General features: G+C 52.0%; 5 protein-coding genes across 22 annotated transcripts; 4 read left to right on the top strand and 1 right to left on the bottom strand.

Moving 5' to 3' along the window:
• The first annotated feature begins 6,868 nt into the window (after window positions 1–6,868).
• On the top strand, window positions 6,869–21,710 carry PLPP7 (phospholipid phosphatase 7 (inactive)). The gene is made up of 2 exons (XM_081282059.1): window positions 6,869–7,545; window positions 20,486–21,710. The coding sequence occupies exons 1-2, from the start codon at window positions 7,095–7,097 to the stop codon at window positions 20,848–20,850; spliced, it is 816 nt and encodes a 271-aa protein (XP_081138185.1). The 5' UTR covers window positions 6,869–7,094; the 3' UTR covers window positions 20,851–21,710.
• Window positions 21,711–71,839: 50,129 nt separating this feature from the next.
• Window positions 71,840–157,773, top strand: PRRC2B (proline rich coiled-coil 2B). Of its 17 annotated transcripts, none has more exons than XM_081280004.1 (32): window positions 71,840–72,084; window positions 105,716–105,881; window positions 106,484–106,661; window positions 109,188–109,290; window positions 111,812–111,884; window positions 112,441–112,584; window positions 114,468–114,709; window positions 115,146–115,267; window positions 115,590–115,732; window positions 120,446–120,536; window positions 122,828–123,020; window positions 126,372–126,708; window positions 128,137–128,336; window positions 130,508–130,721; window positions 135,135–135,351; window positions 135,948–138,005; window positions 139,191–139,393; window positions 139,934–140,079; window positions 140,553–140,694; window positions 142,321–142,403; window positions 142,848–143,039; window positions 143,168–143,365; window positions 143,748–143,834; window positions 144,593–144,697; window positions 144,818–145,010; window positions 145,721–145,818; window positions 146,584–146,711; window positions 147,157–147,397; window positions 149,584–149,739; window positions 150,425–150,516; window positions 152,470–152,551; window positions 153,667–157,773. In XM_081280004.1, the coding sequence occupies exons 2-32, from the start codon at window positions 105,767–105,769 to the stop codon at window positions 153,796–153,798; spliced, it is 6,708 nt and encodes a 2,235-aa protein (XP_081136130.1). In that variant the 5' UTR covers window positions 71,840–72,084; window positions 105,716–105,766; the 3' UTR covers window positions 153,799–157,773. The 17 variants fall into 17 exon arrangements, with proteins under 17 accessions (XP_081136130.1, XP_081136135.1, XP_081136125.1 ...); XM_081280009.1 differs by having other exon boundaries at window positions 105,712–105,881; window positions 122,834–123,020; XM_081279999.1 differs by having other exon boundaries at window positions 105,712–105,881; window positions 126,375–126,708; window positions 130,532–130,721; window positions 142,851–143,039.
• Window positions 157,774–158,039: 266 nt separating this feature from the next.
• Window positions 158,040–183,625, top strand: POMT1 (protein O-mannosyltransferase 1). Of its 2 annotated transcripts, XM_081280012.1 has the most exons (20): window positions 158,044–159,249; window positions 159,695–159,844; window positions 161,271–161,377; window positions 161,525–161,575; window positions 162,204–162,350; window positions 163,459–163,570; window positions 163,899–163,964; window positions 164,053–164,146; window positions 164,399–164,554; window positions 165,391–165,521; window positions 165,845–165,940; window positions 167,708–167,800; window positions 169,470–169,566; window positions 178,510–178,602; window positions 178,853–178,973; window positions 179,370–179,467; window positions 180,012–180,125; window positions 181,354–181,480; window positions 182,341–182,518; window positions 182,845–183,625. In XM_081280012.1, the coding sequence occupies exons 2-20, from the start codon at window positions 159,723–159,725 to the stop codon at window positions 183,017–183,019; spliced, it is 2,178 nt and encodes a 725-aa protein (XP_081136138.1). In that variant the 5' UTR covers window positions 158,044–159,249; window positions 159,695–159,722; the 3' UTR covers window positions 183,020–183,625. The 2 variants fall into 2 exon arrangements, with proteins under 2 accessions (XP_081136139.1, XP_081136138.1); XM_081280013.1 differs by lacking the exon at window positions 180,012–180,125 and having other exon boundaries at window positions 158,040–159,249.
• A 2-nt stretch (window positions 183,626–183,627) lies between these two features.
• On the bottom strand, window positions 183,628–187,460 carry UCK1 (uridine-cytidine kinase 1). The gene is made up of 7 exons (XM_081280015.1): window positions 187,296–187,460; window positions 186,953–187,112; window positions 186,069–186,165; window positions 185,726–185,868; window positions 185,541–185,635; window positions 185,331–185,379; window positions 183,628–184,977 (listed from the first exon to the last, which is right to left on the bottom strand). The coding sequence occupies exons 1-7, from the start codon at window positions 187,452–187,454 to the stop codon at window positions 184,796–184,798; spliced, it is 885 nt and encodes a 294-aa protein (XP_081136141.1). The 5' UTR covers window positions 187,455–187,460; the 3' UTR covers window positions 183,628–184,795.
• Window positions 187,461–199,946: 12,486 nt separating this feature from the next.
• On the top strand, window positions 199,947–209,868 carry PRRT1B (proline rich transmembrane protein 1B; the record flags this gene model as incomplete). Its single annotated transcript, XM_081269571.1, has 4 exons — window positions 199,947–200,292; window positions 207,213–207,652; window positions 208,123–208,266; window positions 209,447–209,868. The coding sequence occupies 4 exons, from the start codon at window positions 199,947–199,949 to the stop codon at window positions 209,594–209,596; spliced, it is 1,080 nt and encodes a 359-aa protein (XP_081125697.1). The 3' UTR covers window positions 209,597–209,868.
• Window positions 209,869–220,018: the final 10,150 nt, after the last annotated feature.

Raw genomic sequence — 220,018 nt, 5'->3', positions numbered from 1 at the left:
GGGCACTTTACACTCCTCCCTGTCCTCTCCCTGCCCCTCCCCTTCGCCTTCCCCAGACTCCTTGCCAAGACATTCCTGGAGAAGGGGAAAGGTGCACAGCCCCTGTCCTCCACCTGGAGAGACAGTGAGGTCAACTCCTCAGTATGGCAATTTCGGAGGTCAGAGGAGGAGGAGGTGGCTGTCCTTCCCTGTTCCTCCAATCCTAGTACATTGGCCCAGAGAGGTTGTAGAAACCCAAAGCTACACAGGAAGTCAGAGGTAGAAGCAACTCCGCCCCCAGCCAGCTGGGTTTTCACATGCAACCCTGAGCATGCCCAGAGGCCTCCGGTCTGCAGAGAGAGGCTGCAGCGTCTCCCTGCAGAGAGCACTGGGAACTGGAGCTTTGCATGCATCCTCCTTCAGGCCCTCCACAATGGCCCCAAGAGCCAGGCCCTGTCATTATCCCATTCTACAGCTGAGGACATTGAAGGCTGGCCAACAGGGAGGGCAGGATGAACCAGGCAGCTTGGCTCTAGGACCCAGAGGCCAGATGGCTCCTGTGTAGTGGGTGCTTTCCAGCAGTTCCCCGGAACTGTAGGGCCCTCATGTTCAGCGGCCACCAAAGAAAGTCCCAGGGCTCCTTGTCCCTCATAGACCAACCTGCATTCAGGGCCACAGTAGGTCCTCCAAGGGCTCACTGCCTCCAGAGGTGGGGTCATGATATGACCAGAAAGACATTTTGAAAGAGAGAACAAAGTCCTTGCTGTGCAGACCAGAGGGAACTGTTAAATGCAGGAATTCTGTTGCCCTGGGAGACAGGGTACTCTCCCCAACTGTTTGGAACCAGCCAGAAAGCCAATGGTGAGGCTTGGAATGTTCACCTGGGAGACAGGTGGGTGGGGCCAGAGGGCTGGGCAGGTGTCCGAGGGGGCCGTGGAGGGGCCAGGAGGGGATCCAGGTGCCGAGCCCATTCTGCATCCCCTGTGGTCCTCCCCTCTGCAGGGAGCAGGTTGGGCCTGGCCCGGTGAACAGGTACGGGATTTCAGAAACAGGGAGTTGGCCAGGCTACCCTACTCTGCAGATGGGCAACCCAGTCTCAGCAAGGTCATCAAGGGAGGGCTCACCACTAGAACCCAGGTCTCCTGGCCCCAGCTCTGTAATGACACCACCCCACCCCCGAGGATGGAGGAAAGGTGGAGTGTTGAGGCAAGGGCATGGAACCTGCTGTTTGCACTGGTCGCAAATCTGGAGGCGTGGGATGGTTCAGCCACCTTCAGACCCACAGTGTGTAGAGGGTCAGGTTGGGCTTAGAGCTTCTAGCTCACTCTCCACTACTGACTGGTCACCTCAGGGCGCCTGGCACTTAGAAGATAAGAGACCACAGTCAAGGCCAGAAGACGATGGCACTCATATCCCTGCAGGGCAGTGGGATGTTGAGGGGTAACTCCAGGAACGATGAATGGAGTATGAAGCGGTAAAAATAATAGGTACAGCTCCACATTTGTAATGGTCGTAAGCATTGGTCATCATAAATCAGGAATCGTGTGAGTGAGCTGTTTGACCAGTGTGTCCCATGTGGAGCTGGTGGAGGGCAGGCGGTGTTCCAGGGGTGGGGGATGAGCTGGCAAGAGAGCCAGTGCTCCTGTGTAGGTTAGAGTATGTGGTGAGCGTGTCTATGTGTGTGACAGTCTGTACATCTGTGTGCGCAAGGATGTACGTGACAGCTCTGTGTGACTGTGCGGTGGGAGTGCCCGAGTGTGTGTGCCTGCATGTCTGTGAAGGTGTGGATGTGTGCAACATGTGAGTGAGCCTAGGAGCCAGTGTGTATGCACCGTGTGCGACTTGCCTTGTGTGAGACTGTATAAGAGTACATAGGGTGTGTTCTGGATGTGTGTTTGTGTGTCTGGGAGACTGGGTCCATGTAGACAAGTGGGTGAGCGCTGGTGTGGGTGTTGGCGAGCACACCTGTGTTGTGGGCGTGAGGATAAGAGCCTGTGCATGTGCCAGGGTGCATGTCTGCATGGGGTGTCAGGCGTGAGTGTGGGGCTGAGCCAGTGGGGCAGACTTCGTCTCTCTGCGTCGGGGGCTCGACTTCCCCACACTGGAGGCTTCTGGGAGCCCCTGACGGTGCAGTCCAGTTCCAGGCGTGTAACTTGCTCCCCTCCTGGTCCCCTGGGACCGCTGCGTCTCCGGTCCCGCGCCAGGCGAGGCCAGGCATTCGGAGCCCGCGCCCCTGCGCCGCGAGCTCCCAGGCCTCCGACGGGTGCGAAGCCCACGCGCGGGGTGCTGCAGGGACGCCGCGACCTGGAGACCGCTCGAGCACAGACCCGGAGCGCGATGCCCGCCGCCGGGGCAGGGCGGAGGGGGCGACAGCAGACCGGCGCTGCCGGATCAGATCGGGTGCGGCACTGGGAGTTCTCCAAGGTGCTAAAATAAACCCTGTGAAGGATCAGGTTTCCTGACCAAAATAACCCAGGAGCGGCCTCAGAAATGCGAACTGAGAAAGCGATCCGCGGCGGGGCGCCAGGGCTGGGGAGGAGGCCATGAAAACTGCCTTCCGCGGGACTCCCGGCCCCTGCTCCAGCCCCCCGCCCCTGGCGTCCCCTTCTCTTCTGGGATCATCACCCCAAACGACAGCCCTGTGTTGGCCGGTGGTCTTTGATTGCCAGGTCTGCAGTAGATTAGAGCCGGGCTCTGGAATCAGTCATTCTTGCAATATTTATGGGGTGCCTACTATTGCCAAACTCTGCCTGTTCACCTGGTTGTCACCCATGAGCTAAGAGACAGTGGTTCCTGCCCCTGGGTGTTGCTGTGTTAGTAGGAGAACACAGACCATGAACACCACTAGCCACAGAATAAATAAGCAGAGTGTGTGGGTTGTTAAATAGTGACACATACTTCAAAAAATAAGTAAATAAAAGGAAAAAACAGCAGGGGATGGGGGTAGGGTGATGTTTGAATCTGGCTCACTGCTTGCCTGGAAAGAATCGCTTTGCCTCTGAGCTTTGGTCTTTCTGTTGGTGCCCTGGGACAAAGCACCTGTCTGTGAAGTTGCTGTGAGGTACCACCGGGTGGTGCAGGGACCTGCCCTCCGAATCTCCTGCAGCAAGTGTGAAGTGCAAGTTACTGAGGAATATGCTTGTTCTTAATGGTGGGAAAGGAATCTGAGACACTTGGAGGCTGCAATGTCCTGACTGCACCAGGGCCCACAAAGCTGCCGGGAAACTCTTGCTCTCAGGGAAGAGGCAGTGCTGACAAGTGGTCAGAGCCAGAGAGTTAGGCTGAGGGCTGGATCTGGACCCTGGTAGCAGCTGTGGGCTCTGGCAAGCCACATGGCCCCCACCCTGACCCTCAGCAGTCCACAGCACTGGCACAGAAGGCTGTGCAGAGCCTGGGCTGCACGGCCGTGTCGACAGGTCTCAGGCTGAGTCAGAGCCAGCTCTGGCCTTGGCCTCACAGGTGATGTTGCCACTGAGTCTGCTCTTCCTCCTCTGAGATGGGCAGAGGGAGGCTGGACTTCACCTGGTTGCCCAGGACTGTCCATGGTCCCTCTAAGCACTGCACCCGAGAGCTCAGGTCAGCCCAGCAGACTCCATGGGGTGCCCCCAAGTCACTGTTTCACTTGGCACCTGCCACTTTAACCCTTCCTTTATATTCTGCTTAATGAACAGGGACATGTGGATAAGGATGGCCGTCCTGGGACAGTTTTGAGTACAGTTGTCACAAAATGGGATCAACCTAAATGTCGAACGATGGAGGAGTGGCCTATATAGATGGTGTCCACTGTGTGACAGCAGGCTTATCAGGCAGCCTAAGAAAATAAAGGGGTCGTCATGGGGACGTGGCCAGGCTTACATAGGTGGGTGAAACGGGAGCTAAGTTTTTAAAGAATGTTCAACACGATCCTATTTTAAATGTCTATTTGTATATTTGTCTATCTCAATAGACAAATATGCCTGTGCTGGATATGCAGCTGTTTCACACACAGATATAGTTTGTTTAACATATATTCTTTTCTGACTATTAAAATAATGCTTGGTTGGTGTACAGTGTCTCCATAAATGGAAAGGCGACAGTGTCCCCAGTGTTCCACTTGGCCACATGGCCACAGGATGTCCCCGTGTCTGCCCTCTGGGACATGGCAGTGAGGTGGGCTGCCTCATGCTACACTCCGGACGAGCTGCTTCTACGCTGTGATGTGTATTCAACACCATTCCAAGACGGCCATCCTGACCCACAAACCCCTGTGTGTTAAAGCCGTTAAGTGAAACAGTGCATTGGCACACCCCGTGGGGTCTGGTGGGCTGAGCTGAGCTCCCTGTTGCGGTGCCCAGATACAGAAAGCGTGAAGGGGCCCATAGATAGTCTGTATTTATTGCATGTACTTCAAAAAGTAGTAACATTTACACAGTAAGAAAAAAATCAGGTGATACTATGGCGTTCGACAGACCACTAATTGTGTCAGGGCCGCGTGTCCGGCCTCCCTGGCTGGACTGCAGGAAGAGATCAATGAAAGTGTTGAAGGAATGAATGAATGCTTCCCAAGACTCTTGACGGTGGACTGTGAGGTGCACACTCATGGAAGTCTATGGACTGAGGAACAGCACTTGCTTCTCAGCTGTCGGTGAACTTGCCCAGGGTCACCCCAGCTTACCGAGGACAGCAGCAGCCTCAGGGTCACAGGGGAAGCCAGTACAGCTTCCCCTGTGCTTCCTCTGGGCTGAGTGAGCCTTCACATCACTCCCTCACCAGCCCTCTGAGGGGGAAAACTGGCTGGGCAACGTGGAAGGACCTGCCTGTGGTCATTCAGTGGAAGTGGTTTGAACCTGGGGCCGTCCCTCTCTAGAGCCTGTGTCTTAACCACTGCCGGGCTGAAGCTAAATGAGACCCCGTGGCGTCCCCAGAACTGCTGGCAGCTGCAGCTAGCCCGAAATGCTGACACAGCCTCTGGGTATTATTAATAGCCCCCGCTGGGCTGGGCTTCTTAGCCCCTGCTGAGGCCAGCCCGGGTCATGGGCCTGCCCAGGGAGGGTAAGGTGGGTGCCCTGTGGAGAGCTGAGCAAGCAGATCCCTGTGGCCTGAGAGATCTGAGTCCAAAGGCCCTGGTTTCCCCAGCCCAGGGACTGCTGAGGAGCTGGACCCCCCTACTTTTGGTTTCCTGCCTTTATCCCTCGGAGCCTCGGCTTCTTCGTGTGTGACATGGGGGTATCACTGGTTAAGTCGGGTCCGTGATAAAGCACAGCCCTCTGAGTGCAGGGTGAGACAGCATACACCAGAGGGCAGGATGGAACGCAGCCTGGGCCCTCCCTGCCACCAGAGCGCCACAATCTGAGTGGACCCTCTGGAAGAGGAAGAGGAGGAGTGAGGCCAGCCTCGCCTAGTATAGCCCAGCTGGACCCAGCCAGGGTGTTTGCCAGGAACCTCACATGGAGGGCTCCTGGGCTCTGGCTTCATTCACCCATCAGGGATGAGGGCAGGTCCTTCTGAAGGGGGCTCTCAGAGGGGAGAGGAGACTGTGCTTCTGTGTCAAATGGAATCAGTTTCTAACCCACAGAGCCCAAGTCTCACTCTGTGGTAGGGACTGAACTCTGCAAAGACCCTGAGAGGTAGGCACTATTATGTCCATGTTACGGGTGGAAAAACCAAGGCTCAGGGACGTGATGTGACTTGTTGGAGGTCTCAGAACTGACAGGTGGCAGAGCCCCTGTGGCCAGTGTTCACTCCACCCCACACACTTCCTGTCCTTGGGAGACTGTGGGGTGGGCCTTGTTTTGTGGCAGGCTCCATATCTGGTAGAGAAATCTCAGCCTTCTGCCTCCATCTGGGCTGGGCAGGCAGGTCATCAGTGGCCTCCCCGAGTGATGAGACCAGGATGTCTGCTTCTGATTCTTCCAGGCAGCCCCCATACACAGGTCCAGGTGGCCCTAAGAGGGCTCTTCCCAGAGGTCACCTAGGTAGCCACGGGGAGGCCCAGCTCATATCCCAAATCTTTAGCCAGGACCTCTCGGGACTGCAGCCATGCTGGCCTCTGTCCTTCCTGTGCAGAGGGCTTGCCCCTGCCCAGGGCTTCTTGCCTTCTCTTCCTTCCTGGGCCAAGCCCTCTCTGACCCCCAGATCAGACCCAGAGCCCTGGTTCTGTGGCCCTGCAGCACCTTTGCATACTTGTGACCGTTTTTGTGTCATTCATGAAAACCCCACTGGTGTGAGCTTCCCGGAGACAGGGACAGAGCTCTGAGCACGGGGCCGGCTCTCGGTAACTCTGCATTGCCTGCAGCTGCTGTGGCTCTCCTGCCCTTGGCAAAACTCAGAGTACCAGGTACCATTGGCAACCTCCATTGGCAGACCTGTTATCCACCATCCATTACCCCTCCCTCTGACGAAATCAGACCTCAGACTGCATTCGATTGGGTTGACGTCAACCACAGCAAATTCACAGATTTAAAAAGAGAGGGAGGGAAGGAAAACCCAGCTGCCACCTTAATGAAATACTGTCACGGGGGAGGAGCTGGCCTGGCCCCAGGGACCCAGCATGATGCTCTTAGTGATGTCACCAATTCCATCATCTGGTGCCCAGAGAGGCCTGTGGCCGGGGCTCCACCTGCAGCCCATGGGACTAGGTGCATGCTGCCCAGGCCAAGGGGGCAGGCAGGCCTGGCTCCCAAGGGTCTGGACGGCTCAGATGGAACCTGGTAAATTCGGGGGTTAAACCAGGACCCGACTCTGCCTGGGCCAGAGGCTGAGGCCACAGCTGAGTCCAGAACAGCAGAACTACATTTCCCAGAGTGCCCCAGAGCCCAGGGACAAGCCATTGGCAGATTTAAATAGCCCAGGCCCAGGCAGCCAGGCGGCAGCTGTGGACTCGTCCACCTCCCTGCAGCTCCATTGGCGCTGGCCCGGCATGGGTGGGCTCATTGGCTGTCCAGCTGGCACTGACATCCCCTCGGAGCCTGGTGGCAGCCGGAGGTAAACAGCCACATGCAATCCTCCACTCTATATTTAACAGCTGCTGCGGGGAAGCAGGCAGCGGCAGCTGGGCCGGCCCTTGCCTTTGGGGAGAAGGCCCTCGGAGTGCGAGCCGGGCTGGCACCGGCCTGCTCAGGGTGAGCGAGGTCACCATGCCAGCTTCCCAGAGCCGGTCCCGCACCCGGGACCGCAGCAATGTCCTCAACAGGGCCGAGTTCCTGTCCCTGAACCAGCCCCCCAAGGGCACCCCAGAGCCCCGGGGCTCTGGCAGGAAGGCCTCGGGGCCCTCGGCGCAGCCCCCACCCGCAGGTGACGGGGCCCGCGAGCGGCGCCAGTCTCAGCAGCTGCCTGAGGAGGACTGCATGCAGCTGAACCCCTCCTTCAAGGGCATCGCCTTCAACTCCCTGCTGGCCATCGACATCTGCATGTCCAAGCGGCTGGGGGTATGTGCTGGCCGGGCTGCGTCCTGGGGCAGTGCCCGCTCCATGGTCAAGCTCATTGGCATCACCGGCCACGGCATCCCCTGGATTGGGGGTACCATCCTCTGCCTGGTGAAGAGCAGCACGCTGGCCGGCCAGGAGGTGCTCATGAACCTGCTCCTGGGTGAGTGTCCCTGCCCGCCCCGCCCCGCCCCGCAGGACCAGCAGGGCCTCAGGAGCCAGCTGGACTGAGCAAATGAGTTTAAGTAGGAAGGGCGCCCCAGAAACGGCCTGACGCACCGAGGAGGCCCCTCGCAAAGTGAGGGCTGAGAGAAGGCAGAGGTCAGCCGGAAGCTCCAGGGGCCTGTTCTGGACAAAGGGCACCGCTGCCCAGGGGGCAGCAGGGGCTGGGCAGTGACCTCAAGGGCCTAAAGGGTGTCCTGGGCAGCAGGCGTCCTTGTTCGACTCCCTCCACAGCTGGGGTCCTTGTCCTTGACCAATACAGGCAGCACTTGTGATGCCCCCCAGAGCCCCCACCCGGCTGGGTTCAGGGGCCTGTAAGACGCCAGGCTTCTCCCCACAGGGCCTGGGGTCCCTCCCACTCAGAGCCTCCTGGAGTCCTGACCTGCTCCTTCCCAGGAGAGTGGCTGAAGTGGGGGGGGCAGGGGGCGCTGGTTATTGGTTTGTGTCTCTGAAGTCTTGGCTGCCACCAGCCCCTCTTGGTTAGTACCGTCTGTCCTTGCCTATTGCCTTGTGGGATCCATGTGGAAGACAAGCGCCCCTCCGCCCCCCGTGCAACACCTCCAGATGCCCGGGGCACTCAGGGAACCTCGGCCTCCACCTCCAGGCCAGGCCTGGGAGGGTTTTCCCACCCCTCGCATGTGCCAGCATTCAGGGGACAGGCGGGGTGGGGGTTCTTGGGCAAAATAACATGGTAACAGGGGTCTTGGTTCCAAAAGGGGTGTGAGTTGGGCCACAGAGAACTTCTGTTCCAGAGGGAGTTATGGGGACTGAGTCTGGGGCCTGTCGCTCAGGGGTGCCATGCAGGGAGGGAGGCAGAAACAACCAGAAACCTGGGGAGGAGCTGGCTGGGTCCACCACCGCCTAAGCCTCTTGTTTTTATCACTAAATCATCATTATTATTATTTTATTCCAAATGAAAAGTCTCGAGATGCCAAGCACAGTAGCCCACACCTGTAATCCCAGGGGCTCAGGAGGCTGAGTCAGAAGGATTGTGAGTTCAAAGCCACCTCAGCAACTTAGTAAGGTCCAAGCAACTCATGAGACCCTGTCGCTAAATAAAATATAAACAAAGGGCTGGGCATGTGGCTCAGTGGTTAAGCGCCCCTGGGTTCTATCTCTAGTACCCTCCTCAAAAAAAGTCCCGTGAGTTTTGTGCCCCCTGTCATTCCCATTTTACGGATTAAGAAACTGAGGCTCCTATAAATAAAGCAGTCTGACCAAGCCTCAGCTTGGGATCTGCACCTGGCCTGCCTGACCTACAGGCCTCTGCTCTCTGCAGGTGATTTACCAGGACCTTGGAAGGGAGGGACAGAGTCTGGTGGGCAGAATCTGCTCCCACTCTAGGTTTCTCTGGTGCCCACAAGAGCCACAGAGGGCTGTGGCTTGAGAACACTGTGCTGGAGTTAGGTTGCCTGGTGCCCGAGGTGGGACAGGGACGCGCTCTCTGGGGCCTGGGCTCCAGACCCCATTGGCTCCTGCCTGCCTTCCCCAGGTGGTGACACAGGGGATGGTGCTGAGCTTTGCTGAGTGTTTACTGTATGCCAAGCTGTGCGTGAACCACACGGCACTTTGCACCTGCACCATGACCTCTGAGCATTTAAAGAGGAAGAAACTGGGGCTAGGGCTGTGGCTCAGGGGCAGAGCGCTTGCCTAGCACGCATGAGGCACTGGGTTCGATCCTCAGCAACACATATAAGCAAAATAAAGATATTGTGTCCACCTAGAAGTAAAAAATAAATATTAAAAAATAAGAAGAACCTGAGGCCCAGGGTGATGGTGCTGCAGCTAGCCAGGGGCACAGGCATTATTCCACCTTTACTTTGCCCCTTCCTGAGGAGGGTGAGGGAACTTCGGGCAGGTGAGGATCAGGGAAGAAATCAGGGTCTCAGCTGTCCCCAGACAGTAGGTGCTCCGCTAAGGGGTGGCTCCCCACCAGAGGGGTGTGCTAGCAGCTGCCCCCTTCACCACCTAAAGTAGCTCCTCTTCAGTCTGTGCCTCACACACGAGCATCGGCTTTTACGAAAGTTCCGCCTGAGGCTAGGTTTGCTCAGGGATAGAGTGCTTGCTTAGTGTGCACCTGCCTAGTGTGCGCTTGCCTAGTGTGCAGGAGGTCCCGGGATCAATCCCTAGTACTGGAAGAAAAAAATAAAAATTAGGCCTGCCCCCGGTGTTTAAAAATTTGCAACTCACTTGTTGGATTAGGTTTCTGGCTCTTAGCAGCTCTTAGCTGCTATGGGCCCAGGAGTGTGTGCCCCACAGGACAGAGAACAAGATTGGAGACGCTCCCCTTCTTTTTTTTTTTTTCGTACTGGAAATTGAACTCAGGGGCTCTCGACCACTGAGCCCATCCCCAGCCCTATTTTATATTTTATTTAGAGACAGGGTCTTGCTGAGTTGCTTAGTGCCCTGCTAAATTGCTGAGGCTGGCTTGGAACTCGAAACCCTCCTGCCTCTGCCTCCTGAGCAGCTGGGATTACAGGTGTGTGCCACCATGCCCAGCCATGCCTCCCTTCTTGAGTAACACTCACTTTTTAAATCTTTAAGGACATCATTTGTTGAGCTTCGTTATGTGCTACTTGCCGTAAACAGCTAGGATTTTAGATTGCAAAAAGCCTCCTCGATGATCTTCGAGGCAATGTCAATATGTCCATTTTACAGATGAGTAGACTGGGGTCAGGAGGACCAAGTGACCTGCCCACCCTCACAACTGTGAGGGTTGGTCCAGGAACCAGATCCAAGGCCTCCGGGCTGCAAGCCACACCTTCCCCTCACTGCGGGCTGAGGTGCAGATGTGTCACCCTTAGGCTCACTCCACTACTGCCTGAGCAGGGCTGGGAGGAGGTTTTCTGTCTGTGTGTCCGGGTGCCAAGACCATCGCAGATGAGGACCCGCCACAGAGCAGCCGCTCTCGCTGGCCAGGTGGAGCAGGCAGGGTGGGTCTGGGGCCCAGGAAGCAGCTTGGTGGGAAAACACTGCCTCCAAGGCCAGCAGTAGGCTCTCGCCCTGCAGCTCTGCCTGACCCCCAGGAGGACTGGGGACTCCCTTCTCTACCTCGGGAAAGCTGGCTGTCCCCGGAGCGGGAACTGCAGGCACCATTGCCATTTAGTCTTGGGAGGGGCTGGGGTAACTTCCAGTCCTGGCGCTCGGGCGCTGGGGTCAGACGGGGTTTGTCCAAGTCCCTGCTCTGCCCAGTACTCTGTGCAAACTTGGTTCCCACTCTGGCTGTGTCTCCAGATCTGTGCAATGAGGGCGCAGGGCGGGGCTGGGGGTTCCAAGGAAGCTGGTTAAGTACAAGGCCAAAGTCACAGTTGCCTGGAGCATGAGGGAGCCCTTGGCCAGCCCTGCCCACCCCCTCTGCCCCAGAGCATGGCCGACTTCCTGGGCAGTCTCCTCCTGGGGCCTAGGAAGGGTGCCAGCTAGGCCAGAGAACCCCTGTCCTCGGCTCTGCACACCTCGCAGCAGTGGTCCCTTGCCCTCCCCCTCCCCCTGTCTCCCTCCCTCCGCAGTGCACTCTGCCAAGGCTCCAACTTGCCAGGCCAGAAGCAATCTTAGCAGCTGGAAAAAGTAGACTCAGGGGCTAGGGCTGGGGCTCAGTGGTGGAGGGCTGGCCTGGCATGTGCAAGGCCCTGGGTTCAATCCTCAGCACCATATGAAAATAAAGATTAAAAAAAAAAAAGTGACCTCAACCAGACCTGGGTACAAATCCCAGACTTGCTGTGGGCTCAGGCAAGGACTTCACCTCTCGAAGCCTCAGTTTCCTCATCTGTTAAGTGGGTTGTTAGGAGTCTTCACTGAAGAATCACACAGTGTTCGGTGTGTACTAATGCTAGGTGACGCTTGTGTAACTACGATTGTTGTTAGCAGCAGCAGCAGCAGTGTTGACACCGTCATTATCAGAAGGCCCAGGCCACCTCCTGCCAGGTCCTCTCCAGGCTTGAAGTGCCAGTAAAATGACCCCACGCTCCTTCTTATCCCTCCCCTGTAGCCCCAGCTTGATGAACCCAAGGGAATTAGGTGACAGGTAACCAACCCATCCTGGTTCACCAACCTTGTCCTCCTTCCTTATGGGCCTCTTCTGGGGTGGGCAATGCCCTGTGTCTTGTTGCCGTGATCTGAGTCCTTTATTAAAGTGTGTGGGTTTTTTTTTTTTTTTGGTCCTGGGGATTGAACACCCAACAGTGCTTAGCCACTGAGCCACATCCCCAGCCCTTTTTATTTTTTATGTTGAAACAGAGTCTCCCTAAATTGCTGAGACTGGCTTTGAACTTGCAATCCTCCTGCCTCAGCCTCCTGAGCTGCTGGGTTTACAGGTGTGTGCCTCCTGTCAAAATTTTCCTGAATATGAAAACAGTCCATTTGTATAGGTCATTCTTTGTTAGGGTGATACATGTTTGTTGGGGTGGGGTACAGGTCCATGGTGGAGTACATGCTTTGTCACGCATGAGGACCTGGCTTTGATCTATATGAACATACAAGTTATTTCAATAATTTTTGTGTGCGGCTCAGTGGCATTAAGCTCAGTGCCATGCAACTGTCACCACCGTCACCACCGTCCACCTCCAGAACATGTTCATCAATAAAACTAACCCCCATTTGCTCCCTCCCCCCTACACCCAGCGGCCACACGTGGTGGCTTTCTGTCCCTATGCATTTGGCTCTAGGGATCTAATGTAGGTGGACCCCATAGTATTTGTCCTCCCGTAACTGGCTTGTGTCACGTAATGTCCCCAGGGTTCATCTACGTGATAGCACAGGTCAGAATTGCCTTCCCTTTTGTGGCTGAAGAGTAGTCTGTATGATGCTGGTGCGTGGGTCTGTTGCCCTGCGGCGACTGTGCCTGAGGCTGCCCTGAGTCCTGCTGTCCCTTCATCTCTTCCTGCTGTGAACTCACAGTGGAACTGCTGAATCCAGTGGTGATTCTGTGCAGCTGTTTGGAGACCCCGGGGCCATCTTCCTTGGTGGCAGTCCTGTCTTGTGTTCCAGGGGCTCCAGGTTCCCCACACCCTCGCCAACACTTGATCTGATTTTTCTCACAGAACCCTCCTCTCACTGAGGCTGGGTTTGGGGTTCCCTAGTGGAGCCGCGCACCTTCTCATGATTCACTCTTACCGCGAGAGGTAATTCAAACAGCACCACCGTGATCTGGGGCATGTTCAAGGAGGTGGAGCAGAGGGAGCTCCGTCCAGACCAGACCCAGGAGGATTACATCAGGCGTTTTGCAACACGGAGGCTTGCTCCGTCGCGAAGACTGATAATGACAGCATCAGTCCCAGGTCGGGCAGACAGTCGCAGGGTGGACAGCCTTGCAGACGTGCTTTCTGTCTAAGGCTGTGGTGGCCTCTCTGCAAGCTGTGGCCCCACTCAGCGGGACCTCTCCTTGCTGTCGGTCACTCTCCTCCTCCCAACCTCTGGTCTCCCTGGGTCCTGCTGTGAGGACTGGCACCAGGGACCCCATTCCCACTCTTCCACAGGGATGGAGCTTGGAGAAAGGGAGCTGCCCCTGACCCCTGCCCCCAGGAAGCAGCTGGCCATTGTCTCTCCTGCTCTTCGGCCAGCTTGGCCTTTGCTCTCAGGGAGACACCTGCTGGGCTGCGTGCTCCCATCTGGAATCCTCGTCCCAGCCTCGGGTCTGTGCCGTCACAGGGAACCGGCTCCCCGAGCCTGGTGTACCTTCCCCAGCCATCCTGAAGCACCCACCCACCCAGGCCCCCTTGGCCGACCCTCCAGCTCTCCCTTCCCCTGCCCACCAGCTCTTGCTCTTGGGGACAACTTAGGTGATAACCCATCCACAAGGCTCGTGTGACGTGTCCCTTACTGAGATTCAGGCTGATCCCATGTCAGATTCGCTCCAGCTCCAGGAGGTAAAATCTCCCCTCCCGTCCCCAGCTTTGCTTCTTGTCTCAGTGGGGCTCAGTGTGACCATGGGTCCCCCAGGTCTTTGGCCACCCCTGACCAGGTCCTATATACCATGGCAGCCACCCTGGATTTGGATGCCATAGAAAGGAACCCACTCACTGTGCAGAGGTGCGGCCGGGTCTGCACAGTCCATTTCTGAGACTCAGGCCAGCAGCGCTCGGTACTCTGCTGTGCAGGAGGCAGTGGGGGACACCACACTGACGATGCCCACGTCCGTGGCACAGTCGTCTTTAGAGCTAGCTTGGCATGCGGAGTCCTCAGGGGAGAGAGTAAACCCCCTGAGGGCACACACTTGCTCAAAGTCACCGAGGCCCCGGGAGCAGAAGACAAGCCAGGACCCACCTCCCAGTGCCCTGGCCTCCAGGGGCTCGGCTGACTCAGGAGGCAGGTGCCTGGGCAGGAGAGGCTACATGTGTGCACATGCACACACACACACACACACACACACGCTTCTCACACCAACCAAGCAGAGTCCCAACGCTAAAAACTGGCACATTTCCTGCCTCCCCAATTCCCTTCACCAACCTCTCTGCTCACCCAGTGCTCCCCAGAGCCCGTGTCCTTCTGCAGGGCTGCCCTGATGCTTACAAATAACTGTGTGTGTGTGTGTGTGTGTGTGTGTGTGTGTGTGTGTGAGAGAGAGAGAGAGAGAGAGAGAGAGAGAGTGTGTGTGTTTAAATGTACCCTTTCAGCCGATCCTAAGTTCATTGGCATTAAACATGTGCCTGTGTGGCCACCGCCACCATCCATCTCCAGAACCTTCTCACCTTGCAAAACCGAAGTTCTGTGCCCTGAAATGTCAGCTCTTCACTGCCCCCCAGCCCCGGGCAGCCCCCATGCTACTTGCCACTATGAATTCAAATCCTCTAGGTCCCTCATGTGAGTGGAATCCTACGGTAGTGGTCCTTTTGCAAAAATAACTTTTAAGAATGTGCGGAAGGATACATATTCATTATAAGAGAGAATTAGTGCGTGATTACAAAAAAAACCCACAAAGTCACCCTTAGTCCTCCTGCCCAGTGAAGAGCGAGCGCAGGGGACCTGCCGCAGGCCCCTTCCGGCTCCCCTGCAGGCATACTCACCCCCCCCAGGCACACTCACCCCCCCCCAGGCACACTCACCCCCCCCAGGCACACTCACCCCCCCCCAGGCACACTCACCCTGCAGGCACACTCACCCCCCCCAGGCACACTCACCCTGCAGGCACACTCACCCTGCAGGCACACCCATGGCTGGTGCAGCCCGGGCTCCCCCGCAGGCCCTGCTGTTTTCTGATCTGCTTCTTGCACTCTGCTCACCCGCTGCCCTCCTTTGGTGGTGATGAGTGGACATCAGCCACATCCACATGGTGTGCCAAGCATCCTGTTGTCTAAACGGCCACGGCTGGCCCGTCTCTCTCCCCCTGAAGGGCACTGGGTCATTTCATGGTTCTCAGTGTCATAAATACTGCTGCTGTGGACATCCCAGCCAGGAGTGCCCCTGCACATCCTTAAGGATCTCCCAGGAGCCAAAGGGGACTGTCCAAGGGACATGTGGTGTGAAGACTTCTGATTCTGAAGCCAAATGCCCTTTAGGAAGTCGAGACCAGCTTGCGCTCACCCCAGCCATGCAGGCCTGGGTTTGTCTCTAAGAGGCAGGGTTGACCCCCCAGGCCAGAAGCACCAGGACCCCTCCTGGCCAGCAAGGGACATTGGTCCACAGACCTATCCCCCCACCAGCCAACCAGGAGCCCCGGAGGCCCTGTCCTGCCCCTGAGGGTCACAGTGGAACAGCCCCCAGCTTTCCTCCCCCTCCCCAGCCCTGATTTCCCAGAGCCCTGTGGCTGAGCAGCCTGTCCCAGCACACCCTCAAGGGGACAGCACGACAAACCCAAAAGCCACCACACACTGTCCTCCCCCCGGTGGTCCCCAGTGCCCAGCCATCAGCACACAAGTGGGGCTCTGACTTCCGAGGCCCCAGAGGCACGGCTTGCAAACCCCAGCAGCTCCTCTCTGGGAAAGCTTGGGCTCCTGCCTGGCCTGGGATCCCTGACCACCCCAGGCCCCGAGGACCTCAGAGTGGGGAAGGAGGACATGAGGGAGGTTCTCATCCCGCTCTGGGGCTGGCAGCCCCCAGGACAGCAGGGCCTTGGGAATAGGAGGAGCTCCAGGAGAGCAGGGCCTCCTGCATGGGAAGAGCAAGGCGCTGAGGGTGGAGATGTTGGGTGGACATCATGAGAGGCCCTGTCGTCCTCTGCTGTGGTCACAGGTGAAATCCATTTATTATCCTTGACTCTGTGAGGCCCTCAGAGCAGCCTCTGAGCTGATCCCCAGGTGTCGGTGAGAGAAGGGAGACTCAGAGGGATGCATGTGCCAAGGTCATGCAAAAAATTTGCAAGTAGTGACTCTGACACTGATCTTTGATTCTGAAGCCCAAGTGCACAGCCACCACCCTGGTTGATCACAAAAACAGAGGCCCAGAGAGGTTAAGTGACCTGCCGGAATCACACAGGAAGAGTGGTTAAGTGACTGCCAGCTTTCCTGACCTTCGCCCTGAGCCTCCCACCAGGTGGACCTTTTCTACCACGGGGGTCTCCTTGCTCCCTCTAAGCCAAGAACAGGGTGTAAGTCAGCAAACCTTTCCGTGTGGAATTCGCAGAATCTTGAGAGGTAGCGTCATTTGCTTCTATTTCTGGGCGCCAGATTACACTCTGGGGGTGTGGGCATCGCCGCAGTCTCACTGTGGGCTGGCCACACGGGAGGAGGGGAGAGGCCTGGCAGGGGGAGCTGGATGGAGCACGTCGGGGGATGGGGTGGGAGGCCAGGGAGGCTGTGGGCTCTGGAGGAAAGCCATCCTGTCCAGTGGACACCGCTTCTATTTACAACCCTCAAGACCAGGTGGGAAAGGTGACTGTCCGCCAGCCCCCAAATAACATCACTCTCCGGGTAAGCACTTGGGAGCTGCCCACCAGCCCTGGGCCTGGCATATGCCTGGACCCCCCAAAACAGTGATGGCCAAGAACTGGGGGTCAGGTGAGTGACGGAACCAGGCCCAGGATGGGCTGGGCCAACCGGATGGTGGGCTGGGCCTGATAACCCTGAGGGCACAGGGCAGGGAGGGCAGAGTGTCCACCCTGTTATGGCCTCAGAGATGCCTCCTGCCAGATGAATTAGCAGCTTCCCAAAGGCCCAAACATGGGATTTCTCAAACCAGGGGGCACGGGCAACCTCTGAGGTGTCCCCAGCAGGCAAAGGAGGGTCAGACACCAGATACCATCTTCCTCTGCTTCCCCATGTTCTGGGTATGTTTTTTTGGGGGGGTACTAGAGATTGAACACGGGGTGCTCCACCACTGAACCACATCCCCAGCCTTTTGGTTTTTTTATTTGGAGACAGGTGACCTTCCCTCCTGAACCCAGCAGCTCTCCACGGGGCACCTCTGCTGGGGAGGCGGGCTTTACACTGGGCAGTTCCAGTCCTGGTTTTCACCTGATCCACCTGGTCACCAACAGGGCAGATGCCCAGATCTTCTAGTGACTGGTGGCATCGACTTTGGGCCTGATTCTAGTCTGGTGCACATTAACTGCCCCCAGAGTCTCAGCACCTAGACCCTGGCCATTCCCTGGCACCAATACCTGGGAGGCCCTCACCTCGTCACTGTGGCCCCATCACTTGACCCGCTGGGACCTCAGGGAAGACAACTCTTTCATCCATGCACCTGCCTCAGGCCCCAGGGCAGGCCAGACCTGGCCTTAGGGAGGACATATGAGGTCCCCACACAGGTTTGCCCCCTGCTTCCTGTTTACCATTAGCTCGTTTTGTCCCGTGATGGCCTATGTCTGTGGGAAGACGGAGGGCCTGGCTCTTAGTAGGAGACAGGACTCAAAACTCACCTGTGACTCTGGGCCTGTGAATCTAACCCCCTCCCCAGGTCACTTCACTGTCATTCCCCTAGTGGGGGAGACTGTCCCCCAGGTCATTTTCGGGGTCTTGCAGGTGAGGGAGGGCCTCACAGGGCTGCAGAGGTCCTCCTGGCCTGGCCTTCCCGGCTGTCCCACTAGGCTGAGGGCACCCAGAGGGCCAGGGGTCATTTGCAGCTGCCTCCCTCAGGCTTCCCGGTGCTGGAAATCTGGCTGTCCCCAGTCCTTCTCTCCCCTAGGACTGGGACCGCCCCCAGATTCCAGATGGCTCCAAATCCTGGCCTGGGTCAGCAGCACCTGGGCTGGCTAGCCACAATTCAAACCCTAAGCTGAGGCTGGACTTTGAGCAGCAGCCCTGCCAGGGGACAGTGGAAGGCTGAGGAGTCCCTGGTGACCAAGGGGCAGTGTGGACAGCCAGGGCCTCACACTTTTAGCAGTGGAAGTGGGGACATTGGCATGGCAAAACTTTCAAAAACAGGGCTTGGAGCTGCATGTGAGCATGCTGATGCTTTTACCAGATCTACACTCCACACCAGGGGAGGAGGGTCTGGACAGGGCTCCTCTGAGTGGCAGGATCCCAGGGGCCTTCAGCTCTAACTGTGGAAGTGTCCACTGTGACCAGCAGCCACTGTCTCTTCTCATTTCTTTGGGCAGCTGCTGAGACCCAGCAGCTCTGACGCATGGCACTGTGTTCCAGGAAGGCTCCAGCCAGGCCACCTTGACCTGGAGTCACAATCCCCCATCTGAGCTGCCCTTGGGCGGGGGGTGGGGGGAGGCCTTGAGAGGAAACACTTGGCCTGGTTTGCTGGGGAGGAGGTGACCACCATCTCCATCTCACAGGTGGGGGAATTAGGTGACCCAAATAGGGACACACAGCACTGCACCTGCTTCTGGGGTTGTCTTCCCTGTCCCCAAAGAAGGGCTTACAGGTGCTGTGACCCCATGGGGTCTCCTAGGTCACTGATGCCAGGGAAACATAAGGGCCAGAGGTGTAGGTTCCCCCGGTGACTCTGCAGCTGCCCCGGAGGTGTGTCCTGGCCTGCCAATGCCACCTGCAACCACAGAGGGCCTTTGTGAGGGTGGGAACTGTTTGCCCAAAGCCCTCATGGTGGCTGTCCATGCCACTGGACCAGCTGGGTGAAACTGCCGCCCCGGCACGGGCCTTCATCTAACTGCACAGAGAGGCAGAGCAGCCCCACACAGGAGGGTGGCAGCAGAGACATGATGGAGACCCGGGCCTTTCCAATGTTTCCAAAATGGGGGATGAGCCCACCCTCTGGCTAAGAGTCTCAGGCCAGTGAGTCACCCAGCATTTGGTGACTGCTGCTCTATTAGGTCAGGGGACAAACCTGAGAACAACCAGGCATGGCCCCAGCCTTCATGAGCCAGTGGTGCAGGGGGAGGTGTGGCAGAGGCACCAGCCACTCACCACTGCGGGGTCCTTGGTGACACAGGGCATGGAGTGTGCCCACTTCAGGGCCTGTCCTCCCTGTGAGGCCAACACAGGCCTCCTGATGTGGTGACATTGAGGCTGAGGCCAGAAGTATGCTGGTGAGTCAGGGGGTTGGAAAGGGGCAGAACATTCCAGAGAGGAGGAGCAACAAGTAGGAATGCTCCACACTGCCCGGCCCCGCCTCACCCACTGCAGAGTGGGGACGGCTGCCACAGTGGAGAGCAGTTTGGGTGCCTCGAAAAGCCACAGAGTCACCCTGTCACCCAACTGTCCCAGTCCTAAGTGCACACCCCAAGGAACCGAGAACAGAGACCTCCCCCCGACGCAGGTGCTCACGCACAGAGTCCACAGGAGCATTGTCCACAGCGGCCAAGTGGAAACAAACCAGTGTCCACTGCCAGGTGACCATCGGTGGCATAGCCACCCGGTGGATCACCGTTCAGCCACACAGAGGATGACGTGCCCATGTGAGCTACCACGTGGGTGGGTGAACCCAGGAAACGTCACGGTGGGGGGAGCCAAGCACAGCAGCCCCTGTGGGAGGAGACCAGGAAATGCTCCCCCTGGACGGAGAGCCGGCGGCAGGCGGGGCTGGGCTGTGCTGAGCCGAAAGGGGCTGGGCTGGAGGCGGGACTGGGCTGGAGGCGGGGCTGGGCTGGAGGCGGGACTGGGCTGGAGGCGGGGCTGGGCTGAAGGCAGGGCTGGGCTGGAGGCGGGACTGGGCTGGAGGCGGGGCTGGGCTGGAGGCGGGGCTGGGCTGGAGGCGGGGCTGGGCTGGAGGCGGGGCTGGGCTGGAGGCGGGACTGGGCTGGAGGCGGGGCTGGGCTGGAGGCGGGGCTGGGCTGGAGGCGGGGCTGGGCTGGAGGCGGGGCGGGTCTGGAGGCGGGGCTGAACTGGAAGCGGGCGGGGCCTGACGCCTTTGGACCGCCTTAGGGCCTCTGTTTTAAGGGTTTCCTGCTGGGGCGACGGGAGGTTCTGGAAGTAGCTGGCTGGTCTGGTGTCAGACTTTGTGGACACACAAAATGTCACTGAACTGTGCTCTCTAGCATAGTTAATGGCACAAGACCTGAGTGTCCCTTTAACTTTTTAAATGAGGGTAGCCGTGCCACGCTGTCAGGGCTGGGGAAAGCTTTGGAGAGGTCCTTTCAGGGCCCGCCTCTCTGCACGGGAGCCCTCCAGGTCCCCGTGGCTGCTCACCAGCTGCCCACACTTTCTGTCCTCTGGCACCTTTGCTGAAGGCCTCAAGAGCAAAATGGGCCCCCGCCCTCAGGGTGCTAGTGAGTGGTAGTGGTGGGTGGGGGAGAGAAGAGAAAGGAAAAAATTAGAAAATGCAAAGTAGTCAGGTGGTGAGAAATGCTGTAAGGAAAATGAAGCAGGGCAGGGGGTTGTGATGGGGGCTTCTACAGGCAGACATAGAAGGAAACAGATGTCAGAAAGAAGAACACTCCAGGTGGTGGGGCAGTGAGTGCAAAGGTCCTAGGCAGGAACCTGCCTGGAAGTCAGTGTGGCTGAGGGAGGTGATCAAAGGGGAGGTGAGGCTGGATGGGTCTGGGAGCCGGAGCTTGGCCCAGTTGGTGGCACTGACTACCCAGGACCTCCTTCTCTCACCCACAGCTCTGCTCCTGGACATCATGACAGTGGCCGGGGTGCAGAAGCTCATCAAGCGGCGCGGCCCATTCGAGACGAGCCCCAGCCTGCTGGACTACCTCACCATGGACATCTACGCCTTCCCCGCTGGGCACGCCAGCCGTGCCGCCATGGTGTCCAAGTTCTTCCTCAGCCACCTGGTGCTGGCAGTGCCCCTGCGCATCCTGCTGGTGCTCTGGGCCTTCTGTGTGGGCCTGTCCCGCGTGATGATCGGACGCCACCACATCACGGATGTCCTCTCGGGCTTCGTCATCGGCTACTTCCAGTTCCGCCTGGTGGAGCTGGTCTGGATGTCCTCCAACACCTGCCAGATGCTCATCTCTGTCTGGTGACCCGCCTGCTTGCCAGCCTGCCCACGGCCTGGGGTGTGGGGTGGCCGGGAGAGTGGCAGGAGGCAGGGTGGGTATGCAGGGAAGCAGGTGGCCCCAGTCACAGCTGCCTCGCCTCCAGGTCCCCTCCTGGTTGGAGCTAGCAGTCTCCGGCTGGCCCCGTGACTGGCATGTTCTCAATGCCGCGCCTCTGGCCCCTTTTCCTGGACTCAGATGCCCTCTCCAGGTGGCCGGGCCCTGCTTGGCCGCCACTCGGGGGACACAGGTGGGAACAGTCACGGCAGCAGGACAGGCGCGGTCTCGTCCTCTCACCGTCATGACTGTTGAGGGCTGGGTGGTGCCCACCACGCCACAGCACGATGCCCAGCGACTTCCCCCAAGCCCCGCAGTGCAGGTGGCATTGCCATTAACGGTCATCCATAGCTTGGGGCAGCACTTTCCCGAGGGTGCCGGCAGGACGCCCGCCGCCGGCGCTCCAGGGGAAGAGGGTGTTGTGGTCCAATACCTTTGGGAAGTGCTGCGCGCTCCGCCTGTAGGGCTCCGGGAGTCCTGCTCAACCTCGCGAAGCCATGTTTCCTCAACTTACTGGACCACAGGACCCTTTTCCTGAGGGACAGCTATTGACCCCAGGAACGGCACTGCCTGCGAGCCGGAGGGCCTGAGGTGCGAGCTGGCCTCCCCGAGGCCTGACCCAGAGCCTGGGGAGACCTGGAGCCCGCTCCCTCAGAGAGCCCGGTCCTGGCCCAGGGGCATCCGTGTGGCTTTGGCCCCCAGGGGCCGGACTCTGTGAGACCTAATAGGTCGTTTCCTGTCCGCCGTAGGGATGTGCATAAACGTGACAATACAGATGACATGCAAACGGACACTTGTAGTGTGGTCTCTACCTCATGGAAAGCCATAGCCCCGGACAGTGGCCTTCCCAGGAGGAGTGCCACAGCAGGGGGAGCTAGGCAGGGCCACCGTGCTGCTGGTCAGGGGTGACAGGCCAGGCTGGCCTGACCCTGGGCTTTTCCAGGCTGGTTGGCCCCCTCCCTGTCACTGTCTGGCGGTCATCAGCCCATTTAACTTCCCTCAGCCCCTGACCACTCTGCCTGGGGGCCGGGTCAGTGAACCTGTGCTGGCTGTCCCCAGGAGCCAGAGGCCCCTGCTCCAGCCTCAGGCCCTCCCAGCTCCTTCCTCACTCATGACAGACCAGGTCCTGTTCCCTAGGAGGTGGACCAGCCACCAGGCAAACAGTCCGGCCCAAGGAGCAGCAATGAGCATGTGCAGGGTGGGAGGACCTGGCCACGGGGCATCAGGGCAGGGTAGATGGACCCAGCCACGGGGCATCAGGGCAGGGGTCCCTGGAAGAGGAAGCCAAGGCCAGGATGCGGGGAGCAGGGGGCAGCAGAAGAAGGGCAATGTGCTCCAGCAGAGGAGGAGGCCAGGAGGTCTGTCGAGGGTCAGCAGGAAGCCAGAGTGCAGGGTTGGGTGAGGGGGGCTCTGAAAGTCATGGTGGGCCGTGGACCAGGACCCTCTGATGTGGGGTGACCAGCAGGTCCAGCTCACAGATGAGAAAGCTGAGGCCAGGAGGCAGGGCCCTGGCCTGCCCGTGATTGCCCTGGTGGCCTGCCCGCTAGCTTCTGCAGGAGGCCACCTTCCTCATGCTCCGAGGCTCCCCCTCCGTCGTGTGACCTCATCCTAACTTCCAGCATGATCACATCTGCAAAGACCTTGTTTCCAGAGAAGGATGCGCTCCTGGGCCAGGCCAGACGTCCACACCTCCTTCTAGGGGGACACAACCAACCCATATGTGCAGGATCCTTCAGGGGACTTTTTCTGCCAGCCAGCCCCTCTGGGACTCCACAGGGGTCAACCCACTGCCCTCTGAGGATGGGCCAGCTGCTGCAGAGGAGCCCCAGGGGTGAAGGCAGGTGTCCAGGCTCAGTGCCCTGCCCAGGCCCTGTGGCAGGCCTGCCACCCATCCTCCTGCAGCAGGCATCCTCTGTCCTCCAGGGTGGTGGCTGACAGGCCCAAGACCCCCACCCACCCTCCCAAAGCCCTCTGCTTCTCTGTGGAGCTTCCTGCAGGCTCACCCCTGCTGGGGTCAGGGGCCTGCTTTGCCCTGAAGGAGCTCCGGAGAGCTGGACCCAGCAGGGCCACCACGGTCAAACCCCACATGCTGAATGCTGGCCGGTCCTGGCGTCCTCAAAATGCCTCCTGCGCTCCCCACGGCTGCTCAGGCGCCCGCGGGATGCTGAGCAGAGAGGTGAGGGTGTCTTCCTTCCCTCTTACCCCACCCTCGGAATCTGTCCCCCACAACGAATTCAGCTCCAGGTTTGGGCTGGGGACAGGCTTCTGCCTTCAGGGGCCCACATCCCCAGGAGGGACATGGGTCCCCAGAGCTTCTGCACCTGCAGGAGTGGACAGGGGCTCTTGGGGTCTCTGGGATGTGGAGGGGTTTGTAAAGAATGGAGGCTCCCAGCAAATACTTGAAGGCTCTGTGGGCCCCCAAGCATTAAGGGGGCCAAGTAGTCCCCAAAAGGCAGGGCCACGTCCTGTGGGGTGGCGGCAGCAGCTGGTACTGGCCAGGTGCTAACGCAGCCTTGCAGGACCCTGGTGTCCCGAGTGTCAAGGGAGGAGTGCTGCGGTTGCCAGGGGTGGTGCAGGTGGGGTGCCCCGCGTGGGAGCCTGTCGCAGGGGCTGGGTCAGCCGGGTTCTGGGCACTGAAGTCCTGGAGGCACGAAAGGAGCCAGCACTTGAAGCCGACAAGGGCGTGGACTTGGCTGAGCTGCGACTGGCCCTGGCTCGGGTCAGCCCCAGACCCTGACTCTCTTCAGAACACCAGCTGCGCTGCCCCTCCATCAGGACCTGGGAGGGTGGAGCAGGAGGTGCCTGGCACCCTGGACGGAGCCCTGTGGGAGCCTGGAGGGGAGGGGGGAGGGGACGGGAGGGGGGGAGAGAGGATGGGGGAGGGAGAGGAGCAGGGAGGGGAGGGAGGGGAGGAGACAGGAGGGGACAGGAGAAGGCCTTGACACCTCCAGGACACCTTCAGGGGCCGCTCTGCTCCTGGAGAGAGCCTGGGCGGGGAGGTGGGCGTTGGCGGTGGGCAGGGTGACAGCTGCAGGCACTGTCAGCCTGTGCTGTGGTGACTGAGGGCAGCAACTGCTCTGTGGTGACGGTGAAGGGCAGGCCCGTTCCCACACCTGCCTGGGCTGGATCAGATGGGCTTTGTGTGAGGGAGCCCGCGGTCTCTCTGGCTGGCCTCCTGTCGTTACCAGGGGCCGGCTCCTACATGCGGTCCGCTCCACGCTTCTCAGAGTTCCTGTGGAGTTGCTATGGCTTCTTCACCACTCAGATCCCAGACCTCTCATTCCCAGCCTCCCAGAATTTAGCCCCTTCAGAACTGACATCCACTGCTCTGCCAGGATATCAGGGGAGGGGGGCTTCCAGGGGGCTTCCAGGGACCTGGCGTGTGCCGTGTCCTTCACGGGCCTCACAGTCTCGCATCAGCATGATAACATGAATCCCTGTCTTACAGATGAAGAAACTGAGGCTCAGAGAGCCAAAGTCATTTCCCTAAGGTTGTCCAGCTAGGATGTACTAGTCCTGACTGGAGACCAGGCCTGGACAGCCTCAGAGCAGAGAAGCCCTTTTGAAAAGAGAAATTCAGGGCATCCACTGTCTGAGTCTGATTTGTGTTGCTTTAACAAAATACGTAAGGCTGAGTGCTTTGTAAAGCAAAGAAGTCTGTTTAGCCCACAGTTCCACCGATCGTGGAGCTTGGTGTGTGCAGCTTTGGTTTCTGGTGAGAGGCTGGTGGAAAATAGCATCACATGGGGTGGGGGGGGGGGACCAGACAGTACACCAAGAATGCCAAACTTGCTTTATAATGACCCATTCTTACAGTGACCACTGCAGGCCCCTGAGTGCTGAGCTTCTCCCTCAGCACCCTTCCACCCCTCCCAAGCAAGGGTGGCGCCTGTGACCCAATCTCTTTTTTCATTTCTTTCTTTCTTTTTCGGCACTGGGGACTAAACCCAGGGGTGCTCAGGCACTGAGCTACACCCTCAGCATTGTTTACTACTTATTTTGAGACAGGTCTTGCTGAGGCTGTCCTCGAACTTGCCATCCTCCTGCCTCAGCCTCCTCACTGTGCCTCTGTGCCCGGCCAAGGCCCTGTCCTTTAAGCGTCCTACCATTTCTGGACACTATTATCCTGGGGACACCTGTGCAGCGCACAAGCCTTGGGGGGCGAGCCACACCAAACCATGACACCCGCCAACCTCAGGACGAGGCCAGGATCACGAAGTCGCAGTGTGGAGCCAGGGTCGACTCTCCCAAATCCCACTGTGGGCGGCGACTGCTGAGTTGTCCGAGGCCACCCCTGACTGGACCCAAGGGTCCCATCCTGGGCTGGACGTTGGCCATGGTGGGAACGAGGGCTTCTGGGGCTCTACGCGGCCCCGGGGGTCTCCACACCCGGGGGGGGGGGTTCCTCCGCCCTCCCTCTCCCGCCCTCAGGTGGACCCTGCAGGCTGTGGTCCCTCACCCAGGTCAGACGGCTGCCTTCCCACGTCCCAGTCCTCTCCCGCCCACCACCCACCTCACCTCTGCAGCATTTCTGCCGGTCAGGCCCGCTGTGACCACATCCCCAAACCCAGGCCCCAGGACCCTGGGAGGAGGCAGTGTTAAACTTGTCCTTTTACCCCCTGAGCAGGGGCCACAAGGACCTCAGGATCCTGGCACAAAGGGAAACAGGTGGCTCGTCCCCGACTCCAGGGGTGGGGGGTGGGCTCCAGGTACAGAGTGGCAGGCAAGTCTGTGAGGGCCAGCGCTCCGGCTGGAAGGTGTCCCTCCAAAGTCCACGTGTCGGGAATGCAGGCCCCAGGGACATGCTGGAGGTGGGACCCTCCAGGAAATGTCCAGTCATGAGGGCTCCATCCTCCTTGTCACTCTCACCCTTCGGCCAGCTGCCATGTGAGGACAGCAGGAAGGCCCTCGCCAGACCACATATCAGCACGTTGATTGTGGACCTCCGGCCTCCAGAACTGTGAGAAATAAACTTCTCTTCCTCATAAACTACCGGGTCTCAGGCGTTCTGTTACAGCAGTGCACAACAGACCAAGGCAATGTCTTTCCAAGTAGAAGGGTCAGTTCCTGGTGCCGTATGGGAAAAGCCATGGAGAGGTCGGAGGACAGAGCCCCTTGAGGTGGCTGGCAGGACCCCCAAGGTGTGGTCCCGGAGCCTCACCACCTGCGTTTCCAGCCGTGTGGGACTCTCTGAGCCTCAGCTTTGTGCTTTGGAAGGGTCAGTGGACTGGAGGTCCAGGGAGGACTGGGCACAGGCTGAGCAGGGCAGGGTAGACTCCAGCAGGGAACTTCCATGGGGGAGCTGAGCAGACAACCTTCAGATCCAGCTCCGTCAAATCGCTGCCCTTCTGAGCCTCGCTTCTTCCGTCTATGAAATGGGCACAGTATGTACCTGTGCAGCTCCTGGGCTCAGGGAGAGGGAGTCTTGGGAGTCCAGCCGGCACGCAGAGGCCTGGAGAATGAGCTGCGTGGGCCCCCCCAGGAAGGGACAGCGAGCCTTCTCGCACACTGGACAGGCGGAGGACCCAGAGCTGCCTGTCCCCCAGCTGTGGTCCACCTGGGCCCCTGGGGGTATGGGTGGGCAGGGATGAGGCCGGGTGCTAGGAGGAGTCTGTATGCTTCTCCCTGAGGGCTGGCTTTTCTGGGAAGGGGGTCCGAGGCCACAAGCAACTCTCTGCTGGGGGTGCGGAGCTGCCTCCCACTTCCAGAAAGAATCCCACCTGCTCCCATCGCCACGGCAACTGCAGGGCTTCAGGATCCTGCTCCTGGTCACTGTGGTTCAATTCCCATGAGAGGCAGACCCTGGGGTTCGTCCCTCTCTCACTCCAGAAAAGGCACACTGGCTCCAGGAACCACCCCCAAGTCAGAGGCTGGCGTGAGGGTGCAGCAGGGGACAGGCAGGCTGCAGTGACCGCTCTTCTCCCCGTGGCTCTGGTATGGAGATTCAGGGCAGGGGAGGCGAGACAGGGCTGCAGCTGTGGGTGGGGCCAGGGCTAAGCGCCCACCCAGTCTTCCCGCCCTCCCTGTCCCCTTAGGCACAGCACCTTGCTGGGCCTTTGCCCTGGACTCAGAGCTGGCTGGCCCCAGGGCTGTTTCTGTCCCCGGGAAACGTGGGGGTGCTGCTGTGCTGGGGGCGGGGGCTGTGGTCTGAATGTTTGTCCCCCTACACCAAATTCATGTGTGGGAACCCGAGTCCCCAAGGTGATGGCATTGGGAGGGGATGGGTCGTGAGGTGGATTCTGCATGGAAGGGGTCAGTGAGGGTCCTCCTGGAAGAGACTCCAGGGGACCCCCACCTCTTCCACCTTGGAGGGCACACCTGGGAAGCAGAGAGCCGGCCCCACCCCACACCCAGGCTGCAGCTGCCTGGGCCTTAGGTTCCCAGTCTCCACAACTATAAGAAACCAACTCTTGTTCCTTATAACCCCCTGGTCTATGACATTTTCCTCTCTTCTGGTCCCAGGGATGGAACCCAGGGTGCTTATCCACTAAGCCACACCCCAACCCCTTTCTTCCCCCTTTAATTTTTTTTTTGTTTGTTTGTTTCATTTTGAGACAAGGTCTCACTGAGTTGCTGAGGGCCTTGCCAAGTCACTGAGGCTGCCTTTGAATTCGTGGTCCTCCTGCCTCGGCCTCCCCAGGCACTGGATCTCCAGCGGCAGCCACACGCCCGGCTATGCTATTTTGTTATAGCAGCTCAAACAGACAGAATTGGGAGCTCTGGGGGAAGGAGGCAACTTGAAACCAAGGTCTCAGGTGAGACACTACAGTGGCTTCCTGGGGACAGACGCTGAGCCTGAGGGGTGGACTCCAGGGGAAGGCCATGGCTCTGGACTCATCACTGTGAGGACCTGCACAGGCTTTCCCCAAGCTGCCACCACGCCCTGGGGAGAGGTGGCCCTGGGAACAGGGTCCAGTGACCTGCATCCCCCCACATCCCCTCACACAGGTGCACACACACTCCTGAATGCCATGTTGCCTGGAGGACCCCAAGTGACCCCTGGACCCTCCCTTCCGATCCTCCCCATGGGCACACACTGCAGCGAGGTCATGCAGCAGGTCACCTGCTCTTTCCCACCAGGGCCCTCGTGCACCTCCCTACTGCATGCTGTCCCCCCGCGCCCTCCTGACCAGTCGGGTGCTGTTCACTTGGGCTCGTGGAGTTTCTCACAGGTAAACCACACCACAGTGGAAACTCAGTGCATCGGGCACATCTGAGATCCCATTCTTAGGGGACATCCCGAAGTGGGACCCCAGGGTCAAAGGGGACAAGCACACGCCCCTCCCTCCAGGGGGAGTACAGACTGGGGTGGAGTAAGGCTGGGGAAGACCCTGCGGTGCTGTCGCCCCACCCCAGCTCCTCCAGGGCTCTCCCAGCTCCCCTACCCACAGGGAAGGACCCAGGCACACCCTCTCATTGGGGTCCAGCTGGCCTGTTTCAAGGACAGAGGTGTGAAGTCAGCCTGTCTGGAGAGGGGGACACACACAGGCAGGAGAGCAAGGCAAGGCCCCGGCAGGGCAGGTGCAGGGTGCGTGCAGAGCATGGGAGGGTGGGTCAGACACCCCATCCTGGCGCCAAAACCCAGGAACATATTCTACCACATGGTACTGTAGACAGAGCCATGTGTCCCCCTGATTCCAAGGTGACTGAGGTGGAGCCTTTGGGGGTGATCAGGTCAAGAGGGCAGATCCTCACACGTGAGATTAGCGTCCTTATAAAGAGGCCCTGGCCTGGCCCCTCCCCTTCCTCCTTGGGAGACACAGCCAGAAGCAGCCATCTGCAGCCCAGGAGAGGACCCGGCCAGAATGCAGCAAGCTGGCCCCGTCTGAGCCTCCAGCCTCCAGAACCACGGTTTCCAAGCCAGCCAGTGTGCAGAGCCGGCCCCAGGACATGGGAACAAGAGTCCCTCGGGGTGACCACTGTCATCTCCCAACACAACCACCAACCAGTAAGCCTGGAGGTCGCTAGAACATCCAGTCACAGCCTCATTTCAGGATGGGAAGACCAAGGCCAGAGTGGTCAAGGTCACACCTAGCACACTGGGTGGTCCAAAGCCTGTCCCTGTGGTCACCCTCAGGCTCCCTGGTTCCAGACCATGGGTGGGGACGAGGGGCAGAGCAGCAGGGAGTGGCCTGACCCTCCCACTCCCCATCCCACCTCCCTCTGGACTGGGGGTCAAGTCTGAGGTCACTCCCAGGGTGGCCCTGGATGTGTCTGTTTGGCCCCCAGAAGGACAGCCGCAGGATGCAGGCTGAAGGCGGCCACCTGCCCACCAAGGAGAGAGGCCTGCAGGAACCGTCCCTGCCAGCATCTGGAGCTTGGGCTCCCGGCCACCAAAACTGAGCGACAGTTTCCGTAGCTGGTGTGGTCACCTGTGCTGGCCGCCCGTGGAATGAATAAGTGGGCTTATCAGGTCAGCCGGCTATCACCTGCCACCTCAGGCAAAGCAGGGCTGGGGCTGGGGGTGGACATGTAGCAGGTGGGCCTGCGGCAGGTCCAGAGTGCAGAGCCTGCTCCGGGCGCTGGTGGCCGAGCTGCTGCCCTGCTCCTAGGCATCCGGGAGCAGCCATGCAGGGAGCCCCCGGAGGAGCCGGCAATTCCCAGACGCCTCTGCTCTGGGGAAGTGGCTTCCCAGGCCAGGGCAGCTAAGGCCAGTACAAAGTCCCCTCGTCCCCATCCCTTCCCTGACGGTAGAAAATCCAGAAGGGGCAGGGAAGGGCCGCTGGAGCTGGGAAACCCACGGACTCCTGGGTCCTCTGCCATCTGGCTTTAGGAAGAAAGGGAACATCTGGCGGCTGCTTGGCCCACAGTTTCATGTGACCCACATGCGCACACACGCGGCCGGAGGCCCCACTCCTTCTGACTGCTCCTGGCCTGCGAAGCTGGCATCAGTCGGGGGCAGTGAGGGGTGAGATGGTGCCACGGCACAGTGCCTGACAGAGGGGAGAGCCCAGAGCCCTGTCCGTACACCTGTGGGGCCTGCACACACACATGCACACACACTCACACACTCATACACATGCACACACATGTACACACATGCACACACTCATACACATGCACACACAATCACATACACACACGCAAGCACACACACTCATACACACACATACACATGCACACATTCACACACGCACACACTCATACACATGCACACACACTCACACACATTCACACTCACACACTCATACACATGCACATACATGTACACACATGCACACACTCATACACATGCACACACACGCACACGTACACACGCGCACACACATACATACACGTACACACACGCACATACACTCATACATACACGTACACACACGCACATACACTCATACTCACACTCATACACATGCACACACACATGCACGCACGCACACACACTCATACTCACACTCATACACATGCACACACATGCACGCACGCACACACACTCATACACACACTCACACACGTACACACACGCACATACACTCATACACCACTCATATACATGCACACACGCATGCACACATACACACTCATACACACACATGCACACACTCATACACACTCATACTCACACATGCACACACTCACACACACATGCATACACTCATACACACACTTATACACATGCACACACTCACACACACACTCACTCATACACACACATGCACACAGCTCAGCCAGCTGGCGGGCCTTGAGTTTCTCACATGTCAACTTACATATAGGAGCCTCTCAATTTCCCACCAGCTCTGATACTCTGACATACACACACACAGATATTCCCACGTGGAACTCTCTTGCTTTGGCACACATGCATGTAGGTGCAGACACGAACACACATGCATCTCCTGTGTGCATCAGATCCTGTACACACGCACTTGCTCACACACAGGAAACCTATTGTCCTGCTGCATGTGTACCCACATGTGTGTGCTCCCGCACTAGTGTGCACACTCACATTTGCACATTTTCTTTCAGGCTACATTTATGTATATCACGATATCTGTGTCAGATTTAGCAAATAAATATACAGGATGCCATGTTTGGGACACACACAAAAACATTCTTCTATCTGAAGTTCCATTCAGGCGAGCATCCTGCATCTTATCTGACACCCCTGATGTGAATATATGAACACACCCAAAACTGTGCAGCTGTCAGAGTCCCTGGGTGAGACGTTTTACCAGGAGAATTTCTGAGCCCTTCTCTTCATCTGGTAATTAGAACCACAGCTGCTCCCTAGACCGTGGTGCAGCCTGGGCCCCAGTTACTGCAGTTAGTAACGGGGGCCCAGGACAAACTTGCTGATGGGAAAGGGACGGGCCCCAGCAGCAGAGCCACAAGGTTGCTGGGACCCTGAGAAAGTTCCTCTCACCAGCCCAGCTGTGAAATCTGGCAGCAGCTCAAGCCCTGGGAACCCCGCCCATGAGCCAAAGCCTGGGGTTGGGCCTAGAGGGGGTTGTCCAGCTGGGTTGGGAGATGCCTCTGAGCCCCCAGAGGCTGGCTTGGCCTCGGCTCCATCCAGAGCTGCTTCTGCAAGCAGGGACGAGGGTGCCTGGAAATCCCGATTCCTCTGCTCAGACCTTGCAGCCAGAGGGTTTGCAGAGGCATGAGTGAGCAAAGTCCTGGGGACCCTTAGCTTGGAGAAAGGGGGTCACGGGTGGGAGGACAAGGGCCCGTCCCCACCTAGCCTGACCTGGGCTGCCTCCTCCCCCTCACGTACAAGAGAGGAATTCTAACCCCCAGCCTGGGCCAGCAGCTGTGCAGCGAGTCTCTGGAGAGCCTCGGGAGGGAGGAACCGGGTGAACTTCTTTAAGAAATGAACTATTTCCCTGATCACGGTGCTTTCTGGTTACACAAGACTATGTTTTTGTTATTTAAAAAATTAGAACTTACAGGAAAACAAAAAACAAAAACATTTTGGTTTTTCCTTCAGAGGTGTTTCTCTCTGCATTTGTAAAAATGTAGATATTTTGAACAAAAAAGCAATGACACTCTATGTTTTTGTGACCTACTTTTTCCCCTCCTCTGAACATGCTTCTGAACCAGCCTCTCAACCCCTGCCTTGACCAGCGGCCCCGTGTGGGAGGGCTGTCTTCTTTCTGTCTACCTTATTCCATTTTGTTTAAATTGAAGTGAAATTCAGACAAGATACAAGTAATAATTTTAACAACCCTTGGCTGGGAAGGTAGCCATGCCTATGACCCCAGCTACTCCAGAGGATCCCAGGCTCAAGGCCAGCCGAGCCATTTAGTGAGACCCTACGTCAAAATAAAAAATAGAAAGGGCTGGGGTGCAGCTCGGTGGTAACGCACCTCTGGGCTCAATCCCCAGCACCCCCCACCAAAAAAAGGATGGTGCTGTTAGGATGAGCCCGATGGTCTGATCCGCATCCTGATAAGAAGGTCCACGCAGAGACTCGGGGGCATACACAGAGGAACGGCCACAGGAGGGTGCAGGGAGAGGAGGCCGTCTGCGGCCAACCAGAGAGGCCTCTGGAGGAACCGGCCCTGCCGACACCCTGACCTTGGCCTTCCAGCCTCCAGAACTGTGAGCCCCACAGCGAGGTGTCTCGTGGTGGCAGCGAGTGGCCGTGTTCTCACACGCCTGACGCCGTTCCTATGTTTTCTTCGGGTGGCAGGTCCCGCACCTGCCCTTCCTTGTTCTGGGACCCAGCGGTGCTGAGAGGCCCTTGCTGCATCCTTGGCAGCCTGCTGAGGGGGAGGGCGTCCTGCTGTCACCCTCTCCAGGACGTGGGGAATAGAGTAGGGGCCGTTCAATTATTGAAAAGTATCCCAAAGGGAAGTCCAGCTCCATCTGCTGAGGTTCTGATGTAACTGCTCTGGGGAGTGGTCTCCAGGGGGAGTCTTTTCATGCCCCCCCCCCCAGTGTTTCCAGTGCAGCCAATGTTAAGTCCGACCCTGGCCTCCAGGCCCGCCCTGTGAGTCCTCAGCAGGAGTCTGGTGATTGGTACCTGGGCATGTAGGAGGGGACAGGTGGGGACTTGGCGCCGGGCCTCGGCTCTGCTGGAGACCAGCCGCTTTACTGGGCCACCTTGGCCAGGCCTCTCCCTAGACAGGCCAGCAGCGTCTGCTCTTGAAGGAGGCTGCTCTCAAAGGTCACCTAGGCTGTGCGTGGACATCTGAAGGGGAAAGGAGGAGCCCCACCCACCCAGGTGCCTGGGAGACCCTCCACCTTCTTGCTCTTTCTCCCCACGGCTGGCTGCAGGCCCAGGTGGTGGGGACGTTGTGCTCCACTCGAGGGCACAAGGCCCTGCTGGGAGTCCCTTGGGCGGGGAGCCTGGCACTGGGACTGTGCTCTGGTTTCAGAGGCCTGGCCGCACCGTCCCACTCTGGAAGCTGCTTTCACCAGACCTGTGGCCCACAGACCCACAGCTGTGCCCCCTCTCCCAAAGCACAGACGGGGTCAGCAGCCTGGGCCAAAGGCCCAGCTCCCTTGGGATCTGAGACTTGGGCCAGTCTCTTGCCCTCTCTGAGCCTCCATATCAGTATCTGTGAAATGGGAGGAATCGACCCTCAGTGCCAGGGACTCAACCCTTGGACTCAAGCCTTTGGATGTCCCAAGTCGGGGAGCCCATTTTTGGCTGCAGCGGCTTGGAGCTAGGTTTCTGTCCTTTGCCACCAGCTGAGCGGGACACAGGCAGGATGCTCTTGTCAAATCAGCTTGGAAATGAAGCATGTGAGCTTCAACTGGAGTGAGACTGAGGGGGCTCCAGGGCCGCAGTGCGCTCCTCACCAATCTCAGGAAAGGGGGAAGCCCTGTGTCCCAGCCTGGGGTTCCTGTGGGCAAGCATGCTTGTCACAGCTTCCCTTGATAAGAGCCCACCAAATACGGTGGCCACTCACCAAACCCTGGAAGCTGGCCCTTGGCCCCCCTCCCTGCTGGGCACAGTCGGGGGGGGGGGGGCTGAGCTGCAGTTCCTGCCGAGGGACCCCAGAGGCCCAGAACTGGATTAGTCGCACTCTGGCTATCATGGTCTCATAACTGAGCCGTTCTGCCTTCTGCGTCTGCATTTATTTAAGACCTATTTATTTTTAAAATAATGAGCACCCACGAAACCACCTGTAAACCCAGCAAGTAGATCAGCGATGGGCCACATCCATTTTTATGCCCTTCTCCCCAAATCCTGGATTTTGCTTTAAAAGAAGTTATCGCTTGTAAAGATGTCTAAACAAAGTATTTTTAGATGAGGTGGCTTCTGAGGTTTACAGACATGACGCGGGTGCTGTGATCACTGGAGTCGCCCACTGCAGGGACCTGGAGTCCGTTCTGTTTGCCACACTGCGGATGCCACTCCGTTGTGCGACAATTCAAAAGCGATTTCCCCTCTTTCCCACAGGCACCGACTGTCATGATCAGTGTTCGGCAAACAGGCAACCCAAGAGCTCAAGCGCCTGGAAGTGAAGTAGGACAGAGGGATCATCATTACAAGATGGTGCCAGACGACACTCGGGAGTGTCGGAGAGGCCAGGTTGGTCTGGGTTCTTGCCGGCACTTGGTGTTGACAGACTTGCTGTTTTTCCAATCAGATGGGTCTTGGCGTTCATTCTTCTGGTCCTCAGTGAGGCTGAGCATCTCTTCGTGTTCTCTGACTGTATTTCCTCTTCTGAGAGGTGCCTGTTCATGCCTCTTGCCCAGTTTTAAATTTTTTGTCTTACTGACTTCAACACATTTTTTTTTTTGGTATCAGGGACTGAACTCAGGGATACTTAACTATTGAGCCACATTCCCAGCCATTTTTGGTATTTTATTTAGAGACAGTGTCTCACTGAGTAGCTTAGGATCTCACTAATTTTTTGAGGCAAATTTGAATTCTTTTTTTTTTTTTGAATTTTTAATATTTATTTTTTAGTTCTCAGCGGACACAACATCTTTGCTGGTATGTGGTGCTGAGGATCGAACCCGGGCAGCACGCATGCCAGGTGAGCGCGCTACCGCTTGAGCCACATCCCCAGCCCCAAATTTGAACTCTTTGATTTGAACTCTTGATCCTCCTGCCTCCGCATCATGAGTCACTGGGATTACAGGCATGTGTCACTGCACTTGGCTCAACACATTCATTTAAAAAAAATTGTAGTTGTAGATATACAGAATGCCTTTATTTTATTTTATTTTATTTTTGTTTATTTTTATGTGATGCTGAGGATCGAACCCAGTGCCTCACGCATGCTAGGCAAGTGCTCTACCACTGAGCCACAACCCAGCCCCTCAACATGTTCTTTTTTTTTTTTTTTAAAGAGAGAGAAAGAGAGAGAGAGAGAGAGAGAGAGAGGGAATTTTTTAATATTTATTTTTTAGTTCTCAGCAGACACAACATCTTTGTTTGTATGTGGTGCTGAGGATTGAACCCGGGCTGCACGCATGTCAGACGAGCGCGCTATCGCTTGAGCCACATCCCCAGCCCAACGTTCTTTATATAGTATATATTCATAGTCCATTATGTCTATTTAAAATATCTTTGTCGGGCTGGGGATGTGGCTCAAAAGGTAGCGCGCTTGCCTGGCATGCGTGCGGCCCGGGTTCGATCCTCAGCACCACATACCAACAAAGATGTTGTGTCCGCCGAGAACTAAAAAATAAATATTAAAAATTCTCTCTCTCTCTCTCTCTCTCTCTCTCTCCTCTCTCACTCTCTCTTTAAAAAAAAATAAATAAAATATCTTTGTCTTTTCTTATTGGTTTCAAGGTGTTCTTTATATATGATACATATGCTGTCAATTATATATATTTAAAAATCTCCAGATCAACAGCTTGTCATTTCATCTTCTTAATTTTGTTTTTTTATTGAAAGTCTTACTGTTAATATGATAAAGTTGTATGATTCTTTTGTTTCACTAGTGTTTTTTGGGGTGAATGGTTATCTTGTTTTACAAATCCTTTCTTATCATAAGGTCCAAAAGAAAGATGCATGTTTTCTTTAATTTGTAGCAAGTTTTACTTTGACATTTAAGTCCCTAATCCACCTGGAGTTGGCTTTTGTGTATTTTGTGCAATATGAATCCAGCTTCTTTTCAGAAATGGAAAAATTCCACGTGGGAATGTGGCTGACCACCTTTCGAGGCCCTCTCCATAGTCACCTGCCACACCCCTCTGCTGTGTCTGTTCCCTGGACCAGCGGGTCAGGCGCCGAGCCCCAGCTCCGTTGTTAACCTACTTCCTGCTGCCCGAGCGCCATCTGCTTTAATTCCACAGCTCCTAAGTCCCAACATCAGACAGGGCAAATCCCCTTCTTTAATCTTCCCCCGGAACCTCTTGGTCCGCTGTGCTCCCGTATGATTTGAGAATCGCTGGTTAGATCCCTCAACCCCCCCCCCCCCGGGGGCCGATTGGAGTCACAGATCAGGTCGTGAGGCCTTAGTGTCTCTGCATCAGGCCTTCCTACACTGAAGCAGGTCCTCGATCCTTTTATTTAGGTCCTCTTTAACTTCTCTTTTTAATGGTAGGATGTTTTGCCTCATTCTTACTTTCTTTCATGAAAATCGTTCTTACATTCTTACAATTTCTGTGCTCCTGTGAACAGTGACACTAACGTGCCTTTCCAATGGTATGCCCGGCGTGTGCCAAGCACTGGACTTCGCAGTCATTCTTTAGCCTCCTGCTAAACTCTCTCTTTGACGATCACGTATTTGATCGTATCTGAAAATCAGTTCAACTGATCTTGTCTCCTGCTGGGGTGGGCTCTCCGGCCCTCACTGCTGGGCAGCAGTGACCACAGTGGACATCACTCTCCTTGTTTCTGGTCTCAGGGGACCGCTGACACTCGTCCTGTGCCGTGGCCTGCAGAGGTGTTAGCATGAATTTATGTCAGATTTCCAAAAGTTGCAACCTCCCATCTGTTCAAACGACACTGTAGTTTCCCTTCTTTCACCAGTTAATGAGGTAAATGACGTGGATATATTTTTTTTCTTTATTTTTTACTTGATACTAGGGATCCAACCCTGGGGGGGGGGGCATTTAACCAGTGAGCCACATCTCCTGCCCTTTTTATATTTCATTTAGAAACAGGGCCCTGCTAAGTTGCTGAGGCTGGCTTTGAACTTGCAATCCTCCTGCCTCAGCCTCCCAAGCTGCTGGGATTAGAGGTGCATGCCCCACACTGGGCTTCTGATATGTTTTTCTAATGTGAGACCATCCCTTGCAATCTCAAGACAGTCCTCATTCCATGTTGCATATTGTCATTTTTCTTTCCTCGCCCCCTCCATTTGCAAGCTGGGGACGGAACCCAGGGCTCATGCATGCTTGGTGATCACTCTGCCACTGAGCTGCACCCGCAGCCTCTGACCACCTTTTTATTCTCTGCCTTTTATGGCTACCTTTCCTTTACAGTTCTGCCCTCGGCTCTCGTCCTCCCGGGCCACCCCTGCACTCCTCTCTGGAGCACCTGGTTTGCCTTCCCACCCTGTCCTGGGCACCTTCCTGCCACCTGTGTCAGGCCGAGTGGGCTCTCCGGGCAGCTGGCCCTGTATCACTTTTCACTCTTCTTTTGTAACACAAGCCGTGGGACCTCGGTGTGTCCTTGAGGCTCACTCTGTCCCTGCCACACATCTCCCTGGCCACACTGCCCCATGTCCTCGGTTCTGCAGTGTCAAGCGTTCATTATGACCCCCTCTTTTATCCATGACTTACACAGAACTGTTCTGTTCAGTTCCCACATAGAAGCCGATTTTAGAGAACCTATTTGAATTGTGTTGTGGTGAGAGTTGTTTTTTTTTTAGTTGTTGATGTACCTTTATTTTTTTATTTATTTATAGGTGGTGCTGGAAAGGGAACCCAGGGCCTCTTCCAGACGAGGCAGGCATTCTACTGCTGAGCTGCAACGCCAGCCCCGTTTTTTTTTTTTAATATTATTTTTTTAAGAATTTGAAATGTTTTTGGCCTAATTTGCGATTGATTTTGATCCATGTTCTACATCTAAAGGAATCTAATTTCTCTAGGAATTAGACACAGAATTCTATGCATGTCCACTAGATCAACCTTGTTATTTGAGGGAATCGATCTCTACGTGTTCGCTGATTTTTTAAATGTTATGCATACTGTGTGTGTGTGTGTGTGTGTGTGTGTGTGTGTGTGTGTGTGGTGCTGTGAATGATCCTGGGGCCTGGGCATGGCAGGCAGGTGCTGTCCCACGAAGCCACTCCCAGCCCATGTATTTCCTTATTCATGGGGTCTGCCTGTCCTATCTCTAATTGCAGGTGTGTTGAACTCTCTCTGTGATGACACATCTGTCCATTTCTCCCCACATTCTGCTGGGTTTGCCTTCGGTATTTTCAGCCTTTTTTTTTTTTTAAGGTGGACACAACATCTTTATTTTACTTTTATGTGGTACTGAGGATGAAACCCAGTGCCTCACACATGCTAGGTGAGCACTTTACCACCGAGCTACAACCCCAGCCCCTCAGCCCAATTTAATTTATACACACACACACACACACACACACACACACACACACACACAGATTTATTACAACTTTTGGATAATTTGAAAATTTTCACCAGGTAGTCACCTATTTTTTTTTTTTTTTGGTACCTGTTATTGAACCCAGGGGAGGCACTGAGCCACATCCCCAGCCCTTTTCACTTTTCATTTTGAGACAGGTCTCACTGAGTTGCTTAGGGCCTTGCTAAGTTGCTGAGGCTGGCTTTGAACTTGCGATCCTCCTGCTTCAGCCTCCCAAGTCAATGGGATCACAGGCGTGCGCCACCACACCTGGCTCATCCTTTCCGTTCTTGATGGCACTTGTAAAGAATCAGACAAATTTGCATGACATCACACAGGTTTTTTCGTAGGTGTTGTCCTTCCTTTCATTTTCTACCTTTCTGGACTTTCAGGTTTGGGGTGGATCTTTTCCGAACATCGCTGACCTGGGTGTTGTTGCTTTTCCAATCCAGCCTGAGACTCTTGACAATGAGCTTCTCGACTCCTCTGCTACTCCTGTGGACCTACCTGACTGGCTCCTGCCATCTCCTGTTTCATTTTCCACTTGCCCTGCCTTCTGCTTCCTTTCCTTTCTCCTCTCTCCCAGTTGATCTGGAAAACCTATGATTCCTTTCTCTTTCTTGGTATAGGGATTGCACCAGGCCCCAGAGCGGTTAGCCACTGAGCCACATCCCCAGCCCTTCTTATTTTTATTTAGAGACAGGGTCTTGATGAGCCTCTTAGGGCCTCACTAAGTTGCTGAGGCTGGCTTTGGTCCTCCTGCCTCAGCCTCCCAGGTTGCTGGGATTTCAGGTGTGTGCCACTGTGCCAGGCTCTTCCTGGGATTCCTATTCCTTCCATTACCATGTCAAGTATCAGTGTGGATGTCCACTTCACAAAGCCAAAATGACACAATTCACCCAGAGTTCTTCCCAAATGGGGCCAGGCCTTTGGCTCCTAGGTGCCCCACCTGACTTGCACAAACCGTCAAATGACCCAGGTGTGTCCCTGTGACTCCCCACAGGAGGCTGGCTGTTTCCTGCCACGTGTGTTTTGATTCACAGACCTGGGACATCAGGAGCGCTTTACGGACCCCTCCTCCTCAGGTCTCTGCCGCCCTGGGACCATCCTCCTCTTCCAGAGCGAATGTCTCCTCTGAACCTTGCTCCGGAGCAGGTGGCAAGGCCCCCACCACCCTGGTCACCTAAAGCCAGTGTCTTTGTCTCCATCCAGCCTCAGGTCTCTGTTCCCCTTTCACATTTCCCCTCCACCTCTATTTTTGTTGAATTCTGGGGAAACCTCACGTGTATCTTCTCCTGTTTTCCTTACTGTGGGGCCTATTTTTTTAAAAAATATTTTTAGTTGTAGTGGGACACAATACCTTTGTTTTATTTATTTATTTTATGTGGTGCCGAGGATGGAACCCAGGGCCTCGCGCGAGCTCGGCAGCCTCGCCGCTGAGCCCCGCCCCGCCCCGCGGGTCCCACACTCGGTTTTGTTCCAGGCCTGGTCCTTGGTTGGTTTTAGGAACGTGTCTGTCTGTCTGCCGCCTTCCTCTGTCTACCTCCTTAGACGGCATCCCTTGCTCCCCCTGCGCGCGGTGCGGGAGCTGTCCCACCTCTGGATCTGAGCGCTCGGGTTCACTACAGTCCTTGGCTGTCGGACCTGTGGACTTCGGGTGTCCTCAAGGTCACAGGTTGGTCCCGGACCTGGAGCCTAGTTTGGCAGTTTTCCTCCAGAGATTTGCTTTTCTTCCGCCGGTTGCCAGGATGTCCAAGCTAGTCCAGAGCCACCCACGTCCTTGAATTTGTTTGCAGCTTAGGTACCTCCCCCACCGCAGCAGCGTTGCCATGGGAACCTGGCCTCCCTCTCCCTGCCCACCTGGATGCTGCTGGGCAGCAGGCCCGCCAGTTCCCTGCTCCCTGGACCTTAGGTTGCCCCAGCCCTGGCCCTGCCCCACCTCGGTGCCCCAGCACCAGGCCCTCATGCTTGCCCCTCCAGCCACTCTGGACAGGCTCAGGCTCAGGCTCATTTATTTGCCGGTGCTCTGCTTGTTTGTGTAGGGAGTTCTGCGAAATCATCTCCTTCCTCTAGGAGACCAGAGATGCTGCAAATGATATGCTGCACCCAGGGCTGTGGTTGTTGGGGACACCTGTCCCTTAGCATGCCCATGGTCCTGATGCATAAGTAGAGGCCCCTTGAGTGCTGAGATTTGAACCCACTTGTGTGCAGGGAAGCCTGTGACCCCTGCTGTGCCCTGCCTTCTCACTGCTGGGTGACCGCTGCGATGCCCACAGGGCTGGGGACACATCACAAGCTACTCGTCCTCACACCGAATGGTGTAGCTGGCTTCGCTTCGAGGGTTCTCCTAACCCTTCAATGCTTTCCTGCACCGGCCTCACTGCCAGACCCCAAGGGGGCCCTTGGAGCTGGGGGTTCTTCTCCCTGGCTGGCTGGGCTTGCCCCGCCTTGAGGTCTGCTGCTTCTGAGCTGCAGAGGGCTTTGAGACTGGGCCTGGGCTCCAGGCAAGTGGAGTCTGGCCAGGCCTGGCTGCTCCCTGGTGCTCAAGAGAGCCCGGGAGAGCACAGACCTTCTGCCTGGCTTTGCTTGCTCAGCTCAGGCCTCCTTCTCGCATATTTCCTTGGTCATGGCTGGTGCAGGGAGACCCCTAGAGAGATCAAACATCTGCCACGTGGCAAGATGACATGTAGGTTCATTTGAAGGCCTGGAAATGTGGTGAACAGGGGCTCACATGCCAAAGGCCGACACTGGATCCAACCCCGCTTCCACTGGAGACTCGTGACCTCGACAAGTGCTCTCCTCACATAAGCGTCCATCTGCTTGTCCACACTACAGGTGGAACTGCTGCATCTTGCTCCCGGGATCAAGTGCTAACAAGGTTTGAGTGTGCTTATCCATATAAAGAGATTGGCATATGCCCGCCACCTAATAAGTGCTCAGGGTGTGTGTGTGTGTGTGTGTGTGTGTGTGTGTGTGTACATGTCTGTCCGTCCCACACTGAGTTTTTCAGCAGTGCCTCTTAGGCCAGACTGTTTGCCAAGCCCTATGCACACATTGCCATAGAAGATAAGAACTTTCATTATCTGTAATTTGAAGATGAGAAAATTGAGGATTAACAAAAGCTTTCCGACTTTTCTGTGGTCCCAACCTGGTCACCTGATTCATGTCTCCAAACCCTCAACCACCTACTCCGGAGCCTGACTCATGCTTGGAATGACTGTATTGAATCAGAAAGCCCGGGCACTCAGGCCTCACCTGGTGCGGTGGCCACGCCATTCTGGTGTGGGTTGCTTCTCCAGCCTTCCTGTGAGCCCTCCCACGGGCAGGTGCTGCTGGCCCTAGGACAGTGGTGGACAGCCAGGTGCTGAAGGCAAAGCCAGGCCACCAAGAAGGTGCTCTGAGGCCTTGCCCAGAGGAACTCCAGCCTCTGCCAAAGCCCAGGCCCCCTCCTCACTAGCCACATCCTGGCCTCCTGGCTGTCCCCCCTCTAGCCTCCCACCCCAGCAGGGGTCACCTCCTGGTCCTGCCAAGCCAGCCCAGTTGTGTTTTCTCAAGCTGGCTGAAGAAACAAGCGGAGCCCTGGGTCTTCCTGCTGGAATAACCCCTTCCTTCCCCAGGGCAGCTCCTCTGCACTTGGCCGGAAAGGGGCAGGCCCTTTCTTTCCTTCCAGGAGACACCAGTTTGGAATGTGCCCCTGATAAGGGGGCTTGAGGGGGGGGCTGGGCTGGGTAGAGATGTGTGTGACTGATAAGAGTTTTACACATGTGGGCAGGATCTGGGGAGGGGCCCTAGTGTGTGCACAGGGGAGGGGAGGGAGGGAGACCCAGGAGGTCCCCAGGGGCGCCCTGGGTCAGGGAGCGGTGAGGAGAGGAATGTGCAGGTATGAAATGCCTCCCTCCACCCTGCAGGTGCTGGATGAAGGATGAGTCCAGAGGCCAGGCCAGCAGCCAGGAGGGGGTTGGGTGGGGGACACAGGGCAGGCTCTTGGAGCCTGGGGTGGAAAGGTGCACAAGGCTGAAGAGCCAGGCACCAAGACCCGCTCCCGGGCTCCTGTCTTCTGGTTTATCCACTTGATTCTCTGACTGGCCCCTTCTGCTGTGGTGGCCACCGTGTGGACCCCTCCACCCGAGTCCAGGCACTCTTCCATCAGTGTCCACCCTAATTCCAGTTGTCTGGGAGAAGTCAAACTCTGGAGCCCGGAGAAGGCAGGCAGTGAGCTCTGTGAGGGTGGACAGTGCTGCCTCCCTCTGCAGGAGTCCAGGCTTCCAGGACAGGGCTGGACACAGAGGAGGCCCTCGACTAAGCCAACTCAGGAAGAGGGCTTGCCTCCACCTGCACACACTGGAGGGACTTTTCCAAGACCACATGGTGACCAGATCTGAGGGCCCCAGCCAGGGGTGGGCAGTGTGGGCAGGAGGGAGAAGGCACTGGGAATCAAGAGTATCCACACCTGGCTTGGCCCCTGGGTCTTATGATGCTGAAACTCAAGAGCCCCCTGGCTCAGCAGGATATTAATAAGCCTGGCCACCTCCCAGGGGTCAGCTCCGCCAGGGGCCAACAGGATTCCCAGCCCCAGGTCTGGGATCTCCCTTTCCACATCTGCAGCCCTGGCTCCTGGCCCAGCACCCCACTGGCCACTCTACAACTTTTCCCAGAAGCAATTCATGCGAGGAAGACCCCTCCCCAACTCTGAGCAGGCCTGAGAACAGCTCACTGAGCCCAAGGGAACCACTTGGAAGGAACCCAAAAGAAGACTGGGCTGAGCATGGGTGGGAGAGGGAAGCCCGGGGCCCACATCTGGGCTCTGAGGTTGAGCTCAATCTGCAGCTCTTGTTCCTACTGTGGTGACCCACGACCAATCACCTAATAACACTGAGCCTTGGTTGCTTAGCCTGTAAAGTGGGGCCCGACTGGAGTATCTGGTTCCTGGTTTTGCTGTGAGGGCCAAGTGAGGTAGTTGTCACAAAGGGCAAGCCTAGGGGGTGAGACGGCCACCCCCTGTCATCACCATCTGGGATCCTGGCTGACCTTCCTCTTGGTCCACCCAGACTGGGTTTCTGTCCCGCTGCTCCCTCTAGGGGGAGAGATGGTTATTGCAGGGGCTCCCTACCAGGTGGTGTGGGGCTTCCCACTGTCTCCTCCATGATCAACTTAAACTCACGGCCTCTGCTATGTATGCACCAGCAGGGCAGGTCAGAAGTGGACAAGAAGGGAGGCTCACTCCTCTCCCTTTGGAAACTCAGAGGACAGGGCAGCCTGGTTTGGGTGTCCATGAGACAAGTGCGGCCCTGGGTCCTACCTCCTCCATCCTGGACAAGGCACAACCTCCGTGAATCCCAGAGTGCTCTTCTGTAAATGGGACCACAAAGCCTTCATAGGTTCATTGGAAAGGGGCGGGAAGAGCCAGCAGGAGGCTTGTGCTACTAGATTTGGGGTGGAGGGAGGCTTTGTCTGCGCGAAGGGGAGGGATAGCTCCTGCGGAGGCCTGGGAGCCAGCAAAGGCCCGACAGTTCAAGGACAGGGTGCCAGGGGTAGGGAGAAGAGCACAGAGAGGGCTGGACTCCGTGCTTCCTGCAGTAGACCAAGAATGGGGCAAGCTGACCCAGACGGGTGGGGGATGCAAATGCCGGCCTCTAAGCTAAGACCCAGCACCCACATTGGCTTGGGCCCGACTTGAGGGTGGGTGTGGCAGTTGATCTCTTGCTCTGAGGAAAACCCAGGCAGTGTTCTCGCTGCTACCGGTTGTCTTTGCTTACAGACTGTTGGGTTAAACCATGTCCCCCCAAAAAGATAAGTTGGAGTCCTAACCCCTGGGACCTCAGAATGTAAACTTATTTGCTCTTGACAGAGAAAATCAAGTTAAGAGGAGGTCATTAGTGTGTCCTTATAAAAGGAGGAACAAGGACAAGGACAGGCATGTGCAGTGGGTGTGACAATGGGGGTGGCAATGACACCCCTCCAGCCAAGGAGTGAGGCCATGAGCTCAGTGGGCAGGACGGGCCCCTCCCCAGCATGTGCAGAGGCACAGGCCCTGCTGACCCCCAGACCTTGGCCTTCCAGCCTCCCAAGCTGCCAGGCACCAATTTCTGTGTGTCAGCCACCGGCTGGGGGAACTCTGTTGCAGCCCCGACAAACTAATACAGATCTGGCAACGCACTGAAGACAGGAAGCATATTAAAAGTCATGAGTTCATATTGACATCTCTTGTTCAAATTCAAAATCCCAGAACCTTTTTTTAACTTTTTCTTTTATATTTATATCTCTTTTCTCTTACATATTTATGTCCTTTAACCTACGATATACATAAAATGGTTTCAAACTTAAAAAAAAAGAAAAATCCCAACCTAACAGCTTTTGTTCTTCCCCCAAATTCTTACGAGGCTCAAAACTCCCCTGACTCATTTCTCAGTTCAAATGTCAGCCCCCCCCCGAAAGGCCTGACCTCCCACCCTGGTCATCCTCCACCACAGGCTCAGGGTGACCTAACACATATTGATTTGTTATTTACTGTCTGCCTCCCTTCCAGAATGTCAGCTCTTGCAAGCAGGGACTTCTCCCTGCTTGGTTCTCTTGCTATAGCCCTGTGCCTGAAACGGGCGGGGACATGGCTGGCATTGGTAAATATTTGTAGGTAGGACGGACAGATAGACGAATGGGCACGGTCCTCTTCTCTGCTGAGCTGACCCCACACGTGTGCCAGCCTCATTTCTGTAACTTTCCATAGGCTCTGGGTCACCTGTTGCAAATAAAAGCAGATATGGACCACCAGCCCCACAGCATGCTGGGGCCATAGCTTGGAAGTCCCTGGCTACTGCATCACCTCGGACTTAGGATGCCTTTCCATTGACACACGCAGGCTGCCCTTGTGCCAGGGAGGACCGAGGCCCATGGACACTCTCGGGTCCAGCTTTTCAGGAAACCCTGGGCTCTGGGTGCCAAGACCAGGCTGCCCTGAGGGCTGCCCCAGCTGAGGGTGCCTCACTGTGACAGCCACTCTGGCTGTCCTGTAGCGTGGCTTACATGTTCTAGGGCATTGTTGGCTTTGTCTGCTGCATAGGTCCCTCCTGGAGCATGGGAAATCTGTGCCCAGAGCTGGCTCACAGCAAGCACTCAATAAATGCTCCATCTGGGGAAATGACTGGAGGCACATGGACAAAGATGCCCCCTCTGTACTCCTCCTTGAAACTTGTGAGGACACAGGTGTGGCAAACAGGAGGCAGGGAGCCTGGCCTCCAAGGGGAAGGCAGGTCATGAAAATCCTGTGTAACAGCCTGTCTTAGGTTACAGCCATGAGCAGTTGGGGTCCTCGGTGATGGTACAGAGTGACCCTGGAGAGCAGGACCAGACCCCAGGGCTGCATGCTCTATGCACAAGGGGAAAAGTGGAAACCAGGATCCAGAAAGACTAGCCTCAGCAATTCCCGCTGCCTCCCTGCGTGCCTGTGCCTGGCTGTGGTCCCCGGGTCTGCCTGCCCTTGCATGGCTTCCCCCATGTGGGGCCCAGGTGAGTCTTATTCAATCCACTCAATGAATTTTAGCTGAGCTCCGATTTGTGCCAGACTCTGTCTGGGCTCATGCTGGGAAATGGAGGGGACCCGGGCAGCGGTCCCTCCACGCCTTAGGGTCCAGTACCAGCCACAGATGTATGAAGTTGAACACAGCCAGGCCTTGTGGCGCCCCCTTCTGGCCGGCCTTGGTGTAGTACTCCAATCAGTGCTCCGGCTTCAGGAGCCTAAGAAACGCGCCTGTTTGTTGGAAATAGGGGCCCCCGCAGGAGCCACGGCAGACTCACGGGAGCCCCTTGCTGCCCAGCGTCTTCCTCGCAGCCCGCGCTCTCCCGGCCCCGGGCATCTGTCCCGCTGCACACCCGGCCTCCCAGCCCGACTCCTCCCTGGGCATCTCCACCTGCTCCTTCTGCAAGTCACAGCGAAGCTCCCGGAGCCTACGCGGCGTCACAGGATCCCGGCAACCGGCTGTAGCACTCAATTTACTTTCTTCTGCAAAGGGCACTTGCATGTCACATAGTGGACGTGCCCTTTGCAGAAGAAAGTAAATTGAGTGCTACAGCTTGGAAAGGACAGAGGACGTGAATCCACCGGCACCCAGCCGGGGACCCTGCCCTGCACCGGTGTCCAGGTCCTGGGGGAAGCAGCATTTGGCGCCAAGCCGAGGATGGTGGGGCTTTCCCTGGAGGCTGGGAGCTGAGCAGGAGCGGCATTGCCAGGAGACACCCATCCTCCCTGTGCATGCTGCAGGGCCGCGGAGCTGGTTTAGGACCCGCCCGTAGCTGCTTGGAGATGGCCTCAAAGCCAGGGGGTTAGTGGACAAGACAAGAAAGCCCAGAGGTCAGGAAGGACAGGAAGAGGAGCCACCTGCAGAGGTGACCATAGCACACTGTACAGAATTGTATTTGAATTTTTATGGAGCCACTTAAGATCACAGCATGATTGGTTGGAAGGGGGTTTTTAAACAGTTTTTATTGTACATAGCTGATTCACATAGTTAAGTGTTTTAATCCATAAGTTCCCCATTCCTCTCTCCCTCCACCACCTCTCTCCTCCCTCTGAAATTGGTGGAGAAACATAGTTCTTTGTTTATCCTAGGAAGTTTCCCACAGTCTGGCTCATGCCTGTTGTGTCCCTACATGATTTAACCTGTCCCCCTGTCCTCTCTTTTCCCCATGAGTCTAGAGTCAGTCTAGAGGCTTAGGTGAGATTGGCTTTGATTGTGTGCACCATGTGCAGGTGTGTAAGGGAGGTGTGTTAGTCTGTCAGGATGTACATGATCTCTGCTGGCCTCTCTTTTTGTAAAGTTAGCTGATATTTAGTGACTTGTTTAGACCAGAAGTTCACCCTCATGATGTTGACTGGTTGTTCATAATAAAAAATGTCACATTCTAGCTGGGCATGGTGACACACCTGTAATCCCAGGAACTCAGGAGGCTGAGGCAGGGGATCTCAAGCAACTTGGAAGCCCTAAGCAACTTAGTGAGACCCTCTCTCAAAATAAATAAATAAGGGCTGGGGTTGTGGCTCAGTGTTCAGTGTCCCTGGATTCAATCCCTGGTACAAAAAAAAAAAAAAGTCACATTCTTATGTTATCATCATCAAATGAACCAAAATCCACTTTAGAAGATTTTTAAACAGATTAGAAACTTCCAAGTCATTCAATTTTCCATATATAACACTTTATACATGACCCCATCATACAACACTGAAAATATTTCCAAACACTCTTTTTTCCCAATGCCCTCTCCCTAGCAAAAAAACTCTGTCAAAAGGTAGTTTTGTATCATTCTTTGGTAAAATAACCCCTTTGCTTTAAGTTCAGAGAGCACATCAATGTGTTTATTTGTTTATATGACTGAGTGTATTTATTTACATATTTATTATGAAATATCTGTTGGATAGCTACTTGTCAACACAGGAAACACCAGTAAATTTGCAGCACGTGAGTTATTATAAAAAATGTCAAGCTTGTGTTTAGTTAGACTCCTTGAAACTTCTTACCTTGAAATAACCGGTGCCTAAGTTCTTTTTTTTTAATATTTATTTTTTAGTTGTAGTTGGACACAATACCTTTATTTTATTTATTTATATGTGGTTCTGAGGATCGGACCCAGGGCCTTTTGCTTGCCAGGTAAGCGCTCTACCACTGAGCCACAACCGCAACCCTCCCAGTGCCTAAATTTCACGGTTCATGAATTCTCGTGGCCATTCCTCTCCTTGTCAATGAGCGTTGAAAGAACTCAGGGGGCTGAGGCAGGAGGATCACAAGTGCAAGCCCGGCCTGAGCAACTCAGCGAGACCCTGTCTTGGAAATAAAAATGAAAAGGACTGGGGTGTACTCAGTGGGTGAGTGCCCCGGGGTTCCCGAAAGCACTCAAGGATGGAGACTGTGCTTGTGGGTTCCTTGCCTCCTTTTCTTCCCGAGGAGCCACACATGGAGTGTTTTGCTTGTGCTGCTCCCTCAGTAACCACTTCCCTGGATCTTTGTTTTACTCCCACCCCAAGCAGCAGCTCCCTCCATGCAGCTGTCCCCCTGATCCACAGGGAATGTGTTCCAAGACGTCTGTGCCGGCCTGAAACCCCAGATAGTACTGGACCCTGTAGACACTGTTTTTTCCCAAGCAGATGTGCCTATTTTCATGTACATATGTACCCAGGATAAAGTTTAATTATAAATTAGGCACAGTGACTAGTGATAACATTATAAAATGGAACAATTATAATAATATGCAGTCATAATTAAAACTTACAAAGTGCTCATCCCTGGAATTTTGTATTTAATATTTTCAGGTTGCATTTGACTGCAGTCAACTGAAACTTCAGAAAACAAAAACCCTGGATAAGGCGGGACTACTTAAATTATTTCTAGAATTTTCTGTAAGTTTCATGTAGAATCTTCATGATTCGTTGTTTTTACTAAGTAACATACTTCTTGCTGAGGCTATCTCGTCTTGGCTCATTTTTGCTTCAGAGACTCAAAAATATTAAGAAGCAGTGCTTTGGTCTTGCTGCCACAAGCACAGACACGTGAAAGCCATCTGTAAGACCTGTTCACTCCATGCCCTGCACACTGTCCAAACACCTGTTCTCCCAGCTCCGCCGTCTGCCAGACTTCCAATAACACTTGCTGATGAAGAGGTACGTTTTATTTCCCTGCCAGCTTTTTAAATTTTCTGTTATAGTTTTTACTGTATTTTTTTTTTTTTTTTACCATGGAAGAACAAATGATGCTCACTGGCATATAAGTTTCTGCTTTTGCTATTAAGAAACCTCAAAAAAAAAATCTTTCAAAATATTTATCATTAAGTTTCAGGAGATTTTGGAAACTACTGGGGTTGAGTGTAACTTCAGACACCACTGGAAGAGCCTGAGAGGTTTGTCTGAACACTTGGTTTGTACAAGTTCTGGTACTTGCAATGCTGTAACTTGGCATCTCAAGGCCGGCCTGCCAGGGCAAGGTTTCTCATTTAAAGAGACTGGCACCAATCTCCGTTTCAGACAGTCTTCTGGATGAAGTCTAGCAGGGACGGGAGAAGGGCGGTTCTGACATTCTCCCACTGCCCTCCTGGTGTCCATTCACGTCCTTCTCCACACGGCTTCATTATCCCTCTAAGGCTTTCCCCAGGTGTAACTGACAGACAGTGACTGCCCTGTTAGTGTGTGATCTGATGTGTGTGAACCACATTACCCCCATGAAACCACGGCCACACCAGTGTTTCCCTCACAGGCTTCCCTACCCCTTCATACTCCACCTGGGACTCCTGGTCCCAGGTGGGCCTGACCTGCCACTATAAGTTGAATCCTGAGAAACGTAGTCTTCATCTGGCTTCTCATTTTGAGATTCAGAAGCGCTGTCAAGTACACCAACATGCTCTTAACTTGATGTCCCTCCTCCGTCCTCACAGCATTGCCAAAACCTCTGTCTCCCTTGTCCCACCTGATTCTGACCCTCCTGCCTCTCCATCCGGCTCCCTGGAATAATCCAGGGTAGTCGCCCATTGTGAGAGCCTTCATTAACCTCTCCTGTAAAACCCCTTGGCCCCATCAAGGTAACATGTTCTCGGGTTCTGGGGATTAGGATGTGGAAGTCTTGGGAGTGGGGCATCATGTTTCCAGTCACGTCTGCTATAAATATTTGTGTACAAGTATTTTTTGTGGATATGCTTTGATTGCTCAAGGGGTAGAATTGGGCCATTATGGTAGGTATATGTTCCACATTTTAATAAACTGCTAAGCTAATTTCCAAAGTGCTTATGCTGCTTATATTGACACCAGCTGCATATGAGAGTTCCAGGTGCTCTGTATATGTCGAATGGTCAGTTTAAAAAATTTTAGCCGTTTTATTTATTTTGTTTTTAGTTTTCGGCGGTCACAATATCTTTGTCTGTATGTGGTGCCGAGGATCGAACCCGGGCCGCACGCATGCCAGGCGAGCGCGCTACCGCTTGAGCCACATCCCCAATTTTAGCCATTTTAATGAGTGTGAAGTAGTAACTCGTTGTGGCTTTAATTTGCATTTTCCCTAGTGACTGCTGATATTGAACATCTGCTCCCCGCCCTTTTTTACTATTCTGGGGATTGAATCCAGGGCCCTCTGCCAATGAGCTACATTCTCAGCCCATTTTATTATTATTTTATTTTGAAACAGTGTCTTGCTAAATTGCATAGGGCCTCACTAAGTTGCTGAAGTTGGCTTAAAACTTGCCATCCTCCTGCCTCAGCCTCCCCACTACAGGTGTGCACCACCATAACCAGCAATATTTTTTGGTACAGGTTCTTTATTGGATATGTTTTGCAAATATTCTCTCCCAATCTGTGATTTGTCTTTCCGTGTGGCAAGATTCAACATCCATTCATGATTTTAAAAACAAAACAAAAACCATTCTCAGTAAACTAGGAATAGAAGGGAACTCCCTCAACCTTAGTAGGCATGAATAAAAATTCTAGCTAATACCATTGGACACTTTTCCCTAAGCTCAAAATCAGGCAAGGATGTCTGCTCTTCTCAAATCAATAAGGTAAACAAAAGAAGAAACTCTCATGGCAAACCACATAACTATCTACACAAAAAATCCCAAAGAATTTTACAGACTTTACTAGAACTAATAAGTGACTTCACAAGTTATAAGATATATGGTAAATATACAAAAGCCTACTGTATCTCTCTTACCAGCTGTGTTAAGTTATTCAGTGTTGCATAACAAATTATCTACAAAATGAGCTTCTTAAAACAATAATAAACTTGCCAAAAGTGGGTCACATGTCTGTAATACTAGTGACACAGGAGGCTGAGGCAGGAGGATGGCAAGTTCAAAGCCAACTCAGCAAGTTAGCAAGGCCCTAAGCAACTTAGTGAAGCCCTGACTCAAAATAAAAAATAAAAAAGGGCTGCAGATGCCAGGTGCAATGGCGCATGCCTGTAAACCCAGTGGCTCAGGAGGCTGAGGCAGGAGGATCAAGAGTTCAAAGCCAGGGCTGGGGATGTGGCTCAAGTGGTAGCGCACTCGCCTGGCATGCATGCGGCCCGGGTTAGATCCTCAGCACCACATACAAACAAAGATGTTGTGTCTGCTGAAAACTAAAAAAATAAACATTAAAAAAAATTCTCTCTCTCACTCTCTCTTTAAAAAAAAAAAAAAAGAGTTCAAAGCCAGCTTCAGCAAAAATGAGGCACTAAGCAACTCAGTGAGACCCTATCTCTAAATAAAATACAAAATAGGGCTGGGGATATGGCTCAGTGGTTGAGTGCCCCTGGGTTCGATACCTAGCACCAAAAAAAAAAAAAAAAAAATGGCTGAGATATGTGTCAGTTTTTAGGCACCTCTAAGTTCAATTACCAAATAAATAAATATAAACCATCAGGGGATGTATCTCAGTTGTAAAGCACCCCTTCAATCTCCAGTGCCACAAAATAATAATAGTAACAATAACAAAAATAGAACTTACCATCCTGTGCAGTCTCTGAGGGTCAGAAATTCAGACATGGCTGTGTTGTGCTCAAGAGCTCTCGAGAGATGCTAGCTGGGGGCTGGGGATGTGGCTCAGTGGTAGAGGGCTTGCCTAGCATGCACAAGGCCCTGGGGTTCATCCCTAGCACCACAAAAAAAAAAAAAAAAAAAAGAAGAGGTTGAATGGGACTGTGCTTATATGCTAGCTTGACCAGAGGGTTACAAGATCTGATGGCGCCTTGAACATGGAGTTTCCAGACTCTGGGACTGTGAGAAATAAACCATTATAAATAAGCCACCCATTCTGTGGCAGTTATATCAACCCAAATAGAATGACAGATAAATATTAAAAATAATCCTAAGTTATCAGAAAAGAGTAGCAGATGTTCAAGACATACAAATATTCAAGATCCTGTATTTAAAAGGACAAAGAGGTTTATTTATTTATTTATTTTTAAGAGAGAGTGAGAGAATTTTTAATATTTATTTTTTAGTTTTCGGCGGACACAACATCTTTGTTTGTATGTGGTGCTGAGGATCGAACCAGGGCCGCACGCATGCCAGGCGAGCGCGCTACCGCTTGAGCCACATCCCCAGCCCCAAGAGGTTTATTTTTAAATTAACATTGTTATTTAAAACACAAAACTTGGGCTGGGATTGTAGATCAGGGGTAGAAAGCTTGCCTAGTACATGTGAGGCCTTGGGTCCAATCCCCAGCACCACATAAAAATAAATAAATAAATAATAAAGGTATTATGTCCATCTACAACTAAAACACACACACACACACAAAAACCCCAAAACTTTGTGTCTGGGTGGGTATAGCTCAGTAGTAGAGCATATATACTTAGCTCAATCCCCAGCATCCAAAAAATAATCAAAACACAAAAGAAAACAAACACACAGAAACATCAGGACTTTAAGAGGTTTTTTGTTGTTGTTGTTATTGTTTGTTTGTTTGTTTGTTTTTTTGGTAATGTGGAAAACAAACTTATTTGGAAAATCAGTTATTACTCTTAAGATATTGTTTTGAATAAGCCTATTGTATTCACAGACTGTTTTGTCATTCAGGTCCAGTTAAATGACCTAGTTTGATATTGTTCGTGGTATTAAAAACTCATATTTGGTAATGTTCCACATGCATCACTGACAGCCTACTTATTGGATCCTATTTGAGAAGGCAAATATTGGTATTTTCCCCTAAAATTATATAAAAACAGGCCACAGAAACAGGCATGGTGGCCAATGCCCATAATCTCAGCTACACAGGGGGCTGAAGCAGAAGGATAGCAAGTTCAGGTCCTGCCTGAGCAACTTAGTGAGATCCTGTCTTAAATATAAAAAATAAAAAGGGCTGGGGCATAGCTCAGTGGTGGAGCACCCCGGGTTCATTCCCCAGTGTGGGGGTAGGGGAAGACCATAGTGTAATATGCCCTCAGTCTAGAGTAAGCCTGTGCCAGACTGGGGAGACACTGCTGCACCATGAGAAAGCAGAGGCTCTGAGGTCAGCTGCCTCAGTCAACACTGGCTTGGTCAGTTACTAGGTGGGGAAAGCTCTGCCACGTTTCTGTGACTGAGCACCTTCTCCAGTACTCAGTTTCCTCATTTCCAAAGTATCTGCTTCATGAGACTACTTAAGGACTTAAGGAACAAATGTCTGTAAGGTAATTGCTTAGTGCCTGATGCAAACTGAGTGTTGGATGTTTTTGTTCTATCAGGTATTATTATCTAAGTTTTAGAGTGTATATCTCTATATATTGATACATACACATATATTGAACACAGGGGCAGTTAACCACTGAGCTACATCCCCAGCCCTTTTTGAGACCAGGTCTTACCGGTTTCTGTTCTTGCGACTAAAAGGCTCAGGGGTCACTCCAGTTGAACTGGGATAATTGGGCTGCGCAAATAACCACACAGGAGACACAAATACCTTTTTCTTTGGGGTCGCTGTGAGGGCTCCCCTGAACTTAAGGGTCCACAGGAAGAGAGAGAGAGAGGTGGGGGAGGGAGAGAGAGAGAGAGAGAGAGAAGGCGCCTTTTATTGAGGAGAAGCTATTCAAATGAGACAAGGAGTCAGGTTTCAGGGGGCTGAGTCTATCTTCATGAAGTCCACTGTCAGCAGGTTGACTGACATCTGGGTAGGCCACACCCAAAGGTACAGTAAGAGAAGGGAACCCACACAAGGCACTTCCTTGAAAGATTCTATCCTAAACAGGGCAAGGGGTTATATAACAAAGGAACAGGTGAGCGTAGCTCCACCCATGGGGCTGTAGCAAGACACACCCATGCACTACACCATCCCTCAAGCCCAAGAAGGGGAAAGCTCTGCCACATTTCTGTGACTGAGCACCTCAGCACCCAGCCGGAGTGTCACTCAGACATGTGCAAGGTTGATCTTCCACAAAGTCTTGCTAAGTTGAGGGCCTCACTAAATTGCTGAGGCTGGCTTTGAATTTGTGATCCTCCTGTCTCATCTTCCCAAGCCATTGGGATTACAAGAGTGCACCACTGTGCCTGGCTAATCCATGTATTTTTATATCCCTAGCTGATTTGAAGGATCTAGAATGCTCTTAATGACCTGATTTGAAAGTATTTTCAAAACCACTCTAAAACAGAATGCTGTTCTGAGTTTTGTTGTTGTTGTTGTTTTGAGATGGTCTGTTTCCCAAGCTCATCTTGAACTCATAATTCTGCTTCAGCCTCCCAAATAGCTGATTACAAGCCTGGCTCTATGGCACCTCCTCACTTTATTTTTGCAGTGCTGGGGATGAAACCAAAGGCTGGCACATACTAGACAGGTGCTCCACTGCTGAACTACATCCCAGCCTTAGGGTACACTTTTTTTTTTGATGGTGGGTCAGGGTACTGGGGATTGAACTCAGGGCCTTTCAATAACTGAGCCACATCTCCAGCCCTATTTTGTATTTTATTTAGAGACAGGGTCTCACTGAGTTGCTTAGCACCTCACTTTTGCTGAGGCTGACTTTGAACTCCTCATTCTGCTGGCTCAGCCTCCCCAACCACTGGGATTACAGGCCTTCGCCAACTCGCCCCACTTATGGTACACTTTTGTATGCATTAGCCAGTTTCCACGGGTCCTTGGAAATACTATCATGAAGGTGACTGACTTACCATCTTTTAGTACCTTGTTCAAGAAACAGGGTGTACTCTTTGCACAGATTTTCACTAGATGGGAAAGTCAGCTTCAAGTGGAATCACAAGATCTACTGAAAGACCCCAGCCCCATAACCTAAGGCTTGATTATGAAAAGTAGAAAGTATGCAGTAAACAGGTGAGCTCACCACATGACCTGTTAGAAAGGGCACCCTGCCCACATCACAGGACATGCTTGAGCAAACTGGGATCATAAGCGGGAACAGGGAGGAAACAAAATGTAAACCTATGAGATTAATGAGTTTTTCGGGAACCTATAGTGAAAAATAAGTTTATCATAGTGAAAAACAAGTTTACCCTTTAAGTGACGTGTATGCTGGATTCAAAAACACCTGTTGTTGTGCTAGGTGGAAACAACTCCTTTTTCCCTATAAAAGATCTGTACCCCAAAGCCCGGTGTGCCAGTTCACCAAAGCTTCGGCTGAGGTTTTTGCTGTGCACCCGCAGGCGCCTGTGTATTAATAAACTTGCCTCTTGCTTTTGCAGCCAGTGTGACGCTAGTTCTTTTGGACGGGGGATTTGAGGGTCTGGGGGTCTTTCACTACCATTATTCTCTTCACTGACTTTATTTTTGATAACATGGAATTTTTGCCCTATTCCCAGGCTATTGCCATTTTTGCCACTGCCTCTTTATCACACTGGCAAATACACAGATTACGAAGTTTTATTTATTTAGCGTCAGGGATTGAATCCAGGGCCCTGTGATGTGTGCTCTACCACTGAGCTACACTTTCTGGCTAAACAACAAATCTTAATCCAGAAAAATGTTTTAACTTTTGTCCTGGAGGATTTCATGCAAGTCTTCTATTTAACAACTCCAACAATTTCATGATGATCTTTGCAAGACAAGCTTATTCTCACATATGTTTTTTCAGAGTAATGTCTGGGGCAGGGTTTATTTGCTCACAGATCCTAAAACTTCGGACCTGATCTGCACATTTCTTTTGGATCCTTCTTCAACTGTCCCACTTAGTTCTGAAGATGGGTTTGCAGGCCAAATGGCTCGCTGCCATTTTTTTTTTTTTTAATCTGTTTCTTTTGGTTCCCTTGCTCAAAATGCTCCTCGGCCAGAATCTAACTGCATGCAGCCGACGAACTGTCCACGTGTGCTTGCGCAAGTCTCCCAAGCGGGTTCCGCACTCGGCCGCAAGCTGGGACCTTGCGGTGAACAGAACACCGCGTTCTGCTGGCCCTTAACGTTCCCCCGCCACAGCCCAACAGCGTCACGGCCGGCGTCCTGCGGGCCACCACACTGCTTTACCAGGCCCTCCACTTAGCCCTACGGCCCCAAGTCCAAGGCCCGCCCAAGGACACCGGACCCCAGGCGCTGGAAGGCCAGCCCCTCTTCCTCAATCGAGTCGACTCAGTCGCAACCTGGCTGACGTCAACCTGGCCCACGACACCTCGACCAATCGGAACAGGCTATCTACGAGTGGCGAAAACTTCATCCAATTGAGTCCTTTCTACTATAGACGACTCACCCAATCACAAGGTGAAGCAGCAGAAGACGCCCCCGGAAGCAACGAGGAAGGCGGGGAAAGGGAAGGGGTGTGGCCACAAGGCCCCGCCCTCGGCGCTGCAGCGTAGCGGTTCTGGGCCTGCGTGAAGAGGCGGGGCGTTCAGGCGGTGCTTGTACTGGGTACTGCGTCGTTTGTTCTTGGCGTCAATCTTTTAAAACCGCTCGGGCACGCTGGTACCGTTGGTTTAGTTAAAACACACGGCACTGCTCCACTTATCCGAGCACTGCAGCCGACACTTTCTATTTGTTTAACTGTTCTAAGGGGGGGGGGAGCGATATTAAAGTTTTCGAATATGGATTGCAGAGCTTGATCCCCAGCTGAGTAAGACTCCGGGGTCAATCGGTATGATATATTTTAGTAAAGTTTAACATCACTCTGATTTACTTTTCTTTTTTAGATTATAGATAAACGTAAATAGAAGGATCCTGTTTTCCCGCTCTCATCCCAGTGGACCAGCTTGAGTCCTCCCCTGGGTCCCAGAGCCTCACTTGGGCGCAGGCAGTTGTGCGGGTAACCCCTGGAGATGGGTTGCCTGGAGTCGCGTCCAGTCCCTGAAAGCTCAAGTGCTGGGTGAGCTCAAGCTAGCCCTGCAACCTCTCCATGCAACTTCCTCTTTAAAACAAGAGTGTTAACAACAGCTTTCTCATTGGGTTTTTGTAAGAACCTATGAGTTTGTATGCAAGCGTTTAGGACGACGACGCCTGACCTTAATAAGCCCTTAAGAAATGATGGGGCAGTCCCCATTTCTTTTTCCCTCCAGTGCACACCTGCAGGCAACAATTCCCAGCCTTGTAAGCAGATAACTGGGGCTGCAGGACTCGTTCCAACAGGTGATTGTGCACAGAAGTAATGGACACACATCTTGGCCTGCCTTCCTGTTTCTTGGTCTGCACAGCTGGAATTGGTAGTGGAACCAGAAGAAGGTTTCAGAACCTTTTTCAGCACCACTTGGAAGAGAGCTGCACAACCAGGACCAGGAAAACCCACTTGGGAGTGCTGTATGAGAGAAAAATAAAAACATTCACTTCCACCGTGACACACCACTGAAATGCTGTGGTTTTTGTCATAGCCATTAGCTAACCTAATACATAGCCATTTCTATTATTACTGTGCTATTTTTTATCCCTCCACAATTGGACTCTTTGAGAGTGTGTTGTTTTGTGGTAGCATTGAAATATCTGCATACCACTCCTCAATCAGATTATAAGCCCCTCTTTGATATCTATTTCTGTTATGCCTCCGCCGCCCCCCCCCCCCCAGCTCCACATCCACAGTACCTAGCGCCTCACTGAGAAAATTGCCTGGGACTGAAGAGAGAGCTGCCTGTCCAGGAGTGCGGTGCAAAGGTTGTTCTTTGCTTCATTGCTTGCATACAAACCCCACCCACTGTTCTTCTTTCCTCTCCTTTCTATGGATTTGCTTGTTCATTCATTTACTCTTTGGTAAGAGTAAAGACTTGTGCAGCCCTCCTTCTGTCCCAGGAGACAGTGGTGAACCGGCAGACACCCCCTCTGTGCAGGGGACCTCGTTAGTCCAATTGGTAGGTAAGCTGCATTTCTTTTGTAAGTCATTAGCTAACTTAATGGTTGTTGGTCTTGTGAGCCTGTCCCATAAACCATGGCATCCCTGCTCCCCATGTTGAGCCAGAGAGGGAGGAAAGAAGACTGTTATGATGGCAGTGTACAGGAGGGTACCCACAGGGAAGGGTTCTTAAAGGAGCATGACTTCTGAGTTGAATGGGATTCACCCATGCAAAGGCGGTTGTGAGGAAATGGGAAGGATTTACTTCAGGCAGAGGTGAGAGAAAGCTATGAGTCTGGGAGGGGAAGAGGAGAGAGATGAGGCTGTAGAGTCGGGGCCAGATCACATTCTAATTAATGAAGGCCTGACAAGGCTGGCAGCTGCTATTTCCGTGGTTAATTCCTCCTTTGAAACAGTGGGATCAACCACAAGGAGGATTCAGCTCATCCTCTCAGGGCGGGGGCTGAGCACCTGGGAAAAGCCGCTGCTCACAGCCCTGGAGGAACTTCTGCAGGTGTGGCCCCCGACTGTGGGGACGCAGCTCAGGAAAGCCCAGTTGTCTCATTATTCCTGCTGCACTTCAGGTTACACACCTGGGCCCACAGACGTGCCAATCCCCCTTTGGTTACTGCCGGTGCCTGGCCTCTACTGGGACTGCAGCAGCCTCCAGCCAGCAGCAGCTGGGTTTGCTGTCACTGTGCAGCAGCTTAGACCTGTCCTGCTGTTAGCCACTAACCTACTGGCCCAGGCGAGAGACAGTGAGTGTCTAAATTCCACTTGGTGACTGGGGAATCTCCTGGGCAGCTTAGTTACTTGAACTTCTTTACCAAATGTCCTCAAATTTTCATTTAATTATTTCCTCTATCTTTTTATTAATTTTATTTTTATTTATTTATTTTTTTAAAATATTTATTTACTTATTTAGTTAGTTAGTTCTTAGCAGACACAACATCTTTGTTTGTATGTGGTGCTGAGGATCGAACCCAGGCTGCACACATGCCAGGCGAGCGCGCTATCACTTGAGCCACATCCCCAGCCCCTTAATTTTATTTTTTGTTGTAGTTGGCCACAATACCTTTATTTTATTTTTTTATTTTTATGTGGTGCTGAGAATCGAACCCAGGCCTCACATGTGCTAGGCAAGTGCTCTACCGCTGAGCCACAACCCCAGCCCTCCTCTATTTATCTTGATCTGATCCTAAAAAAAAAGATATTTTTTCTACCAAACACATTCAGTATTTGGAACAGTGGTTAAGAGCACAAGCTGAAATTGGACAACACTAGGTGATGTCTAGATCGGCTTGTGTTACTGAATCAGGTCTCTTTGGCCAGTCACATAGTGTCCCCGTCACTGAAATGATAGGTTTTGCAAAAGAGGAAGGGTTTATTCACAAGACAGCCAAACATGAAAGTGGAAGAGCAAGTCTCAAATCTGCCTTCCTGAGGACAGGGATTAAGTATATTTATGGGATAAAGAAGTAGGGTGCAGGGCTAGGGATGTAGTTCAGTGGTAGAGTGCTTGCCTGGCATGCATGAGAGGCTATGGGTTCTATTCCCAGCCTGAGAAAGAAATAAAAAATAAAAGTTACTGTTAGCTGGATGTGGTGGTGCACCCTTGTAATTCCAGCAACCCAGGAGGCCGGGGCAGGAGAATCACAAGTTCAAGGACAGCATCAGCAATTTAGCGAGACCCTAAGCAACTCAGTGAGACAGTCTCTCAAAAAAAAAAAAAAAAAAAAAAAAAATCAGCTCAGTGGTAAAGTGCCCCTGGGTTCAATCCCCAGTATGAAATATAAAGAAGCAGTGTGCGCTCTGGAGGCTGAGGTGAGAGGATCATAAGTTTGAAGCCAGCCTCAGCAACTTAGCAGGATCCTGTCTCAAATGAGAGAGGAAGGGGCTAGGATGGTGGCTCAGTGTTGGAGCAGCCCTGGGCTCAATGGCAGTATCGGGGTGGGGGGAGAAGGGTGGGTGGTCTCAGGTGTGGGAAAGGTGGGAAGTGAGGTCATGCATGTGATCCATCCTCATAGCTTAGCACGATCTGAAGGCAGAATTTTCATCTCCTTGATATCAAAGAAATTACCACCAGACGATACCAGCAGCAAGGGCGCAAACACAGAGCCAGTAGTTTCATAAAAGCAGACTTCAGGTCCCTAAAAATTTAATCCAGGCAACTATCATCCTGACCCCCACACCAGAGGTGAAGGGAAGCAAGTGGGAGACTAATAATAACACTGCCCAGATGTGTGACCTCCAGAATTAGCGATGATAATGACGACGATGACGACGACGATGATGATGGAGGAGACAGGTTTGCTGTGTTGCCCAGGCTGGGCTCAAATGATCCTCGTGCCTCAGCCTCTTGAGGAGCTGGGACCTCAGTGCACACTATCACGCCAGTCTCCAGAAGTAGTGATTTTAAAAGCCAACTAATAGCCAAAACTAAAAGCAAGTGCAGCAAGTTAAATAGGTCGGGTCTGTTCAGGCTTCCCGGCTTCCCTCGGTTTCAGTTGTCACAGCTGCCTGGCCTAGTCACCTGGGTTCTCTGAGCCTGGTATCACTCATTTGTGAGACAGAGATGGTCCTTGTTAAAGGAGATGATGTGTGAGTGAAGTGCTTGGCGTGTAGAAGCATGGTACACAGAGGTCGTTACTCCAGGGCTGGGAGTGTGGCTCCGTGGTAGATGGAGAGCCTGCCTAGCATGCTGGAGGCCCTGGTTCCATCCCCAGGACCACAAGCACAAAAAGAATTCACGAGGGGCTGGGGATGTGGCTCAAGCGGTAGCGCGCTTGCCTGGCATGCGTGCGGCCCGGGTTCGAACCTCAGCACCACATACCAACAAAGATGTTGTGTCCGCCGAGAACTAAAAAATAAATATTAAAAATTCTCTCTCTCTCTCTCTCTCTCCTCTCTCACTCTCTTTAAAAAAAAAAAAAAAAAAGAATTCACGAATGTTTATTGAACACCTACTATGAGTCACGTGCTCAGTAAATACCTCAAGGCAAGCTGGCTTAATCTGTTTTTCAATTTAAATTTTAAATTAAATGATGTCACTGTGTTGCAAAAGCCATCATGAGTAAAACAGCTGGCACCCTCACCAGAGTGAAGGCAACGCATTGAACTGTGCTAGTAGCCATTCGATTCTTTGTTACAAAGCTCTTGCAAGAAAAATGAAAGCCAGTGTGACTTAGGAATGTCCTTGATAAGGCAGTAAAAATAATTGTGTTAAATATCGACCTCAAGGGCACACCTTTTTATTTGTGTGACAAAATGGAACGTGGATAAAAGGCTCTTCTGCATAAAGTAGGTACAGTTGGTCTTCTGTATCTTCACCTCTGCATCTAATGCAACCAACCAAGGACAGAAAATAGGGCAAAAATGGAATCTGCAGGAAATATATTCAGTCTTTTTTTCTCTTAAGTAATATGTAACAACTATTTACATTGTATCAGCTATGTAAGTTATCTAGATAGGATTTAAAGTATATGAAGATGGGCATGGTGGAGGCTGAGTCAGGAGGATCACAAGTTTGAGGCCAGCCTCAGCAACTTATCAAGGCCCTAAGCAACTTAGTGAGACCCTGAAAATAGAAAATAAAGGGCTGGGGCTCAGTGGTAGAGCACTCACCTAGTACATGCAGGGCCCTGGGTTCAATCCTCACACCACATAAAAATAAATAAAAATAAAGGTATCGTGTCCAACTACAACTAAAAAATAAATATTTAAGAAAAAGAAAGAAAATAAAAAGGGTTGGGGATATAATTCAGTGGTAAGGCACCTCTGGTTCAATGCCCAGTACCAGGACAAAAAAACAAAAACAAACAAAAAACCCAGAGAAAGAAAAGTTCACTATGGTTTCAGTTTCAACACTGCAACTAAGAAACTAAAACTTCTCATGTTTTGTGCCATATCAAAAAATATCCATAATTATCTGAAGAGGCTATTTGCATCATCCTCCCTTTTTCAACAGCCTATTTGTGTGAGGCTGTAAGTTTTTTTTTTTGGTGGGGGGGGTGATACTAGGGATTGAACTGAGGCACTCAGCCACTGAGCCACATCCCCAACCTATTTTGTATTTTATTTAGAGACAGGGTCTCACTGAGTTGCTTAGCACCTGGAAGTCGCTGAGGCTGGCTTAGAATCAGCAATCCTCCTGTTTCAGCCTCCTGAGCTTCTGGGATTACAGGTGTGCACCACTGCACCCAGTTTGAGGCTGTATTTTTAAAAATACTTCAAACAAGACAACATCTTATAACAAACTGAATTCAGAAGTAGTCAGGAGAACCCAGCTGTTTTGTACCAAGCTAGACATTCAAGAGATTTACAAAAAGTTAAAGTGATGACAATTTTCTCAGATAAGAAAAAACGTGATTTGGAGCCAGGTGCAGTAGTACATGTTTATAATCCCAGTGAGTCTGGAGGCTGAAGCAGGAGGATTGCAAGTTCAAGGCCTGGCAAATTTCAACATCACAACTTGAGCCCTGCCTATGTAACTTAGCAAGAATCTGTCTCAAAATAAAAAGTAAAAATGGCTGGTCACGACGAGGATTGTTTCATCAACCCGGAAGGAGACACCACACCAATTAGGCAGCCAGTCTCTATCTCCAATCCACCCAATCCCTGGCAACCACTAATCTGCTTTCTGTCTCTATGAATTTGTCTGCTCTGGATATTTCACATAAATAGAATAATACACTAAGTGGCTTTCTGTGTCTGGCTTTTCCCCTGTAGCACCACGTTTTCAAGGTTCATCCATGTCATAGCATGGATCAGCACTCTGTTCCTCTTAATGGCTGAGTAATATTTCAGGATGGATGGACCACAGTTGTTGATCTGTTCATCAGTTGATGTACATGTGCATTGTTTTAGTTTTCTATTGAGAATAATGCTGCTATGGACATTCCTTGGCAAGTGTTTGAACATCTGCCTTTAATTCTTTTGGAGCATATATCTAGGAGGGGGACTGCTGGGTCATATGATAATTCTGTTTAACTTTTTTCTTGGCAGGGGGATTACCAAGGATTGAACTCAGGGGCACTCATCCACTAAGCCACATCCCCAGCCCTATTTTGTATTTTATTTAGAGACAGGGTCTCACTGAGTTGCTTAGGGCCTCACTTTTGTTGAGGCTGGCTTTGAACTCAAGATCCTCCTGCTTCAGCCTCCTGAGCCACTAGGATGACAGGCGTGTGCCACCACACCCGGCCTGTTTAACTTTTTGTAAAACCGTAAAACTGTTTTCCATAACAGCTGCACCATTCTATACCCCCAGTTATGATGTATGAGTATTCCAATATCACCATATTCTTGGCAATACTTGTTAATTGCCATTTTTTAAATTACAGCCACACTAGTGGCTATAAAGTGTATCTCATTGTGAGTTTTTTGTTTGTTTGTTTGTTTTCAGTACTGGGGATTGAACCCAGACACTTATCCACTAAGCTATATTCTCAGCCTTCCCCCCCCCCCCCAGACAGGGTCTCACTCAGTAACTTAGGACCTTACTAAATTGCTGAGGCTGGTCTTGAACTTGCAATCCTCCTGATCCAGCCTCCCAAGTCACTGGAATTGCAGGAGTGTGCCACTGCACCTGACTCTCCTTGTGGTTTTGATTTGCATTTCTCTGATCATCAATGATTTTGAGTATCTTTTGATGAGCTTCTCAGCCATTTGCATATCTTCTTTGCAGAGATATCTATTCAAGAACTTTGCCCATTTTTCCATAAGGTTTTCTGTCTCTTTTGTTGAGTTCTTTATATATTCTGGATCCTAAATCCTTACCAAATATATAGTTGACAGATATCTTCTCCCATTCTGTGGGTTGTCATCTCAATTTCTTGATATCAAGTTAGGTTTTGAGACTCATCATTTCTCTAGGGCTTATACTTCTGGGATACTGGCAACAGAGGGCAAGACCTGGCGGCTAGGTACTCCTGCGTCCTAGCTGAGTCCTACCAGCCGCACCTCACATGTGGGGTTTCCTGGGCTCCGGTTGGGCAAGACTCGAACATGACTCAGGCAGCAGGAAGACCATGATTTGAAAATTCTGCCGTGGGCTCCCAAAGGGAGTAAGAGGACCTTCCTGGTACCTGGGAGTCTCCTAGAGGGCTGCCGCCTTTCATTTCCCTTCCTTCCCCAACCCCAGCCCCTCCGTGGCTCCTCACTGCTCTTTCTCAGCCCGGTTCCCATGGTTTAGGTCTGACTCTTCTTTTTCTGTTTCCCAGCCCTGCCCTTCCCCCCTTCTCCCTGTACCCCTCTGTCTGGTGGGACATGGCCGGCAAAGAACTAGGTGTGGGCCCAGGCTCCCTGCCTTGGGCCCCCAGTGTCATGGAGCCCCTCCGAGGAGTCTTTGCTGACAGCCTGGGCCTGCCAGTTGCTAAGACTCCAGTGCAGCCATCCTGGGCGAGAGCTCCGGCCGCAGGCTCCGGTTGCCAGTTCAGACCTACTGTGTATTTTTAGCTCCCAGCTCCCTCCCACTGGAATGCACAATCCCTAGGTTGGGGCCACATTTCCAGCAGCCACCAGCCAGTGGCAGTCCCTGCCTGGGACCCAGAGCCTCCTCTCCAGGCCTGTGTTCCTGCTGTCCCCCTATCTGGATCTTTTCTCCAGTCTCCTCTGATTAACTCTGCTTTTCTTTTAAGGCCTGGAGTCAAAGGCACCTGCCCAGGGAGTGTCCCTCAGTCCCCCTGGCTGGAATTCATTCCTGTCTGGACTGTTATCCTTCCCCGCCTTGAGTTAAGATGATTCCACTTTCTGGATTGAAAACTGGGCCTGGCACTGGCCATGGTACAACTGCACTGTGGACAGCAGGTGCACAGAGTAAGAGAGCCGCCCGCCCAGGACTTCCAGGGCACAGGATGACCACAGGCCCGGGTCTCACTGCAAGTCGGCCATGAGCACATCTCCCTGTCCTCCCGCAGTCCCAGAGGGGGCTGCCGGTGAGAGCCAGCGCAAGACACAGGTGGATAGAGGGGCTGTCTGGTTTGCAGTCTGAATGGTTGTTTCCAATGCCCCTAACAGGGGCGTTTCTTGGGCAGGGGTCTTATAGGGCTCATCTTGCCATCTCTCAGCACTCCCGTGGGCTTCGCCGTCACAGAGCTCAGAAGACATCCCCGCAGTGGGGTGGAATCTCTTCAGCAGGCAGAAGGGGCGAAGGCTGTGAGGAGGCACCGGGTGGGGAAGGCCAGGTGTCCTGAGAATGTGGAGGGTCATCTACAAAGAACGTCCACCAAATCGCCCCTCTGCTCCAGAGGCTGCTCCTTTGATCGGGAGGTGTGTGGTGGGATGGGGTGTTGCCTTCCCCTTTCCTGGAGCCTGAGCCCAGGGTGGCCCACTCTGACCAACGCAATGCAGAGGAGACTCACTCGTGCATGAGGCTTCGGCTGCCGGCTGCCACGGTCATTCCTGGACCCAGCTGACATGCTATAAGGCAGCCCAGACTAGTTTCCTGGAAGCAGAGGTCACATGGAAAATCCTGGAGAGTGAGGGTTCTAGAAGAGGTTGACTGCAGCTGCGTGAGTGACCCCAAGCAACACCCGGGGGTCAGCAGACCTGCCCCCATCATGAGAAATAGCAAAGGGTCATGGTGTAAAGCCACCACCTCCAGGGCTGTTTGTTATGCAGCAGTTGATGACTGATGGGAAACTCCAATGTATCTCAGAAGGACAGAGGACCTCCCTGTGGGGATGGCGGGTAGGTGCCAGCCCTGCCAACAGCCAGTGCACACCATCTCATTCCATTCTCTCAGTACAGCTCCTCCTCGATGCTCAGAAGCTCAGAGAACTACAGTCACCTGTCTAAAGACACACAGAAGATGAGGACAGAGGCAGAATTCAGCGCGGGGCCTTTTGACTTGGAATCTTGAGTTCTTAACCATGGTTCCATGCTGGGGACAAGGCCTGGGCAGAGACCAGGGCCTGTTCTGGGTGGAGCCTGGTGGGCCCTGTGGGGCCTAAAGTGAGCTGGCTGGGACCCTGTTCTTTGTAGAGTCAGCAAACGGTACACATGACTGTGCTCAGCACTCCTGCTCCACAGCTGCCCAGAGGCTTGGCCCTGGTGCCAAACAGGGTCTGTGCAGAGGCTGCTGGGCTGCCCTGGGTCGTGTGCCCTGCAGCACCTTGAAGGCTGGCTTGTCTTCGTGCTCTCAGTGCCATGTGGTTCTCCGCTTCTCCCCCCAGAGTGGGATTTACCAGAACTTCCCGGGGCCTAGATGTCTGAAAAGACCCTCCCTACCACACAGTCCAGCACAGCCTGCGGCAGCCAGCGGGTGATGAATAAAGACCCCCAGCCTTGGCTTACTGAGCTGTAAACCGGGCAATAACAGAGCCGTGGTGGGGCCTGCTGTGGGCAGGAGTCCTCAGTGGCCCCATTCTCTCTCCCTCCTCTTCCAGTTCTGTCACCACCTCTCTGTGCAGACTCGATGGAGTCACCTGAAAGTGACTCTGGAGAGGAAAGCCTCCACAGGGCCTCCTGCCCCCAGGCGCAGAGAGCCTGGCAGAGCCTCTGGCTCTCCTGAGGCCAGCTCCCTCCTGGCATGGGCTTGCCCTCTCCCCCATCACTTTTCACCCCTGGCATCCAGTGGTGTCTTACTCAACACCTTCGGAGGTTGTATGCTGGGTACTGGGAAACTAAGTACACGAACACTCAGTCATGGTTTGGATGAAAGCAGGGGCCACCATCGGCAAGGCCGGGACTGCACAGAGAGGGGCTGGCCTGTGGCTGCCAAGTCTGTCCTGGGTGGTCAGGGAGGCTTCCTGGGGAGGCTCCAGGAGCTGAGGGGCCAAGTGGGGAGAGGAGGAGGAGGGTGGAGAAGGGAGGGTCCACCTGGTCCAGGGCTGCTGGAGGAGGGAGAGAGCAGAGGGAAGAGGGGAAAAGAGGAAACAGGGGAGCTGACCCTGGCCCGGGACAGGCCTTCCACCTCCCACATGGAGCCCAGAAGGAAACCGTGTCTAGCTATAAGGTGGTTTTAAAAAGGAAATCATGGGTCCTGGGCTCCACCCCCAACACTGATCATGCAAAATAGACATTTATAAACCTCAAAAAAATACAAAAATGTTACATTATTGTTAAATGTGACAAAAGACAGTGATCACACTTTGATATGTCACCAGCTCGTCCGGTACCACCACAGGATATGTTGTCCCCCCAGGGACCCAAGCATCACTAAGTGGTGATAACTGCATTTAAAAGGAAAAACAAAACATTTGCCATTGGTTTATGCCCACTGCCCCAGCCTCCTTGGTCCAATCCTTCCCTCCTGTTTTTCAATAGTCCAGCTCTGGCTATTGAGATGTCCTTTCCAGTAACTTTTTTTTTTTTTTTTTTGGTATGAGGGATTGAACCCAGGGACACTTAACCACTGAGCCATGTCCCTAGTCCTTTTTAATATTTTATTTACAGACAGGGCCTCGCTAGGTTTCTGAGGTTGGCTTTGAACTCATGATCCTCTTACCTCAGCCTTCTGAGTCACTGGGATTACAGGTGTGTGTCACTGCACCTGGCTCCAGTAACTTTGGTGACATAAAAACATCTGCTTGAATGACCCCTCCCTCCATGGCAGGCAGTTCTGGGGCTGAGTGACTCCAGCAGCTTGGTTCAGCCCTCACTCTCCGCTCTCTCCATCCTCCTTCCTACCTCTGTCCCCTGCGGGTCCTGAGTTCAGAGTCTTGGGAAATCCCAGGTGTCAGTCCTTGGTGACCAGTCCCCATATCCTCCCAAGCATGCCAGCCTTGCTCCCCCTTAGAAAGGTTCACACTTGAGACTGGCACTGCTGGGTTCCAATCCTGGCTCTATTGGCCAAGTGATTAGGGACTTTTCCATAGTTCCCTGAAAGTCTCACTTCAATTTCCTTATCTCTAAAACGGGATGGAAACGATGGCCTTACAGTGGACTGGAGTGTAATCCCATTGAGGCTGACACAGGAGGATTACAAGTTCAAAGCCAGCACTAGCCCCAGCAACTTAGCAGGACACTGTCTCAACATTTAAAAAAGGACTGGAAATGTGGCTAGGTGGTAAAGTCCACCTGGGTTCAATCCCTGGTACCAAACAACAACAACAAAGTTTTCAGAATGGTCTTATGAACATGGAGTGAGCTATGTCTTGTCAAGCCCTAGCAGCATGTATAGCCCCTGGAAACTGTAGCTGCATTTATTATTGCTGCCACTGTCACTACAGAAGGGAAACACACACACACACACACACACACACACACAGAGAGAGAGAGAGAGAGAGAGAGAGAGAGAGAGAAAAGAGTTTCCTGAGCCTGGGATGCAGTTTGGATGTAGCAGGACCTGGCGTTTTAGCCTGCAGTGGAATGCCCAATGCTGATTGAGTCCTGGAACCCAGCAACCCACTGCCCCAAAGGGCACTGCCCACCCTCCAGATGCGGCAGATGACAGAGAGCTTGATTCCCTCTGCCAACCTTAACATTTCCTTGTCTGTCCCAGAACACTCAAGGTTCTACAAAATTTTTATATTTTTATGTCCTCTTTTGTGAGTTAAAAAGGTATAAATGTGTGTGTGTGTGTATATATATATATATATATATATATATATATTTTTTTTTTTTTTTTTTCAATGCTGGGGATGGAATGGAACCCAGGGCTTTGCACATACTGGGAGAGTACTCTACCCCTGAGCCACATACTCAGATCCCTTGATTTGTTTTTTATTGGAGATGGAAACACCCAGGGGCACTTTACCACTGAGCTACATCCCCAACCTATTTTAAATCTAATTTAAACATTTTTGGGGAGACAGGGTCTTGCTAAGTTGCTGAGGCTAGTGTTGAGCTTGTGATCCTCCTGCCTCAAACTTTGGAGGCTGGGAATACAGGCCTACACCACCTTGCCTGGATTTCCCTGGATTCATTTTTTTTAAAATATTTACTTTTTAGTTGTAATTGGACCTAATATCTTTATTTTTTGTGTTTATTTTTATGTGGTGCTGAGGATCGAACCCAGGGCCTCACATATGCTAGGCTCAGCTGCATCCTGGATCCTCATCCAGGATCCCCTGCAACCAGCCAGTGGAGACAAGGAACAACTGCTTATTCTTCATCCAACAAACCAACCACTATTTATTGAGCACTGACTATTTTTCAGGCATAATGCTTGGAGGTAGGATAGTGCAGGGAATCTAATAGACAAGGGCCTATACTCCTGAGACCCTGACCAGCATCTTAGTTGGGATAGACCTAAGGTCTGAGGGTCATCCTGCTTCTCCTGGTACCATAGTCCCCTCCACTGTGAGGAACAGTAGAAAAGATACTGATCTTTTGCAGTAAGCACTGGCCACATGTGGCTATTAAACACTTGAAATGTGGCCAGTCCTGAGATGTGCATTAAAGTGTAGACCACACATTGGATTCAGAGATTTCCCAGGATCCAAAAGACCAGAGGATCTTTTTTTTTTTTTTTTTTTTTTTTTTTTTTTTTTTTTTTTAAAGAGAGAGAGAGAGAGAGAGAGAGAAAATTTTTAATATTTATTTCTTAGTTCTCGGCGGACACAACATCTTTGTTGGTATGTGGTGCTGAGGATCGAACCCGGGCCGCACGCATGCCAGGCGAGCGCGCTACCGCTTGAGCCACATCCCCAGCCCAAGACCAGAGGATCTTAAAATCATAAATATTTTAAGGCATTGGTTACATGTTGAAATGATGATATTTTTAATTTAGTGGGTTAAATAAAATATACAGGTGCTCCACAGTGGGAGAGGGGATTGGTTCCAGGACCCCCAAGGATACCCAAATTCAGGGATGCTCAAGTCCTGTATATAAAATATCATGGTATTTACATATAACCTATGCACATTCTCTCACATATATATTTTAAGCAAGGGGTCTTGATATGTGACCCAGGTTGGACTTGAACTCCTGGGCTCCAAAGATCCTCCTGCCTCAGCCTTCCAAGTAACTGGGACTGCAGGCGACACCACCCCTGGTCCAGCTCTCTGGTACACTTTAAATCATCCCAGATTTGTATCACCTCATATAATGCAAATGCTGTGAAAATAGTCACTGTATTGTTTAGGGAATAATGACTAGGAAAAAGATAGTCATAAGTGTCAAACTATGTGTTTCTGAATGTTTTCCGCCGATGGTTGGTTGAATTCAGGATGTAGGGCTCCTCTCCTCCAGAAGCTCTCCAGGCTCTACGGCTGCTTTGTTCCTGCCTTGTGTTCTGCACGGCTCCATCATCAGCCCAGATGCCCTCAGCTCCGCAGTCACATCTCCCCCTCTGACTCTCTGGCCTCCCTCTTAAAAGGACCTCTGTGATTCCATTGGGCCACACAAATAATCCCTGATAATCTCCCCATCTCAAGATCCTTAATCATCCCGGAAAGTCCTGTTTGCCATGTCAGGTGACACATTCACAGGTTTCAGATTAAGATTTGGACATCTTTGGGGGAGGCATTATTCTGCCTGCTACAAAGTCTGCCTTTCTTCTTTGTTACATGCAATACTGGTACTCCCTACAGAGTCTGCCTTGTGGTATGCCATGAGGGCCAAATGGTTGACTCTATCCTGAGAGTTTAGCATAGTAGTTGGCATACAATAAGTACTCAATAAAGGTCACACCTGCTATTCAATCTCTTCCTATCATTTCTGTTGATGGTTGTAAGGATGGGGCAGATTTGATAGCCTTCCTGAAGATGGTTTTAAGAACAAGCCACAAGATGAAAAATGAAGATGAGGGCTACATCCTTTCTATTGTGGAGATAGAAGTCAACAGCAAATTTTATTAAAGAGAGGGTAAAGTCAGGGTGTGACAATGTGGGCCTGTAGTCCTAGTCACTGGGAGACTGAGGCAGGAGGGTCCCTTAAGTTCAGGAAGTTCAAGACCAGCCTAGGACACACAATGAGACCCCATCTCTCTCGCTCTCTCTAACACACACACCACATGAAAGAAAGAAAAAGTAAAACACTGAAAATGACCATAGACAAAATGTAGCAAAGTATAAAGAAGGTTGCAACATTACCCAGAATCCCACCACCCGCATGCTGGGCCTGGTCTCTGGAGATGGGCAAAATAAAGCAGTTAAATTTCTTCCTGGGCCTACCTGGGCAAGTTACCTAACTTCTCAGATCTTCTTTATCTTCTCACCTGTGAACTGGAACAATCACACGTGGGAGAATGAGACAAACCCGCTTCATGCAGGGCATGGCCTGAAGCTGATGCAAAGTGTCAGGAGAAATGCCTGAAGAGGGGAGTGAGGCGATCTGGATGCCAGCGCCCAGAGGCCTTTTGTCTTTGCTTTTTGGGATTGTTCCTCTAATTGCTAAGGTGTCTGAATACAAAACAAGAACCGTCCTTAGCACCCGAGGTAACCGAGGGGAGCGCTTCTCCCGGGCCTTTTGTTTCGATTCACACAAACACACCACGTCGCGCTCAAGAGGGATGGTTTACGGCCTCCCATCGCAGACAAAGGGGAGAAAGTATCCACAGTGAGCAACAACCTTGCTGCGGACCTGAACAATGTATCGCTCGGGCTTCCTCTCCGCGCCCCCATCACACCCTGCACGTTCCGACACAATGCGGGCTCGCGCTCCGCCGGGAGGCGCCGCAGTTCCAGGGGGCGGGGACCCGGCGCTCCGGCTCCCCCAGGCCCGGGCGCGGCCCCGCCGCCGGCCCCCTTCCGGGCCGCGCCGCCGCCCCCGCCGTCCTTCGCGCGCTCGCCCACCCCCGCGCGGGCCGCCCCCCGGCCCTCGGCCCGCCCCTCGCGGCGCCCGCGCGCCCCGCCCCCGCGCCCCGCCCGGACCCCCGCCCGGCCCGCGGGCGGCGCGGGCGGCGCGGCAGGGGGCGCTGCGCGGGCCGCGGCGGCGGCGGGGGGCGGGGAGGCGAGCGCGGGCGGAGGCGGCGGCGAGACACAGCCGAGCTCCAGCGAGCGAGCGCGGAGGGAGGGAGGAGGCCGCGCGCGCCGGAGGCGGAGGCAGCGAGCAGCAGCAGGACGAGCACGGCGCCGCCGCCGCGCAATCCGCCGCCATCCCGCCGCCCCGCGCCCGCCGCCCGCCGCCCTCGCCGCCCCGACGCGCCCGCGGAAGCAGACCAGGTGGGCCGGGCGGCGCGGCGGGGGCGCGGGGCGGCGGCGGCCGCTTTGTCTCTGCGGCCGCCGACCTTTGTCCGCGGGCGCGCGGGCCGGGCGGGCTGCGGCGGGCGCGGGTCCGGCCTGCGCGGGCGGCGGCCTCGCCATTGTTGTGCGCCGCGGCCTGGGCGCGCGGCCGGGCCGGGCGGGGTCGGCGCGGGGCGGCGGCGGCCGGCGCGCCCCTCCCCCGCGGCCGGCCCGCCTCCCGAGGCCGACCCCGGGGACCCCGGGGCGCGGGCCGCGGGAGGCTCGGGCCGGGCTGGTGGTCTGGGGCGACCGGGCCGCGCGGGGAGGGCCGGGCCGGGCCGCCCGCCGGCGTCGCGAGTGCGCGGACGGGGTTATTTCCCAAACACCCAGTGCCCTTCTGCTAAAAATGTTTAATAATAAACAGGATGTCGCTACTCGGGGCCTGCCAGATGGCTGGGCTTTTTTTTTTTTTTTTTTTTTTCCCTCCTTTCCTTTTTTCCCTCTCCTTCCTCCTAAGTAAGAAGCACAGCCCTGTTGAAATTGTGGGCCTCCAGGATCGGATTTGCCTACGTAAAATTGGAAGGTGGTGTTTTCTTTCCTTTTCTTCTTCTTTTTTTTTTAAATACCGGGGGAGGTCGGAGCCCACCTAGGTAAGAAGTGGTGTTTTCAAGGCACTGGTGAGCTTGGAGGAAGTGGCAGGAGGGGGCTCCCCGGGAGTGTGTCATTTGCTAAATGGCTGCCTGGGAGAAACCTTTAAAAACCTTTGGGACGCCAGATGGGTAAACTTTCCCTACGATTTTTCTTTTCTTTAAGGGTTAGCATGCATTTTTGGTTTGGATTTCTACATTATCATCCGACTGGGTTTTGGAATCATCTCTCTGGAGTCTTTGCATGTTTTTTTTTCCAAATCAATATCTGTGAACAGCGCTCCAGTTAGGTGGAACTGGAGGGCCCAGAATTTGGGGTGCATCTCTAAACCCTGTGATCCATCTGGGGTTCTCTGAGTCTTCATTGGCATAAACAGGAACACAGCACTCCCCACCTCTTAGAATTGAGATGTTGGTGTAGGGTCTGGCATGCAGTCGGTGCTCAATGATTGTTCCTCCTGTAGCTTTTTGCATAACAACTGTCCAGTCCTAGGAAAGAGGGGTGGCTACTTGTGGTGCCACCCATAGAACTGAGCTGTGCCCAAGCATCCACAGGTGCTGGCCTGAGGCTTGGACAGGGGAGAAGGAATTAAAGAGGCAAGTCAATATTGATCACTAAGTGCTGGGCCCCAGGGGGACAAGGATGGGAAAGGAACATTTGGAGCTTTCAAGAGCTTAGTGGACCTACAGTGTGTGGGATTAGGTCCCTGTCCATGGACCTGGGGTGCCTTCCCTGGATGAGTCATGTCCTACAGCTGGGTTTCAGGCAGAGTGGGACAGTGCTGAGATCCTTAGGCCAACAGACAGGAGCCTAGGGAGTCCTTCCTTTGGAGGGTAACTGCTTTCCTTTGGAATTGGCAAATAATCACTTGGGGAGCCTCAGCTTGTTCAGGCAAGTGCGTCCCTTGGAGCCTGTGGAGCTGCTTCATGGTTCTCATTGGGTTACCTCCCACAGGTCTCCGAGGCTTGGCTCCTGTGTCTGTAAAATGGGAATAATTATGCCTGCCTTGGGCATCTTGTGGGGGCTCGTGGGAGCCTCATGCAAGATTTGTAGCAAAGTGTTTCTATCCATAGGAAGGTGATGAAAATGTAAGTTGTTTTTCTTGGTTACTTGTTTTTCTGGTTCTTTTCTTACAATTCCTGAGCCTTTTCTTGTATTCTCTTGGTGTATGGAACTGTGACCTCCCTGCCTCCTATCCTATGGCCAACAGTGTTTGATATCTGATTGCCGCAGTCTTGGCTGGGCACAGAATCACGAGCCAATCAAGCAGGAACAAAACTTTATTTTGAAAAAGCCGCTAACACTCTCAGCGCCAGCAAGTCAAAAACCGGTCCTCCCACGAGGGTGTCCGACCGGACCCGCGCGCCGACCGGAACCCCCCCGTCTCCTCCCACCTCCTCCGGAATTCCCTCCTACTATCCTTCCCCAACCAATGGGAACTCTCCAGCAGTCCCGTAAAGTCCCGTAACTTGAGTCCGGTAGCAGGCCAAGGTGAACAGCGGGAGTCCAGTTTGCATATGAATGTAAATTTTAACATAATCATCTCAGTGGCTAGCTGGCGTCACTTTACAACCAAAGGTGCCATACATCGTATATATGCTTGTGGCTCCTAGCATCTGCCCCCTTCTGTTTAATTAAGCAACAAGCAATGTGGCTAGGGACCGTGCCTGGTAGGTTGTCCAATTTAACATATGGTTCTTACCCGTCATGGGAGAACTGACCTTTAGGCGTCAGCTTCCTGTCTTAGGTTGAATCCACTGTAATCAGAGCAACCCGTCGCTGACTACCGGTCCAGCATTCAGCCATGCTTGTGGATAGGCCTATGCACCAGTGGGGGGGTGAGGTTCTTGCCTCACCTCTGTTGGCCCCCAAATTTAGCCTTGGTGCCAGTGGGGGGGTGAGGTTCTTTGCCTCACCTCTGTTGGCCCCCAAATTTAGACCATCACTAGTAGAAGGGAGGAGGATACAGAAATGCCACGACACCAAGCCAATTGACGGCTCCTTTGGAAAAATTGCGTCACTGGTGACACCATCAGCAAAGATATGCCAGTATTACCACAATAAACATGGGGTGAGCTGGCAAGGAAATTGCATCACTGGTGACACCATCAGCAAAAATATGCCAGCAGTACCACAATTCGGTGCACCAGATGATATTTCACAATGTATGCAACTGATATATAGTCCAGGCAAGTTCTGCAAGCAGTTCAAATTGGAGGAGTCTATCAATATGTCCATATCCTCCCAAAGTAAATCAAGTCCTTGATAGCATTACTTGTTGAGTTATATTCATTGATGCATCAGTTTATACAGTTTACTGTGATAGCTATCATAGAAGCTGTAGTTTGGTTTTATCTCAGTCTTCACTGGAATTGGGATGGAGATGGAAATTCTGGCAATGATGGTAAAGAGACATTATCCTGAACAGAATTATTAAATATAATAAAAAGAAAAGGTGAAAGTAAACAAACAGATCTGTTAAACTCCTTTAAAAACAATCCTTAACAGCCGTTTACCAAATTTAAATTAGTAAACAAACAGATCTGTTAACCATCTTTAACAACAATCATAAACAGCTGTTCACCTAATTTAAATTAAACCATATAAATCACGTGAATAAAGAAAAAATTCGGATCCATTTTTTCATGAGCGCTCCTCATATAAGAAATATGGACATACACACATACAGACATACAACACAAAACAGAAGTGTGCACACAACATACAACACATAAGACAATAGTAAATAAAGGCCTTGTAACTATACTTAGGTGAAATCTCCATTGCAATGTTTAAAAACTCCACAGTCAAAAAAAAAAAATAAATAAATAAATAAATAAATAAATAAATAAAAAATAAAACACAGTCAAAAAATAAAACTGATCAGAAAAACATTAACCTAGGTTTGTATGAGCTCAAAAATAAAATAGAACTTTATGATGTGGAAAAATGCAATAATAAAATAGATACTGAAAAAAAAAAAACCTTGGTTAATCACTGTCGCAGATGTAAGAATAGCCAAGCTGGAGCTCTGGATGTCAGCTGTTATGGATTTGAGTCAAATCATCTTCTTTTTCTGTAGAAATTGTTTTAGTTAATCTCTCTGGAATCCAAATCGGTTGCTGTTCATCCTGTGGGAAAACACAGACAGCGCCCCGATTCCAGACTATCACTGGATCCGGGCCTTTCCATTGTCCTGTTAGAATATCTTTCCAAAGTACCTTAGGCTTATGTACATTTTTGGGGTACAAATGTCTTTCCGCAGCACTAAGTCCCGATGAATCTAAATTTAAAAAGTTTAGAGTAAAAAGGGTTATTTTAAGTTTATCTTTGGGGGATATATACCCCTTTCCAATTCCCTCCTTTTGTTTTAATAAGTACATTTTAATAGTTTGATGAGCTCTTTCAACTATGCCTTGTCCTTGTGGATTGTATGGAATTCCTGTTATGTGAGTAATACCAAATGATGAGCAAAATTGTTTAAAAGAGGAGGAAGTATAACCAGGACCGTTGTCCGTTTTTAACTGTTTTGGAACGCCCACAGTGGCAAAATTTTGTAAGCAATGAGCTATAACATCTTTAGTTTTTTCTCCGGCATGAAGGGAGCCCATCAAAAATCCGGAAGAGGTATCAACTGTAACATGTAAATATTTTAATTTTCCAAATTCTGGCAAGTGTGTGACGTCCATCTGCCAAATATGGTTAGGTATTAGTCCTCTAGGATTGACTCCAAGATTAACTTGTGGTAAAAATGTCACACAATTTTGACATTGTTTTATTATATGTCTGGCCTGTTCTTTAGTTATTTTAAAACGCTTTTGTAAAGTATTAGCATTGACATGGAACCTTTTATGAAAATTTATAGCTTCTTCTATTGTGGAGAAAATATGTATGTCATGTGTAGATTTATCTGCTAGTTCATTGCCCATACTAAGGGCTCCAGGCAATCCTGTATGTGCCCTGATATGACCTATGAAGAATGGATCTTTTCGGTCCCAGATTAGACTTTGTATAGCGGAAAACAAAGAGAAAACAGTAGAGGAAGGGGAAATCCTACCAGCATCTTCAAGGGAATTAATAGCATTAACTACATACTGACTATCAGAAAATAAATTAAATACAGAATCTTTAAACATCATAAAAGCTTGTAATACTGCATTAAGCTCTACCTTTTGAGCTGATTGTTTGGGTACTAAAAATGTAAAAGTTTGATCAGGAGTAACTACTGCTGCTGTACCATTGTTTGACCCATCAGTGAATATATTTGGAGCATTTATGATAGGGGTTTTTCTTGTCATTTTTGGAAAAACTACAGGATGCTTAGACCAAAAAGACAACAAAGGATTAGATGGTAAGTGATTATCAAATGAAACACTAGTTTTACACAGGATTATTGCCCAAGTATTTAACTCATTAGCTAACTCATCAATTTGATCCATAGTATATGGAGTAATAATTTTATTGGGAGAAATCCCAAACACTCCCTTAGCTGCTTTTATTCCTTTGAGTATTAATTGTCCTACAGCCTCAGGATATCTAGTAAGAATAGTGTTAGGGGAATAAGATAAATGTATCCACAATAATGGACCTTCTTGCCAAAATACTCCTGTAGGAATATTTTTTGTTGGTAGTACAATAAATAATAAAGGCAAACTTATATCAATTCTATCCAAATGCATATTTTCCATATATGTTTCAATGATTTTTAATACTTTTCTTGCTTCAGGCGTTAACATGCGGGGTGAATTTGGATCTGATGGACCTTTTAGAATATCAAATAAAGGTCCTAACTCTCCTGTTGGTATGCCTAGATAAGGCCTTATCCAATTTATGTCTCCCAATAACTTTTGAAAGTCATTAAGTGATTTGAGTTGATCTACTCGTATTTGAATTTTTGGTGGACGGACCATGGTTGAGGATAATAGAACTCCTAAATAATTAATTGGAAGATTTAATTGTACTTTATCTATTGCTATCTCTAGATTATAATTTTTCAATAAATTTGTAAGTGTGGCATAACATTCTAGTAATGTGTTTTTATCTTTATGTGCCAGTAACACATCATCCATATAGTGAAATATTTGTAGTTCAGGATTTTGGTTTCTAAGTGGCTGGATTGCTTTATTAACATAAATTTGACACATAGTTGGGCTGTTAGCCATCCCTTGAGGGAGTACTTTCCATTCATATCTCTGATCAGGACCTTCATGATTCAGTGCAGGGATAGTAAATGCAAAATGTGGACTATCCTCGGGATGAATTGGAATTGAAAAGAAACAATCTTTAATATCTATAACTAAAACATGCCAGGTTTTTGGTAAAGCAGACAATTGAGGAATCCCTGATTGAGCAGGTCCCATAATAACCATCTCATTATTAATGGCTCTTAAATCTTGTAATAATCTCCATTTACCAGATTTCTTTTTAATGACAAAAATGGGAGTATTATAGGGGGATACGGAAGGTTGTATATGTCCTTCCGCTAACTGTTGTCTGACCAAGTCATGGGCTACTTGTATCTTTTCTTTAGTCAAGGGCCACTGAGGAACCCACACTGGTCTTTCTGATTTCCAAGTAATTTTGATTGTCTCAGTGGCCCTTTCTGAAAACCCAATTCATGTCTATTTATTTCTTGATCTATTTGAATAGGTGCTGTCATACCTTGTTCTTGTTCTCTTAATCTTTTTTCTTTCCTAAAGCCTTGTTTAGCCCTAGTAGTGGGCGCGTTAGGATTGATGTTATTTGTTAATGTCAATCCTAATTGATCTAGGACATCTCGTCCCCATAAATTTACAGGAAGATGATCCAATACATAGGGCTGTATAGTTCCTTCACATCCTTCAGGATCCCTCCAATCTAATACCATAGCACTTCTATGGGGATTTGTTGCCACTCCTAGGCCTCGAAGCGTTTGAGTGGCTTGTTGTAATGGCCAATGTTTTGGCCATTCTTGACGAGATATGATGCTGAGGTCAGCTCCTGTGTCCAGCAGCCCATTAAAGTCATGTCCTTGAATTTTTAATTTTAGCATTGGGCGAGAATCTAAATTTAAAGACAGCATAGCCCAATCTACACCTGTGGAGCCTAATCCCTTGGAACCTCTTTCTACATTACAACTGGAAAATTTATCATGCAGGCTGGGTATTATTAATAACTGTGCTATTCTATCTCCTGGTGAAATTACTGATATACCTCTTGGAGAACTAGCTATAATTTTTATTTCACCTTCATAATCGGGATCAATTACCCCAGGACTTATCATAAGTCCTTTTAGTGTAGAAGAACTGCGTCCCAATAATAAGCCTACTGTTCCCTGGGGAAGAGGTCCTTTTACTCCTGTGGGAATGATTTGAATTCCCATCTCTGGGGTTAGTACTGCTCTGGCAGAGGCGCAGATGTCCAGCCCTGCGCTCCCTCTAGTTTGTCTGATGAGGGATTTAATGGATAATGCGTCCTGGGCACTACCTTGATGGGGCTGTTGGGTTCCTCCATTGCCCCATATATTTGTGGTTTGGGGCCCCGGGGCATTGGGCCCTCTAGTCCGTTTTTTGGCAATGGAGCTTGATACCTTTCTCCACGATATCGTGGGTAAACACTTGGTCCTTGTCCGTTTTTTGATAACGGAATACCCTCTATGGTGGTTTGAGAACGGCATTCATTAGCCCAATGTCTCCCTCTACGGCATCGTGGGCAAATACCTGGTATTCTATTCCTTTGATATCCAGCTTTGTTAAACCCTCCTCTTATGGGGCAACTCCTTTTAAAATGTCCTGTTTGATTACAATTATAGCATGTTCTTGGCCTGGCATCTAAAGCCTGTTGTACTGCTGCTAAGACTTGCCCCTGTTCATTAATGTCTCTACATAATTTAATATATGTGTTTAAATCCTCATGTCTCCATGGTCTAATGACCTCTCTGCAGCAACGATTTGCTTGGTCATAAGCCAGTTGTTTTATAAATGGCATTACCTGTTCTGTATTTCCAAATATCCTAGAGGCTGACTGAATAAGTCTATCTACAAATTCAGCATAAGGTTCATTAGTTCCTTGTATTACCTTAGATAATTGACCTTGTAAGTCTCCATGCCCCTGTAAAGTTTTCCATGCCCTAACTGCATCTACAGCAATTTGTGCGTACACACCAGGGTCATATTCAATTTGTTGTCTTTGACCCTCATAAGGTCCCTTCCCCAAAAGCATGTCCATATTTCTTTGAGGGTACCCAGCTTCTGCATTTCGCCTAGCTGTCTCCATGCAAAATTCCTCATTGGCAACCTTCCATAACAAATATTGTCCTCCGTTTAGCACAGATCGACACATGTTAGCCCAATCTGCTGGTGTCATGTCCAAGTTGGTAACAGATTCAACCATGCTTATTGTGAAGGGAGCTTGCGGCCCATAGGTCGTTACAGCCTCCTTTAATTGCTTTATTGTTTTGAAATCTAAAGCACGGTGAATTCGTTGCCCTCCTGCCTGCTCAAGTACAGGGCATGCTAATCTTTGGGGTCCTGCCTCAGAATTCCGTCCATCAACTACGGTAGTTGAGGGCCGCTCAGCGGTAGATGGAGCTGTTGGCTGAGTTACGCCCTCTGGTGATAGAACGGAGTTGGTAGCAACCTCCTGTTGTAATTCTCCACCTGATGGCTGCTTGTCCTCTAAGCTTGCTTTCTTTAAATTCTCCTCTGTCTGACTAGCTTGAGAGACCTTCTCTTTTGCTTGACCTAGCGTTTTTTCTACCATAGTCTGGACCTCTAACAATTTACTTAACAGTTTTTCGGTTTGTTTTTTATTGGATTCTAATCTACTATAACCTAACCCAATAAGGTAGGATAAAACAAAGCCGAAGCAGAATGAAACAAAGACGGAGCAGACAATGGTTGTATCAATTTTCTCTTTCTCAGGGCTGAATAACTTCAAACCTTGAGCCAACCATTTTTTCCAGTTCGCCTGAGAAAATTCTAGGGCTAGGGAGCTCGAAATGAAAACAAAATAAATCAAAACAAGAACACATTGTTTTCTGAGAAGGTCATCCATCCTGTCGCCTTCCCTCAGGGGCGAGCAATTTACTCACCTCTAAGCTTCAGGCGTTCCCCGCACGGGCCGCCAAATGCCGCAGTCTTGGCTGGGCACAGAATCACGAGCCAATCAAGCAGGAACAAAACTTTATTTTGAAAAAGCCGCTAACACTCTCAGCGCCAGCAAGTCAAAAACCGGTCCTCCCACGAGGGTGTCCGACCGGACCCGCGCGCCGACCGGAACCCCCCCGTCTCCTCCCACCTCCTCCGGAATTCCCTCCTACTATCCTTCCCCAACCAATGGGAACTCTCCAGCAGTCCCGTAAAGTCCCGTAACTTGAGTCCGGTAGCAGGCCAAGGTGAACAGCGGGAGTCCAGTTTGCATATGAATGTAAATTTTAACATAATCATCTCAGTGGCTAGCTGGCGTCACTTTACAACCAAAGGTGCCATACATCGTATATATGCTTGTGGCTCCTAGCATCTGATGATCATCCAACTGCTTGGGAGCCCCAGAATGGCTGAGAAGAGCTAGGAAGCTCAGGCACGTCTGGATTCTGCTGTTTATTGCAGACCATGGAAGGCCACAAGTTCTCACTGGAGACTGAGGCCAGTCTCAGCCACAAGTGAGGATAGAGACCGAAGTTGTCTCTTTTTTTCTCTCTTTCTCTCTCTCTCTCTCTCTTTCTGTACTGGGGATTGAACTCGGGCACTCATCCACTGAGCCACATTCCCAGCCCTATTTTGTATTTTATTTAGAGACAGGGTCTCACTGAGTTGTTTAGTGCCTTGCTTTTGCCAAGGCTGGCTTTGAACTCGTGATCCTCCTGCCTTGGCTTCCTGAGCCCCTGGGATTCCAGACATGCACTACTGCACCTGGTGAATCTGAGCTTGTCTCTAGACCAAGCCTATTCACCTAGTGGCTTGTGTAGGTCGTGGTTGTGCCGTCTGCTGGGGAATTTGCCTCTGTTCCTTTGGCATTTCCACACCATCTTGGTGGTTTTTGTAAACTGCTGTGGGACAGATGTCTCAGCAGGGTCATGTTTTCCTTTCATTTTTCCTCTGCCTCCTGGTCCATCCTCTCTGCCCTACCCTGGTCTATTTGTTGCTGGTGGGTTAGGAAAGCGGGCAGGTGGCTGCCCCTCCCACCATGATTTCCAGTGCCTCTGAATTTGTTAACCACTGAGCTCCTTGATGCTGTTTGCGTGGTCCTGCTGGTGAGCCTGCCCTGTGCCTGTCCAGTCTCCACTGGCCCAAGTGGGGAGGAAGAAAGCCTGGGTAGGAAGGGCCTGGGGGGCCTTGGGAGAGTGGAATTTCAGGAATGGCAGGTCAGGACGGTTCCTGCAGGGTCTGGCTGCCTTGGGCTTTGCTCAGGGAATTTCATTGTACCATTTGGTTGGCTTTTCTATCATCCTCCACTCTCTTGAATTTCAGTTCTCATTATTCTTGAAGGATTATTTTATTGTACTTTCAAGTTTTCTTTTTGCCTTGCATAAAGTACTGACTCATGTTGCTGATGGCTGTATGCTGGTTATGTCTCATTATTCTACCATGTAGGATTGATCATTTTTGTGTTGGTTTCTATTTCAAACCAGAATAGGTTAGGAGGACCGCTGCCTCTGTTTCTAAATTCAATAATGAGGCTTCTCTACTGTCAGAGGTGCACATCTTGTTCCAGGAGGGCAGGTGTTAATAGGGCCTCTCTCTACTAGATCTTAAAACAGTGCATTTCCCCTCCAAAAAATACTGTTGCCAGCAGACATCTGTTGGGCTTTGTGCTCTGAGTCTCTTGTTTTTGGTTTTTAAATACATTTTGTGTAGAAGTGCAGGGCCAGCTAGACCATCTTTTCAACTCATAGCTCAATTTCTTTTTAAGACACTGGGGCTTGGGCAGCCTCAGAGGCCCTGGGTCTGTCTTTTGGATAAAGGTGGCTGCCTTTGGTGCAGAGGTGGGGGAGGTGGAAGCGGGGAGCTCTCTGGTGAAGCAAAGTTGCTGGGGACCAGCTCCAGGTTTAAAAGGCGCCCTTTAGATGGGGCCTCCTCCCTGGGTGATCACAGCCCTGGGCTTGCCGGTGATCCACTGTTTACATCGGTGGGTGGTGTGTGGGGAATCTCAGCAGTGGGAGGGAGGTTTGCCTCAGTGGCTTGGGCCAGCCGCCTTGGCTGAGCTTTGTTCTCAGCTGTACTTGTTGATTTTCTGAGAAACGCTTCGCCAGAGCCCAGCCTCCAGGACGCTGCAGCCACACTGCTGTCAGGAGCTTTCCATGCAGCAGGAGGTGCCTGCAGACTGAAGTCCATCTCTGGTTGCTGGCCACCTGTCCACTCTGACATTATTGCTTCCCTCCTTTCCTGCCTCTGCAGCCAGTTCTGAAACTCCAGCCTGTCTCCTTTCCACACCACCAGCTTTTCTCCTCTGTGTGGCACAGGCAGTGTCAATTGCACTTTTAATTCCCTTGTCCTGCAACTAATACTCCTTGAGCACCTGTTACTTGCCAGCCATTGTACAAGGCCCTTTAAGCATGTTTTCACCATTGGTAAAAGTAATGTGTCCTCTGGGAAAAATAAAAAAGAAAGATGCTTTAAGAATATGAAAATCAAGTGAAAATCACTTGGAGCCTCACCATCCACAGATAGCTGCAGTCAAGGCTGTGGTGTTTGTTTCCTCTGATGCTGCGCCTGTATTTTCAGAACTGGAACAATTCTGTAAATGCTGTGTACACAGTTGATAGCTAGCTTTTTGTTCTTAATGTTAGAGTGTATTTCCCTGTTATTAAGAGCATGATGGTTCTGTAACTGCACAGTTGCTGTCTTATGGATGTGCCAGGGTTGATTCAACCCTTTGTGGGTGGGTGTTCAGGTTGCTGTTTTGGCTTCTCCCCTCACATGAGCCTCACTTTGGTGAGCGTTCCCACCCCATCCCCCATGCCCATGTTGTTCCACTTGCTGGTTGTCTTGCCGAGTGGATTGCTGAGGTCAGAGGGTCTGTGGGCTCTCTTCTGCACAGGGTCAGTTTTCTCCTTCATGAGCCAGTGGGTCCTGGTGAAGTCTTTGAATGCGTGGCGCTCTGGGTCTTGCTCCATTTCCTGGTTTGAATCTGGACAAGTGTCTTATGCACTCATGTTCTGGGGACGTAGGGTTGGGAGGTTCTGTAGGCTTTCCTCAGGAGCTCCTGGTCCAGTGGGTGGGGGAAGCTCCTCCTTGAAGAGACTTTGGGGACCCCTCAGCCTAGCTGCCATCACTCTCTGTTTTTTTTCTTTTTTCCTTCCTTTTTTTTTTTTTTTTTGGTGGTACTGGGTATTGAACCCATGGACTCTCTACCACTAAGGTACATACAGCCCCAGCCAGTTTTATTGTTTATTTTGAGACAAGTCCTCACTAAATTGCTGAGGTGGGCCTCCAACTTGTAATCCTCCTACTTCAGCCTCCCGAGTTGCTGGGATTACAGACATGCACCACTGCGCCTGGCTCTGCTTTTCTTTATAACACCTTTCATGACTTATAAATGCATTTTTTAAATTGTGGTCAAGTTTACATAAACTTTACCGTTTGCAAGTATGCAGTTCGTGGCACGAAGCACACTCACTGTTGCCACCACCAGCCATCTCCTGGTTTATTGTCATCCCAGACTGGAAATCTGCACCCATTAGGCACTAATCTTTGTCCCCCAGCCCCTGGCAGCCACCACTCTGCTTCCCGTCCCTGTGGGTGGACTGCTACCGATGCCCGTGCGAGTGGGCCACCTACTACTTGTCATTTGTGTCTGGCTTATTTCATTTAGCATGTTTGCAAGGCTCCTCTGTGTTGTAGCATGTTTCTTGATTTCCTTCATCTCTTTAGGCTGAATGATATTCCACCACACGTATAATGCCACACTTGTTTATCCATCCATATATCTTTGGATGACGATTTGGAACAGTGGTGTTTTATTTATGGCCTGGTCCCCAACCCTGGGGAGTGAGTGAACCAGGGCCTGGGGTCCTGCTGCTTCCCACCTCACTTCCCACCTCACCCTGCCTGGGTCACTGTGCGCAGATGAGCCCTCCAGGACCAAGCCCCGCTCACCAGGGGAGGGCATTCTGGGATATCTAGCAGGCATGAGAGAAGCACCTTTTGAAAGTCGTGTGCCAAGACCTGGAAGATGAAAATGTGTACAGGAGTTGAAATCAGAAGCTCTGGGCCCCCGAAGAGAGCTTGTGGGTCAGCCACCTTTCCAGGTGCTCAGGCCTTTTGTGAATGTTATGCAAGGACTGGTAAGGCCTGGGCCAGAGAGCCCAGTGTGCTTCAGGCTCGTCCCTTTGTACAGAGTGATGAGATGGACTGCAGGACCCAGTGGAAAAGGGGTCATCTCCAGCCCCTTTTCCTGGTTCCTTTGTGTCTCCAGAGCTTTTTTTGGCAGGTGTTGTTTACATAGAGTCCCAGCTTAAAGAACAGCTCTGTTCCAGGCAGGACGGAAAACACAGGCCTGTTTGGGAGGGGCCGCACTCCTGCCTGGCTGACCTGTCGGGCTGAAGGGCTCAGTGTTTGGAGACTGCTGGGGAGAACAGAACCTTGTCTCCATATAGACTGTGAGTTTTTTTTTTCCTTGATAAAAAAACAAATCACAAAAATACATAGATTCTTTTACTTAAGAAGAAAAAAGTGGGCTGGGGCGCAGCTGAGTTTTAGAGCACTTGCCTACCATCCTCAGCACCACACACCGAGAGAGAGGGACACGCAAGTGTAGGCAGAGAAGGGAGAGCTCATCCTTGGTCTCCCAGGCAGCAGCCACTGTTTACAGCTGTGTTTATCCCTCTAGACTTTGGTACACATGCAAATATGGGCTCCAGGAAGGTTTTGTAAAAGACAAAAATGGGGCTGTTACTATTCTTATATGGCAACTTGCATTTTCAAACATCAGCACGAACATTTTCTACATGAATGTAAACAGATCCACCATACCGCTAATGTTTTAAAAATAATGTTAATTATTAGGTTTAAAAAATGTACAAGTGTGTAAAGAAGAAAACAAAACTAGCTAGCTCATAATCCCATGGCCCAAGTAACTTAAAAAAAAAAAAAAAAGAGAGAGGAAAAAGTAGTAGTAGTCGTCGTAGTAGTAGTTAGAAGTTTGAGGTATAAAGGTTCTTCCTCAGTCCCTCTAAAAGAAGGGACATTGAAAAGTTTGTTGTGATTCTTCCGGGTGCGGGGGGTGGGGGATCCAAGACATAGTACAGTGGCACCCACCTGCCATCCTAGCTACTCAGGAGGCTGAGGCAGGAGGATGGCAAGTTCAAGGCCAGCCTAGGCAACTTGGCAAGACCCTGTCTCAAAATAAAAAGGGCTGGGGATGTGACTCAGTGGTGGAGTGCCCTGGGTTCAATCCCCAGAACCAACAAACATCACAAAGTCGTGATCAGGGTGTGCATGTTTGTGTTCTGGAAGCTGCTGCCCTTTCACTTGATGTGACACCCTGTCCTGTTCTGTAACAGCATAAGTAGATGGATGACGTCATCTGTTCTAGCCACTGCAGTTGACTCTGGTAGATTAGATTCTACCTGCGTCCTGGTGGTGGGCATTTCGCCTACTTTAAATTTTGGGATGTTACAATTTTGGTAAAATTGTGTTGACTTTCTCTTCAAAAACATGCAGTTTGGGGGCTGGAGGCTGTAACACAAGCACAGGTGAGGCACTGGGTTGAATCTTCAGCACCACACTTAAAAAAGTGAATAATAAATCGGTTATAAAAATATATTTTTAAAAACATATAGTTTGGGGGCTGGGGATGTGGCTCAAGCGGTAGCGCGCTCGCCTGGCATGCATGCGGCCCGGGTTCGATCCTCAGCACCACATACCAACAAAGATGTTGTGTCCGCCGAGAACTAAAAAAAAAAAAAAAAACATATAGTTTGTATAAAGTGTCCGGTGAGTGTGCTTCTGCAGCGTGACCTCTGGCACTTCAATAGCATTTTGATAAGAAATCTGCTAACTTCCTCAAAAAACTTTGAATCCATTTATACACCATAGTGAGGTGGGTGAGGTGAGCATATTTTTCCAAGTGAATAGCCTTTCTGGGTCCTCTTGGGTGTGCAAGGTTTACATTGTCATCCGTTTGGTCTGGTGCATCAGAAGTGGCTGCTCCAGTTGGGCACAGTGGTCCATGCCTGTAATCCCAGCAACTTGGGAAGCTGAGGCAGGGGGATCGCAAGTTTGAGGCCAGCCTCAGCATATTAGTGAAGCTCTGGCAACTTAGTGAGACCCTGTCTCAAATAAAAAGAAATGGTACCTCTGGTTGCTGGAGTCTGCAGCATGGCTGTGGATGACCGTAGAAGAGCTGCTCTGGGCATCCTGAGGACTAGGAGATAGGAGGGGAGATGCAGGTGGCCAGGTCCATGCTTGGTTTGGGGTATCATTTAAAATGAGGGTCCTGGCACAGATGTTGTCTTGCATCCTTTATACACGAGGGCCTGGTGAGTAAGAGTCAGAAATGGCCTTCTTTCAGAAGATGGGCTTCTTTGTCCACGGACGATCCCTGAGGCCCAGGTTCGGCGGTGTTTGGTGACAGTAGCTGTGCAGATTTGCTCAGTTCTCTGCTCAACCACTTGGCCTCTGAGCTCCGGCTTGCAGGGAGATTACACCTAGTGGATGAAGTGAACGGAACAGAACTCCCGGAAATAAATGCCTGGGTGGTATTCATCAGTGGAGGCTGGAGGTTTCAGGCCCTGACCAGGAGTGCCCGAGGACATCATTTGGAACCATACTGCTCTGGTGCTGGAACCAAGGGGGAGTCCACTGGGAGAAAGGAAGGCCATGCCTCTGTTTGCTCTCCCTCCTGATGGAGAGCAGCTTTCTTGCAGGCACAGGTGCACAAGGAGGCACCCTACCTTGGAAGGCCACTTTGGGGTCAGCCACCTTCGGGTTCAGGTTTTACCTGAGAGACCTGGGGCCAGCTATTGAATTTTTTGAATCTCTGTTCTCTTTGTTTGCAAAAATGCAATGTAACACCTTCATAGAACTAGGGAGAGGGTCATGGCTCAGGTGTTTATAAGGTACCTGGCAGGAGGCAAGGTGCTCTCAGTAGACAGTGGCTATTAATGGTTCCTGGACTCAGTACTCCTCAGGAGGGCTTGGGGACTTGGAGTAGGCAGGCTGATGCACCTGGGGCTCATTTGTTTATTGGGTGTTAGGGTTTCTAATTGTGTGCTAAGCTCTGTGCTGCATGCTGAAGGTTAGGCCCACATCTAGTGGCCAGGCCCCTACCTCTAGGAGCTCAGGCACCTTAACCAACAAGGGCTGCCCTGTGGGGCGGGTGCATGGGAACTCTCATTGCCACCCACCTGAGAAGCACCACGACAGGCACCTTTACCAGCCAACGAGGGCATTTGATCATTGGTTTTTGCCTCATGCAGAGTCTTCTGTTTTGGTGAATTTCCTGGAAGGAATGAAGGCATGTATATTAAGGCAGTTCACGGGCTCTTGCTGCAAGGAGGCTCTGCAGCTGACCTCTCCACAGCCTGGATGTGGTCTTGGGCGGACAGGAGTGTTCCTTCCCGCCACTCTGCCTGCCTGCAGTGGGGCTTGAACAAATAAGCTCTCACTCCCTAGAGACTCCTTATCTGCTGCCCAGGGGGATGGAACCTGTCTCATGGCATGACTGGGGGACTGACACACCACCCAGGATGCATTTAGCACAGTGTGGGGAACCTGGCCAATCAGGAAGGGTAGACGGTTGATTCTGCGTTGCTTGGTTTATTGAAACCTCAAAAATAATGCAACAGTAACATTACAAGCTTGTTACAAAAAAAAAAAAAAATCCAAATACTCCACAGGGTACAAGATAGAAAATGAAAGTCATTTCTTTCTTCCTGCTATTCCTGTTTAATATCAAGAGATGACTGCTTTCTGGACAACCTGTGGATTCCAGACCTGCAGGGACGGTGGGGGTGTGTGTGAATCCTCAGGCAGGTGTACAGTCTCTCAAAGCTCTGGGTGAATTTCTTCCAATTCTCCCGCATTATCACTTAGCCCTTTGTTTAGCCCTTTCCATGAAGGGGATTGAGGGCCATTGTCCCTCTCTGCAGAACCCAGATGAGTGATAGCATTGTGTCTAGAAATCCAGTGTGGCACAGGGTAGAGTTAACTAACTAGTACTGCCCTCCAGGGATCTTGAGGCTCACCAATGGGTGTTGACATGAGAGGTTGGGGTTTAACCAGGTGGGCAGTGTGCCCTGTGAAGTGGACTTGTTGGGATAAGGGGGCACAGTGTGTTGAGTTTTTAGGAAGGTAGGGAGGCGGTGGGGTGGGTGGGGGAGAGGTGAGGTAAAGTCACGGGGTTGGGTGTGAAGGGCAAGTGGCTGAGGCTAGTGTGCTGGTGGGCAGACTGGGCTCCCCTCTGCCTTGCTGCGCTCAGCCTGGCACGCACCTGTGAGTCTGGGGAGGGCTTGGCACTTGTTTCTGGGTTTGCCCTCTGACCTGGTCTTGTCTGATAGGTGGCCCAGGGACTGTCATTGTCCTGGGTTCTCTCTAGGGTCTGGGGCTTGGAGAGGAAACGGGTGCGGGTTCCTGGGTGGATTCCTTTGGGTTTTGCTGGAGACTTCCAGCCCAGCCCTTTGGCCCCTTCTCTGATTTATTTGCTTTCTTGAAGATAACAGGGATTTACAGGGGCCTGTTGTTGATGAACCTTCTCTATGTTCCCCCACCCCCAGGCCTATGGCTCTGAGCTGGGTGTGGTTGAGGGACAGGGTGCAGTGTGACCTCAGCGTCCCTTCTACTCTGGGCCTCCCTGGCTGAGGTCGCTAGTGGTAACGGCAGCCACCCCTCAGGGACTGGGAGGCTGCTGTGTGTGGCCCTGAGGGCTCTTCAGCTGGCCCGACTGGGGTGGCTTTTTGCAGCCTCCCTGGGGCTTCTGATGACAGCCACCCCATCTGCATCTGCCCCGTCCAGCAGAGCTATGGGGTGGAGATGGGGTTTTGCGTGGGCTGTGTCTGGGTCCTGGGCATCCGCTGCTGAAGGGCATCTGGCCCTAGGAATTTCCCCAGTGCAAGGTCTGGGGCTCTTGGGTCTCTCTGGGCCGGTCGCAGCTCTCAGCTCCTCACCTTCCTGCCTTTCAGTTTCATGAACACAAACTAAAACTGTGGTTCATAGAAAAGCTGGCGGGTGCAGAGATGCTGGCCCGAGTGGGAAGTCGTGCGTTCCAAGTGTCAGTGTAGTGTAGTTGCCACAGTGTGCAGCAGGGAACAATCCCCGTGTCTGTGCAGGGTGGTGGGTGTGTGGTGGGACGCTGCATCGGCATTCTAAAAAATGAGTTGCTCATTCTTCCTGCCTTCCTTAGAAGGCTGTCTAAGGATACTAAGAAGGACCAGGTGGCTGTGTTTGAAGAGTAAAAATTGGAGCCAGGACTGGTGGTGTAGCTCAGGTGTGAACCGCTTGCTCAGCCAGCTGGTGGGAGGCCTTGGGTTTGATCCCCAGTGCTGGAAAAAAAAAAAATTGAAGCCACCACTCTGCTGATAGGCTTGAGGCCCAGGGATGTTAACAGTGGTTTCTTTTTGAGTTGGGCTGATTTATTTAGTATCATTTGAATTTGCTTTAGCGAGTGTGTATCAGTTACATGCGTTAGTTATGAAGATGACTCATTACAAGGTCACTTGTGTTCATTTAAGGAGAGAGGTGCATGTGGCATTGGGCAAGGCCTGCTGGGCCCAGGTGCCTGTTGGCTCCTGTGGGCACAGGCCTGGGCTGCAGGGAGGCAGGAGTGGGGCACAGCGCTTGCTTCCAGGCTTCTCGTTCCCCTTGGCCCTGTCTGTCCAGAGCGTCCGGCTCCTGGTACAGGGGCCCTGACGGGTCTGTGAAGCCAGCCAGGTCAGTCATCTGCTCTGTTTACGTGTCAGGCCCTCGAAGCTGCTTGTTGATCTGGTTAGAGGGAACAATCCGATACGAATGCCGTCTCCAGCGTCTGTTCTAAATCAGATTTTACAATAAAGAATATAGATCTTGGTGGTGTTTGCACAGTGCTTCTCGCTTGCTAATTCACCATTATTTGGAGGTGGAAAGGGAAGGAGAAGCTGCAGTAGAGCTGTGGGTTTGATGTCTTTCTTGCCAGATCCTTGTTAAATTTTGTTTTGGAGCGGGGAGCCTTTGTGTAGCACACCACCCGGCTGTTCCTCCCTAAGCTGTATATTGAAAATTGAAATTGAACTCACTGCCCCCTACCCCCTTGCTAAAATTGATGGCATATTAAATAGTGGGAGTCGGGTAGCTCAGTGGCTCTGGAGACTGCAGAGGGATTCTAGCCAAAGTCAACTGAGGGCTTCCTTCATCCCAGGGCTGCTTGAGGGCTGGGAGCAGGGCTCCAGACAGGCCCTGTGGGTGAGGAGCCCTGGGCCGGTGCAGCCTCTGGGGTGGGAGGCTATGTGGAAGATGACAGTGTAGCTTGGGCCCCAGCCAGACCAGGTGGGACCTCTCCCGCAGGGCCTGGGGATGCCGTGGGCAGTTGAGACCATTCCCAGGGGCCTGTTGCATAGACTCCCATGAGTGTCTTGCTCCCCACAAATGCCTAGCACTTTCTGAGTAGATCTGATGTTGGAGTGTGAAGTGACCTGGGTTCAAGGTCGAGTTTGTAAACTCCAACTCTGGGCCAGTTGTGACTCTGGGCCAGTCCCTGAACCTTCCTGAGCCTTGGTGTCTTGTGTGTAAACTGGGAGTGCTAGAGCATTCCTCTCAGCACTTTATCTGTTTTAAGTCTTGAGTCAGAGAACTCCTGTTTTATAGATTCAGTTTATTCAAGTCATTTAAGTTCATCCGGTGGTTTGGTTTCACTGCCTCTGCTTCCTTTCACGTCTGATTCTGTCTTTTTTACTGACTTCTTAAGGTTGTATGCTTGATATAATTTCATCCTTTTTTAAAACTTTTTTTTTGTTATTGATAAATCTTTATTTTGTTTATTTATATGCAGTGCCAAGAATCAAACCCAGTGCCTCACACATGCCAGGCAAGTGCTCTACTGCTGAGCCACAGCCTCAGCCCCGATTTCATTCTTGTCTGTGAAAAAGTTTAAAGTTTTTATGTTGTCGTCTTTCTTTCTTTCATTCTGGTACTGGAGTTTGAACCCAGCGGGGGTTTACCAGTGAACCACATCCCTAGCCCCTTCTTGTTTTCTATTTCAGGGGTTGCTGAGGCTGCCTGGAACTTGCCATCCTCCTGCCTCAGCCTCCTGAGTGGCTGTGATCACAGTTGTGCTATGGTTGAATATGTCTATAGAGCTACCTTGGTCAGATGATATCTGTGTTGAGCAAGCTTGATGTACCAAGGTGTAGAGATTTTCTTTTTTCCTGATTTTTTTTTTTTAAGATTTAAAATAACTTTGCTCTGTGTGTGTGTGTGTGTGTGTGTGTGTGTGTGTGTGTGTTCACGTTAGTTATATTTCCATTTTGGATTATCTCTCTGACCCTTATAAACCACTCTCCATGTTCTGCTTCTTACTCTTAACGTCTGGTTTCTTTATTCAACATTATATTTGTGAATTCATTCATTTAACTCCCCACTTCAGCCCCCCATGCTGGGGATGGAACCACACTGAGCCACATCCTCAGCCCCTTCCTCCATGTAGGTCTGTATGTTTATTTGTTTTTATTGTGGAATAGTATTCCATTATGTAAATACCGTATTTGTCCATTATAGTGGTGATAGACTTTTAGCTTATTTCCATTTAGCTTTCCCAAACTGTGGGGGTGTGGCTCAGTGGCAGAGTGTTTGCCTAGCATGTGTGAGGCCCTGGGTTTCATTCTCAGCATTGGAAAAAAAAGTTGCTAAACCAAATAATGCTGCTGTTGGCACTCTCTGCCCGTCCTGGATGCCTGCGTGTGTGGGTTCTGCTGGGTGCCTACCTAGGGGTGGAGTTGCTGGTTACCAGTGGGCGTACACAGCATTCGTAGATGGCTACCCGTCCCCAGTGATTGCCCGCCTGGCATGCCCACCTGCAGTGCATGAGAGTTGTGCTCCACATACTCACCAACATTTGGCATTGTAAAGATGTCACTTGTCCCCTTATTGATCTCGGATTCCTGTAATTCCAGTCAAAATCCCAGCAGGCTTTCCTTTTCTTTTTGTTGTTTTGTTTGGAAAATGACAAACCGATTCTGAAATTTATATGAAAATGCAAAGGGCCCAAAATAATCAGCATTCCTAAAGCAGATCAGAGCTGAAGGAGGCTCCTGTCTAGAGCTACAGTGATCAGGCAGTGCAATACCAGCGGAGGACAGACGCAGACGGACAGGCCGATGGAGAGGGGCCGTCTTTTATGCAGATGGCACGTAAAGGAGTACTTGATTAGTGACAGAGGTGCCATCTTTTGAAAAGATGGCCCTTTCAGAAAATGTGAATTGGGCATATTGAATTCTGTGGTGGCTAGGATGTGAGGTGTTGCCCAAGAGCTCCTGGAGTGCCGAGGTGTTCAGAGGTCCAACTAGTGGATCGCGAGAGCCGTGACCTCATCAGTGGTGATTGTGGCAGGCTTGGCGGAGGAGGTGGGTCGCTGGGGGCTGCCCGTAAGGGGGCATGTTCCCTGTGGCTCCTGCCCCGTCTTCCCAGCCACAGTGAGCTGAGCAGCGTGCCTCTCCTGCACCTAGTGTCTGCCATGAAGCCCGGCCTCTCCCTGAGCATGCAGCAGTGGGGCTGGCAGCCATAGGCCCAGCCTCTGAAACCACGAGCCTGGAATCACTCTTTCCTCCTCTAAGTCATTTTTGTCAGGTATTTTGGTCTTAACAATGAAAAGTTGATTAACAGATTCTCTATATGGGAAAAAAGAAATCTACTGCAAATCATATCCAAAAATCAGTTTTAGACAGATTATACATCTAAATATGAAAGATAAAGAGCTTCTAGAAGAAAACATAGTATATCTTTGTGATTGTAGAGAAAGCAAAAATTGTTAAATAGGACACAGAAAATGCTAACAAATAGAAAAAAAATGGATGAATTTATATACTTGTACCTTTTACTTCTTAAAGTGTGCCAATAAGGGCTGGGGATGTGGCTCAAGCGGTAGCGCGCTCGCCTGGCATGCGTGCGGCCCGGGTTCGATCCTCAGCACCACATACCAACAAAGATGTTGTGTCCGCTGAGAACTAAAAAATAAATATTAAAAAAAAAAAGTGTGCCAATAAAATGCACCAAATACTGCTTTCTAATTGCCTGGGTACCGTGGTTAATCTGCCTGATGTATTTCTCTGCTCAGCTTTCTAATACTATAACAAATGCCTGAGATAAGTTATAAAGAGAAAAGGTTTCTTTTGGCTCACAGTTTAGAAGTTTCAGTCTGTGCTGGGTTGGCCCTGTTGCTTTTAGTCCGTCAGGGTGGGAGTGTACGATGGAGTGACCCACTCACCTCACCACCAGCTGAGGAAGAGATGCCCACGGTTCCTTTTGAGGCACACCTGAAGATTTAAAGTCTTCCTACAGGCTCCACCTCTCAAAGGCCCACCACCTCCTAATAGTGCATGCTGGGGTCCAAGCCTGGGGACACCTGGGCCTTTGTGGAACATTCCTGATCCAAGTGACAGCTCCCTGTGCTGCTCTTCTTGGGACTGGCGTTCTCTTGCCTGTAGCACAGCTGCTGTCATGGGCCTCTGTTGGTGGTTATTCTGGGACTTGTCTTTCTCTCTCCATGTTGGATCCTTAGTTCCTGGATCCTGTGTGTCGGTTGGACATTCTGGGCATCCAACAGCAGGAACAACTGGAAACACTCAGGGTTTTCTTGGTTTGAGTAAGTGGAAGTCCAGAGAGGACAGTCTGGGACTGCCCGGTCAGACAGTTCTGTCGTGAGGGACTCATATCTTATTATCTGGAATGGCCAGGTTCTGTTGTGACCCAGGGACTAGCAAGGGGGACAGGCTTCTCATAGGCCAGGCTCCACTGCTCCGTAGTGGGTGTGGGTCAGCCTTCTCAGGCACTTGGGCTGCTGGGGACGGGCAAGGCGGCAGGGAGAGCTGCTGCTGGTGGGCAGGCAGGAATGGCCTCAGTGACGTGACACTGCTTTCCGCTCTTTTGCTCTCTCTTTGGTGCTAGGGGCTGAACCCAAGTGTACTCTACCACGGAGCCACATCCCAGTCCTTTGTATATTTTGAGACAATCTTAAGTTGATCAGGCAGGCCTCGAACTTGCAATCCTCCTGCCCCAGCCTCAGGCGCTGGAATCACTGTGCCTAGCTGCTGTCGTTTTATTAGAGCACAGATCTGGACAAGTTTCTGAGAAGGTAGGTGCTCCAAGTCCTCGTGCGAGTCTGAAAAGCCTTCTGCCCCACACTTGGCTGGGTTGGCTGAGTATGGGTGCTAGACTCAGTCTTTGTCCCTGGAGGTGATGATGTTATGAAGTCAGTGCTGTTGGGATTGCTCAGTGCCACTCCTTCCATCCTGGGGCCTTCTTTGATGAGGAGGGGAAAGGATTATGCCTTCTAGAAGCTTTTGGGTTCTTTTCTTTGTGAGCCTTGCATTCTTTTTTTTTTTGTACTGGGGATTAAATTTAGAGGCACTCAACCACTGAGCCCCACCCCCAGCCCTATTATGTATTTTTAGAGACAGGGTCTCACTGAGTTGCTTAGCACCTCGCTTTTGCTGAGGCTGGCTTTGAACTCGTGATCCTCCTGCCTCAGTTTCCCGAGTCACTGGGATTACAGGTGTGCGTCACAGTGCCTGGTGGATTATTGGACTTTTAAATTCTAGAATAAGTTTACAGAAAAATTGGAGGCCTTGTGCCCCGCACTCCCAGTTTCTCCCCTGTGTAATCATGTGACATGGGTACGTATGTCCTCACGGCGAGTGGACCAGCATTGTGCACTGTTACTAACTGAAGTCTTCGCTGTTTCAGACTCAGTTAGTTTTCACTGGAGTCACCCTCCTGTTCTGGGAGCCCACACTTCATTTAGTCATCATGTCCCCTGACTTTGCTCTTGGCTCTGTCAACTGATTCCTCTTGTGCTTGAGGCAGTGTTGGGCACGCCCTGTGTAGAAGGTCCTCCGATTAGGATTTGCCTGACTCTTGATGGTCAGTCTGAGGTTCATGGAGTTTCCACGGTCATAGTCGACTCTTCCTGGGCTTTCTCTTGTTTTGAGCATTTCTGCTGCAGGAGGGCAGTGTGTTCATTTCTGAGGATATTTATTGCCTGTTACATGTCTTTTGGGTTTGGTTCCCGGCTGTCTCTTTCCTCTCTGCTGGGCCCTGCCAGTGAGTTGGCGTCTGGTCGTGCGTGTGGTCTGGGGCACAGCAGCTGACTGGAGGCAGCAGGAGCTCTTCAGTGTCAGGTTGCCCGTAGTTTTCTTCCTCCGGCAGCTTTTCAGGAGCAGACTCCAGCCTTTGCAAGCTGCGGAGCCGCCACCCCTGGCTCCTCCGGCTCTCTCTTGGCTTCCTTCTTGAGCCCTCTCCCCATCTTGGCCCCTGTGCCCTCGGGACTCCTTGTTCAAACCAGTGGTGGGGCACGAGGAGGGCTCAGTCCTCCCACCTGCTGCCTCTTCCTCCTCCCAGGCTGGAGGCCCTTCCAGCTCGGTAGCTGCCCTCCCGCTGCCCGAGTGTCCTCCGACTCTGCTTGGTGGAGCACAGAGCTTTCTCTGCAGCGTCTGCTGAAGCTGCCACTGCTCACGGCAGCTCTTGTTCTGCCAAGATTGGCCTTCAGCTTTCATTTTGGGGATTCTGGAAGGATGGATGAGCTCTCCTGCCTTCAGCCTTTCTGCTGTGTTTGATCAGAGTCCCTGTTTCCTCTCTGGTGTCCCTTGAGTAGAATGTGATGGAGCGAAGGCCTTTCCAGGGACGGGCACGGTGTGTATACCTTCAGAGTGTTGGCATCCCGTGTTAGGATGCTGCTCTCTGGCCTCTTCCTCACCCTGGCCGTGGCTGCCTTGTGTGTGGGAGCATCTCCACTGCCTGCTGGCTTCAGAGCGCTGTGAGCCCCTGGCCTTCCTTCCACACCTCTGGGAGAGGAGAGCCTCAAGCTGCAGGAGTTGCTGGCAGCCTGCTTCCCTCTTCCTTGAGTCCCTTCCCTTGGGCCAGGTAGCACTGCATTAGGGTGGGCCTCAAGTGGTGATCTCCGCCTGTGGCCCTTTCCTGCCTGCCCCCCTTTCCTGCCTGCCCCCCTTCATGGATGGGAGTGAGACAGGGAGCAGTGGCGTCTGACCTCCTGACTTGGTGCAGAGTTACTCTGGCCTGCAGAAGGGGGCTGCCCTGTGCAGGGGGTGCCGGCCCTGGAGGCCAATCATCTTCTGGTCGGGTGGGAGTTGAGTGGGGCTGCCCTGATTTGCAGTGGGCCTCTGAGGACACAGCCTGGGGGGAGGCAGGCAGGATGCTTTCTCCTGTCTGAAGAAAGTAGCTTCCTGCCAGAGGCGGCTGGCCTGAGTCTCCTCTCCTCTGTGTTCTTTAGTGCCCAGATTACAGCTTGCTGCAGGTGACGTCATCCTATGGAGAGGCTTTGGGTGTAAACAAAGCCCTGCTGGGCCTCCCAGGGACAGCTGGCTGGCTGGGGGGCGGCCTGTCTGCCATCTCCATAAGCCTTCTTTAAAATTATTTTCATGATTTTTTTTAAACAATAGCAAATGTGCTTAGAATTTAAATGCGGTATTTTATGACCTTTAGTGCCAAGCTCTTCTGAAATAGGATCATAAAACAGTAGAGTTGAGAGCCATGGAGGCGGGTGACTGACATGGAGCAGGAAGGCCCAGAGTCCTCGGGGCCTGCGCTAGCGAAGGACACCCAGCCATGTCTGAGAGCTGGCTTGGGGGCTCATCTGTGTGTTTACGGCTTTCTGTATCCTTTGGCTACTGCCAGGGCTGGGAACACAACCTGGGTGCCTGTGCGGGTGTCAACGCTCCCTGCCCTCCAGTGGGAGCCTGGAAACTGGGGCAGTTTGGTGTTGCTCAAGATGTAGTCACAGTGGAGTGCAGGTCTCAAGAGGGCTTTCTGAGGATTAAAGTACATCTCTGCCTCCTGGGATTTCATAAAGGGTTCACCTGTAGATCCTGAACATCCACCCTGTTTGAGTTTGGTTCCCGGCTGTCTCTTATGTTTCTGAAGGATGCTTCCTGTATTAGTGCCCTCAAGTGGTGACACCAGTGTGGGGACAGGTCCCTGTGCACAGGAGGAGGGAGAGGCCCAGTGCAAGGTCTGCCCAGCACCTGGGGCATCAGGAGCTCGGAGGAGGGGCAGGAGCAGACTTGCTGGGGGAGACTGGAGAACTGCGGTCCCAGAACTGGAGCTTAGCCACAGTGACAGCTGCTGTCAGGCAGTGAGCCTGCGAGTGGGCCTGGGTCAAGAGCGCCACATCCATTCCCTGACTGTTCCCCTGCAGCCCTGGTAGCCCTGTTCTCACCCTTACTTGATCTGCAGGGAAGCAGCCCTCCCGGTCCAGCTGCTGTGGGATTCAGGAGAGGTGCAAACTCAGTGTTTCAGATGAGAGTGGCAGGGTGGGGGTGGGTCCAAGGTGGGAGAGTGGTGAGGCTGGCTGGTCCTGAAAGGCCAGTGTGTCCTGCGCGAGGGCTTGGACTTGACCCTGGGGTAGTGGTGGTGGTGCAGCCTGTGGGAAGGTGTCTGGCAGAAGCTGATTTGTTGCCCGCCCTAACAGTGGCAGTCACAGGGTGAGTCGAGGGTGTGGTGGAGGCAGGAGCTTGCAAATTGGGGGTGGGAGGTGCTTTCTTATTTAATTTCTGGTGCTTCCTAAATGTGCTGTCTGCTCCAGGGTGTGTCCTCTCTGGCATTGCTGGCCTCTACCTTTGTCTGCCTTCGCCTCAGGCCCCTGTCCCCTCCAGCCTTGTTTCCGGGTAGACTGATTTTTGGAGGCTGTGAGGTCCTTTGCAGTGGATGCTGGACTGTGCTATAGCTGGGCCAGACCCCAGTGGTCCAGGTGGGCCAGCGCCTGACTTCTGGAGATCTGTGGGCACCTTGTGGCCTCCTGAAGGCCCAGCTACCTTTTTGACCGCCCTGTGGTGCTGGTCTTGCTGTTGCTGAGGGGAGCTCTAGAAGCTTCCGTGGGAAATGCAGCCGGGCCCTCCCCCACATCCTGGTGTGTGGGACATCCCTTTTGTTGGGTTCACTTTATTGCTTGTCTTCATTTTCTTACCTACTTCGCCCTTTAGATCAGGGGTCAGCAGCCTGGTTCCAGCTTGCCCTGTCCCTGGTGATGGGGTTTTCTTGGAGCACAGCCGTGCTCCTGGGTTATGTATCATTTGTGACAGCAACAGCGTCAGGCAGGCCCGGGGTTGCAGCAGAGGCCGGGTGGCCAGCAGAGCCAGGTCTGCTGGCTGGCCCTTTATTGACAAGGGGCCCCTGCTGCTGGAACCCAGGGTGAGGGCTCATCCCCTCCCTGTCCCTCTGTCTGGTACAAGCCTTTGAGTGTCTGAATGGATGATGTAGCCTTCCACAGGCAAAAGTGCCTTTTCCTTTTTATTTTTGGTGCTAGGGATTGAACCCGGGGTGTTTTACCACTGAGTCACATCTGTGGTCCTTTTTATTTTTAAAAAATATTTTTAGTTGTAGATGGACAAAATACCTTTATTTTATTTACTTATTTCTGTGTGGGGCTGAGGATCAAATCCAGTGCCTCACATGTGCTAGACAAGTACTCTACCACTGAGCCATAACCTCAGCCCCCCTTTTTATTTATTTACTTATTTTTTGGGACAGAGTCTTTGTAAGTTGCTGAGGCTGGACTCAAACTTGTGATCCTCCTACCTCAGCCTCCCAAGTCATTAGGATTTCAGGCATGTACCACTCTGCCTGGCAGATGGTGCTTTTTGCTAGATGTTGGTATGTTGGAGAAGGGCAGGCTGATGAACCATGTACCTGGATTTCATGATGAGGGTTCTTTGCTTTCCCATCTGGTGACTGTGCCCTTTCTTGGCCAGCCTCCTTTCTTCCTATAGTGTCTGTCCTGCCTGCTGTCCCTTCCCATTCCTGCTGATGGGGGGTTTTGCCTTGCAGGGTCCTCTTTCTTTTCTTCCTTCTCCCCAGCCCTGGGCTGGGGCTTCCACCTCACACCCTGCACTTACACTCTCGCCATTGTGTGTCTTCTCAAGGACTGTGCTCTGAGCCAGCGGAGCTGGGGCTGGAGCACACAGTAGGGTCTTAACCATGGGTGACCACATGGTTTTGACCCAAAGGTAGTAGGATCATGGAAACCTGTGAAAGGGCTGGATTGGCCTTGGATGAGGATCTGGCTGTTGAAGGCTGGTCATAAATTATGTACTTGTCTGGGGTCCTTGTCCCTGTCCTCATCTACAGTCAGACAGTGTATCATGAGCTGGGGTGACTCCTGTCCTGTGGGCAGCCTGGCCTCCTGCAGCTGCGCTCCATGTTGGTTCTGGCACTTAGCAGCCTCGTGACCTTGGGCAAGATAACGTCTCTGTCCTTTCTGAACCTCATGCCCTACTCTTGTTGAACAGGCTGACATAGTAGTAGCTTCCAGAAAGGGTGGTTGCAGTGTGCTGGGGGCTGGGCACCTGAGTGCTTAGCAAGGTGCCCAGTGCTCAGGAAGGCCTGCTGTGGCCACTGTCATTGGCCCTGAATGTTCCTGGGAGTTGCAGGCCACCCCATCCTCGTTGGTCACATGGTGCTGGCTGGTACCCAAGTGCAGAGTGAAATTAATCCTGTTACCCGGAAATGGTTTTTGATAAAATAGGTTGCGGGGAGCCTTTCCCTGTGATGGGCAGACTGGGTCCTCGGAAACCTGCCCTGCCGGCCTGCCCTCTGCAGAGGTGGGGCCAGGTGTCTGTTTGTCTTTGTGGGCCCATCTTTCTGGTGATTTTTTTTCCAGCAGGGCCTGGGCCTCGCAGCCCATTTAGATGACATGCCAAAGCATGCAGACCCAGGTTCCTTTCTAAATGTCCTTTTTCATTTACTCTTCTCCTAAAGCTGTCTTTATGGGGATTTGTAGACCCAGTTTTCATTCACCAGTATTTCAAAATGCTCTTGTACCCTGTGGTTACAGTAGGGGAGAGGGGGCAAGGGGAGACACTGACAGGACCCCTCCCAGGCAGGATGCTTCTTTTTTTTTTTTTACGGTACTGGGGATGGAACCCGGGGCCCCACACCTGCTAGGTCCACCGCTCTCCACTGAGCTACATTCTCAGCCTTTTCTTCCGGTTTTCTGTGTGAGACTGAGGTTCCAGAATAGATTTTGTTTGGTAATAAAAAGACTTCCATCACCTGCAGAGGGACAGAGGTGGCAGGAAAGCCATGGCTATGAGCCAGGTTTGGCCCACACTCTCAACAGGCCTGGGCCTGTTCTTGTTACATGGACCCTGGAGTGAGCCAGGCTCTGCTGAAGGGGCTGGGATCTGCCCAGAGGCCTCTGTGGGTCCTGGATGTGAGCGTTTGTCGTGTTTTCTTCCTGCCTTTGGCTGTGCCGGTCAAGCTTGAGGTGTGCCTGTTGACCATGGATAGACTCAGCAGCTCCCTGGAAGCTGGTTGAAGGCCTGTTCACAGCTAATGCTCCTGGCCTGTGCTTGTGAAAACCAGCTGACCAGCAGAGATGCTGGTGGGTGTGGGCTGGGCCAGCCCCAGGTCAGCACACCAGCAGAGACATGCACTTGAGAAATCCCAACAAGTATGCTTTTTTAATTGTTTTTTAAAAACTTTATTTAGGGGCTGGGGATGTGGCTCAAGCGGTAGCGCGCTCGCCTGGCATGCGTGCGGCCCGGGTTCGATCCTCAGGACCACATACAAACAAAGATGTTGTGTCTGCCGAGAACTAAAAAATAAATATTAAAAATTCTCTCTCTCTCTCTCTCTCTCTCTTTAAAAAAAAAAACTTTATTTATTTATTTTAATTAGGTATATATGACAGCAGAATGCATTTTGATTCATTGCACACAACTGCAGTACAACTTTACTTTTCTATGGTCATACACGATGTAGTGTCACATCACTCGTGCCGTCACACATGGACCTAGGGTAATGATGCCCATCTCATTCACCATCTTTCCCAACAAGTGTGTTTTTGTTTCAGAGCTGTGTCCACTGAAACTTTGGTTAGTGGGAGAACCAGGAGGTGTCTGTGATCTGCTTTGTTAGGTGCAGGTGTACCTGCGCTGGGCTCAGAGGCCCTGCGCGCTCCCGTCACATTCCTCTTCAGGCTGTGGGTGGGGGTGAAGAGCCTTCTGTCTAGCCGCGTGCGGCCTGGTGCCTTCTGGGGCAGTGGGGACTCAGGTGACTGCTTGTTAGCACCCAAGTCTACATAGGAGTATGGGGTCCAGGCTCAGATGTGCCAGAAGAGGTGGCTAATGTGACAACAAGTCCTTTGCACTTGTGGCTGTGGGTCATTAACATGCAGTGCTTGGTTCTAGGACAGACTGGTGCTTAAAGAGTTCCTGGCCAGGCCTGTCCTTCATCGGTGAGGAAACAGGTCTGGAGAGGCTAACGGGGCCCAGCAGGTACAAGCCTTGGGTAAGGGTTGGCACTTCAGAACAGTGCTGCGGGCTTGGTGCCTGCGTTGGCTGTGAGTTCTCCACACGGTTGCCCTGCAGTTCTGTGGTCAGTGGGCTGGAGAACATTTTACCTGGAAGGAGATGGGTGCCTGGTTAGTGTTGGTGGCTGAACTTACTTGGGGACATAGTTCAAATGGCCTTGCAAACTGATCCTCCTTTTCTCAGACACAGTCTAGATTCCTAGGGGGCGCTCATCTTTGCCCAGGGCTTAATGTTTCTGGGGTGCTGGGGTGGGGCAGGGGCAGGTTGCAGTTCTCCGAGAGTTCTCTGGGGCGGGAGTGGGTGGTCCTCAGAGTGGATGCCTCGAGAGAGCTCAGCTCTGTGTTCGTTCTAACGTCTGTTTACAGGCCTGGTGAGTGCAGAGTCAAAGAAAGATCTGTTGGCATCAGTGGATTGACAGAAACCAGGATTAACAAGCGTTAAGAAGACTTTTTAGAAATATTTACAGAAACAAAAGTATTTTCTGCTCTAGATTGAGAATTGTGTGACATTCTGTTAAAGAAGTCAGGCAGGTTGATGCGACCGGAGGACTGGGGTGCGGCTGGTTGGAAGAGCATTTGAAGCATCCGAATTTGCGTTCACAGTGACGGATCTAGTCCTGCCCCTTGTGTGGCAGGGAGGGGGCGTGGGGTCAGGGCAGGGACTTGGCTGGCTGTTTTTCAGAGCATTGGTGATCTGTGCCCAGGTGACAGCCAGAGCGGGGATCAGCCCTTGTCCTGGTGCTGAAGTGTGAGACTCTGGAACACGCCTCTTGGCTGTGACCAGCCTGTGGAGGGTCCCAGCATCTCTGGGCTGGATGCAGGTCTGGGTTGTGTCCCAGGCCCAGCTTCCTGTAGGGCACACAGTAGTGTTAGTGAGGGAGTGTATCATTCCTATTGCTACAACAAACTGCCACAATTTAGTGGCTTGGAACAACACGAAGCTTAGAAATCTGAAATGAGTCTTATGGGACTGAAATCAAGGTGCCGGAGGCTGCTGCTCCCAGAGGCTTGGAGAGTCCCTTCCTGCTCTTCACAGCCTCCAGAGGCCTGCGCTCTTTGCCTTGAGGTCCCTCCTGTGACTTCAGAGAGCATTGCTCCAGCCTCTGTTCCCAGTGTGCTACCCTGACCTACTTCTGTGACTCCACTGGGCTCCCTCCACTAATCCTGGGTGATCTCCCACCCAAGACCTGAGCCACACCTGCAAAGCCTTTTGCCATATGAAAGTGACAATCCCAGCTTGTGGGAGCGAGGACATCAGCATCTGCATGGGGGGAACTGTAACACTCCGTACAGATCTCTTTGGCCTCTTGCGAGTTTTGGAGCGAGTCAGTGTTAGTCCTGGTGTGTCCCTGTCCCATCCATGGAGTAGGGCCTGGCCAGCGTCCTGCCGAGCCGCCCCTGTTCTACCCTCGCTGGCATTGATTACGTGTTGTTGTTTTCCTTTGGTGGTGGTGGTCATGGGGACTGGATTGAGCCTGTACCTGCACCCTGCTTATTTTCTGTCTTTTTGATGATAGCCCTTATTTCAAGGGTGAGGTGGTCTCTGGGTTTTGATTTGCGTTTCCCTGTGGACCTCATCCCTCTTAGTGGAGAAATGCAAGGTGATCTGCACCAAGAGCCTGTAGAGCGCTGGGCTCTCTCACCAGTGCAGACCCAGCCTCTCCTCCAGGGCTGTGGTCCATCCTGGGGGAGGTGAGGGTTTTGATTGATTGATTGATTGCAGTGCTGGGGAATGAGCCCAGGGCCTCGCTCATGGTACTCTTTTTATTTCTATTTTGGGACAAGGTCCGATTATATTGCCCAGGCTGGCCTTGCACTTGCCTCAGTCTCCCAAGTGGCTGGGGTTGCAGGTGTGGCCGCATGCTTAGCTGGTGGTTAGGACTTCTGCAGGATGGATTAGAGACTCAGCCGGCAGTGGGAAGGGAGAGTTAAAGGTAGGGGTGTGTGCACCTCCACCCTACCCCCGCTTCTGGCCATTCCCCTCCTGCAGCTGGCTGGTCCCTACCCACTGCCTGCAGCTTTGGTATGGGGAGTGCATGTCCCCTGACCATGCCGTAGCATCTTTGGCACCTCTAGGTTTGGACACAAGTGCGAGCAGAATCCCCTCCACTGCGCTCCCACACACTTGGAAACACCTGTCATTCCCTGACCCTTGGCCTCTCCCCTCGGTCACCCTGAGTGGCCTGGATTTGAGTATGGGAAGGCTGACCAAAACCGTGAGAGGAGGAGGGCCTGCTGTCCCTGAAGGAGGGGTGCAGCATTGATGCGCGCTGTGACTAGAGGCCACTGCCTGTCCATGAGCATCCTGGGATGAACTGCTTGTTATCTGTCCCTTGGTGCCTGGCAGGGCCTCGGCATCGTCAGTACTGGCTGAGTGACAAAGAGGATGTGCAAACCCGGTGTGTGCAGGGCAGATTCTGCAGAGGTGGGAGGCGCTGGCCTCTCTGTCTCGCCTTCTCTGGGCCCAGCTTGTGACTGATCTTTGCTCCTGGTGCTGTGTCTGCAGTTGTGTGTGGACTTTTCTCTCAAGCATCATACGTTGGGATGCAAAGCACTGTCCAAACACGATGCACCTCTCCTAGCCCACGTGGCTTTAGGACAGAATATTGAGGGGTGCATTCTAAGAGGTGGCCACCTGGTGCCTGCGCTGTCAGTGGGTGTTCTGCACATGCCCCTGTTGGTAAGGACACATGGTCAGGTGCCTCCATGAACACTGTCGATTTCTTCTCCATATCTTAATGACAGGGTAGAAGGTCACATTCTTTACACGGGGATTTTCCCCCTCTGATCAATTTTGGCACCTCCAGTCAAGGGTGGGTGTAGAGGAAAAGGTAGCTGCGTCCTCAGTCTTGGCCTGGTGCCGGTCTGCCTGCTGCAATAGGTGGCCTTAGCATTTGGAAGGATAGAGTGTGTAGGTGAGTGCAGGGGGGAAGGGCCAACAGACCTGAAGGTGCTGCTGGAGAGGTTGGGGGACAGGGGTCTCCCTTGTCAGTACTGGGTGGTGCTCACCCTGTTTTCCACACATCACCCTGTGAACTTGCTTCTGTGGCCCGGGCAGATGCCTTCTGCCTGAGTGCCGGTTCTTTGTTTGAAAAGAGCAGGTTCCCAAATGTTCCTGACAACTGACCGACTTTGGTGGCCTTCCTTTGGTTTCCTCATCCTTGGGACGCACTGCCATGGCATAGCTGGGCTGTGCGCCTCCCTGGTTTGATCTGCCTGTCCTGCTTGTGGTGTTAGGTGGACATACTACCAGGCTGGAGCGTGTACTTTTCCATCTGGGAGAGCTGTACTTGCTCAGAGGACCGAGTGTGTTCAAGTGTGCATTTCCACACAGTCATGGAAGTAGGCTCCAGCAAGTGCACACAGAGCAGCTGACGGGCAGGGTGGGGGCCCATGGGCCACCTGAGGCATGTGTCTGTAGGAGGTAAAGGCGTTCTTCCTAGGGACAGAGCCCAAGCTGTCCTCAGATCTTCAGAAGGTCAGTGATTTCCAGATAAATCAGACCTTTGGGTCAAGTCCTGGCGACTCACTCTCACCTCCTTTCTAAAGGCAGATCGGGAGCGGCGCCGAGAAAAATATCCTTACTAGATGACATTTCATCGCAATGTCCGATCGTCTGGGGCAAATAACCAAGGGCAAGGATGGGAAAAGCAAGTACTCGACTCTCAGCCTGTTTGACAAGTATAAAGGAAGACCAGTAGACGCCACCAGGTCCTCAGGTGAGGCCCGGCCTGGAGGCCAGTTCTGCACCCCTTCCGGTGCACCTGAGACCTGGCCGGATGAGGTGTCTGGGCACTGGGGCACAGCCCTCCTTCACCTCCTGCTTGAGGTCTGACTCCAGAGCCTTGGAGACCCTGACTCTCCTGTGGTGGGACTGTTGTCTGGGGAAGCCATGAGTGTTTTAGAATGGGACTCAGTTTACCTTTCTGGGTTTCATGGCTTTGATTTCCTGGAGTAGGTGGGAGAGTGTTGATCCCATCCACACTCACACGGCCTCCATGAGTGTTGCGTGGCTCCAGCCCAGGTGTCATGTGGGTCTTGTCAAAATGAGGTCGGAGCCATCCCCTTTGCAGTGGGTGGCTGCTGTGTGGGGCAAGGCTTCTGCGGGGGGTGCTCCTCACCGGTGTTCTGAGCTCCTAGTAGAAGGGAGACCTCTGTGCAGACTTTAGCAGCCTTTGTCCCTGAAGTCCTGGCACAGAGCTTGTGAGTGGCTGCAGTGGCCTCCGGGTGCCTGTCCTTGTCCCTTAGAGGTGGGAGAGCGGTGAGTGAGCTGGCCCCTTTCCTCCGTGACCCCTGTCTGCTCCTTCATCTCCCCCTGCAGTTATTCCTAGACATGGCTTACAGAGTCTCGGGAAAGTGGCCACAGCCCGGCGCATGCCGCCGCCTGCAAACCTGCCAAGCCTGAAGTCTGAAAACAAAGGAAACGACCCCAGCATTGTGATAGTGCCCAAGGACGGCACGGGATGGGCAAACAAGCAGGAGCAGCCCGACCCAAAGAGGTGAGCACAGGGCTGTGAGCGGGCGGGTGGGGCGGCCCCTCCCCTACTGTTGCCAAGTGCGCTCTGGCTCCCCTGCATTTCTCTGACTTCTGGAGCCGGCACAGGAGAGTTTCTGTGGCCGGCTTGTTCCCAGTGACCAGTATGCCCCTGTGCATTATTTGGTGAGGACTCTTCACCCCAGAGCAGCGTCTGCAGTGACTCAGAGCCAGTTCCTGGAGAAGCCAGTGTGCTGAACTCCAGGTGGGGAAGGCAACAGCTGCTGGTGCTCCACACGGGCCGGGCTGTCCGGAGCGAGATGGACTCCTCCTTGCCCAGGGTGGGCATGGCAGCGCCCCGGAGGCTCACTGCTGCCACCATGGTGCCTCAGGGGCCACGAACATGGTGATGAAGGTCTGAAACGGCCTCCATGTGGCTCTGGGGCCTGGGCACAGGACCCAGGCTAGCCCTTTTACTGTGGGTTCCCTGGCGCTCTGGCTACTGAGGAGGGCGTCCAGAGGAGAGGACTCGTGCTAGGAGGGAAGCCTCCTCTGGGTCTTGCCTTTGGGGAATGAAGAAAGCAGCCTGGTTCTTCTGCCCTGTCTGTCTCCGGGGCCTTGTCGTGCCGCTGTGGAGAGCCAGATGGTGAACGTGACCAGACGCAGCCTGCTAGCCAATTGTCCGGGCCGTTGCTGGAAGTGCCTGGGGAAGCTGGGACAGCCGCCTCCCGGGGTTGCTTAGCGCTGTCAGTTGGCAGAACAGGTGGGGCCTCAGCAGTCAGCCCCACCTGTCCTTTCCAGCAGGACCGTCTGGCAGCCTGACCACACCTGGAAGAGTGTCCTCCCTCTGCTTCCCGTAGGAGTAGGCCTGGGCTGTAGGGGTGGTGACCAGATAGCAGTGAGGATTCCCTGGGTAACGTGGCTTGGCACAGGGCTTGGCACAGAGGAGGGGTGTGGTGGAGGCAGACTGTTGCCATTAGCCTACTCCGTGTGTGCCCTGCAGCCCTGCAACGAGACCTTTCAGTGAGAGCCTGCAATGCCTCTGCTGCAGAAGTCTGGAGGGCCAGGTGTCACTCACTTCTTCACCCTCTGCCAGGGGGGGTGGAGAGGGAGGGTAGAGCAGGCAGCCACCCTGGCACCTGGGCCTCGGCCTTCTGCCCCGAGACGTAGTGCTTGGGTCTGGAATACTGTCTTTTAAGTAGGCGTGAGATGAGGACCAGTGGCCCTCGCTTTGCCTCGGTTGAGAATGGCTGGCCACTTGGTGAGGTGAATGTGGAGGCGTGCATCTGCACAGAGCTTGGCTTCACCTGACAGATAAGGCATGGTCATGGTGGCTCCTCGCCAAGTGGGTTGCTGCCCGTCTGCCAAGCAGCACACTGAGGAAAACTGACTGAGGGCTCTGCTGGGGCAGAAGCCGCTGCTCCAGCGCCTCGCTGCCCTCAGGAGTGTGCTGACCATCGGCCACAGAGGGCACTTAGAGGGTCTTTTAAACTTTAAAACATCTTTTGATCCAATAATTGTTTCTAGGGTCACATGCTACTAAACTGCTTACAGCGTACAAAGATTAGTATGTGTACAAAACACTCAATTGCAGTTACCTGTGCGTGGGCCATAATTTAACCAAATTAGAGATTGGTTAAGTTATGGCCCAAGTATATTGTGTCCTCATTAAAAAGACGGTAGAACTGGGCATAGTGGCATGTGCCTATAATACCAGCCGCTCAGGAGGCTGAGGCAGGATGATTGAAAGTTCAAAGCCAGCTTCAGCTACTTAGGCCCTAAGCAACTTAGCAAGACCCTTTCTCTAAAATATATATAAAAGGGCTTGGGAAGTGGCTTAGTGGTTGAACACCCCTCAGTTTAGTCTCTAGTAGTAAAAATATAAAGAAATATATATATATATATATATATATAAGAAGATAGATCAATATGTATTCTTATGAAAAAATGTTCAGGTTCATAAAGTGAAGAAGAGGTTATGGGAGTGTAGGTACAGGACCATCCTACTTGTGTTAGAAAAATACAGTGTTAACATATGTATAGGAAAATCTGCCTGGAGGTTCCGTCTGGAGGATGAGATCGTGACAAATTCTGTTTCAGATATATGTATAAATTTATTTTTACTACGAGCACTTATCTTTCTCATACGCCTAGAGAAGGCAGGCACTCTGCTGGTGTCTTGAAGCAGCTGCCCCCAAGGAGGTGTGGTCCGGGCTCAGCCCCTCCCACCAGTGACTTGGTTTCCTTATGGGCATGGCTCCCGTTGCCTTCCTAGAGGTTATCTGCATCGTGTGGTCAGCTTGCAGACTGCAGCCTCTGCAGGAAGGCAGCATGCCGCCCTGTCCTGCACAGCGTCATACCTGTGCCCCTGCCACAGCTGGGTTCCCCTTCCGTCTGCCTGCATGGGCGTCTACTGGGAAAGTGGATCTTCGCTGGCTGGTAGAAGCCTGGTGGCTGGTGTGGAGCTGCCCCCTGTGGCTCTGGGAAGCACAGGGCCTGGTCAGGTGGCCTGCTATACCTAACCCCCAGCACGGGTCTTGCCTTTCTCTAGTTCCAGTGCGACGGCCTCTCAGCCGCCGGAGTCGCTGCCGCAGCCGGGTTTGCAGAAGTCTGTCTCCAATTTGCAGAAGCCGACACAGCCGAGCAGTCAGGAGGTGAGTGCTGAGGACCCCATCCTGATTCACCCTGCACTGTGGCCCTCCATGTCCCTGCCCTTGGGCAGACTGAGGAGTGGCTGAGAAACTGTGGTGGTGGCAAAGGAAGCCGGCCTGCAGTGTGGAGGGGTCCCCAGAGGCAGCTGGTGCAGTTGTTCTTGGGTTCCTACACAGGGTAGCTCCGTTTCCCCAAACTGCTGCTCTGACATGAGTGTAGTAAGAATTCAAAAAGTACCAGGCCACAGAAGGGCTCGGCTGTCAGGTGAGCTCCTTTGTGGAAGCCCTTCTCAGCACTGAGATGTGTACGGTGCCTCTAGGGGAGGGATGTTGGGGGTGGCATTCCCAGGTTGATGGTCCTGGAAGCCTCTCTCAGCTGAATGCCTCTGAGCACTGATGTCTCTGGGAACACGCTTTAGGAGACAACCAGCCATGGTCCTTTCCGATGTTTTTCTAACACGTCATAACCGAGCAAGAGGTCACAGTGCTCTTGGCGCATGGGGCCTGGCCATGGGCTTGCAGAGATCCGCAAGGTACACTATACCTAGTGGCAACAGAGAGGGAGGGGGAGTCTGAATTTTTTAGAAGAAGAAGAAATGTTACAGATACCTGGCACTCACCAGCCCTGTTGACGGCTTGATTGTTCTGCTCTCTGGGTGACCTGGGTCTGCAGTGCCATCCCCTGACTGCCATACCTGCTGGTGGGGGGGCCTCTTGCTTTGCCGGGTATCCTCCTCCACTCAACTCTGACCTGTGCTCTTTGAAATGAAAAACACAGAGGAAAAAAAAAACCCTGTTCCTGTGAGACTCCATATTCCTTGGCCTCAATTCACTGGGGCCTGTTGACATGGAGATGTTCAACATCCTTTCTTTTTCTCAGAATTTGAAACTGAGATTGTGGTGCCACGATGTTTCAACCTGGTTGTATTGAGCTTGGTAAACATACATGTGCTTGCTCCTGGGTGCAGTGGTGTACCTGTGGGCCCAGCTTCTCAGGAGGCTGAGGATGGGGGATTACTTGAGCCCATGAGTCTGTGGCCAGGTGGAGGAGCCCTGTCCCAGCACTGTACACAACCCACAACATCCTGTCTTCCCCTCTTGTTAGTAGCTACTGAGTCTTCTGTCTCATGCAGAGGAGAAGTAGAGGAAGAACCTATTGATTTGTAACTTTGAGAACATCTCAGAGTAATTCTAGTTATTTTGTTTGTGGAATAGAATTCACTGGCAATATCAGCACCCCATCTTGGTCCTATAGGCTTCCCTCCAGTTGGGGCCTCTGGGTGTGGGTGGGGAGACACCCTGTGGATGCAGACACCAGTGGAGGTGGGGGAGGAGAGTGAGACCTGACCCTGCTTACTGCTGGATCTGAAGGCTCCCCAGCTCCCAGGATTGTCCAGCCCCAATGGCACTGTCCCCATTAGGCTGAGGCGCATCCTTTATGTGGATGTGCCTCAGGCAGACACCCAGGCAAAGCACGCAGGGCAACTCAGATAAAGACCTGACCACCTCTGTCAAAGCCAGGAGGATGGTTTTTCTGCTTGGAGGAGGATGGGCTGGGAAGGAGGTGGATGGAAGGGTGGTAGATCATCCAGTGTGTGGTGGGATTGACATGCTACATTTAGGGGACCTTGACCTTGGGAAAGGGGCAGGCTGTGGAGTCCAGCATTGGTGGGAAGGGCAAATGGGCTCAGCAGTTGGAACTTGAAAGCCTTTACACTCAGGTGGGCTGGGCACAGACCCTGGTTGGTCCTCACCCTAACTGGGGTTCTCTCTCAGCCATATTCTGGACATGAACCCTGGCTGGGCTGTGTATGTGAGGGTCACCCATGCTGGGTGTGCCTAGCAGCATGCCTGACTCTCCTGAGCTGTCAGCAAAGGCTGCCCCATAGGGCTGAGGCTGGTAGGCAAGTCCAAGTTAGTAGGGGAGGAGGGCTGTCAGGTGGGGGCCCTGCTGTGTGGAATGACAGGTGCGCTGGGTTTCCTGGGCACCCCTTGGTTAGCAGTGGCACAGCATTTGAGAAATGTGAAGAATTGGGGTTTGGTCCATGCCTCTGTAGCAAGGCAGAGTCGCTCTGTGTGGGCACCAGGGACGGCCTGATGGAACATTGTAGAGCACGGGAAGAAGGCCCCGTGGGTCTGCATCTGGCTCGGTGGGATAACCAGCCATGTGACTGTGAGCCGGTCACTGCCCTGTCCTGCTCCTTCCCTTTAAAGGGACAAGGCAGGTTGAGTCCCTGCAGATCCTGCACCGAGAGAAGTGCCGTGCAGAGAGCTCAGGTTGTTAGATCCTGCCCAGAACATGATCCCTGTTCTATCTGCAGAGGGCTTGGATCTAAGGTGCCAGCATCTCAGTGCAATGCTTTTTTTCATTGTTGTTGTGGATCTGGGGATGGAACCCAGGGCCTTGTGTGTACTAGCACTTGCTCTGCCTGAGCCCCACCCTGCCTCCTCAGCACTCTGGCCTGCACACTTAGTCACGGGGCTCACTGAGCTAGCTTTCCTTATTTCCTTCCTTCCTTTTCAGAATACAAATTCAGTGCCAGGTGGACCAAAGTCATGGGCACAGCTGAATGGAAAGCCAGCAGGACACGAAGGTGGTAAGTGTGTGCAGGTGTGCGTGTGGCCCTGGTCTATGGGGAGCCCAGGGGCTGAGTTCTTTCCTGACTGTTCTGGTTGGGGCGAGGCACCCACCTGCTCTGTGGAATCTCTTCTCCGAGTCTTCATGTTCATGGTGCCCTGGCCTTTGCCGGTGGTGGAGTTGCTACTTCTGCAAAAATGTTGCCTCTGACTCCAGTGACTGTCATCGCTGTGACGTTCCTCTTGAATGTCCCAGACCTAGCTGAAGCCTGCTGGAGTCACATGGATGCGCCTTCTGTGTGGGAGCTGCTGGTGGAAGGCTTCCTGCCTGCAGCCATAGTGTGCCCAGTGGAGGTGGCACATCCTGCCTCATGCCCCGCCCCAGGGGTCGGTTGGGTGGGGCCTCGCGTCTTCCCTGGTGGCCTCCTAGTGCCACCTGCCAGCACAGATGCCCACAGCATGGCTTGCTTGGAACCACTTCAGGGCAGGGGGCCTTCAGCGTGTGGAGCAGGAGAGCAGACGTGGGGTGATACTGTTCTCAACTGGCTCTCTGTGTCTTTCTGGCTCTCTCCACAGGTTTAAGGGGCTCAAGCCGACTGTTATCCTTCTCTCCCGAGGAATTTCCGACGCTGAAAGCAGCTGGAGGGCAGGACAAGGCTGGCAAAGAAAAGGGCGTCTTAGATCTGTCGTATGGGCCAGGACCAAGCCTCCGCCCTCAGAGTAAGTGAATGGCCATGTCGTCCTGCTCCCCCTTCCTTTCTGCCCTCTTAGAGGGTGTCGGAGCTTCTGGGCCCCAGGCTGCCTCCACCAGACCCATGTTCTGCTGGACTTCTTCTCTAGGCCCTCCCTGCCTCCGCCTGTCTTGCCTTTGGGTTAGGCCAGGCCTGTCCCCTCCTGTCTGTCTGCTGTGCTGGGTATTTGCATCAAGGACATGCCCAAGGCCAGCCCACTGGAGCCCCTGGTTCCAGAGCTTCTTTCTAAGCCAGTTCTTTCTAGACCTAGTGGAGCCTGTTGGAGTCACTTGGGAAGTTAGCTTCCAGCCCTCTCCAGTCAGACCACACTCTCCACATTCTGGGGCTGCTGTGCAGCCAGCCCACACTACTGCCCTCCGCTGGTGTCTGGCACGGGGCCTGCGGGACTGTGGCAATGCTTGCTGCAGTTGGTGCTTCCTGGAGGCCTGGGGTGGCTTGAGGTTTGGGTGTTTAGGCCAGGGATGCTCAAGTACCTCCTAGGTTCTTGCAGCGGAATGGGCTGTTGTTTGCTTGTCTTGAGTAATCCCCAAGGCCTTTCCTGTTGCTGACTCTGATGCCAGGGCACAGTTGTCCTGTGAACTCCATTACCACTGTGCTTCTCTGCTTAGGACAAGGACTTTTCAGTGGCCTGCAGGGGTTTATTTTGTTTGCTGCAAATATATAACCAAGTTGTGTAGAACAGAATTGTGTCTTTCTGGGATGAATTCAGATGAGTTGCTGTGTAGGACTATGAAAGTGTGGGACTAGAAGCAGCTTCTGGAATTCGTTCCTTCTCATTTGAAAATATGAGGATGTGGGTGGCCCAAAGGGTGACCTCGCTTGCCTGGAATCATCTGGCAAAGTGGGAGCAGCCTGGCTGCCTGGCTCACCTGGTTTCAACTCCTAACCAGAAGCTGACTGACCAGAGTCCTTCCACCCCTCCAGTGTCTCCCTGGCCCATACAGCAGTCCCCCTAGTCTGCAGTTTCTCTCCACAGTTTGTTGTCTGTGGGCAGCCACCTCTGAAACTACTACTGGAGGTTTGTTTTGTTTTTGTTGTTTTGCTGGGTTCAAAATCCAGGGCCTCATGTGTGCTAAGGCAAGCACTGTACCAGGGAGCCACACCGCAGCCCTAGACTGCAGGTTCTGAGGGAGAGAGTTTGCACGCGCATGCGTATTATAGTGTGCTGTTTTAGTTGCTCTCTCTCCCTGTGCCCACTGGCAAGTTGATCTTTGTCAAGGGCCAGTGTGTGTGTCCAGGTTTGGTATGTCCATGGTTCCAGGTGTTCCTTTGGGGTCTTGGAATGTTCCCCTTGGATGCGAGGCTATTGTCACACCTTCTACCAGACAGACTCGTTGGGTGCTGGAGGCACCACCTTACAGAGAGACGGTCTTTGAGGTCTACCTGGGCTCTATGTGCCACAGGGACTGTTAGATGCTGCTGCTAGTCAACGGGCAGCATGGGGCAGGACCCACTCTGGCTGTAGTGGAGTCCAGTGCTGAGTGCAGTCCACACAGGCAGGGCTGGTGTGTGTTGAGTAGGTCTGTGGCTGTTCTTAGGGCTTTATTTCCCTGGGTTCTGTGCTCTGTGGGGTGTGTGACCTCTATTTGGGAGAAATCTGTGTCTGCACCTGTCCTCTCTGGGCAGGTCTTATTTTAAATCTCTGACAATCTCACTTCCCTCGAAGTTTAACTTGCTGGCCAGGTGTCTGCCCCAGCCTCTCTTGGAAGACCAGATGGATGGTTCTTTTCTTTTTTTTTTTTTCTCCCCTTCATTTTTTGGTGAATAAAGGGGTCCCCTGATCTCTGGGACCTCACAGATCCCTCCCTCCCCTCCTCTTTCCTCCCTCTTCCTGTACCCATCAACTTGCAGATGTGACAAGCTGGAGGGAGGGCGGTGGGCGAAGCACAGCTTCTGCGGCGTCTCTGAGCACCTCCCCAGCTGAGCCGGGCAGCAGGAACGCCAGTGCTGGGGACGGAGCCCCTTCCTCGGCATATACCAGCGATTCTAAAGACCCCTCTCTCCGCCCGGCTCCTCCTGTCCGCAAAGGGACATCGCAGTTCCTGGGAAACGTGTACCACCCTCCCACGTACCATGACATGCTCCCTGCTTTTGTAAGTCCCCTGTGCGGTCCCAGCACTCAGCCATTCACGTCTAGCAGAGCCCAGTTCAGTGGCCAAAAGTCCCCTTGGGCTCTCCCTCCTGGGTTCACTCCGCCCAGAGAGCCTGTTGTGTAGGTTCCCAGCAGATCTGCATTTGCCCTCCACCCTTCTCAGGTGCTGTGGCCTCTGGCCCTTGCCCGGGTGAGGGATGTTACTGGCATGGTGGTCTTTCAGATGGAGGAGAGGTGGGTGTTCCCAGACAGGGTTCCCAAGCTTACCTACCCACAGCAGGTGGGGAATGGGCCCGAGGGGAAGGGCTCATGAGGAAACCCTCAGCCTTTCCTGTTTCTTCTTCCCATTGTCCACTTTCCAAAAGAAATTCCAATTTAAGTGGAGCTTGGAATTTGGGTCATTGCCAGGAACCCTCTTCGTTGGTGTTGTGTTTCAGATGTGTTCGCCACAGTCATCAGAGAACCAGGGTCCAGTGGAACGAGGCTCCTTCCCTCTTCCTCAGCTCCGCCTGGAACCCCGTGCTCCTTTTAGACAGTTCCAGATCAATGGCCAAGATGGGTAAGTGAGCTCCACAGTACAGTGCACAGCGTCTCCTGTTGGGGCCGACACTGGAGACCGCACAGACCCAAAGCCACTCCAGCCCCCAGGCTGTGTGGGCTGTGGGGTGGGGCGGGTTGAGGGCTTGGGCCATGCTAGAGTTCAGCACTGGGGAGGCAGAGCTTCCCACTGGGTGTTTGCTTATTATGTATTTCTTTTAAAAGGAAGCAGTGTAAATATTAGCTCAAAAATGAACCTGTGCAATGTAGGATTTATTTTTGGGGAAAGTGTTTGTGCTTCCCTGTGTGTTCAGGGCCCATCATGTGGACTTCTCTCCCCTCAGGAAAGAGAGCAGGCTGGGGCTGACCCGCCCCGTCCGCCCACTGAGGCAGCTGGTGGAGCGGGCACCACGGCCCACCATCATCAATGCCGAAAACCTGAAGGGCCTGGATGATCTGGACACCGATGCTGACGACGGCTGGGCAGGTGGGTGTGGCCGGGGGGCGGGCTGGAGGCCCACTCGGCTTGCCCCTGTGGCACACTGGCCCCTGAGATGGCAGCGGGTTCAGGCCTGTGCGTCTGCATTTGCAGTTAGAGCCGGTGACTTCCTGAGCAGGCTGGATCTTCTTTTGGTCTTCACTCTTGGTCTTAGAGCTGTGGGAGATTTTGATGTTAACTTTTCAAAGAACTTATTTATCTATTTATTTTTAGTTATAGATGGACACAATACTTTCATTTTACTTATTTATTTTAGGTGGTCTGAGGATCAAACCCAGTGCCTCACATATGCTAGGCAAGTGCTCTACCACTCAGCCCCAGCCCCAGCCCCAGCCCTCAAAGAACTTTTGACAATGGAAAATTTTAAAAATCAAAAGGAACAAGCTTCTAGCTATGTGTCACCTAACTTCAGGAAGTACCAGCATTGCATTGTTTTTATTCCTTTATCTCTGCCCACTCTCCTCCCCAGCCTGATTCTTTGTTTTCAGCTAAGTTCTAATTACATTGTAAAAGCACAGGGTCTCCTGTGGGGTTTGTTCAGTGGATACACTTGCAGTGAGCATCCATGTGAAAAGATGGACAATTCATACACTGGAGGATTCCCTGGGTCCCTTCTTAGTCGGTTGGCCTTCCTGACTCTACCCAAGAGGTTCCAAGTCTTCTGATTGATTTCACTGTAGATTAATTTTGCCTATTGTAGAACATCAAATGAATGGATTCATACAATTCTAAACCTGTATAATGGTTTTTTTATTTTATTTTTTGTGTGGGATTGAGCCCAGGGTATTGCACATGCTAGGCCAGTGCTCTACCACAGAGCTACATCCCCACCCCTGTATGATTTATTTTTTATAGTCATCATTCTTAGGCATATCTGTCATTACTTTCAAGTGCTAAAATGTGTTTTTATTATTATCATTATTATTTTTTCCTTGGTACCAGGGATTGAATTCAGGGCCACTCGACCACTAATCCACATCTCTGGCCCTATTTTGTGTTTTATTTAGAGTCAGGTTCTCAGTGAGTTGCTTAGTGCCTTGTTGTTTCTGAGGCTGGCTTTGAACTTGTGATCCTCCTGCCTCAGCCTGCCAAGCTGCTGGGATTACAGGCATACACTACCGTGCTCAGCTTGAGATGTGTTTTATTGTATTGATTTACTGAAATTGTTTTATCCTTTTGAAAGTCCCATTAAGAATAGTATCTGGGCTGGGGCTGTAGCTCAGTGGTAGAGCTCTTGCCTCGCATGTGTGGGGCACTGAGTTTGATCCTCAGTACCACATACAAATAAATTTTTTTAATCTACAATTAAAAAAAAAAATGTTAACTTTATGCCAGGTATGGTGGTGCACACCTGTAATCCCAGTGGCTTGAGAGGCTGAAGCAGCAGGATCACAAGTTCCAACCAGCTTCAGCAATTTCGTGAGGCCCTAAACAATTCAGTGAGACCCTGTCTCTAAAATACAAAATAGAGCTGGGGATGTGGCTCAGTGGTCGAGTGCCCCTGAGTTAATCTCCTGTACCATGGAAAAAACAACAGCAACAAAATGAAGAATTGAAATCTTCATTCCTCCTGGATCAACATCCCTGAGCAGGGCTGCTGAGCCTGAGGGTAGGCCTGCAGTTAAGTTGATGGAGTTCATAGCCCGCCAGCCTCTCCCTGCAGTTGAACCATGTAATATTCGTGCGGTAGGCTGTGGAGCTCAGTGCTTGGCATCCTCACATTTTGGGGCTTGTCCTTGTGGTCTTAGCCGTCCTGGTGCATTGCGCTTCTGATCTGCTCTTGCACGGGGCTGGTGACGGTATCCTGGGCTCTGCTGTGCCTCGTGGTTCACCCTTGCCCAGTGCCTGTGTGACTTCATTTTCTTCCATGTTAGACTACTACTAGTCCTTTGCCACTTCACATTGCACTTTTTTTTTTCCTATTTCAGTCTTTTTTTTTTTTTTTTTAAGCTCTGTTTTGATGAACAGAAGTTTTTAACTTGGATGCAGATTGATTTACAAACTTTTTTATGGTTATCACTTCTGTGTCCTTTTTAGGAACTGCTCCTCTACTTGGTTGAAAAAGACCCCTGATGTCTTTTAGCTTTGCTTGTTGCTTTGGGTCTTGGTCCAGGTTGGAATCATCTTCGTGGGGCTGTAGCGCAACAGTCTGGGATCACTTTCCCCACACGGATGCGCACTTTCCCTCTACTATTTGTTGTTGAGACTTTCTTGTCCCTATTGAATTGCTTTTTTGACACTTTTGCCAAAAATCTTTTGACCATGTGAGTGTTGGTGTGTTAGTCCTGATGTCAGTTGCACACTGTAGCTTTATAGGAAATCCTGAATTCAGGTAGTGTATCATTGTTTTTTTTTTTTTTTTTTAACATTGTTGATTATTCAAGCTCTTTGCATTTTCATGCAAATTTAGAACCAACTGTGAGTATTTACAAAGAGCCTGCGGGCATTTTGGTTAGAACCTGTTGAGTCTATATCCAGATAAGCGACACCTCAATTTTGAATCTTCAGTTTTAGGAGCCTGGTGAATCTCTTTATTAGGTTTTCATTCCCTCAATAGTGTTGTATAATTCCCACTGTAGAGGCCATGAGCATCTTCTGTTATGTTCATTTGCTAATAGAGCACATGATTAGTACACACAAAGTCCTGAGTTCAATCCCCAGCACCATCACCAAAAAGAAAGAGAAAAGAAAAGCTGGGTGCGGGGGCACATACCTGTAGTTGCAGGAACTTGGGAGGCTGAGACTGGAGGATGTTGTGAGCCCAGGAGTTCAGCACTAGCCTAACCAACATAGTGAGACCCTGTGAAATTAAAAATGTAGATACATTTCCGGGCTTTTTGTTTTTATTTTTGGGTCCTAGAGACTCTACCACTAAGCTATATCCCCAGCCCTTTCTATTTTATTTTGAGACAGGGTCTTGCTAGTTGAGTTGTTGGAATTTTAGGTGTATCCACTGTACCTGGCTCTTTATTCTTTTGATGTCTGTAGGATCTGTTGTGACGGACCCTCTTTTGTTCCTGATAATTTGGTAATACTTGTCTTCTCTTTCTTGTTCCATTCTGCCAAGGAATTATTAGTTTTATTAATCTTTACATAGACTTACCTTTTGTGTTTATTACTGGTTTTTATACCAGTTCTAAATGTTCTCATTTTAATTATTGAGGCATTTCTATGTTTCTAATAGTTTTATCATAGTCAGCATATTCTGTATGGTTTCAGTTCTTTTGAACTCATAGAAGCTTATTTTATGACTAGGGTAATGATCTACCTTGGAGAAAATCCCAAGTGCTCTTGAAAGGAATGTGTGAGATGCCCCATCCCAGCTCCTAGCGTGTGCCCAGTGTCACCTGACCTCAGCCATGGGAAACACATTCCTGATTGTTGGTGAGCTGGTCACTGTGCCAGGTGCACTTCCTGGTTTCCACAGCAGCCTCACAGGGGCAGATGTGGTTCCCATTTTGCTGATGAGGGGTTGAAAGCCACACCATGTTCTGTTGCTGGGTGTCTTGGTCTGTAAATGACAGCCTGCTCACGTTGGTCGGTGGCACCTTTCAGACCCTGTATGTTACGGCTTGTAGATTTGTATCCTTACCTTTTAATTCCGTTGGTTTCTGCTTCTTTTATCTTGAAGCTGTCGTTAAACATACACACATTTATAGTTTGGAGGTCCTTGTCTCTAGTGGTATTTCTTTCTTTCTTTTTTGGTACTGGGGATTGAACCCTGGGGTGCTTAACCACTGAGCCACATCCCCAGCCAGTTTTATATTTTATTTAGAGACAGGGGCTCACTAAATTATTTAGGGCCTTGTGAGTTGCTGAGGCTGGCTTTGAACTTGCGATCCCCTTGCCTCAGCCTCCTGAGCTGCTGGGCTTACAGATGTGGCCATATGCCCAGCTCTGGTGTGTTTCTTGCAGTCCCCCTTGCCCTGTGTCAGCATCCATGGTCTGAATTCCCAGTTGCTCTCGTTGCATATCATTTGCCTTTCAAGCCATTTGTATTTAAAGTGGTCATTAGTGGACAGCATGGATCTATAAGTTGCTTTTTCAACTCCAACTCTGCCCTTTAATTGGATTTTTTTTGTTCCTCATTTTGAAAGATAAGAGTCACATAACAAATTTTCATATATAACAAGAAATTTGCCCCTTTAAAATCTCCTATTTGGTTGCTTTTAGTTAGTCATAAGGTGCGAACATCACCAGGCTCCCACACCAGAATGGTCCCATCACCCCGTGCTGTAGCAGTACCACCAACCTCCAGTCCCTTGGTGACTGACTCTTCTTTTCCCCGTGCTGGTGGATTTGCATATTCTGCACATTTCACGCGCAGGGAGTCTTGCAGAGAGTGGCTTCTCGCCCAGCATGGTGGTCATCCTGTTGTGTGCACCATCACGATTTGTCTACCCACATGCCAGTTAATGAACACTTTCTGTGTGGGGTGGGGGTTCCTGGAGCAAGACTGTGCCTTGAGCATTTCCCAGTGAGGTTCCGTGCCACTAGGGCAGACTGAAGTTTGGTTTCTGCCTGCTTTGCTCACTTTCCTATGCCTTGAAATAACATTTAAAAAACATTTTGAGCAGAATTAACAGTTGTTGTCTGACCCAGCTGCTTTGCTCCTGCTGGACTGCAGGACCTCCCTTCCTGGTCACCTGCAGATGTTCTCATTTTGTTTCAAAATCTTCTTGGGCCCTCTTGTTGTTGTAGGCCTCCACGAAGAAGTAGACTATTCAGAGAAATTGAAGTTCAGCGATGATGAAGAGGAGGAAGAGGTTGGGAAGGATGGCCGGCCAAAGTGGTAAGGTGCCCTGTTCCTAGCATGCGTCCAGTGTCACCTGACCTCAGCCATGGGGAATGCATCCCTGCATGTTGGTGCTGCCGTGAGCCGGTCTGTGCCAGGTGCATTTCCTGGTTTCCACAGCGGCATTGCAGGGGCAGATATGATTTCCAGTTTGCAGATAATCATATCTGAGGACAGCTGTTCGGGAATGGAGCCAGGCTTTGTATCTAGGCATGACTAGGACCTGTGCCTTGAATCTCTTGACCTGGACTCGTGTTTTCCCGAGTGTTATGCAGACGGCTTCTTCCACGGAGTGTTTGTGGTGTCGTGCCCAGAAAGGCTTCTGTGGCCAGGCAGTTTGGAAAGCCACCTAGGTTCAGCTGCCTCCCTCCAGGATCTCCAGGGGCTTGAGCATGCTGCCCAGTGCTGGGGAGGAGGGCAACAGGAGGTGGGGCAATGCCAGGTCCCACACTCATTGGAGCTCCTCATTCTTCTTCTGGTGTTGGCCTGTGTCACTGCACTGCTTTCACCCAATGCCCATTGGAAAATACTACATCATGCACTTGGTTTCTTTAGTTCTCATCTTGGTGTCAGTAGCTCCAACTGCTGCTATTGAAGTGATGTGATACCTGTGGCTGCCCTGCGGTTTTTCTGCCCTCATTGCCTCTGCAGAACTGCCCATCTCCTTGCCACATGACCACTGCACTTTTTTTGGTGGAGGGTACCGGGAATTGAACTCAGAGCCACTCGACCACTGAGCCACATCCCAGCCCTATTTTGTATTTTATTTAGAGACAGGGTCTCACTGAGTTGCTTAACGCCTCACTGAGGCTGGCTTTGAACTTGCGATCCTCCTGCCTCAGCCTCCCAAGCTGCTAGGATTACAGGTGTGGCCACCGCGCCTGGCCTGCACTTTTTTTTTAAAGCATGCTCACTGCTGCCCTGCCTCAGTTGGCAGTGCTTAGTTATGGCAGGCATTCTTCCACTTGTTTTCTCATCAGTAACTGCACATTCATGCGGTGGAGCCTGTGAGTCTTTTGCTTGTTATTCCCTCTCTGCTCGGAAGCCCCTGCTGTCAGTGCCCCTCTTCTGGAAGGAGCCAGGGACAAGCTTCAATCACTTGTTTCTAGAGAGACACAAAAGAGTGAACTAGCTGAGGTGCTGGGGCTGTGTCTCTGGGTCAGTTCTCGGAACGTGACCAAGAATTTAAATTGGAAGTGAAGACATGAATGCTGCAGTCTCATGGGAGCAGCAGGACAGTTGTTCTGTCCCTCAGTTGACATGGAGTTAGGCATGGACTTTGGGCCTAGTTTTGCCCCTAGCTGTGACCAAGTACACCTTCAGTTCAAGAATGCTCAAATGACCTCCCGCCCCCCGAAGACCTGCTCCTCTTCCAGCGTTCCCTCAGCTGGGTGATGGTGTCCAACTCCGAGAGACTCCCATATGTATTTCCCAGTCTTTATTTCCTCATGGGTGATGGGCTCCTGGAACCTCCTGCCTCTGCCACGTCCTTCTCTTTGTCTTTGGGGCCCATAGGGCCAGCACCCTCCTTGTCTGACCACCCAGAGGCCACCAGTGTGTCTCCTTATACTGTGTCTACTTACCTGCCTGAAACAGGTCTTCTCTGATGAGCCCTTAGCAGTTGCTCTTTCTGTCTTTTCCTCATGCACCTTCCTTGTGTCATGCTCCTTCTTGCTACCGGTGTGTGTGTGGACACGCATGGTGTGTACGTTAACCGTCCCCATCAACCCTTCCTGGCTCTGGACTGCCTCACGGGCACCTGCAGGTGCACCTGTGTCTGGCTGCTGCACTGGGCTGCACCTTGTCCCTCCTGTGAAGCCCCTGGTGCCCCCTTCTCTGCCAGGTGTTCCTTCTCTGCTCCTCCTCCAGCGCCGCCCTCTGTTCCTTGGGATTCTGGTTGAGCCCCTCCCTGTGCAGAGCCCAGAAGGAGCTGTAGTCTGTGGATGCAGAGTCCTGCCTCTAAGTTGCTGGCTCCTGCCTGCAGGAGGAGCCTGCTAACCTCTGAGGCTCAGTGTCAGCTCTTTCATTGGGGGTAACCAGGGTGTCTCTCCGCAGTCAGTGAAGTAATGAGTGTCACGTGCCCTGCCTGGAACTTTGTGTGAGAGTGACCTGGCAGTGCTGGTTTTGGGTTTGGGGGCTCACGTGCAGAGGGCGGAGGGGGGATCTGTTTGATAGGGAAGATTGGTGTATGCACAGCTGGCTTCAGTGCTCCCCGGGGCCCCTGACTGCTGGGATCAGACATGCTTGACTGCCTGGGAATACTTCATGCTGAGTGCCATTTGTCCTAGGAACAGCTGGGACCCGAGAACGCAGCGACAGTTGTCCCTGAGCTCTGCAGACAGTGCTGATGCCAAGCGCACTCAAGAGGAAGGGAAGGACTGGGGCGAAGCTGTGGGTATGTCCCGTGTTGCCCGAAAGGTGCCGGAGCCTCAGCCACCTTCCAGAAAGCTTCATGGCTGGGCATCAGGCCCAGACTACCAGGTACTGTGGACCTGGGGGGTTCTGCACCTAGCTGTTTTGCTGGGACTCTCCCTTCCTCTCTGTCTCTTTCCCACTCTCATTCTCAAAATTCACTTGCCCAGAGTTTCAAAGACAAAGATGACAACAGGTCTTCTAGCCTCTGACCTCTGTTTTGCACTTCACCGAGAACGTGGCTGGGTTCCTGAAAAGTCCTGGGAAACATTTCTTCTGCTTATTTTAAGCATCACAAAGTTACAGAAAAATTGGAATTATAATATGAAGAAGATTTTTTCCCAGCCAACTTGATCAGTTCTCTTGCTGCAGAGCACTGACACTCTTTCAAGGTGACCTTGGTCAAAACCAGGGAGGAGTGTTGATTCTCACTGCCGACTAGTCCTCAGAGCTATCACGTTCCCAGCTGTCACCCAAGGTCCTTTGTACCAGGGAGTCTGGCTCAGAGCCACATGTCGCACTTACCTGTGCTCAGCCAGTTCCCCCTCTCCTGGCCTGGGGGCTTCTGAAGCCGCAGCCAGTCAGACCTCCCTCAGGTTGGGCTGCCTGGTGCGTGTGTGCTGGGCCTAAGGCTCCTGTCCCGGCAGGAGATTCTCAGGTTCTTCTTTGCTTTCCACCTGGTGACCTTGACTTGACGTTGGCTTTGGGGACATGTGCTTTGATTTCATGGTTGATGTGGCATCTGCCACATGTTGGCTTTAGAGTTACTCATTTCTCTGGTATTGACAAGAAACTTGCGGGGAAAAAAAAAGCAAGACTGCATATCCCTTTACCGTTGTTTATTTTTTTCAATGACTTGTAACCTTGCCTCCTAGATTGTCTGGTTTGGCTTTGGGAGCCTCTCTGGCCTGTGTTCAGCACTCCTTTCTTTCTGGAGGATAACCCAGTCCACACTCCTCCTATCTTAGACCTCACTTTGCCCTGGATTAACCCTTTCTCCAAGAAGTCCTGGTTCCTTTGATTGACATTATGTTTAGAAGCCAGTATCTAGGCTCTGGGAGCCCCCTGCTATTGGGTGTCTCTGTTCCTGGGCCTTCTCCTGGACGCAGAATGTGTGTGTCAGCACACGTGTTCAGAGCTGTGCTCTTTCTGGATCCGTCTCTGTTGGAAACCCTGAGGTTGCAGGACTGCCTCTAGTTCCAGGGAATCCTCTCCTCTCTGTTGGTTGGTTCTCTTTCCTGCAGCAGTGAGAAGTCACGTTATCCCTAGGTTTTATCCTTACTGGCTCAGCACCTGCTTGGGACTGGTTTCCCCTTCTGCTGCCCCTCCCTGCCTGCGCAAGTGCCCTCCCCCTCTGACATCACCCCTGTTTCACAGTGCCCTGAATGTCCCTGCTCAGTGCCCTCCTCATGATTGTCCTCTCTGCCCACTTGGGCTCCGCCTCCCTCATGAAGCCACCTCTCCATGTGCACACTTTCATCTTGCTGGCTAGAGCCACCTGCACTGAGCCAGTATGAGTCCCCGGCCCCAGACACCTACACGACCTGGCCACAGCTAGTGGCATCAGGGCTGAATTGTTCAGGAGGCTGTGGACTGGGTAGAAGAGGCACTATTTTGAGTAGTCTAGGTGAACTTGCCATTTTTAATTTGGGTTCTCCTGCACTTTCTTTCTTTTTTTTTTTTTTTTTTTAAGAGAGAGGGGGGAGAGAGAGAGAGAGAGAATTTTTTAATATTTATTTTTTAGTTCTCGGCGGACACAACATCTTTGTTGGTATGTGGTGCTGAGGATCGAACCCGGGCCGCATGCATGCCTGGCAAGCGCACTACCGCTTGAGCCACATCCCCAGCCCCTCCTTCTGCACTTTCTTACCTTCAGTCTTATTAAGTACTTGGTGTGCCAGGCACTGTGCTGGGCATAGGGTAACAGAGTAAAAATAGAATGCATACAGTGCCACTCCTGGAAATTATCTTGCAGGGGGTTTAAATTTTCACTCATACATTGATTGGGGTAGCTCAGTATTCAAAAAGTTTCACTTTAATCTGGTCATTTGCTAGAAGTTAACTGAAAAAGGCAACAGGAACAAAATCTATATAATTATATAATTTATAATTCTGACCAAATTACTGACTATTCTATGAAATGATGGATAGCCATAGGGCAGCATAGTGGATGCACCAGAGGTCTTGACAGTGGACACAGAGTTTGTGGTCCTGTTTCTAGGAAATTGTCTAAGTGGAATAACCCAAGTGTAAGGCTGTGTTGAGGTTCACCTGGAGGGTGGGTGAGCACCAGTGAGCAAGTGGTTAATGGTATGAGCCCTGCAGAGATCAGTGAGTAGCCCTGCCCCTGGCACAGGCAGTGGTTCAAGTTCAATGGCAAAGTGTAAGGAAAGTGCACAGTTGGGTCCAGAGTATATCATGTAAAAATCACCTTCCTGCTTTTCAATTGGAATTTTAATCTTCTGATTATAGTAATTATCTCTGATTGTAAGAAGTTGGTTTTAGGAGACAATGTCTCAAATACAGCACATGTGGCTTATTCCTCCTACCGAGGTTCAGTTAACCCGTACAAGACGACAGAGCTCTTGCTTATTTCTGCTCAGTGGCCTTGACGCCTTTGTAAATACCATTCAGAACAGGTCATCTTTTTTTTTTTTTTGAGGGGGTACGGCTGCACATCTCCCCCCTTGGTGCCATTCAGGGGTGCATCTGCACCCTGCAGGCCAGGGAGACACCCCCCGGTGCTGAGGATATTCATGCTGCATGTGTAGCACCATGCTCACCCTGTGACCGGCAACTAGCAAGAGGCTCAGGAATGGAGGTGCATCTCAAAGGGACCCTTTGAGATGAGCTTTTTTATTTCTGTATAAAGGCCAACTTGAAGCTGTGTCTCATAGTGAATTTCATTTTCTCATGGATCTGTTTACTCAAGGACTCTTGTATTTTCATGGGGCAGGAGAAGAACGGTTTTATGACTAAGGAGTGATGCGTGTTGACTCCTGCACCCTTGGACACCCTAGTCTTGTGTGCTTGTTGGCAATGGTGAAATCATCTCGTGTCCACCACAGAGCTGAGTACTTGTGAGCATCTGTTTCACCTGCACAACCCCCAGGGCTTCCTTTATTGGCCCCATTTTACAAATGAATGACTAAATGACATTTCAACATAGTCAGGGACAGAGCAGGACCAAAACCCAGGTCCAGGTGATATTGCACTTGCCTTGCACGTAGAAGACTCTGGCTTCCATCCTTAGAAATTTAAAACATAAGTAAATAAAACCCAGGTCTGCCTGTGGTGCCACTGTGCTGCTTCTCAAAGGTGTTCAAGGATTGCTGGAAGGAGAACTGATCCCACAGAGGCAGTGGCCCCTGCCTGTTGGGTTTGTGACCCACCATCTCATCAGAGGCTCTGTTCTCTTAGCAGAAATCCTCAGTGGGCAGTGTGTTCCGGCAACAGTCTATCGAGGAAAAGGAGGATAAGCCGCCCCCGAGGCAGAAGTTCATTCAGTCAGAGATGTCTGAGGCCGTGGAGCGGGCACGAAAGCGCAGGGAAGAGGAGGAGCGCCGAGCCCGGGAGGAGAGGCTGGCAGCCTGCGCTGCCAAGCTCAAACAGCTCGACCAGAAATGCAAGCAGGCCCAGAAGGCCAGCGAGGCCCAGAAGGCCAGCGAGGCCCAGAAGCAGGTGGAGAAGGAGGTACCTCGGTCCCCAGGCACCGAGAAGGCCCCCCCACAAGAAAATGGCCCTGCTGTCTGCAAAGGTAAGAGGCAGGTCCTCCCGCCAGCTGGAACCTTGGACTGGGCAGTGGTTTGCTGTTCCCATTCTCCGACTTGTTAGCAGCCTGTAGCTAGGGCTGGATTACATTGAAAGCACCAGAATAGAGGCCAGGGTCACGTGCCTGGGTCTGGTCCTGTTTTGAGTTCTTAATCTAGCTGGTGAAATGCCTCGCCTCTCTAAAGCGTGGCACCTGCTGGCATGCTGAGGGGCATGTGAAATGCTGCACATGTGCAGGGCCGGGGGTGGTGCTGGGCGGGAGTGTCTGGAAGGCCTGAGTAGTCTTGCTGATAGTCTCCCTCTTGTCATTCTTGTGGCTGTTACCATTACTGCAAAAAGTTACACGAGGCACAGATGATAAAGGACATTCACACACAGATGATAAAGGACATTCACAAAGCACAGGGTCCTCTTATGCAGAGGGGAGGAGCCCTCTTGTTAGAATGCATTCTCCCTGTGCCAGAGCTTGCACAGTGCTGCATGACCGACAGACGTAGCAGCAGGGGGCGCTCTCCAGGAAAGCCAGCTGTGTCTCTGTCATTTCCTTCAGTCCCCTCATGTCACCTCTTGTTAGGAGACAGGGGCCCATATTAGACACAGGCCCTGAAATCTACAGAATGGGGGATGTTTGATCTGGTAGCCATGTGCCCTGGCCAAGAAGCTCAGAGAAATCAAGTTTTCTTCTGTCTTGTTTTTTTTTTTTTTTTTTGGTACCAGGGATTGAATCCAGGGGGCACTTTACCACTGAGCCACATACCCAGCCCTTTTGAAAATTTTTTATTTCGAGACTTGAGGCTGCCTTTGAACTTTCAATCCTCCTACTTCAGCCTCCCGAGTTGCTAGGATTACAGGTGTGTGCCACCGCGCCCAGCTCTGCTCTCCTTTCACAGTCTCAGTACTCCGGGAGGGGCAGTAGAGAGACTGCGGGGAGCATTTCTCCTGGGCAGGCACTGTTCACTGTCTCATTCGGTCCTCATGTGAGTCCTGTGGAGTGGGCGTGACTGCTATCCTTCCTTACAAAGGAGGGAACACAAAAGGAGAAACTAAACCTGTGCCCAGGTCACACCACCTGTGGACATGGGGGATTCGTCCTGTTTGGGGAATGGCCACTCTCGGGCTACCAGAGTCCTCTATCTATCAGACCTCCACTCATAGCTGACTCTGATCACATGCACGTCCGCTGACCTCCTAGTCCTTGTCCCCATCTCTAACGTGGTTGTGGGTACAACCTGCTCACAGTGTCCTGTGGGGAATCCAGGAGCTGGTGCCCAAGGAGTATGTAGTGTGGGCTGGGCCCAGCACTGAGTCCTACACAGAATGTTCCTGCCCACAAGAGAAGCACTTGCTGTTCAGCCCTTGGTCACCTGAGTGCTGTGAGCTCACTGTGGCTTCTCTTTGCTTGCTCATTCTCTAGGCTCCCCAGAATTCCCTGCCCAGGAAGCCCCCTCCACTTTCTCAGAGGAGGCACGCACAGCTTCCCCAGCTGTGGGTCAGAGCAGCAGCAGTGAAGAGGAGGCCAGGGAGGCTGGGTCCCCTGCACAGGAATTCAGCAAGTATCAGAAGTCCCTTCCTCCACGGTTCCAGCGCCAGCAGCAGCAGCAGCAGCAACAGCAGGTGAACACCGAGCGACGGCCCCTCCCGTGCCCTCCGGTGCTGTTGCCCTCATGCATCCTGCTACCACACAGTCGTGCAGGGGTCACATTCCAAATTTGTGACTCTGTAGACCACCCCACCATTATTCTTCCCAGTGCTAGGTGCCCCCCGAATGAATACCACCCTTGTTGTGGTTTTCTAGGACATGAGGTAGTGGGGTACACGTTGAGCTCCACTGGCTTAGGTTGAAGAGCAGCAACCTCTCACACGCTGGGGACCCATGGGGTCCTCCAGGACAGAGGCTGTGGGCTGTACCAGGAGCTGTCAAGTGGGGCGGGGTTCCTGAGTGTCTAGGGTTCCTGTGCCAGTGGCGGTTCCTGACTAGTCACATGTAGCTGTGGCCCGTGGTGTCCTGGTTGGCTAGGCTTGTCAAGCCCCTGCTTCTCCACGTGTGATCCGGGAAGGGCAAAGACTGCTTCACTGTGGCAGCAGGAGCCTCGTGTGGTGTGACAGTGATGCCTGTGAACTGAGAAACACCAGCACCATCGCAGTCAGCCTTTGGTAAACCTTAAAAGGGACCTGCTTTGGGCCCTGAGAAACTCACATGGCCAGTTCTGCCCTGGTGCTCTCACAGGCTGGTAGTCCCTCTGCTTAGCATGCTGTGGAGTGAGGCAGCCTTGCAGCCTTACTGGGAACCGAGCCTGGGGTGGAAACTGAGCTGACATGGAGGAGTCGCTTGGTGGGAGCCCAGCACTTGGGTGTGTAATACATTATTATTAATTAACATCAACCGAAGATTCTTCACAATGTGTGTGCTCTGGCAAAACAGACCACGGCCTCAGCCTTTCCCTAGCATTTCCTTTGATTTCTTATAAAACCGTCAGCCCAGCTTCTCTGCTGCAGGCGTCCAGGAAGCGTCTCTGGGCCCCACTGTCCTGTGAGTAGTCCGTGGGCTTAGAGGAGGATTATCCTTGGGAGAGATCCCTGGAGTTACTTGTGCCAAAACACTGCCGTCACAGTGACTGTAGGCAACTCTTCACGGGGAGTAGGGGGGATGGTGGTGGGGAAACCCTTCCTGAGGGTAGAAGGACACCTGCAAGCACCAGGGCAGCCTGGCTGGTTTGGTCCCCTGGGGACCTGTGTGAGACAGGAGGAGCTGTGGGGTGCAGGCCAGTATGGCTGGAGGCGGAGCTCTAGTCTCCTGACTGCTGAGCTCTGTTTCTTAAGTGTTCCTCAGAGGTGCAGTGAGTGCCAGTGGACCCCCCAGGGAATCCAGCCCAGGACAAGCTGTGGACAGCCAGCTGGACAGGTGGCCTTTGTGTTTGCAGAGTCCAGGATATGTGCTGGAAGCCTGTTGGGCAGGCCATCCTTGGGATCTGCCATGAGTCCTGCTGGGCTGCTGACTCAGGGTTCACTGGGGAAGTCAGCATCCTCCGTCACTGATGCTGTTCATTCCTGTTCCCAGGCCAACCAGGCCTGCTGGGCTCGTGACTTAGGGAGCTCAGCGACACACCTGCAAACCCCAAGCGCTGCAGGAAGTATGGTTCTTTGGGACCAGAGGATGGGCCTGGGCTCAAGGGTCTTTTGGTGGCTTCCCAAGGAGACCCAGAGTTAGTGACAGACAGGCCTAGAATGTTCCATGGCCCGGCATGTGCAGGCAGAGCTGTGTGGAGCAGAGAGCTGGGGCCAGTCATGGAGTTGAAGCCAGGGAGGCAGATTAGGCATGGTCCACAGGACACTGTGGGTCACCTGTACCCTGGTAGGTCAGTGGTTGTAGGGCACGGGGGGAACCGCTGAAGGTGCTTTTGAAGCTCAGAGCCAACGGCTGGGTGCGAAAGATGACCCTTGCTGAGTAGAGGATGGGTGAAGAGGATGGGACTGGGACAGGAATGATGGCCGTCCTTGGGTGGTGGCTGTAGACCAGAGTCCTGTGGGAAGTGTGCTGGTCTGTTGGTCAGTTTCAGTGGGATGTTTGATCTACATGGAAGCCTCATGTGTCGAGGGCAGCACCAGTGCACCTGGCCCCTGTTGTGGTGGGCATGACTGCCCACCCAGCCCTGGGAGACTCCAGCCTGATGGTTGTGCTGTTGGGGCTCCCCTCCAGGCAGCTGCCTGTCTCCTCCCTCCTGGAGGGCTTTCTGTGCCACATGCCAGAACACTGGAGACTATGGTCACTTACCCTGTCTGATCAGGTCTCTCTTCTGGGTCAGGAGCAGCTGTACAAGATGCAACACTGGCAGCCGGTGTATCCCCCGCCTTCCCACCCGCAGCGAACCTTTTACCCGCACCACCCCCAGATGCTGGGCTTCGACCCCAGGTGGATGATGATGCCTTCCTACATGGACCCTCGGATCACACCCACCCGGACCCCTGTGGACTTCTACCCCTCAGCCCTGCACCCTTCAGGTGAGCATGGGGCTGGACAATGGGTGGTTAGGGTGGCATCTCAAGAGCGAGGCCCTTGGCATTTGTTCTGGCCTCCAGGACTGGTCTGCGTCTTGCAGAGCGCAGGTAAGGTTGTGCTCCTGTCCTGGACAGTTACCGGAAGAAAGCAAGACCCCACATTTTAAATGGCTCAAAGTGATTTTGAGGTCTTGCTGCCTCACACAGTCCCTTTCCATTCTCACTGTCTTTGCATATTGTCTCTTTTTCTTCCTTCATTGGTCTTTCCCAGGGTTTTTCTAAGGCCTTTTTAAAATCAGAATTGGGGTTTCTTATTTTTCCTTTATCTTATTTGGGTTTTAGTTAATCATTTTCTTCTTTCTACCGCCTTATTTCTCTTGAAATTATTCTGTTTATTTTGTAAGTGATTGTGTTGGACACTTGGTTCAATAATTTCTGACTTTCAAGATGACCTTCATGGTGTCAGTTTCCAGTGTTGTGGCGTTGTGGCCAGGTATGATGGTCTGATGTGGGCCAGGGGCCAGCAGACTTCTCGCCTGTGGCCAGGTGTCGCATGTCATGGGCTTTGGTCAGCTCTTCAGTTCTGCTGTCATAGGAAGAAGCAGCCATGGGCAAATCGTGAATGAGTGCATTTGGTTGTTTTCCAGTGAAACATCATTTAAACAGATAACAAGCCAGATTGTGTTCAGAGGCTTTGACTCTCGGTTGGCTGCCATTTGTTGAGGTTTTCTTTGTAGGCTGTTACAAAGTCAGTTTTTTATTTTTTCCTGTTTGTTTTCTTCTTTATCCTTTTTGCCTGAAAAGAATCTGTGTTCTGTTGGATGAGTCTGTTCAGTTGAGTTTGCCAGTTGTGTTGTACAAGTGTTTCTTGCGTTACATTTTTTATCTCCTTAATTAGTTACTGAAAGGTGTGTAGAATCACCCTGCACCAGGGGCTGGGGGCTTAGTAGTTTAGTACATTGGTAGAGCCTGTGAGTGTGTATCAGGCCCTGGGTCCAATCAGTAGCACAAAAAAAGGGAAAAGAGAAAACAACAACAGCAAAGCTCCCAATATGGCCGTGGACTTGTCGGACCCTCCAGCAGTGTCCATCTTTGGAGGCACAGAGTGTGGAATGACATCTATTCCTGTTGTCACCTACCTGCTCCGGTGGTGTTTTTCTGCCTTTACCATCTGCTTTGTCCAATAGTAGCATGATGATGTCAGTTTCCTTTTGATTAGAACTTAGAGTCTCTTTTGTTCAGTTTTTTGCTGCCATTTCTCTGAGTCCTTATTTCTAGGGAGTGCATAAATTTTTGTATACAAGACCTATATGGTCTTACTCTGAAAATTCTATGGCTTTTAACTACCAAAGTTGCTTCCTTTACATTTATTCAAATTTTATATTTAGATTTTCCCATTAATCTGTCTTATGCATTCCGCTTATCCCATTTTCCGTGTGTGTTTCCCTTCTACGTTCTGTTTCTTATGTTAGTGACATTAAAATCCTAACATGAGGACTGGGTACACCTGGTGGTAGAGTGATTGCCTAATATGTGTGAGACACTGGGTTCCAGCCCCAGCACTGGCCCCTCCCCCCAAAAAAATCCTATCGTGCCCTCTTGACCTACAGAAGGGTCTACTCCACCTTCATGTGAACCTGCTGACCTCTGTCTTTATTCTCTTGCCCACACCGGCAGTTACTGTTTTGTCATCTTCTCTGTGCTGTTGAGCTGGGCCTGCATGTTCCCTTGTCTGATGGCCTTTCTTCGCCTGGGGTGGGCCTGTGTCATCTCTGACAGTCTTCTGCCATTCGGGTTACTGGCCTGAACAGAGAGCTGCAGGCGGGTGCTCTTCCTCTGGGTGCTGTGCAGATCTTCTTGTTTTCTTCTGGCTCCTCTTGCTGCTGAGAACTTGATCCATTCTGAGGTCTTCTGTGCTGTATTGTCTCTGGCTGTTTTCGAGGTCTGGTCTTGTCTCAGGTGTCCTTGGTTCTGTCACTATGTGCTGTGTTCAGGTGGACCTCTCCGATCACTCTGCTTGGGAGTCCTTGTGCTTGAATCTAAGGTGTACCTCTTTCCCCACTTCTGGGAGATTCTCTTCTGATAATTGCTTCAAGTTATTGACTCTCCTTGTTCCTTTTTCTTCTTTGTATTTAGGTCTTTACTTTCTGGTACTGGGGTAGCCCATAGCACTTAGGTCCTGACCTTGCATGTGATCGGCCAGGGCTCTACCACTGGGCGACATCCAGGCCCTCCTTGTTCCTTTCATCTTTTCTTTCTAGGTCCTCTCTAGGGTTATTATGTACCTTCCACGCTGTCTTTTAAGTGTCTTAAATCTGAGAAAGTGAAAATGAGCAGGCGTTGCCCCTTTGTTGCCTTCCAGGAAGCCCCTGGCTGCTCCCAGGACACTTCTCTCCCCAGCTGAGTCTGTCTACTTTTATTACTGTCCACTGAGGTGTTTTTTTGTTTGTTTGTTTGTTTTTTTAATATTTTCTAGTTGTGACTGTACCTGTATTTCATTTTTATGTGGTGCTGAGAATCGAACCCAGTGCCTCACGCATGCTAGGCAAGCACTCTACCACTGAGTTACAGCCCCAGCTCTGTTCAGTGAGGTTTTTTTAAGTTTTTTTAAAAATTTTCTTTTATGTTCTTAATTATTTCAAATGTGATTTCCTAGTGATTACCAGATGGTTGTGCTGTCTGAAGTCTTGAGGACTCACTGTGAGCTCATGGTGAATACTCGGCACACGTGTTCTGGTGGTTTTGGATCTAGTTTGGTTTCAGGAAGCAGTGTGGATCGGGTTGAGGGCATGTCCCTCCATAGTCTCTTTAGCTGGAACCACCCTTGATGGCAGGTTTCTGGACTATTCTGGGAGTTAGAAATTTGAACCCCTTCTGCCTAGACCCCCATGGAAGCAGCCATGTGGTTTCTGAATTCCAAAAGAGTGCTTTTTCCTGCCCAGATCCAGGCACTCAGCCCTGCTGAAAATCACGCATTCTCCAGTGCACCTGACAGGCATGGGCAGAGGCTGGGAGAGGCACAATTTGTCCAGGTGCACTTTGGAGGGTCTCTGTTTTGAGCAGGTTCCATTTGCACTCCTTGTCCTATGAAGGTGCTGAAGACCAAGCCTGAGGGTTTCCAGGCTGAGCTGCCCTTCTTTCTGATCTTCAGGGTGCTCCAGCTCCTGCACTCGTAGCTCTGGTTTTCAGCTTCTGGAAGTTACTATTTTTTTGTGAACACAGCTCTGCAAGCAAAACATTTGATCTATTCTGCCCAGCCCTTTTGTGACAGTAGGGGTTTTCGGGTCTTCATGTAGCCACAGACAGGGCAATGTGTGCCTCATGAGGAATGAGTAATGAAAGGCACAAAGCTGTGGGTTTCCAGGGAATCCTGCCCACCTTGAATTGGACCAACTGTGCTGGAGTCCCCTGTCAGCAGCACTTGAGCAGCATCCAATGGCTAGTGCAAAGCTTCTGACTGCTGGCCTGATGCTGAACCATCTTCTCACCAGATGAGCTGCAGTCAGGAGACAGGCGCAACAGTGTCATAGGGCTTTGAGTATTTCAGAGTCAGTTCTGTTTCCTTGCAGAGGTAGGCCCAGACCTGGGCAGCACCTGTGCCAGCCCCACTGCCTCACCTGACAGGCATGGGCAGAGGCTGGGAGAGGCACGACTCGTCCAGGTGCCCAGCCAGTTACAGCTGGTGGGACCTATATGCTGGTCCAATCTGGCGAGTTAGCAGTTTTTTTGTTTTGTTTTTAACATTTTTTATAGTAAATGGACACAATACCTTTATTTTATTTATATATGGGGCTAAGGGTCGAACCCAGTGCTTCACATGTGCTAGGCAAGCGCTTTATCAACTGAACTCCAATCCCAGCCCAAGTTAGCAGTTTTTTTGTTAATTTTCAACTGCCACCCTCCTCCCTCACCGCATTCCCAAAATCTCCCTGTACACCATATGTAGTGTTGCCATCCTTTTTGGAGTTAGGGATAAAAGGAAATAAACTCAGCCTAAATCTTCCTGCAAGGATTCGGAAGTAGACAGTGCTGGCTGCCATTCTCACGTGCTCGTCTGCCTAGGTCTGAACTGGAGAGCTTCCAAGCATCTCTGCTGCACAGCACTCCTCAGCTTGCTGACCCCGTGGCCTCTGGTTAGCACTGAGGGATTCCACTTATCATTTCCAGTTTGCGTGTCCCAGTTTTATTACCCTTTGATACAGACACTTGGTCTGAGAACTCAGCTTGTCTCTGCAGGTCTTTGAACTGGTCAGGTGGCCTCGGGGTCCCTGGTCAGAAAAGAGAGAAGGCCCACTATTCTGGAGTGGGGTGCTGTGTCCAGGGGCAGGCCGAGAGACTTACTGTTCCACGTAGCTGGCTGGTTGCCATGGGGCTTTCTAAATGACATGACTCAGAATTGTCCTTTGTCTTTGTCAGGACTGGTGAAGCCCATGATGCCCCAGGAGCCCCTCAGGGGGACTGGATGTCGTTCTGAAGATCAGAGCTGTGTGCCCCCACTCCAAGAAAGAAAAGTGACCGCCATCGAGCCAGCTCCCGTCTGGAGCCCGGAGGGCTACCTGGCGCTGCAGAGCAAGGGCTACTCATTGCCCCACCCAAAGCCAAGCGACACTTTGCCTGTGGATGTGCATGTCAGGTGAGATGACACTTGCTCCCGCTGCCTAGATGCTGCAGGACAGCTCTCTGGTCCTAAGGGAAAGGCCCTGTCCCAGGAGACGCTGCCTTGGGAGGCGGGAAGGGGTATGGATTGTGCTTGGATACTGTGTGAACGGCTTTTACTGAGGGGGGCTGAAGGCTCAGCAGGAGCCCCAGACTGCCAGTCTTGGATGTGGAGTGGGGGAGGGCCTCACAGGCAGGCGGGTCGAGGGAAGGGGTGTGAGCTTGCCCCTTGGTGAGTAAACAGGGCTAGCCCTGCTGCCCGGGGCCGACTCCAGCCGACTCCCAGGCTCCAGCTTGCTCCAGGGGACCGCCAGCTTCTCTCTGTCTCCGGGTGGCAAGCTGAGCCTGCCCAGTGGCCACTGCCTTCCCTGCGCTCACGGACTTCAGGGGCCATGGAGGGCCCCATGGCCCAGCTGCTCTAAGACGTGTTTAAAGATAGAGCAAGTGTTTGCTGTGTTTTTCTTTCTTTTTTAAGGCTTTTTTTTTTCTTTCTGAAACTGAGCTTTGTGTTCAGCATGGAAGCCAGGAACCCAGCTCCAATCACATTGACTGATTTCTCTGGTTCCTTTTCAGGAATGAAAGCTCTTACTCTGCCTCCCCCGGAAGGTCAGGGGGCGTAAGTGCCCAGCGCCATCTCTTTGAGGAGAGAGGGGAGGAGTACTTGAGTGCTTTTGACAAGAAGGCCCAAGCAGACTTTGACAGCTGTATCTCTTCTCAAAGAATAGGCCAGGAGCTTTTATTTCCACCCCAAGAAAATGTTCAGGAGGCGGGCGCTCCTGGGGGCCACGCCCAAAACCTCAGGCGTCCCCCGCTAGAGCCTGACTTTGTCCCAGTTGAGAAAAAGCCAGAGTTTTGCAGCTGGGACATTGGCCACCAGCCAAAGGCCCCCGACACAGCCAAGGGTGTTGAGCAGGAGGCGCCTCGGGAGGAGGCTTCCTTCCATGCTGCCTCCTGGGAGAAGGAAGGGAGCCCTGACAAACAGCCAGACCCAGAGCCTGAATGGACACCTGAGCCCCGGAATTCCAGTGGCCAGCACCAGGAGCAGCCAGGCAGGACCCGGAGGTCAGGGCCCATCAAAAAACCGGTCCTCAAAGCCCTGAAAGTGGAGGAGAAGGAGAAGGAGCTAGAGAAGGTTAAGCGGGGGCTCGGGGAAGAGAGTGCACGGCTGGCCACAGAGAAGCCTGAGCAGGATGAGGACGAGGAGAACGACCCTGCCCTGGCCAACGCCTCCCCTTCCGCCCTGGAGGACCAGGCCCCCACCCGGGCTGGGTCCAGCCACGAGGCCAGCAAATGGGATGCGGATGAGGATGAGAAGCCTGACAAGGCCTGGGAGCCCAGACCGTCCCGAGAGAACAGCGACATTCCCCCCACCAAGAGAAACAACTGGATCTTCATCGACGAGGAGCAGGCCTTTGGGGGCCGGGGGCAGGCCCGCAGCCGGGGCCGAGGTTTCAGAGAATTCACTTTCCGAGGTCGGCCAGCCGGGGGAAATGGAAGCAGCCTGTGTGGCGGGGGCGTCCTGGGGGCCCGCGGCATCTACAGCAGCAGCCAGCGGAGTGGCCGCGGTCGGGGCCTGCGGGAGTTCCCCCAGCCAGAGGACAGCCCCAGAGCCAAGCCGCGGCGGCGCATCGCCAGCGAGACCCATAGCGAGGGCTCCGAGTATGAGGAGCTGCCCAAGCGGCGCCGGCAGAGGGGCTCAGAGAGCGGGACGGAGGGCTCGCTCCTGGGGCGGGAGGAGGGCGCCCTGCAGACGGACTCCTGGCGTTCCAGCAAGGCGTACCCCGAGGACCAGAGCGGCCCGGAGGCCAAGGGCCGGGGCCCTCGGGCCTGTGGCCGTGCTCTCCCGCCCAGGCTGAGCAACGGCGGCTATGGGCGCAGGGCCTTCGCCCCCAAGGAGCCAGTCCCCTGGCAGAGCCGGAGCCCGGGCGGCTCCTGGCAGGAGTACGGTCCTGCCGACACGGGTGGGACCCGGCGTGCCGCGGACAGAGACTACCTCCCTGACTGCTACCGACATGCGGACTCGTTTGGCAGCAGGGCCTTCGAGGACAGCCGTTTGGAGGACAAGCGGTCCTTCTTCCAAGATGACCATGTTACAGATTCTGAGAATGCAGAGAACCGGCCATTCCGGAGGAGGCGCCCCCCACGCCAAGACAAGCCCCCGCGCTTCCGGCGGCTGCGGCAGGAGCGGGAGTCCTTGGTCCTGTGGGGACCAGAAGAGGAGGCCCCCCTGCTGGCGGGCCAGTGGCCAGGCCGGCCCAAACTCTGCCCTGGGGACAAGGGTGGCACAGGGGGCCGCAGGTCCCCAGACCCATCCTGCCACAACTCCTCTGACCATGCCAACGAGGAGTGGGAAACGGCCTCTGAGAGCAGCGACTTCAGCGAGCGCAGGGAGAGGCGAGGGGGCCCAGGGGAGCCCGACCCGCAGGGGGACGGTGGCCTGTCTGGGGCCAGTCTGGGTGAGAAGAAGGAACTGGCCAAGAGGAGCTTCTCCAGCCAGAGGCCCCTGGCTGACAGACAGAGCCGCAAGCTGGAGCCGGGAGGGTTTGGGGAGAAGCCCGTTAGGCCAGGTGGTGGTGAGACGTCCCCCCGCTATGACAGCCAGCAGAGTGGGACACCCTTGAAAGCCAAAAGGTAACCCAGAGCACCACCCCAGGCCCCTGTTGTTGTCCCCCCGCGCAGCAGCCCCGAGTCCATGCATGCATGCCCGCCGGGCCACGCGCTGCCGGCCGCTGTGTGTCAGCGTCTCATCCTGCTCCTGCATCGCTTGTCTGCTTCTCACGATGTGTCCTTGTTGTTGTGGCCTGACAGTCTGAGCCTGAAGTGTGCCCTGCCCCACCCTGTGCCTTGTGGCTGCAGCCTTGTCCCTGCCAGGGTTCAGCCTCTGAATGGTCCTTGGAGCCCTGCAGTAAGGGAATTGCCTATATGTGGCACCTGGGAGCACTGGCCAGTCCACCTGATCCCTCTGCTCCTCAGACAGCTGGGCAGCATCCTGGAAGGCCTCACTAGCCTTCTGGCTGCACGGAGGACAGTTCTTCTTCCCCCAGCAGCTCTGCTTCTCTACCACTTCCTTGGTGTGGTCAGAGTTACCAGAGTAGCTGGGAGCAGCCGCCTACAGCCCAAGGAACATCTCTCCTTTGGAACCAGAGGTTTCTTAGGTGGACAGTCTGTGCTTGGTGTCACTCATGGCCCACAGGCTCCTATGTGGGGAAGGGTGGCTTTGCTGACTCTGCCTACTCCATGTCTCAGAGGGGACATGCAGGGGTGTTAAGGCACCTCAGCACACTGACGCTGCCTGTCCTCCTTAGAAGTTCAGGGCACAGAAACTCGGGGGTGTTTCTACCCCTAAAGAAGGAGCCTCCGGAGAGTGCTAGTTTTTCAGGCGTTAGTCTGACCTTGCTCTCTGGGGCCCAGAAGCCCCGACTTGGCTCTGCCCTGAGCCTCATAGCAGGGCAAGGCCAGGGCTGCTGGCTGCTGGCTCAGAACAGAAAGGCCGGCAGCCCTGTCTGAAGTGTGCCCCACCTTCCCTCTCTCCCTCTGCGCGTGCTGAAGGCAGCAGGCCGTGGGAGAGAAGAGAGCATGGAGGGGGGTGGTGAGGGCAGCTCTTTCCTGCCCAGGGCTCTGCCCAAGCAGTGTGGGCTGGGCTCTTCTTGGAGTAGGTGTCGGTCCACGAGGCTACTGTTTATGCGGCCTAGAAGAAGGAACTGACCTGGGCCAGGCTACTGTGTGCGTGCAGGCTGCATGCACTTGTGGGTTTTTTCTTTCTCTTTTGCTAGCCTTTGGGCGTCTCTGACTTTACAGATCTTTTTTGCTTTATAGGTCCCCGGATGAGGCCCTGCCTGGAGGCCTTGGCTGCAGCAGTGGGAATGGCCACTCGCCTTACACCCTAGAGCGGGCCACACACGCCAACGCTGACAGTCCAGAAGCCACCAGTAAGAAGGCAGAGAAGGAGTCCGTGCTGGCTGTTCAGAGGGCTGGCGAGCAGGAGGAGGCCCGGAAGCAGTTTGACCTGAGCTATGGAAGTGAGTCTAGGCACCTCCCATCCTTCCAGAAGACCCCAGATCCAGGTGGATCCAGGGCCTCGGTAGTCTTTGGGTGGGAACACATAATTCTTCTAAGGGGAGAATTAGCCCTTCCAAGTGACCGTCAGCTTCCGAGAACTGCCTTGAACAGGCACCAGGCTGAGTTCTTGGCTGTGGTGGTGAGCAGTACAGTTTCTTGCCACCCGCGCTGCACACTGCCTCGCTGGGAAGCCCGATGCCCAATGGTTCAGGGAGATTCCAAGTCCACCAGCTGGTAGGAGCGAAGCTGGCTGTAAGAGCCTCATCCCCAAAGATTGTGTCCTTCTCACCATGGTGCTGCTCAAGCTGCCCTGGGTGAGACTGCAGGGGTTAGGGTGGGATGTGTGGCCATGGCCAGGTCTCCATAGCTGTGGTGGATGCTGGAGCTCCTTGGTAGCGTCCAGCCAGATGCTGCCCAACTTTCTGAGCCAAGCCTGTCCTCAGATATCCGGTACAGTAGAGTTGGGTGATTCATAGAAACCGCAACTTCTCTTGGTTCAGGTGCCATCATTGAAAACTGTGCGTCTGGCCCTGGGGAGGAGAGTGAGGTGGGCTCCATGGTGGGCGAAGGCTTCATTGAAGTGCTGACCAAGAAGCAGCGCCGGCTCCTGGAGGAGGAGAGGAGAAAGAAGGAGCAGGCTGCGCAGGTGAGCAGGCGCAGGCTGGGCGTGGGGCTGGGGAGCCCAGGGAAGAGGGGAGAATTCGCTGCAAGGCTTGCATTGCTCCCAGTGCCTGCCATGCAGCCCGCGGGAGCAAGTGAGGGCCCTCACCATTTCACAGAGGGGAATCTGGGTCACAGAGAGGCTGAATCCTCAAGGCTCAAAGCTTACACGTGGGGTCATACCTATTGGCCGCCAGGACTCCTCCTTCCACAGGGTCCCCGCCTGGGTGGGTGAGAGTCCTCTTCCCTCAAGCCATGAGATCAGGAGCCCTGTGCCACACGGGAGGTTTGCATACCGCCACTCGGCTCCTGGGGGTTTGGCTGACCTGCCAGTGTGCTCAGTGGCCGGCATCTTGAGCAATTTCAGTGGTTTGGTTGGCACTGGGATCCTTTTCCTAGGAGAGCTTGTCATTCTTAGGACCTTCCAGGGTAGACTACATCACTCTCTTTTCCCCTTAGGTGCCTGTGAAAAGTCGAGGCCTTTCCTCTCGTATTCCCCCTCGGTTTGCTAAAAAACAGAACAACTTGTGCCTGGAACAGGGCGATGTGGCCGTGCCTGGCAGCAGCCTGGGCACTGAGATCTGGGAGAGCAGCAGCCAAGGTGAGAGCATGGAGCCTGCCTCTTCCTCCTGTGCCTTGCTTTTGAGCTGTGAGTGTAGGTGGGGCCTCACTCGCGCTGGGCTCTCTCCTGGGCTCCTCTGCTGAGCCAGTGTTGATGGCCAGCCTAGCACTGCTTGCTTCGGCAGCTCCCAGTTGGGCAAAATTTCACTTGCCTGTGTGTGGGGAAGAGCAGAGTGTTCCACATTCCCAGCAGCCCGGAGCAGGACATCCCACCAGCTGGCCCTCAGGAATGTGGGTTGGGCTTCTTCGTCAGGTCTAATCACCCTTCATTCTTCCCTGTGGAGAGGAGTGTGTCCTCCCCAACAGAATGGAAACCCCGAGAGCACCTCCCAGCGCTCTCATGGAAAGGCAGACTTGAGACCACAGAATGTGTTTCCCTAAAAATGTTTGTATTCCAGTAACTTTTTACCTTTTTTTGTGTGTGTGTGTATGGAATTGCACCCAAGGGTGCCATATCACTGAGCTACACTCCCAGCCCTTAATTTTGAGACGGGCTTTTGCTAAGCTGTGATCCTCCTGCCTCAGCCTCACTGGGCACTGACATTGCAGGCATCCAGCTTATTTTTATGCAAAGGTTTGCAGAGAGAGGCAGCTGGACCACAGCCCCCTGACGCACTCAGGATACTAGGTTCTACACTTTGATTCTCTCATTGTCACTACACAATCTGTCCTTAAGTTCCAGGTAAAATCTTGGTGCCAACACATTGAAGGATAACATTAGTTGGTGTTCAGGTCTGATTGAAAGCAAGAACTATCTTTTACTAAGCATTGATAGTGTCAGGTTTAGTACCATGGATGAATGATAGTTATTACCATATCCGTGTAATACCCACTGACCAGATGGCCTGGGCAGCCTTCCCTAGGCAAGAGAGCTGCCGCCTCCCATGAGGTGTCTTCTCCAGAGTTCCATAACATCTCATCAGTTGGTTGGACCAGGGGTCCATGGGCAGCTCAGAGGACCCTGGACCTTAGAATAGATTGTCATGTTCTTGTGTATCAGTGTCTGTGGCACTTGTCAGGTCTGCAGAAGGGCCTGTGAGCCAGTACAATCTGAGTAATATCGGTCCTGACTGTTTAAAGATTTTATAGACACTACCAAATTCAGAAACATGCCAATGTAGAAGTAGTGCTGGAGAATTCAAACAGGTGTGATTTTGAAAAAACAGTCAGTGAAACCCCAAGAAGCACATTTGCTAGCCTCAGACGGTACTGGGAGACTGGCATGCAGCTGCTTCTGTGTGTCAGACCAGGCACTGGGGTGGGGTGGGTCTGTCATACTGGGTGCTGGGGTGTAGGTGGGTGTGTCCAACTGGGCACTGGGGTGGAATGGGTGTCACACTGAGTGCTGGGGTGCCAGTGGGTGTGTCCTACCAGGTGCTGGGGTGGGGTGGATGTGTCACAGTGCTGGGGTACAGGTGGGTGTGTCCTACTAGGCACTATGGTTGGATGGGTGTGACACACTGGTCAGCTGGGGTGGGGTGGGTGCCGAAGGCAGTTCCGGGAACTGGATTTCTGTGAACTCTGATTTCAGAGCCACATACCCATGTCTTCCAGACTGTTTGTCCCTCTCTGATGCCCTGACTTTGTGTCCCCCTCCTTGTGGCAGCCCTCCCTGTGCAGGCCGCAGCCAGTGACTCCTGGAGGAAAGCCGTCTCTGCCTTCAGCAGCACTGAGCCCAGCTCCACCGAGGTGCGTGTGCCCTGTGCCTGACCCGAGCTCTGCCCTGTCCGTGAACTGCGTGGAGTCTCTAGCTTGCTCTTCGGCCTCGGTCTCTGGTCTGTGTGTGGTGCCTGCATGAACAGAGAAGAAGGGGTAACCAGCCCGTGCCCCCGGGTAGGGATCCAGAGCAAGGGCCTCCTGAGCTGGTCTTGGTGGTCGCCAGTCTGAAATGACCTTGGCAGTGTCGCCGAGGACCATGCATCATGTGGTGGTCATGAGCTTGGCAGGGCTGGCGCCTTCATGTGGCTGCATGTGTTTCATGGAGCACTGGAGCAGGTCAGGGCCAAGATCAGGACTGGACTTGAGAGGGCAGGTGGCTGGGGAGGTGTGTCAGTGCCACATGCAAGCTTCCCTTCTGGACACTCGTGTTTTGGAGTTTGGGGACAGATTCTAATCCTTGTGTGCTCTGTACAGCAGGGTTTTAAGAGCAGCCAGGGAGACAGCGGTGTTGACTTGAGTGCAGAGTCTCGGGAGTCGTCTGCCACCTCCTCACAACGCAGCTCCCCGTATGGTACTCTGAAGCCAGAGGACATGAGCGGTCCTGGCCTGGCAGAATCCAAGGCCGACAGCCACAAGGAGCAGGCTCAGAAGCAATCTGAGCAAAAGGTAACCTGGAAGTCCCCTTCATGGTGGCCAGGTCCTGGGTGAAAGGAGCCGTTGTCATGTCTTCCCTGACACCCGGGCACGGGGAAGGTAAAGATTGTATATCTCAGCCTTTCTGCTCTCCCATCAAGGACTCAGAACAAGGCTCAGGACAGAGCAAGGAGCACAGACCAGGACCCATCGGCAATGAACGTTCTCTGAAAAACAGAAAGGGCTCAGAGGGGACTGAGCGGCTGCAAGGGACAGTCGTCCCACCTGTTAATGGGGTAGAGATCCACGTGGACTCCGTGCTGCCTGTGCCACCCATTGAATTTGGAGTCAGTCCAAAAGTGAGACTTGATTTGACTTTTTTTTCTTGGTACTTGGAAAGTGGGGGCTTAGGGCTGTTCCCTAGAAAGCAGGACGATGGAAGCGGAACAGCACTGCACTGGGAAGAATGCTGGTATGGAGTCAAGGAGGAGGCAGGGGCTCTTGACTTGCCACATAGATGGCTTTACTGACACCAACCAGGCCTCCGAGGTCAGCCAGTGGACAGGGAGAGGAGTCAGGGTGGCTCCCTTTCTCCAGTGTGGTCATCTTGTTCTTGTATGGCTCTGGTGAATGCTGCTTAGTGGGTGTTTTGAGTCACCAAAACTGGATTGCATTCATGTGTGCCTCTGGAGTAGGGCAAGCCAGAACGAGTTCAGTAGCCATGTGCCATTTTTTTTCCAGGACTCTGATTTCAGCTTGCCACCTGGTTCTGCCTCTAGTCCTGCAGGGAATGCAGTGGTCAAACTTCAGGATGCCTTGGCTAGCAATGTAAGTCTCTGCTTCTCTTCCAGCCCCAGTGTTGAGCCACTGTGTAGGCCACAGGCACATGATCACTTGGCCTGGAGTCCACTCTCTTTACAGTGCCTCTGTATTGTGGCTTGCCAGTAGGAGCAATGTCATTCCTAAGTTCCAGGTAATCTGGCTTTCTTTAGATCCCATCTTCCTGTGTGCCAGATGTGTCCAAGACTGGTGCAGACCATCTTTTAGTAGCCAGTGGGGGAATGGAGGTAAAGCAGGGGCAGCATCCCCAGGTTTCAAGGGAGATCAGTGCTGCAGAACGTTGGCAGACATGGACCAAAAATGTTCTGTGGTTACATGGGTTTGAACTGCTAAGCTAACCGGAGTTTAATACTTTGAGCTTTCCCAGATTGCTATGATATGGGACACTGTGCTCTACCGGAGGCTTTAGCCTATATTAACAGGGACATGCTTCTCCATTTCCTGAGGGGCTCTGTGACAGGCACAGCCTTTCCCTGTCCTGACTTAGGCATCTCCAGTCCAGGTGGCACGTATACTTGCCTACTGGTAGGCAGTCCATTTTTTCTCTTGCTGGGATACAGCTATCTTATGTCAAGGGCTCCGTGGAACATGGGTGTGGAGGGGACTCTCTACAGATTGTTTTTGAGGAAATGACGTCTCAGGGAGATAGGCCGTGGTCTCGGGCACATGTGGCCAAACCTGAAGACTACTGGCTACCTCGCTTCCTCAGCTCCTTGTTCCATGGTCTCCTTTTTTCCCATCTCCAGGCAGGGTTGACACAGAGCATTCCCATCCTCCGGCGAGATCATCATATCCAGAGGGCCATTGGCCTCTCCCCAATGTCCTTCCCCACTGCTGATCTCACACTGAAGGTAACACCATCCCTGCACTGGGAGGAGGGAGGAGCCCTTGCACCCTGTGGCTTAGATTGCCATTGTCCCCTGCTGTCCCTGGTAGTAATTTGCGCCCCTTCCCTCCCCTTGCTTTCAAAGATGGAGTCTGCACGGAAGGCTTGGGAAAACTCCCCCAGTTTGCCAGAGCAGAGCTCTCCAGGGGGTGCTAGCTCGGGCATCCAGCCTCCGTCCTCGGTGGGCGCCTCCAGCGGGGTCAACTACAGCTCCTTTGGTGGAGTATCCATGCCACCCATGCCTGTGGCCTCTGTAGCCCCTTCTGCTTCGATGCCAGGTATTATGTCCCCTGAGCCAGGCTCAGAAGCCTTCTCCATTCATGATTAAGCAAAGCGCTGGATGAATAGCCCCGAGCACATCCCAGTCCAATGCCTGCTGTGCCACCTCTGCCAGGGAGCAGCAGAGCAGCGCACCTCCCTGGGCCACAGCTTGTCCCTCTGTAGAGTGGGCTGGTGATGACGCTCCAGAGAGTAGCCATGCCCATGAAGCAAGGGCATCTCTGGAAGGTGCTTGGTACCAGCTGAGCCCTCCATCGGTGGTAGCTGTTTTTATCTTTACTATCGCCATCCTTGTCACTGTGTTGTGGCCCCAAGGGAGAACAGTGGGGATTTTGAGGAACCAGCTGCCAATGTCTCAGTGATGTAATTCCAATAGATCCTTCTGACCCTCCACTGTGGACTCGATAGCAGGAGGATGAAGAGGACAGTGACTGAGAGACCAGGGCAGCTGTATTCAACAGCCCTCCCAAGGGTCTGCAGCAGTTGGTGGGTGATGGTTGTAAAAGGTGGGCCACAGCCCACTGCCCTGCTCAGGTCCTGCTGCTGAGCCCCCAGGTGTGTGCTGCAGCACAGAAGGGAGCAGCCTCCACCTGCTCACACCCTCACTCTCAGAGTCTGCTGGGAAGCGGGACATGTGCAGTGTCTCCCTAAAGGACACTCGGCAACGGGAGACTTGATCATTCTCTCCTCCTCTGGATTCTGTTTCCAGGCAACCACCTCCCGCCTCTGTACTTGGACGGTCATGTGTTTGCAAGTCAGCCCCGGCTGGTTCCTCAAACCATACCTCAGCAGCAGAGTTACCAGCAGGTGAGGATGGCAGGACAGGCGGCTGGACAGGGAGGTGCAGTACCAGGACAGCCACTGCTGCATTCACTTCCTTGTTGTCCCGTTTCCTGTGTCCCCTGTGTGATGCCTAGCACCTGGCACATCATGACACCTAGAGAATTTGTTGGATGAGGAGGACCAAGTAAATGCTCCAGCCTTGCTTGACGTTCCTTCCCGCAGTCCTCCTCCCTTAGTCCTAGCTGGGAATTAGCTAAGGGCAGAACCTAGGTCCCCAGCCATGGAGATATTGGAGGAGGTAGTTTTGGAACAGGCAGATATTTGGTTTTGTGCAGGATTGATATATTTTCTGTGCTGTAAAGGGAGTGATTTTGGAGTCTCCCTCTGAAAGCTGGTGCTGGGCCTTCAGATAGCCCCAGCCCATGTGGCTAGTCTTCAACTCTTCCTTGAAACGTATGCCTAGTTCTCTAGTGAAGTGTGGGTTGGTCTTTCCATAACTGGATCACACTGCATGTGTCCTTCTCTCGCCTGGCCTTGTTTCTGCAGCTGTCCTCCATGAGTACACATAGCTAGGGTTTGTTTCTGTTGCTGTTACAAACTGCCAGTGCAGAGGTAGACCGTGGCTTGCCTTCACTACCAGGTTTTTGCTTTTGGTTTTTCCCTAGGAGCAGGGGAGGCAGGCAGGGTGTTTAGGGCAGGTGCATTTAGGGCAGGGTGGAGGGGCCAGGGTGTGAGCAGGGGTGCCACTTTGGAGGGCATTGGTGGTTACTACCTGGCTCCTGTTCACAGGCTGCCGCTGCCCAGCAAATCCCCATCTCTCTGCACACGTCTCTGCAGGCTCAGGCTCAGCTTGGACTGCGGGGCGGGCTTCCCGTCTCCCAGTCTCAGGAGATCTTCAGTTCTTTGCAGCCCTTCAGGTAAGCTCACATGTAGACTACTCCTAGCCTGGGCTTCAGACTGTCCCATTCCTTTGCTCTGTGACTATAGGTGTCCTCTGCTTTGGGCTTGGGAGGCAGAGGGGATGCTCTTGGTCCCTTTGCAGGCCAGCACTGTGCTCTAGGGGGCTGTGGGCCTCGTGTTCCCTTTCCTTCTCATCCTGCCTCCTGCTTCCTCACTAAGCCTGTTACCTTGTGTTTTGGGTGTTATTAGGTGTTTCTGGCCTGGAACAGCCTTGACGTGTCTGTGTAACCCAGTAATGCTCACAGTGGCCCTTAGACCATTAGCATCAGGCCCACCTGGACCTGAATTGCTGGAGGAGTAGGATCTGTGCTTCAGTGGGTGCTGGGGATGCTGGGGCTTGCCTACGTTGGTGACCCCCTGGTGTGTTCATCCACTGATCCTGGCATCTTCTGGCTTTTGCAGGTCTCAGGTGTACATGCACCCCAGCCTGTCACCACCCAGCACCATGATCCTCTCTGGGGGCACGGCCTTGAAGGCTCCATACTCAGCATTCCCAGGCATGCAGCCTTTAGAGATGGTGAAGCCCCAGTCCGGCTCACCCTACCAGCCCCTGAATGGAAACCAGGCCCTGGTCTACGAGGGCCAGCTCGGCCAGGCTGCTGGACTGGGTGCCTCCCAGATGTTGGATTCCCAGTTGCCACAGGTCAGTTCACTCGCTCCCTGGCATCTTCTGGCTTTTGCACACTTTCCCAGGCACTAGGTCTCCTTCTTTTACGACATTCCCCTACCTTCCTAACTGCCTCCGTGTGTGCTGACTTGTGACAGTCCTCAGCGGCTAGAACGTGGCCTCTTCTGAGCGGTCCCATTGCCATTTTATTCTGAGACCCAGCTATCCTGAGAGCACTGCTTCCTCTCCCCATCCCCGTGCTCTGACGTGGAAATCGGGAAGCAGCCTCTTTGCCCCTACCTGCTCCTTGAAGCCCCACCCTAGAATGTGCCCTGCTCAGCCTCCACGCGCAAGCTTCCCATTACCAAATCCCATACGAGAGTGGAGGTCTTCTCCCCGGACCTCTGGGCAGTGCCCGGCACCTGGGAGGGCCTCTCCCTTCCTGTGGCCCTGGCTTTGCAGTCTGTCCTGTCCACTGCGGCATCTGTTTGTCCATACTCGCATCCAGACTTGGGCATTACCGTAGCTGTGTATCTTCCCTGACCTCAAGTGCAAGGCTCCCGAGCAGCTGTCACCGCTGACCTTTCTGCCTCTGCCCCTCCAGTGATCCAGCTGCAAGTCCTTCACCTCCCTCCCTCCTCTTCACTTCCTCCCCCCTGGCAGGCCCTCGGAGCTGCTTGGCACTCTGCACTCGAGCTGTCTCCTGGGGGCCACCACGCTGCTAGCAGCCATTTCAGATTCACTATTTTTTCCTTGTTGCTTCCTACCCACTGTGGCCTTGCTTTCTGTGTCACCAAGGAAACAGGACAGTGACAGCCCATGGCCACATCTCCCTGCCTATATGCCACTGGAACGTGAGAGAGGCCTCACTCTCCCACTCATGGCCACTCTTACAAGTCCCCTGCACCTTGTGCATTCTGGAGCTCTATCACTGAGTTCCATCCCCAGTCCCTGGTCATCCCATCACGGCATTTTACCCAGTGGTCACACTGTCCCTCAAATCACATTCTGCAGTCAGGCCTCAGGGTGCCTGGTGTTCCTTCTGCCTCCTCAAACCCTTTCTTGCCTCTCCTTTGCTCACACCACCCAAGTCTGTAACACTGGGCATGCCCATGGGCCCTGTCTCTGGGCCACTTTCTGGTCCCATGGCTCTGAGTCCATGTGCTGGTCACTTTATCATTCATTTCTTTGCCCCAGAGTCACCCACAGACTGGAATTTCATATGCAGTGCCTGGCCGGCACCTCTGCTTTCATGTCTCTGCCATGTCCCACTTACCATGGCCAGACAGGAACTTCCTCCCTGTCCTGCTGGTGGTCCACTTTCCACCATACTTGTTCCTGCCACCCCTGCTGACCCCTTGATCCAGCAGGTCCTGATGGCTCTGTCTTTAGGAAGAATTCAGTTTCCACCCGTTCATTAACCCCGACCCCATACTCCGTAGGCTCTGAGGGAGCTCTTCTTGCACTGCCAGCTTCTGCCCTCTAGGCCTTCTGGCCAGGTGTTCATGCAGCAGCAGGACAGTTCTTCAAGTACACAGTCAGATCGCACGACACCAAGGCAGTGTCCTGAAGCTGTCCAATTGTCCTCACCTGCTGTGCTCCAAGCAGGAGCTTGGCGCTCAAGGCTGTGGCGCCACAAGCCTCAGTGATGTAATTCCAATAGATCCTTCTGACCCTCCACTGTGGACTCAACAGCAGGGAGATGAAGAGAACAGTGACTGAGAGGCAAAATGTGGGCCACCCCGTCCTCCTGCCCTGGGAGTTTCCAGACCACCCCTCTAGGTCTTGCTTTCTACCAGCATCAATGCTGTAGACAAGGTGCCACACAGAGAAAGCTTCACTTGCTGGGCAGCCCTCACCTCCGGGGCATGCTTGGCCTTGCTCCCTAAGCAACCTTCCCGATGTCCCCACTCATCTTCTTCCCACCCCTCTCTGGAACATGTGCACACACACAGCTGGTACATGCACATAGGTCCTGCTGCCTCTGCTGTGTGCTCAGCCGCTGGCAGCCATGTCCAATGTACCTCTACACTGCCCTGTCCTGCCCCTGCCATGTTTGAGGGTGCCCTGTGGCTCCCCCACACCTTATATTGAGTGAGGACTGAAGGTACGCATAGCCCTTTGCTCAGGAACAGAGGAGACACACAAGCATCATTGATAAGCACAGTCTGCACACGTGCTTACCCCATGTCTGTTCCTTTTTGTGACCTGTTGCCCAACAGCTGACCATGCCACTGCCTCGGTATGGCTCCGGGCAGCAACCACTGATCCTGCCACAGTCCATCCAGCTGCCACCAGGGCAGAGCCTCTCTGTCGGGGCCCCCCGAAGGATTCCTCCACCTGGGTCCCAGCCACCAGTCTTGAACACCAGCAGAGAGGTAAAGGTGTACTTCCTCCACCTGTGATCCTGGGGAAAGGGATTTGGTTAGCCCTTCCCAGTTAGCTGAGGACCACTGGGGTGGGAAGTGCTAGAGGATTGGGGTGCAGACTCTGGGTCTCTGGGTCTCCCTAGACAAGTTTTCCTGTGCCATGAAGTGTTTGAATTCTAAACATCAGGAACTCCTTCGTTTATGTGTAAGCCACTAATAAAAATAAGCTTGGCATGTTTGAGACTGGCAAGACAGGAAAGAACATTCACGCGACCAATGAATGCCCCAGTTGAATGCCTGAGGACCCTCCGGTGGAGCCACAGCAGATACAAGAACTAGAGATTCTGACTGAGTGTGTCCAGGGTCAAGGGTTAGGAGTCTCTGTTCCTCACTGCCTGTCCTGCTCTGGCTCTGCTGGGATGATACCTGAGTGATGCTCCTGGTATGGATGGCTGGTCTCCTCAGGTTGTGCACAAGTAGCTCTCCTGACCCTCTTTTGAAAGATGTTGAAATGTCCCTCCCCCTGAGAAGAAACCCTCTTTGGGCCTGGATTAGAATGGAGGGGCTGCAGATTCCCTACAGGGCACTGCTGGAAATCTCATGACCCTCGCTAGCTCCGCCCAGGGGGTTCACCAAGGGCCAGGCTGTCTCTGTGGTCATCAAATGACAGCTTGTTGCTTCTTGGCCTCTCTAGTCCTCTCAGATGGAGCTGAAAGGCTTCCACTTTGCCGACAGTAAACAGAATGTTCCCACAGGAGGCTCCGTATCGTCACCACAGACCTACAGGTAAAGACATGCCCTGGGGGCTGGGGACTGAGTAGCCTAGGATGCTGTAGACGTGACCCAGTGGCTCTGAAGAGGCTGTGAGCCCAGGGAGAGCAGTGCAAGAGCACTGAGGCCTGGTCCTCCAAGTCCCCAGGACGTACTTGTTAACCATGGGGAATGGGGAGACTGCATTTTAGTCATCAGAATGAGGATCTGGACTGGGTGTTTTCTGGAAGGCTAGGAAAGGAACAGCCCTTCCCAGGGCCTCTCCCAACTGCATTCTCCCTCTTCCCCTGCCACAAGACACTTGATTGTGGGGTCGCACGGCCCTCCCCTGTAGTCTACAAACTGGTGCCTGCTTTTCGCCTCCTCGGCATCTGTCTCTGCCTCCATTGATTGTCCCAGTCCCCTCAATTTGGAGGCTGCTCTGTTGGATCATGGCCAAGCACCTCTCGCCCATGTGGGGTTGGGAAGGCAGCTCTGGCCTTGGGCCACACAGACATGTATGGCCAACTCTTGTTCCATGAGGGGTTTCCTGGAGCTCCCTTGTATTCGCAGAGTGGGACAGACACACATGACCTGCAGCATTCTGCTCTAGCACCCCGAGGTCACCCCACCAACATGTGCTCTGTGGGGCGGGTCCCACGGCTTGGACCTTCTCTTGTGATCATTCTGCCCGGTGCTCCGGTGTGTCAGGCTGGGCTTCCTCCATCTCATCGTTCCACACTTCCAACCTCATTTCCAAAGAGATTTCATGAATTTTTTCCTCACTCATCTTCGTTTCTGTTCCTCCCGCTGTCTTGGCTTCGTGTTTGTGTCGGTATGTCTTGTTTTCCTACCATCACCTGTCACGTAGGCCAACACAGAACAGAAACATGACCTGGAGGGGAGGAAGGAAGCCTCAAGTGGGCACACAGGCTGTAGGCCCCTCACTGCCACATGCCTGCAAGCAGCATCTGGCTGCAGAGCAGTCCCCAAGGAGCACAGAGCAGGGCAGAAGCTGGAGTGACAGGCAACCTGTGCACACGGTTGTTGGAAGGGCAGCATCTTGCGTGGGAGGGTTGGTTCAGTGGGTGCTCTGTGTCCACAGACAGGGCAGTGGTTGGAGTACTTTTAAGTAATCTACAGGTGACAAAGTATACAGGAGGGACCTGGGGTGTGGCTCACTGTATAATGCCCTGGGTTCAGTCACCAGCACCAAAAATAGTCTGTGGGCAGATGTGCATGTGTTACATGTATGCACACTGCTGCATGTGAGGAACTTGTCCATCTGCAATTTTGGTATTTGCAGGGGTCACTGAGGGTCGGGGAGTTATTATAATTTTATAGAGCCATGCTCCCCAAAGTCTTCTGGAAATGGCACTGCTGAGACATGCCCTTCAGAAGAGGGACTGTGGTCAGACACCTGGCTGTCTGGACCAGAGGTGGAGTCCAGGGCACAGAGCCTCAGCAGCCCCACCTCATCCTGTTGACCTGTGCTGTGCACCTGTTAAGCCCTTTGACCACAGAACCTCATTAACATCCCTGGCACTGGTGGTCAGTGGAACACTGTACATTACTGTGCCTCTCATCCCCAACAAAATGAGGACTAGAAAAAACTCAGCACAATTCTGGTTGGATTAGGTTTATAGACCTTTTTTTTTTTTGTCTGGGACACTGCATCATGTTGGCCCAGACCCTCCAAACTCTACAAGATGGTCAGTGTCCATCTGTCTGTAGCATCAGCTTGGGCCCCACCTCTCCTCTCCTGGGTACATCTCCTGAAGTGCCAGGGTGGACGGTGACAACCACCCCTCCCCCTTTCTGCATTCTTGGCTGTCTCCAGTCTGGTTTCCATCTGAGAGGGCTCCAGCTGCCCGAGTGCGTGCTCTGGCCAGAGGGCCCTTCCTTGCTCGTTCCTCTCCCTGGGCTAGGCTTGGACTCATTTCTGTGGTGACACGTGTGTATTCTCACCCCTGCCTTTGGTTTTTTCAGGCCTAGCTCTGCTAGCCCCAGTGGGAAGCCCTCTGGATCAGCAGTTAACATGGGCTCTGTGCAGGGACACTACGTTCAACAGGTAGAAGATGGCTTTCCAGACCCTGCAGCTGGACACTTAGGCCTGCCTCCCAGCGCCGGAGGAGAGGGGACTGTTCAACCCATGAGTGCTCCTTTTATGAGGAGAATGTGCCCTCACGGTTAGAGCTGGGCAGCCTAGCTGGCGAAGGCATTTCTCCTTCTGAGGGCATCTGGATCCTTCCTTTCCTGCAGAGAGGGGAGGATTCCTGGTTCCTCAGAGGAGGGGACACCTGATGGTGGACTGCCCTAGCACTCTGGGCTGTGACGGCGCTGGGGAGAGCCGGCCAGGTCTGCGGATTAGCGCTAGAAGCCGGGTGTGCGCATGCTAGCTTTAGCAGTGGTGTCTCGCTGGTCTTGCTGGGTGGGCTCGCAGACAGGTCACACTCTGTTCTAATGAGGCTCTCTCAGCGTCTTCCTACAGGCCCTCTTCTTTCCCTCCTCTGAAGTGTCGCGGGCTCCAGAGCTCGGGACCTCGGTCCTGGGTTTTAGTAAGTCAGCATCTCTGGCTGGTGGGAGTCGGAGGACAAGGCTGTCATTTTCCACCTCCTTCAGGCTCCCCTGGGGGTCACTGCTGGAATCCTGTGGAACGAGCTCTAAAGCCTTCTCCCAGAGTTCAGACCACTGGGTGGTTGCTGCGGGACACCCTCTGCTGTGCACAGCTGCAGACTAGTGGAGCCTGAATGGGAATCTCAGGGTCCAGCTGAGTCCCGGGGGAAGGTCTGACTGAATCACAAAGATCTGGAGAACAAAGTCCCCCGAGGAGTGCTGGGGGCCCCAAGGCCTGTGGGGCATGGGGTGCACTATTTGGAAAGGTTTTGTCGGTCAGACTTGGACCAGAATGCGCCACCCTGAGATGTACCCTCACCAAGTTCTTTGTGGAGGACCCTGTGTCTTCTGCCTCTCCCAGTCTCTGCGCTCAGTGCCCATGGGGTGGGAGGAAGGCAGTCACGTGCTGGGATCCGTCCTAGGAGAGTGACTTCTAAGTCTGGCCCTTCAGCAAGGGATGGACAACTTGGGGGGCTTTTCTTTGTGTCTCAAGAGCAAGAATAGAGGGAGCTGTCTAGTAGGTGCTTCTGCAATGTGGTCACTTTCTTTTTCACATTCATGTGTCCAAAGGCAAAACGAGTGGATGAGAAGCCCAGCCTGGGAGCCGTGAAGCTGCAGGAGGCCCCCTCAGCTGCCCCCCAAATGAAGAGAACCGGAGCAATCAAGCCTCGGGCAGTCAAAGTGGAGGAGAGTAAAGCCTGAAGGTGCCTGGCCACAGCCTCGCCTCACCCTGACGGGGACAGTGCCACCACCCAGCCTGGGCCACCACTACTCGGAACCTCACCGGACCCACCGTCCGAGCACCTGGCCCAGACTGAGAGCTCTGCTCCTGCCCACTCCTCCCACTCCTCCCACTCCTGGAAGCTCATGCAGCCAGCTCGCACCGTGGACGCGTGGCGCCGACCTGCTTGCTTTGACATAAAAGAGCAATGGCTCCCTCCCTTCTGCCCCTCCTCCCCACGTGACTGTGGAGTGAGTCACCTCTGTGCAGTGCAGACCCGCCGGTGCAGTCCCCAGGCAGTGGCTGGCGGCTGGGTCTTTCTAGCCAGAGGCTTTTTGTTTTAAAAAGCAGCTAAGGTTTTTACAAAGGGGAAAGGAAAACAAAACGCCAGCTATGTCTGTATAGCTGAACTTTTATACAGTCCTCACTGTCCTCTCTGCCCCTCTGCTGTCCCCAGTGGTCTCCTCTTACCTCTGTCCTGTTTGATGCGTCGCTGCGATACCTTAAGAGATGCCTCTTAAGAATGTGCCCCATGGTCAGCCTTCGGGGTCACTGAGGTGCCATCGTTGGGTGCTCCACTGCCAGCTCCCGCTTTGGCGGTGAGGTGAGTGGGGCAGCAGGTCGGTCAGCATCTCCACTGGGCCCAGCCCCAGGCCGGGAGTCGATGACATTCTAGCTTAAGAATTAATTACATGGCATTTCTGTCTTGGGCTCTTATGAAGCCAGTGGACACAATGACTGTTGGGCACCAGAGGTGAACCTTGGTCATCAATGTCGTTGTCCAGATTGGCTGGGATGGCGTGAGCCGATGCTCCGTGGGTCCTGTCTGTGCTGTGCTTCCCAGGCCCCATACCCCCTCGGGCTCTGCTTCCACTCACCATCCTGTCCCCCGCCTTCTACAACCTGTCACTTCCCTTTCTCCTTTTGCAGAGCCTGCTGCGCTCTCTGGATCCCAGTCCCTCCACCCACATACAGCGCACACAGCTCGTCATTAAAGCCACAGGCACATAATACAGCTGTCCCTTGGGGTCTGCAAAGGCATGTTTCCTAGATGAGGCTATAAGGATTTTTCCTCGCCCTGTGCTTCAGTCGAGCAGCAGATCCTTGTTAGCATGCAGGAGCCCGAGCTAAGCAGCAGGTGTCAGCGTCACTCATCCTACAGCCTGCCAGCCAGGCAGGGTCAAGGTGAAGGTGGGCTATGGGGCTGGCCATGGTTCTGAAGCAGCCAGGGCAGCCTACCCAAAAGGACAGCATCTTCTGTCTGGAGAGCTGCCCCTCACCAAAGATGTGGGCCCCTGCATGCTGGGCTTCCTGCTTTCCAATCAGCCCAGACTCCATCATTCCCAGGAAGGTAAAGGGGGTAATTTCAGTTTCTCAAATGCTATGCAGGGTCCCTAACCAGTCATCCACCTGCAGGAGCCACTGCCTGTCCCAGAGTGTGCCACATAGGAAGGGCTGCCATGTGCCTGTGCAGCTGGCCCTTGGTGTCCCTGTGGGTGACAGCTGCGGGAGCTGGAGGTACTGCGCTATCTCCAGCAGAGCCTGGCCCCTGCTGTTGCAGTTGGGTTCAGCCTTCCCCTGCCAGCAGCGCTCACTGCACATCATCCCTGGTGGCATCTGGGGAAGAGCAGTCACTGCTCCACCTCAAGCCCTTGGCACCTCCCCTCCTTGCATCCATCCCCAGACCTTACTGGCTGGGCTTGTCTTCATCTTTACTCTTCTGTCCCTTCTCTAACGGCTGCCTGCCTGGAGTCTGCAGCCCTGGCCTGCCCTGTCCTTCATCTGCTCCCAACCCCCCACGTCTCTGGTCACTGTTCCTGTGATGAGTCTTCTACCCCTGCCCACTGCCTCCACTGCCAAGCCGCCCCTTGATGAGTCTGGGCCAGCCAGAGCACACGCAACCACCTCTGCCTGTCCACCTTACAAATGCCAGACCCACTCACCTAATGCCAATGTGCATTATGTGTCAAAAGGAACAAAAAAAATTTCTCATTTCAAAATTCAACAGAACAGTTGTGGATGCTGTTAAAAATGCAAGATGTCCCTTCAGGTGAACCTGCCACAGAATGACAGTACTTCCTGTTTGAGGAAAAGTAGGTCACCCATTCTCAACCTTCTCTCACCCTGTCTCCCTCCTTCCCTGCCTCCCACCCCAAATAAAGATAAGAGACACTAGAATTTATTTATATGTATTGATGTTGTAGGTCTAGGTGAAAAGAAGTAAAATGTTCCACTGCTCTATTTATATATAATGTCTGAATTATTCTGTGCAGGAAAGGCCAGGAAATTGCATGTGAAGTTTGGTGCGTTTGCCACCTCTGTGACCTCAGCTGTGGGCTCTTCCCCCAAGTGCAGATCTTCAATTTGACTCCGGCAGAGGGCAGGCCTCGGCCTCCCGACCTCCCAGCCCCTCTGTGTTCTGATTAAACGCAGTTTTTAGTGCAGCTTTTTAAGGTGCAATATCTTTCTTCCTTTCACATGGTTTTAGGGCCAATCTCAAGGTAATAGGACTTGGCGTCTTATTTTGGTTTCAAACCCCCATTCTCAGATCACAGATACATACAGAAGTTTCTGCCAGGGCGTCCTGGCCTTCAGTGGGAACAGGAGAAGGCCAGCACTCCTTTGCTACTGTTGAAGTGGCCAAGGGGCAGTGTAAGATCCTCTCACCGGTCAACTCCTGATGCTGGCAGTTTTGGCCAGACCATTGATGGTACAGCCTGTCGCTTGACCTCCAGGGACTTTGTAGTGTTGGTCCTCTGCTGACCACTCTGTGAAGTGAAATTCAAGGGTAGGGTGTCTGAAATGCAGTGTCCACCCACTGAGGGCTGGTTTCTTAACTGTTAGCTTCCCGTACATCGTTCACATTGAGTTCACAGAACACTCTGGCTCTAGTTTTCTTAAGGGAGAATAAAGGAAGACTTTATTACACATTCAGAAAAGGTTGAGTCCAGAGCTCTGGTCATTCCAGCTGCTTCTAAGTGATATCAGGGTGACATGTTAAATACTGACGTTCCCTCCTGTCTTCTGGATCTGCCTCCCACAGTCAGGGAGGAAGTCTGACACACTCAGCGACCAGGAGGCAGGCATCTGCTCCGGTGCAGTGTCAGCAGCTCTGACAAAGGCCCTTCCCCAAGGACCGCTGGGCCTCCCTCTGCCAAGTGGCTGCCTTTGCCTCATATCTTTTTTGTCCCTTCTCACTTCTTGCAGGGCAAACCTGGGTTACAGGGTCTGTTGGAAACGACCTTGCTGTGTTCTGTGATGAATGGGAAATGCAGACTTCCAAAAAAAACCCCAGCCCTCTGAATGTGAGCCCGGACCTGAATGAGAAGGCCATCTGGGCAGGAGTGGCTGGGTGTTGGAGACAGACGCTGTTACACAGCCATGCTCCTCACCCAGCCACCGGCACAGCTGGCTAGTGACATAGGGCATGAGACCTGCCTTTCACCCTTTCTCCGCCCCTTTGGTAGCCTCCAAGATGGCAGCAGCATTCTTAGGACCCCGTGTAAAAGCTCTGTGCAGGCGGCCTTCTTCCACTGTTTAAAGGGGATCCTATACTTTGGACCTCATGCCTTGGGTAGTAAAAAGGATCTGGGGGTTTGCTGCTTTGCTTTTGAGAGGATTATGTTTTGGTTTTGTTTCCTTTTGCTTTATTTTGGCCTTCCTCTTGTCTTTTCGTGTAGACCAGATATTTGAAAGGGCAGACGATGGCTCACGGGTCTGTGCAGCTTGTTTATACGTGATGTGGGGAAACCGTTACTCGGATGGGAAATGGCATCGTGGACTCAGCCGGCCGTGCTGGACGCTCACCCTCCCTCCCCTCCAGTTCAGTACCTGTTGTTTCTCCTTTCAAATATGTGATTGTACTAGCTCTTTCCATATGAAAGAACTCTCCTTATTTAAATAAAAAAAGGAAAAAAAATAAAGCTGGACATGCTTTCTCAGGTTGTGTGTCCCTTGTTTTTCACTCTGACTGGAGGCCTCTGCAGATGGAAGCTGCTTGTTTTACAGCTCACCCCGACACCAGGAGCGCTGAAATGCCTGAGCACCGCCAGCAGAGAGGACCAGAACAGCATGCTGCCCCGGGCAGCACCTGGCCGTCCCCATCACTTCCCAGGAGGGCACCCCCCTGTGCACACCTCCTCTGCCAGCCTCCCCCAACTGATGAGGGGCAAGCATGTGGCTGCCACTCCGCAGACCTTTTGGTCCAGGGCAATGAAGGGTCAAAAGCAGATTGGGGCTCAGGCAGTGCTGCTCAATTCTGCCATCACCTGTCTGTGTGGCCTTGGGAAAGACACCCAGCGTCACCTTCCTTTCCCTGAAGCGCGGGTCCTGCTGGGTGAGGTGGTGGTGCCCACCTGCATTCCCACCGCTCGAGGATCAAAGGCGAAGGGCCAGGGCTGGGCCGTGACTCGGGGTGAGAGCGCCGCCTGGCACGTGGGAGGCACGGGCTCCACGCTCGTCACCACAGTAAACTCATAAATGAAGGCGTTATGTCCACCTACAACTAAAGACCAAACCAAAGGCCAGTCTGGGCAACCTAGAGCCAGATTGGGGGCCTGGGAATGTAGTTCAGGGTGCGGAGCCCCTGGTCACCCAGTACGAGGAGCACCAGGGCATTTTAAACGGGCTGTAACGTACCTACCTCAGAGGGCAGTGCGGGGCCACTCGGCGGGCCCACGGCCAGGTAAGAGAACGACTGCCCTCCAGCAGCAGGGACCGCTTCCCTCGGGCTCCCCCAAGTCCGCGCGAGGGCCAGGGGCACCGCTGCGGGCCGCGCCCTCCGCACCGACCCCGGGCGGCACTCCAGGGTGAAGCGGCCCCCGGAGCCAGGAAGCAGCAGCAACCGGGCGAGCGCGCCGCATGGGGGCTCGGGCGGGTGCCGAGGGCCGCGGAGCCCGGGAGCGCGCAGGGCTGCAGCCGCGGCGGGACAGGTCCGGGGCGGCGCCGCCCGGCTCGGAGCACTGCCCGCGGCAGCCAGAGACCGCCCGCTCCCTTTAAGAAGACCAGGCGCCAGGCAAAGTGGGCCCGCCTGTAACCCCAGCGGCTGGGGAGGCTGAGGCAGGAGGATCTCGAGTTCTAGGCCCGCCTCGGCAGCAGGTTCAACCCCTAGTACCGAAGGGAAAAAAAGACACGTGTACGCCGACACGCCACACGGATCCTGGAACGCCCGAGCGGGGAGCAGCCCACCGGGGAGCTCCCAGCGTGCACTCCGGTGGGACCCGGGCCCGCGCCCTCGCCGACTGCGCACGCGCGCCATGGCCCTGCCCAGTGCGCGCACGCTGCGGCTCGACCCCGCAGGCTCGGCGAATCGAGCGCCGAACGGTGGATCGCGCGGGGTCCCCAGAGGCTGGGTCCCCAACGGTCGGCCTCCTAGGAGGTTCCGAGGCGTGACCCGGCGCCGGGAGCGCTCTGCCGGGCTCCGAGAAACCCGAGTACGTTTGGGGACGCGAGCCCAGCCGGAACTCGGAGTCCGTCAGTGCGGGGCACTCCGGGCCCGGGCGTCGGGGTCCTGGCGGCGCAGGGGCCGCGCAGCCTCGCGGGGACAGGAGCGCCGGGCCGCGGAGCTGGGAGGAGGCGGCTGCCGAGGCGGCCTGGGGAGAAAGGGGCTCGCAGGGCAGGGAGGGCAGGCCACCGGATGCACGCAGCTGGCACCGGAGCTGCCAGTCAGGGGAGGGCCCGAGGGCCACCCCAGGCCACGTCCTTGAAGTGGCCCCGCCCCCAGCAGGTGCCGGTGAAGCGGGTTGTTGAAGTGAAATTCCTGAGCGCCCGCCAGGTGTGCCGCCCTTTTGCATCCCAGGGGGTGCCCCAGGAAGCCAGTCTCCAGCCCTTCGCCCGGCCTCCCGCTGGTTGACGGCGGCTCGTCCCTTCTTTGCCCAGGTGTCCTCCAAGCCTGCTCTCCTGCACCATGTTGGGAGTTCTGAAGCGCCCTATAGTGGTGACGGCTGACGTCAACCTGAATGTGGTGGCTCTGACTGGAATGGGACTTCTGAGCCGACTGTGGCAGCTCTCCTACCCGCGCGCTGTGGTGTAAGCTGACAACTGCGTGGGAGGGGTGTCCAGGAAGAACTGTCATGTACACATGCTGGGGAAGATCTGCCACTTGGCTACACCCCCAGCCCCCGTTAAATGGTTGCAGTGGAGGGAAATGTGCTACCAGCCATAGATTTTCCGTTTTAAAATCGGAGGGTAGAGGATTGATGGATTTGGAAGTGAGTCTTCCTTGTTTAGGGTTCTCAGAGCCTGACTTTGATTGATGGATTTGGAAGTGAGTCTTCCTTGTTTAGGGTTCTCAGAGCCTGGCTGTGATCATAATGGGAAGTGGTTGCTTTTGTTATTGAAGGGCTGCTTATTAACACACATGTTCTTTTTTAACTTTTTGTTATGGAGAACATCAAATATATACAAAGTAGGGAGAACAGTATAATGGTCTCCACTAATATGTTCATTACCCAGCTTCAGCTGTCATCAGCTCATAGGCAGCCCCCGCTCTGCAGTGGATTAGTTTGAATTGAACTCTAGATGTGTTTCATAAATAATTCAGTATATATCTTTAAAACGTGAAGATTCTGGGCTAGGGTTGTGGCTCAGCAGTAGAGCGCTGACCTAGCACGTGTGAGGCCCTGGGTTCAATCCTCAGCACCACATAAAAAATAAATAAATAAAATAAATGTATTGTGTCCAACTACAACTGAAAAATAAAATATTTTTTAAAAATAAAAAATGAATTGGGCTGGGGATGTGGCTCAAGCGGTAGCGCGCTCGCCAGGCATGCGTGCGGCCCGGGTTCGATCCTCAGCACCACATACCAACAAAGATGTTGTGTCTGCCAAAAAAAAAAAAAAAAACTAAAAAAAAAATAAATATTAAAAAAAATTTTAAAAAAATAAAAAATGAAGATTCTTTTTGGGGAAGGGATAGAAGATGAAAATTCTTAAAAAGTCATGTAACTATGATCATTATCACACTTAAGAAATTGATAGCATTTCCTTGGTATCATCAGCTTTCCCCCCAATTGTATGACAAAATTTTATTGCAGTTGGTTCCCAAATGTCTTCCTTTCACTCCGGCAGCTGTTTTGTTGAGTCATCAGGTCTGATTCCAAGTCACAGTCTTAGCAGGTGCTGGCACCAGGAAGAGCTGGAGTGGGATTCCCCTCAGGCCTATGAGGTCTTTCAGTAGGTTGGCCAGCAGTGCGCACCTGTGTCAGAAACAGGAGCTAGGATCTGTCTGAGTGCCATCTTATGTTGGTGAATTTTTCCACCCACTTCCCTGTGGATGGATGATGTTGTATATGGCTTAGTATTTGGGGACAGGGTACAGTTGGAGCAGCAGATCTGACTGACACTGCTGATGACTTACCTAGAGTCATTTGGAAGCACGAAGGCATTCATCCACTCTCTTCTTGGTTACAATTCAGATTTCTAGTTGAATGCAATGTTTTGTTTGTTTTCAGTTTTGATGAAGTGTATTATGGGCAATACATCTCTTTTTACATGAAACGGATCTTCTTTTTGGATGACAGTGGACCACCATTTGGCCACATGCTGCTGGCCTTGGGAGGTAAGATTCATTAGTAGCCATTGCCTTTTGGGCTCTCAGTGAAACTTATCAGTGAAATTTCTTGAGGGCAGAAACTGTCTTTTGTTTATTTATCTTGTTTCCTTATTGCCTGCCACAGTACTCCAGGAAATTAATTTTCTATTTTAGGTTACTTAGGAGGATTTGATGGTAACTTTTTGTGGAACCGAATTGGAGCAGGTAAGAAAAAAAATAGCTTTGATTTTGCTTCTTAATGTGTGCATAATAGGAAGGGGAAATAATGGTTTTCATAGGAATTAACAGTTGCCCTTTATTCATCTGAGTTCAGGGTATGATTTTCATATAGGTGAAAAACTTTTGAAAAGTCTGATAAAAGTTTAGTGTTTTGTTACTGTAATTATTTCATTCCTAGTTTTTGGTACATGTATCCTGTGGCATAATTTTGTAGTTTTGGGACTAGATGGGGTACGTATAAATGAACATTAACTTCAGAATCTTTAGTCTGCATTCTGTGCTTAGTGAGAACTGCTTCCTAGACTGCATAAAGCTCATTTCAGAGCAATAGGGCCTATTGGTGATATCTGTATACCTAGATACTTGGGAGGCTGAGGCAGGAGGATTGATTGAGGACAAGAAGCCAAGACCAGCTTAGGTAACATAGCAAAACCCTGTCTCTAAACAACAAAACAAAAATTCAAAGCTAGTTTCAAAGTCTTTACCCATAGTCTGCACACTCAGTTGTTAATGTCATCCCCATTTTATGAACTTACATCTTAGAATCTAACCTGCAGTAGGTGCAGATGGCATGCCCACAGTTCTCAGCTCCTCTCTGTTGTTCCCTTTCCAGAATACACCAGCAATGTGCCTGTGTGGTCCTTGCGCCTGCTGCCGGCACTTGCTGGGGCACTCTCCATCCCCATGGCCTACCAGATAGTGACTGAGCTCCACTTTTCTCACTCTGCTGCCATGGGAGCTGCCCTGTTGATGCTTATGGGTAAGCCCCGGGCCCTGCCTGCTCCTGGTGCCACGAAGGGAAGAACGGTGCTGGCTATGCTGACGTTTCAGCAGGCGGTGAGGGGAGCTCACGTGCTTCCTGGCATCCCACACTAAGAAGCACATCCAGCTCATGAGTTTTGATTTTAACACCCGACCCCAGGCAGTCCCTTGGCTGTGGGAGTGCTGGACTGTGTGATTGACCCTTGTCAGTAGTGGAGGTGTGGCTGTATGAAGAGAGGCCTGCCAGACACTGCTCCAAGGCACCTGTGTCTTCACTTGGTTGTTACTGATAATCCTCCTCTACCCCCTCCCAGGCTTTGGCCAGTTAAGATGGACTCATGAGCTAGTTTATCCTCTTTCAGCTTTGTTTATGAACAGATGGAATTAAATCAGCTAGACTGGTTCAGTTAGAAAAGTTAGACTACAGAATAAAAGAGATACTAGTATGGGTGATGACTCTCTCTGAGGTCCTGTGCCTATATAATGTTTTTATGTTCACAGCGCTCTGCAAAGCTGGTATTCTGCAAATAAGAAAAAGGCTCAGAGAAGTTAAGTGACTAGTCTATTCACAAGTTATCGGTAGATGTGATTCAGACTCTTATTCTTACCTGCCTCCGTGGCTCTGGGGCATGTCCTCTGCTCGCCACCCCACTTTTGAACTTTCCACCTTCAGATTTTGTGGCACTGTGGCAGGTTGTCTTTGTGTTAGTGAAGTACAGCCAGCATCTGTATCTTAGTGTTCTGCATCTGCAGACTCAACCAACTATGGATCAGAAATTAATAAAAAAAATTACACCTGTACCAAACATGTGTATTTATTTTTTCTAAACAAGACAGTAGAATGACTATTTACATATTATTTACATTGTGTCAGGTGTCTTAAGTAATCTACAGATGATTTCCAGGGAGGATGTGTAGGTGTATGCAAGTACTGTGCCTTTCTTGTAAAGGACATGAGCATCTGTACCCAAGGATTCCTTGGGGGCCGTCCTGGAGCCAGTTCCCCTGGGGGGACAGAGTGCGTCCTCTGTCTCCAGTGTGAATGTGCTTGTCTCCGCATTTGCACGTGCCACCTTAATACTCACATAATTTCCTGTCTGTAACAGAGAACGCCCTGATCACTCAGTCCAGGCTTATGCTTTTGGAGTCGTTGTTAATATTTTTTAATCTATTGGCTGTGTTATCCTACTTGAAGTTCTTCAACTCCCAAAAACACAGGTATGGAAAGTGGGGCTGTCTTTCCTAATTTATCAGAAAAAAGATTCTAGATGGGCTCTAAGACCTTTTATTTTGAATACTTTTCAATCATCTAATATTTTGGGGGTTGGCCATTGGCACATGACTTCATAAATATATCCTCATTTTTCTTTAACTTGCTGGAAATTTTTCCTTAGGAAAAAAAAAAGCATTCTGTTGGGACTGTAACTCTGAGAGATAGTGTGTGATAGAACCAGCCAACCCAGAGACTTCTCAGGGAAGTGTGTGCCTTCTCTGGCCTCTGTTCTGTAGTGTGTGACCTGTCCCTGTCCTTCTGTTTTTTTATCAGCCCTTTCTCTCTGCAATGGTGGTTCTGGCTGGTGCTAACCGGGATCGCTTGTGCCTGCGCCGTTGGGTGAGTGAGCGCCCCCTGTCTTGGGCAGGGCTCTCCCCTCCTGTGTGGCCACGTCCCATCGTGGCCTTATTCAGTTCTGTCTTTGCAGCATCAAATACATGGGTGTTTTCACCTACTTGCTTGTGCTTAGTGTCGCCGCCGTCCATGCCTGGCACCTGATTGGGGACCAGACCTTGTCAAATGTAAGTACTGACGTCAGTGCAGCATTAGGCCGGCCTGTGGGAATGACAGGTCCCAGGGAGTGTTGGGTGCAAAGACCTCAGTGCTCAAAGCTTCATGTGCAGACAAGCCAGGCAGCCTGGCCTTTTAGCTGTGAGGGCACCTATGTGTGGGAGGGCGAGTGTCTCCTGTTGACTTTTTCTAAGCCTAGCATCTGGACGTGGACATATCTTGCCGTGGAGTAGGAACTGACTTTTTCTTGCATCTTCTGGCAGGTCTGTGTGTTTTTTCACTTGCTTGCCAGAGCGGTGGCCTTATTGGGCATCCCGGTCATCCTGTACTTACTCTTCTTCTATGTCCACTTGATGCTGGTATACCGCTCTGGGCCCCATGACCAGATCATGTCTAGTGCCTTCCAAGCCAGCTTGGAGGTAAGGAGGATGTATTAACATTGTCAAGTGAGCATTATAGGAATTCAGTCAAGAATGTATCAGCCACATCAGTAAAGGAATCCTGAATACAGTAATGCTATGGAATAAATGAAGAGGCTGACTCCCTTTAATTCTCTGAATGACTCTGGGCATTTTGAAATGCCTTACAGGATAGACTCGGGTCTGGCATTCATTTATATTAACTGCAAATACAGTATAAGATGAGCGTCCCTACCCTAAAAATCTTGAAATCCAAAATTGCTCCAAAATCCCTAACTTTCCAAGTGCCAGCATGAATGCTTAACAATTTCAGATTTTGAAACATTTCTGATTCAGATTTTCAGATTAGGGATGATCACCTGTTAAGGTCTGTTCAGATATTCCAAAATGCAAAAAAAATCCAAAGTCTGAAACACTGATGCTCCAAGCATTTTGCATAAGAGATGCTCAGCCTGTAGGATGGACCAAGTGACTTGGGTAGGAGTCAATCTCTGAGCCCCACTCTGAGTTTTCTCATCTCTCTCTCTCTCTCTGGTGCTACTGAGGAATGAAGGCAGGACCTCGGGCTGCTGGGCAAGTGCTGTAACCCTGAGCCCTACTGCAGCCCAAGACGTCCCATAAGCTGTGTCTCACAGGATTTTATGGGAACTAAATGCGGGTACAAGCGGAGAACTTAGCCGAGTGCCTGATCCAGGGGCAGCACTCTCTCCAGGAGCTCTAATTGTAATTCTTAGCGAATAGGACACAACTGCAGGAGTTAATTATAACCAACTAGATAACAGCAGTTCCCACTACCTCGCTCCCACACTCACCTTCCTCCGTTTCCATTTGTCTAGGGAGGGCTGGCCCGCATTACCCAAGGCCAGCCACTGGAGGTGGCCTTCGGTTCCCAGGTCACCCTGAGGAGCGTCTTTGGCAAACCCCTGCCCTGCTGGCTCCACTCTCACCAGAGCACCTACCCCATGATGTAAGGAAAGTGAAGATCATGGACTGTTCTGTCTTCTCACAGCTCTGCCGACGTGGGCGGCTCTCACGCTGTGCTCTGGAGCCACCCACGAGTACTGTGGCATAAGTGAAAGCCTAGAGCTGGGGGCGTGGTATGGCACACTGGCTCCTTGTGTGTCCTCCAAGGATCTGTCTGACACTAGTGCTGCTCTCTCCGTATCCTCGGCCTCACTTCCCCCCACACCTCACTAGGTGGTGTTTGCTGAAGTCTGTTTCCCTCTGTGGAACCTGTGGGAGAACAGCCATGGGTCCTTGGCTGACCACTCTGTTGATTTTCTCACGCAGATATGAGGATGGCCGGGGCAGCTCCCACCAGCAGCAGGTGACCTGTTACCCCTTCAAGGACATCAACAACTGGTGGATCGTGAAGGATCCTGGGAGGTGAGCACAGGCCCAGCACTCCACAGCAGAACTTAGCAGGCCTGGCTGGACCAGGTCCTGGGGCTCTAACTGGGTCCCCCCACCCAGCACCCTTCATTGAGCCTGGGAGGCTGGAGTGCCCATGCAGGGCCTCCTCTTAGAAGTGTCACAGGCATGACCCAAACTCCCCTCTTCCAGTGCCCTTCACCACCACTGCCACTCCTCTCAGAAAAATAGAATCTTGCTGGGCATGGCTTCACATGCTATAATCAATCCCAGGACCAGGAGGCGAGGCGGGAGGATTGTTAAGTTAAAGGCAGCCTCAGCAACTTAGTGAGGCCCCAAGCCACTTAGTGAGACTCTGTCTCAAAAAAAATGGCTAGAGATGTAGCTCGGTGGTTAAATGCCACTGGGTTCAATCCTCAGTGCCAAAAAAAAAAGAAAGATGAAAGCAGCATCACCTTCCTCAGGCCTCTGCTCACTCCCCATGCCTAGGCTCTGGCCTCTGCCTGCAAATTAGATCTCAAACCTTCCAGGTCCCGTTTCCACCACCTGCCTGTCTCCACTGCCTGCCCTGTCCGCTGGTGGCCAGATTCCTATTCCTATGTACCCCAGTGTTTCAGTCAGCTTTCTCCCTGCTGTGACTAAAAGACCAACCACAATGATCAAAGAAGAGGAAAAGTTTATTTAGGAGCTCATTGTGTTCATAGATAGCAGGCTCCATTCCTCGGGACTTGAGGTGAGGCAGGACATCATGGTGGGAGAGTGTGGCAGAGGGAAGCAGCTCACGTGATGATCAAGGAGCAGAGAGAGACTCCACTTGCCAGATTCAAATATATACCCGGCACCACGCCCCCTGTGCCCACCCCCTCCAGCCACAGCCCACCTGCTTTCAGTCACCACTCAGTTAATCCTATCAGGTGATTATTTCACTGATTGGGTAAAGGCTCTCATAACCCAGTGTGAGGGAACACCTCACATCCAACCATAACAACCACTCCAGCATCAGCTGCCATGGAGGGGTCCTCATTACCAGGCACTCTTCTGCTCAAAACCCCCCTGAGCTTCTGATGCCCCTAGAATTCATCCCCTGCATGAGGTGCTCCTGCCCCAGCCTCTGGTCTCCAGCCTTGCCTGCATGCTTAGCTCTCAGGCACCTCTGTGTCCAGAGCAGGGCACAGAGGTGGCTGAGAGCCCACCTGGCTGGACCTTCTTATTAGGAATGTGAAGGCCAGGTCCTTGGGAGGCTTCCTGGTCACCCTGTACAGCCTCCGCACCCCCCTGCTATCACCATCACCCCTGCCTCCTGTGTCCACTGCATGCAACTGCTGATGTGATCTGCATGTTCATTTGCTCCTTATCAGTTTTGCTCACTGCAGTGATGTGAGGGCAGCTGGTCACCACTTGGCTTGTCCAGCCACTTGTCAGCATGTGGCCCAGTGTCTGGCATTTAACCGGTTCTTACTTTGGTGGTTATGAACAGAAGATCCTCGCTTTAAAAGGGAGTGTTGGCAGACGTAGTCACTGTTCAGCATTTGTCACTGTAGCATTTGCAGACAAGCATGACAGTGGCAGACAATCCCACATGGCCATTTGGAAAGTGACCTTAAGCTTTAGAAAGAGGTTAAGTGAAACCATGCCATGGTTCCACACAGCATTGCCTCTGAGGTGTGGGTGGGTGGGCAGCTGCGGACCCCACGGTCTCTGCTGGCAGTCTGGAGCCCTGGCACCTCCTGGAGAGCTGTCGGTTTCGGGGTACCAAACCCAACAGCACCACATCTTCCCCAGGCATCAGCTGGTGGTGAACAGCCCTCTGCGGCCTGTGCGGCACGGAGACGTGGTGCAGCTGGTGCACGGCATGACCACCCGCCTCCTCAACACGTGAGTACCTGCCCCCTCACCTTGGCGCACTTGTTGCTTTTGGATGTCCTCTGCTGCCACTGTCCAGCAGGACACAACTGCTGCCCGGCACTTGTATGTGCCTTAGGGGTCAGCAGGGGACCCGGGGACACAGCTGACGAAAGGGCTTTAAAGGAAACACCTGGTGCAGGTAAGGTGGCAGGCCCGGTGTGTACCAGAGTGTGAGGCGCAGTCAGAGCCATACCACAGAGGGTGCTCCGGTGCTTTCCACATAGACGGAGTTCGGGTGCTCCTCTGTAAAGCAGCACACGTTTAAAATGAATTTCAGAGAGACCTCCCCATGTTGCCAACCCAGTCAGGACTGAGTCCTCTTGCTGACCTGCCTTCTCTACAGTGGCCACTGCTCCTCCTGCTTGGGAGCCACTCTCCAGCTTCTCCCTCCCACCTCCTCTGGGTCATGCTGCCAGCCTGCTGGTCCTCACCCTCGTGCCCTGTGCACCTTCACATACCAGGACCCCACTTCTTAGGTTGTCTCACCTTGTCCGGCGTAACTACCTCCAGCCTCCCCAGGAACGCCCACATCCCGCTTGGCTGCACAGGGGGCTCGTGGTACCCGGCTCTGGCTTAGCTGCTCCTACAGAGCCCAGATCCTGTCAGGCATCACCTTGACTCTTCTCTGTCCACTCCTACTCACCCTACAGAGGGTTGTTTGCTTCTCCCCTGAACCCCACATCCAAGTCCAGACCTCCTGACTCCCCTGGCCCCCGCCATGCTCAGGCCCAGGCCACCCCTTGAGAAGGTGTAGTGCGCTGGCATTGCTTCTCTGCCCACAGCCCTCTGGCGACTTCCCGTCACCCTCATTCTGTCCCAGTTGAGGCCCTTCGTGTCCTAACATGCATCACCCCATCGCCTGACCTCCCTCCTAGTCCCAAGTGGCCGAGCATCGCACTTGGGGCTTTTGCCGCACCCCCTCTCTGCAGTGTGCTTGGACTCAGTCCCCAGGTCCCACCCAGGGCTTATTCCAGGCTGTTCACCACCAGGTCACCTCATGGGAAGGCGTTTCCGGGAGCCGCCCGGTCTGGTTCCCTCAGGGCAGATCTGGTCCAGCTGGGCCACCTGCACTCCCTGTCCACAGTGTGGGGAGCTGTCTTCTAGAGGCCACAGAGGTTCCTGCTGCCCCTGTGTCTGCAGCACCTAGCAGGACTGGCGCAGGGGTGACAGGTCACAGGCGAGTCAGGAGGACCTGGTGCTCCTGGCCAGTGCGGCTGGTCTCATGGCAGGCTGCCCCCCACCATTGCCCTGCTTGGCCCTGGTCAGCTGGGAGCTGGCCAACAGCTCTGCTGCCAAGCACTGCATGGCAGTGCTGGGGGCTCTGGCTCTCAGACACGGAACCCCCAGGCCCGTGATGGCCTTGCCTTCCTCTGATTCACGGTTCCCTGGTCCAAAAAGCGGGGTGGAGACACCACCTAGTTATGTCACAGCTACCCTGGGAAGACCATCTGTGTGCTCCCCGAGAAGGGGCAGCCGTGGGGGTCCTATTCAGCATCTCACTGCCAGCTCCAGGGGCGTGTCCTCAGGCAGTGACCACTAGCAGGGACCCAGGTTGTCCTTTAAGCCAGCTGCCTTTTTCCCTTAAAGAAGAGTAGCTTGTAGGCAGTTTCTGCAGCTGCTCCATCTGCTTGGCTTCCAGGCATGATGTCGCGGCTCCACTGAGCCCCCACGCCCAGGAGGTCTCCTGCTACATCGACTACAACATCTCCATGCCCACCCAGAATCTCTGGAGGCTGGTGAGTCCACGCGGAGTGCCATGTTGGGCACTAGACCGTCAGGAGCCAGGGTGAACGGGGCGTACATTCCAGTTCGGAATGTCCCGCTATGATTTCAGGTCATTCTGATGCAACTGCAAAGTGGGGTCTTTGGTCATGAAGTTTTCGCTGGGAGTAGATTCCTGCTCCTCTGTGGAGAGCCTTCGAGCTCCTGGACCTGGCTGGATGCTTTGGGTCTGCTCCAGGCAGGGCTGCCTGCTTGTACGTCTCCCCGACCTGCCACTGTTCACCCGCACAACCTGGTCCTCACTTGGGACCTGAGCTCCGGCCACCCTGTGACCCAGGGGAAGTGCCTCTCAGCCTGACAGGTCCTGCTTCTCATGCTCCCATAGAGCAGCAGCCTGCAGCTGTCTTTCCCCCAGCCACCACTCGGCTCCCCCAGGAAAGGCAGCGTGCAGGAGGAGTGCAGTTGCTGGGCCTCTTGCCCCTGAGTGCAGGACCCGGATGCTCAGCACAGCAAAGTCCGGTCATCCACCACGAGAGTCAAGCTTGCTCTCCAGCTACCACTGGTGCCCATGGCCTCCTTTGGATCTCAATAGGGTGACCACACACCAGCCTTGGCGCCACCCCTGGTGGCTCCCTCCATAACGCCAGCGGTCTGCGGAGGCTGGCTGTGTACTTAGCCTGCTTCTGCCCTTCTGCCTTCTCTACTGCGCACACTTGTACCCTGCTACCCCACCTCCTCTGAGTGGGCCTTTGTGATGGGAGCTCTCCCAGCGGAAGTCCCACTCAGGGTTACCTGTTCCTGAGTGCTGTACCTCCCTCTTGGCCATCTTTTTGCCAGAGGCTCCATTGCTGGTCCTGCTCCTCCACCTCCCTTCTGGTGGCACCACATGCCCACATGTCAGCTGGAGTTGACAGGATGAGGAAGGAGGGTGTGCCCCAGGAGCAGCCGCCTGGCCCCAGAGTGACCAGCTGGATTGCCGCAGTCTTGGCTGGGCACAGAATCACGAGCCAATCAAGCAGGAACAAAACTTTATTTTGAAAAAGCCGCTAACACTCTCAGCGCCAGCAAGTCAAAAACCGGTCCTCCCACGAGGGTGTCCGACCGGAACCGCGCGCCGACCGGAACCCCGGGGTCCCCCGGACCTCCCCCGGAATTTCCTCCTACTATCCTTCCCCAACCAATGGGAACTCTCCAAGAGTCTGGTAACATGAGTCCGTAACATGAGTCCGGTAGCAGGCCAAGGTGAACAGCGGGAGTCCAATTTGCATATGAATGTAAATCTTAACATAATCATCTCAGTGGCTAGCTGGCGTCACTTTACAACCAAAGGTGCCATACATTGTATATTTGCTTGTGGCTCCTAGCATCTGCCCCCTTCTGTTTAATTAAGCAACAAGCAATGTGGCTAGGGACCGTGCCTGGTAGGTTGTCCAATTTAACATATGGTTCTTACCCGTCATGGGAGAACTGACCTTTAGGCGTCAGCTTCCTGTCTTAGGTTGAATCCACTGTAATCAGAGCAACCCGTCGCTGACTACCGGTCCAGCATTCAGCCATGCTTGTGGATAGGCCTATGCACCAGTGGGGGGGTGAGGTTCTTGCCTCACCTCTGTTGGCCCCCAAATTTAGCCTTGGTGCCAGTGGGGGGGTGAGGTTCTTTGCCTCACCTCTGTTGGCCCCCAAATTTAGACCATCACTAGTAGAAGGGAGGAGGATACAGAAATGCCACGACACCAAGCCAATTGATGGCTCCTTGGAAAAATTGCGTCACTGGTGACACCATCAGCAAAGATATGCCAGTATTACCACAATAAACATGGGGTGAGCTGGCAAGGAAATTGCATCACTGGTGACACCATCAGCAAAGATATGCCAGCAGTACCACAATTCGGTGCACCAGATGATATTTTACAATGTATACAACTGATATATAGTCCAGGCAAGTTCTGCAAGCAGTTCAAATTGGAGGAGTCTATCAATATGTCCATTTCCTCCCAAAGTAAATCAAGTCCTTGATTGAGCATTACTTGTTGAGTTATATTCATTGATGCATCAGTTTATACAGTTTACTGTGATAGCTATCATAGAAGCTGTAGTTTGGTTTTATCTCAGTCTTCACCGGAATTGGGATGGAGATGGAAATTCTGGCAATGATGCTAAAGAGACATTATCCTGAACAGAGTTATTAAATATAATGAAAAGGAATGGTGAAAGTAAACAAACAGATCTGTTAACCATCTTTAACAACAATCATAAACAGCTGTTCACCTAATTTAAATTAAACCATATAAATCACGTGAATAAAGAAAAAATTCGGATCCATTTTTTCATGAGCGCTCCATATATAAGAAATATGGACATACACACATACAGACATACAACACAAAACAGAAGTGTGCACACAACATACAACACATAAGACAATAGTAAATAAAGGCCTTGTAACTATACTTAGGTGAAATCTCCATTGCAATGTTTAAAAACTCCACAGTCAAAAAATAAATAAATAAATAAATAAATAAATAAAAAAATAAAACACAGTCAAAAAATAAAACTGATCAGAAAAACATTAACCTAGGTTTGTATGAGCTCAAAAATAAAATAGAACTTTATGATGTGGAAAAATGCAATAATAAAATAGATACTGAAAAAAAAAAAAAACCTTGGTTAATCACTGTCGCAGATGTAAGAATAGCCAAGCTGGAGCTCTGGATGTCAGCTGTTATGGATTTGAGTCAAATCATCTTCTTTTTCTGTAGAAATTGTTTTAGTTAATCTCTCTGGAATCCAAATCGGTTGCTGTTCATCCTGTGGGAAAACACAGACAGCGCCCCGATTCCAGACTATCACTGGATCCGGGCCTTTCCATTGTCCTGTTAGAATATCTTTCCAAAGTACCTTAGGCTTATGTACATTTTTGGGGTACAAATGTCTTTCCGCAGCACTAAGTCCCGATGAATCTAAATTTAAAAAGTTTAGAGTAAAAAGGGTTATTTTAAGTTTATCTTTGGGGGATATATACCCCTTTCCAATTCCCTCCTTTTGTTTTAATAAGTACATTTTAATAGTTTGATGAGCTCTTTCAACTATGCCTTGTCCTTGTGGATTGTATGGAATTCCTGTTATGTGAGTAATACCAAATGATGAGCAAAATTGTTTAAAAGAGGAGGAAGTATAACCAGGACCGTTGTCCGTTTTTAACTGTTTTGGAACGCCCACAGTGGCAAAATTTTGTAAGCAATGAGCTATAACATCTTTAGTTTTTTCTCCGGCATGAAGGGAGCCCATCAAAAATCCGGAAGAGGTATCAACTGTAACATGTAAATATTTTAATTTTCCAAATTCTGGCAAGTGTGTGACGTCCATCTGCCAAATATGGTTAGGTATTAGTCCTCTAGGATTGACTCCAAGATTAACTTGTGGTAAAAATGTCACACAATTTTGACATTGTTTTATTATATGTCTGGCCTGTTCTTTAGTTATTTTAAAACGCTTTTGTAAAGTATTAGCATTGACATGGAACCTTTTATGAAAATTTATAGCTTCTTCTATTGTGGAGAAAATATGTATGTCATGTGTAGATTTATCTGCTAGTTCATTGCCCATACTAAGGGCTCCAGGCAATCCTGTATGTGCCCTGATATGACCTATGAAGAATGGATCTTTTCGGTCCCAGATTAGACTTTGTATATCGGAAAACAAAGAGAAAACAGTAGAGGAAGGGGAAATCCTACCAGCATCTTCAAGGGAATTAATAGCATTAACTACATACTGACTATCAGAAAATAAATTAAATACAGAATCTTTAAACATCATAAAAGCTTGTAATACTGCATTAAGCTCTACCTTTTGAGCTGATTGTTTGGGTACTAAAAATGTAAAAGTTTGATCAGGAGTAACTACTGCTGCTGTACCATTGTTTGACCCATCAGTGAATATATTTGGAGCATTTATGATAGGGGTTTTTCTTGTCATTTTTGGAAAAACTACAGGATGCTTAGACCAAAAAGACAACAAAGGATTAGATGGTAAGTGATTATCAAATGAAACACTAGTTTTACACAGGATTATTGCCCAAGTATTTAACTCATTAGCTAACTCATCAATTTGATCCATAGTATATGGAGTAATAATTTTATTGGGAGAAATCCCAAACACTCCCTTAGCTGCTTTTATTCCTTTGAGTATTAATTGTCCTACAGCCTCAGGATATCTAGTAAGAATAGTGTTAGGGGAATAAGATAAATGTATCCACAATAATGGACCTTCTTGCCAAAATACTCCTGTAGGAATATTTTTTGTTGGTAGTACAATAAATAATAAAGGCAAACTTATATCAATTCTATCCAAATGCATATTTTCCATATATGTTTCAATGATTTTTAATACTTTTCTTGCTTCAGGCGTTAACATGCGGGGTGAATTTGGATCTGATGGACCTTTTAGAATATCAAATAAAGGTCCTAACTCTCCTGTTGGTATGCCTAGATAAGGCCTTATCCAATTTATGTCTCCCAATAACTTTTGAAAGTCATTAAGTGATTTGAGTTGATCTACTCGTATTTGAATTTTTGGTGGACGGACCATGGTTGAGGATAATAGAACTCCTAAATAATTAATTGGAAGATTTAATTGTACTTTATCTATTGCTATCTCTAGATTATAGTTTTTCAATAAGTTTGTAAGTGTGGCATAACATTCTAGTAATGTGTTTTTATCTTTATGTGCCAATAACACATCATCCATATAGTGAAATATTTGTAGTTCAGGATTTTGGTTTCTAAGTGGCTGGATTGCTTTATTAACATAAATTTGACACATAGTTGGGCTGTTAGCCATCCCTTGAGGGAGTACTTTCCATTCATATCTCTGATCAGGACCTTCATGATTCAGTGCAGGGATAGTAAATGCAAAATGTGGACTATCCTCGGGATGAATTGGAATTGAAAAGAAACAATCTTTAATATCTATAACTAAAACATGCCAGGTTTTTGGTAAAGCAGACAATTGAGGAATCCCTGATTGAGCAGGCCCCATAATAACCATCTCATTATTAATGGCTCTTAAATCTTGTAATAATCTCCATTTACCAGATTTCTTTTTAATGACAAAAATGGGAGTATTATAGGGGGATACGGAAGGTTGTATATGTCCTTCCGCTAACTGTTGTCTGACCAAGTCATGGGCTACTTGTATCTTTTCTTTAGTCAAGGGCCACTGAGGAACCCACACTGGTCTTTCTGATTTCCAAGTAATTTTGATTGTCTCAGTGGCCCTTTCTGAAAACCCAGTTCATGTCTATTTATTTCTTGATCTATTTGAATAGGTGCTGTCATACCTTGTTCTTGTTCTCTTAATCTTTTTTCTTTCCTAAAGCCTTGTTTAGCCCTAGTAGTGGGCGCGTTAGGATTGATGTTATTTGTTAATGTCAATCCTAATTGATCTAGGACATCTCGTCCCCATAAATTTACAGGAAGATGATCCAATACATAGGGCTGTATAGTTCCTTCACATCCTTCAGGATCCCTCCAATCTAATACCATAGCACTTCTATGGGGATTTGTTGCCACTCCTAGGCCTCGAAGCGTTTGAGTGGCTTGTTGTAATGGCCAATATTTTGGCCATTCTTGACGAGAGATGACACTAAGGTCAGCTCCTGTGTCCAGCAGCCCATTAAAGTCATGTCCTTGAATATTTAATTTTAGCATTGGGCGAGAATCTAAATTCAAAGACAGCATAGCCCAATCTACACCTGTGGAGCCTAATCCCTTGGAACCTCTTTCTACATTACAACTGGAAAATTTATCATGCAGGCTGGGTATTATTAATAACTGTGCTATTCTATCTCCTGGTGAAATTACTGATATACCTCTTGGAGAACTAGCTATAATTTTTATTTCACCTTCATAATCGGGATCAATTACCCCAGGACTTATCATAAGTCCTTTTAGTGTAGAAGAACTGCGTCCCAATAATAAGCCTACTGTTCCCTGGGGAAGAGGTCCTTTTACTCCTGTGGGAATGATTTGAATTCCCATCTCTGGGGTTAGTACTGCTCTGGCAGAGGCGCAGATGTCCAGCCCTGCGCTCCCTCTAGTTTGTCTGATGAGGGATTTAATGGATAATGCGTCCTGGGCACTACCTTGATGGGGCTGTTGGGTTCCTCCATTGCCCCATATATTTGTGGTTTGGGGCCCCGGGGCATTGGGCCCTCTAGTCCGTTTTTTGGCAATGGAGCTTGATACCTTTCTCCACGATATCGTGGGTAAACACTTGGTCCTTGTTCGTTTTTTGATAACGGAATACCCTCTATGGTGGTTTGAGAACGGCATTCATTAGCCCAATGTCTCCCTCTACGGCATCGTGGGCAAATACCTGGTATTCTATTCCTTTGATATCCAGCTTTGTTAAACCCTCCTCTTATGGGGCAACTCCTTTTAAAATGTCCTGTTTGATTACAATTATAGCATGTTCTTGGCCTGGCATCTAAAGCCTGTTGTACTGCTGCTAAGACTTGCCCCTGTTCATTAATGTCTCTACATAATTTAATATATGTGTTTAAATCCTCATGTCTCCATGGTCTAATGACCTCTCTGCAGCAACGATTTGCTTGGTCATAAGCCAGTTGTTTTATAAATGGCATTACCTGTTCTGTATTTCCAAATATCCTAGAGGCTGACTGAATAAGTCTATCTACAAATTCAGCATAAGGTTCATTAGTTCCTTGTATTACCTTAGATAATTGACCTTGTAAGTCTCCATGCCCCTGTAAAGTTTTCCATGCCCTAACTGCATCTACAGCAATTTGTGCGTACACACCAGGGTCATATTCAATTTGTTGTCTTTGACCCTCATAAGGTCCCTTCCCCAAAAGCATTTCTATATTTCTTTGAGGATAGCCAGCTTCTGCATTTCGCCTAGCTGTCTCCATGCAAAATTCCTCATTGGCAACCTTCCATAACAAATATTGTCCTCCGTCTAGCACAGATCGACACATGTTAGCCCAATCTGCTGGTGTCATGTCCAAGTTGGTAACAGATTCGACCATGCTTATTGTGAAGGGAGCTTGCGGCCCATAGGTCGTTACAGCCTCCTTTAATTGCTTTATTGTTTTGAAATCTAAAGCACGGTGAATTCGTTGCCCTCCTGCCTGCTCAAGTACAGGGCATGCTAATCTTTGGGGTCCTGCCTCAGAATTCCGTCCATCAACTACGGGAATTGAGGGCCGCTCAGCGGTAGATGGAGCTGTTGGCTGAGTTACGCCCTCTGGTGATAGAACGGAGTTGGTAGCAACCTCCTGTTGTAATTCTCCACCTGATGGCTGCTTGTCCTCTAAGCTTGCTTTCTTTAAATTCTCCTCTGTCTGACTAGCTTGAGAGACCTTCTCTTTTGCTTGACCTAGCGTTTTTTCTACCATAGTCTGGACCTCTAACAATTTACTTAACAGTTTTTCGGTTTGTTTTTTATTGGATTCTAATCTACTATAACCTAACCCAATAAGGTAGGATAAAACAAAGCCGAAGCAGAATGAAACAAAGACGGAGCAGACAATGGTTGTATCAATTTTCTCTTTCTCAGGGCTGAATAACTTCAAACCTTGAGCCAACCATTTTTTCCAGTTCGCCTGAGAAAATTCTAGGGCTAGGGAGCTCGAAATGAAAACAAAATAAATCAAAACAAGAACACATTGTTTTCTGAGAAGGTCATCCATCCTGTCGCCTTCCCTCAGGGGCGAGCAATTTACTCACCTCTAAGCTTCAGGCGTTCCCCGTACGGGCCGCCAAATGCCGCAGTCTTGGCTGGGCACAGAATCACGAGCCAATCAAGCAGGAACAAAACTTTATTTTGAAAAAGCCGCTAACACTCTCAGCGCCAGCAAGTCAAAAACCGGTCCTCCCACGAGGGTGTCCGACCGGAACCGCGCGCCGACCGGAACCCCGGGGTCCCCCGGACCTCCCCCGGAATTTCCTCCTACTATCCTTCCCCAACCAATGGGAACTCTCCAAGAGTCTGGTAACATGAGTCCGTAACATGAGTCCGGTAGCAGGCCAAGGTGAACAGCGGGAGTCCAATTTGCATATGAATGTAAATCTTAACATAATCATCTCAGTGGCTAGCTGGCGTCACTTTACAACCAAAGGTGCCATACATTGTATATTTGCTTGTGGCTCCTAGCACTGGATGTCTGGGCATTTGCTCCTGTTCAGCCTCGTGGGTTCCCTGGTTCTTGTCAATAAAATGGGGTTCTCATGAGGCCCCACTGCGTCAGGCTGTAACAGGACAAAGTACTCTTCATGTCCCAGAATGAGGAGTCCCTCCCTGGAGACCATCTAAGCTTCATGTGAACCAACTTCATAGTCACCAGACAGGGACTAAGGAGTGCCTGCCTCTGGCCACCACGCTCTACCCCCAGGTGACCATGCAGGGTGGAGAGGACAGAAACTCTTCAGTCTTTTCAGTCTCTGGGGGATCCTGTCTTGTGTGGCCTTTGGCAGGGACGGTGTGTCTTCCCATGGGCTGGACCAGAGTTGTGTCCCGGGCACTATCCAGGATAAGCCCCTCGCAGCCCCCTTGCTTGTGAGCTTCCCCCTTTGTTCAGAGCCATGTTAATGTCATTGCTTGGTGACTGGTCTTCATTTTTGCATTTAAGGAAATTTGAAAAAGAATGGAACAATTGTCAAGATCCATTTTTGGTGCTGGGTTTGCTTTTTTAAAAAAAAAATTCTTTTTAGTTGTAGATGGACATAATACCTTTATTTTCTCTATTTTTATGTGGTGCTGAGGATCGAACCCCATGCTTCACATGTGCTAGTCAAGCACTGTACCGCTGAGCCATAACCCCAGTCCTGGTGTTGGGTTTTTTGCAGTGCTAGGGATCAAACCCAGACCCTTGTGTACATGCAACAGTACTCTACCTCTGAGCCATGCACCCAGCCTGACAGAGTTTGCTTTTGCAGGACATTGTGAACAGAGAGTCAGATAGAGAAGTCTGGAAGACCATCTTGTCAGAAGTGCGCTTTGTGCACGTGAACACGTCCGCCATATTGAAGGTAGGAAGTGCCACTGGCTGGCTTGGCTATGGAAGCCTTGACTCTCATAGTCTGTTCCCTGAACTCCAGGCCAGAGCCTTCTACAGGAGGAGTACTAAAGTCACTGCCCTGTGTATTTATTGTACATTGAGGAAGGGAGTTTTTATAACTGCTCAGGGCAGAACCCTAGGGGGACATCCGCAGTGGAGCCATCAGGTGGGCAGCCCGGACTGCCTTCAGGCGCTCCCTTTATCTTATTTGGTTTTGCCAGCTGAGCGGGGCACACCTCCCCGACTGGGGGTTCCGGCAACTGGAGATCGTAGGGGAGAAGCTGTCACGGGGTCACCATGGGAGCATGATGTGGAACGTGGAGGAGCACCGGTATGGCAAAAGTGAGTCTTCCTGCTGTCCCCTATGACTCCCACCATCTCCAACACTCAGCACCTGAGAAGACACTGACAGATGTGGGTTTGGCAGGAGCTGAGCACTCCCCACCTCAGTGGCCATCCCAGCCCTTTGTCCCGCCATGAGGACAACATAGGGCTTTTCCCAAGGGCCACAGGGAGAAGCTAGTGCACCCCCTGCAGGCAGAGAATTCTGAGTGGAGAAAGGCCCTTGTGAATGGGGGTGTGGGGGTTGGGCAAACTCGGGATGGTGCAGCGCGATGAGGCGTCAGGTGGGCTGTTGGCAATGCAGGGAGGTGAGTTTTTTGCCAAGCTGGTGGCTTCCATGTCAGCTCCCTGGCTTTACTCTGCTCCTATCTTTGGTGTCCTATTGTGTTCTGTCAGGCCAGGAGCAAAGGGAGAGGGAGCTGGAACTGCACTCCCCTACTGAGATCGACATCAGCAAGAACCTCAGCTTTATGGCCAAATTCTCGGAACTGCAGGTGACAGGTGGCGGGAGGGAGCTGGCTTCTGCTGTGTGGGCTGAGCTCTGCAGTTCCCAGCGTTCATCTTGGACCTGGGACCTCAGACTCAGAAGGTGTGTCTCCCCTCTCTCCAGTCTGAGTGATGTGCGGAATGCTGGGGCCCTGGGCCCTTGCAGTCAGGAACAAGGAGGTCCAGACCAAGTGTGAAATTACAGCCTTGCTACAGCATCCTAAAGTCACCCAACAAGTCCAAAGGGGCCACTGTCAAGTAGCAGAGGCCTAGAGGAGTAAGTCAGGAACTCAGAAGGCCTGGACCTGAACATGAGCCCAGTGGGCACTGAGTCCAGGCCCCCAGTCACAGAGGATGTGCTGGGTTAGAGTTCAAGGCCCCTGACCAGGAGCACTCATTGTGCCTGCCCTGTTGCTTCTGTTGCACAATCCAAATGAACTTGAGGTTGGATAGTTCACAGGCAAGGGGCACAGTTGACAAACACCTTTGACAAAACCTGTGTGACCTGGAGCACCTGTCATCCTAACAGCTGAGGCCCATGCTTTGTTGCAGTGGAGGATGCTGACGCTGCGCAGCGAGGACTCTGAGCACAGGTACAGCTCCACGCCGCTGCAGTGGGTCGCCCTGGACACCAGCATCGCCTACTGGCTGCACCCCACAACCAGTGTAAGAAGCGCTTGTGATAGCTGGCAGGGGCTTTGTCCCGTCCTTGGGAATTCCCTCTGGCATTAAGAGCAGCCAGCATGTCCTGGGTTTCTGCCAAGCCTGTTCTAGCAGCAGACCAGGACTTGGTTTTCTCGGGACGCTGGGCAGCGTGGGCCAATACTCTATCAGATGCTGAGAGTAAGCCTCACGCTTGCCTGTCTAAGAAAGCCTCAGCTTTGTTGCTGTTGTGGGAGAGCGCTGTCGCCCTTTTCCTGACGGAAGTGGTTTGTAAGATGTCGTCCGCATAGCACCTGGTAGGCAAGCTCACCAGGGCTCTGTTTATGTGTGTCTTGTCTTCACACCGCAGAGTGGAGGCAGCTGCAGTGAGTGCTCAGGGAATACTCGCTGAATGGGCAGGTGGTAAAACGCTCCCTTCTCACTCAGTTGGAGGAGAGCAGCCCTTGTGAAAAGAAAGTACCAGGAGCAGGTCCCAGGACTTACCCAGCATATGTGCAGAAGCGGGGACTACCTACCATTCCATGAACAGCTTTCTCGTTAAAAAATGAATCTTGCCGGGCACCGTGGCACACACCTGTAATCCCAGTGATTTGGAGGTCTGAGGCAGCAGAGTCACTAGTTTGTGGCCAGTCTCAGCAGCTTACTGATATCTTGTCTCAAAAAGAGAAAGAAAATCTTAGGAATGAGGGTGAATCTAGTGTCATGTCATACACAGGCTCTGGGTTCACCCCCCAGTGTGTCCCCTGCCCAAAAATAGAAAAAAAAAACTCATTTACTCCTAGTTTTCAGTTTTAGTTTACAAAATCAAGAACCCTAGCATTTTCCTAGAAGGATTCTCCTTGAGAACAGGTCTCTCCAGGTTAGGGTGAGACTGGAGGATACCAGAATGAATCTGTGTGGTTTTTGTTTGGCTTTTGATACTATGGGTTGAACCCAGGGCCTCAAACATGTTAGGCAAACATTCTACCACCAAGTCACATCCCGCCCTTTATTTTATTTTGAGATGGGGTTGGGGGTGGGGTCTCCAGAACATGCTACACTGGCCTTGAACTTGCAACCTTCCGACTTCAGCCTCCCGATTAGCCAGGATTCCAGGTGTATGCTCTGCACTTGGCTGCCTCTGCTTTTTCGCCCTTCACTGTAGTAGAGTAGGAGTGTGGTTTTCTTTAACACAGCAGTTTCCCTCTGCACAGAGGGCAGGTGCCTGAGAGTGACTCCCATATGCTTTCAGGCTCAGATCCACCTGCTTGGAAACATTGTGATCTGGGCCTCTGCCAGCCTCGCCACAGTGGCCTACACCCTGCTCTTCTTCTGGTACCTGCTCAGACGGCGAAGGAGTATCTGTGACCTCCCTGAGGGTTGGTGCAGCTCCCCAGCTCCTTTTTCTGCCTCTCCTTTTCACTGTGATGAGATTTCTCTCGCTTAAGTGACAGCCCAACTGTACTGGGAACCTACGCCCTAAGGCGTAGGTAGGGAAATTTCACTTAGATAGGGAAATACTTTATTTTCGACTCCCTAGCTGGTGGCAGTTAGGTTTCCTGGTGGTATTTCTGACTTCTCCAGCAGGAAGGGTCATGGCCAGTAGTGTTCTCTGGCCTTCGCTTAAGTTGGCTGCATGTACCAAAAGTGGCTGGGAAAAGAGCAGCCGACAGGCGCACCTAGGGCTGATGATTGTCTGCAGCTAACAGAAATGCACTTGAGACCATCTTGAAACAGAGAAGCGAAAACTACCAGTGTGGGGTGGGTGTCCCCAGGGCCTGGCCCAGGTCCCAAAGACTACTGGGACCTGCATAGCACCTTTGCCCCACTCTCTCTCTGCTCATCTTTCAGTGCGTGACCCTTCTCTCTGTTGACTTTCCATGTAACTCTGGGCTGGTGGACAAGTGCAGCCCCACCTCCATAAATCCCAGAAGAAATGCCCAGATGAGAGCAGGTGGACCAGATCTGCCCTGTGCGGCCAGCCCAGGCTTCAGGGGCCCAGTGATTAACACACAGCAAGGCCTGCCCTCCCACGGGGCTGAGCCATCACAAGACAATGGTGGTTATGTCCAGGCAGGAGGCTACAAATTCTCATGACTCTCCTGTCCACTCTTCCTCCTGAGAGTGGGAAGGTTGGGAGCGAGAGGTCAGGCACCGAGGTTGTAAGCCTGGGATTTAAGGGTGAGCCCATGGACACGACCCCTGTGGCAGTGCTGCTCTGACATGTGCCCTCCTGCAGATGCCTGGCGGCAGTGGGCCTTAACCGGGGTCCTGTGTGTTGGCGGCTGGGCACTGAACTACCTGCCCTTCTTCCTGATGGAGAAGACACTCTTCCTCTACCACTACCTGCCTGCACTCACCTTCCAGATCCTTCTGCTCCCAGTTGTCCTGCAGCACGTCAGTGATCACCTGTGCAGGTTGGCAGCAGGGCTGGGGGTCATGCAGGCTGCTTTCGGTGCAACATGGGCTGGGAGAGGCACAGCCAGCCAGGTGCAGTGGCCACGTCTATAGTCATAGCTACTGAGGAGGGGGAGGCAGGAGGATGGCAAGTCCCAGGCCCTCTCTCAAAAAGTAAAATGGTTGGATGTAGCTCAGTGGTAGAGTACCAAGGATCAGGGGGGAAAAAGTCCACAGGCCTTGGCAGGTGACCATGTAGACTATGGATTCCAAGAGAATGGCTAAGCAGGGTCACTGTAGAGCAACAATCAGGCGTCCTCACAGTGCTTTGCACTGCTGCCCACAGGTCCCAGGTGCAGAGAAGCCTTTTCAGCGCCCTGGTCATAGCCTGGTATTCCACTGCATGCCACGTGTCAAACATGCTGCGCCCACTGACCTATGGGGACAGGTCACTCTCACCCAGTGAACTCCAGGCCCTTCGCTGGAAAGATAGCTGGGACATCCTGATCCGAAAACACTAGCAGAACAAGCACAGCAAGAATCGTCTGGGCTGGGGTAGGACAGGGTCTCTTATAACCATTTTTATCTTTGACAAGCAGAGGGCTGTCAGCCTGCAGCCTGGTGGGCTCACAAAGTCACCCTGGAACTTAATTGTGGTTTCATTCTTAAAGCAGTCCTCTGAAGAGCAACATTATTTGGAGGTTTTATTTTTCTGAATAGTGAAGAACATGCTCCCTCCATGCCCTCCCACCCATGAGGCCCCTTAAGCTCAGACATGTGAGTTTCAGTGGCCAACACAGGAGCGACATGTGAAGGCAGGCCAGTGACCTGCGAGCCAGGACCTGCCCAAGAGGCCCTCACGGTGTGGGCTTGGTGTTTGATTTGATGGACTCACTCAACTGAGCAGGCTGTCCCTGACCTCAGCAAGGCCCTGCAGGCCACCCTGGACAGCCGTCTGGTGGTGTGGACATCTTTTTGAGGCCTACAACAAATGCTGTTTAAAGACTGACTCCTCAGGTTGCTTTTTAAAAACCCCTTCTGAGATTTTAGTCGAGGTTGGGCCACCTGTACATTTCCCTGCCCTCCCTTTGCCTTCTTTTCTAGTGGAAATAAAAGAGACGAACTGACATTTGTATCTGATATTATTTATTGAGTCTCCCTCTAAAGGAACCCAAGCTTAACACAACTGTTAAGACTCAACAGAAGGCCCTGGCGCTGCACGCAGCTCAGGAACGCCGTGGCTGGTAACTATGAGTTGTGCTCAACAGGAAGAAAGGGAAAGAAAATGTGCCTAGCTTGTGGCAATGGCAAAGGACACTTTTTTCCAGAAAGGGTGGTCACATGGGAGGGAAGACAAACTTGGACAACGGACAGGACCATTTGTGAGGCCCTGAGGTCTAGCCTTGCATGAGGGAGCCACCTGAACACCTGCAGGCCAGCACATGCTGTGGCTGGAGGCTGCTGCCCTGGACACAGCTGAGCTATACCAGGGACAGCCCATCCAGACAGCCCCGGTAAGGTGGAAGCACCTGGCCCTGTGGGACTGTGTGCAGACTCTGTTCCAGCCAGAGCAGACCCAACAGCCCACTGCCTGCTGCCCCAGGATGCAGGAGCCATGCAGGCACCTGGGGTCTGGACCCCTTGCCCTCTGTGGTGCTGGTTAGAGAGATGGTGGCTGATGCCAAGGTTCCTGCCTCTTCTCTGTCACTGAGGCACAGGCAAGAGGGAAGGAAATGGCTCGGAGGCACCTTAGACCAGCACTCACCACATTGGACCACAGCCCAGTGGTGGGTCAGAAAAGGTTTCTAGGGCACCACGAGCCTTGGGGTATGGAACAGAATGAGGGAGAGGAAGCAATGGGCCCTGCTGGACAGTCCACCAGGGTGAATAGTGCCTCTTAAAGCCTGTTTCAGTGATGGGCGAGTAAACCAAGCCCTACTGGGAAATTCTCACCAGTCAGACACACCAGGCCCACAGTGCCCAGGCTGCTTCCTCAGGTTTCCCAACGCAGACTGGCATTCCTCCCGGGGACAAGCACACAGGCTAACCATGAGCCAGGGCACTTCAGTGACCCCCAGAGAAGTTAAAACCTCCCTAAACGAGAGGAAGCCCTGTCTCTACCTACCAAAGTGAGCTTCCCCCCAAGAGCACAGGAGCCTTGGCCCTGACACCACCTTAGGACAAGCCAGGGAGAAGCACTGCTGCCTTTTAAGGGCAAGAGGTGCCCCATGCCCGTCCCGAAACTCGGGTCTGTGGGGATCCCTGCTGGCAGACTGGGGGACAGCACGTAATGGCCCTCAGTGGGGTCTGCTGCTGGACTCCAGGTGCGACCGTCTACCAGAGGCCAGCACCCTGGGGTGGTCTCCTGGCTCAGAGAAGGTTCTCTTGTAGCTCCGCCCGTTGGCTCCCCCTCGGTGCCGCTTACAGAGGTCGCCATTCAAGATGTCCTGGATGTGCTGCACAATCAGGTTGATGGCAACTGCAGACAGACAGTGGGTGCTCAGCTGTCCTCCCTGCTGCGCCATAGGACTGCTGCTGGTGTGGGGCCTCCCCCTCCCCAGGGGCCACTAGCCAGGTCCTCACAAGCCACCACACATTTTAGCAGACAGAAACCGCAAGACAGGATGTGAGACAGTAAAACTCAGCAGCTCAGTTTGCTGCGGGAGCCTAGGCTGCTTGGGAGCCTGGTTAAAGCCCTGCCCTGTCTGTGCTGAACTGCGCCTCAGATAGACACTGGTGGGCCTTGTGCACTTGGGAATCCTCAACAGCAGAGGCATGAGACAGCAGTCCTGTGTGGTGGCTCTGGGAGGACTTGGCCGGGCAGTTTCTTACCCATATTGTCAACCCCTCGAGGGATGATGACGTCAGCATACTTCTTTGTCTGCGAGACACAAAGGGGTTCTCATAAGATTTCTCCTTCCCAGGACTGTGTAAGAGTGGGGGACCAAGGTGGGGTGCCCCAGGATGCTGGTGTTATCAGCAGGTGGGGAACAGGGCACAAGTGTGAGAGAAATGGGTTTTCAGACAGATGAAAGGCGGTACCGGAAGGCAGAACTCCTCGAAGGCGGGCTTGACGAAGGTGGTGTACTGGGTCAGGATCTGCTCCAGGTCCCTCCCGCGGTGCACATCCCGGAGAACTGCGGTGACAGGAAGGAAGCACCACGGTCAGCCCTCCCTCAGGACTCACAGCCACCGCAGCCAGGGCACAGAATCCCCAGATGCACTACCTCTCCGAGAGAGCCTGACGTCAGAGTCCGTGTCCACGAAGAGGCGCAGGTGGAACATGTCCCGAATCTCCTGGCTATAGAACACCAAGATGCCTTCGAACAGAACGACGTCTGCAGGATAGACCACAGTGGTTTCCAGCAACCTACCAGGCACAGAGGAAGCAATGGGCCCTGCTGGGCAGTCCACCATAACACCAGGGAGAATGACTCTGGGGAGAGGACAGATGTAGGCAGTGGTTCACAGAAATGTGGCAGGTCCTGCCATGGGGCAGTCTTTGTAGGAACCCAGAGGGGACGCCCTAACCAGCTCTCTTTTTGGACCTCCTGGAAGCCACCTGCTTACCTTGAGTGGGTCACAAAATCGTAGGTTGGGACTTCAACAGTTTTGCCCTCCACGATGTTTTTCAGAGTCCTGTGCATCAAATCATTATCAAAAGCATCTGCAGAGATGAAGCAAAGGGCAAGACAACCCAGCTGCCCTTGTGCCACGGACAGGAGGGCACTAGGGATACTGAGGACCCTACAGGACATTCAGACTAGAAGCTGCCCCTGCAGTTTCTGTTTGTTAGTGACACAGTCCACTGCAGTTTTACAGACCACACAGGACAAAGTTGCCCAGACTGCCTTCAGGCAGTGCACGGCCCAAGCTGTCCCACCAGGAAGCTGCAGCACACTGGCCAGCAATGGAAACCAGGGAGTCAGGCCTCCCTCCTCTCTCTTGCTGGGAATAATCAGTGGGAATGCTGCTTTGCAGGCCTTCTTCCTCCATATCGCTGGGCAGACTCTGTCCCAGAGATAGCAAGCACCTTCCAGATCGGGGAAGGGCTGCAGGGCCCTGGGCCCTAGATCACCCACTGCTTCCCACAGCTGGCTTCCCTGAGGACTTTGCCCCTGGGCAGGTGGGTAAGGGAAAGGCCACTCTAGACAATGGGGTGTGCAAAAGACCTTATCAGCAGCAAGCTGGAGGAGGGAAGGCAAGGGGATTTCAAATGGACTGAGCAGTGGTCCCCAAGGCCCCTCCTGCCCAGGTTTCCTGACTGGCTCCAACCAAACTCCTGCAGGGCACCCAGGCCCAGAGAGCTGGTCCAATCCTCCTGACTTGACTTGCAGGAACCCAGAGGGGAGGCCCTCTGCAGGACATGTGGATAACTTCCCTGACCCCACTGGGGCTGATCCCTGCACAACCCAGGCCCTGGCAGCCTGCCTGGGCAAGCTCTCTGGGTGTACCTGGGTGGTCGAAATTGTACTGTCCCTTCAAGGCCTTAGCCTTCTGCTCCGCGGTCAGGACCTTATAGAACCGGTCCTGGCTCAGGATGACCAGCTTGCGCTGCCGGTGGTCCACCTCGTTCTGTCCCAGCAGCTCCATGATCTTCTCACATACCGTGGACTGGGGACACATAAACAGCACCCCCCGCTGGCACGGCGGGCGACTCCGCCCGCAGGGGGCTTCCGCCCGCCAGCAACAGGTGGCGCGGGGTGAAGGCGGCAGGGACCTGCGGCCCGGGCGGAGAGGGAGCCCGGGGTCGCCGCCCCCGCCCCGCCCCGCCCCGCCCGCCGCCCGCCCGCTCACCTTCCCGCTCGCCGTGCCGCCGCTCACGCCGATCAGGAAGGGCCGCGGCTGCGGGCGGTCGGCCTCGGGCGCGGCGGCCCCGCAGTCGCCACCTCCCGCCGAAGCCATGTCGGCCCCGCTGCGCCACCGCGCCCGCCGCTTCCGGGGCCCGCGGCGCATGTGCGCGGGGGGCGTGGCCGCGCTCGGGGCGGAGCCTCGGCGCTCTCCGTGGGGGCCTCGCGCCCCGCCCGCGCCGCCTGCCGCACGTGCGCGTCCTGCGCGGCCTCCGCGGCGTAGCGGGCAGGTGTCCTCGAGCGCGCAGACCCGCGCTGGGCCGGCAGCGCGAAGGGCGGTAGAGGCTCGCGGGTGGGCTCCCCCGCGCCCGGCTTCTCCCTCCCGAGGGAGGCGAGGCCGCGACGGGCGGGCGGGCGGCCCCAGGCGCCTGGGGCACCTCGGATGCAGGGGCTGGAGAAACCCGCGGACGCCGGGGCCACTGCCGCGTCACGTCGGGGTGATCGCCAGCTCAGGAGCGCTGTGGGCCCTCCGGCGGCCAGCGCGAGGGAACTCTGACCTCTGCAAGCCTGCGGAGGACGACGTGGGGCCTCGGGCCCGGCCGGGTCCCGCTGGATCTGGCGGGCGCGCGTGATGGCTCGGGGAGGTTCCGCCAGGAAGCCACACGGACGGGGACACCCCCGGGCACCTCCTGCGCCCGTGTGTGCGGTTCTGGACGGCCTGTTGGGGACCCCGCCGGCACAGGCCGATGACACTGACCGCATTTTATGTATTTCATTTCCTATGGTTTTTTCCCTTAGTATTTTTATTGCAACATCATGTGACTTAGAGGACTGTTTACAAATGCAGTGCTCGGCCTTTGAGACAATTAAAAAACTTTTAAGAACTAGAATTTTAGGGCTGGGCTGGGGCTGGGGCTCAGCGGTAGAACGCTCACCTAGCATGTGGGAGGCTCCGGATTGATCCTCAGCACCACCTAAAAATAAATAAATAAATAAAATAAAGGTGTTGTGTTCAACTACGACTAAAAAATATTTTTAAAAAAGAACTAGAATTTACATAGTGGTTTGTTTGACTTGTTACTATAGTGAAGACTAAGGGAAGAAATTTTGAAGCAGAAATACAATGATTTTCACACAAAGAGAGACTTATATTCCTCCCTTACATCATACAAAGGGAGGTAAAGGGGCTGGGGTTGTGGCTCAGTGGTAGAGTGCTTACCTAGCACATGTGAAGCACTGGGTTTGATCCTCTGCTCCACATAAAAATAAATATAATAAAAGGGAAGAAGAAAGAAAAGAAAAAAGAGGAAAAACGACAGAGGATAAAAAATGTGGCATATACACAATGGAATATTACTCAGCAATAAAAGAATAAAATCATGGCATTTGCAGGTAAATGGATGGAGTTAGAGAAGATAATGCTGAGTGAAGTTAACCAATCCCCCAAAACCAAATGGCTAATGTTTTCTTTGATCTAAGGAGGCTGGCTCATAGTGGGGTAGGGAGGGGGAGCATGGGAGGAATAGATGAATTCTAGATAGGGCAGAGGGGTGGGAGGGGAAGGGAGGGGGCAGGGGGTTATCAGTGATGGTGGAATATGATGATCATTATTATCCAAAGTACATGTATGAAGGCATTAATTGGTGTGAATATACTTTGTATACAACAAATGCATTACGATTCCTTTTACACATATAGAGCACAATTTTTCATATAATGCTAAGTTAGCCAATCCCAAAAAAACCAAATGGCGAAAATTGATATGAAAAATTGTGCTCTATATGTGTAATAGGAATTGTAATGCATTTTGCTGTCTCATATATATATATATATATATATATATATATATATATTCATATATATTCACAATATATTCACATATATATATATATGTGTGTGTGTGTGTGTGTGTAAAAATCGTTTTTTCCCTTATTTGCAGAAAGGAGGGAAGCTCTAGGTCTCAGCAAATATGGAACCAACCAGGTCAGTTAAGGGCTCAGCATCTTCTCTGCAGATGTTTGAATCCTGTCATGCCTTTCCCTTTCCTTGTTGCCAGCAGCACCCCAGGGAAATGGCCTCATGGTTGGCTGAAGTCCTGTCACCCACATGACAAAGAACTAACTCTTGGATCGTCATTTGGGCCCCTGTTGGTTCAATTTTGGTGTCTGTGATGGGCTCCCATTCTTAGACTTGTCACCACCTTGGAGAAGTCCTTTGACACTTCCCATCTATTCTTACCCCCTGTGCAATCTTGATATTTCAGGTCAAAGCTCCTTGAGCATCTCTCTTCTCCTCCTGTCTTCTGATTCCTCTCGGTTGCTCACTGGAAACCTTGGCGCCATTGGCACCGTCTGGTTTGGGCCCAGCATTCTGTCTGTTACTGTCATTAATTGCTTCAGCCTTGCCCTTGACTCCTGTTCATTTCCTTTACTCGTAAAATATGTTTCAAAATCAGGTATCATTCCCAAGATCCGACTCAACTGGCCCATTTTCATGGCATATGTCTTGCAATGAAACTGACTGTATTTCGGCTTCTCTAGAAGTGCTTCAGAGTCATCCAGCTTCAGCTTGTTAACGTCACTGTCACCCACACCCAGAAGTTTGCTGAGGAAAGGCTGTTTTGAAAGGTTCCAATCCATCTCCATGTTCCCCTACGTTGATGAAAATCACTGGATTTTTTTGTGGCAGCAACTGCCTGAGTCCCCCACCTCCTTTTGCATGACCACCAAGTTTTGTCACTGTTACCGAGGCCACTTTATCTTTAAAAGCCTTAGCCTGGGTTTCAGACGCCTGCCCAGTGTAGGTGTCTGTCACCTAAACAGTGTCATCAGGTTATACAGCGTGAGCAGCTTGAAACCTTTCTTCAGGGAGTCCTCTTGCTTGTGGTGGCCACTTATATCAACAATAATAATCTCAAATTTTTCATTTTTAAAATATTTATTTTAATTTTTTTAGTTGCAGATAGACACAATACCTTCATTTATTTATTTTTATGTGGTGCTGAGGATTGAACCCAGTGACTTCCACATGCGAGGTGAGCCCTCTACCACTGAGCTACAACCCCAGCCCTTTAAATATTTATTTTTTAGTTGTAGGTGGACTCAATATCTTTATTTCATTGTTATGTGGTGCTGAGGTTTGAACCCAGTGCCTCGCATGTGCTAGGTGAGCGCTCTGCCACTGAGCCATAGCCCCGCCCCTCAGATTTCTCATTTTTGGATTTCTCCACTCTTTCAGGAGCAATGGAGCAGTTCTGTGTAGCTTCCCAGAGTGGAACTCTCACCTGGGTGGCATCAGGCTTTGCCTGGGCAGAAGCCCGTTGGGACAGGCGGTCGTTCCAGCCTCCCTGGCAATCCGGCAAGCATGGTCACATTCCGTTTTTCCTTTGATGGGTGTCCTGCTTAAACTCCAGGGTCTGCAGCTCCCAGGGTCTTTAAAGCCAGCATGCTGACTCGCCTTTCTTAAGACCAGAGCAGTAGCAGACGCGGTGTGTTCTCTAGTTCTCCTCCAGTGTGACATTGGCATCCCCTTCCAGAAATGCCACCTGTGCTTCTTTTGGCACAGCTTTTAATACTTCCTCCTTGATAAGGGTGGTGCTGCTCAACGAACGTACCACTGATGCTGGTATTTCAAGTACCACTGATGCTGGTATTTCAAGATCTGCTAGAACCATCGGGAAGGGTCTAAGCGGTGCCTATAAGGAGTTCTGCTGCAGTGTGAAGGACTGGAGAGAACATGGGCTTCGGGGTCCGAGGTTACATACTGGCTGTGTTACTTCGGGCAAATTACTTAATCTCTCTGAGCCTCACCTTCCATTCAGCTGATGAGATGAGGAGACAGCATCACTCCGCGTAGTCCAACCTTTCTGGAAGAGGATGCACTTCTGCTTCCCGGCTCAGGGCTGCTTTTCTTCAGCTCACCTCCCATAAGGATTCCTGGGGTGTTTTGGTGTTTTGTTGGTTTTTTGGCTTAAGTCTTCTACCTTTGAATAACTGCAGCAGCAAAGTTAGTGGCAAACTAGGTCCTCTCGGGGCACAGTCAAGGGAAGAGAGTCAGACCTCAAAGTCTGGCATTTGGGGACCTACACCCCAGGGAGGACTCCCTCCCAGCTCTGGCAGCTCCCACGCAGATACCAGCAGGGGTTTGGGGTGGGGGTACATCCTTTATGCACCAATCAGCCAAACCAAGCCTCCTTCAAAGGCTCTCACACCCCTAGTCAGGATTTCTCCTGCACTAAATCACCCCAGGCTCAGGTGCCAGGCAGCTAGAGACAGCCCAGAGCCCTCTGGGACCACTCAACTGGGAAGCCTAGACTGTTGCCCCTGCCTGCCTCCTTCCCCCCCAAAGCCTCAAGGAAGGCTCTGACCCAGCCTCTCTCCACCTTGCTGCCCTGCCTCCTGACCCAGCCTGGGCTCCTCGGGTGGCCCTGTGTGGCCCCAGAGGTCGCTTCCCTAGGAGATGGAGTAAATCTTCCCGGAGCTTTGTCCTCCCCCTGGGGCTGCTCAGCCACACCTCCGCACGTGAAGTCCAGGCAGAGAGCAGCCCCCGGAACACAGTGCGTCCTCACCATTGGTGGGCAGAGGTGCCCAGGAGCGGCTGGTGCCCCCAAATCAGCCAGTCGTTTGTATGGAGGAACGAGGTTTCCTCCCCGTTCTTCCCTGACAAACCGCTGAGGCAAGGGCGGGAAGCAGAGGGCAGGGCCTTCTGTGATGGAGCAGCAACTCCTTCCTTAGGTGTTTCTGTTTCCGTTTTATCTCGGGTCCTAGCTGCAACCTGCTAGTTTCTGCTTCTGTAATCTCGCTTGCTCAGCAGCTGGGGCAGGAACCAGAGCTGCCTGGGAAGAGGGAAAGGGATCGAGGCCACTTGCTTGAGAAAGTCCTACAACCCAGAAGCCTGGGCCGGTAGAGGGCGGGGCTCAGCTGTTGGAGGAGCCCCCAAAGCCCCCACCCTTACCCTACTGAGTAAGCCCTTGCTCTTCTGCACCTCCAAGGACCCCTTGTCTCTTTCCTTTGCCATAATTTTTTCATATTTTCCTGTATTTTCGGTAACAGTGACACTGCTGGCGTCTGTCCCATGTGCCTCCTTGAGCCTCCCAGGGGACTGGTAGACCCTGTAAGAGCCAGCCAGGCTGCTGACTAGTTGTCCTCCCAGGGTGAAGAGACACTGAGGTGTGGTGAGCCCCTGGGGCAGGCCCAGTGCCAAGAAGCCATCAAGTCCTGGGTCCACCTGCTCAGGCCTCTGGACTGCAGTGGCCACCACCACGCAGATACCCAGCCCCTGCTCTCCAGCCCGTCTGGGCACCCCCCACCCCCACATCTTGTGAAGAAGAGTGGCTGTTGAAGCACAAGGGTCAGGAGGAAATCCTGGTTCGCTCCATTATTTGTCCCACATTTATGAACTTGTACTGTGGTCTGCCTCTTCCCCCACCCAACCCCAAAGCACCTCTGGACCACCAGCTGGACAGGCCCTTGGAATGAAGAAAGGCCTGGTGGGGGGTTTGCAGCAGGGGCCCACAAAGGGGCCAGCTCCAGATGTATGCCTTAGGGCTGGAGTCAAAGCCACAACTCCACCCAGCAACAGGGTTTCTGAATGGCCCTCTGCATACAGTTGGAGCCTATAGGGACCACTTTTCTGAGACACTGAAGCAAACCATCCTGTCCATCAAGCTCTGGTAGAAGGGAGTCATCACCGAGGATGAGGAACCGCAGGCCTGCAGCACACAGGCGCCATCAGTGCACAGAACCCCAGGCTGAGAAACTAACAGAAAAGATGGTCAGGACCAGCGAGTCCACAGGGATTCAGAGACAAATGCAAAACTGCCTCGTATTCCTGGGTCACACGTGACACACGCAGGCACCTTTAGGAGTTGGCTCCTGACTCAATATGGTGGCGGAGGTGCAAAGCTCCAACTTCTGGTACGAACGACAGTCAGTCCAGGCTGGAACACGAAATCAAGACTGATCACCCGATTCAGCAGGCCAGGAAGATCCACTGGGTCTCAGAGGAACGGTCTGCACTAAAGTCTCACTATCAAACTTCATATGCACGGGCTGGAGATGTGGCTCAAGCGGTAGCGCGCTCGCCTGGCGTGCATGCGGCCCGGGTTCGATTCTCAGCACCACATACCAACAAAGATGTTGTGTCCGCTGAGAACTAAAAAATAAATATTAAAAATTCTCTCTCACTCTCTCTCACTCTCTCTCCTCTCTCACTTCTCTCTCACTCTCTCTTTAAAAAAAAAAAAAAAAAAAAAAACTTCATATGCACGCTTTAAACCAGCTGCTGTGGAGCAGAAAGAGACTAGGAGCCACACTTGTGCCAGCTTGAGTAAGAAGACTATGACCATGACATGAGAACTACAAAAGCAAACAGGCCTGGAGCTGTCACTACTGACCCAAGAAGAGAAAATGGGAACTGAACAATGAAAAGCTCACAAGCCAGGCTGACGGAGAAAGGGACTCGCCATATATATATATATATATATATATATATATATATATATATATATATAGTGTGTGTGTGTGTGTATCTTTCATTTCTGGAAATATTGATTGCGGGTGGGAATCGTTATTGGTTACACCTGTAAGGGTCCGGCGAAGCGTCAGAGAAAGAGACCACACGAGACTGGCTCCATGCAATGGCAAGGGGGGATTTATTGGGGATCCATTCCAGCGCGCTGGGGCTCCGTGCTCACTCAAGAAGGGAGAGCAGCCCAGAGCCCAGAGCAGAGGTCAAGCAGAGCTTAAGTACACTTTTTGGAGAGGGTGGGGGGCTTTGCATGCATCAGAACAAATCATCATGAGGCGCGGGAAAATTGAACAACAATTCTGATACATGATTAGTCCATTCATTGGCGGGAACAGTCTGGGCAGGGGTGATTGGTCATTCCTAAGTGGGGTACACATTTAAACTGATTGGTTTTGGAGCCTAGATGCTTACGTGCCGTGCTACTCGGAGCCCTTAGCTATTGAACAACCAGGGGACCAAAAGAAATATTTACTGGGCAGTTCAGGTATTGTCCTAACAGCTACAGAGATTACAGGTTCCGGGGGTAGCAGAGGAGTTGTAACAATGCCTTGTCTTTTACTTTTTAGCCCAGGCCTCGCCATTTAGAGACTTTACAATGCCCGGTCTTTTACACTTTAACTCAGACTTTTGCAGCTTAGAATCAGCTTAGAAATTTTACCTTTACACACCGTGAATACAGGATGTGTGCCCACTCACAAAACTTAGCTAATGTAATAAGTTGGCTTTTCTGTGATGGCTTCACTTTTATTCATTCTTTCCATATTCCTTCTGCCTGTTAAAGTTGACCACACCAGCTTGTCTTCAAATGCTGCTTTAGGCTGCCCCAGCCCTTTAATCGGTCATCATGAAAGAAAGCAAGTGCAGGGGTGCACCCCTGTGATCCCAGCTACCAGGAGGGTGTGGCAGGAGGATTTCGAGTTCAAGGCCAGCCTGAGCAACATAGCAAGGACCCGTCTCAAAAAACAGTAGATGAAGGCCACCTTGGAACCCAGCGTGCACAGCCCCCCCCCCCCCCCCCCCCCCCGCACCCGCCAGAGAGGTCCTCTGCTACACTCAACCCATGCACCTACCTCGGCACAGTGTTGCTCAGATCATGTTTGTCACTTCTCTGTGCTCCATGTCTTCACCCCTCCCTCCCTCCTGACCCTTCCCGACCCGCTGCTGACCCCTGATCCTACCGTCTCCACAGTTTTGTCCTATAGTTGGGGTCACATGGCATTTAAGCTTTCCAGAATGGCCTCTTGCACTTGGTAATATGTATTCAAGGTTCTTTACCGCTGAGCCCTAGCCCCAGCCCCTAGAGGTTTTTTTTTTTTTTTAATCTTTTTTTTTAAAAGAGAGAGTGAGAGAGGAGAGAGAGAGAGAGAGAGAGAGAGAGAGAGAATTTTTTTAATATTTATTTTTTAGTTCTCGGCGGACACAACATCTTTGTTGGTATGTGGTGCTGAGGATCGAACCCGGGCCGCACGCATGCCAGGCGAGCGCGCTACCGCTTGAGCCACATCCCCAGCCCTTTTTTTAATCTTTTAAATTCTTATCTATTTATTTATTTTTGAGACAGGGTCTTTCTAAATTGCCCAGACAGGCCATTAACTCATACTCCTGCCTCAGTCTCTTAAGTAGCTGGGATTACAGGTGGGTGCCATTACTGAAGCAAAAATTTTATTTTTAAGAAAGATGGGGCTGGGCGTGGCACTCTGGTCCTTCACCCTGAGCCCTCACTCACTGCTGCCTGGCTGGCCTCGGGCGAGGTGGCCCCACCCACTTGCAGCAGGGATGTGAGATGCGCAGGGCGGGTCTTCTGGCTGTGTGCCTGCCCGGATCTGTGCAACTTGGAGGTTGATGTTAATTCTGGCGGGTTCTCTGGGGTTGCCCCTCTGGGCCCCCCCTGCAGCCTTCGTCTCTGGGCAGTATTTCTGAGCCTTCTCTCCTGTAGCCTGGGCCAAGGCTTCCTCCCTCTTTCTTACTTCCTCGTTGGGGTGATGCTTCCTGAGAAAGGCAACGGGAGGTGGAACTTTTGAGATCCTGAATATTCTATTTTATGCTCTGTTGATCTTTTTGCTTGGCCATGGAATTCCAGTGGGTTTTCTGATTCTCTGTTGTTACAAAACAAAGCACTCCAATACTTAATGGCTTAAGATGCCACTTGTTCTCTCTCGTGGTTCTGGCATTGATTGGCATGGCTGTGGCTCTCTGGGGGCCGCTCCATTGGTGGCAGCCAGATAGATGTGGGCCTGGGGTGACCTGTGGCTCCCTTGCACTGGCGTGCCTGTGCTGGCTCATTTGCATGGCTGGCTCGTGATGTCTCTTATGAATTCAGCTGGAGCTGTCACCAGGCTACCCACAGTGGCCATCACCCCAAACGCTCACAGTGTCCTCTCCTACAACTTGGGCTCCTCGCAGCCTGGCAGCTCAGGTCCAAAGAGCATGTCAGGTCTTCCACCGCCCTTCCCTGAAGAGGGCCTTGGGCTCTCTAACCCTCTGCACTGCTAGACGCTGAGCCACCCCCAGCTGTGATGGCACAGGGAGGCCCAAGCACAGCTCCTGCTGGCTGCCCCTGCACCAGCCACCAGCTGTGCTGGCAGATGCCAGGCACACCCTTACTGGGGGCTTCAGTGGAGGAAGTCATGCTGAGCCCCAAGGTCTGGCGTCACCACCAGGAACCTCAGGGAACCCAGCTTGTCTACCAGCCCCAGTGGCTGTTTGTCCTTCACTGCCCCCAACCAGGGTGACCAGCAAAATCTGAAACACTGCAGATTTGCACATGGATCTGACCAACCAAGGAGTGCAAATGGAGCCAATGGAAAATGAGCCATCAAGGTCAAGTCCATTCCACATAAACACTTAACCAATAGTGAAAGTATAAATATGAAACCACCAGTCCAGCCTGGCTGCTGCCCTGAGCGGCTTTCTGACTTGAGAATCACAGTAGAAGTGTCCTGTCTAGAATGTCTTCCAGACGGTGTGGGGTTTGGGATTGGGCAGTGTTTGGGTAGCATCCTTAAACCAACTACTATGGCGCTGTTATGAACTAATTAGAATATGGTTGGAGAAAGAGGGGACTCCCTAGAGTGAGAGTACACGGCTTTTTAAAACATTTGTTTTAATTGTAGATGGGCACAATACCTTAATTTTATTTATTTTCATCTGGGGCTGAGGATGGAACCCAGGGCCTCATGCGAGGTAAGCGCTCTGCCACTGAGCCCCAGCCCAGCCTGAGCCCATGGCATCTTAGACTGGACCACAGAAGTCATCTGGGGTCATTTCTGCCATATTCAAAAGGAACTGGCCACTGCAATTAGAAATTCATCCTCCTCAGAATTTTGAAGCATTCGTCTGTTGTTCTTTTGTTTTCAAAGTTCCTATAGAGAAATTCAGTGTCATTCTGATTCTTTCTTGATCCAGTGTATGAAACTCACTTTTTTTAACATTTATTTTTTAGTTGTAGGTGGACACAATACCTTTTTATTTTATTTTTTTAAGTGATGCTGAGAATCGAACCCAGTGCCTCAAGCATGCTAGACAAGAGCTCTACCCCGAGCCACAACCCCAGCACTTGAAACTTACTTTTTTTTTTTAAAGAGAGAGAGAGGAGAGAGAGAGAGAATTTTTTAAAATATTTATTTATTTTTTTAGTTCTCGGCGGACACAACATCTTTGTTGGTATCTGGTGCTGAGGATCGAACCCGGGCCGCACGCATGCCAGGCGAGCGCGCTACCGCTTGAGCCACATCCCCAGCCCCTGAAACTTACTTTTTTAAAAATATTTTTTAGGGGCTGGGGATGTGGCTCAAGCGGTAGCGCGCTCGCCTGGCATGCGTGCGGCCCGGGTTCGATCCTCAGCACCACATACAAACAAGGATGTTGTGTCCGCCGAGAACTAAAAAATAAATATTAAAAATCCTCTCTTAAAAAATATTTTTTAGTTGTTAATGGACCTTTATTTTATTTATGTGTATGTGGTGCTGAGAATTAAATCCAGTCACAACTCCAGTGCCTGAAACTTACTTTTTTCCAATGAAAATTTATATTCTGGAATTTCACAATCATATCCCTTTGGAGTGGCCAATTTCCTGTGTGCTGGACCCTTAGTGAGCTCTGTCCATCTGAAGATTCAGTCCTGGAAAATTTTCTTGGACTCTTCATTTGATGTTTTCTTCCCCTTTGTGATTCCTTATTCTTTGTGGAACTCATATTTCTCGGAGATGAGTTGTCCTGGGCTGTTTCTGGAATGTTTCCCCTTACTTTTATATTTTTCCTCTGGCAGACTTTCTCTATCTCTACCTCCCAACTTTCTATTGAGTTTTGTGTTTCATTTTTGCTGTGAAATTCTTAATTCTCAAGAACTTTTTGTTTTATGAATTTTTTTTACAGCATTCTATTCTTGTTTCATGAGTGCCTTCTCTAATCTCTGGATCTTTTTTTCTTGGCAGCACTAGAGACTGAACCAGGAGTGCTTTACTCCTGAGTTACATTCCATTCCCCCTACATCTTGCTCAGTGGTGTGGGTTAGCCTTGAACTTAGGATCTTCTTCAGTCTCCCAAGTAGCCACAGCATGTGCCACCCACTTGGCTTTTTCTTGGGATATTTAACAGTCCTTTTTTAAAGTATTATTTTCCCTGACTCTTCTTTATTTTTTATTCCCTCTAAGCTTCTCTTCCCCCATTTGTTTGTTTGTGTCTCCCCCAGGTGAGCTGCTGCTTCAGGTGTGTGGTGAGTGGTCACTGATGTTCCAGTGAGGGACTAGAAAGGTAGTGGGGCTTCTGCGAGCAGGTGGGAGGTTATTTGGCTGGGGATTTTCACTGAGGAAACACTGATAGTTTTACATCTTGCTCTTCTCCCCTGGGGGATGTTCGTGGGAGAGGACTCTCCCAGTCTGCCTGGAATGTGGAAGCCTGTCCACAGGATTTCTGGGAGCTGCAGTAACCACAGGAATTATTCAGAACAAGATTCTTTTCAGGGTGGAGAATTTTTCCACTGGCATTATTTAGAAATATTGTCACATAGTTAAGACCAGAGCGACTTTTAGTCATCTACTCTTGTCTTTGAATTCTTTTCCAAGGTTGCCCACTTGTTGCCAGACCCTAGGGTGGACCTTACCCACCTTGTGCCCTGAGTGTATTGCTCTGTCACATCAACTTTGTCTTCATGCTAAATCTCCTCTGATTAACTTTGCCTCTTCTGTTGTCTGTAAAGCCAGCTCCCTACAATGAATAACTTTGTGTTAAACACTCCACGTGGGTTCTGTTTTTCCTGGTCGGCTCCTGACTCACCCAGAGTTGAATCCTGCAGTGCTGGTCTGTTGTCTCTCCCTCATGGTGGGCTGTTCCCTGTGGGTTCTGCCATTGGGGACTGTGAACTCACCTCTGAGTGCTTTTCCCATGGGAAATCTCCCCAGCTTCAATGGGGCTGTGTCCTTCCTGCCTGAGGAGTTTTGCATTTGCTTTGAGTAAGTCCCACAGCTCTTTCCTGGATTCCCACCTTCAGGCCTTTTTTTATTTTGTGATGCTGGAGATGGAACTCTGGGCCCTGCCTGTGCTGAGCAAGGGCTCTATCCTGAGCCTCACCCCTGGGCCTGCTTTTTATTTTTAACAATGGTTTTTCATCTAGAAGTTTCCAGGCTGGCCTGTACCTGAGGGCAGGCTGAGTGTGAACACAGTGCACGGGTGCAAAAGTCTCCCCGGGCATTTTATGTCTTCATCCAGACCCAGCTTCCCTGTCACCTCTCTTGGTCCTATCGCTCTGCCTTATTGACCCGGAGTTCCATCTCCTGTCCACTCCTGGGGTAAGCCGCAAGCCCTGGACCTCTGAGACCGCTGAGACGCGCAATGGCTTCCGGGCCCATCTTTGCTGCCTCTGCATTCTCGGCTCCTGGGGATCTTCCTCGATACCTACACGTTCAGCTATGGATGCAAAAAATTGGCGCGAGAGTTGTTTATTTGTGTTTCCAGATGATCGGACTGGGATCTGCTTCAGGTGCCCAGTCGGGTACATTTCGAGGGGAAGTCTCCTGCACAATATTCTAAATCTCCAATTTCACATGAAAATCCACCTTTCTACCTTCTTCTGGCTGGCTGGGTGGGCCGGGGAGCCCCGACGTCCCTCTCCTGGGGGCCTCCCCCAGTCCTCATGGGGGCAATCGCCTGGGCCGCTGGCTTCCCCAGCACCCCGCCCCCCCCCCCCCCACTCCGCAAAGCGCTGCGCAGTCCCCGCGCAGACGGTGCCGCCCTGCGGGGTCCGCCGTGGCGCTCTCGGGCCTCGAGGCAGGTTGGGGCCGAGCGCCGGGTGCGGGGTGCAAGGAGCCAAGTGTTGACACAGCCGTCGGCAAACAAAGGCGGTCAATTATTAACCAGCCGCGCTGCCGGCACCAGGAAACCCGAGCCGGCGCCGCCAGCCGAGCCGGCCCGACGGGAGGCGCCGGGAGGGGAGCAGCGCATCCCGCGCGCACCGGACGCCGCTCGCGCCATGGACGCAGGTGAGGGCCGCGGCGGGCGCGGGGCGCCCGGTGGGTGCGGGAGGGCGCAGGAGGGGGCGCCCAGAACCCCTGTCTAGGGCCGGGCGGGGGGCACCGGGATGCTCCGTGGAAAGTTCGGGAACTCTGGCCTGGCCTCCCCCCTGCACGCCCGGCGCGTTCCCCACCCGCCCCGGCGTCCCCTGTTCGTCCTGCAACTGGGGACCCTGTTCACGCCTCTGGCCAGGCTGAAGTCCTAGATCAGGGGAATGGGACCCCGAAAAAGGGGACAGAGAGAGAGGGAGGAAGATGGGGGTGAAGGGCCCGCGAGCGAGTTGCTGCAGAGACCGAGAGAGGCGGGAGGCGGGATGGGAGGCCCCGAGAAGAAGACGGCAGAGGAACGTGGCGCACTCGCTACGGGCTCCGCCTCGGCCAGCACTGAAGGGGCCGAGCCGGGAAACATACCCCTGCCCTCGGTGGTGGCGGGACCGTGCGGAGCCCTGATGCCCTTCACTGCCACCTCCGGCCCCGCTGACCTGCAGAAGCTGGGATGACCGCACCCAGATCCCATCTGCCACCTGAGCCAGGGGATGCTGCCGGGAGGGTGGCAGCGAAGGCTGGCAGTCTCTCCAAGACCCTAACTTCATCCCCGTTTTGCAGCCCAGGCTGTAGCCCAGGCCTCCCTTCCTGGCTGGGATGTCCCAGGCTCAGGTGTCCAAAACCTGAGAACCCCAGACCAGGCCCAGCTGCCGCAGATTTATTTACTTTGCGGCCCTATCTCGGTGCCATCGGGCCAGGTATTTGCCCTGGCGGGATCCAAGGAAACTGTGGTTTCTGTTATGATAACTGGGGCAGGTTCTCGACATTCCTGTGACAACACCCCAGAAGGGATGTCCCTCGCTGAGGCTCTTGCTAGGAGCCTGAGCTCCCCACTGTGAAATGCCATCATAAAAACAGAAGCACTCACAGGTGAGGACAGCGGAGAGGAGCTCTCAGGAGCAGCCTGGTCTGTGTTTGCTGTTATTTTGGTTGTCTTGGTGCTGGGGATGGAGCCCAGGGCCTCACACATGCGGGGCCACCCTCTACCACTGAGCCCCAGCCCCAGCCCCACTGATAGTATTTAAAATTACTATTAATGTTATCCTTACTTTACAGATGGGGACACGAGGGCTCAGAGCATTTCACTCCTGTGCCACACCTGCTTGTCAGGGCTAGCTCACCTGGGCAGGTGGTTTGGGGATCACTAGGGGATCCTCTGAGGTATCTCATCCTTACAGGTGATCCTCTGGGGTACCTTATCCTCCCTGGCCCCGCTGGAAGGTTGGCTGTGGTGCAGATTCCCAGCAACACAAGATGTCAAGCCCCAGTGTGCAAGCATTTTGTTTTTATTTTATTTTTTTGTGGTTCTGAGGATGATATCCAGGGCTTCATACACACTAGGCAAGTGCCCTATTACTGAGCCACATCCCCAGAACCCATCTTTTAACAATATTTTTTTAGTTGTCAATGGATCTTTATTTTATTTATTTGTATGCAGTGCTAAGGATCAAACCCAAGACCTCACACATGCCAGGGAAATGCTCTACCACTGAGCCACAACCCAGCCCTTCCCAGACTTCTTTATTTTTTATTTTGAGACAGGATTTCACTAAATTGCTGAGGCTGGCCTCAAATTTGCTATCCTCCTGCCTCAGTCTCCTGAGTAGTTGGGACTACAGGCTTGTAGGTCTGTGCCCCTGGCTGGATTCACTACTTGACATAATGATTTGGAGATAGACCCACGTTGTGTCAAGGGTTCATTTCCATTTGATTGCTAAGAAGTTGTATCAGTAAGCTGTTGTTGCATAACAAGTTACTCCCAAATTTGAAGCTTAAAACAATAAGCAGTGTTTACTGGAGAGTTTCTACAGGTGAGGATCTGGCTACAGTTGAGCTAGCTACCTGGCCTCTGAGTTCCTCACCAGCTACTGGTGCTCATCTCAAGACTCAGGAGGAGCTGAAAGCTTTGCTTCCAAACTCCTTCATCTGAGTGTTGGCAGGTTTGGTTCCTCCTGAGCTGTGGTGTGAGGGCCCATGCAAAATGGGCCTCTGCGTGGGGCTTCTCACAGAGCCTTGCTTCCTCTTGGAGTTACCAGAAACAGAAAGAGAGGGAACACCAAGCAAGAGCGGAGAGCAAGTGAGGAGAAGCCACAGGCTTTTAAAATCCTACTAGATGGGCGCAGTGGTGCAGGCCTGTAATCTCAGTGGCTCGGGAGTCTGAGGCAGGAGGATGGAGAGTTCAAAGCTAGCCTCAGCAAAAGCAAGGTGCTAAGCAACTCAGTGAGACCCTGTCTCTAAATAATATGCAAAACAGGTTTGGGGATGTGGCTCAGTGGTCGAGTGCCCCCGAGTTCAATCCCTAGTACCAAAAACAAAACAAAGACCCCTACCCTTAGCAGGGATATCCTGTGTCTTCAGCTGTGTCCTCTTCATGAGCAAGTCATGCGTGCAGCCCCTATTCCAGGGGAGGATTCCCCAAGAGCACCAGTTCCATGAAATAGGAATCACTGGGGTCCATTTCAGATGTATGAAGACAGCACAAATGACTTATCCATTCATTTTTATGTGTGTTGGATATGTGTGTTGTTTCCAGTTTGGAGATACTACCAAGAGAGGTGATATAAACATTCATGAGCAAATCTGTGTGGTCATATGTTTTTCTTGGATAAATATCTTGAGTGGAATAGCTGGATCATATGGTAGAGGTATGTTTAACATTTGAAGGAAGTGTCAGGTTTTTTCCAAAGTGGTGATATTGTTTCACTTACCCACCAGCAGTTGTGTGTGAGCTCCAGTTATCTTACACCCTTCCCAACATACGCTAAGGTCAGTTTTGTTGTTTTAAAATTTTAACTGGGATTGGGCATGGGAGTGAAAGCCTATATTTCCAGCTACTTGGAGGCTGAGACAGGAGGATCAGTTGATCCCAGGCGTTCAAGGCCAGCCTGGGCAACAAAGGCCCCATATAATGTCTCTATTCTAAAGGGCGTGTGGTGATGTCTTCTTATAGTATTTCCTTAATGCCACTGACATCTTTTTATATGCTTATTGACCATTCAAATATCTTCTTTGGTGAAGGGTTTACATGTATTTCACCTACTTTCTTATTGAGATCTTTGAATCATAGAGTGGTAAGATTTCTTTATACATTTTTTTTCTTGCTTTATTGCTATGGTCAAGACACCAGAACAAGTTAAATAGAAGTCAGAAAATGGTGATCCTTACCTTGTTTCTGATCTTGGGGAGGATGGAGGAATTCAGTCTTTTACCTTTAATGGTTTTCTTTCATGGATGCCCCTTATCAATTTGAGTATGTTCTTACTATTCTTATTGCTAAAAATTCATGTGTGTATCTTTGCTAATGGGCATTGGATTTTGCCAAATGCTTTTTTCTCATCCATTGAAATGATTCTATATTTTTTCTCTTTATTCTTCTAATATACTGACTGATTTTCAAATGTCAAACCTATTTTGCATGGTCCTGTTTGTTTGTGATTTGGGGCGGGAGTTGATGGTGGGGATCACACCCAGGGCCTCACACATGCCAGCCAAACACCTGGCTACAGAGCCACATTCTCAGCCCATGTATTCCTTTTAATATTTGACATGCAACTATTTAATTAAGGATTTTTTTCTTTTTATTCATGAAGGATATTGGTCTGTGTTTTTGTTTGTTTGATGGTACCAGGGCCTTGTGCATGCTAGGCAAGTGCTCTGCCACCAAGCTACACCTCAAGCCCTTTTTACTTTTGAGGCAGGGTCTCACAAAGTTGCCCAGTCTGGCCTTGAATCTGCTATCCTCCCATCTCAGCCTCCCTAGCAGCTGGGGTTACAGGCGTGCACCACCACACCTGGCTCTTTCTTTTATGGCAAGTCTCTTATTTTTCTTTCATCTGAGAATTGTCTTTGTTTTACTTGCAATAAGCAGAATTCCAAAGATGATCCCCCAAGATTCCCACCCCCTGGTTAAATAAAACACTAATCTCATATTAGTATTGTTTAACTACTATTTTTGTGGTGATGTATTTATTATGCAACAGAAAGCTCAAGCATTCCTTTTCCTGGAGAGTGTTAAATCAAACACTAATCTCAGTATCTACAAAGGGATTTGACAGATGTTATGGGAGGCTCAAGTCAGTTAACCTTAAAACAGATTTTTCTGGGTGCTCCTGACCCACTGAATTGGAGAGAGGGGATGGGTACACAGCTCAGTGGTAGGGCACTTGCCTCGTGTGCGCAAGGCCCTCTGTTTGATCCCAGCTACACAAAGAAGAACAGAAGGGGGAAAAAAAGCAGATAAATATTTCCAACTGTTAGCAGAAGTGGAAGACAGAATTTCAAAGTATGAAAAGGATTTATGTGCCCTTCCCGGCTTTGAAGAGATGGAGGGAGTCATGTGAGAAGAATGAGAGTATCCCCTGGTAACAGAATGAGCCCCGGATGATAGCCAGGAGGGAAACAGGAGCCTCACACACACAGAACTGGATTTTTGCTAACAACCCAAATGAACTTGGAAATGGATTCTTCCCTAGACTGACCGATAAGAGCCTAGTCTGCCTTATATCATAATCTTGGCCTTGTGACACCCCAAGTTGAGGGGGCCTGACGGACAGAACGGTGGGCTAATAAGTATTGTTTATTTGTGGTGATGTATTTATTATGCAACAGAAAGCTCAGCGTTCCTTTTCCTGGAGAGTGTTTTCTTTCTTTCTTTTGGTACTGGAGATTGAACTCAGGGGCACTCAACCACCAACCCCTGAGCCACACCCCAGCCCTGTTTTGTATTTTATTTAGAGACAGGGTCTCACTGAGTTGCTTAGGACTCACTTTTGCTGAGGCTGGCTTTGAACTTGCGATCCTCCTGCCTCAGCCTCCCGTGCTGCTGGAATTGCAGGCGTGTGCCACCGTGCCCGGTTTTTCTTTAGCTATCAGGTTCTGTGTTGGCGGCTCTTTCCTTTCAGCACAGGTTGACGCACTGTCTTCTGACCCCTGTGGTCTCCTGGAGATGTGTGCAGGGCTCTCTCGTTCTTCCTCTGCCTACGATCTGGCATCCTCTGCCTTTTTTCATAGCTTTGTTATTATCGTTAATTCTGAGAAATTTAATGATGATGGAGCTAACATAATTTCCCCATGGAGTCCCTTTTTGGATTGCCTGAATCTTTATATTTATCTATCACCAAATTTGGGGATTTTGCAGCCATTATTTCTTCAAAAATATTTTCCCTAAAATGTCTTCTGGAACTTTTTCCCAGGCACACTAGCCCTGGTGGGTATTACCACACAGTCCCCAAATCTTTTTTAATTCTTTTTTCAGTCCCCCCCCCCCGTTCTTCTGATTGGTCTGTCTTGAAGTTCATTGACTCCGTTTGTTTCTTCAGGGCTTCTGTTGATGTCCAGTCATTGCACTTTTTTTTTTAAAAAAATATTTATAAAAAATATTTTTTTAAAAAATATTTATTTTAAAAAGATATTGGATGTAATATCTTTATTTATTCATTTTTATGTGGTGCTGAGGATGGAACCCAGGGCCTCACCCGTACAAGGCAGGTGCTCTACCACGGAGCTACAACCCCAGCCCTAGTCAATGCATTTTTAATTTCAGAAATTATGAATTTTAGTTCAAAATTTCCATTTAGTTCTTTAAACAACAACAACACAAAACTCGAATTTTCTGCTAAGAAGTTATCCCAGATGGATATATATTGGACACTAGGTCCTGGTGTCCAATCTCTGGTCATCTCAGAATTGGCGTCTATTGACGATCTTTGCCTTGAGGATCAGTCATATTTTCCTAATTCTACTTTATATGGAAATGACCGTGGATCTGCCCTGGATGTGGCGAATATTACACTGGCAGGTTCTTGGTGCCTTTAGAATGCTCTGGAAATGCTGGCTTCGTGGTTGCCACGGTCACCTGGTTGGCTCACTCCACAGCCTGTTTTGCTCCTGGGTTTGTCATCTTTAGATCTGGGTTCCTCCCCTGCACCGCAGCCAGGGTGAGCCCAGGTTGGGGAGCTTCCTTCTGGAGTGATGAGGATCCCACTTTGCCCAGAATCAGGAGTTCCCAGGCAAATCTAAGAAAGTCCTGAGCAAAAAAGTGGGTTGCCCAGCTCCACACAGGAGTAGGAGATGCCCTTTTCTGGCTCTTTCCATCTGCAAGGGCCCTCCCTGTCTCTTCTGGCTGGAATGACAGGTCATCTGTTGAAGTTTCAGTCACCCCTTCTGCTGCATGTCCCATCCTGTGACTCTGGGGCTGGAGCTCAGAGCTTGGAAGGAAAGAGTTGGAAAACTGAAACTCTGCTCTTGAAGCTGCTTCTGAGCGTGGACTCCACAATCTGCCTGTAGTTGTTCACTTTCCAGTGCCCTCAGGTGGTGGTTTTGTATTTTGTGTGGAGCTTTTCCTTGTAGCCAGATGGAGAGATTTACCACCTTCCCCATTTCTAAATGCACAGAGAGGGCCCGTAAGCACATTCCTGATGTTGCGCGGCCATCCCACCCCTCCCCAGGTTTTCATCCTCCTGGATGCTCCACTACCAAGGTCCCATGCCTCCCCATCCCTCCCTTGGTCGTCTGGAGATGCGGCTTAAGGGTCCTGATTGCAAGCTGTCAATGTCCCATTGCCCGCAGACGCCACGTGGCCAAGCCCAGACTCCAGAGGTGGTGCGCAGAGGGGTGTGGGTGTCTTGGAGCTGAAGCCCTGGCTGATCCTGGCAGCTGGGACAGGGCTCAGGGGCTCCTTGCCCTTGGAGTAAAGACCCTGCCGGAGAGAACCGGGCGCTTGGCACATCCACGGTGGGGCAGGGTCTGCTTCGTTCCCTCGGAGGGACTGCGTTTTGGGGGCTTGAGGGGCAGAGTCCCAAGTGGCCCGGTGGCCTATTGGGGCTCACAGCCTCCTTTCTTTCCAGGTCCCGATGTGAAAGGGGGCGATAGCCCCGCAGACCCGGAGGACCCGCGGGGCCCCGCGCCCCCAGCCCCGGAGGAGCCCCGGAGCCCCGCGCCCCCCGAGCGCCCTGCGCTCCCGCAGCTCCCGCGCCGCCCGCAGCTGCTGGCCGAGGACGGCGGGCCCGGCGAGGGCGCGGCGGCGGCGGGGAGCGGGCCGGGCCCCGGGGATGCCCAGGTCGCGCCCGCAGCCCCCGCGCAGCCCGAGCGCCCAGCCGGCCCGGGGCCCACGGCGGCCGGCGGCGGGGCGCCCATCGGCTTCGAGGCCGAGCCCCCGCCCTACGCGCCGCCGGAGCCCAAGGCCGCGCCACCGCTCTACCCGCCCTTCCCGCAGGTGCCCCTGCTGCTCCAGCCCGCGCCCGCCGCGCTCTACCCGCCGCCCGCCGCCGCCTACCCCTTCCCCGTGGTGAGCCGCCCGCGCTCAGCCCCCCGCGGCCCCTCGACCCGGGCGCCGGGCCAGGGTGAGGCCCCCGCGCCAGGGAGCCCGCGCGCTGGGCTCTGAGGGGTGAATAGGAGTCTCCGGGAGGAAGGGCCAGGTGCAGGCCCAGGCTGGCGCGACCCGTGGGGGCCGGTTGGCTCCGAGGGCCGGGAAGGGAAGAAAGCACCACCCGCAGCGAGCGCCCAGGAGATTTCCCTAAAGAAAAGCCCAGCCCGGGCTGCCAGTGAGAGAGCTGGGGCTGCGGTGGGGGCATGTGGCGGTGGCCCCAGCCTGGACCAGGAGTGTGTGAAGGGGAGCCGAGAGGACTCCCTGGGGCTGAGCGGCCAGGGTGCAGGAAGGAGAGGCACCCCTCAGGGACCCGTCCTCAGTGGAGGGGAGGCTGGGACCATGTCTGGGGCTTGGTGGCCTCCCTTACCACTGTGGCCCTGCTTCCACAGTACCACAGCCCTCTGGCTGCTGTGCCAGCACCCCCCTCAGTGGAGCACAGGCCTCTGCCCAAGGACTACATGATGGAGTCGGTGCTGGTGACCCTCTTCTGCTGCCTTCTCACTGGGCTGATCGCCATTGTGTACTCCCACGAGGTAGGTGGGGTGGGCCCAGCCCTTCCCTGCATGCAGCCTGCAGTCAGTGCCCTTGGAGGTCTGCAGCCCCCTCTCCCAGCAACAGGGCCTCTGGTGTATCTCTCAGGAGGGGTGGGAATTGGGAATCTCTGTGTGGGGACTTCCTCCCCTGTCCTGTCTGTGCCCCCCACTGCTCAAGATCTACTCTGGAAAATTCTGCTAAAACAATCCAAAAGCCAGGCATGGTGGCACATGCCTGTAATCCCGACAGCTTCCAAGGCTGAGGGAGGAGGATCACAAATTTGAAGCCAGTTTCAGCAACTTGACGAGACCCTGTCTTGAAACAAAGAACAAAAATCACAACGGAGGTGTGAATGATTGATAAGGCCCAAGGTGTTTCCCCAGTGGTGGCTTGTGTTTTAACAGGTGGTGAAGTCCACTCTTCTGTCCATCCACCTCCATCTATCCTTCTATCTGGCTGCCCAGTTTACCCACCTATCCCTCCAGCCACCCACCATGACCTGCTAACACCCATCCATTCACCCATCCATCCATCCGTCAATCCATCCACACACCCTCTGCACCCACCAGCCCCATTTCTCCACCCACCACCGTCTTTCCTCTGGGCTGCGGTCCATCACCTTGCCCATCTGCCCTCCATCTCACTGTCTTCCCTCCTTCCTCGTGACATTGCTGACCATATGTCCTGCAAAGAGGCCCTGGGGATTCAGTGATGCCAACACTGGGACATTCCAATAGAGACAAGCCCCTGGGGGCCAGTGTTCCAGGCTGACCTGGTCACAGCCCTGGCCTTGCTCTGCTGTCTGGCCCCAGTCATCAGCGAGCCAGGACTGCAGGGAGAGGACAGCTGTCAGGACAGCTTGGAGGCGGGACCCTGAGGCACTGGCCTGCCTGATTCTGGCTCCACCCCAGCGGTGGAGGCCCTGTGCGTCACTTTGCCACCCAGAGCCTTTCCTCATGTGCAGGGTGGTGGCATGAGGACCCCACCTGGGTGGCTGTGATGTTGCGGGAGATGAGGCTGAGGGCTGCTGAGTGGCAGGGACCGGGCTATCTCTGCAGGCTTGTGGTCCCTGAGCTCCTTGGGGTGTCTGTTTTCAGTCTGTAGAACAGGCCTGTCCCCAGGGGTGCGGGGAGGCCTGGGGCTCCGGCTCGCTCACCCCACGCTGGTCCTGTCTTGCAGACCCGCGCAGCCCTGGGCAGGGGTGATCTCGTCCAGGCCGAGGAGGCCTCGCGGAAGGCCCGCTCGCTCGTGCTCTTCAGCTTGCTGTTTGGGGTCTTCGTGTCCACCAGCTGGGTCATCTATGTTGTGGTGGCCCTCTACCTCCCCTGAGGCTGCAGCTCCTGCGGGGACACCAGGAGTCCCAGGGATAAGGGGCCCGGCTGCCCTGCTTCTGTGGACACTGCTCCTTGCCTGTGGCCAGCTGTCGCCCCCAGAGGACAAAGAAGAGGTGGGCTCTGCAGCCCTCCAGACTGTGGCTGGGCCTCAGCCCTCATCAGTGCCCACTGAGGCTCAGGCAGTGTCCTAACCTAAGGTGGTCTCAGAGCCCAGACCTACCCTGGGACAGGACCTGCCAGAGCCTGTCTCCCTGTGTCTCCTCCTGGGGCCTCCTGGCACTCTTGTCTCACCCCTGTCCCTAGGAGACCATCACAGGGACCAATGTTGTCTTCAGAGCCATCTGGAAGGATGCTGCACCTCCAGCCGCCCCTACCTCCATCCAGCTGGGTGATGGAGCTGCCAGTGTGGACTCCCCGGGGAGAGTGGGGAGGAGACCTCCTCCTCACCCCGGCTGGCTGGGCCCTCCTCCCTGCACCGTGCCAGGAGACAGGGCCTGCCACACTGAGCCCGTGCCCAGAAATTTAAGCTACTAGTTTCAGTCAACAAAAATGATGCCCTGTTCGGAGAGTAACATCTGCCCACCGCTGGGCTCCGGCGCCCTGCCCTGCCCTGCCCCTCTCTGGGACTCTGTTGGCACACAGCTCTAGCAGTGGCCTGCGCAGCTCCGGGGAGCTAGGTCACGGCTCCCTCCTCCCTGCGGGCCTTGCAGCTTCTGCTGCACCCAGCTTTCTGCTTGCTCTCCTGTCTCCACCTGGGTTGCCCAGTGTTTGGGGCTTGGCTGGGTCTCCACTTGGGGAGGGCTGCCCTGATCAGGCCACCCTGCCACCCCCGGACAGCCGTAGAGCTGCACACAGGTGCTCTTGTATCAGGTGCCTGGATCCCGTTAGCTGTGGTCTTGAGAATGACCCCCTGTTTTTTCCAAGATTAAAATCCATCCACAGACAGAGGAGTCGGGGTGTCCAGGCTGAACCCTAAGAGAATGGCAGCTCGGATTAAGTCAGAGGTTTTCTTGGCGGCCACTGTGTGCCCTGCCACCAGGAGCTGAGGCACAAGGCCACCCCAGTGCAGCCTGGCCTCCCGCCACCCTGGAGAGACAGGAATGAGGAAGCGAGAAAGAGCAGCTTGGAGATTATGGGGTGGCCTCGTGTCCTGGGACACAGGGCTGGTGCAGAGGTGGGAAGTTGAGCCCAAAAATGCATGATAGCTACAAAAAGGAGGAGGAAACCTTTTTTTTAGATGGCTGCTGAAAAAGTACTTGATAGAATCCGACAGCCCCAGCCATCCTCAGAACTCCCCAGTTGGAATGGAAACCTTCTAGACCACTGCTTCTTGGTCCAAAGTGCTTACAGACCTCTGGGGGATCTAGTTAAAGTGCGGAATCTGATTCAGCAGGCAGAGCCGGAATCCTGCCTTTCTGATGGGCTTCCTGGCTGGGCTAGGGGAACTGGCACGGGCTTGAGAGCCAGGGCCGCGGCGCGGACGCCCTCTAGCGGCTCCGCGAGGCAACCACCCTCCAGCTAATGGGAAAGTGAAAGGGCATGAAAACTAAAGATTCCTGAAGAAAGAACAACTGGTGTGAAGCTCAGTGAAGTGATTGGATACAAAGTAACGCTTTAAAAGTCAATCGTGGCCCATCGGCTCAGGAGGCTGAGGCAGGAGGATCAAAGCCAGCCTCGGCAAAAGTGAGGCACTAAGCAACTCAGTGAGACCCTGTCTCTAAATAAAACCAAAATAGGGCTGGGGATGTGGCTCAGTGGCGGAGTGCCCCTGAGTTCAATCTCCAGTACTCCCACAAAAATAAATAAAAATAACAAAATAAAGTCAATAATAACAACCAGTTAGACGTGGACATTTAAAATTCCAGTCATGCTTGGTGCAGCTGCTGTCATCCCAGGCTCCTATGGCTCTGGAGGCTGAGGCAGGAGGATTGTAAATGCAAGTCCAGCCTCAGCAATTTAGAGGGGTCCTAAACAACCTAGCGCAATCCCTGGTACCAATAAATAAATTAATAAAATAAAGATCCACTCATGATAATGATAAAAGCAGCAAAATTTAGGAATAAATTTAACAAAAAAGGTCTGGGATCTGATAATTAAAATTGCCAAAAGACCCCCCCCCCAAAAAAAAGGCTAGGATAGGAAGATGTAATATCATAAAAACGTTTATTAAGTAGAGTTAATGCCATTCTGACAAGAAAGCCATGCTTTAAACATGTGACAGAGACGGGCTGGCTCAGTGGGAGAGGGCTGCCGCTCACGCGAGGCCCTGGGATAGATCCCCAGCACCACAAAGCAGAATAACCCAAGAAAATTCACTAAAAAGACAAAAATGAACATGGGAGACAAAGGCTGGGCCGGGGCTCAGCGGTGGCCTGCCTGTGGGAGCCTGGCTTCGATTCTCAGCACCGCTTATTAATACATAAAATGAAGGTCTATCAACAACTAAAGAAAAATTTAAAAAGTCATCCAAGAAAAACATGCAAAACTTGCTCGTAATTTTTTAAAAGTTTGAGAGGAATTTCTTCACCAGATATTAAGACTTCCATAAAGCTACAGTAATCCAACAGCAAAGCACTAAGCAAGAGGCCCAGTCTCCAAATAAAACACAAAATAGCTCTGGGGATGTGGCTCAGTGGTCGTGGGCCCTTGAGTTCAATCCAGGTACCTGCCTCCCCTCCAAAAAAGAGTGAGCTTAGGAAAGCGTGGTCTCCTGGAGGGTGCTGGACAGCGTGGAAAGGGAGGGCTTCTTGAGATCTGCGAAACCACAGAGAGAAGGACCGAAGGCTGGAGTCCTGGGGTCGGAAGTGCAGACGCAAACCAGGAGGGTGATTGTTGTGCATTAGGCTGGGCACAAACAAGAGGCGGAATACACCCAGAGTTGGAGGGGACTGCTGACCTCACTCTGTTACTGGCAGGTGTGTTCTGCCATAAGCTTTATGGAAAACAGACTCATGGTATCTGTTAATAACATACATTTACACATGGGATGTGAGTGGGATTTGAAATTTTTTTCCCTGTGTGTGTGTGTGTGTATGTGTGTGTGTGTGTGTGTGTGTGTGTGTGTGTGTTGCTGAAGAGGAACTCAGGGCCTTGCATATGCGAGGTAAGTGCTCTACCACTGAGCTGCATCCCCAGCCCTTTCTTAAAATTTGAGACAGGGTCCCCGAGAGTTGTTAGGCTGACCTCAAATTTGCTGTCCTCCTGCTTCAGCAAAAGTTTTATGCTTTTAACTAATTATGACCATTGGTTTTGTGTGTGTTTGTGTGTGTAACTTATGCATGCACGAATGCATATAAGTGCAAGAACAGGGTCTGAAGGATGTAATTCCAAACTGCTGATCCTGGCTGCTCTTGTGGAGGGAACGCCTAGGAGGGCTTGTGCAATATATTGCTGAGTTTTAAAACAGGATGTATTCATTCGTACATTGTGTAATTCAAAAATAACAGAAAAAATATGCATGGCTTTTGGACCCAGGAATTTAAGTTTTGGGATTCACAGTAGTGAAGAAGTGGCCTTGAAGTATTTACTTGAAGCTTGCAGTCCAATGTGGGGGACACGTTTTTATCAGTAGCATAGTTATGAGCCACACAAGAGTGCCACAGGGGAGAGGCAGCTAGGGAAAATCTGAAAGGTTGAGGGCAACTCTGAAAAAACTGTGATTGAGTTGGTTGCCTCCTGATTCCAGGCATGGAAACTTGTGTGTCCTAGAATCCCCCTAATGTGACCCAGAGGGGCTTGGGCCTGGAGTGGTTAAAAAACAAAAAAAGGTTTTTCTGAGCTTAGTTGTGAACATCTTAACATCCAGACCCAGGGGACGCTGCTGAGCTGTGTTCCAAGTCTGCATCATCGGCATCCGAGCCGAGGATGGGAGTTCCAGGGTCTCCGGGCTCCCCTCCTGCTGAGATCTGGCCATCACCTACCTCTGGCTCTCCTGGAGGGTCCTGGTCTTTCAGTGGGTTTCCTTAGCCTCCCTGATGACTAAACCAGCGGAGCCTCTTCTCTGTGTTCGCCCACCATTCGGACACCTTCTTTACGGTGCGCCCGTTCAAGTCTTGTGCGCACAGGCGTCTCCCCGTCAGTGTGGAGTTCTTGGTGTGTTCTGGATGCAGGACTGCAAGTCCCTTTCTCACTTGGTAGCTCCCTTTCACTCTTTATTTATGTATTGGTACCAGGGATTGAACTCAGAGGTGCTTAACCACTGAGCCACATCCCCAGCCCTTTTTATTTTTAAATTTCGAGACAGGGTCTTGCTGAGTTGCTTAGGGTCTCGCTAAGTTGCTGAGGCTGGTTTTGAACTTACAATCCCCCTGCCTCAGCCTCCTGAGCCACTGGGATCACGGGTGTGCACCATGTTGCCCAGTGAAAATTCTGTTTTAAAGGTAGTCAAGCTTGTCTTTTCCTTTATGCTTAGAGTTTTTGTGGCTTAACAAAAATGTCTACACTCATAGGTCATGAAGATACTCTTCTATGGTCTTCTAGATCAGCAGCTTTACTGGCTGATTTTCACATTCAGATCTGTCTCCTCTGGATAGATTCCAGGCGTCTGCTGTCTTTCCTTGAGTCGTTATCATCCTTCATTATGGGGCTTGATAGTAAGTCCTGATGTTGGGAGGTCAAGTCCCCTCCCACTCTTTTTATCTTGGCCATTTTTTTTATTTGGGTGGTTGCAGCTTCATCTCCAGCTCCTGGGCATAACTGATCCTCCTGCCTCAGCCTTTGCAGTGGCTGGGACTGTAGGCATGTGCCTCCATGTCTGGGTTGGCTATTTTAAATCATCTGAATTTTAACGAGGTTCCTCTGTCCTTCCTTCCTTCTCCCCCCTCCTCTTTTTTTTTTTTTTTTAATAGTGCGGGGATGTAACCCAGGGCCTTAGAGTCAAGTGCTCTACCACTGAGCTAAATCGCTAGGTCCTAGAACACCTTCTAGATTTGTCAGTTTCCTTTTCTCTTACAGAGTTCTCATTTGGGCTGTGATTGCTTTACATCTGTGGATTTAATTGGGGATAACTGACATCTTTACAATGCTGTTTTCTAATACAAATGTTGAGTTCTTTTATTTAGATCTTTAAAAGCATTTCTCTCCAAATAGTTTTTTAGTTTTTGGTGTGGAAATATAGAATGTTTCACAAGTATCCCCACGTATTTCTTTTTTTTTTTTTTTAGAGAGAGAGAGAGAGAGAGAGAGAGAGAGAGAATTTTTAAATATTTATTTAGTTATTGGCGGACACAACATCTTTGTTGGTATGTGGTGCTGAGGATCGAACCCGGGCCGCACGCATGCCAGGCGAGCGCGCTACCGCTTGAGCCACATCCCCAGCCCGGTATTTGACTTTTGATGCTGTTATGAATATAATCCTTTCTTCTTTCCTCCCTCTCTCCCTTCATTTCTTTTACTTTGCTTGCTACTCTACAGAAATAAATTTGATTTTTTTGTGTTGACAGACCTTTATTTTATTCACTTATTTATATGCGGTGCTGAAAATTGAACCTGGTGCTTCTTCACACATGTGAGGCAAGCACTCTACCACTGAGCCACAACCCCAGTCCCTAAATTTTTTTTTTTTTAGAATTTTAATATTTATTGTTTAGTTCTCGGCGGACACAACATCTTTGTTGGTATGTGGTGCTGAGGATCGAACCCGGGCTGCACGCATGCCAGGCGAGCGCGCTACCGCTTGAGCCACATCCCAGCCCCCTAAATTTTATTTTAAAAAAATTATTTTAGATGTAGTTGGAGACAATATTTATTTTTATGTGTTGCTGAGGATCGAACCCAGTGCCTCACATGTACGAGGTGGGTGCTCCACCACTGAGCTTCAGCCCCAGCCCAAATTTGATTTTTTTTGTAGTTATAGATAGAAAGAATGCCTTTATTTTATTTTTTTATTTGTATGTGGTGCTGAGAATCGAACCCAGTGCCTCAAATGCTAGGCAAGTGCTCTGCCACTGAGCTACAGCCCCAGCCCCAATTTGACTTTTTTAAAATAATTTTTTTAGTTGTAGAGGCACAGTACCTTTATTTTATTATTTATTTTTTCTGTGGCGTTGAAGATTGAACCCAGTATATCACACATGCTAGGCAAATGCTCTACCACTGAGCTACAACTCCAGCCCTATAAATTTGATTTTTGACTATTGACTTAGTATCCAGCAACCTTTTCAAGTTTATTTCTTAATTTGGATAAGTTATCTATAAATTCCTTTGTGTTTTCTGCTTATACAATATTATCAACTATATAATGAGTTTTTTGTCTTCCTTTCAAATTCTTGCACCTTCTGTTTATTTTTCTTGCCTTATTGCACTGGCAAGGAAACCGAATACAATGCAAAACAGGGGTGCTGACTGTGAGCAACCTAGTCTTCCTCCCAGTCTCAAAAGGAAGGGTTTCAACATTAACCTTTGTAAGAAGGTTTTTTTTTTTTTCACCTATTTTTTATTTTATTTTATTGTTGGTTGTTCAAAACATTACATAGTTCTTAATATACCATATTTCACAGATTGATTCAAGTGGGTTATGAACTCCCATTTTTACCCCGTATACAGATTGCTGTGTCACATCTAAGGAAGTGCACTTCTATTCCTAGTTTTCCAAGAGTGTTTTTTTTTTTTTTAATCATACATGGACATTGAATTTTATTAAATAATTTTCATGTATCTTCTGAGAACATGAGCAGGTCTATCCTGCTAGTGTGGTGACTCATGCCGGTTTTCATGTGTTAGAATGACTTTCCTTTGGAGGGATAAATTTGTTTTGCTTGTGATGTGGCTCCTTCTTCCTGGAACACTCCGTCCAGTTAGCTCCAGGTGTTTGGGATTCTGGCTGCTGTGTGGGAGAGAGAAACTGGCCTGTGATTTTCCTTGTGATTTTGGTATCAGGGTCATGTTGGTCTCATCACAAGAAGTGAGACTTTCCTTCTTTAGAGGGAAGCGTTGTGCAAGATCAGATTTCATCAATGTTTGTAGGAGCCATGTGTTGAGACTTCCTGCTGGTTCACAGATTCATCCATGCTCCTGGTGATCTGTTAGTTTCTGCTGCGGATACTCCAGGCCTCGTGCTTAAGTAAATACTAAAAATTGAGGCATTGTTAATTAACCCTGTGGAGGGTAGTTTCATCAGAGTATCCCTTTGTAACTTCAGTGATGTTTTTACCTTAAAGTCAACTTCTTCTGATATTAATATAGCTATGCTAACCATTTTTTTGGGGGGTGCAGAATACATCTTATTCTGTAACTTTCAACCTTTCTGTACCTTTAATTGTAGACAGACACATTTTGTTAATGGCATGTAGGATTTTAAAAATACAGTTTGACAGCCTATCTTTCAAATGGATAATTTATTTAATAGTGATTTTTGCTTTCTCCCACCTCTTTTGCTTGCCTTTCTTGCCTTCTATTTGATTAGTTTTTATTACTCCACTTCTTTTTAAAAATTTTTTATTTAAAAAGTCTTTTTTTAATGTATTTTTTGGTGTACATGGACACAACACAATGCCTTTATTTTTATGTGGTGCTGAGGATCGAACCGGGTCCCACCCATGCTGGGCGAGCACTCTACGGCTGAGCCACCATCCCAGCCCTTAAAAAGTCTTTTTTTAAGATTTTTTTTTTTAAGTTGTAGATGGACACAATACCTTTCTTTTCTTTCTTTATTTTTTATATGGTGCTGAGAATCAAGCCCAGTGCCTCACACATGCTAGATGGGTGCTCTGCCTGCCTTGAGCCCCGGCCCAGCCCCATTACCCCATTTCTTACCCTTTATAGCTGGCAATTATACACTTTTTTTTTTTTATACTGGGGTTTGAACCCAGGGGTGCTTAACACTAACTCTCATCCCCAGCCCCTTTTATTTTTTGAGACAAGATCTCATTAAATTGCTTAGGGTCTTGCTTAGTTGCTGAGGCTGGCCTCAAATTTGTGATTCTCCTGCCTCAGCCTCCTGAGTCCTGGAATTACAGGCTTGGACTGTGCCTGACTCTAGTTTAACATATGTTTTTGTTTAGAACTTCCACTTGTCCTGTTTATGTCTCTGTTATTTGCCATGATTCTCAATCTTACTCCTGGAACACAGTAAGCACCGTGCCTTCTTATCTGCAGGTGATAGCTCCAAAGCCTTCTGATTCTACCAGTTGTTTCTGAGGTCTTTAGGACCTTGCTTCTTGTGTCTCCCCCATCCCCCAGTGCCTAGTTGTTTTTACTGTATGTGGAAAATTAAATACCTTGAGGCCTAGGATGATGTCATTCTCCTCCAATGGGTGCCTGGGGTTAGTTATCCAGGCTCTAAGAAGGCTCCAGATGACTGGGAGCCAGCTTGCATCGGAGAAAGCCACAGTGGTTCCTCAAGGTCTCAGACCCAAACAAGGTGAGCTCTAAACTCCCCCCCCCTTTTTTTTTTTTGGTACCAGGGATTGAATCCAGGGTGCTTAATCACTGAGCCACATCCCCAGTCCTTTTTGTTTTTTAAAACTTTGAGACGGGATCTTGGGATCTCTGAGTTACTTAGGGCCTTGCTAAATTGCTGATGCAGGCTTTGATCCTCCTGCCTCAGCCTCCAGAGTGGCTGGGATTGCCGGCCTGCACCACGGTGCCCACCAGGCCTTATTTCCCTTATAAAGGTCTCACATGTCTTTTGTTGGGTTAATTCCTAGGAATTTCAGACTTGTGGTGCTAACATAAATGAGGTCTTTTAGGGATGGCGTTTCTGTTTGTTGTTGTACACAGGAATGTGCTGCGTTTTGTCTGGGTGTACAGCAAAGCACCTTTAGGAGCTTGTTAGTCTCTTGGCTATTTTTCCTTTCTATGTTGGCTGTGAAGCGTCTCCTGCCCAACAGCAGGCAAGGTGACAGTGGGATGCCCCATCGGGTTTGATTTGAAAGGAAACACTTTGAACATTTTACCATTAAGTATAATGCTTGCAAAGGATTTTGGAAGGTAGCCTTTATCAGATTTAAGATTTTAAATTTCTAGATAGCTAAGGGGGTTTTAAAAAATATGAATGGAAGTTTTTTTTTTTTTTTTTAAACCCAGGGCCTCATGCAGCTAGGCCAGCGCTCTGCCACTGAGCTCCATTTCAGCCCTGGGTGTCACATTTTAGTGTCCTCTGCAGAGGTGATCAGTCTCTGTTCTGTGGGAGACTGCTCCAGGACCCTAGAGGACACTGCAGCCTCAGAGGCTCAAGTCCCTTATACAAGGTGGCATAGTGTTTGCAACCTTCCCATGGACTTCGAATCATCTCTAGATGACTTAGAGTGCCTAATGAAATGCAAATACTGGGTAAATTGCTATGCCGCATTATTTGGGGGAAAGATATTGTGTATGTGCTCAGTACGGGGCATAGTTCTCTCCTGAGTGGTTCTGTGGCTGGCTGGCTGCTCACACAGCAGTGTGGCTGTGTGCGGTTTTGTCCTTTTGTCCGTGGTGCATTGGGCGGGGGCCATGCTCTGAAACCATCAACCCTGCACCCAGTGCTCAGAGGCTCCCGTCCACTCTTCATCCTTGTAAAGTGCAGCTGGGCTTAAGCCAGGGCTGGTCTCATCCAGTCTCCTCCCCTTGGGATTCTGCTACTTCTGCGTCTGGGTTACAGAGCAGGGAAGTGTGGAAGTAGCCCGTAAGCACCCAGCCCAGGGCGGCACATGCCTATGACCCTGAGATCACTGGCAAGGGGCCTGGTGTGCCTGGAAAGCAGAGGTGACCAGACACACCCTGTGTGAGGTCTGGCGTGGGGAAGACACCTGTTGGGTCCGGGACCACCTCTGCTCCCTGGCTTGGGAGGAAGTGGCAGGAGTGGCTGCCTGGGGCTGCAGCAGTGCTCCTGTGCCTGTCCCCGTTTTCCAGTCTCAAGCCTGGGAGGTACTGGGAGGTGCTGAGAGTGACTGAGAAGTCACCTGAGGCGGTTCTGGAGGAGATGCCCTCCTCTTCCCTGATTGGACCCCACCGGCCTCAGCATCCCAGGCAGAGGGACAGATCCCTGGGACTTAGGCCACCATGGGCTCAGAGCCGAGACAGGCCCTGGGTCAGTGCCAGAGGGCTCCCGCGGGCTCCCGCAGGCTCCCGCCATCCTGCGTGCTGCCACTCAGGTGCATGGTCTGTGTATAAGGTGCTGGGGGTGGGGACCTGGGGGCGGGCGGGGTGCTGGCGTGTGGCGTGGCTCTGGAGGGTAGTAAAGAAAGGGAGACGAGTTTCCTTTTCTCTTTGGTGGTGCTAGGGAGGGAACCCAGGGCCTCCCACATGCTGGCCAGCTCTAGCACTGAGCCACACCACAGCCTAAGAAAGGGAGTCCATGGATGTCCTCCTCCTGTGTGGGGAAGACACAGTCCAACTCAGGGCAGAGGGCGCCTAGAGCCCCGGGAGCCCCTTGCTTGGTCCCATGAAGGCTCAGAGGCTGTGCTGTCCCTCGCGTGGCTGCTTGTGCAGAGCGGAC

The sequence above is a fragment of the Spermophilus citellus genome (assembly GCF_964194105.1).
Source record: "Spermophilus citellus genome assembly, chromosome: 2".
NCBI classification, from domain to species: Eukaryota; Metazoa; Chordata; class Mammalia; order Rodentia; family Sciuridae; genus Spermophilus; species Spermophilus citellus.
This window is presented reverse-complemented; position numbering and strand designations above follow the sequence as displayed.

What these genes read in the sequence shown, in the direction of transcription:
- POMT1 (XM_081280012.1), top strand. Translation starts at nt 159,723, where the DNA reads ATGTTGGGAGTTCTGAAGCGCCCTATAGTGGTGACGGCTGACGTCAAC. An exon ending in ACACGTCCGCCATATTGAAG is followed by an intron (nt 178,603 to 178,852) that starts GTAGGAAGTGCC and finishes TGGTTTTGCCAG; the next exon opens with CTGAGCGGGGCACACCTCCC. An exon ending in GTCAGTGATCACCTGTGCAG is followed by an intron (nt 182,519 to 182,844) that starts GTTGGCAGCAGG and finishes TGCTGCCCACAG; the next exon opens with GTCCCAGGTGCAGAGAAGCC.
- PLPP7 (XM_081282059.1), top strand. Translation starts at nt 7,095, where the DNA reads ATGCCAGCTTCCCAGAGCCGGTCCCGCACCCGGGACCGCAGCAATGTC. An exon ending in GCTCATGAACCTGCTCCTGG is followed by an intron (nt 7,546 to 20,485) that starts GTGAGTGTCCCT and finishes TCTCACCCACAG; the next exon opens with CTCTGCTCCTGGACATCATG.
- UCK1 (XM_081280015.1), bottom strand. Translation starts at nt 187,454, where the DNA reads ATGCGCCGCGGGCCCCGGAAGCGGCGGGCGCGGTGGCGCAGCGGGGCC. An exon ending in GTACAATTTCGACCACCCAG is followed by an intron (nt 186,166 to 186,952) that starts GTACACCCAGAG and finishes TCATCTCTGCAG; the next exon opens with ATGCTTTTGATAATGATTTG. An exon ending in TCGAGGGGTTGACAATATGG is followed by an intron (nt 184,978 to 185,330) that starts GTAAGAAACTGC and finishes GTCTGTCTGCAG; the next exon opens with TTGCCATCAACCTGATTGTG.
- PRRC2B (XM_081280004.1), top strand. Translation starts at nt 105,767, where the DNA reads ATGTCCGATCGTCTGGGGCAAATAACCAAGGGCAAGGATGGGAAAAGC. An exon ending in CATCAGGCCCAGACTACCAG is followed by an intron (nt 123,021 to 126,371) that starts GTACTGTGGACC and finishes CTGTTCTCTTAG; the next exon opens with CAGAAATCCTCAGTGGGCAG. An exon ending in AGAAGCAATCTGAGCAAAAG is followed by an intron (nt 143,040 to 143,167) that starts GTAACCTGGAAG and finishes TCTCCCATCAAG; the next exon opens with GACTCAGAACAAGGCTCAGG.